The sequence below is a fragment of the Capra hircus genome, chromosome 20, assembly GCF_001704415.2.
Source record: "Capra hircus breed San Clemente chromosome 20, ASM170441v1, whole genome shotgun sequence".
Classification (NCBI taxonomy): domain Eukaryota; kingdom Metazoa; phylum Chordata; class Mammalia; order Artiodactyla; family Bovidae; genus Capra; species Capra hircus.
In genome coordinates, this window is record NC_030827.1 from 48,770,454 (window position 1) to 49,058,811 (window position 288,358).

Here is a 288,358-nt window from a genome sequence, read left to right on the forward strand (position 1 = left end):
TCAGGGATAAGTTGGAATTTGGGCTAAACTGACCTAGTGGGATTCTTATTGAAAGTAGAAAAGACTAATCAGACATCACCTGAGGGATGATGGAGCATGAGGAATGGAATAAAAAATTGAGGGCGATCAGGAAATGAGGGTGGAGATTTTGATTAAGCTGACTCAGCAGGATTCTTGCTAAAATGGAATAATGCAGAGATGAAAACAGAAGTCCAAAAGGCAGGGCTGGTTGTAAAAGAGTTCAGGGGAGCTGAGTAAAGTCTGATTAGTGACGGTCTTTGTCACAGGCCACATTGTTGATTCTATAGGAAGAATACCCAGTCATGTGCATAAATTTCCTAAAGACTAGGGTGACCACATTCTCATACAGGTGAGCTTCCAGCTGATATTTCTCATTGAATCAACAAATACTAATTTTGGAGGCAATTTTCCATATGTCTCTCTCACATTTTAGAATAAACTCCCTTTTCTTTATCTTTAAAAGACATTTGTACAGAAACACCCTTGAATCATGAGTTAATGTTCCCACCAGTGTAGAAGGATTTGCATGCTATATAGCAACATAAAAGCAGTATCTCCCTTTGGAGTTCAGGCAGTTTTGCTCACAGTGCTTTATATAAAAAGCAGGGTTACCTATACTTGGTGTCCCTCAGCTATAATGTCAACCCACTGCCTGTGCAACATCCACCTGCCCATCTTAGGCATTGCCCAAATGAGTTGTGGGATAAAGAAAATTGACACAGATAAGTTGGCTATGCTGTTCCCTGTGCCTTTTGTCTTTGACTTAGGAGTCTTGTTCTTCTGTCAATATCCATCAAGCTCACAAGCTAATTTGATAGCTTACATATAGGGTGAAATATCACAAAATTAACATTTATTGACAAATAATAAGGAAAGGAAGAGGAAGAATGAAATATTTTGAAAGAAGAAATAAAAAAGTAGTTGTGATTTTTCTAGGCTTTTATAACAGATATTTATTTTAAAATAATGCCTTTTCTTCAAAAGATTCTAAGAATTCTTAGAATGGCTTTTCAGAGTGAAAATATTAATTATTAAGATGTAGTTTGTAACCACTCAGACCTAATCTCTGTATTAACTATACAACATAAAATCTAAATATATGAGATATTTTTGTTCATTAAATACAATTACAAACATATAAGAATTGCTTATTGTTTTCCACTTTCTTATTTGAAAGATTTTTCCTTTATTTACTTTCTCAGGCATGAACTGAAATCACAACCAAACAATAGATAATCCAGTCCTGATACTTCCATTTTACCAATAATTCAAAATGTAAAATAAGCCACTATCCTTATTCAGGTAGAGATGGAAGCAGTCAGATTAAGTAAGAATTTACTTTTCAATCAACATGAAAATTATTCAATCTATTTTTTTTTCTGCCTTGCAAAGATGATAAGATTCAATTTATTTGTAAATCTCTTCATATGTAACTAAAATTTTTTTCACTAAAAATACTCGAAAGAAAATCAAGTAATGCAGTTCAGATTTGATCTAAGAAAGAAAATCAGCCCTGACCTTTATACCTAAAGCACAGAACACAGAGGCTTATAAACAGAAGAGGTTAGGAGGGTCAAAATAAATTTAAAAGTAGATGTTCTTTCCTCAACTCAATTGTTTTTCAAAATAATTACATTTTTGGAAACATAATTGGCTATGTACTACCTTATTTGTTCCACCCCCAAATTAAATGATTTAAGAAATGTTGACACATGGTTAAAGAGTAGTAACAGAGGTTGTCATTACCAATGGGTGTTAGTTAACAGTTCAGTTGCAAATAACAGAATCCATTCAAGCGAAATGCCTACTTCAGTCAAACTAACCAAATAAAATAGTAATAACAATTTTATTATTATTTCATTTTGAGTGATAGATGGTAGTTTACAACATGAATAGAGAGGACTAGGTGAATATGAAGAGCACTTCTAGCTCCCAAATCACACATCCATTGCTGTGGTTCAAATCGTTGACTACACTGCCTCAGGAAGGGTGACTGCAAAACCATGCTTCTTCAGTTATTATCTGCGGTGGCTGAATCAGTGCCTCTCACCTTGCTTTTCTCTTTATTCACTTCAATTTCTAACTCAAAGATAATTAAGGACATTTGAGTAAACAGAATATGAATCACCCTAGACCACTCATTGCAGGACACTGTGCTTTAAAATTTTCCAGCCTCTAAAGTCCAATAAGCCAGACTGGTAAGAGATAAGAAAAAATGCGTCAAACATACTATGCCAAATTATTTTTCTGCCAATGTATTTGTGGAGAGTGAAGCAGTGTAGACAATCTCTATTCTCATTTCATAGCTCTAGAGAGAGAACCAGGTTTGATTAACCTCCTGTTATAGTGGCTGCTGATGCCACTGCTAAGTCGCTTCAGTCGTGTCCGACTCTGTGCAATCCCAGAGACGGCAGCCCACCAGGCTCTCCATTCCCTGGGATTCTCCAAGCAAGAACACTGGAGTGGGTTGCCATTTCCTTCTCCAATCCATGAAAGTGAAAAGTGAAAGTGAAGTCGCTCAGTCGTGTGTTATAGTGGAAATTGATATAATCTCTAACCCGTTAAAATAAACCTGGAAAAGCTACTGAGAAGCTATTGTTGTAAAAACAAGTATGTAGCTGTTTAGCAAGTGGCACTTTAAGGATTGATGCTTATTGTTTAGTAACACTGAGACAATTTTTAGGCATATAATTCCACATGGAATGGAAGGTTGTTTTATTTAATTGGTTTTAACCAGATTGTGTCTTTTATATTTGCACTGAAAGGGATCAGCCTTCAGAGGGTCCCTTACTGTAACGGGAGTAGCATGCTCTTCACTTTCTTGAGATTTTACGAGTATGTAAGGAAGTAAGGAATTTTCTATGTAATCTAACATTTAGCTTTAAAAGTATGGAACAATATATTTTTCTAAGTTTTCATCAGCTCATTTGCTTATAATGGTCATGTGGCCTTTCCTCACATTGAGGGATACTTTTGTGAGGCATTGACTGATTTGTCCCATTTATACAGAGTTTAGTATTCCTTTTTCTGACTTTCTATGGGGTAACATTCCTAAGATTGGTTACCATAGGGAAGCTTTACCCAGTTCACAGGACTATGTTACATAACATTTCCAGAGAAAACAAAAGAAAGAAATTTGCAAAATCCCAATGAAACCACTTATAAAAAGACACAAAGGGAACTGAAAATGATATTGCTTAATAAAATAAAAACTATCAGAAGTTTTAATTTTTAGCCAGTTTTGTTTATGCTTTATTTTAATTTTTATTACTAAAGTTTTATTCAATAGGATAGCTTAAGAGTCTCTCCTGCACAAGGAAGGCATTAAAAAAAAAAAAGGATAAGTTTTAAAATACTCATTTTTCAAATTCTCTCTCTTTCTCTCTCATATCTGCTTCTGTACATCCTGAATTTTAGGATACATGGATGTTTTGTTTATTATTTATTTAATACAGTGAAATGTGAAAGTGAAGTTATTCAGTCATGTCTGACTCTTTGGGATCTTATGGACTGTAGGCTCCTCTGTCCATGGGATTCTCTAGGCAAGAATACTGGAGTGAGTTGCCATTTCCTTCTCCATTTAATACAGTAACTGACCATAAGGTGGAAAATGCAATAACTGGCAATATCATTGTTTCAAATGGCAACCCACTCCAGTATAACTGTCCACAGAGTTGCAAAGAGTCAGACATGATTGAAGTGACTTCACACACACACCATTGTTTCATACTTCAAAGTTCTTAAATGTTAGTAAAACGCATATTGCAGTGGATACCATTCTGTAACATCATGACAAAATTTTAATTTTAAACCAAATTTTGTTTTATTTCTCTAAATACTTTTAAAATATGCTACCATATGGTACATAGATATGGTGGCACTGCTGCTATTTTATCCAATTCTGTCATCTTCTCTAATAGTATGAGTGACTTTTAGCTGATCAAATAGCTTTCCAGAGTAAATACTGTATTTCCAAGCCTCCCTTGAAACAATTTGTGGACAACTCTCTCATTTCCAGCAAATGAAACCGTAGAAAATTCCAGTGAAGAGGGCATCTTTTCCTTCTTTATTTTAGTCCTCTTTCTAGAAAGCAGATGTGGGTGTGATTGCTATTGTATTAAATATATGAGTTCAAAAGACTAGTTGAGCATTAAGAGAAAAGTAACCCAAATTTCTGATGACTTTACAGAGCACAGAAATCATAATGACCCAGAAATTTATGTAAGAGAAGAATAAACTTCTATCTTGTTTAAACAAAACAAACCAAAAAAACCTCTTATTTGGGGAACACATCATTTCATTTGTATTTTCATTAATAAATGAAATGGTTATTTTTCTCAACTGGACCAATTAAAATGTAATGTAAGCAACTCCTCATACTATGCAGTCATTTATTATGAAACTAATAAAAAAATAGTTAATCTAGTAAGAGACCATCATGTATGCACCTGACCTGTTGCATTTAATTAAACACTATAAAAATTTATATATGGACTAAGAGATTCTATAGTTTCTCTTGACAACCAATTTTAATATGTCAAAGGCAGTATTAGATTGAACAGACACATACATCATATTAACACAAATATATTACAGAAAAAAATGGAATTTTTATCTGACTCTAAGTTTAGCTGGTGGTGGTGGTTCAGTCACTAAGCTATATCTAAATCTTTTGCGACTCCATGGACTGTAGCACCCCCCCGCCAACCCAGGCTCCTCTGTCCATGGGATTTCCCAGGAAAGAATACTTGACTGAGTTGCCATTTCCATCTCCAAAGGATCTTCCCAAATGAGGGATCAAACATGAGTCTCTCATCACAGGCAGATTCTTTACCACTGAACCACCAGGGTAACCTCAAAAAACTAGCTAGCAACATTAAGTGAAGTTGCTCAGTCGTGTCCAACTCTTTGTGACGCCGTGGACTGTAGCCTACCAGGCTCCTCTGTTCATGGGATTTTCCAGGCAATAGTACTGGAGTGGATTGCCATTTCCTTCTCCAGAGGATCTTCCCAACCCAGGGATCGAACCGAGGTCTCCCGCATTGTAGACAGACACTTTACTGTCTGAGCCACCAGGGAAGTCCTAGCTGGCAACATTGGTCCTATTATAACCTTGTAGTATACTAAACCTTCTTTGAAATCTTATTTATTAATAGTATCCCCACACCCTCTTTCTCCCCCAGATTGAGTTGCTTTCCTTTCCCATTATGCTAATTTTCTAAGGGGCCTGCGGCTTCCCAAATGACTCAATGGTAAAGAATCCTCCTACCAAAGTAGGAGATACAAGAAACACAGGTTCGATTCCTGGGTCAGGAAGATCCCCTGGATTAGAAAATGGCAATCTGCTTCAGAATTCTCGCCTGGAGAATTCCATGGACAGAGGAGCCTGGCGAACTGTACAGTCCAAGGAGTTGTAAAGAGTCCGATGTGGCTGAGCACCCACAGGTACCCAGGCAGTAGTATGACATTTCAGAAACAGAACTAAACTGAAATTCTAAATACACATAAGTATATATGTTATATGTTTAATATGTCTATATAAATATAAAATATGTACTGTCACCTTCTAGTTTTTATTCTGTCACGAGTTAGCTCTGTGTCCTTAAGTGTATCATTTACTATTTCTGAGCAGTAGTATGTATTCTAAAAAGTTATCTTCATAATCCTCCCTCAGCTTTACAGTTATTTTTATATTATATTATTATTTTATAGTATGTTAATGTAATTTACTTATTTAAAAAGGAACCTACATGAAGCCAGAAAAATATAAAAACGCTCATTATTTTGTGGAGCTATACTGACATCCTTTGGTAAGGTTTTGGTTGATTCCAATTTAACGTCGAGATAAATAAATAGAGCGATAAACAGTTAGATGGTTAAGTAAACAGAACCACCCAAATGTATATCTGCCTTCCTCCCCCCCGCGTTTGGGCATGACACTCAAGTTTCTGAGAAAAAAAAAAAAAAAAAAGTTTAAAAAAAAAAGAAGAAGAACAAGAAAGGAGACGATGTCCAGCCCCAAATCTAAATATTTTAATAGCGTTAATTGCATATTTACATCATGAATAAAATATTATATCTATAAAATCAAAAGGCAAAGCAGGTAAGATTAGGCAGACAAGACTAGCTCACGAACATCCCCAAACAACGAGCAAGGTATGTTCTCCTATGACCATAAGCGATAAAAAAATAAGATATTTGGAGAACCAAGGAAAAGAAAGTTCACTGTAAGCAAAAATAAATATTAATTCAAACCGCAACCAAAATCACTCCGGTAACGATTCAGATCTGGTTGCAATTTGACTTGGCACTCGCTTCATGGATTTCGGCGATCTGGAGTTAAGGATGGTGCAGGGATATCTATGTCAGATGAAGAAGAAGTATCTATTAAAAAAGAATTGCTAGAAGCAGTCCCGTTCTTGAGATTGCATTGCGGACACAGCCGGATTAGATCGGGCTGATTACCTTAGCCTTGAAACAGAGAGTCTTTCTGCCCTGCGGGGGAGGGGACGCCTTTCATCCGAAGCCCTCCTCTCGGATGCGCCCTCCCCTCGCATTCACTTGCAAATCGCTGTGTGCGAGCAAAAGCCAGCACTTCCCCAGTCTCTAACCTTCCCATGGCGAGTGCTGCAGCTCTATCAGCAGAACCTTTCTCTCCGAGTGAGGAAGGGTTTTTTCCCCCCCCCTTCCTTTTCTTTTCTTTTTTCCCCCCCCTTAATCAGAAGCACTGAATGAAAGCCAATCAGAGAGAACTCGCCCCCCGGTTTTTTCGGTTCCCTGCCGTCCAGAGTTAAAAGTGATGCTGAGAGAAAGCTTGAGTTAGATTGAAGTAGAATCAGTAATAGGAAATAGCCGAAAACAAACAAAAAGGGGATATAGTGACAATTTCTCCAGGGTTATTTTGGCTGGAACCAACTTCCGTTATCCAGAAGCTGATAAAAAAAAGGTAGGAAGACTTCATTTCTCTCTCTCTCTTTTTTTTCCTAACTCCCTTAAGGTCTCTTATTTTCTCTCCCTGGGGGAGAATGTTTGTTTTTAAGTTGTATTCGGCAGTTATTTTCAAATAATTATCTTTAATATGTTAAAAAATTACTAAGCATAAAACTATATATTGTATTCTAGAAACCACTGCTTTGAATAGCTGAAGAGGTAATGTGAAACTGGATAAATTACATATTTATGCTCAACAGTGGGTTATGTTGTTAGAGTTTGTGAATTCATTCACTCTGATCAAATGCTAATAATATATTATGGAGGGTAATTTGTTATGCTCATGCTTGTTCGTCTTAATGTTAAAAATCCCTTGAAGAGAAGATTGTTGCTTTGAACTCTATCATTGAACATTACTTTGCATTCCATATGAATGGATCCCCTCTGCACTTATTTACAGTCATAGTTCATTGTAGGTTCAATATAAGGAGAAATGACAGGCAGAAGACAGATTCCTTGAACCTGTCAATGGTCACTAAGCATCTACATAAATAAGAAAGATTGGCATTTATCAGAAATAGAATAGGCATAATTCCTAGATTCGCATTTTGTGTCTGAGTCAGAAGTATGAGAGAGGAAAGATGAAGAGGGGAGATGAAATGCATATAGTCAGCAGTTGCAGCATTTATTGTCTCTGCTGCAATAAAATCCATATTTTATGTGGTGTTAAATTAATGCAGCACATTGCAAGACTAAATGCATGTCCCCGACAAGTAACTATTGATAGCACTGTAAGTATGGGCAAAAGCAGTAGTCTGAAAGTGTTTTCCTGCCAATGCAATAAAAACCACCATCTCCTTATCATTAAAAAGAGGAGTCTACAGGTGCAAAGACAAACATCAATTTAAAATTGACCTCTCATCTTTTGCTTCCAAAAAAACAGATCTATTTCCTGTAATTGTGGTTCTTTATTCCAGTAAAAGCTTCTATTATCCGAAACTGCACATGTCTTATGCTCAGCTGTTCGGAGATGGATGTTTTCTTTTCTTTTTTTTTCTTCTTGTTGTTGTTTTCTTGAAGGATCTCTATTAAAAATAGTCTGTCCCTCTGATGCTGACAACTGGTAAACCTCAATGTATATGTTAGTAGACTTTCTCCCTCCGCAGCATCTTCCTCTGGGTCCTCCTTTAAAATGTAACTACAAGAGCTTCTCTGTGGTGAATAACACTTGGCAAGAGTGTGCTCATTTTTTAGGTCTGGTATGGTGAGGATTTTTAATTAGTAGAACTTTCATGAAAACATTATGTCACTGACAAGAGCTCTAGATTCATTTTTAGTTAAAGTGATGAAAATAGGAAGAGGGCTGTATCATAGAGAAAGAGGTAAATGACAAGTTATATAGCTAATCTTCTTGCCCCTCTCCCTACAGCATAGTAAAGGTGGCACGTTTGTATTCAATGTGTAATGCATAAGGAAATAGTGATTTATTGGGAGTGGGGTGGGCTGTGGAGCAAAGGCATTGGAGTGTGCTCTGATCTAAGCAGAGTGTGTTTGTGTCTTAGGAACATAACAAATACAGATCCATTCTGATCATGAAAACATAAAGAAATGCTTCTTTAACTTGCTTTCACTTAAAAAAAATTATGTGTTTTTAAAGTATGAGTGAATGTCTGCTTTCATTAAATCAGATACTTCTTTGGTTTCAAATACTTGCTGCTAACAAATTGACTTCCCTAGTGAATGCGTATGTCTTTTCTGACTCCAATCAAAGAATAGAATTCCATACACTTAGATGCCTGAAAAGGGGGAGAAAAGAGAGAGAGAGAGAAATCCCAGGGACTTAGGAAAGGCGCACATAATCTGTATGGCATCCACATAGGCATGTATATGTGTGAAGTCAGTGGTCAAATTGCTTGATTCCTGATTAATACTTCAGGTGATAGACCTAGATGTTTATAAAACCTAGCTGTTTATTGGTAAGAATGGTACTATACAGGTATCCAGTTTAGTATTATACTGTTATATTTCCACTTACACTAAGATTTTCTAAAGGAAAAAAAAGGATAGAAAACTGACTTTCTATCTAGAGAGATATACATTACTGGCACAATATTAAGAAAGTTAGTGTATTGGAAAGAGGCTTTTTTTTTTTTTTTTCTTGAAAAAAAGAGAGTGTTTGAGACTGAAAAGGTTAATTCCAGCTGTGTGAACTCTGTTCAGAGTCTAGAATACATCTTTTGATCTTCATTTAATAACACATGTAAACAAATGACTGAGGCAAAGTATGTATTAACTGGGGGATATTGGACATATGAACTATTTCATATGTTTCTTAACCTACTTTGCAGCAAGTGATAAGCCAGTGCTCCTGGAATATGTCATTTTTATACCAAATCATTCCGCTAGGCTGCAGCACAGGAACAGCCTTCGCCCTAATGATGCTGAATCAGCAGCATAGTGAACCATATTTTTAAGTGTTATTATCAGTAATAGTGTTGCATTGTAAGCAATTAATACAAAGCAGGGCTGTAAAACCAACTACCTCTAGTTTAGCCCTTGGGTTTTGAAAGCATTGTCCATAATTTAGTCTTTTTTCTGCCATGCAAATTACATTCTAATACTGTTGCCACATTAAGAAGTGTTCATAAAATACTGAAACAACAAAGTATTAAGTAGAGAAATATACAACTGATTTATGCCAATCATAAGTTATTGTACGCAGCTATTTGGTCTCCAGGTTCCAAGTCTATTTTTGAAAACTCTACTTTTGATTAACCCAAAATCGTATCTGGAATAGGGCTTCAGAAAAGTGACTTCACTCATCATATTATGTTTAAAAGTCGTGTCTGAAACAGGCTGAAGTTAAAACCCAAGTAGCAAGAAAGGTGCCCTTATTCTAGTTAGGCTTATACTGAGCAATGGTAGACTCAATTAGGCCTTGTATTAAGTGTGTGGTCCTTATTATGAATGTTTTGGAAAAAAATCTGAGTCCAAAGAATAGCTTATGAATTTATAATTGAGAAATGCAAGTTGGCATAAAAATGATTTTCCTTTTCTTCACAAAGTGAGTTCATGAAGAAAATTTTATTTTTTCATAATTACAATAACCTATAATAGGCACATAGAAAAGCCCTGAATTTAAGCATTTTAAAGTCTGCCTCCCCCCTCAATTAAAGCATTTGAATTATGTCTACAGAATAGTGGTATAGCAGCTCATGCTTTTACATCTGATAATATTCAACACTCAAAATTACAGATTTTTTATCACACATCTGAATGAAAAAAATTTCAATCAACAAGGAGTGTCTGTTTTCTAAGATAATGGTATCAGCTCGGGGTCACCTCTTTCCTCTTCTATTCTTATCCTACAGCAGCTTCACCTTACTTGATGTTTCAGTATGAGACCTCGAGCCTTTTTATAATCCGATTGTGCTGTCTTTCGTAAGGGTATCTAAAACCAATGAGGCCATTTTTGCCTTTGCCATACCTTCTTTGTCCAAGTAACTCAAGAGGCAGACATTGTAAGAAAATCGCATCTATCACATTAAAAGATATATATTTTTGGGAATGCATTATTTTAATGTCATATTAGCATTGATTTGTTAAAATTATGTTTCAGTGTAACTTTGGCTTAACTCTTTATTATCAGTGCAACTTCTCACAAAAAAAAAAAGTAACTTGATTTTTTTTTAAAGAATAAAGGTGCTTTGTTTTCACCAAAGTCTTTTTACTTTTATCCTGTGTCTCTCCTGCCATACATGTGATTTTCTCTATATCACTAAGAGACATTTGTTAAATATCACCATACTGGTGATGGATTTAAAGAAAGGGAAAGCTGAAAATTGAATAAGAATGAGTAACATAGCATTGCATTTTATGATATAAAGTGTAACATTCCTTGAGAATAACGACTGTGGGAGGCTGAAGTGCCTTCATATAGCAGTCCCTTATAATAGAGGGAATATATCCTTAGAGAGTTTGTCAGTAGCAGTATAAGCACTTCATCAAACCATGTGATCTCAGTGTTAAGCACCCCCTGCTTTTGTTGTTTTAGGAAGCAGCCTTGATACTACGTACTCTACATGATGCAGAAATATAGTTTAACAACACTTTCAGTTTCAGGACAGGATTAAGCAATAGGCTATCTGGGATAATATAACAACATTGCTTCACAACAGGAAATTCAGTATTAAAGGATGTGTCAAAGCATTTCAGAGCCCTACTGGTTTCTCTTCTCCATTCTTGCCCCCATCACCTCCTTCTCCCTCTCCCATTTCTTCTCCCTTCTTGCCTTCTCCTCTTCCCCAATTTATGGCAATTACAAACATCTTTGAATGAGTTTTCTCTTGAGCTTTTTTTTTTTTAATATTATCCTATTGGAAATACAATTTCTGTAAATCTTGTGATTTTTATGGTCAGTATTCTATCATCTGCCACATTATACATTGGATTTATTATATTATCCTTTGCATTATACCATAAAGTATATGATAGTTCAGTTAACTAGAGCATGTCCTTTCAAATGAAAGCAATTTTTATAAACATTATAACACCTAGACATTTAAGGAATTGAAATGGGCACCAATGTAGTTTACTGCAGTAGCAAGCAAAGTATGGGAATTCAACATTTATTAATGAAATGACTTCTCCAATGTATCAGAATGTGAAATGCATAAGCATGAGTTATTATACTCAGTGCATCACTTATTGATTGGGAATCTTTGCTGATTTACTGGAACAGAGGATAGTGAAACAGTTTGAAACAGACTTGATTTTAAATGTAAATTAAACATCAATTTGATTCATTAGATGTTGGCTCTTCTTTGTTGCAAAATAAAGATATTACCAAGGTGGAATGTAAAAAAGTGTAAGCTGATTTAAAAATGAGCAAATGTCTATTCTAGATATTGTAAAGAATTATCATTGTTCCTACTTCTTTCCAGTTGAAAGTTTCGGAAACAAAAACCATAACAATAATCAAGGTCTTCCCTGTTAGCTCAGCTGGTAAAGAATCAGCCTGAAATTCAGGAGACCCTGGTTTGGTTTCTGGGTCGGGAAGATCTGCTGGAGAAGGGATAAGCTACCCACTCCAGTATCCTTGGGCTTCCCTGGGCTCAGCTGGTAAAGAATCTGCCTGTAATGCGAGAGACCTGGATTTGATCCCTGGGTTGGGAAGATACCCTGGAGAAGAGAATGGCTACCCACTTCAGTATTCTAGCCTGGAGAATTCCATGGAACAGTCCATGGGATTGCACAGTTGGACACAACTGAGTGACTGATCAAATTAAGCAGACCATGTAGGGGATTTAAATAGTCAGTAAACTGAATAAAATTAGTGTTTTGACTTGGGTTATTCTAGTAATTCTCTGCTATGTTCACATGGTATTTATAAACACAAGAATTGAAGTTGAATTTTGACATAGTTATTTAAGTAGATCAAAGGCTATCAATGTATTTGCCTAGGCTATTGAGTGCATTTTTGCATAGTGTTAGTATCATGAGTTTAAAAAATGTGATTGATTCTCCTCTTTTTTGTGACTCATCTCCTAATAAAATCAGGTTAAGTTAACTCCATTTGATACCCATTGTAACTTCTGGGATTTTTAAAAGGAAATATAAAGAATGTTTCCATAACTCTTGGATAGACTTCAAATTTAGGTGAAGTACCATAGTGTTTCTTGATAATTTGACTTCTTAGCATCAGGTTGAAATTAATAGCCTCATATATAGATTGACTTGAAAGCATTCAAACTATCTAAGGGCCTTTAATGGTTTTGTGTATACCATGTAAACCTAAGTGTGCTGCTCCGTGGCCTTTGACTCTTTACGGCCCCATGGACTGTAGCCCGCCAGGCTCCTTTATCCATGGGATTTTCCAGGCAAGAATACTGGAGTGGGTTGCCATTTCCTTCTCCAAATCTGAGGGTATAGTATATTAATTAATCATTTTATTTAAAATATTTGCTTTAATTTTAAATATTTAAATATAAAATTATTTACATACAATTTAATATAAATATTTAAATATGAAAATATTTTTAAATAGACCAGAGGTTAAGATTCATGACCTCAAACTTAACTGGTTTCAATCTAATACTAATAAAATAAAGACTATGAATTGCATATTCTTTTCATACTAACAGTGATATTTATTTGCTTTAGCAGTGACGCAAAGAAAAGTTACCATTGGGATAAAATCAGGTGTATATCAACTTATTTCATCAAATTGAGTATACAATGATTATTAGCCTAGTCAAATATAATATTTTGTTTTACTTCTTTCTGAAGCATTCTAAATTGGAGGTTGTTCCTGTTCTATAGCCTTGGTGCCAGAGTGACTTTTTAATGTGTAGTCTCAGAGAGTGAAAACCAGAAAGGTACACAGTTATTCTGTCTGCATCTAGCTTCCTAAATTTTAATAAAATCCTTTCCCAGTGAATAAGTACCTATGGAAAGTCTTTATTGCTTTATCCACTCCCTTCAACAAGGCTTCAGTTAGTCTTTTGGAGATTTGTTGAAAATTGAATGCCAGCTCCAGGCAAATAATACTTAAAAGTACCCTTTTCTATTTCCTTTTTTCCCTTTTATTTATTTTTTCCTGATTGAGTGAAGAATGGAGATTTTCTATAGAATTTCTATATTTTAACCTACCTACCAAGTTTTTGGATAGATTCATTTTAAAGAGAACTATGTTTTTCTAAGATTCTCTTCTGCCTTTTAAAATATGCTCTAATTTTTCAGTTATTGGTAACTAGATCGTTCTACATAAAATACAAGTATTCACTTTTAATATTAAAAAAAAATTACTTACTGGGGAAATGACATGTCCCTAATATCTAAGTTAAGAAACATGATTTCTTGGCTAGACTTAAAGTTGGATTGTCCTTCATAATTGAGTATCTGAACAAAGTAGGTCAAAAACATGTTTTCTTTTTTAAGACAAAGCTATGCCAGAGAAGGCAATGGCACCCCACTCCAGTACTCTTGCCTAGAAAATCCCATGGATGGTGGAGCCTGGTAGGCTGCAGTTCATGGGGTTGCTAAGAGTTGGACACAACTGAGCTACTTCACTTTCACTTTTCACTTTTATGCATTGGAGAAGGAAATGGCAACCCACTCCAGTGTCCTTGCCTGGAGAATCCCAAAGACGGGAGAGCCTGATTGGCTGCCATCTATGGGGTCGCACAGAATCGGACATGACTGAAGTGACTTAGCAGCAGCAGCAGCATGTCAGTGTTAAGTATATGACCTCTCCTGGACATCCAGTCTAGTGGAGATGTGAAGTTAGAGAAGTGGCAACCACAACCTTGACCTCAGAGCAAAGACATTAATTCACCATTTTATAGGTAAAGCTTGGATCCAACCAATTTCTAGGTTTCAAGATGAAAAAAGTGTGAATTATAAAAGCCTTATCTCCTCTAGAAGCAAACTGAAGCACACATATAAACCACTGCCCCAAAAGAAATTCTTAAGAGAAATGTTAATTGTTAATAGTGTTAACAAACTAAATTATTATAATGAAAAATTCACGATCATTAATTTAACTGTTTTGATTTTAAGCTATCATATATACTTAAAATATGACTTTCTTGTACATGTATAACATTTTTATTTTGCCTTTTACTCAGTAAATCTAAATGATCTCCTGGGTATCTAAACAATCACTTGCTCAATCTTTTTCTTAGCTTCTAAGTAACTGTATTCATTTGGGGGGAAGTTCTATCAGCCATTCCCTTAGTGTCACACCCAGAGACTAAATCTAATATAAATTTTGTGCCTGAGGAAAAGAGGTTTTAATGTGAGATGTTCACAATAAATATCTTAGGATTTATAATAGAAATATCAGTATTTATGTTCTCAATGTGTCAGTTATTGTGGAAAAGTGGTAAATTAGCAGAATGTCATTGGGCAGTTACCTATTCCTCCACCTAACAGATTCTCTAGTTTTTATTTTCCTTAATGCAAACTACCTAATAAACTTCTCAGTATCTTATTTAAATATTTCATTTTTATGTTCACTGTTCTTTAAGTGCCTACCATGAGCCAGACTGTGCCAGCAGCCAGAGATACAAGATTAAAGAGAGAGAAAGACAAAACAAAACCTTTTTTGCAGTGAGGTGGGCTGCGCTGATGGTTCAGATGGTAAAGACTCCATCTGTAATGCTAGGAGACCTGAGTTTGATCCCTGTGTAGGGAAGATCCCCTGGAGGAGGGCATCTCAATCCACTGCAGTATTCTTACCTGGAGAAACCCAGGGACAGAGGAGCCTCACAGGGTATGGTCCATGGGGTCGCAAAGAGTCAGACATGATGGAGTGAGTGACACTTTCAGTTTCATTGAATAATTACATTATTTGGTATTATATTCTAGATTTGATTAATATAAGAATGATAAGTATCGATTACTTTCCAGATGATAATATGAGGCTCTAATCTCATTTACTTTTTTAAGCCATATTATTGTATTCAAGGCCACGTGACATCATTCAGGAAACTATCAAAATGAGCACGTAGATTAGTCCAAGATACATTTCTGTGGTTTGACAGAAAACAGAAAAATTCTGTAAAGCAATTATCCTTCAATAAAAAATAAATTAATTTAAAAAAAAGATGCATTTTTGTGTAGCCTCAGGTTCAGTCACTGGAGGCCTGAGGGTGGGTTCTGAGTTGGAGTTTCAGTTAGGGGAAGCCATGGTAGTTGGTGATCCATATTCGAGCTTTATGTGTATAATAGCCAATTGTTGTCTTGCAGCAAGGCCTCAAATTTGAGGCTAACATTCCAATCCCAAGCAAGAAGCCTAAATGAAAAGCCAGCATATCTGAAAACTGGGTAAATCCTCAAGTTATATTGCTAAAAATTCTTAGGAACAAAAGTTTCTACACCCCCGCAAGCAATTAAAATATTCACTACATAGAAGCCATTGAGTTTCAAAGTTGGTCACATTGTCGAAAAGTTTGTTCCATATAATATTGTTTAATAGAGAGATAACACAATCATAAGGCTATATGCCAGAAGCACTGAGATTACGTTTCTTAATAAATATAGTAACTCTTACCTAAATATACTCACAAAAACTTTTGATGGATAAAAACATGAAAGGTGGCACCCAACCGGGTTCAAATCCTGCGTCACTTACCCTGTATTTAATATCCCTGGTAGTTTTTCAGCTGTAAAGTGGGGTTAATAATTGAACTTCTGTGATAGTACAGTTGCCATGATGGTAAGAAACAATAACTCTAAAGTACTAACAATTCCTGTCACATAATAGGTGTTCTAGTGCTAGGTATTATTATTACCTATTGTTCTATTGGCATTGTTATAACTTATCTATAAATTTATGTGAAAAATTTGTTTTTTTTTCACATAAATTGAGTATGTTTTATTTTAACCATAGCATGTGACGCAACTTGTATTTAACGTGTATCATGTAATGATAATTTTGTGTTTATGTTGAGGTGAAAGCTACATAGCATTTTAAGTCTGATTTCATCACTAATTCTACCACCAATATCACAAATTTCTCATTCCAGTTTTTTGTTTGTTTATGAAATGGGAGTTTGAACCATATAATTTCCAAGGACACAGTTTATCTATTGTTCCAACTGGAAAGGGCTAATACAATCTATTGTTGAAACTGGAAAGGACTCAATATATTACTCTTAAAATGCTGACATTCCCTAATGATTGTGAAAGTGTCAAGAGAACATAACCTGAAAACTTAAGCTCCTACATTCTTAGAATCACATTCAGTTAACTGTGTGAACTAGGGAATTAATGGATACACATTTTGAAAATGATGTGAAAGACCTAAAAAGGGGACAGAGGAGGGAGAAGACATTAGAAAGATGGACACTAAGTGTTGTGAGTTCCATAAGCCACATAAACTCACTCAGGTGAAACATGAACCGTTTCTGAATATACTGCAGTAATGGTTCCTTTCACAGATTCTCCTTCTTGAGGTCAGAGTAATGAAAATTAGAACAAGAATGATGAACAAAGTCAGTGCATTGCAGAAATAATCCCATTAAAGTTTTGATACCTATAAATCTCAAGAATAGTTCTGCAGTCTGTATTACAAGCTGAAAGGTCAGTGGGTCAGAAAGACTATATTACAAGCTGAAAGACTAGGTTCAAGAAACCTTGTGATAGAGACAGCATCTGCTGCAAAATGTGAAAATTTTATAAATTTACTTATAAAATTCATTTTTTAAAATTCTTCACATTTAAGGATATATGCGAATCAATTAAAAATAACTTTTTTAGGCCTTTTTGTGATTCTATTTAATATGGCTATTAAAAAGTCTCTGGAATTACATAAAGAAATCAGGATATTAAGATAACAAATTATACACCTCTGTGAGTCCATAAGTTCATCTTTCTTTAAAAGTTCATTTTAAAAATAAAGAATTACATCACATTTTTTATTTTTCAGTTTTATTTATAATTCAAGATCAATTATGTTTAATTTAGAAATTAACATATTTAAAGAATAAACTTAGCACTTTAATCCATCCACATGTAGAGATTAGGTGAGTCATAATAGAGACTACTAAACCTAGCCAACAAATACAATTTTGTGAACAAAGTAAAGATAATTCTCATTTTTTATCTTAGCTATATATATAAATTTATTACATATTTCTTTACTATTTAATCAAAGTCACAGTTTTCATAGCATCTTCTTTAATGCTATGGTCACTTAATTGTTTTGTCATGGCTTCACTATGATATTTGACTAAACGATTTAACTTTATGGCTGATTAATTAGAATGGCTAATTTAAAATATTCTATTAATAAGATATATTTTATTTTACTTGATTTTCTAAAGGCATGCATATTAGACCCAAGGGCTAAACATTAGGCATTATTTTCCTGTAGTTGTAAAATTCTTTATGCAAGAGAAAAAGTTTATTAACTTGCATATGTATTTCTGTTTACTTAATTGGGAATCAGGTGAGAATAGAAGTGTGCAAGACTATAGCATAATTAATTTTAAAACCTAAGAAATGAAATGTCATGCATGTATATAGACTGAATCGTTTCCTTTCAAAATCCATCAAATTCTTCAAGGTTTTCAGCCATTTAATGTGTTTTGAAAGACTGCATTTGAAAATAATATAAATTCTACCTAAAAATTTAATCAAAATGTTGAAATGAGTTTATTTTTCTGAAGTATTGACCCATTTTTAGGGTAAATTGCTGCTTATTATTTCTGGTAAAATTCTGTTCGTCTTACAAGAGGTAAAACATACTTAGGTGTTTGGAGCCACCTTGTGGCTGTCTCATAGTATATTAGGGAAAGTTCCCTCTCCAGATTCTCTCCAACTGAAGGTTGCACTTGGGAGCATTGTAATCAACATTGTGAACTTATATTATGGTCTTTACAATAGCATTACGAATGGTTCTTGTTTAGGCTGATGCAACTTCATATTTATATGTCTACATGAATTACAAAATATTGTTTTTCAAAAGTCTAACGAAAATATTTTAACCAACCCTTTTGAGGCAATATATAATTTTTAAACTAAAATATATTTTTACTGTGCAGCTGCAAGTCGACTCTAATGACTCCTTACACATTTCGCATTCTCAAAGGAAAATTCCATCCAGCATCCCTTGGTGTCCAACACAAAGAAACCAGGGGCTATGTTATTGAGAATTTTGCATTTTGTATAACTTAAATGTAAATATTCAGCCTGCATGAGAAGCATGGGACTGCTGCCAGTAACCCCTGGGCATTGAATGTGTTTTTCAGGAGGCTCACTGGAAATTCAGAGGGGCAAATTGTTTGCTCTCATTTTGCATAAATATTAGGATAATTTATAATTTATATGGTGCCATGTACATATTCACCAAATGTATCTTTTTATAGGTTTTTTTGTAACCTAACACAGGAGAGCAGGACCCATGGTTACTGCTTCTTTTATAATTTTACAAGGAATTGCCTGAATTTAGAAATAAAACAATACTATTATTTGCTTGAAATTCAGAATAGTCACTTTTAGAGTTTTAAATCCAGAACTTTCATTGATTTCTTACATGGTCTTACTCTTCACTATGTAATTTATTATCTGAGGGTAAAAATTAAAAAAAAAAAAAGATCACCCATAGCAGTAGATGAGCAGAAGTTCTCTGATTTATTGCTAAGTCTATAGCTGTTTCTCCCTCTCTCTCCCTCCCTCTCTCTCTTTCCATCTATCTCTCTAGACATACTTGGTTACCATCGTAAACTATTACCATTCATCATCATCATCATCATTAAAACCTCGGTAAGACTTCAGCTCCAAGACTGGACAAGAAAGAGTCTAGTCACATTTACAGGCTCCAGTGCGAACAGCTCCTAAATTGCCTTTCTTTGGGGGCATGGAGATGATTAACTGATTAACTTTAAACGGATGGAGATTAATGGAAACAGAAGACAAGTTGATAAAATAGCAAAAATCTTCTGAATATTATCTGTATGTTCTGCATTAAAGCCATGAATTGTCCATCTTTATAAAGGAAATCATTTTCTCTATTTTGAACATGCTAGACTGCCTCTTAATGTAAAACAAGTGGTCAGAGCACATCATTTCTCATGCGCAGTCCAACAGTCTGACTGAAAGCAAAGATTACTTTGCTTCCCATTAACCACGTTCCCTCTGTCAACAAATGTGCTTCTACTCTAAGAAAAGAGATATTGCTGTTGATTTGCTTTATTCTGAAAAGACTGATAAGGTTTTCATTCTATGCAGTGGTTCACACTGTGTAATTTAAAAATATTAATATATAAAGTATACATTTCAGTTCAAAAGGGAGACAGAAATTGAAATAGGTATGTTTAAGAGATTAGAAATGTTTAAAGTTTAGAAGAATTCTTGTGATGATGTCATATTCATTCACATTTGATTTCTAGGTTGGGAGGATTCCCTGGAGGAAGAAATGGCAACTCACTCCAGTATTCTTGCCTGTAAAATCCCATGGATAGAGGAGCCTGGTTGGCTACAATCCATGGGGTCGCAAAGAGTCAGACGTGACTTAGCAACTGACCACAGTTATTGCTTATGGCAAAGTCTTTTTTGCAAGATGAATAGTAAATGGACAATCATAGATATCAAAAGAAACATATAGAACTCTCTCTGTTGAGTAAGAACCAAGAATTAATCCAAGACACTTTAGCCACATTTCTAAATTCCTTCTCATTTTTAGTCTAAAACATAGCATATCTATTTACCCAAGATAATTTTGCCTCAAGTGATAAGGGAGATTTCCATAATTAACCATTATCCTGAGATGATTTTTAAACCTCTTAAAATTTTCTTCACTGTCCTAGAGCTAAAAATTCATTGTCAATGATCTTGTCTCCTCCACCCTCAATATACTTACTTGATAAATCTATTTAATTCTAACCATATAACAAATACAAAATTGGTGTTTTTAAAATTTCAACTCAATACTACAAGAGAGGTTAAAATTACATCTTTCCTTCACAATTCAACCATATTTTAGGTTTCTTAATACATATTTCAGGGTTTGCTAGGAACTTTGAGAAACAGTTGTAAATCACATGATCCCTTCCTCAATGAGAATAAAATATAGTAGGAAAGAGCAACATTTAAAGGTTAATATGTTGTAAATTGCTTCCTTGGTGGCTCAACTAAAAATTCACCTGCATTGCAGGAGAGACAGATTCAATCCTTGGGTCCGGAAGATCTCCCGGAAGAGAAAATGTCAACCCACTCCAGGATTCTTGCCTGGAGAATTCCATGGACAGAGGAGCCTGGTGGACTGTAAATTAGTGTTTTGCTTGTAGGATGGATGAAATTTTAGGGAAATGTAGACAGGGAAACATGGAAATTTAATCCTAGGGAAGGCTTGAAAGGTGAAATTATTTCATTGCTTATTAAGAGATGAAATTAATGAAACAAGAAACATAACTTTCTGCATATCCAGAGACCTCTTAACCGTTCTTCTCTTTTTCCCCTCTGAAAGTCAAAGTATCAGTTGCTCAGTTGTGTCCAACTCTTTGCAAACCCATGGACGGTAGCCCACCAGGCTCCTCTGTCCATGGAATTTTCCAGGCAAGAATACTGGAGTGGGTAGCCATTCCCAGCTCCAGGGATCTTCCTAAAATATATTTTTATTAATTTATTTTTCATATAATTGTTAATTGAATAATACTTACCAGTTTTCCATTGTGGAGAAGGAAGCATGTTTACAACCAAAAAGTGATGGAAAATAAGTCATATTCAGACTTTTTGACTTCTTTCTTCTCTACAGGAGAGACAATCAAAACAGAAGCTACAGTATAGCCTGGTACTGGCAAGGAACAGTGTCAGCACAGGGCGCTATGACATTAAAGATGTGGGCATATGGCTTTGTTTGAGTACAAGAAAGGGCTCTTTCAGGGATGATTAAAACTAGGCCCTTAGAGCTGTGACATTCTATGTATGTGATCAATAGCTCAAAAATTCCGCACAAGTTCATTTTGAAAGATATTGTTACCTAGTGGTAAATTGTTCTCACTCCAGAGTTGGGCAGATGTACGTATTCTGTCCTTCTTGAGAATCTTGGCCAAGATATTTAATCTAGCTAAGCCTCAGTTTCCTTGTCTGAAGGATGGGATCAAGTGGCTACTTCTTAAACCTGCTAAAAGTATTAAATGTAACTATACTCATAAAGCACTTACTAGGATTAACAAAGAAAAGAAAAGACAACTTATGGAATGAGAGAAACTGTTTGCAAATGATGTGACTGTCAAGGGATTAATCTCTAAAATATATAAAAGTTCATACAACTCAGTATCAAAACAACAACAAGAAACCCCAAATTTAAAAAAAAAAAAAAGAGAAGATCTAAATAGAAGTTTCTTCAAAGAAGACATATAAATTGCCAAAAGGCACATGAAAAGATGCTCAACATACTACTTATTAGAGGAATAGCCATATATATTTTTAAATTTTTGCTGAATGATTTGAATGTACACACCAGAAAAGTAATTTCAACTAGAAATTGCTATATTGTTTTTTATGTCTGAATCCATACACTAATTCTAAAATCAATTTTTAAAAAGTTTTCATAAATATATTTTAAATATATTCTTGAAGGCAGGTACATTAAAGGGGACATTACTCATTTTGAAATATGCAGATTCTTATTTCATTCCTTTTGACTCATTTTATAGTCACTTATTGGAGAAGGAAATGGCAACCCATTCCAGTATTCTTGCCTAGAGAATCCTGTGGCCAGAGGAGCCTCGTGGGCTGCTGCCATAGGGTTGCATAGAGTCAGACACGACAGAAGCGACTTAGCATGCATGCATGCATTGGAGAAGGAAACGGCAACCCACTCCAGGATTCTAGCCTGGAGAATCCCAGGGACGGAAGAGCCTGGTGGGCTGCCATCTATGGGGTCCCACAGACTTGGACACGAGGGAAGCGACTTAGCAGCAGTAGCAGCATAGTCACATATTGGTTTAAGCACATATGTACAGAGTTTCATGTTGTACACTGAAATGAATATAATCAGTTCAGTTCAGTCGCTCAGTCGTGTCCGACTCTTTGCGACCCCATGAATTGCAGCATGCCAGGCCTCCCTGTCCATCATCAGCTCCCAGAGTTCACTCAGATTCATGTCCATCAAGTCAGTGATGCCATCCAGCCATCTCATCTTCTGTCGTTCCCTTCTCCTGCCTCCAATCCCTCGCGGTATCAGAGTCTTTTCCAGTGAGTCAACTCTTCACATGAGGTGGCCAAAGTACTGGAGTTTCAGCTTTAGCATCATTCCTTCCAAAGAAATCCCAGGCCGATCTCCTTCAGAATGGACTGGTTGGATCTCCTTGCAGTCCAAGGGACTCTCAAGAGTCTCCTCCAACACCACAGTTCAGAAGCATCAATTCTTCGGCGCTCAGCTTTCTTCACAGTCCAAATCTCACATCCATACATGACTACTGGAAAAACCATAGCCTTGACTAGACGGACCTTAGTCGACAAAGTAATGTCTCTGCTTTTGAATATACTATCTAGGTTGGTCAAAACTTTTCTTCCAAGGAGTAAGTGTCTTTTAATTTCATGGCTGCAGTCACCATTTGCAGTAATTTTGGAGCCCAAAAAATAAAGTCTGACACTGTTTCCACTGTTTCCCCACCTATTTCCCATGAAGTGATGGGACCAGATGCCATGATCTTCATTTTCTGAATGTTGAGCTTTAAGCCAACATTTTCACTCTCCTCTTTCACTTTCATCAAGAGGCTTTTTAGTTCCTCTTCACTTTCTGCCATAAGGGTGGTGTCATCTGCATATCTGAGGTGACTGATATTTCGCCCGGCAATCTTGATTCCAGCTTGTGCTTCTTCCAGTCCAGCATTTCTCATGATGTAGTCTGCATAGAAGTTAAATAAGCAGAGTGACAATATACAGCCTTGATGTACTCCTTTTCCTATTTGGAACCAGTCTGTTGTTCCATGTCCAGTTCTAACCGTTGCTTCCTGACCTGCATACAGATTTCTCAAGCGGCAGGTCAGGAGGTCTGGTATTCCCATCTCTTTCAGAATTTTCCACAGTTTATTGTGATCCACACAGTCAAAGGCTTTGGCATAGTCAATAAAGCAGAAATTGATGTTTTTCTGGAACTCTCTTGCTTTTTCCATGATCCAGTGGATGTTGGCAATTTGATCTCTGTTTCCTCTGCCTTTTCTAAAACCAGCTTGAACATCTGGAAGGTCACGGTTCATGTATTGCAGAAGCTGGCTTGGAGAATTTTGAGCATCCCTTTACTAGCATGTGAGATGAGTGCAATTGTGCGGTAGTTTGAGCATTCTTTGGCATTGCCTTTCTTTGGGATTGGAATGAAAACTGACCTTTTCCAGTCCTGTGGCCACAGCTGAGTTTTCCAGATTTGCTGGCATATTGAGTGCAACACTTCCACAGCATCATCTTTCAGGATTTGAAACACACTACTGGAATTCCATCACCTCCACTATCTTTGTTCATAGTGATGCTTTCTAAGGCCCACTTGACTTCACATTCCAGGATGTCTGGCTCTAGATGAGTGATCACACCATCGTGATTATCCGGGTCATGAAGATCTTTTTTGTACGGTTCTTCTGTGTATTCTTGCCACCTCTTATAGACTAAGTAAAAAGCATTGTTATTGATAAACAGCATAGCACAGGCTGTGAAATCTAAGTATTAAAATGACTCTAAACCAGTCAGTATTAGAATTCATTAGTATAAGTCAGAAAGCTGAAGTAATGGAGGAGAGGAAATTGTTATTTGACCTTGGCTTGGAAGATGTATAGAGTGTGTGTAAAGGGCAGGCATTATAGAACTTATACCTCTATGAGCAGTGGTAGGAACAGACATGGGGATATGGTTGGTCACTGAAGAACCAAAGTGGGTCTATGCTGAAGAACTATATTTGGGAAGAAACTTATATATTGGGTTAAGGAGTTTACATATAATTTAAAAGTTCATTAAAAGACCCTCTTAAAAGTTCATTTCAAAAGATATTCTTTTACCGTTAGCTCATTGGGATGAATAAGATTCAAAAAAAAAAAAAAACACACACAAAAACCTCGACCATTATTCTTAGCATTTTATACACCTCAAATGGTGGGGTTGATATACATCCAAATGTTCAAGAGTTAACCAAAAACTGTTGTCTCCCCAAGGAAAGCCAACCTGAGAGTGCCAGTATAATTGTGCTAATAATACCATATCTGATTCTGCCCATTCTCCATCCCTAACAGTAGTGCTCAGTTGCTCAATCATGTCTGACTCTTTGCAACACCATAGACTGTAGCCTGCCAGGCTCCTCTGTTCATGGAATTTTCTAGGCAAGAATACTGGAGTGGGTTACCATTTCCTCCTCCAGGGGGTCTTCCCAACCCAAGAATCATATTCACATCTCCTGCATCTTCTGAATTGGCAGGCAGATTCTTTACCACTGAGCTAATTTTCTCATGCTGCTGCTGCTGCTGCTAAGTCGCTTCAGTTGTGTCTGACTCTGTGCGACCCCATAGACGGCTGCCCACCAGGCTCCCCTGTCCCTGGCATTCTCCAGGCAAGAACACTGGAGTGGGTTGCCATTTCCTTCTCCAATGCATGAAAGTGAAAAGTGAAAGTGAAATTGCTCAGCAGGCTCCTCCGTCCATGGGGTCTTCCAGGCAAGAGTACTGGAGTGAGGTGCCATTGCCTTCTCCGAATTTTCTTAGATGTACTCTCAAATACATATATGCTGTGAGTTATCATTTGATGTCTGCTGTTGTCCTCCACTTTGTATATAGTTCCTCAAGGTTGATTGCTCTCTAACATTTTCTCCTACTGATAAAAATGTAATTTTCTCTGGTCTATGCTTATTCATAATATTCCAATGTCTAAAGCTGATGGTCACGCTAATGAATTAACATCTCTGATGTATCAGATAGTTTTGTTTAAATTCTCCTTAATATAAGCTTATTTGTGTGATGAGATTATTTATATCAAACTCCATTTTGTTTTGTTTTATTTCCTGAGAAAACTTGTTCTTAGTCTCATAACTAGTTATTGGCAAAATATGAAATAGAACTTTGTTATCATTACAAGGTTATGGGAATAATTAAATATTTCCTTACTTCAGAATGAAAGCTCAGACAATATTAATGTCATAACCTTACCTTTTTTTTATAATTAAGATAATACATGTGATACAGTGTAATATGTTATACAGTACATACTCAATATAATAATTAAAGCTGTCATTGTAGCTTCACTATAATGATTATTTGTAAGAGATGATATGTTATTACAAAGTTTTAAAGCAAATGATTAAATATTGATAATACCTATAATATAGATAACTGTCATTTACTGAGAACTTAATAAATGCTATACACTGTACAGAATTGTTTACATCTATTATTTCTTTAAATGACATGATAAAGGAAACAGGAAATCTTATAATCTCCATTTTATAAATGAAAGAACTGAGGCACAGAAAGTTTATATAACTTTCACAAATTACAAAGCTAGTGAGAGACCGAGTGCAGACTCTGAAAATATGGTCCCTGCTCTTCTATTCTTCACCTCTGCCCCATATTTATGTAAGTCATGTGTGCATTCCTTCCGGGAGATGTATCATCTTTATTTCTACTTCTATTTTACTTTTTTATAACATTTCTATTTATCAATAACTTAATTCTATTACTTCAAAAATATGTTCTTCAATAAGATAAGGTAGCACTCAGTTGTGTCCAATTATTTACCCCAGTTCAATTCCTGGGTCAGAAAGATCTGCTGGAGAAGGGATAGGCTACCCACTCCAGTATTCTCGGGCTTCCCTGGTGGCTCAGCAGGTAAAGAACCTGCCCACAATGCGGGAGAGCTGGGTTCGATCCCTGAGTTGGGAAGAGCCTCTGGAGAAGGGAAAGGCTACCCACTCCAGTATTTTGGCCTGGAGAATTCAACCAACTATATAGTCCATGGGGTTGCAAAGACTCGGACACAATTAAGAGACTTTCACTTCACTTCACTTCAAGGTGGCACTAGTGGTAAAGAAGCTGCCTGCCAATACAGGAGACATAAGAGATACAGGAGATGTGAGTATGATCCCTGAGCTGGGAAGATCCCCTGGAGAAGGGAATGGGATCCCACTCTACTACTCTTGCCTGGAGAATCCCATGGACAGTTAGAGCCTGGCAGGTAGCAAAGAGTGGGACACAATTGAAGTGATTTAGCATGCACACAGCCTAAAAATAAGTAGGGTTTAGGATCTAAAATATTGATACAACACATGTGCTGTATTTTAAGCACTGTTCTAATAACATGTGTAATTCAGTTGTCAAAATTTGTGGATAATAAAAACTTGCCTTGTAGGTCGGAAAAAGTTCACTGAAACAACTTAATTACTGAAAATAACCATAGTTTACAATGTAGCCATAAATTTCTTACTGGATTTTTACAACATTCTCTTAGCATTATTTAGTAGTTTTTTTTAAATGCTCCCACTTGGAGAAATAAGGCATATAGTGATGGTTTTTAATTACATAAGGTATTTTTTCAAGTATACATAGGAAATAGTCACAGCAATTGTTTTTGTAAAGAGAGGTGAGGGATTCATATGTTGCTAGAGAACCATTTTCATTGTATACACATAATTTCATTAGAAAATATTATCATAAAAGTGGAATAATTTTGGAAAAAAAATTTTAAAAAAGCTTGTCACTTATCATGAATTGTATTGAGTATATGAAAAATGAAAGATTCCAAACTCTACAAATGTTTTTATAGCATAAGTTAATCTATTCATTGTCTCTATATAAAACAAAACAATGAAAAACTAGCAAGTGTTTGTATATGCAGATACTCGTCACTGAGTTTTAGTAACTGAATAGAATAGTTATTATGATAAAAGCATTCAATAATATTTATTTACATGGCTTAATCATAAGATTTTATGTATTTATTTTAAATCACTCTGATAAAATCATGTTAAAGTTGTGACAAGAACCTGTTTTTCTCAAACCTGATTCAGGCTATACGAATTTGAAAGCTGTGAGATTTGTATGATAATTGAATATAGTTCATATAAGAATATATTTAAGGTGAATAGCTATCTTATAAGAAATACTCATGTTATTTCGGTATTCAGTTTTCTGTTGTGATCATTGTTACTTTCATATCATTTTTAAGTTTCTAAAAAAAGCAGGTAGAAATATTTTATATCTTATAGACTTTCGCCAAATGGACTTCAAACAATATTGCAGTGAATTATATGAAATTTATTTGAGAATTTTGCCACCTAAAGAAAACTGAACCAAGAGGTTACTTCACTGTATGTGTATTAATCTCTAAAGAATTTTTTTGTTTTAATTCTGGGGCCATATCCACTTATCAAGCACTTAGTTTTGGTGAACCAAAAGTATTTGTTACCTAAAAATAATATTAATTTGAATGCTATTAGTTTTGAGAGTTTTGAACAGTTATTTATTTTTATGTTGTATTATAGACACAAATATTTATCATTTTATGCAAAATGTGTATAAGCTCTTATGCTTAGTTTATACATATTCCAGTATCATTATTCTATAAATCATCACATCAGTGAAGCAGCAAGTATCGTGATACAAGAACAAGATTCAACATAAATGCCCTTGATAAATTTGAGGTGATCTTTCAAACTTGGAAAATGTTTCCATTAAAAATTACTGAGATAAAGTAATACATAATGATGGCATTTTATTCTGCACATGAAATTTAACATTTAAAAATGTGATGGAATGCATGGTATAAGAGAACGTGATAGATTCCTAATAGCAAGAGACTAAGATGCTTCAAAACAAACCTCTCTCTGTACCAAAATCTAGAATGTCTCTTTGGTTGAGATAGTCTTCAGTACATTTTCATGTCTGTGAAATTTGTGAATATATGTATATGTGTGTATATCTATATGTATATATATATATGTGTGTGTGTGTATACACATACACACATCACATGTTCATAATGCTCATTTGGAAATTTTACCTTGGCTGCAGAAAATTAATTTATTCAACAACCATTGAGTCCTTGTTATGTGAAGAACATGGTGTCCATCAACTCTTGCTAGTTAGCCCACGTTACTAAGACACTTGGTTCTTTAATTTCAGGGTGAAAATGTTCAAGCTCAGTCACTTAAAATATAACTGTGGAACAAGGATAACCCTGTACTGTGGCAAAGAGAAAAGCCATATTAATGGCATATTGGGCCACTTTCCTTGAATAGTCTAGAATTGATTTATTGTATGTTTTTTATCTAAAGCTTTTATGAGCCTATTATATTCTCAGCCTGCGTTGCTTCCATGAGCACTCCACCTAATAAATAAAGTAATATGGCACTTTCCATTATTTGTCCTAAATTTATCTCTTTTAAACTTCAAAGAGTGCCCTCAGACCTAGTATAACTGAAGTATGTAGAGAGCTTGGCGTTCGCACTATCCACCTTCTTCATGATTTAATAAATGTCAGAGTTTCCAGATTGAAGATTCTAATCATTGCAGTCTTCCTATACAGAGTGGTTCCATTTCTTTAATGATAGTTCAGTTGTCCTTCTATGAGCATTTTCTAGTTTCTTTGTATTTCTTTAAAGTAATGCAGTCAGCATTGTGTGAGAACATTCAAGCAAGTGGTTCATAGAAGCTCATAATAGAAGGAGTAAACCTTTCAGAGTAGGTGTCCTAATTCTGCCCTTGTCATCAGTCAAGGACTCTTTAACATTTATCTTAATAACTCTTGAGTTTATTTTGCTTTCAACAAAAATTGGGCATTTAGAAGAGATGACTTCAAAGTTCCTTTCCAAATCTGAAATCTCAGAAATGGAATTACAAAATTATTATTTATTAAAAAGAAGAAATAACTTTTGGATGTAGATAATACAATAAGGAATACAATGAACCGATTTAGACTTTGCCTTCCTGTAGTGGATAATATGGAAATACTAACACAATTTCGTGTATTGACATAAGAACTTCATGCCTCAAACTATCACCATGGTGGTGGTGTTATTTAGTCACCAAGTTGTGTCCGACTCTTAAGTGAAAGAGGAGAGAGAGCAAAAAGGTTGGCTTAAAGCTCAACATCCAGAAAACAAATATCATGGCATCCAGTCCCATCGCTTCATGGAAAATAGATAGGGAAACAATGGAGAGAGTGGCAGACTTTATTTTGGGGGGTTCCAAAATCACTGCAGATGGTGACTGCAGCCACCAAAATTAAAAGACATTTACTCCTTGGGGGAAAAGTTATGACCAACCTAAACAGCATATTAAAAAGCAGAGACAATACTTTGCCAACAAAGGTCTGGCTAGTCAAGGATATGATTTTTCCTGTGGTCATGTATGGATGTGAGAGTTGGACTATAAAGAAAGCTGAGCACTGAAGAATTGATGCTTTTTGAACTGTGGTGTTGGAGAAGACTCTTAAGAGTCCCTTGGACTGCAAGGAGAGCCAACCAGTCCATCCTAAAGGAGATCAGTCCTGGGTGTTCATTGGAAGGACTGATGTTGAAGCTGAAACTCCAATATTTTGGCCACTTGATGTGAAGAGCTGTCTCATTTTAAAAGACCCTGATGCTGGGAAAGATTGAAGGAGGGAGGAGAAGGGGGCAACAGAGGATGAGATGGTTGGATGGCATCACTGACTCAATGGACATGAGTTAGGGTGGACTCTGGGAGTTGGTGATGAACAGGAAGATCTGTTATGCTGCAGTCCATGGGATTGCAAAGAGTCAGACATGACTGAGTGACTGAACTGAATTGAACTGTGTCCAACTCATTTGTGACCTCATAGACTGTAGCCCGCCAGGCTCTTCTGTCTATGGGATTTTCTAGACAAGAATACTGGAGTGGGTTGCTATCTCCTTCTCCAGGGGATCTTCCTGACCCTGGGATCGAACCCGTATCTCCTGCATTGGCAGGCAGATTCTTTACCACTGAGCCACCAGGGAAGCCCAGTTACTATTGTAACTTGTCCTTAATGTGTCACCTCATCATAGCTGTCTTTAAATGCCTCCAACAGTTTATGTTTTCCTTCCCCGTTGCTTATGTTGTTTTCTCACTATTTGATTAAATAATCTTAACAATATTTGATATTTTCATTGATCCATTTAAATATTGATTGAAGCAATGGAAAAAAATCCATATATAAAATAAACTAAAATCTATAATTCTATGGACTTTACATTCCAAAATGGGGTTCAGACTGTCAAAACCTGAATAACAAAAATATTTAATATGGCTGATTATAATAAATGCTGTGGCAGAAACAATGCAGAGAAGCTGGTATTATTTGATCAGAACTGATTTATTTCATATGATAGGATGCTGCTTCTTTAGAACTGAGTTTTTGTTGCTTACTATACCTTGGAGCACCTAGTGAGTTCTTTAAAAAAATGGTTGCTGTATCGTTATCTCTCTACATCCTGTTTTTTCCTTCTAGTTGCTCCTGTACTTTGATAGTGAAGAAATCTTACAGAAATGTATTTCTGAGAAAAAAAAACGAAAGAGGACTTTCATTCTCACTAGATAAGGTACAATTCAGAAAATGCAAACAAAAAAAATAGTTTTGAGTGATACATTTTTCATTTTCATCACTGATATAGTTGACAGTTGGGTGAAGGGAAAAAAAAAAGACATGAGCCATGAGACAAATCTCTAAAAACACATATGTGGTTATTTAAAAGTACAGCTCACCCTGCAATTGCATTTGGAATTCAGCGTTGCCTTCTGCTTGCTTTGTTGTTGATAGCTTTCCTTTTCCACAAGGTAAGAGATACTCTGACCAGAGGGTTGTTTGCTCTCATAAATATTTTTGTTCACATGATGCTTAAACGTTGTTGAAAAGCTCCTGTCAGACCTGTAAATCTGTTTGGGATTTTCTGATTCTCTGTTGCTAACTTTGCATCATTTTCCATTCATGTAGCTCCGAGGAGGCTGAAAAGAGAGCGTTTCTCTGATTGTTTAAATTATTTCTGATTTGAAAGAAATATCTTACTAGAAGCATGCTCAACGATGGTTCTCTTTCAAAATTTGTTATGCAATTTACATGTTTTGAACTGTCACTGCACATTTGTTCTGTTGTATACTGTTATTACCTTTGCTCCTCATTGCATGGCATATTTTATATGCAATCATCAGACACTTTCATGCTCAAGTGGTCGTTAGCTGTGTGCTCTCCAGCTGTTCAAAACTGTTAAATAAAACTAGTCCTCCTGTCAGGAGTGTGCGTGACTGCCTTCGCTGCGTCTTTAGGAACCACTGGCTGGGAGCTGGCTGGGAGTGAACACATGCTGCCTGGAGCCAGTCGCCCTGTTTCTCAGTCCTGAGCCTGCTTCCTGTGTGACACAAAGGAAAGGTGAAATAATACTCACTTCTGGCAGAGGCATATCATTTTCTTTCTTTCTTCTTTTCCATACACTTGACATTATAAGCACTGCACACATTGAAGCAATCTCTCATATTTTTATGTCCTCAAACATGCCAGAGCTAAGGTCAAATAGTCAAGTCACTTAAATTTATTTGGCTCAGAATCCTCTCTTTGAACTCAAAGAATTGAACTGGATGATTTCTGTTTTGTTTTGTTTTGTTTTGTTTTCTGAGTTTTACAAAATGAAATGATTGGAAGCAAATATTTTATTTGAAAAATATAAAGGTAAAATACAAACCTGACATTAGAGGGATTTGTTTCCCCCCAACTACCTGTTTGTTTTGTCATTAAAATACAGGAAGCAGTGTTTGGTGTCTCGTGAATATTGAGAGATGCCATACTCTCACTTCCAATTAATGCCTCTTCTGTCCTAAAATTTAAAGACCTGGGAACCTGAAGAAGAGTTATACAGAGTCTGTGTCCAAAAGTTAATGTTGCCAAATTTAAAGTTCATCATGATTATCACTGTCAAACTGGCAAAGATTGGGAATGGTAATCCATTCTCTAATCAGAAACTAGAATTATTTGGCTAAAGCCATTTCTGATTCTGCACATTCTCATCCATCCTAATGTATTCAAAATTTTGCACCTGACTAGAACACATCCTTTGGTATCAACAGAGCTAATGAATCTGATGTAGCTTATCTAGGAGAATGCTCCTTCTTTCTTCATACTCCTATCCACTCCCTCCTGGCAAATTCTCACAGCCCTCTTATGATGAGGATCTTTTTAACCCACTATGTGTACTGTTGCCAACAACTTTCAGAAGTGGAATAAATTTGGTCATCAGTCATTCACCAAATCCCTGGAGGAGGGTATGGCAACCCTCAGGTTCAAGAATGTGTGTAAGGCTAATCTTTACCTTTGAAACAGAAATAGGAGTCTTTGTGACTAATTTATTGGATCCCTCTATGCTATAGTTGGGGCTTCCCTGGTGACTCAGACTGTAAAATATCTGCCTGCGATGCAGGAGATCGGGGTTCAATCCCTGAGTCAGAAACATCCCCTGGAGAAGGGAATGGCACTCCAGTATTCTTGCCTGGAAAAGAATGAACAGAGGAGTGGTGGGCTTCAGTCCATAGCATCATGAAGAGTTGAGCGTGACTGAAGCAACTGAGCATGCATACACGCATTCACCAAATCAAGTGAAATGTTTTGTCAAAGGTCAGCTGTTGGCTCCTGATTTTGAGTTTGTGCTGACATTTTCTGGAGTCTTTATCCTGACTGAGTCAGTCAATTCAGTTGCTCAGTTGTGTCCGACTCTTTGCGAACCCATGGACTGCAGCACGCCAGGCCTCCCTGTCCACCACCAACTCCCAGAGTTGATTCAAACTCACGTCCATTGAGTCGGTGATGCTGTCCAACCATCTCATCCTCTGTTGTCCCATTCTCCTCCCACCTTCAATCTTTCCAAGCATCAGGATCTTTTCAAATGAGTCAATTCTTCATGTCAGGTGGCCAAAGTATTGGAGTTTCAGCTTCAACATCAGCCCTTCCAATGAATATTAAGGAACTGATTTCCTTTAGGATGGACTGGTTGGATCCCCTTGCAGTCCAAGGGACTCTGAAGGGTCTTCTCTAACACCACAGTTAAAAGCATCAATTCCTCGGCACTCAGCTTTCTTTATAGTCCAACTCTCACATCCATACATGACTAGTGGAAAAACCATATCCTTGACCAGACAGAACTTTGTTGGAAAAGTAATGTCTCTGCTTTTTTATATGCTGTCTAGGTTGGTCATAGCTTTTTTCCAAGGAGTAAGCATCTTTTAATTTCATGGCTGCAGTCACCATCTGCAGTGAGTTGGAGCCCCAGAATATAAAGTCTGCCACTGTCTCCACTATTTCTCCATCGATTTGCTATGAAGTGATGGGACCAGATGCCATGATCTTACTTTTCTGAATGTTGAGCTTTAAGCCAACTTTTTCACTCTCCTCTTTCACTTTCACTCCTTATCACTCTCTGCCATAAGGGTGGTGTCATCTGCATATCTGAGGTTATTGATATTTCTCCCAGCAATCTTGATCCCAGCTTGTGCTTCATCCAGTCCAGTGTTTCTCATGATGTACTCTTCATATAAGTTAAATAAGCAGGGTGACAATATACAGCCTTGTATATTGGACAATATATATAAAGGACAATATACTCCTTTTCCTGTTTGGAACCAGTCTGTTGTTCCATGTCCAGTTCTAACTGTTGCTTCCTGAGCTGCATACAGATTTCTCAAGAGGCACGCAGGTGGTGTGGTATTCCCGTCTCTTTAAAAATTTTCCACAGTTTGTTGTGATCCACACAGTCGAAGGCTTTGACATAGTCAATAAAGCAGAAATTGATGTTTTTCTGGAACTCTCTTGCTTTTTCGATGATCCAGCGGATGTTGGCAATTTGATCTCTGGTTCCTCTGCCTTTTCTAAAACCAGCTTGAACATCTGGAAGTTCACGGTTCATGTACTGCTGAAGCCTGGCATGAATTTTAAGCATTACTTGACTAGCGTGTGAGATGAGTGTAATTGTACAGTAGTTTGAGAATTCTCTAGCATTGCCTTTCTTTAGGATTGGAATGAAAACTGACCTTTTCCAGTCCTGTGGCCACTGCTGAATTTTCCAAATTTGCTGGCATATTGAGTGCAGCACTTTTACAGCATCATCTTTCAGGATTTGAAATAGCTCAACTGGAATTCCATCACCTCCACCAGCTTTGTTCATAGTGTTGTGTCCTAAGGACCACTTGACTTCACATTCCAGGATGTCTGGCTCTAGCTGAGTGATCATACCATTGTAATTATCTGGGTCGTGAAGATCTTTTTTGTATAGTTTTTGCGTATTCTTGCCACCTCTTCTTAATATCTTCTGCTACTGTTAAGTCCATATCATTTCTGTCATTTATTGAGCCCATCTTTGCATAAAATGTTCCCTTGATATCTCTAATTTTCTTGATGAGAGCTCTAGTCTTTCCCATTCTACTGTTTCCCTCTATTTCTTTGCACTGAGGAAGGCTTTCTTATCTCTCCTTGCTATCATTGTTACTGAATGACCTCAAATAGATCTAACCAACCACCAAATAGTTTCTGTTTGGACTTCTAGATGGTGACCAATCTTGGAGATTTCAAGGAGATCAGATCACTTCTGTGGTTTTCTTTCTCTTCACTACTGCTCTAACGCTTTTCAGTTTTCTGGGTGAGGGGTGAGTGGCAAGGGCACTTATGGACCCCCTAAGGAGTAGCTCCCCTGACCTGGAACTTCTTACTTTCCTTGAGTAGACAGCTGAAATTGGAGGCTCATTCCTGAACTGCATTCATCAGAGCTACCAATATTTGCTGCATGCTGGCAGATATATCCTAGTTTCAACCTCAGACTATTAAGTCAAATGCTGATAGGTCCAAATGTCTTGTATATTATGCTGGCAGCTAGACCTTGATGATAGGATGAAACCAAAAAAGATTGGTCGCCATCTAGAAGTCCAAAGAGAAACTATTTGGTGGTTGGTTAGATCTAGCCTTCAAAAGTTAGAGCAAACTGTCCAGAGCTAGTCAGACAGTGGAATTGATTGCTGCTTTATAGGGTTTGTATATTTTTTCTGTGCCTCTTCTGTCAACATTCTTTATGTCTAATTGAATACAGACTGCTACAAGGACCATTTACAAAACCATGGCAATGTTAGAGAAAAAAAAAAAAACTTTTTCTTTGTTTCTTAACTCTGATAATATATAACTGGCATATTCATAGTTGATTGCTGAGAGTAATTCTAAATAATATATAAAAGTCAGAAAAGTCCAGCTTTGACAACTTTTTGTCCTGTCCTTTCTACTCAGCTTAAAAAATAGTTGGATTTATATAATTTTAAATAAAATGCAGTGTTAATGTGCTTCTGCATTTTAGAGACTTTCCCTCATTCAAAGGTCAGATTTTAAGAAGAATACATTTTATATCTTACGCAAGGTGTTTTCTTATCATGACTGGTTTATAAATAAAGCTTCTTCATTGTAGACAAAATGAAGAAGTTTGCCTTTTAATACTATTCTTTCTCTGTGTATTTGGAGGCTTGATTATTTAAAAAAAGATTATTCATACCTTATAGGAGTGTGGAATCTTCTTGTAATGTACATAAATTTGTTAAAATGTAATAGATGTAAATAACTAAATACCACATTTTGGACTGTCTGACAGAAAGACAATAGGAAAAAATCTAAATTCAGGAATATTAGAAAACCTATTGCTATGTATACAGTGGGGAAAATTTAGTGCTAGCATCTGTGAGAAATAAGGGCTTTATGTTTGTGACAGTAAGGTAAGATTAAAAAGAAAAGAAATTCCAGTGTATTTTTGGAGAAATGTCTGTGTCTATACGTGTCAGTACACTTTATCTGTTTTACTGCTACAAGTGTAGTGCTAATGAACAAACATCAATGTCTATTCCTCAACAAAGATTTAACCTCAACAAAGGTTGAGAAAATAATAATAGTAATCCCAGTATGGTATTATTTAAGTGGAATGAATACAATATTAAATTACATATTGTTTTTGGATATACACAGTTTGGTAAAAATAGAAAAAGATGAGTATAAACACATACAACTTAATGATGCTGGTTATTTTGTAGGAGAAGAAAAATAAGGCTTGGAATAAGGTTTATTTTGATTTATTAGAAAGAGATTTCTGAAGCACATATGCTGCTTTACTAGCATGTCTAGTAAAACATTGTTTTTGGTTATTTGAAGTTTTGTTGCAGCATTTGCTATATTTAAAATATAGTCATTAACATAACCATACTTGAATGAATGGACAATATCATATTACATTTTTAGAAGTTGTTCCAAAATTTTAACTATTAAGCATTCCAGATACGTATAATTTCCTCTCCATGCATATTATTGGAAGAAAGTTCAGATTTTCCTTTTTCCAAAGTATTTATGATCACATATACAAGTATATTATAAAGTTGTATTTCTACTTGAAACATAATTTGCTTTCTAGATACCAATGCACATGCCATATTTTAACATGAAATATTACCAGTTTTATGACCACTTATACTCTGATATAAGTTCTAATATTAAGATATATATTTTTTCTTTTTAAAGGCATAAAGGAGAAATATTTATAGTTTTAAAGTTATCTTCAATTTTCATCTGAGAAGAATTCCAGATGCTTAAAAATATTAAAACTTTTAGTGATTTGTGTGTGTGTGTGTGTATGTGTGTGTGTGTGTGAGTGTAGGGGTTAAAGTCATTGACAGTAAAAGATTATATCCTTTGTACCTTTATTTCACTTTATACTATTATTATTGTTCCAGATTTTTTATTCATAATTTTTACCACTTGTTTTAAAATCCTTTCAATTAACGTGATATTTAATCAATAATTTAAATATCACTATTAAAACTCTTATGACTATACTGTTTTTATGTGCATGTATTAAGTGATAAGCAAGAAATCATTATTGTTTTTTTAACTTTATATTTTCATTAAAATTCTAAAATTGTATTAAATTTATCTTTTAAACCCTGGCCTAATTTTGTTCTGACATAATAATTTCAAGGGGATACTGATCCACCTAACTGGTAATCATCTAACTTATTAAACTAGTGGTCAGTTAACTAGTCTGGCCACTACATAGAATCACAAAGGAGAGCAATTATATTGTTTAATTATCAAAATAATATTTGAGTATTTCAACAGTTAAATCAAATGTTTGTCCATGGTCTTGGAACTTAGTGTCTATAGGAACACACCCTTTTCTTCAGTTGGATTTCTTGTTCCTTTGTAGAGGTTATTTTATACTGAAATTAAATGATATAAGTATTTAGAGGCATTTTGTCATGCCAGCGATAAATTTCCTATCATCTTAATCATCCTCAATATGTATTTGATAAAATACTTACTTGATTATTTAATTTTGAGTTATTTGCAAACTTCAAAGGCTTCTGTCAAAAGTGTGTTGTTGTTGTTGTTGTTGTACAGTCACTAAGCTGTGTCTTACTCTTTAATTATAAAAATTAAAAAATTTAATTTTTGTAATTGTTATTCTTTGTTTTTGTATATTGTATAGGATTGTTCATGGGAAATAGATGGGGAAACAGTGGAAACAGTGTCAGAATTTATTTTTTGGGGCTCCAAAATCGCTGCAGATGGTGATTGCAGCCATGAAATTAAAAGATGCTTACTCCTTGGAAGAAAAGTTATGACCAAACTAGATAGCATATTCAAAAGCAGAGACATTACTTTGCCGACTAACGTCCGTCTAGTCAAGGCTATGGGTTTTCCTGTGGTCATGTATGGATGTGAGAGTTGGACTGTGAAGAAAGCTGAGTGCCGAAGAATTGATGCTGGAGAAGACTCTTGAGGGTCCCTTGGACTGCAAGGAGATCCAACCAGTCCATTCTGAAGGAGGTCAACCCTGGGATTTCTTTGGAAGGAATGATGCTAAAGCTGAAACTCCAGTACTTTGTCCACCTCATGCTAAGAGTTGACTCATTGGAAAAGACTCTGATGCTGGGAGGGATTGAGGGCAGGAGGAGAAGGGGACGACAGAGGATGAGATGGCTGGATGGCATCACGGACTTGATGGACGTGAGTCTGAGTGAACTCCGGGAGTTGGTGATGGACAGGGAGGCCTGGCGTGCTGTGATTCATGGGGTTGCAAAGAGTTGGACACGACTGAGCGACTGAACTGAACTGATAGGATTGTGCAAACTTAACTCAAAGCATGAGTTTATTTTTGAACTGATGAGATCAGTTATATAAAATAATAATGCTAATGTTCTAATCCTTAAATATTTATTTGTTAACTTACATCTTTAAATTAGAAGGGCAGGAACACAGAAAAATATCTAAGCACCAATTTGCACATTTTAGCAAGATGCACATTACACTCTCTTCTATGAAATTGAATACAAATTCTATGTGAGCATCTAAGTTTTAGGAAGAAAACATAAGTTATTTAACTTAAAATAGTTGTCATTGTGTATTAAAAATATGAATTTTATTAATGAACTTGTAGGATTTAAACTGCTGGCTGAATAAAATTTGTTGTTTAAACTTAATATTCAAATATCCAAAGTTTCAAGTCCTTACTTATGCTTTTTTAAAATTATTTTTTAAATCTTCAAATAACAGGTTAAAACTAGGACAAAAAGTCCACCAATAATTTTAAAAACTTTCACAAAATGTCCTGGGAATAAATCTTAATACTACTGGTTCTAATGAGGTAGATATTACCTGTATTGAAACACATCCTCAGGGATTCAAATGGCAAATTCTTAGAAAGTATTAATCCCACTGAAGTGAACATTAAATGTCATCGTGGCTGGAAATTTATTTAGAAAAATCTCACACTTGCCAAGTAATAAATGATATTAAGATTTTTTTTGAAGTATTATGTTAAGATGGCCAGCATTCTTTTTGCTTAATGAGAAAATTGCTTTCTTGTGAACAGAACTTTAGGAAATTTTTGAGAACAAAGGAAAACATTCAGAAATAAAAAGGAATACTTTATTTTATATGGAGCTAAACTAACGAAGATTGTTTTCTTTCCAGTTATACATCTAGAGCTTGTCACAGGAAGTTAAAATGATTTGTTTTCAAGTTTTAGTCAATCTCCAGGTATTGAATATAGTTAGATTCTTAAGAAACCCTATTGGATCTGTAAAGTAGAAGGCCAGAAATAGGTTAACTGTACAGTTGCTGAGAGTAGGGATTCTGTGCTAGTCAAGGAGAGGAGTTCTTCTGGCTCTGCTCTCTTCCACTCACAATTCTGAATTCCTCCAGTGATAAGACCCTGGGATGTATTAATGAGAGATATCACTAAGAACTGCTAAGATCCTTTCAGAATCCTATGCTTAAATCAGTCAGGATCTAAGGACATGAAATTATAGGAATTTATAGATTGCAATGTGGTGAAGTCTCTGCCTGTGAGACAGGAGCTGATGTGGTCTAACATATAAAAATCTAAATATGAGATTAAGAAAGTGGTAAAAGAATGAATCCTATCTAGCTTTTGGAAAATTTCTCCTAGTTTTTGAGCATGTTTATTCCAATTAACATTCCTAGAAACTGTCACCTTTGCTCTTGGATTGGGTTTGAGGCCTCACTAAGTTGACCATGAAGTGAAATTTAGATAAAAAGACCACTTTAACATATTGATCCGTGTTGGGAAGATCCCCTGGAAAAGGAAATGACAACCCATTCCAGTATTTTTGCCTGGGAAATCTCATGGGGTTAGGAGCCTTGTGGGCTACAGTCCATGGGGTTGCAAAGATTCAGACATGACTGAGCAACTAACACTTTCAGCTAATGCATCCAAAAATCTTTTAGGTACCAAGATATTATCACTAACTTGAAACTTTTATTGACATTCTCAAAATGTCCAGTTTTTTCTGTCTCCCTAGTTCATAGTTAGCCTGGAAATTGTCCACAGTATCATTTAGAAATCTAGGGGGCAGATATTTGTGCTGTTGCCATGTTTACCACTCAGGTGCACTTAAATAGTTAATCATTCCCCGGACTGTCAAAATTTGAAATGACTCAGGTCCACAATTTGGCTGAAGAGCTATGAATCTTTGTTTTAGTTGGAGCATCATTTTTTCTGCCTGACCAACCACAAGGTTTTCCTGTTATATAAATCATGTGAACTTTAGAATTCTGCACATATATTTCAGTTCAAGAGATTCTATGATCAACCAGCCATTGAAAAATGCACTCTTATGGCACCACTATTAATTACAGAGATTACATTTTGCATCTGATGGTTTATTGACATTATTTGGTCTCAACACCCAAGAATCTCATTCTGCCATGGAATAAGTGAACCTATTTACTGCAGAATCTCTTAGCAGCAGTTGTAGCTAGGAGAACAACCTCTACAATACTTTTAAAAGATATTGATGTGCCATCATTCATGTATTTCTAAATACACAGGATAGAAAGCATTTGCCATCTTCTCTTAAGGGATTTAAAGAATAGGTTGAGTGAATTACACACAAGAAAACCACTCTACCATTCTTACTTCTGTAATTAAATGACATTTTTAATATACAAAATGTCAGAGTTTGGGGTTATCTCAGAGTCTTCATTAAGTCTAAAATTTAATTAGCTAACTAAGCAACAAAGCAAACCTATTTATGTGCTGAGGTTAGCACACCTATTCTAAATTTCTGGGAAAGACAACCATATTAATAAATGTTGCATTCTAAAATGATGTACTTCAGTCTTTGCTTTAGTACATTCAAAATGTATTCCTGTATATATTTTCTAGATTTCTGTTGATACAAATCCAAAATTATTACAATTTTTTCATGCTTCATCATCTCTTCTAAAATTTGAGTTTGTAATTGGTTCCCTGCGGCATGTTGAGTTCTGATTCTAATTTAGATCAGGAGATAATTAGAAGTGGTGGAGGATGGGAATAATAAGAATAGTTTTCCTGTTTAGGTAACTCTTTCAGATTAGGTTGTTGTTGGATTTTAAGCAAAAGAGGCCTTTTTGGACTTGGAAAGAAAGGCTGTTTCTGCTAATAGGGGAGACTCAGAGACGTTTGGGATTTGGGGGGACACTGAGTCATCTAGATCCTACCACAGTTTTCTGCTCCAGTATTCAGAATCCCTCTTAGTCTATATGAGTCCATTAGCTTTCCTATACTGTGGTGGTAGGGGCACCCCAGGTGGTGCTAGTAGTACAGAGCCCACCTGCCAATGCAGGAAACTTGAGTTCCAGCCCTGGGTCAGGAAGATCCCTGGAGGAAGGCATGGCAGCCTACTCCAGTATTCTTGCCTGGGAAATCCCATGGATAGAGGAGCCCGGTGGGCTACAGTCCATAGGCTTGCAGAGTCGGACACAACTGAAGTGACTTAGCCCTTAGCATGCACGCATACTGCGGTAGTAATGAGACTGTGTATGCAGCAAACTTTTAAATTTTATAATTGGTAGGATTAAACTTTTGAGTTTGGAGTTCTGAGTTAAGTCTACATTTATAGGTGATACAAGATTATTTTATCAAGCATAACATTCCCATGGTTTCTCTCTGTGCTTTCAGCTAAGACTTAGGGCTTCATACTTGGGAATTGTTTCGTTCAAGCTGTCAGTATAGCTTGAAAAGACAAATTCACCTTCACAGTTTACACGTTCCTTCTGCCCTTCAATATTGTTCTCTGAGAACAGCCTCCTGATCCCTCAAAGTTTTGTGGCTCAATGGGCATTTTACTCTAGGTCATAATTTAATTAACTATTTTGCTGCTGCAAACCATAGGATGATTAAAATTTTATTTTTAATTTCAGCCAATTTTTTGTTTTGTTTTGAGCCATCAGCTGTGTCTTGTCTTGTAATAAAGTGGACATTTCTTCTATTGCCCTAAAGTTCTGTTGCTAGCAACCACCCCTACCAGTGTGTGTATCACTGAGAATTTTGATGCATCAAGTTTGTAGAGACGAATTCACACATGGGTTTCCGAACTGTAAAAGAAGCTGAGGAATCTGTTGTTTGGAATTCTTCCATGGGAGTCAGGAACTATAAAGCAGGATTTTCAGCCTACATTGGAAGACTATTTGAAATAAACTTGTCAGCAAAAATAATGACAAACATATAATACTCTGATTCTTATCTTTCCATTGGGCATTTTCTATTTATTTTTTACTTATTTTTTCATTGTGATCCTTATTGTTTTTTTCTTATTAATTTGTCAAAGTTCATTGAATGAATTACAAAGTCCCTTAGAGATATCAACTCCTTTATCATATATTTTGTGTGTATTTTTTCCCAGTATGCACATTGTTTTTAAAATGTATAGGCTTGTTATTATTAAAACTTTTACATTTACTATCTCCTCGGTTAATGTATTAAATTTTTCTGTAAGACCTTTTAAAAATCCCTTAACTGTATTTGTGGTATGCTATTTTCATAATTACCTTTTGATTTATTTTGATTTAGATTCCATTAGGATCCTAAGTTGTGTTATGTTCTTTTCTCCAAATGTCTCTTAAAAAGTACCAGTCATCTTTTTTCTACTGATATGAAATTTATGTATATTTGGAAATATAGCCAAAGCTTATATTTAAGTTATTTCTTTGTTGTTTTTGTATAAACAAGACAAAATCCTAGGAGTTTTCTTGCTCCTTGTTCTTAAAGGCAACTGACCCAAACAAGTTGCATGGCCAAGATGAAAGTGAGTGGCATGAGGATGTGGGTGTTATTAACCCAACAACTTCTCTTTGGAGGTAAATGGCAAAAGGTAGAGATATATAATCCTAATAGAAGAAGCAAATGAAGACTTAGAAATGCTTATTTCTTTATTCCTTTGTACCATCTTCCTTTAATTTATAGCTAGATGTTTCTCTATTCTTTTGTTCCATTTTCATTCTGCTATCTGAAAAATATCAAACAATATTTTCCTTTTACTCTTTTTTCTTCCAGTTTTATTAAAATGTAATTGACACAGCACTGTGTAAATTTTAGATGTATAGCATAATGATTCAGATGTACATCATGAAATGATTATTACAGTAAGTTAGAGAATGTCCGTTATCTCATATGTATACAAAATAAAAGAAACAAAATTATTTTGCAATACTCTCAAAATCTTTCATGTACGTTTACTCTTTAAGTCGTCTGGATGTTGTTGACATTCCTAAGTGATGAAGATCTAATTTTACTTCAAATAATCAACTAATTTTATCAGCCAACTTTGCGTGTATGCATTTTTCATGCTTTAAATTAGTATCAACTGTTTCTTTTTGAATTTGGGAAGGTATTTGTGAGTATTGAAAAATATCAAATAAACCAAGATCACTTAATCATCAAAAATACCACAAAAGTTATTTTAATGTCATTACTCCCCAACACCAAAATTCAATAATTTTTTACTTGTTGAGTAAATGCATTTCAGTAAAAACTAAGATGAAAATAAGGATAGAGACTGAGTCAGGATAAAACCTCTAATAAACGTATTCTGTATACTGTTGCTTACTGAAGGTCACTGAAAGAGACTTTTTGGACCCTCCTAACCTGAAGCATTCTTGACTCTGCCTTCTCCCACGTAAAACTTCCTGTCAATTTTTGCAGCTTGTGTCTCTGCCAGTTAGAATAGAGCCTTACTAAGCCTTAACAACCACACACTTTAGTGTAAAGAAACTTTTTAGTATTTTTCTGAGTTTTGGTTCATTGTATTCCTGGAGAGATCCTATGTGTAAGCTTGAGAGTATACAGAATGTTTCAAGGATTTTAGTGTGAGACTGGTATCTTGAGTTTTGGGTGATTGGATCAGCTATGCTAGTATGAGCCTTTGGGGAATGATGACTCATATTTTGCATTTGTACAATTACTGATATGGATTAGATTAACCCTGAGGTCATTTTGAATTACAAGCTTTTATGAAAATAGCTTAGAAATGGAAAAATAGAAAAATATGCTATAAAAAGGTTGGCTTCTCTTGTAAGATTGCATACAAATTAATTAGCAAACGTATGCTTAAGGCCTACTTCTTTTTAGGACTTTAGCCAGGTGCTGATTTCAGTCTTCTTTTTCCTTTAAATGTGCACATTTTGCTTAGAGTTTGCTTTCAGTGCTTAATTAAATTATCCATCTAAATATAAATATTCTAGGCAACTTTGCAATCTTGTGGTTCTTAATTGGCAGATTTCCTCCTCCTCCCCCAGAGAATGTTTGGCACTATGTAGAGAAGGCAATGGCAACCCACTCCAGTACTCTTGCCTGGAAAATCCCATGGACAGAGGAGCCTGGTAGGCTCGCACAGAATCGGACACGACTGAAGCGACTTAACAACAGTAGCAGCAGATATTTTTGTCTGTCACAGCTAAGCAGGGGGCATTGCTACTGTCCTTAGGGTTTGAAGGCCAAGGATGCATTCCATAGAGTGGCCTCCCACAACCAAGAATTACTCAGTTCAAAATATCACCAGTGCTGTTGTTGAAAAACTCTGTAAGTTCTCTAGGCATACACAACTTGGCATTTGCAAGGAGCTGGATTTGCAGTTCTTTTCAGGAATGGCCTTGCACAAAAGGGATATGGGTTTTAAAAGGATGAGATCCCTTGGAGAGATGGGATGGGGAGCAGAAGGAGGCTATCGAGAGAGCAGATGTACATATAATTATAGCTGATTTGCATTGTTGTTTGGGCTTCCCTGATGGCTCAGACAGTAAAGAAACTGCCTACAATGCAGGAGACCCCAGTTCAATCCCTGGGTTGGGAAGATCCCCTGGAGAAGGGAATGGCAACCCACTCCAGTATTCTTGTCTGGGGAATTCCATGGACAGAGGAGCCTAATAGGCTACAGTCCATGGAGGTGCAAAAAGTCATACACAACTGAGCAACTAAACATGGAAAGGTATGGCTAAAACCAACACAACATTGTAAACATTTGAAAACTATATATATATGTGTGTGTGTGTGTGTGTGTGTGTGTGTGTGTATACTGCATGGCATTTAAAAAGAGAAAGACATTGCAATTAAACTAGTTTTTTTTTTTTAATAAAGAAACTCAGAAAAAAAATAAAAGGAGATGTTAAATTAAATGGAATAATAATATGAGTGATTTGTGTTTTTCTAAAATCACTATCTTGCTTAGACATTCTTGAAAAAGAAAGCATTCTTATAAGAGAGATGCTAGAGGAAAGAAAGGTGCATGTACTCTGAGCATCAGTGTAATCTGTGGTCATAGCATAGAGTAAATTTAGCTGACATGCAAATGGGTAAACACAAGGTTTTGGCCTTAGTCCAGTGGTCTATTTGATATATAAATTTGATACTTCTGTTTATCTGGAATCAATTAAAGCATCTGAATGTCTACCAAAACATTCTGGAGAACAAATTTCATTTTGTTTCACACCAAATTCTCACAAAATGATAATTGATCATATAATACTTTTTTATTAACATGGAAAATATTAGTTATGTTTAGATTTTCCAAAGCAATTCCAACCTAGTAATAACTCTTACACTCTAGTGACTTCATTGATATTTATCAGCACTAGACTGGTTTTTATAGTGATTTATTGTGTACTTTCTTCTCCTTTGTTTTATCATCTTTCATCTTTAAGAAATTCTCAAGTGTAGAACACGTATTCAGTGTTCTTCCCTTAAAAGACAAAAAAAAAAAAAAAAAGTCTTGAAAACCATAATACTAACCACAATACAAATGTATTGCTGAAGAAACAAATTTCTGATGCTCATTATCCTCAGAAAACACATAAAATCATTCTCCTTTCAGTAACTTAGTCAAGTAGTCAAAGTTACTCAGTCGTGTCCGACTCTTGCGACCCCATGGACTGTAGCCCGCAAGGTTCCTCTGTCCATAGGATTCTCCAGGCAAGAGTACTGGAGTGGGTTGCCATTTTCAGTAACTTAGTGAACATTTAAATATTGCTTGCAGCAGAAAAATGAGATAACTAAAGTCTACCTTTTTATTCAACCTGGATAACTATTAAAAATTACTAAAACTAGATCCTCCCTCTTTTTAACTTGCCAAAGAAAGCTTAAGTCCATGCATTGTAATGGCATACATACTTAAAAAAAAAAAAGTATAACATAATTATAAGCAACATTTGTGTTAAAAAGTATAGTTGCCATGGATATAATCTGAAGTATTTAAAACAGAAAGTGCGCTTTTTCCTTGGCCATGTGAAAAGATAAATTAAAAACTCTATGCTGCTAAGTCACTTCAGTCATGTCCGACTCTGTGCAACCCCATAGATGGCAGCCCACCAGGCTCCCCAACCCCTGCGACTCTCCAGGCAAGAACACTGGAGTGGGTTGCCATTTCCTTCTCCAATGCGTGAAAGTGAAAACTGAAAGGAAAGTGGCTCAGTTGTGTCTGACTCTTAGCGACGCCATGGACTGCAGCCTACCAGGCTCCTCCGTCCATGGGATTTTCCAGGCAAGAGTACTGGAGTGGGTTGCCATTGCCTTCTCTGAAAACAAACAAACAAACAAACAAAAAAACCTCTATAGTCAAATCATAATCTGTATTTGCCAAACATTTGGGTAGTGAATATCTGCTATGCCCGATCACAGTAAGAACCACTTATTGCTTCAAGCCATTATTTCCAAAAGATATGGCATACTCAAACTTTACCACTAAGCTGAATTATATAATGAATCAATTTATCACATAAACAGTATAAAAATAATTAGTCTAATGGGTAGACTTGAAACTGAATCCACACTTAATCGGAAATCAAGTGAAGACTGAGGCCTCAGAAAGCACCATCCATGATAAATAGAGACAGTTTCAGGGAAGCTCCCAGGCCTTAGAAAATAATTAAATTTATTCTTCCTTTCTTTATTTTATTTGATTTGTTGCTAACAGACATTGTTCTACAAATGTGCCAAGACTGCTTTGTGCATTGTGCCTGAAACAAAACATAATAAATAGTAGTTTCTTGTATTTGTGTAGAATATATTTTAGGGACAGATAATACATAAACAGTAGACCAAATTAACAATAATATTATCCTGTGATGAAAAATATAAAAGTAATGAATGATATGAAGTGAAGGAAAATGTCTCTGAGGGCTAGTTTTAAGTAGAATCATCAGGCATTTTTGAGAAGGTGATATTTAAGTTGAGATGAGAAATGTGAAATGTGAGATATGTGAAATGTGAGTAGAAGAGCTCTCAGTGCAGAGGGAACAGCAAGCATAAAGATCCTGATACAAAAATGGACTTGAAGTATTGGGTGAAATGAATGGAGTCCAGTGTACTAGAAGATGATCAGTCAGTACAAACACATGAGAAGTGAATACAGAGAAATAGGCAGGAACTATATTATAATGCATTGTGAGTACTTGACTATTCTGAGAAGATGGGGCAGGGGAAGAAATGAAGAGCTGTTTAATGGATATAAAGTTACATTTATACAAGATGAGTAACTTCTAAAGATGTGCTATACAACATAGCGCCTACAGTTAACAATGCTGTGTTGTGCATTTAAAAACTTGCTAAGGAGGCAGAGGGCATGTTCTAACCACTTACACACAAGAAAAGCAAGGAGACTAGAAATCTTTTGGAGGTGAAGGATAGATTTATTATCTTGTTTACAGTGAGGATTTCGTAGATGTATGCATATGTCCAAACTCATCAAAATGCATGCATTAGATATATGAAATTTTCTGTCTAATGTGTCCTCAATAAAGTTAGTTTAAAAAGAAAGCAAGCAGAGTTAAGAATGAATGTTAATGAGTTGTGGAGGTGGTCACATGTACCAGTGACATCAGAAGGTGCAAATACCTGCAGCTTTGATCCTACAGTTGAAGGTGACCTGATGGTTGAAGCCAAAGACCACATCTTCTTCAGCTATATTTCTAGGCAGTAGGAAAATGAGGGAGAACACTACAGAAAATGAGCCCTATTCTCTTGGATTTTCACAGAACCAGCCAGTGGTAAAATGAAAAAATGAGAATGAAGGTAAACATAAGTTTTGTGCTACACCTCAATTTAAACAAGTTCCCAGGATCCAGCTGCATATACAACCTTTTAGTCTATTAGGCAGAGAGAATTAATGTAGATATCATTAGCCTTCTCAGGTGGCTCAATGGTAAAGAATCTGCCTGCCAATATAGGAGACATAGGAGATGTGGGTTCTATCCCTGAATGGGGAAGATCCCTGGAGAATGAAATGGCAATCTGCTCCAGTATTCTTGCCTGGAAATCCCATGGACAAAAGGAGCTTGGCTACAGTCCATAAGATTGCAAAGGGTCAGACATGACTCAGCTACTGAGCACACATGTGCCTGGTTCTCTATTTACGTTGTCTAAAAAACAAAACTGAATTCTTGCTTCATCAGATGGTGACCCCAACAATGAGAAGGTTGTGAAAGGCAACAGCAGAGAAAATATGGTGAGATTGATCCTGACCCATTTCACAGGCTTCTGTAACTGTCAAAAAAAAAAAAAAATGGTGAAAAAAAAGTTCATCTGTGCTGTGTATTGTATCTTCATAAAAGACTGATTCATGAATGCCATTAAATAATATGCCCCCAAATTATTTAAAGCTTGAGATAATCACCAGGATACCATAGGTAACAACATTGCCCAATTCCTAAATACCAAGAATGTCTTCACCACCTACCCTTGATATTTCCAAGGATATTCTTTCATTTTTGTGGTAGATTAAAGCTATCAATCCTTTTTTTCAGTGAAGAGGATGCTTGCAAACCAAACAATAGAGAGAAGAATACAATGAAAACAATGAACAAAATTTTGAAAACTGAAGAAAAGAAAGCACATAGAAAATAAAGGTGATTTAGTCTTTCTTTTTGCAAGAAAGGCTATAGAAGTGAATCATACTGCAATGAAAATAAATCTTATCTAACCACACATTTATTTATACTTGCTCATAGATGTATTAACAGCAGCAAGTACAAATATATTATTTCTCCTGTGTTATTCCAAGGTACTTTCACTAACTACATAGTCAAACAAAACAAGTAGTAAAGATTTGGTGATGATACCTAAGCAACTCTCCACACATTTTCTACTGCTGATTTGCACTTCAATTATCCATTTTAATTTTGAGAAACAGACACCTCCAGTAAGAGTAGAGTGAAAATCACTGTATTGCCCTCTTTAGCATTTTGTCTCTATGGAAAAGCTGTAGGATTATCCTAGATGAAGACAGTGAGTTCCACCATCAGTTACTTGCAGTTTGTCTCAGAGCAGTAGATGTGAGTTATATCTCTCAGGGGTGTGTCTTCAGGCTTTGCAAATAGGTACTGCACAGTCCTGATAAAGAAATCCAATCATCCTTTTAAAACGACTCAAACATATAAGTAGTATTCCATCAGAAGATGTTATTACCACATGTGTTTTTGATGGACTACAAACTATCTTATTATTCCCAAAGTTCAATTTATGTCACATCAGTTTCATTATATTGGTTAAATGGGACCACACCAATATACCTGAACAAAGGCAAAAAATTGCTATTTAAACTGCTATAAGAAATATGTGTATAAAGTTGAGGGCTATATAGTTTCAGGAATTGATTTCTTAATTTCTAAATACCATTGTTTTCATGAACCTTTTTTTTTTACACCAATATTATAGAACTACAAAGAATATTGAAAATGTATATTAACACATTTGTAAGTTATTATAATTCATCAGATGTGTGAGTACTGTTATTTTGTGTTAATTGAAAGATATTTTCTGTGTTCAAAGATGGTAAAATGTGAAAAAAAAATGCATCTTTGAATTGACTGGATGAATCCATAAGAAATGGAATTTATACCCAAGGAATTTTTGTTTTTTAAAAATGGCACACATTGCAATTGGAACCACAATAATTATAGCATTTACTGGGGTTTAGGAAACTATTGTTACTTCCAGTGGGCCACTAGAACACTTTGTCTCTTTCCTATTTTTGTATAATCATAAGCAAGTGAATAGATAGTTGTTGGCAAGATTCAGTTCCTTACTGGTTATTGGACTGAGGGTCCCAGATTTTTGATGGTTACCGGCCATTGGCTGGTGTCAACTCCTTGCAAATGATTCTTCCCTTCAAGGCAACTGAATGATGCAGACATGCAAGCAGAGGAGAGAGTAGAGAGCGCCTCTTAGTAAGACGTAAGAGGCAATTTTTGAAATTAATATCCCGTCATTTTTCCTGTATTGTATTGATGAGAAGCAAGTCACTAGGCCAACTCACATTCAAGAGGAAGGAGCAACACATGGGTGTGAAGACCAAGAGGAAGAGATCTTGGGAAATCATTTAGATGCGTACCTACCACTACTATTAACAAAAAATCTACTCTGAAAAATAGACAGGAATTTAACGATTTGTCTAATGATCCTGTTTATTCTCTCTTTTATGTCTTTGTTGCTGTATAAATAATAAACAGTCTACTGTTAGAAGATAGTATAATTAACAGGAGAGAATGACTTTTAAAATCTGAGTTTTGCTATTAACTAGCTGTATTGCATTAGATACGTTAGTTAATCGGTCAGACTTCTTTATCAAGTCAATGTGATTAATATTTAATATAACTTAGTTGTAAGTATTCTATTAGGGAAGTACAAAGTGTTTTGTACGAATTTGTTGAGTGACTATGTGTTCAAAGATCCATGCTAGATCTTAGGGATAAATATTAGAACAGTAAATAATCTAAGATGAAAAACAGCATTTAAACTATGTAGAAATGTGTTTAGCATATGATAGCACTCAGTCAGTGTTGGCTCTGAGAAGCTTTTTTGTACTTTTTCTGTTTTCTTTCACTAAACACTAATTGTTGATTCTTCAGTGACAGCAGAGAAACAGCTGGCATACCTTGAGATCAGTTAAAGGCCCAGCACCCGCCCTCAATCTCACCTTTTAATTGACATTTCTTTACCTCTTAATCATTTCCCATCTTTTTTCCCTACCCTCTAAGTGCAAGTAAGTACAAGGCACTCAAAATCTTGGGGTTTTGACTTGGGAAAAATAAAACCTTGAAAATGAGAATATTGCCAGGAAATATTATTGATGTTAGTGTGAAGATTTCACCAGAAATAAATTAAATCAATATAATTTTTATATTCAGGGATCCTAGTTCCATTTGGTGGATCTATTTAACTTTGCCATTCAGAGGAAATGTAATGTTTTATTCATAAGTGTTTGAAATAGAGGCCAAGCATTCATATTTATAATATGAAAAAACATTAATATTTAAATATCTATCTCTAAATTTAATCAAATGCAATTAGCATAATGGAAGCAAAAATACAGATGACCCTGGTTAATATTTTCAGATGAACTATAAAACTACTGTTTATTGAAATTAAGATTATATAATTCAATTTATATTTAAGAAGCTATTTAATATGATGCTATTTTCTGTAGCCCAACTCATGTATCTTGAAGATTCTTTGCCTTATTTCTCTGATTGTATAATTAGAAATTAATTTACAGTAGTTTAAGAATGAATTGAGACTTCCCTGGTGGCTCAGATGGTAAAAGCTTTCGGCCTATAATGAAGGAGACCTGGGTTCCATCCCCGGGTTGGGAAGATCCCCTGGAGAAGAAAATGGCAACCCAGTCCAGTACTCTTGCCTGGAAGATCCCATGGATGGAGCCTGGTAGGCTACAGTCCATGGGGTCACAAAGAGTCAGATACAATTGACAGCGATTTCACTTTCAGTTTCTAGCACTTATGAAAGTACCTTGCTCAATAGTTAGCATATGATAATTGCTCATATAAAAGTTGGTTTTCTAGAACTGTCTCAGACAAAACTAGTTCTGGAGTTTCTTCCTCACAATATGCTCAGTTATTTAGAGCTCTCTGAGGCTAGATACATTCTTCAGTCATTTATTTTTCTACCACCCAGTCTGTGCTTCTAACTTTTCCTCCATCAAGCCTCAAGGATGTTGACTTGGTCATGGAAAAGGAAGAAGGCGCCAGGGGCCAGGAGACTGACACTATTTGACCACTGGCCATTATACATTCTATTTCTTATCATGGGAGCCATTTTCCAGAATCTATAGTGATCTCTCCCTTTCCAGTGATGTGGGAATTATCCTACATTTTATTGTTAGTTCTCTCCACACTGAGGTAATTAAGAAAGCTTTGCAAATACAATAATTACTGACTTTCAAGGCACTTATTTTGCAAATACTGATGTTTTTGCTGAGGAAAATACGATCTAAAATTCCATGCTAAATATTCACAGTCTTATTCTTTCCACACTCTCAGAGCCTGATACCTGAAATCTCTAGCCCAAAGAATAATGTTAAATCATTTGTGGTGTGGTAACAAGGACATGTAATGGGAATTTTTAAAATGTTCAAAGTTTAATAACTTTAAAAATGCTGCTTATTCATTTTCCTCTATTTTCCCTAGTGAATTTTAAACATAGGCAAAAAAGAGTATCATTATACCTTTTAAATCCTTATTATTTATCACAGTATCTGGTTTTTACAAGATACACTATTAAAGAATTGTTCATTAAAATGTTTAAGTAACAGAATGATGAAACTGTTAATGGTTTCTTTTCACTGAAAGATCAGAATAGTAACATTTGCACTATTTTGAACTTGTTTGCTAAAAAAAAAATAAATAAAATAAAATAAGTAAGTTAAAACATTAGAGAGCAACATGTATTGACAATAAGAAAAGTCAAGAGAGATGGCTCAGTTTCCTAACAAATCAATTATCATTCCATACCTTTTCTCATTAGCACTCTTTTCTCATTAGCCCTGGTTTAGAATGGGATCATGCTGGGGATTTCCATGGCAGTCCAGTGGTTAAGACTCCACATTTCCAATGCAGGGGACACAGGTTCAATCTCTGATCAGGGAACAATATTTACCATGTGGTACAGCCAAAATTTTTAAAAAATGAAAGGAATGCCTTTTTAAAAACAGGATAATTCTGTCTACAATTTACTTTCTTTTGTAAGAATATGTCCACGTTAGTATTAAAAAAATACAAAACATTACCTCATACACACTGTTTAGTAGTTTCCTTTCTTCTAATAATAGCATTTCTTTTTTATTGATTTTATTTTTAAATTTATTTATTTATTATTATTTTTTTAACTTTACAATATTGTATTGGTTTTGCCACACATCAACATGAGTCCACCACTGGTGTACATGTGTTTCCAGTCCCGAACCCCCCTCCCACCTCCCTCCCCATACCATCTCTCTGGGTCATCCCAGTGCACCAGCCCCAAGCATCTTGCACCCTGCATCGAACCTAAACTGGTGATTTCTTTCTTATATGATATTATACATGTTTCAATGCCATTCTCCCAAGTCATCCCACCCTCTCCCTCTCCCACAGAATCCAAAAGACTTTTCTATACATCTGTGTCTCTTTTGCTGTCTCGCATACAGGGTTATCGTTACCATCTTTCTAAATTCCATATATATGTGTTAGTATACGGTATGGGGGTTTTTCTTTCTGGCTTACTTCACTCTTGTCAAAGTATTTCATAGCAAACTGAGGGTTCAAACATTATCAGGCAACTAAAGTTTCCATTTGATGTTATCGAATACAAAACAAATGAATAAAAATTGAGGGCTTGCTTAAAAAATATAAAATCATCTTTACAATAATACTGAGTAAATAATTTTTATCACCAGATAATCTTTAATATTTAGGTCAGGTTATGAGATAAAATATTTAAAGTATTACAACCCTTTAATGAAAATTATCACAGAGATTTGCTTTTGCTTCAGTATGAGCAAAGCTTTCATTTGTATGATCTTAGGTGAAAAGCCTCTCCTAACTCTGTGACTGATATATAATTCAACATCTTTTGAGATATCATTCATTTGACTCTTTTGATCATAATTATAAAAAGTAAAACTAACAGATGTCCTGAGATAACAAAGTGTAAAGTCCAACATATGGATTTCAACTCAGAGGTCTTGAATTTTTCTAGGATTTACAAGGAGTTGTTAAAAAGCTTAGCACATAAGCCATAAAAATATTATTCCTTCTTCATAATTTATGTTAGAAATTTATGTGGGAATAAAGTAGGAACAATAGAAGCCTGGTGGTGTCTTTTATAACTTTCGTTCTTGTAAATAATGCAACTGTGTCGAGTTCATTTCCCTAGTTGGCCGCCCCTACAGTGTGCCTGTTCCAATTTTGGTTCTGTCCCATCAAATACTTGTAAATTGAAAATACCTTTGAGAATAACTCTCTCGCCTTTGTGTCTATCTCCAAGGGAAATATAATCTTGCTTCAGTCATCTAATTAGCAGTAGGAGTCTCTGTGCTGCAGGCTGCGACATCAACACAAGTGTGATGAGTCAGTGTGCTGACATCAATGAACACTTTATTAAATTACACACTCCTCTAAGCAGGCATGGGCTTTCAGAGCCCTCATATTTTATGCACTATTGCACTGACTCCCTCATTTTGGAAACTGTGAGTGTCCAGGTCAAGCTGAGGAAATAAAGTCCTGAAGAGATTATGGAGGTTTCTTTCCAAAAGAGATTTGGCACAGTTAGGTGCTAGGTTTAACCTGTTGTTTTGACAACTGATAATTAGCTAGAATAAAATAGTAACAGGAAGAGAGATGGGACATAGAATTTAAGACCTTTTTTTTTCATAATGCCAACCTCTCAACGTGAAATAAAGGATCCATTGATAAGAATAAAATTTCAGAAATTATAAACCTTTTCTAGAAATTGGATATTTAGATGTATAAATATTATGCAGTACTTTTTTGTCTCCTGAATAATTTATACAAGTGTACACTCTTAAATGCTTAATTATTAAAATATTTAATAGTCCATAAAGGAAAGTGCGATAAAGGTGAATATCCCTTTTAAAAACTGGCATTTGTAATGGTATTTATCCTTTTACATAATAAGCCTCTTGACAGTTGTGAGGTGAGATTTCAATAGTGGTCTTGATTTGCATTTCCCTGATATTTAGTGATGTTGAGCACATTTTCATTTGTTGGTCATTTGTACAAAGATATAATTTGCAAACAGTAAAAATCATCCTTTGTAATATAAAGTTCTATAAATTTTGACAAGTATGTAGAGACTTACAACAAACATAACAGAATAGATAGAGAATGTTGCCATCATCATCATCAAAAGTTTCCTGATGTCAATTTGTGGTGACTATACCCTAGAAACCATTATTAATCTGTGGTGTTATGTATCTCTAGACTTTCACTTCTTCAAGAATGTTATGTAAATGATTTCATGTACTATATATGTATTTTGAGGCTGATTTATTCTACATCAGTCAGTTCAGTCAAACAGTCATGTTGGATTCTTCGTGATCCCATGGACTGAAGCACACCAGACTTCACTGTCCATCACCAACTTCAGGAGCTTGCTCAAAACCAGGTCCATCAAGTTGGTGATGACATCCAATCATCCCATCCTCTGTTGTCCCACCCTCCTCTTGCCTTCCATCTTTCCCATCGTCAAGGTCTTTTCTAATGAGTCAGCTTTTCACATCAGGTGGTCAAAAGTATTGGAGCTTCAGCTTTAGTATCAGTACTTCCAATTAATTTTCAGGATTGATTTCCTTTAGGACTGGCTTATTTAATCTCCTGGCAGTCCAAGGGACTCTCAAGAATCACCACAGCTCAAAAGCAGATTCTTCACTGCTCAGCTTTCTTTATGGTCCAACTCTCACATCCATACATGACTACTGAAAAAAAACATTGCTTTGACTAGACAGACTTTGTTGGCAAAGTAATGTCTCTGCTTTTTAATATGTTGTGTGGGTTTGTCATAGCTTTTCTTCCAAGGAGCAAGCATCTTTTAATTTCATCACTGTAGTCACCATCTGCAGTGATTTTGGAGCCCAAGAAAATAAAGTCTGTCACTATTTCCATTGTTTCCCCTACTATTTGCCATGAAGTGATGGGACTGGATGCCATGATCTTCATTTTTTGAATGTTGAGTTTTAAGCCAGCTTTTTCACTCTCCTCTTTCACTTTCATTAAGAGACTCTTTAATTCCTCTTTGCTTTCTACCATAATGGAGGTGTTATCTGCAGATCTGAGATTATTGATATTTCTCCTCACAATCTTAATTCCAGCTTGCGCTTCATCCAGCTTGGCATTGTGAATGATGTATATAAGTTAAATAGGCAAGGTGACATGTGCCCTTGATATACTCCTTTCCCATTTTGGAGCCAGTCCATTGCTCCATATCCAGTTCTACTTGTTATTTGAACTACATGCAGATTTCTAAGGAGGCAAGTAGGGGGGTCTGGTATTCCCGTCTCTTTAAAAATTGTTCCACAGTTTGCTGTTATCCACATGGCCAAAGGCTTTAGCGTAGTTAATGAAGCATTAGTAGATGTTTTTCGAAATTCCCTTGCTTTTTCTATGATCCAGCAGATGTTGGCAGTTTGATTTCTGGTCCCTCTTCCTTTTTTTAAATCCAGCTGGAGCATCTGGAAGTTTTCAGTTCATGTACTGTTGAAGCCTGGCTTGGAGAATTTTGAGCATTTGTTTGCTAGCATGTGAGATAAGTGCAATTGTGCGGTAGTTTGAGCATTCTTTGGCATTGCCTTTCTTCATGATTGGAATGAAACCTGACCTTTTCCAGTCCTGTGGCCACTGCTGAGTTTTCCAAATGTGCTGCCATATTGAGTGCAGCACTTAAATGGCATCATTGTTTAAGATTTGAAGTAGCTTAGCAGGAATCGCTCACCTCCACTACCTTTGTTATTAGTGATGCTTCCTAAGGCCCCCTTAACTTTCCACTTCGAGATGTCAGGCTCTAGGTATGTGATCACACCATCATGACTGTCTGGGTTATTAAGATCTTTTTGTATAGTTCTTCTGTGTATTCTTGCCACCTCTTCTTAATCTCTCTGCTTCTGTTAGATCCATACCATTTCTGTCCCTATTGTGCCAAATTTCCCCTTTGTATCTCTAATTTTCTTGAAGAGATCTCTGGTCTTTCCCATTCTATTGTTTTTCTCTATTTATATGCATAGACCACTTAGAAAAGCTTTGATCTCCACTGGCTATGCAATATTAGGAAGCCCTGTCCATAGTTCTTCAGATACTCTGTCTATCAGATCTAATTCCTTGAATCTCTTTTTCGCTTCAACTGTATAATAATAAGTGATTTGATTTAGGTCATACTTCAATGTGGAGAAGGCAATGGCACCCCACTCTAGTACTCTTGCTTGGAAAATCCCACAGATGGAGGAGCCCCGTAGGCTGTGGTCCATGGGGTTGCTAAGAGTCGGACATGACTGAACGACTTCACTTTCACTTTTCACTTTCATGCATTGGAGAAGGAAATGACAACCCACTCCAGTATTCTTGCCTGGAGAATCACAGTGACGGGGGAGCCTGGTGGGCCACCATCTATGGGGTCGCACAGAGTCGGACGTGACTGAAGCGACTTAGCAGAAGCAGCAGCAGCAGCAGCAGCATACCTTAATGGTCTAGGAGTTTTCACTACTTTCTTCAATTTAAATCTGAATTTTGCAATAAGGAGTTCATGATCTGAGTCACAGTCAGCTCCCAGTCTTGTTTTTGCTGACTGTATAGAGCTTCTCCATTTTTGGCTGCAAAGAATATAATCAACCTGATTTTGGTATTGACCATCTGGTGATGTCCATGTGCAGAGTTATTTCTTGTGTTGTTGGAAGAGGGTGTTTCTCTGAGCAGTGGGTTCTCTTTTCTAAACTCTTGTAGCCTTTGCCATGCTTCATTTTGTATTCCAAAGCCAAACTTGCCTGTTACTCCACGTATCTCTTGACTTCCTACTTTTGCATTACAGTCGCCTATGATGAAAAAAACATCTTTTTTTGGTGTTAGTTGAAGGAGGTCTTCATAGTACCATTCAGCTTCTGCTTCTTCAGCATTAGTGGTTGGGGCATAGACTTGGATTACTGTGATATTGAATGGTTTGAACAGAAATCATTGTGTCATTTTTGAGATTCCACTCAAGAACTGAATTTCAGATTAATTTGTTGACTATGAGGGCTACTCCATTTCTTCAATGAGTTCTTGCCCACAGTAGTGGATATAATGGTGATAGCTTATGGTGAATGTTGTCAGATTTGTGATTTCCAAAGGAAAGAATTTTGCTTGAAGACCAGGGACTCAGCTTCAGTCACTCAGAGCTTTGTGTGGCACAAGTTATATTACACTGTAAAAATGATGCAGAAAACTTCTGACAAAGACATCAGAAGCGGGGTGGAGACTGACTCACTTACTAGTTTGGGTGGGGCTTTATATACTTTTTCAACGGGTTACTAGCAATAGAAAGGTCTTACCAGACCCACTCTCACATATGCATCTTAAGATAACAGGATCATTCTGAACTATCTTGTTAAGAACAAGAAACATGTGCTCCAGTGAGATACATTGTTGTTATATAATCATTGTGAGTGAAAATTACTCAGTTGTGTCCAACTGTTTGTCAGACCCATGGACTGTAGCCCACCAGGCTCCTCTGTCCATGGAATTTTCCAAGGAAGAATACTAGAGTGAGTTGCCATTGCCTCCTCCAGGGAATCTTCCTGACCCAGGAATTGAACCTGTGTTTCTTGCATCTCCTGTATTGGCAGGCAGATTCTTTACCACTTTCACTAACTAGGAAGCCATGTGGTGGTAGAAGTCAGGAAAATAAATTGCTCCAAATGGAAATGCATGGTATATAGTATTGATATTTCTTTTGATTAACTTAGTCCATCAGGGACCATTTATGGCACACAGACACACACACACACACACATACAGACACACACATACACACATACAGACACACACACACACACATACAGACACACACACACACAGACACAACAGTAGGAAATGCATTTCCTCAAGATGCAGAATACCTATTTAGAGGAATGATTTAAATGTCAGGGTATGTGAAATAGAAAGCCAGTGGGAATTTGCTATATGACACAGGGAGCTCAAACCTGGTACTCTATGACAGTCTAGAGGGGTGGGATTGGGTGGGAAGGAGGTTCGGATGGGAGGAGACATATGTATACCTATGACTGATTCATGTTGATGTATGGCAGAGACTAACACAATATTGTAAAGCAATTATTATCTAATTAATATTTTTTTTAAATCAGGGTATAATGCCATATAATAAGTAACTTCATGCAAAAATTCAAATTTGTCATCTCCACATGGATGGAGTATACATTGAAGTTATATCAATTATCCCAGGGACCTAGGAAAGGTTGAGTAGCACTCTGCCTTAAAATAATATTTTGCAATTAACTGAATAGATGGCATTTTATAGATTGAGTCCTAATGGTCCAATTCTGATGTACTGCCTCTTTTCTGACACTAGTCTTAACCCACTGAGTTCCTGTTGAAATGATGAATCCTTTTGGTTCCCACAGTGATTGTGACTGAATGTATGTCAAGTATATAATTGTTTCAGGGGCTAGTGCATAACCTCTTTTAATGTCTAAAAGCTTATGGCTTTAGTACCTTCAATAAATATAGGGATTTCTGTTATACTAATTTTTTTCCGTTGGATTTGGATATCAAATGATTTGGAATTCCAAGAGACCTAGGAGGGGATTGGTGGTAAGGCCAGGACCTGGATATGAGTTAGTGAGAACAGGGGATATCAACCTCTGAGTATAATTGTGCTCTTAAAGGAAAATTTCAACATTCTGCCCTTTTTTGTTAAGTTTTATTGGGAAATAGTTGCTTTACAATGTTGTGTTAGTTTGTATTGTGCAGCAAAGTGAATCAGTTGTATGTAAAAAATTTCCTTTTTATTAACTGCTTGACAGTCTTAACCAATTCCAACTTGCTTTCCAGAGACATATTCCTTAGAAAAGAAAAATTATCTGTTGAATCTTTGTTCTCAAGGGGACTTAAATAATAAATTTATACATAAAATTCAACATCAGTGATGTATTTCAAGTTAAAAGCAATCTGTAGAATTTATAAGTCTTAACACAATATTTTAGTAACATTTTAACTAAATATTCTGTAGGCATGGCAACCCAATCCATTATTCTTTCCTGGCGAATCCCATGGACAGAGGAGCCTGGCAGGTGACAGTCCATAGGGTCACAAACAGTTGAACATAACTGAAGCCACTGAGCATGCATGCACTCACCCAGAATCTTACTGCATGTGTCCCGATACATCCACGGTCTGTAGTTCCCACACCTCCTGCCGTGACAGAAATCTCCCCTTCCCAGTGGATCTGTCTTACTTGTGCTCAGCACACTGGAAACTAGCCAGGGTGTCTTCTAGATAAGAGCATTAAAAGTGTAAGTTTTAATCATAATAACATCTATTCATTATTAAATAAGGCAGGACATTTCAGAACAGTGCAAGGGAAATCTGGTGACCTGAGTTATATCTCTGGTTATGACACTAACTCTTGGAGACTGAGCACATCGCATAACATTACTCTTGAAATTGTTTCCCTATCCATCAGCTTAAGGTCTAAGAGAAGAAAATTATCTCTGAAGTTCAGTTTAAAACTACTTGATCATATATTTGCCGCTAAGGTCAGGGTTGATTTCTCCACTAGGTAGAATAGGAGGGCTATAGTCCATAGGGTGGTAAGAAGCTGGACATGACTGAGCAACTAAGCACACTACGCTGATGCACTGGGATGACTCAGAGGGATGGGTGAGGAGGGAGGTGGGAGGGGGATTCAGGATTGGGAACACATGTACACCCATGGCAGATTCATGTTGATGTATGGCAAAACTAATACAATATTGTAAAGTAGAAAAAAAATAAGCACAAAGTAGGCACAGAGCTTAGGATCCTCATTATTTTGGGGGAAGGGGACCTTGAAAAATGTTTGTATTTTTTAAGTCAGAGGAAAAATTAAATTTTAAGTCAAAGATAATACTTCAATAAATAATATTAATATGTGTGTCTTTATTTGAATGCTGTTGAAAAATAAATTTTCTAATATTATTTTATCAACAAAGAAGCCCTTGAAGGCAAACTGTCCAGAGAAGTCATAACACAGCCCTAGCTATGGTGGACAAAATTGTGGCTGAAAGGTTAGAAGATTTGGAATTCACATTGTAATAGACCTGGGCTTCAATTTAGATTTGAATTTAGTCGTCTTAGAATTTTGTGTCAAAGAAAGTGAAATCGTTTCCTTTCATCAGTGCACAGTCTTCTTTTTCCCTCTGAGCTTTGCACATTTTCCCCTTATTCATGACCCATCATGTACTTATGACCCATTTTTCTAATTCCTGGAAAACAACTCCATCCCATTGTGTTCCCACAACTCAGTTTAATTCCTGCGCTTATCTGCAAATTTGTGCACATGTGTGCTCACACAACATGCACACCCATACACACACAATGACACCCTGCTTCCTTTTCCCGATGTCAGCTAAACCATGATTTCCTCCAAAAAGATGTCTCAGACCACCTGTGTTTAGATTAGATCTTCCTTTCACCCATCCACACTGTTCATTCTTGGATACTGAGAACCATCTAGCTTCTCACTGAAATGTAGCAACTTTCATATTGCAAAATACAAGGCACAGAGACAATACTCCATAAACACTGCCAAGAGAATAATTCTGAACCTCAGTAGCCTCATTTATAGAATGAAAATTCTAAACCTACTCCACTCAGATGGGTAAAATCACATACACACCAATTTCTGTGGCTAGTTCATTGAGGAGTTCATCATAATATCACATACTACTCCAAGGATTTAAAAAAACCAATAGTATGCTTTAGTCTAGAGACTATACTTAGGCACTGATAGCTTTTTAAAAAGTTCAATAAGTATGAGAAGTTAAATCTTATATTCCCTTTTTGGTTCAGCTGAAAACTATGATGAAATTACTACTTAGGATTGAGCCAAACATTATGAAAATTGGACATAAATGATGACTAGTCTCTTTATGTCCTCAGAAGTTGAAATATAACTGATACAATGCTTTGCCAGTTGTATATTTCAGTTACAGACACATAATTTTGGAGTTAATCCTTTTAATGTAATGGGCCTCTAGGTAGAGGTAATGTAGGCTATCTACAATGGCCTTTCTGCTGCTGCTGCTGCTGCTAAGTCGCTTCAGTCGTGTCCGACTCTGTGCGACCCCATAGACAGCAGTCCACCAGGCTCCGCCGTCCCTTGGATTCTCCAGATTAGAACACTGGAGTGGGGTGCCATTTCCTTCTCCAGTGCATGAAAGTGAAAAGTCAAAGTGAAGTCGCTCAGTCGTGTCCAACTCAGTGACCCCATGGACTGCAGCCCACCAGGCTCCTCCGTCCATGGGATTTTCCAGGCAAGAGTACTGGAGTGGGGTGCCGTTGCCTTCTCCAATGGCCTTTCTAGTAATGTGCAAATACTGAAGCATGTTTATGGTTAAGAAGTACTGTTGATAAAATTTACTGCTTCTTTTATTTAAGCCTGACCATCTATCTCATCAGTGCCACCAAGATCTAGCTTTTATCACTGTTCTTATGCTCATGTAATAACTATGCTTTTATGTTAAGTATATTTTATTCATTCATTGTATATCTCCACATGTGCACTAATTTTGACTAATTTTCGCAAATGAGTATCAGGAATAGTTTTTGCACTTTCAAGTATAACAATAAGAACTCATTTTGCATTGCTCAGTGAAGTACCTATGTCACACATTCGCATAGTAAAGTAAGCTGAAGTAAGCAGTGCTTGTTTATACAGTGTTGGTGCCTGCACAGAAGGTCTTTATAGAAACAAATTTGAATGGGAATGATGTTTAAGGGGTTCTATTTTCCAGCTATGGATATTTTTTCTTACATTCTATTAATAATGTGAAAATGAGAAATGACACCCATCGTGGGTAAGAATTCCTAATCAAACTCCCAAACTCTCTCTCCCTATCTCTTCACTCACTGATTTTTAGAAACAGTTCAAGCCCTGGATCAGAGAAAATTGGGTACCAGGTGGCTATTATCCTAACATCTTCAAGTTACCCTGAGAGCATTCTTGCTACCAATTGCCACGTAATGAAATAAATCCTACTACAGCAGAATAAGACTTCCAGGAAGCAGCAGGTGTAATGTCACAGCTGTATTAGCAGTGCTAACTTGTTCGTGGATCAGGTTACGTCTGGGACTGTCACGCTGGCTGTTGAAGTTAAAAAGACTGCTGAGAAGGTAGCAAAAACTCTTGGGTGCTATTCTTTACCTTATTAGCAAGAATCTTAGAGAAAAGTGGCCTCACTAATTTACGTGTTTCACTCGGTAGTGCTTCTCTTTACCCCAGTATGAGCTTTATCCAGCCATTGCCTAGGATTTATATGGGTTATATCTACTTTTGCAAATTATCTTATTAAGATGTTGCCATGTATAGCTGGAGAAGTGTATTGCTGGTTTATGTGCAAGCCATATGCCTGGAGAATAAAATTAATTTGGAAAGATCTTGCTTGAGTGGGGAATCTGAAGATTTTGATTCAGAGAAGTATAGCAAGGATCAAGCTTCTTGGAATTCTGTCTGTATTGACAATAATCCTCACAATGTTTGGTAATTTACCTGAGACTAGCAAATCTTAGAGTTTATTTTTCATTCAACAATAATATGTCGATTGTATTTGACTAATGTCTTGTGTGAGGGCTGTGGTGTTATATATAAAGAGAATATAAGCATAAAATGGTATAAATGGTCCTCGACATGTGGTTGTGATTTTTTTTTTTTTTAGAGGGAGGAACCACGTTTCCCTCTCATTGAAATATTCTAGAAAAACAATAATATTCAACCCAGTTCAAAAAAATTTACTGAACCCTTGTGCAATCTCTGGGCTTCTTTGGGTGGCTCAGTGGTAAAGAATCCGCCTGCAAATGCAAGAGACACAGGTTCCTTCCCTAGGTCAGGAAGATCCCCTGGAGAAGGATATGTCAACCCACACCAGTATTCTTGCCTGGGAAATCCCATGGACAGAGGAGCCTGGTGGGCTGCAGTCCATGGGGTCACAAGAGAGAGGGACACAACTAAATAGCAATTGTGCAATCCCCATATTAGCAACTATGGATGCAAGACATAGATTCTGCTTCAAACTTACAATCTAAACAGAGACACATATGCAAATACATACTTAAAATAGAGTGATAAATATTCAATGTAGAATTATGTATTTTCTATGACATTAGAGCACAGTAGGTAATGTGTAATGAACTCTTGGAAAATATGATCAAGCATATGGACTCATATTATTTGAGTCCTTAGTGTAATGCTTTGATTCAATTATCTCGCAAAATGCTTCATACTAGATGCATAAAATGGTATCAGCTGCATAAAAAGGAAGTATTTAGTATGCACTGGCTCATTTTAATTGTATAAACACACCTGAAAAATGTTCCTTTATTTCTCAGTGCTGAAATTTCATTAGATTGTATTGGTGCTATGAAACTAAAAGGATTAAAATTGTTCATCCATGGAGGCTTGGGTTCGGTCTCAATAATCTTTAGCACTTTCTATTACAATTATAAATGGTAAAATTAAGGGAATAAATACTAGAACATTAAGATTCTAATCAACATAATCAACTGACTTGAAGAATGACTAATTCCCTTTATTAAGGATGGATTGCAGTTTAATTGATCACCTGTTATGTGTGGAGACCTAATTAATAATTGAGATAAGTCAAAATGCCTATTTTATTTCGTGATCTGATGTTCTTGGCTTCCTATGTAATAAAATTAACATTCTATATAGAAAATAATGGCAATGATAAATATTTCAGAAGCATAATAAAGGCTGTGATAACAGAGATGAAATAATATTCAATGGGACAAATGCTTTAAAATGTACATATAGAGGAAAGCATAGTTTGTAGTATGAGAATAATTGCTGTAATGTGTGTAATGTGTGTGGTTTGAATCAGATTTTTCTAGTTAAACATATCCAAAAAATGATTGATTATTTAGAAAACGTGTTCTGATCTTCCTACAATTGGAAAATAACATCTTATGTGTTATTTTTATTTTTCCATCAGTGTAATAAGCAGCACACCAGGCCTATAAAGCATTAAATAGGAAAAAGTCAAATGTTTTGATGATGAACTTCCAAGCAGGTGGTTCAGCTGTATTGACATTACAAGGGGGTTGTTAGAAATGCAAAATCTATGCCTCACCCAAGACATGTGGAATGAGATCATGGATATTTAATAAAAGCCCCAGGAGATATGAATATGTATTAAAGTTTGGAATTGTGGGAAGGCAGAATGCTAAGGGATGCTAATGTATTGATCTTAAACTTCATGTGGTATTTGTATTAAATTATTTTTGAGAGTAAATAAATGTAGTTTTATAAGAAGTTCTTCAAAATAAAATATGTTAACTAAATATGAAGCTATAGAATTTCATTAATTTTTAGCATTTTTTAACACCAAGCAATATTTCAACTGCAGTCACAACCCGATTGATTCCTTCTGAGTATAACTGTTTAAAATTTCAAACAAGGACAACTTCTTTATATAATATTTTTATACTCTAAATTTAGCTTTAGGTTTTTACTGTGAGTAGCCCAACTTATTCAGAAAGGCTATTTTATAAACATATGAATTACTTAATTCAAGAAATGTTTAAACACACACACACACATACATATATATATGTGTATGTACAACAACATCCTATTCACCAGTGAGGGAAATTCAATAAAGTATAATTACCTCAGCAAAATTTAGAATTGTGTATTAGTGGAAGAGTAGTTTATATACATAAAACTTACATGTCTGACTTGAATTTAAACAATTGAAAATAATGTGAAATAAAATTTAAAACTCATCTGGTTCAAGATATTGCTACTAATTAATGAATTATCAAGTACAGGTACTATCTTCCCAGTAGCAGACTCATTTTAAAAATGTTGATTTGGGTCTTGATGAAGTGGGTTTTTGAAATTAATTTAGCTAATATCTTGTATGATATGTTTTAAATAAGAAAGATTAAGGTTAAGAAATCTGTTACTAGATGTTCATTCATTTGTATGAAATGATGATTTAAAGCAGTGCTGTTGTTCAGTCACTCAGTCCTGTCCGACTCTTTGAGACTCCATGCACTGCAACATATCACGCTTCCCTGTCCATAACCTACTCACAGAACTTGCTCAAACTCATGACCATGCAATTATGTCATTCTCTGTCATCCCCTTCTCCTCCTACCTTCAGTCTTTCCCAGAATCAGGGTCTTTTCCAACAAGTCAGTTCTTCACAACAGGTGGCCAAAGTATTATAGCTTCAGGTCCTTCCAATAAATATTCAGAATTGATTTCCTTTAGGGTTGACTGGTTTGATCTCCTTGTTGTCCAATGGACTCTTAAGAGTCTTCTCCAACACCACAGTTGAAAAGTATCAATTCTTTGGTGCTCAGCCTTCTTTATGGTCCACCTCTCACATCCATACATAACTATTGGAAAAACCATAGCTTTGACCATATGGAAATTTGTTGGCAAAGGACTTTGTTGAAAAGTACTTGCTCTGCTTTTTTATATGCTGTATAAGTTTGTCATAGCTTTTCTTCCAAGGAGCAAGCATCTTTTAATTTCATTTCTACAGACACCATCTGCAGTGATTTTGGAGCCCAAGAAATTAAAGTCCATCCCTGTTTCCATTGTTTCCCCATCTATTTGCCATGAAGTGATGGGACCGGATGCTATGATCTTCATTTTCTGAATGTTGAGTTTTAAGCCAACTTTCTCACTTTCTTCTTTTACCTTCATTACAAGGCTCTTTAGTTCCTCTTTGATATCTGCCATAAGGGAGGTGTCATCTGCATATCTGAGGTTACTGATATTTCTCCTGGCAATTTTGATTCCAGCTTGTGCTTCATCCAGTCCAGCATTTCACATGAGGTAATTTGCCTATAAGTTAGGTAAGCAAAGTGACAATATATGACCTAAACCTACTCCTTTCCCAATTTGAAACCAGTCTGTTGTTCCATGTCCAGTTCTCACTGTTGCTTCTTGATCTGCATACAGATTTCTCAGGAGGCAGATAATGTGGTCTGGTATTCTCATTTCTTTTAAGCATTTTCCACAGTTTGTTGTGATCCACACAGTCAAAGGCTTTTGCATAGTCAATGAAGGAGAAGTAGATTTTTTTTTTTTCTGAAATTCTCTTGCTTTTTCAATGATCCATAGATCTTGGCAATTTGACCTGTGGTTCCTCTGCCTTTTCTAAATCCAGCTTGAACATCTGGAAGTTCTCAGTTCACATACTGTTTAGCCTAGCTTAGATAATTTTGAGCATTACTTTGATAGTGTGTGAGATGAGTGTGACTGTGCGGTAGTATGAACATTCTTTGGCACTGCCTTTCTTTGGGATTGCAGTGAAAACTATCTTTTTCAAGTCTTGTGGCCACTGCTGAGTTTTCCAAATTTCCTGACATATTGAGTGCAGCACTTTCACAGCATCATCTTTTAGGATTTGAGATAGCTCATCTGGAATTCTATCATCTCCACTAGCTTTGTTTGTAGTGATGCTTCCTAAGGCCCACTTGACTTCACACTCCAAAATGTCTGGCTCTAAGTGAGCTTCACATCATTGTGGTTATCTGGGTCATGAATATCTCTTTTGTATAGTTCCTCTGTGTATTCTTGCCAACTCTTCTTAGTATCTTCTGCTTATTTTAGGTCCATATTATTTCTATCCTTATTGTGTCCATCTTTGCATGAAATGTTCCCTTGGTATCTCTAATTTTCTTGAAGAGATCTCTAATCTTTCCCATTCTATTGTTTTCCTCTATTTCTTTGCATTGATCACGTGGGAAGCCTTTCTTATATCTCCTTGCTATTCTACATTCATATGGATATATCCTTCCTTTTCTCCTTTACTTTTCACTTCTCTTCTTTTCTCAGCTATTTATAGGGTCTCATCAGAGAACCATTTTGCCTTTTTGCATTTCTTTTTCTTGGGGATGGTTTTGATCACTGCCTCTGGTACAATGTAATGACCTTCTGCCCATACTTCTTTAGGTACTCTATCAGATCTAATCTCTTGAATCTATTTGTCATTCCCACTTATAATTGTAAGGAATTTTATTTAGGTCATACTTGAATGGCCTAGTGGTTTTCCCTACTTTCTTCAATTTAAGACTGAATTTGGCAATAAGGAGTTTATAATCTGAACCACAGTCACTTCCTGGTCTTTTTTACTTTTTTGCTGACTGTATAGAGCTTCACCATCTTCGGCTACAAAGAATATAATCAATCTGATTTCAGTATTGACCATCTGGTGATGTCTATATGTAGAGTTTTCTCTTGTGTTATTGGAAAAGGGTTTTTACTATGATCAGTGCCTTCTCTTGGCTAAACTCTGTTAGACTTTGCCCTGCTTCATTTTATACTCCAAAGCCAAACTTACCTGTTATTCCAGGTATCTCTTGACTTTCTACTTTTGCATTCTAGTCCCCTATGATGAAAATGACATCTTTTCTTTGGTATGTGTTAGTTTTAAAGGTCATGTAGGTGTGGTGGCACATTAAGTGGGAGATTGGGGTGGGAAGAACTTAGAGCCATGGAGGGGAAAAAAAAAGCAAGGGACTATATTGACTGACCATGTAATAGGTGTACTTGGTGAAATGGAAGCATCAGTGTGTGTGTGTTATTCCATCAGTCATGTCTGACTCTTTGAGACCCCATGGAGTATAGACCTCCAAGCTCCTGTGTCCATTGGATTCTCCAGGCAAGTATACTAGAGTGGGTAGTCATTTCCTTCTCCAGAGGATCTTCCCAACCCAGGGATTGAACCTGCATCTCCTGCATTGGGAAATCAACTCTAAATATTCATTGCAAGGACTGTTCCTTTGGCCAACAGATGTGAAGAGCCCACTCATTAGGAAAGACTCGGATGATGGGAAAGATTGAAGGCAAAAGGAGAAGGGGACAGAAGAGGATGAGTTTGATAGATAAAATCACTGACTCAATGGACATGAATTTGAGCAAACTCCGAGAGATAGTGGAGGACAGAGGAGTCTGGCATGGGGTTGCAAAGAGTTGGATGTCACTTAGCAACTGAACAACAACAAACTGGAATAATTATTATTTGTAACATTTATAATGAAGGAATAAGGCTTTGAAAAAGCTAATAAGTAGGTTTCTAGCAACATAGAACATACCTGGGAAAAATTAACATTAAGCAAATTAACCTGGTTTGTTTTGCATAATTTACTATTTCTATTTCATTTTGTGTGTGTTTATGAACTGCTGATATTTTTTGGAGTAGTTTTGTGTTTCCAAGAAAATAGAGAAGATACAGAGTCTTCCCATATACCCACTGCCTCCACAACTGCATGTCCTTTCTCATTATCAATATCCCTCTCCAAAAAGCAACATTTTTTTTACTGAGGAGGGACCTACTCTAAACTATCCTCAAGGTCCTTAGAGTTCACTCTTGGGTGCTGTGCATTCTGTGGATCTGAACGAATGTTTAAGGACAAATGTATAAGCTTTTTGAAGATCTGTGGATACATCCTTTTGTTCAGAGATTCTTTCCTCAGCCAAACTGAGTCTACCAATAAGCCCATCAGATGTTCTCTTTACTTACAGTGATTTTTGTCTCTCATGTTTATTTTTAGATCTTTCTTAGGATTTCCATGACTCTGCTTATATTGATCATCTGTTCTTACATGCTTCTTATTTTGTTCTTTAGAGTCCTTAGAATATTAATCAAAGTTGCTTTAGATTTCTAGTTTGATAATCCCAACACTCCTGCTATGTCCCATTTGGATGCTTGCTCTTATCTCTCCAATTTTCACTTTTTTGCCTTTTGGCATGGTTTGTAATGTTTTGGATAACAGGATATGATGCACTCAGAGATGGAGCTGATGTAAATAATCCTTCAGTAATGCTAGTGGAGGTGATGGAATTCCAGATGAGCTATTTCAAATCCTAAAATATGATCCTATTAAAATGTTGCTCTCAATATGTCAGCAAATTTGAAAACCACATCAATGGCCACAGGATTGGAAAATGTCAGTTTTCATTCTAATCCCAAATAAAGGTGATGGTAAGGAAATTTCCAACCACTGTACATTTGCACTCATTTCACACACTAGCAAAATATTGCTCAAAGTCTTTCAAGCTGGGCTTCGACAGTACATGAACCAAGAAATTAAGATGTTCAAGTTGGTTGTAGAAAAGGCAGAGAAACTAGAGATCAAATTGCCAGCATCTGTTGGACCATTAAAAAGGCAAGGGGATTCCAGAAAAGCATCTACTTCTGCTTCATTGACTATGCTAAAGCCTTTGACTGTGGATCACAACAAACTGTGAAAAATTATTAAAAGAGATGGAAACACCAGACCACCTTAACACATCCCATGAAACCGGTATGCAGATCAAGAAGCAACAGTTAGAACTGGACATGAAACAAACGACTGGTTCAAAGTTGGGAAAGGAGTAGGTCAAAGCTGTGTATAGTCACCCTGCTTGTTTAACTTATATGCAGAGTATATCATGTAAAATTTGGGGCTGGAAGAATCACTAGCTGGAGTCAAGACTGTGCGGAGAAACATCAAAACCTCAGATATGCAGATGACACCACCCTTATGGCAGAAAGTGAAGAGGAACTAAAAAGACTCTTGATGAAGGTAAAAGAGGGGTGAAACAGCTGGCTTAAAACTCAACATTCAAAAAGAAAAAAATGATTATGGCATCTGGTCCCATCACTTCATTGCAAATAGATGGGGAAAGAATGGAAACAGTAACAGACTTTTGTTTCTTGGGCTCTAAAATCACTGCAGATAGTGACTACAGCCATGAGATTAAAAGATATGACAATCCTAGACAGCATAGTAAGAGGAAGAGATATCAGTCTGAAGACATTGGTTCATATAGTCTAAGCTGTGGTTTTTCTACTAGTCATGTATGGATATGAGAGTTGGACCATAAAGAAGGCAGAGAGCCAAAGAACTGATGCTTTTGAACTGTGGTGTCGGAGAAGACTCTTGAGACTCCTTGGACTGGAAGCAGATCAAACCAATCAATCTTTTAGGAAATCAACCCTGAATATTCTTGGGAAGGACTGATGTTGAAGCTGAAACTCCAATACTTTGGCCACCTGATGCAAAGAACCAATTCATTGGAAAAGACTCTGATGCTGGGAAAGATGGAGGGCAGGAGGAGCAGGGGGCAACAAATGAAAGGGTTGGATGGCATCACTGACTGAATGGGCATGAGTTTGAGCAAACTCTGGGGGATAGTAGAGAACAGGGAAGGAAGCCTGGTGTGCTGCAGTCCATGGGGTCATGAATAGTCAGAGACAACTGAGCGACAGTGTGATAGATCTTCCCTACCCAGGGATTGAACAGGATCTCCTGCTTTGCAGGCAGAATCTTTACCAGTTGAACTGTCAGGGAAGCCTAGGGGTGGGGCAGGAGAAGCATTCTATAGTCTGTGACTAGTTCTTAGTCTTTCAGTGATTCTGTGCCTCTGGACTGAGCTTCACAGATGTTTCTCAAGGTTTTCTCACTCCTTAGGTGGGCCAGAATGTATTTCCTCTTTCCCTATGTAAGGTGGTACTAGTGGTAGAGAACTTGCCTGCTAGTTCAGGAGACAGAAGAGACATGGGTTCGATCCCTAGGTTGTGAAGATCCCCTGGAAGAGGGCCTTCCAACCCACTCCAGCATTCTTGCCTGGAGAATCCCATGGACGGAGGAGCCTGGTGGGTTGCAGTCCCTAGGGTCGAAAAGTCACTACTGAAGCGACTTTGCACACGGGCAGTTCTCCAGCAGGTTAGGCTCTGGTTGGCTAGTTTCCCCTGAGGGCTGGCCTTATGAAGAGCAGAATGATCTGATGTATGTAAAAATGTTTCCTTTACCCTCTCCCTGGAGAAACACAAGGGGATTTTTCTCAGATATTTACTGTGGAAACTTGGAGGTGTTCTTGACGGTAAATCGCACCGTTTTGAGGACTTGCCTCTTGGAGTTTTTAAATCTCCGAGTTATACTCACTGAACCTCCAGCAGTTTATCAATTACAGTTCAGGTTTGCCACTCCATTACTGGTTCCGGCTGATTTCTGCTCATGAGTCTCTGGTCAGTTAAGCTGTGCTTCCTTCTGTTCATTTAGCTATCTTCAATCTTGGAGGCAGTAGTCCCTGAGTCCCCCTCCATTGTTATGAATCCAAGAAGAGTTGTTAATTTTTTAAGTCTGTTCAGGTTATCTTTGTTTTTAGGATGGAGTGGTATTTTTTAAGCTCCGTCCTTGCTTATGAACTTAAAATGTCATCCTTTTTTAATTGCTTAGTAACATTCCATTGTATGCATATAATACAATTTGTTCATCTATTCACCTGTGACATTGACTTTTCTCTAGCCTTTCCCTATGCACATTTTAGATGAATATCCTTTATTCCACTTGCATAAATGTCTAAATCTGCTTGTCTTATTGGTACTGTAACAACTCACAAACTGAATGACTTAAAATATTACAGATTTATCTATTAGATCTCTAGAGGTCAAAGGGCTTCCCAGTGGCTCAGTAGTAAAGAATCTGCCTGCCAATGCAGAAGACATGCACTTGATCCCTGGATAGGAGAGATCCCCTGGAGAAGGAAATGGCAACGCACTCCATTATTCTTGCCTGGAGAATTCCATGGATAGGGGGGATTGGCGGGCTACAGTTCACAGGGTCACCAAGGAGCTGGACAAAACTTAGCAGCTGAACAACAGCAAGAGGTCAAAAGTCTAAAATCAAGATTTATGCCTGGGTGAAGGGGAAGACAATGCTCCAGGGGAGTAGCCATTGTTTGGTTTCTTTACCTTCTAGGGTGGCCTGTAATCCTTATCTACTGCACTCTTACTTGGGACACTCTAACCTCCAGCATCTGCGATCATCTCTTTTACTGACTGATCCTCCTGCCTCCCTCTTATGAGGCCCCCTGTGATTACCTTGTATGTGTGTGTTCAGTTGCTTAGTCGTGTCCACAGTCGTGTTCAACTCTCACAACCGCATGAACTATAGCCCGTCAGGCTCCTCTGTCTATGGAATGTTTTCAGGCAAGAATAATGGAGCAGGTTGTCATTTCCTACTGCAGTGTATCTTCCTGACCTAGGGATTGAAATTGTGTCTCTTAAATCTCCTGAATTGGTAGGCAGATTCTTTAGCACTGCACCACCTGGGAAACACCTGTGATCATATTCAAAGAAAATAAAAGTGCTAGTCACTCAGTCATGTCACAAAGTGACTCTTTGTGACCCCGCGGACTGTAGCCCCCACAAGCTCCTCTGCCCATGGGATTTCCCAGGCAAGAATACTGGAGTGGGCTGCCATTCCCTTCTCCAGGGGATCTTCCCAGCCCAGGGACTGAACCCAAGTCTCCTGCATTGCAGGCAGTTTCTTTACTGTCTGAGCCACCACTGATTTTGTCTAAATGATCCAGGAAAATTTCCTAGATCCCCAAGATTTTCAATGAATCATATCTCTAAAATTTCCTTACCTTGTAAAGTAGCATGTATATAGATCCATAGTTTAGAATTCAGGATATAAACATCTTTGAGGGGCCATTTTTCAACTTACTACACTGTTTCAAAGAGTTTATCTTATTTGACAATCCCGTCAAAGGTGTAAAAGAGTTCACATTCCTCCACATCCTCACTGACATATGCTTGTCATCAGTCATTTTAGTTTACATTTCTCAAATGATGAATGATGTTGAATATCTTTTCATATATTTTTTGCCCTCTATCTTCTTAGATGAAGTGTCAATTCAAATCTTCTTCCAATTTTTATTGGGTTTTGTGTTTTTTGATGGTTGATTTTGAGAATTCTTTATATATCTGGATACAAGTCTATAATCAGATGATTTACAATCTGTTATCATATACTCATGCCAGACTAGGATGTGTCTGTATTTCCTCTTAACAATGTCCAAACTCATCAAGTTGTATACAATGAGTATTTCAGCTCTTTGTATTTCAATCTCACCTAAAAAAATGGGTTAAAAACAAAAATGTGATAAAGTGGTAGCATGAAAAAAATGAAAATACTCAGGTAATATTTGACAAATGTGGACAAGACTTATATACTGAAATCTACAAAACATGACTGAGAGATACATATAGTGTTCATAGTTCAGGAGAGTCAATGTCGTTATGATGCTCATTTTTCTCAAATTTATTTATAGATTCAATACAATCTCCATTAATATCCCCACAGATTTTTATATATAAAATGCAAGGTAACTATAAAATTTAATGGAAAATGCAAGAAGTTCTATAATATCCAAAAAAAAAAAAACGAAAATTAAAAAACTAAAGTTGGAGGACTAAGATTATTTGATTTCCAGACTTACTAATTATAGTGATTAAGACAGTGCTCTATGGGTATAAAGGTGAACAAACAAGCAAATATATATGAGTCCAAAAATATATAAATACACATAGATATACAACTGATTTTTGACAAAGTTACAAAAGCAATTCAGTGGAGAAAGGATGCACTTTTCAGCAAATGGTGCTAGAAAAATTGGATATTCATAAGCAAAACATCAAACTGCAATTCATATCTTGAGCCATATACAAAGTTTGATTCAAATTGGACCATACATTCTAAGAACTTAAACTGTAAAACTTCTAAAAGAAAATACAAGGGAAAATGTTTTTGACCTTAAAGTTATGCAAAAATTTTTAGATATGAGACCAAAAGCACAATCTATTAATGAAATAAATTCATATATCTAATTAGTCATGGTTAAATGTATTTTTATTTAAGCTTGTCATTGCTTGAGATGGTTTTATCAAATACATTTATGGAGAATATATTTAAATATCTTTTAATTATCTTCAGTTCAGTTCAGTCACTCAGTCATGTCCGACTCTTTGCGACCCCATGAATTGCAGCACGCCAGGCCTCCCTGTCCATCACCAACTCCTAGAGTTCACTCAGACTCACGTCCATCAAGTCCGTGATGCCATCCAGCCATTTCATCCTCGGTCGTCCCCTTCTCCTCCTGCCGTCAATCCCTCCCAGCATCAGAGTCTTTTCCAGTGAGTCAGCTCTTCGCATGAGGTGGCCAAAGTACTGGAGTTTTAGCTTTAGCATCATTCCTTCCAAAGAACACCCAGGCCTGGTCTCCTTTAGAATGGACTGGATGAATCTCCTTGCAGTCCAAGGGACTCTCAAGTCTTCTCCAACACCACAGTTCAAAAGCATGAACTCTTCGGTGCTCAGCTTTCTTCACAGTCCAACTCTCACACATCTTAAATCAGTATTAAAATGCATTTAACTATATATTCTTCAGAAAATATTTTATGAAATAATAGAAACTAAAATAATAAGTGAAGTCGCTCAGTTGTGCCCGACTGTTTGCGACCCCGTGGACTGCAGCCCACCAGGCTCCTCCGTCCATGGGATTCTCCAGGCAAGAGTACCAGAGTGGGTTGCCATTTCCTTCTCCAGGGGATCTTCCTGACCCAGGGATCAAACCCAGGTCTCCCACATTGCAGGCAGACGCTTTAACCTCTGAGCCACAAGGGAAGCCCCCAAAACAAAAATGGTGTGTATATATATATATATATATATATATATATATATATATATTTATAGCTCCAATTGTTTACTAACAACTTTTAAAAATGCAATGTCCTCATCCTCCTTCCTAAAAATATTGATAATTAAGCTTCTAAACCTAGAAGTAAAGTTATATTGTATTAAAAATAATCAATATAGCAAGTGCTAGCAAATAGTTTTAAATTTAAAAAAGAAGAGTTGAAATGAGAATATTGCTTCAATAAGTTTTAAAGCTTTCATAGAAGATAAAAGAAACCCTCAATTATACAAACTCTCCTCTAACTCTTAGGAACAGTATAAATTTCTGGAGAATACTGTCTAGAGTGTTCTGATGCATTTAAAAAGTCAAATATCATTTTGGTAAATGTTCCTATTACTTAGAATCCAATCAATCTGAGTTTCTGTAAAGTAGTACTTTGTGATGTAAAACCATTTTATGCATCAGATAATTTCTTTTCTCCCCAGTATAGCGTTACATGACAGATTTTAATACAGGTTATATCTGTCATGTTGAATGCTTCATGTGCGGTAGAGAGTTCCACAGTCATTTAATACACTCTGGGGAAATACTGCTTCATCTTTAATCTTACTTCTGAAGCATATTTTCCTTAACCTTTAAATCATCTGAATAATAAAACAAACACACAAATAAGTAAATATATTGCTTAAAAATCTTTGTGAATGAAACCATACATGTAAATTCTGGAGCACTTAAGAATACATTGTCGTATTAAAGAAATGAAACTCAATCCTCTTGGTCCTCCAACCACTTTTTATAATATTTTTGGTCTCCCAACCACTTTTTGTTGTATTTTATCATATCCTGAAATAAAATGCATACCTAACTGAAAATAAAAAGGAGATAGGAAATTTTAAATAAAAATAGCCATAAGAATAATATAAACAAAGAATAAAAGTAATGATGATTTGAAAATATTATTTTCATACATAAATATTTGGGCTTAACTTTATAGAGGAGTTAATGATGCTCAGATGTTTGAATCAATTTATAATTCATGCATTCATTCAATCAGATTGTTTAATGAACATCTACCATGTGCAAGATTCTGTTCTAGGTACTGTGAAAACAATAGCAAAGAAAAGAACAAAGTTCCTTTTTTACATGGGATGATGACAGGCAGAATATATGCACAATAAATAATAAATAAAACACATGTATATTGAGATCTAGAAAATATTAGGGGAGGTTTCAAGAAAGATGCAAAGGAAGCAGGGGCTCTACCTATGTGGATAACTACATGGAAAAACATTCCAGTTGGAGAGAAAAAGTAAAGAGGTCCAGGTTGAAGAGAGGGGTATATGAGGTATATTGCAGGCTGAAGCAAGAAGGACACTAGGCTGGAAAAGAGTCAATTTTGAGTAGTGACCTGAGGGATTGAAGTATAGCATGAGGTCAGAGAGGAGACCAGCAGTTATGAAAAGGAGTACTCAATTGTAGGTCTTTGTGAAATGCTGGGTTTTAATCAAAACGAGGTGCGAAGCCATCAGAGGGTTTTGTGCAAAGAAGTTACATGATCTGATTTACATTGTAGTGGGATTACTGAAAGACTTCCTGGGTAGCTCAAATGGTAAAACAAACAGTAAAGAATCTGCCTGAAATGCAGGAGACTTGGGTTCGATCCGTGGGTTGAGAAGATCCCTTGGTTAAAGGAATGGCAGTCCACTCTAGTATTCTTGCCTGAAGAATAACATGGACAGAAGAGCCTGGTGGGCTACAGTCCATTTGTTCACAAATAGTCAGACATGACTGAATAAGTAACACACACACACACACACACACACACACACACACACAACACACACACACACAGGATTCACCAGAGATACACTGCTAAGAAAAAAATAACTGCAGGTAGAGAGCAGTGAGAAGGCTGGAGCATCATGGAATTCCAGATTAGCATAGGGGCAAGTCTGTGGTGATACATTGTGCAAATGTGTCAAAGCTGGAACTTTCAGCATGATTAAATCCTTATACACAGTAGTGTAAATTATGTCCCATGTTGATTTACTGTAATTGTGATTTTTATTTTCTGCTCTAGGAAGCTCTATTTGTTTCACAGATCTACCTGAGAGAGGAGAGAAGAAAAGTCTTCAGCTGAAGACACTCAGATTTTTTTTTATTTTGGCTTTTTTTACCTTTGAGGTGGATGAAAATTGAAGAAACTGTGCTGCTGTTTAAAATAATTATTTGAATATCATTGCATTGCATGATAAGTGCCTATTTCCTGTAGTTATTAAAATCACTATTTTGTTTTCAGAATCACTATTTTGTTTAATTTATGTTAAATTACTCTGGGAAAGTTGACATGTAAAATTAACTACATCTCCACTCTATACAGGGGTTATAATTCCTAAAAACTAGTAAACTTCCAAAAGGAAAAAAAAAATAATAAGGCTTAATATGTCCTTTCTTTGAAATTTGTTTGAAATTATTTGCAATCATCTATTCTTACAGACATCTTACTAGACAAGTCATATCTCCAATGTCATATCTCTAGCAATTACTTTATGTAAGAGAGGGAAGGTAAATATTTTCATTGCTATCATTAATTAATCTTTGTCACATTAAATTTAAAGTGACAGGTAACATTTATAATGTTGTCAACTGACTTTTTTTAATTTGTTTGTTTGTTTGAAGCTTTTGGAAACATGTCCAAAACATTGATGAAATGTTGGAAACCAGTTGAAATACAGTAAAATTCAACCGAATAAAATAAGACTCCCTTTTCTTCATCCACGTTGGAAATTGTCAAGAAGTGAACTATGACAATATATCAATTTTTGCTACTATTTCTACTCTGGGTATGCCTGCCACATTTCTGTTCTCCAGAGATAATGTTCAGAAGGACTCCTGTGCCTCAGAAAAGAATTTTAGGTGCACGTGTACCAAGGAGTGATGGCAAAATACTTCATCGTCAAAAGCGTGGTTGGATGTGGAATCAATTTTTCTTACTGGAGGAATATACAGGATCTGATTACCAATATGTTGGCAAGGTAAGTCTGCATTGAAATTGCAAATATTTACATTCATATATATATATATATATATCTCATAAGGAATACTTGAAGTTTATAAAAATTACCATTCTTACAAATTTTATTCTTTAAATATTCCTAAAGCAATATTTGATTATGGAATACAAATTATAATTTTAAAACTATGTAATGAATATGGAATGATAAATATAGGAGTTCACTTACTAGAATTAATTGTGCCTACTACCTCGTGGATTAGAGGTAACAAAATTGCAATTTCAGAATTTGTATTTAAAAGTCAATGATTGGAAGAAAACTATATGTCAATCTAGTCACTAAAATTGACAATGCATGAATATTACACATGTAGTCTCATTGCTGTTGACTTTAGTGAGGAAGAAAAGATGTATTTAGAAGTTCTTTGATATTTTGCAGAATGAGAAAGCAAACGTCATTAGAAACATGACCTAAGGCCAAAAAAATGCTTACTTATAAGAAAATGTATTCCAAATATTAATGTTACTTATTTTTCTAAAGTCCTACCACGGGTACATTTATGTAAGGGAGAAACAAATGGAAAGACAAGCAGTTAAAGTAGTTTTCTAATCAGGATATGATCATATGAGGAGATTTCATGCTGTTCAGTTATAAAAGTTTGGGAAGAAAATGATCTGTGGTTAGGAATGGAAGGGTAAATGTGACAAAATTAACGATGAATGCTTTTATATACTGGGTTGTATTAATTTCAGCTTTCTTTCTTGGCACCATCTGAATCTAATCAAAATTAGGTAATTTCTTAAAGAAAATTATTTTAATGGTGTTATTATTTTTATGGACAGTTTATGAAGGAAAAAAAAGTTAAACACACAAAAGGCAAACAGATATAATCACATGTTCTTATAGCTCAAGTGAAGGCTATAAAATTATGATAGCTCCATGATTGTGTCAGCAGTTATTGCATCAACCTAATTAAAATCATGCTTGAAGTTTTTGTCTTCTAAGAAAAAGAATTTGAGAAAATATATGTTCATTGATTTTTAAACACTTTGGTATGTTTTTTCATGTTCCAGTTATTTCAATCCTTTTAAAATTTCTGGCAATATAAGAATGATGGCATTAAAGGTTAAATGTCATATTGACTGGAAGGAGAAAAAAAGAAATGGCAACCCAAGAAATTTTTACCAGAAAGCAAGCAGTAGTGGACTTATCACAAGTGTCATCTGATCAAATGCCTGAGATCAGAAGGTGAAGGCAAATTTTATGGTTGCTGCAATAGGCAACTTTCAGTTTATGTAACCAACCACATGAAAATATAATAACTGAAATTTGATCCATACAAATTATAAATGGTTTCATTTGGTTCTTCCTAGACATAGCAGTTATTTGCATAGATTTTCCTTCATCTAGTCCTTAATGAGTAATAAATGTTGCTAAATTGATTATTATTGCATTATGTGCTGTTGTGATAGTCAAGCTACTTTATGTGCTTTCATTTGTACTCTCTACAAAAAATATCAATAACTTGAAATCAAAAACTTCATATCTCCATTTCTAACCCTTAGACTTTAATATTTAGTTGATTGGATTAACCTGAGTTGTATTGGACTGAATTCTCAGAGTGGTGGTCTGGTACCACTTAACTCTTTCGCGGGGAACACTAATGTAGAATTTACATTACTATGGGGTATTAAAGCCGGTAAATACTTAAAAGACATATGCATTTTGATAAACAACTCAAGTGCTGCTTCCATAGTCTGCTCTATAAAAGCAAGTCAGAAAACTCTTTAATAAGTAGAGTCATAAGGAAGTTAAAGAATGTGCTCACCAGTTTCTTCTATGTGTTCTGAGCTACCAGATCAACAGAAATAAATATATTCAATGCTGTAACTCTGACTTTACTTCTGATATTCAGAGCATCTGTTATTTAGCTTATATTTCAAGTCCATTTTGTATTTCTATCATTTATTCATGTAGTGACCTATGAGTATGTATGCTTGGTCTCAGTCTTGTCTGATTCCTGCAACCCCATAGACTGTAGCCTGCCAGACTCTTCCATCCATGGGCTTTTCCAGGGAAGAATACTGGAGTGGGTGGCCATTTTCCTCTCCAGAGGATCTTCCCGACCCAGAAGTTGAACCCAGGTCTCCTGCATTTTAGGTGGATTCTCTAATGACTGAGCTATGAGGGAAGCCCAACCTGTGAGATAGCTATCTTTAAATTTCCCATGTCTACAATATATATGTGTATTATATATACTTGCTATATATATATATAATATATATATTATATTGCCTTACACAATATAATATATATAGTATATGTGTGTATTATCATTGAATGTTTATATTGCATTAATTACTTATATAAAGATCTTATTTTAGAGATAAACATATCAATGTGTGTATGCAAAAAAGATAATATGCAATATAGAATATTTTATAAATGTGCATTTTAATGAATATAATAGGGGCTAAGATATATTCTCTTCGTGAGATATAATTTTTTTTGAAATTTCCTAGATAGTCTTTCCAACATTACTTATAATAAATGTATTACATATTCATTCTTTCAGAAATTCTGGTTCTAGTTTTTACTTTGTTTAAAGTAAATATGTAATATTGATGCTAAGTGATTCAACGAATAGTTTAGTTTAGAGGTAGAAGTTATAATTGTCCCAAATACTAGACACATGGAAAGACAATGACAGACACTCCATTGTTGTGGGAAACATAGTGGGAGCTCTGAGTAGAGTCAGTGAAGAGACTTACAATGGGGAATTGAGGACAAAACTGAAAAGCACATGCATAAAGAGGGGAACCTTTAAATACCGAGCAGCCAATGTGAGAAAATGAGAAAGTGAAAGTCGCTCAGTAGTGTCTGACTCTTTGAGACCCCATGGACTATGCAGTCCCTGGAATTCTCCAGTCAAAATACTGGAGTGGGTAGCCTTTCCCTTCTCCGGGGATCAAATCCAGGTCTCCTGAATTGCAGGCAAATTCTTTACCAGCTGACTAACAAGGGAAGCTTGCAAAACAGCCAATAGATCCTGTAAAAAAATGGATGGCATATAATTTCTTAGATAAAAACCCATTACTGCTTCCAGAATTAAAGCAAGAGAAAGAACCCCTTGCCCTCATTGGGTTAAAGCAGAAGAAAGCTTAGGAAAAACATGTAACTGCCAGTCTAAACACTCATATATATCCTTGCTACTGCCACTATTTTTCTCTCTCAGTGCTTAAATCAGTTAACTTCTTCTGGCCTTCATTTTCTCATCTACTGTGTGATCATATCAGTGGTTTTGCCTTATATATAAATATATACTTATATTTATATATTTACCACTGAGCCACCAGGGTAGCCTATAATGTACATTATATATACATCAGTTCAGTTCAGTTCAGTTCAGTTGCTCAGTCGTGTCCGACTCTTTGCGACCCCATGAATCGCAGCACACCAGGCCTCCCTGTCCATCACCAACTCCCAGAGTTCACTCAAACTCACATCCATTGAGTCGGTGATGCCATCCAGCCATCTCATCCTCTCTTGTCCCCTTCTCCTCCTGCCCCCAATCCCTCCCAGCATCAGAGTCTATTCCAATGAGTCAACTCTTCACATGAGATGGCCAAAGTACTGGAGTTTCAGCTTTAGCATCATTCCTTCCAAAGAACATCCAGGACTGATCTCCTTCAGAATGGACTGGCTGGATCTCCTTGCAGTCCAAGGGACTCTCAAGAGTCTTCTTCAACACCACAGTTCAAAAGCATCAATTCTTCGGTGCTTAGCTTTCTTCACATCCAAATCTCACATCCATACATGACCACTGGGAAAACCATAGCCTTGAATAGGCAGACCTTAGTTGTCAAAGTAAGGTCTCTGTTTTTGAATATGCTATCTAGGTTGGTCATAACGTTTGTTCCAAGGAGTAAGCGTCTTTTAATTTCATGGCTGCAGTCACCATCTGCAGTGATCTTGGAGCCCCCAAAAATAAAGTCTGACACTGTTTCCACGGTTTCCCCATCTATTTCCCATGAAGTGATGGGACCAGATGCCATGATCTTCGTTTTCTGAATGTTGAGGTTTAAGCCAACTTTTTCACTCTCCTATGTATATATAATGTACATATTATATTAATGTACATTATAGGCTACCCTGGTGCCTCAGTGGTAAAGAATCTGCCTGCTAATGCAGGAGATGCAGGTTCCATCCCTGGGTCTGGAAGATCCCCTGCAGAAGGAAATGGCAACTCTAGTGTTCTTGCATGGGAAATACCATGTACTCTAGTGTTCTTGCCTGGGAAATACTATGTACAGATGACCCTGGTGGGCTACAGTCCGTGGAATCACAGAAGAGTTGGATAGCAACTAAACAACAACAAAGGTACATTATATTTTTTATTTTATATGATTAAATTATAAATATGAAATATATAAGCATTTAAAAACCCATTTATTAAGAAAAAGAATAAGAAGAAATAAAGGAAGACTGAGAAAAAGAAGAAGAAAGCCAGTGGCGGAATTGCCACTGCCATGGCTTTTATTAAGAATCTAGCTAAACCCATGATGAACTCAAAGCATTTCTTTGTTCACCTCTCAATAAGCAAAAAAATATTTTCCTCTAAATAATTTAATCAAATGTATTCTAAACCAAAATACGTTTCTCCTAAGTTTTTTTCCTTTTTCAGTGACCTAATCACAATATTGACCTTTAAGATGAGATAGTGTCTGCTAACCTTTCTTTACCTTCCAAAACAAGGGTTTTATAACTTGAACTTCAAGTATCTAGTTTGCTCTATGCTGCTTTCATATCTCAACTTCCTATGAACTTTTTTTTTAATTTTTTTATTTTTTAAATTTTAAAATCTTTAATTCTTACATGAGTTCCCAAACATGAACCCCCCTCCCACCTCCCTCCCCATAACATCTCTCTGGGTCATCCCCATGCACCAGCTCCAAGCATGCTGTATCCTGCATCAGATATAGACTGGCAATTCAATTCTTACATGATAGTACACATGTTAGAATGTCATTCTCCCAAATCATCCCACCCTCTCCCTCCCTCTGAGTTCAAAAGTCCATTATACACATCTGTGTCTCTTTCCCTGTCTTGCATAAATTCCCCAATTTAAGATTTGAGAAACATTGTGTTTATCAGCTATTTTTATTAATTTTTTTTTACACATAGCTTATCACAGATTTCCATTGCCTGTTTCAGTTGCTCTAAATAATTTCAAATTTCTAGGCTTCCAAAAATTCAAATAAATAATGACATTAAGCTAGATATGCTTGAATTTACTTTGAGCTGTAATAAACACACAGTTCTAAGTGAATTACTAATTCTATTTACTGTCCAAATTTTGCACAGTATATAATAATGATTCTGAAGTTGAGAAAAACATGCTAAAAATAGATTTTTAATCAAAAGCAGAGAATGAGAAAGATCCCCAAACACTAAAAACTTAATAACATAATTGAGCAACAGTAAATCTGATTCTGAGTCAGCATAGTATCAATAAAATAATTCATTCTAGGAAGTAAAACCATAATAATTTTAATAAATAATTAGGGCAACTGTCTTAACTTATTGACTTAATGTAAAAATACACCATCTGGACACATGAAAGAGATTCTTGGGGCCTCCAAGTGATTCAGATCTGATAGTCTCATTGATGTCATCATTCTCTAAATGTAAAATACATTTAACACGTAGATTCTTTTTTTCCCAGTGATAGATTATTATTATTATTATTATTGAAGTATAGTTGATTTACAATGTTGTGTTAGATTTGGGTGTATAGCAAAGTGAATATATATATACACACACATATATATTCTTTTTCAGATTTTTTTCCATTATAGGTTGTTATAAAATATTGGCGTGTCTCCTACATCTCCTACATTGTCAGGATAACAAAAAGTTATGAGACTCTTTCTGTCTTAGAAACCGCACAGACCCCAAAAGCCTGAAACGCAGCAATATTTGGCACTTACTATTTTGTCTGAGGCTTTTGGGACTTGTTCTCTGTCTGAGATGAAAAGAGTCTCATAACTTTTTGTTATCCTGACATAATTTGAGATTTGCATTACGCTAATGTATGCTACTCAATGACGAGCCTGGAGAGGCAAGTTATTTTTTTTTTTGTCTGTTTATTTCTTTGGAAGGGGCTTTTAATATGCAGCAGTTTATAATTAAGTTATTATTGGAAATTTCTAGAAGAAACATCTTCCAAAATCAGGGGAAAAAAAAAGTGTTATTCATAAGAGAATCACCAGACTTTAAACATTCACAAAGTCAGAAAGTACCGACTGCATTCACCAAATTAGATTGTATGTGTTTTGTCCTTAATAATATGGGTACAATCAAATCAAACCTAGCTGCAACCAGGGAAGGACTAGTTGGAACTAAGATAGAAGAAACTGTGCTGACCTCCCCACTGCAATCTTCCTATGGAGGAAGAAGTTCTCAGGTGAACTTGTGGAAGAACTTTATATCGGAGTTTAGAGAGAAGCACTCACTTTGACATTTTAAAAACTGTGATGTTGAGGCCAAAAGTTTCCAGGTGATTTTTTCTTTTTTTTTTTTCCTTTTTTAAATACAAGCATGATGAAGAGAACCTACATAAAACACACACACATTTAGCTGTTCCATACATATAGGCTTGCTTTAGTGCTGAGATGGGAGAAGGAACGGTCTTGTGATAGAGTTATTTTCTATCTGAACCCTAGTAATGAACACCATAAAAGGACTGAGCACAAAACAAATTAATACAGTGAGTGATTTTAGTTGGAAAATATCCTGGAAGAAAATAAATCAGAATGACTTGATAGACATCAACAGAAAATCCTTTAGATTAAATGACTAATGAAAACCTTCTTGATGAGATATTTGGATTTTTGAGGTGACTATAGACGTCCCTGGGTTGGGAAGATCCCCTGAAGAAGGAAATGGCAACCCACTCCAGTATCTTGCCTGGGAATCCCATGGAGGGAAGAGCCTGGTAGGCTACACTCCACAGGGTCTCAAAGAGTGGGACATGACTGAGCTACTTCACTTTCACTTTCACATAGACGTTATTTCCTTAATATAGGTAAAGGGAATTTGCTCAATCATGCCCGGCTCTTTGTGACCCTCATGGGCTGTAACCTACCAGGCTTCTCTGTCCAGCTAAGAGTACTGGAGTGGGTTGTCATTTCCTTCTCCAGGGGATTTTCCCAACCCAGGGATCAAACCCAGGTCTCCTGCATTGCAGGCAGACACTTTATCATCTGAGCCATCAGGGAGTTTAATATAGGTAAAGCCCACAATAAAAAAAAAAAAAAAAGATGAACCTGAATTAGAATTTATAAAGACTCTACTAATCCTCAAGTATTTTAAAATAAAGATATGTCCTGCAAAACCCTGATACTGTTTTCCAGGCAGACCACCTTTGGTTTTTCATTTTCAAAATGCATCCAATGTCATTATCTCTCAATATTTCAGCTAGAAGTTACATTGGAAAATTATGCTCACATCCTCAAAGCTCACTATAACATTTTAACAAAGTAGTTAAATTCAGGAAGATCTTAAGCTATGTTCCAGATATGCGTGGTAGAAGTTCAAAACCACCCATAAGTGGTTTAAAGATAAGAGAGGCTGTAAAATAAAATGTGCACCTAAAATTTTGTAAGCTTTTTTGAGAAGCCATACTTATTCATGTTAACTCATAAGTGATCAGGTAACACTGATTTAAGCATTTTATGTATTAATGTTATAGCATGTTATTCTTACATAGAGATTTTACTGTTTTATTTACATTTTTAAGAAATTGGTTTTGAATTTGGGTATAATGTGTAAGCATTCTATTTTTTCCCATTTAACTAAGGGGAAATAGACTTCTTGTTAGCACTTTCCAATAAAATATCCAATGCCAAATATTGAATTAAAAAAAAGATAAATGGAATTAAGTATGGGATACTCATATATAAAAAACAACTTCAAAGTTCTTACTGGTAGTAGTGACAGTATATAACTACTAAACTCTTCCATGAACTTACTTACATAACATGCTATATCTCTGTAACCCTCACAAAACAACAGTACATCCACATCACCTAAACAGTTTACCACGCTCACTGCCCTTCCGGTACTTTAGTGAATTGTGGGAACTCTCTTTCCACTCATCTTTATACCCTTGATTTAGTAACCCAGAGAAGCTATGTTTCCATCTTTTCTTTCCCACCAGCCTTATTTTTATATACCCTTCTCTTGGACTTACCATTTTATAATCCCCTCCACACAGAAGCTCTCTCGTCTCTTTTTTCTGCTTCTTCAGTTTGTCACCCAGCATCTTTTAAAATCTACATCTCTATGCTATGTCCCCTGAATTTATTTTTATTGGAGTATATCTTATATAATAGATCATTATAAATTTATTTTCTAAAAATATTATTTCTATGCTTTCAGTTAAGAAAAATTGAGATCTACAATTTAACCCATCATTTTTCAAATACAGAACTTTAAGAAATATAATAATCTTCTAATGAAGATTATGTGAAAATTGACTCAGACATTTGGCTAAAGTTTTTTTTTTTTTTTTTTGGCTAAAGTTTGAGAGAAATCTCTGTAAATGAAAAATGTATTGAAATCTCACTTAAATTTGTTCTGTAGAAAGTCTCTTAGTATAATTAATCAGTAGAAGTGAGTGTATAATGGCCATGAAGCATAGGAAATTATTATTATGGCATTATGAATTTCTACCAAAGCCCTCTCATTTTCTTTCTTAGAGACAATATACAATTACATAGTCAATTAAATTTTTGTCCCCTTTGTACTAAACAATAATGTTCTTTTCGGTAAAGAAAATGAAAAAAGGGGATGCATGTTATTATGCTTGCTCATCAATGTCTCATACTTGGAATATGTTCAAATATTCAAATTCTCAGTTGCTTCTTATGAAAACCTGAATAGAAAAGGACAGTACACTTCAATAAATTTTCTGAAATGAATTCTTAAATATTTACAGAATATAATTATGTCTGACTCTTTGCAACCCCATGGACTATACGTTCCATGGAATTCTTCAAGCCAGCATACTGGAATGGGTAGCCTTTCCCTTTCTAGGGGGTTTTCCCAACCCGGGATCAGACCCAAGTCTCCCGCATTGCAGGCGAATTCTTTACCCCCTGAGCCACAAGGGGAATCCAATATAGTGAAACTTCTACTTTCGTTTTATCAAAAAACATGATTTAATCTAAATTTTATTATCATTATTAATATTGTTGGTGGTTGTATTACTGTGTTGCTAATTGAGTAACTGCATTTTATGGGCTCCTGGTAATTATAAACAGAAGTTAAAGAAAAGCATATTAGTGTGCAGGTAGATGAACTAAGTTTAGAAAAGGGAACAATGATTTTGCTGGGATATAATATACAAACCTTTGGTTTTCTCCCTACAACTCTAATCTACAGGAAACAAAAACACTTTATGCAAATTTCAGATTCTCTCTGGTAAAATTCTTTCACTAACCTCACTTTTAAAGCTATACTTTATGCATTTATAGATTACATAAAGTTATTATATGTAGAATTTTAAATTAAGATATTAAATCTCAATCCAGGATTAAAATTATCTTATCAAATAGGAAATTAAGCTATAAGAATGTGTACTACTATAGCATTTATCTCAAGGAACATCTCCTATTTTGACTGCTGTTTAGCTTAAATTCCCTCAGTGAACTCCTCAGTTCAGTGTTGTGTCTCCCAAAAACAAAACTCCAAGAAAATGGAATTCTTCAATTTTCCCTGATACTAGTCCTGCCACTATGTAAAAAAAAAACATCATAAGCTTAGCACCAAATCTAGTTTGTAAATACTGAGTTATCCTGAGATCAGAGGAGCAGAGGAATAATGTTGTGAATCATGCACTGGTGTATGCATTCCTGAGAGCTGAGCATCCAGGAGTGCAGTGATGAATAGGTTACCTGACTTTCTTTTCTGAATAATATCTGCACAAAACTAAAATTGCATTGGTAACAGGAATATTTCTACTGATTCATAGAAAAGTCAATTTATTTCTGTAGTTGTTATATGTTTGTTATTTAATTTATATGTTGAATTGATAATGCATGCACTTTGCATAAAATTGAAAAGGCAAAATAGGGTATATATCACAGTTAAAACTACCACTACAACTCCCACCAGGATCCATAGTTTTCTTCCTCAGAAACTGCATTGATCAGTTCTGGGTTTTGTTTTGTTTTTTTTTTTTTTTTTTTTTTTTTTTACATATATACTCCAAAAGATATTATAGAACTACTTAACAAGTATTTACTGTTTTGTTTTTATATAAATGGTGGTGTACTTTATACAATGTTATAAAACATGATTTGTTTTTTACTTAAAAATGTAACAACATATTCCATTTCAGGGCAAAAAGATACATTTCATTTTTTAAAGCATTTAGTAGCTTTATAGCATTATTTCCAGTGAATATATTGTAATTTATGTTACCATTTCCTTCTGAAGGACTTTTATTCTTTTAAAAAATTAAGTAATATAATCATATGTTATTTCACACAGTGCTGGTATAGCTTTAGGAATATGACTAGACTTCAAATGTTGAAGTAAAGTTTGGAAACTTTAAACTTTCAGAGATATTGCTAAATTGCTCTCCATTAATGTTGTTTGAATTCATCATGCCAACAGCAAGGTATGTAAGCAACTCTTGTTGTTCAGTTGCTAAGTCATATCCGGATCTTTACGACCCCGTGGACTGCAACACACCAGGCTTCCCTGTCCTTCACTATCTCCTGAGTTTGCTCAAATTCATATCTATGTAACTCTTTAATTGTTTAAATCTCTGTACTATCAACATTTGTAATAGTTTTTCAATCTTGTAAGTTAAAACACTTCTCTTATTTTAAGTGAGAGTGAACATTTCTTCACGTGTTTAAAGCATTTTCTATTTAAATTAGTGTTTATATACTTCACCAAATTTTCTGTTGTTAAACTCGTGTTTTTTTTGACCTGTAAGTTCTTTTTATTAATTGACCCTTAATTCTTTTTTTATTTTTAATGTAATATATAATGAAAGTTGAATAAAACACACATAAAAACTTTAACAAATAAGTGTATGACCTCAACCCCAGTCAAGAAATGGAGAATTAGTGGTCCCTAAGAACCTCTGTGTGTCAGTCTATTAGCACCAACATCATTTCTCCTTTATAAAAGTGGCAATTACATTCATTTGGGGTTAATAATGCCTTGTGTTTCTTTATAGTTTGAGCCAGTCATAAAGAACATGCTGAGTTTTAAATGTTTCTGAAATTTAAGGTAATCATTGCTCATATATTCTTTTGTGTCTTTTGCCCAAATGGGGTTATGAAATTAAACCATATTTTGTGCAGAGTATCTCTGTGTTTGGACTTAGTTTTACATTATTATCAATAATGGAGATACAACGTTGTCTTTTCACCTTACTTTGGTTCTTGCTCACAGTACTTCTGTGAATGTTTCTATACATGCACTCTCTTGCTTATGTACATTGAAAGAGTATATAATTAGGAGTAAATTTGCTGATCTTTACTGTGTGCCTAGCTTCAATTTTTCCAAGTATTGCCATTTTAGTTTCCTCAATTTTAACCAGTGCACACTCCCACTGTCAGTATGCAATGGTTTCTTTTATTCTAAGTAGAGATTCAATTTTGTTATTTTTAGACTTTTCTTTTTTTTAATCTGATGTTTTAATTGGCATTTTCCTAAATAACAATGAACTTTGTGTGTGTGTCAACAAGTTTTTCAAGTGTTCTATCAACCATTTCTTCAGCTCATCTATTCCTTGCTTATTGGTTGTTTCATTCTGAAATCGATAATAGGTGTGGAGCACTTATTATTTTTAGATACACTCTAGGTTACCAGGTTACATCTCTGAATAAAAGACACATCCTGCGTCATGAAGCTCACTTTTTTTTTTTTGTGGGAAATGCAGGAAATTAAAAATAAATATAATAAATATAGTAGTCTTATGGTATGTTACATGATAAAAGTTGCTATCAGAAAAGAAGAGAGAGGTACTCCTCTGGTGGTCGAGTGACTAAGATTCCATGCTCCCAATGCAGAGGGCCTGGGTTCAATCCCTGGTCAGGGAACTAGATTCTATATTCCAAAGCTAAGAGTTCACATGCTGCAACTATGAGATCCCACATGCTGCAGCAAAGACCCAGTGCAGCCAAGTAAAGAAAATATTTTTTTATAAAGAAAAGAAGAGAGAAAGCAAGGTAATACATATTGAGGGGTGGAACAGAGCAGGTGATGGTGGTCAAAACTTCATCACTAAAAAGGTGATATTTAAGCAAAGGATTTGGAGGAAGTGAAAGGGGTAACTAATAGCTATTAATGGAATACATTTTTCTTTCTTTTTATTTTTTGCATCAAGATGAAATAGTTACTACAAATATTTTAAATCAAGAGATTCCTCATAAATATTCAAGGAAAGGCAAGGAGGTATGTGTGCCTGGGGCAAAAGAGGCAACAACAACAATAACAACCGAAGGGGAAGGCAGAAAGTTTAACAGTATGCACAGATCCTACAGAATGTGGTAGACAGAATAATTCCCTCAAAGACTATTGTTATTGTTCAGTCACCCATTTGTGTCCAACTCTTTATGACCCCATGGACTGTAGCATGCCATGCCTCCCTGTCCTTCACCATCTCCCAGAGTTTGCCCAAATTCATGCCAATTGCTTTGGTGATGCCATCCAGCCAACTCATCCTCTGACATCCAAAGATATCCACATCCTGATTCTCAGAATTTGTGTGTATGTTATTCTAAATTGCAAACAGAGACTTGTAGCTGTAGTAAATTTGAAGCTCTTGAGATAGGAGAGATTATATCCTGGATTTCCTATGTGATCCCCATGTAGTCCCATGGTTCCCTGTAGGAGTGAGGCAAGAGGGTTAAAATCAAAGGAAAGGGATGCCACAATGGAACCAGAGATTAGAGTAACAAGCTTTAAATGTGGAAGAAAGGAACAGGGGCCAAGGAATGCATAGACCCTCCAACAGCTGGAGATGGCAAAGAAACAGAGTCTCATTTGGAGCCTCCAGAATGAGCAGAGCACTGCCAACACCTTGCTTTAGCCTTCTGACCTCCAGAACTGTAAGAGGATAAATTTGTGGTAGTTTAAGTAACTAAAGTTTGTGATTTTACAGCAACTATAGGAAGCAAAGACATAAGATACTGTATTTTGTCTTTGACTCTGAATTGAAATGGGATGATATTGTAGAATTTTTAGCAGAAGATTGACATTGTATGAAATAAGTTGTTAAAATATCAGTCTGACTTCCGGCTTTAAAGTTGGCACAGTAAAAAAAAATAAATAAAAAAAAATAAAGTTGGCACAGTAGAAATTGGTGTAGTTTCATGATAGATGTTAGGGAGCATTGTTACAGATGACTCAAAACATTTTGGGCTGAGCAACTGAAAATTGACTTGCTTTTATTTTCAATGGTAGGGCATTAAGAGTAAAATCTCGAGTTCATCTTTGGATATGTTAAAATAAATGGAATTTTGTGATTATATGTGTTCAGGAAAGATTTCTAAACTGGTCTCTTAAAAGTCATCAGCATATAGATGGAAGATGGGACTGTAAGATATCAAGAAAGTGAATGTAGTCATAAGTGAAATAAAGCTGCTTTCAAGAACAAACCCACATTAGGATGTGTGTGTGAGTAGGAGGAGGATGTGGGACAAAAGAAGAGAAAATAACAAATACAACCAAGAAAGAGTATTCTTTGAACTGTAAGGAAAACTAAAGAGCTTGGAGTGTCTTAGAAGACTGGCAAAGAACATATTTGGAGAGGATAATGTGTTAACTGAGTCAACAGCTGCTAAGTCAAATACGTGGAGAGTTCTATTGACTTTAGTTTCATGGAGATTCTAGGTGAACTTACTTTTATGGTTTCAATGATGTGGGTCCAGAATTCTTACCATAGTGGATCTTAAAGGGAATGGAGAGAGAGAAATTGGAAAAGCCACACACAGGGAACATTAGAGTCTTGCTGTGAAGTGGAGGGAATTTTTGTAGCACTCTCTGATGGGGAGAGTGTGAGTTGGATCAAAGAAAAAAAAAAGGAACAACTCTTTTTTTGACTTATCTTTCTGCATTGAAAAAAACCCACTAGAATACTGAATAGATGATATGAGAGGGACTATATTTTGTTCTTAACTTTAAAAAGTGCTCAACAGTTCAGTTCAGTCACTCAGTCATCTCCAACTCTTTGTGTCCCCATGGACGATGGCACACCAGGCCTCCCTGTCCATCACCAACTCCCGGAGTTTACCCAAACTCATGTCCATTGAGTTGATGGTGCCATCCAACCATCTCATCCTCTGTCGTCCCCTTCTTCTCCTGTCTTCAATCTTTCCCAGCATCAGGGTCTTTTCAGATGAGTCAGCTCGTCACAGCAGATAGCTAAAGTATTGGAGTTTCAGCTTCAGCATCAGTCCTTCCAATGAATATTCAGGACTGATTTCCTTTAGGAAGGACTGGTTGGATCTCCTTGCAGTCCAAGGGACTCTCAAGAGTCTTCCCCAACACCACAGTCCAAAAGCACAGTGCTCAACATGTTATCATTAATTGTGAAGTTTCTTAAGGTTGTTTTAAAAGATATTTTTATAGGACTAAGGGATTTTCTTTTAATCCTAGTTTGCTATGCTTTTAAATCATAAATGAGTATGAAATATTGTCAAATATATGTATCCATCTGTTGAATTCTTTATTTTCCCTTCAGTATGTTACGAAGGGATTACCTTATTTTTCTTATTTGAACTAAACTTGAAGATTTGGAAATAGGCCACACTGGTAATGATATAAAGCTTTATATTGTCAAATTCCATTTGCTCTTTCTTTGTTTAAAATTTCTACTTTCATAAAATCATTCATTTTCTTTTTTTAATTTAAATTTATTTATTTTAATTGGAGGCTAATTAGTTTACAATATTGTGTTGGTTTTGCCATACATCAACATGAATCCGCCACTGTGTACACGTGTTCCCCATCCTGAACCCCCTTCCCACCTCCCTCCCCATACCATCCCTCTGGGTCATCCCAGTGCACCAGCCCCAAGCATCCTGTATAATGCATCAAACCTGGACTGATGATTCATTTCTTATATGATATTATACATGTTTCAATGCCATTCTCCCAAATCACCCCACCCTCGCCCTCTCCCACAGAGTCCAAAAGACTGTTCTATACATCTGTGTCTCTTTTGCTGCCTTGTATACAGGGTTATTGTTACCATCTTTCTAAACTCCATATATATGCATTAGTATAAGGAAATGGCAACCCACTCCAGTATTCTTGCCTGGAGAATCCCATGGACGGAGGAGCTTGGTGGGCTATAGTCCACGGGGTCGCAAAGAGTCAGACACAACTGAGCGACTTCACTTTTACTTTCATACTGTATTGGTGTTTTTCTTTCTGGCTTACTTCACTCTGTATAATAGGCTCCAGTTTCATCCACCTCATTAGAACTGATTCAAATGTATTCTTTTTAATGGCTGAGTAATACTCCATTGTGTATATGTACCACAGCTTTCTTATCCATTCATCTGCTGATGGGCATCTAGGTTGCTTCCATGTCCTGGCTATTATAAACAGTGCTGTGATGAGCATTGGGGTACACGTGTCTCTTTCAATTCTGGTTTCCTCGGTGTGTATGCCCAGCAGTGGGATTGCTGGGTCATACTAGAAATAAAATCATTCATTTTTATACAAGATATCACTCAGTAAAATTACTGTTCCTATTATATTTAGACATCAAAGTTACAACAGTCACATAAAATGAGGCAGAAAGTATTACCATTTTTTCTGTTACCTTATATATTAATGATTTGTGTATGCAATTGTATTAATGCTTTCTTGAATAATATCTAGAATTCATTTAGAAATTTCTTCTGTACAATTGTTTTATTATAGGAAAATGTGGGCTATTGACTTATTTTCTTTAATAGTTATAGGACTTCTCAGGTTCTCTTTCCTTCTTGACTTAGTATTTTCTAAATTTCATTTTTGGCATCTGTTAAATATTTTGACATATACGCTGATGGGCTAAATCTAGAAAGCTTCTTAGCTCATGGTCTAGAAAGAATTCATATATGTTTTTAAGGCTAGATATTTTTTTAAGAGGAAAAAGAGGAAGGCTATGGTGCAGATATTGTGTGTAGCCCTCAAAGTTCAAATATTTATTTTCTGCTTCTTCACACAAACACAAAAGTATGTGGAGACTGTGTTAGAGGCTCTTTTAGGAGGAATAGCACAGAAAGTCCTCTTTTTCTATGGTCATATGGGACTATAAAAAGGTTTGTGTAAGCGAAACCATGCAATATCATTTTAATAATCAATGAAGAAAATTAAAACTGTTCTGTTACCTTAGAGTTTTTTTTTCAAATCTTCAAAACCCATCTAATGTTTGCTATTAATTTACAGGAAATAAAAAATGCATAAAACATATTATTTAGTATGCTATAGTTTAAAAGAAATTATGCTATAATATAGAAACTGATAATTAAATAATTTTATTTTCTAAAGAAAGAGTAGCTTGAATAGTGCTTACATTCTTTTCCTCATATACATGAACTTTTTTTTAATGCCTTGACCAGATTCTCATATTCCTTCCTAAATGTTTTTCTTGTGAAACATCTTTAAGAGTCCCTTTAATATGTAATGTTATCTGGAGGCTGAATTGTAAAAACACCACAGAATATTTTATCACTGTTCACCTCCTATCCACTTGACTTATACTGTCATTGACTTTTATGTTCCTTATTTGTTTGGATTTATTCACACATTTTCCATTTTCTTCACTATTTCCCCTTATATATTAGACTTTCAGTGAGAGATCGTCTGCCTTTGGTATGAAATAAGTATATTCATTAGTGTATGTGCTAGTGATGGTATCTTCAACTTTATTTTATCTGAGGGTATTTTTGGCTGTGTGTTACAAAGTTAATTTTTGTGGTTACAGAATTTGAAAGTGATAGCTATATTAAGTAGTATTTCTCTGTTCCCTGGATTATGAATGGATTGCTGTTTCTGAGAAATCAGCTGACCCTCTGCTTCTTCTTCGAAGATAATTCACATGTTTCTATCTGACTTCTTTCAAGTTTTATCTTTAGGGTTCTCTGGTTTACTTAAAAAAAATAATATGGCTCAAAATATTATTGAGGCTCATCTTGTCATGGTCAGTTTTTTTTTTTTTTTTAACCTTTAATTACTTAAGCCTTTTCCCCTCTATTCCTCCAGGTTTGCTTACAGTAAGGTAATTTTCTTTCTAATTCTATAGCATGAGCAACTGGTTTTAACTGTTAAGTGTTTGAATGTTGAGTCTACATCTTTGGCCTTGAATTGTGTACCTGTTACACAAGAAGTGCAACAAACGTGAAAAGCAAGTTTTCTCTTATAAACGTATTCACATAGTAAAATTGCTTTTGAACTGTGGTGTTAGAGAAGACTCTTGAGAGTCCCTTGGACTGCAAGGAGATCCAACCAATCCATTCCTGGGATTTCTTTGGAAGGAATGATGCTAAAGCTGAAACTCCAGTACTTTGGTCACCTCATGTGAAGAGTTGACTCATTGGAAAAGACTCTGATGCTGGGAGGGATTGGGGGCAGGAGGAGAAGGGGACGACCGAAGATGAGATGGCTGGATGGCATCACTAACTCGATGGACGTGAATCTGAGTGAACTCCGGGAGTTGGTGATGGACAGGGAGGCCTGGTATGCTGCGATTCATAGGGTCGCAGAGTTGGACACGACTGAGCGACTGAACTGAACTGAACTATGCATCTTTAGTGGGAAATCACACAAGTGATTCTGTTCTCATTGCCTCTTATCAGGGGGTGCAAGGTTTCAAATTGTGCCATTCTTGGTGATCACTATGATTATTGGATTAAAATGGCATCTTCACTATAAAATTATTCTCATAAATTATTTCCTTTTTGTTTAAATTTGCTTTTTAAAGATTTTCTAAGAGCAGTTATAAGTTCACAAAAAGATGGAGAGGAAGGTGCAGATATTTTACATATATCCCTTGCCTTGACTTGTGCATACCCTCCCAGTTATCAAGATCCCCCACCAGAGTGGTGCATTTGTTATGACTGATGAACTTACAGTGACACATCATAATCACTCCAAGTCCATAGTTTACTTTGTAGTTGACTTTCCATGCTGTACATGCTATGAGTCTGGGCAACATATGATGATACATATCCTTGTGATGAAATCATAGGGACAATACTCTCCTTATTCATCCCTCCCAATCCCCTGAATATGACAACCAGTAACCTTTTACTCTCTCCAGTTTTGTCTTTTCCAGAATGTTATATAGTTGGAGTCACACAGTATTCAACCTTTTCAAATTAGCTTACTTCATTTAGTAATATGAATTTAAGGGTCTTCCTTGTGTTTTCATGGTCTCATAGCTCTTTTGTGTGTGTGTGTGCTGAATGATATTTCTTTGTCTGGATGTGTCATAGTTTTATCCATTCACCTACTGAGGGGTATCTTGGTTGCTTCTGAGATTTGACATTTATAGAGAGAACTGCCTCTAGGTATTTTGTGAACATAAGTTTTCCATGTCTAGTTGTTTTGTGAACATCCGTGTGTACATGTTTTGTGAAGTTTTCAACTCCTTCCTTGAAATACTGAGTTGGATCAAAATGGTTAAAGTTTGCTTAATTTTGTAGGAAATCAATAAAGTATCTTCCAAATTGGCTGTACTATTTTGCTTTCCCACTAGCAAAATATGAGGTTTCCTGTTGTTCCACATCCTCACCAAAATTGGGTATTGTCAGTGTTCTAGATTTTGGCCAGTCTAATAGATAGTGGTATCTCATTGTCATTTAGATTTGCATTTTCCAGATAACATATGATATAGGAAATCATTTCATATATTTATTTCCTATCCGTGTATCTTCTTCAATGAGGTGTCTCTTAAGATTTTTGACCTGTTTTATGTTTGAGTTCTTTACTTTTACTGTTCATGTTTAAGTGTTCTTCATGTGTTCTGGTCCTTTATCAAAAACAGCATTTTCTCAAATATTTCCATCTGGTCTGTGGCCTGGGTTCTCATTCAATTGCCATTCTCTTTCACAGAACAGACATTTTTAATTTTGATGGAGTCCAGCTTGTCATTTATTTATTTCAGGGATGTGCCTTTGGTATTATATCCAAAATATATCACCGAGGTCATTGAGGTTTTCTCGCATGTTATTTTCTAGATGTATGGTTTTGAAATTAGGTCTGTGGTCCAATTTGAGTTTGGTTTTGTGTTGGATATATGTCTGTGTCCAGATTAATTTTTGCATGTAGATGTCTGGTTGTTCTAACACCAATTTGTTGTAAAGACTATCTTTATTGTATTGCTTTTGCTCCATATCACTGACCAGTTAAATACATATGTTAAGTCTATTTGTGGGCTCTTTATTCTGCTCCACTGATCTATTTGTCTCTTCTTGTACAAATACTTCCCTCTCTTGATTAGTATAGTTTTATAATAAGTCTTAAAGTTGGATAGTGTCTGTCTTTCAATCTCATTCTTTCCCTTAAGTTTTGTTTTGGCCCCAAGGCTTTTGCCCCTCTATATAAACATTGTCATTATCCATAAAATAACTTGCTGAGATTTTAACTGAGATTGCATTGAATCTCTAGATCAAGTTGGGAAGAACTGATATCTTGATGATATTGACTCTATCCATGAACATACAATTTCTCTTCATTTCTTTAGTTCTTATTTGATTTCAGTCTTCAGAATGTTTTTAGTGTTTATTCTGTGGATTTTGTACATCCTTTTGAGATTTATATATAGGTTTTTAATTTTGGTAATGATACTGGGGCTTCCCTGGAGTCTCAGTCAGAGGTAAAGAATCTACTTGCCAATGCAGGAGATGTGAGCTTGATCCCTGCATCAAGAAGATCCCCTGAAGAAGGAAGTGGCAATCCACTCCAGTATTTTTGCCTGGGAAATCTCTTGGACAGAGGAACCTGGTAGGCTACAGTCCCTGGAGTCCCAAAAAGTCAGACACGACTTAACAACTCAGCAACAACAACAAATGTAATGATATCAGTGTCCTTACTTTCAGATTTTACTTACACATTGCTGGTGTATAGGAAAATTATTGACTTTTGTATGCTAACCTTGTATCCTGCAACCTTGCTATAATCACTTATAAGTTTCAACAACATTTTGTTAATTCTTTCAGATTTTCTATATAGTTGGTTTTATCAGCTATGAATAATGCTATTTTTTCCCCTCAATATGTACACCTTGTATTGCTTTCTGTTGTTTTATTGCACTAGCTAAAACTTCTAGTATCATGTCGAAAGGAGTGGTGAGAGGAGTCATTATCTCACTGTACCTGATCCTAGTAAGAAAGCTTCAAGTTTTCTACCTTCAAGTATGATGTAAACTGTAGGCTTTTGTAGATAATCTTTATTCGGTTGAAGTTCCCCTCTACTCTTTATGTACTTAAAGTTGTTAACATGAATGAGTGTTGTATTTTGTCAAAAGATTTTGTGCATATATTGATATGATCATATGATTTTTGTTTTTCAGCTTATTTTTGCTAAATCTTTTTTTTACTTTTTCTAACTCAGTTTGCTTTCTTTCCAGATATAGTCTTCTCTTTTATCTTCTATGTTTACAGCAAGTTCTACTGTCTATTTTGTTTCCTTTATTGTTGCCCCATTTTGCTCTCTTCATTCTTTTTGCATGAATTCTGTTTATATTTTAATCCCTTTCTCTGTTGTTAAATTATATAATATCAACTTTTATGTCAATATTTGGACTCTCGTTTCATGAAACTCATTTTCTGTTACTTTTTCAAAAATAATTAATTGCTGCTATCCAGAATGTTGTGCTCATCATTCTTATGCGGTTTGAAATAATTTATTATGTAAATCATTATCTGTATGGTATTTTGGAATTTCACATAAATTGCTTTATACTTTTAATTGTTTTCATAAAACAAAATACATGCTTGTTGCATCATAATATCCTGATAATCACTTTTTGTATTTGTCCATTGATCCTATTTTTTGCTCTTTTTTTCTTATTCTAGTACAATTATTCAGATTTAAAGCTGGTCTACTTTTTCTACTAATCAATTATTATAATGTTTGTCCTAGTCCAGTTATTTACAGGCAATATGTGAAGCAGAGACAAGAGTGCAAGTCAGTAATTCTGTGTACATGTGAGTATGATGTGAACAAAATGTGGGAGTGGTGTGAATAAGAGACAAGGCTTTCATTTGTTTAATTTTACTTCATTGCAGCCAGCTCAAATTAGTGGCTCTCAGACTTTTCAAAATATAATTTCTTTTCCTTCATCAGTCTCATGCTAGCATAGTTTCCTCCAAATTGTGACTTTCTTGTTTGATTCATTTTACCTGCCATTTATGTGTCAAAACTAATCCTCTTTACTCCTGTCATTAGTCCATATAGCCATTCCCTTTTTGCTAAATAAGAGGGTCTTGATTTTTTTTTTTTTTTTTTGGTCATGTAATGTCAAATATTTTGTCAACTTGAATTCTGCCAAAATTTTCTTAGATCCTCAGCTCCAAGTATTCTTTCTTAGTGTCTTTTCCTCCTGTCAGTTAAAAATTCACCACATATGGGTAACTTTAGGGCATTCTTTGGTTACTTTAAACATGAGGCTGGCATTTTTCCTTCTTGATCTCCTAAATTTCTTTACGTGTTTTATTTTATTATTATTATTTTTATTTTATAATACTGTATTGGAGGGAAATCCTCTCTACATATTGTTCTTTTTAAACTAGGAGTTGTAAGGCAAGTTTCAAAAGCTTCATTCTGGATGTCCAGGGGGTGGTGGACTTTATTCTTCTAACTCCATTTCTTGGGTTTCTCAGGTGATTTTAAGCCTTTAATTAATTTTAACTTCTAGCCCAGCCAGAGTACTAGGAATATATAATTTCTCCACCCCATTCTGGGCAATTTTTTGTTTTTTATTTTGCTTTTCCTAAAGACTGGTCTGGTAAAAATATCATGGAGTTTTGAATCAGAAAAGCTTTACATAAAGTCCACCCTTGTCTGCCTGGATTTATAATTTGTATTTATGTTTTTCACTTTTAAACTGGACATAGAAGTAGTAGTATGCCGGAGCTAATTCGTGCCTACTAGATCCCATGCCTGCTAATGTCTTGGTGGTAGTTTTAAACTGAGCATGGTATGGTATTTACAGCATGGAAATTGGCAAACTGTAACAATCAGGCCTCCTCCTCCAGAGAGTTAGTTGCTAAAGATTACCACTCAGTGGCAACGTTCTTTTCATGAACATAGTATTGAATATATTAATTTATGGAATATATTAAGTGTTTTCTGGCATGATGTAAATACTCAATAAACATTAGTCATTTCTTGCTTGCTTGCTTTCCTATTTCTGTACTCTAACCAGTGTCTTAACTTTAGTTCTTATAGATCTCATGGAATTTCCTCTTAAGTTTTTCATTGTTCTTATGCTGACTTTGACTCAAAGCTGAATAATAATGCATGCCTGGCCTCTGACTTAATTTATTCTCCTTTCATATCATTGTTCACTCTTTCCTTTCTCTGAAGTATTTTCTTAATGCTGACCCCTGTGGCTTTTAGCATTAATCAATTTTTTTTTAGTTTAATTAAAGCTGTTTCTGTTACTTCTCACATCTTTTTGTCCAACTTCTTAAAATCTTTCCCTTCATCAAGTTTTGTCAATGTTCATCATGAATCTCACTATAAAATGTAGTGAAGCATATAGCTTATTAATATATTTACCCTATATATGCAACCCACAACTGACCACTAAAATGCTAATTATGACAATAAAGTGAAAGAAGATTGAAAAGTGATTCTCCTCCCAGACTCTTAAACTGGGTCTTTTCTGACGAAAAATTTCTCTTCCAGTAATTTGAAACCTCTAAGAGATGGAATGAGCTAATGGACACTGCTTCTTTTCTTTTTTTCAGAACACATTTTGAAAAAGGCTAGATCAGGAACAGATCTTTATTAACATAGGTAATAAGCTAGTAGGATTTCAAAATCAGCAGCTATGAATAAATTCTTCATCTCACACTACCATGAGTCTGGCCAGATCATAACTTCCTTTGGCAAAATCAATATTATTTCAAACCTTTCAAAAGAGTAGTATTTTTCCTTATTGGAAAAACTTAAATGGTTCCAAAACAAATTAGATGAAAAACGTATCCCAATCAGACATTTTCTAGATATTCTATAGAGGTAGTCTTTAAATTTGGGGTATGATTAGATCAAAATGCAGAGAACAGTTTACTGTGTCAATTTTAGCAGTAATCAGATAACAATCAACAATAGTATATATTTTACATGTTGCATGAGATAACCTTTCAAAACATGTATGAGGAGTTTCTTAGGCATAAACACTTGTGGAAGAGAGATGTGAGAATGAGAAGAATGAAGAGAATTAGTAAGTGATGCAGGCCCTATCACCTTAATCCACATCTTGGGATCTCTGGAGTTTAAATATCCTATCAGCTGTAGGATTGAAACGGCTAGGCCTTTACACCTCTGTCTCCATCAGATTAGGGATGTGAACTTCCTTCACAAACATAAGTTTGGGTGAGATAGCTCTCTGAAGTTGAGACAGTTCTTAAAGGTGATTTCATACAGTTGGAGCAACATTCCCTTCTTCCAGGCAGAACTGGGGCTTGATGACTCTACACAAACCCCACATAAATATTTTTAGCCTTATTGTTTTCAGTGAAAACAAAATTGAATACAAAGACTTCTGTCACTGTTAAAAACATAGGCAAAAATTTCTGCAGATTAATAGCTCTAAGAAAATAATGGATTCACAGTGCAACAGAAATTTGGATCTTTTTCAGGCAAAAATATATTTCAAAGAAAGCAGACATCTGCCCACATAAACATACACAAATGACAATTGCCCCACAATAAAGAATAACAATTTGGGGGGGGAAAAAAAGGTAGGCATTTGAAATATGTTTAGTAAGTCTACTAAAATTTTGTAACAATAAGTAATTGAAATTAGGAAAAGGATGGAGTCATTTGAAATAATATAAATGTGCACAAATTATTTTAGAAATTACTCTACTGGTTCTGAGGCAAAGCTGTGTTTCTGACAATAAAAGTTAATTTCAAAATATCTCAATAAAGCTTTAGAAGCATACATTTATTACATTTCTTTTCACGTAAGTATAAGCAGTATTACATATCAGCTATATTAAAATTAGTATACTAATAAAAAGTTTCTAAAATAATTTATTTTATTATTGTGGGAAAATATACATAACAAAGAAATTACCATCTAAATATTTTTAAGTATACAAAACAGTGGCCCTAGAAACATTCATAGTTTTGAACAACCATCATCAGTACCCATCCAGAGAATTTCCATCAACCTGGACTAAAACTCTGTATCTATGAAACAATAATTTTCCTTTACCCTCTACCTGAGCCCCTAGTAACCACTATTCTATTTTCTCCCCGTAAATTTGCCTGTTCCAGGCAACTCATATGAGTCACACAATATTTTTCCTTTGGTGTTTGGCTTATTTCACTTAACATAATGTTTTAAGTTTCATCATATTGTAACATGTTTTGGGAAGCCATTCCTTTGTAAGGTTGAATAATATCCTGTTGTATGTACAAACCATATTTTATTTATCCATTCCTCTGTCAACGAACATTTGGGTTGTTACCACTTTTGACTATTGTGAGTAATTATTTTATAGAAATAAATATTTGAGACTCAGCTGTCAGTACTGCTGTATATATACCCAGATGTGGACTTTCTAGATCATGTGATGAATCTGTATTTAATTTTTTGAGGAAGCAACATATTGTTTCCCCAGGGACTTCATCATTTATACTCCCAGGAACAATGGAAAGTGGTCCAAATCTCTCCACATTGTGCCAACAGTTCTTGTGTTCTTTCCTGTTTTGTTGATAATAAGCATCCTAATGAGATCTCAGATGTTTTGATTTGAATTCCCCTAAGGACTCCCAGGTGTTTGTTGTTGCTTAGTTTGTAAGTCCTGTCTGACTCTGCAAACCCATGGACCTTAGCCCACTAGGCTCTTCTGTTCATAGGATTTCCCAGGTAAGAATACCGGAGTGGGTTACCATTTCCTTCTCCAGGAAATCTACCTGACCCAGAGATCAAACCCACATCTCCTACACTGCAGGCGAATTCTTTACCACTGAATTCCCAGGTGGTGCACTGGTAAAGAATCTACCTGCCAGGGCAGGAGACAGAGAGATATGACTTGATCCCTGGGTCAGGAAGATACCCTGAAGTAGGAAATGGCTACCCACTCCAGTATTCTTGCCTGGAAAATGTCATGGACAGAGGGCCCTGGCAGTCTACACAGTTTAGTTTGGGTTGCACAGAGTCAAACACGACTGAGCACAACACAACACAGCACAAGGATTTAGTGATGTTAAACATTATCTCATGAACTTATTGGCTCTTTGTATATATTCTTTGGAGAAATGTCTATTCACTTTATTTCCCCCATTTTTAACTGGAATGATTAAAATGGTTTCATTTTGAATTATTTTTATTTTCAATTAAGAATATATTCTCTATGCTCAAATATTAATATTTTACCTTTGATTTATATTCTATATTCTTTATTTTTATAATACACATACTTTTTAAAAAGGTTTTTGAAATTGCTTATGCTAAACACAAGGGACTTCCCTTGTAGCTCAGTTGGTAAAGAGTCTGCTGCACTTCAGAACACCTGGGATCGATGCCTGGGTCAGGAAGATCTCATGGGAAAGGAAATGGCAACCCACTCAGGTATTCTGGCCTGAAGAATCCCATGGACAGAGGAACCTGGCAGGCTACAGTCCATGGGATCACAAGAGTCAGACAAGATTTAGCGACTAAACCACCACCATGCTAAACACAAAATTAAAAAATACACAGTTAAGACAAACAACCTTGTAGGTATTTTTAGGGAGAATAGATCACAAGAACTATGTTGAAATCCATTTTCTACAACTAATTCCCTGTATGATTATGGGAAAATAATTTAATTCCCTGGGTTTCTGGTTTTATTATCCCTAAAAATGCATTATTTGGCTTAGAACAAATTTCAGATACCATTACATTCTATAATTCTATATTAGCATAACTGATAAAAAAGCAAAGGAAGAAACATATATACATAATTACATGATTAATTATAGGAATGGGGAGATAATATTTGTTGGCATATTAGACTTTATCAATAAATCTTAAGAAAAGCATTTTTTAATTTTAAAGTGTTGTTTACTTACCTATAGCAAAACACATTGACCTTAAGTATGATTTGATGAATTTTGACAAATGCATCTACCTCTGCAATCATATGAAGATGTAAAATATCCATCACCCTGGAAAATCCCTGTTACTTCTTAGTCAACCTCCTACCCACAACAGGCAACCACTGTTCTAACTTCTTTCACCAGAAAATTGATATTTCCTCATTTAGAATTTTATGTAAGTGAATTTGTAAAGCAAATATTCTTTTGGATGTGATTTTTCTCAGCATAATATTTTTTGAGTTTCTGCATGCTAATCAGTGGTCTGTTCTTTGTTACTGCTGAGTGGTGTTCATTGTCCTAGTATGGCACATCTTGTTTATCCAGTCACCTTCTAATCAGTGTTTGGGTCATTTTGTGTATACATGTTTGAGTGTGTGTGTGTGTGTGTCTGTTTATGTGTCTGGCAAATGCATAGAAGTGAAGTTTCTGGCCATGGATTAGGTATATGGTTAACTTAGTGAAAAAAATTCTAATTTTCTGAACTGATAGTATATACTATTTTAAACCCTTAGCACTAAGAGAGGAGAAAGCAGTGGCACACCACTCCAGTACTGTTGCCTGGAAAATCCCATGGATGGTTGAGCCTGGTGGGCTGCAGTCCATGGGGTCGCTAAGAGTCGGACACAACTGAGCAACTTCACTTTGACTTTTCACTTTCATGCATTGGAGAAGGAAATGGCAACACACTCCAGTGTTCTTGCCTGGAGAATCCCAGGGATGGGGGAGCCTGGTGGGCTGCCGTCTATGGGGTCGCACAGAGTTGAACACGACTGAAGTGACTTAGCAGCAGCAGCAGCAGCAGCACCAAGAGAGGTTCTATTGCTTAATATTCTGGATGACATTCGTGTTGGCAATGTCATTGCCAATTGAGCCATTGTGTAGAGTGTGCAGTGAAATTGCAATATGGGCCTTTATTTCCATTTCTCTCATTTCCCTCAGGACAAAGAATGTTGAGCATCTTTACTGGGGCTGCACAAAATGGTTAATGATTATATAACATACATATAATCCCTTTATGCAGTTTTCTACTTTTGCCCACTATTTTATTAGGTTGTTGAGATTTTATAATTGAGCCTTGAGTTGTTTATATTTGCATGTAACTTTTTTGTCAGATATATAGTTATTTAAAATAATTTTCTGCCAGTTTCTGGTTGGCTCATTCATTTTCTTTATGTTAAGTTTTTAATTTTAATGAAGTCCATTTTATCTTTTTGTTTTTCTCTTTTTATGGTTAGTGCTTTCTGAGTCTAACAAAATACTGATTACCTTAAGGTCATAAGATTATTCTTCCCCCATATTTTCTTCTGGTAAATGTATGGTTTTATATTTTCCATCTCAATCATTTATACATTTTTGTGTATATCATAACACATGAAATGTAGTTTTTTATTGTTTTTCTTTTCCATATGGAGATCTATGTAATGAACCAGTTGTTCTAGCATAATTTATCAAAACACTTTTCTGTTTGAAATGTCATCAGTTCAATCAGTTCAGTTCAGTCACTCAGTCATGTCCGACTCTTTGCTACCCCATAATCACAGCACACCAGGCCTCCCTGTCCATCACCAACTCCCAGAATTCACTTAAACTCACATCCATCGAGTCAGTGATGCCATCCAGCCATCTCATCCTCTGTTGTCCCCTTCTCCTCCTGCCCTCAATCCCTCCCAGCATCAGAGTCTTTTCCAATGAGTCAACTCTTCACATGAGGTGGCCAAAGTACTGGAGTTTCAGATTTAGCATCATTCCTTCCAAAGAACACTCAGGACTGATCTCCTTTAGAATGGACTGGTTGGATCTATATATCCTTGTCATATGCCTTAGTTAAAACTCAGCTGACCATATTTAGTAGCCTGTTTATGAATGGTTTACTCTGTTCCATTGATCTATTTGTATATTATTTATGTTATCTAGCTTATTGTGCCTTTAAGGTAAGTTTGAAGTCAAGTGCACCAACTTTGAGATGTGTAAGAGAATTCACTTGTTGATAAGTTAACAACTTAACACTCAAATAGCTAAGAGAAAAATAATTTTTTTATACTGTAGTTCCAACTTTCTGTATTTCTGTGTTTAAAATGTTTTAACAAGTGTATTCTTTTGCAGTTAGTACACCTGTGACTGTATTTTTATTTATGATTTGTGATGGTTAAGATCTTCAGTATGATATTAAATGGAGATGATGAGAATGGAAAATTTCCTGTTTTGATCTTACAGTTAAATCAGTATGCATTTTTATATCTTATGTGATATTAACCACGGGAATTTTGTAGAATAAGTAGAAAATAAGGTTTTGAAGCTACTTATAATGAAAGAATAAAGTAAAAACACACAGTTAAGGATAAGAGTTTTATAGCTATTTTTCTGGAGAGTGTATTATGAGACATGTTGTACCCATGCTCTTCCATAATTATTATGATTATGGGAAAATCATTTAATCCATTGAGTTTCTGGTTGCATCTTGACTAAAAGCAAAATAAGTAGGTGAGGTTAAATTTGAGACATGCTTGCATTTTGTAATTCTATATTAACATGCTAATAAAATAAGAAAACCTACATTCATAAGAAGAAAAAATAATTAGCTCCACTTATTTTGCCTTTCTCTATAAATCTTTCCCGGAGAAGGCAGTGGCACCCCACTCCAGTACTCTTGCCTGGAAAATCCCATGGACGGAGGAGCCTGGAAGGCTGCAGTCCATGGGGTCACTGAGGGTTGGACAGGACTGAGCGACTTCACTTCACTTTTCACTTCCATGCACTGGAGAAGGAAATGGCAACCCACTCCAATGTTCTTGCCTGGAGAATCCCAGGGACGGGAGCCTGGTGGGCTTCTGTCTATGGGGTTGCACAGAGTCGGACATGACTGAAGCGACTTAGCAGCAGCATAAATCTTTCCAATAAAATTATTTCCAAATTATTGAGGTGTAATTTTCATATTCCATGTTTCCTAATAAAAATAAATATGTATTTTTAAAATATGTGTTATTTTTAAATATACTATATTAAAATATGAATTAAAACATATGAATGATATTTTGCGAAACTAATTACATTTATTTTTTAATATATTTTTGTTTTTAATACACAATGTATTTTAACAATTTATAATATTATAAGTTTAATATATAATATATAATCATAGTTGAATTTAACTCAACAGTTGCACACTATTTCACTGTATGCATCTACCAAAATGTAAACAAAAATGACAAACAATCAGCTCTGCTCAGAAGGATTTATATTCAGTTGGTCAACATTGAGTCAGATGTGCTTTATGTTTGCACTTTTTTGGTTTTGTTTTTTAAATTCCTATGCAACATTCTGTACATGGAAATAGAAACGAGCCTGGCCTTCCTTAAAGTTCTGAATCTCTGTTTTTAATTAATTATTGTAGTCATTGTTTCATGCCTTTAAAATATTATGATTTGTTGCTTCAAGCTTAAGCTTCTTCAGGATTTGTTAGGGATGAATTGATCTTAATGTCATTTTATGCTGTGGTATTAATTTGCTTTAATTTCCCATCATACTTTGGCCACCTAATATAAACAGCTGACTCATTTCCTAATGCTAGGAAAGACTGAGGGCAAGAGAAGGGGGTGGCAGAGGATGAAATGATTAGATAACATTACTGACTCAGTGGACATGAGTTTGAGCAAACTCTGGGAGATGATGAAGGACATTGAAGCCTGGCTTACTTCAGTTTGTGGGGTCACAGAGTCAGGCATATCTTAGAGACTGAACAACAACCTAGCAAGGATATCTTGGTTGCTTCAACTACAGTTGAAGGTTCCATGAACTTCCACGTGCAGGTATTGTGTGGACATAATTTTTCAGCTCCTTTGGGTAAGTACCAAGGGGCATGATTACTGGATCGCATGGTAAAGTATGTGTAGTATTGTCAGAAACCTTCAACTGTCTTTCAAGTGGCCGCACTATTTTGTAATCCCACCAGCAAAGAGGAGGAGTTGCTCTACCAGCAAGTTTGTTGTTAGTGTTCCAGATTTGGGGCATTCAAATAGATGTGTAGTGGTATCTGAAAGTTATTTTAATTTGCATCCCCTGATAACATATGAAGTAGGGGATCTTTTCATGTGCTTATTTGTTGTTTGCTTCCTTACTGTTGATTTTAAGATATCTTTTATCAGATGTGTCTTTGCAAATTTTTCCTTCCAGTCTGCATTCTGGCATCTAATTCCCTTGACATTGTCTTTTGGAGAGCAGAAGTGTTCGATTTTAATGAAGTCCAGCTTATTAATGTATTCTGTCATGGATCGTTCTTTAGATATTGTACCTTAATGTTATTAACTAACATACCCAAGCTTCTTTACAATTTCTCCAATACTATATTCTAAATGTTTTGTGTTTATACTTAGATCTATGATCCATCAAATCAAATGCAGATTTATATTAAATACATATTTCTGGAGTGACTATAGTCATTTCAGAAATTTATCTTAATCCTCCTGATATTTTATTTTTTACTTTAAAATGACATGAATTTTCTGTTCTATTCATATTTTACTATTTGTATAAATACAATGTGTGCTGTGTGTGTGTGCTGAGTCCCTTCAGTCATATGTAACTCTTTGCAAACCTGTGGACTGTAGTCTGCCAGGCTCCTCTGTCCATGGCGTTCTCCAGGCAAGAATACTGGAGTAGGTTGCCATGCCTTCCTCCAGGGAATCTTCCCAATCCAGGGACTGAACCCAAGTCTCTTACGTCTCCTGCATTGGTAGGTGGGTTCTTTACCTCTTGCACCACCTGGGAAGCCCATAAACATAATATTAGCACTATAGTTACAAAAATGAAATATATGTAATATGTTTAAGCATTAAATAATAAAAATAGTACTAATTTCTGTTTATTATAGCTTCTTGACCTTTTAGCTAAGATTATGTATAATATCTGTTCTTATGAGTTTAATACCATTTATTGAGGACATAATGTATGCCAGTTATTGCTAGGCAACTTACATACTATAATTTATAAACAATTGCAATACAAAAGATTGCTGTTCCTACTTTATCAAGAGGAAACTGAAGCTTTGAGAGGTGAGTTATATGTAGTTACTAATAAATTTCCCAGCTAGGATTCAAATCTGGTACTAACTTATTCTTACCATCTGAGCCACCCAGGGAAGCCCATCTTATCAAGAAACTTGGATTAATTCACTCTAGTGCGATAACAAATCAGTAAATAGATGTAAAACATCAGAAAGAAAACACAACTTCATTGTATTTTATTTTTGTGGGTAGATTTCTTATTGAATACATAAATCTGTCAGCAATAAATTTCAACCTGAAATTGCTTTACTCTTAAAATAGTGATAACCATTCATAGAAGAAAGAACCGTGGAGTGTCTACTTCAGGGCACATTACTGGCCAAGATTCCTTGAAAATATGACCTAATCTCCCAGAGTCTCAGTTACTCTATTTTTAAAGGAAATAATAACGTCTATTTATGTGAGCTGTAATTTTGGAAATCAAAATTGGGAGATGAATATGCGAATTCTTTTAAATCTGTCAAGCTCCTTTCAAATGCATAGTATTATTGCAATTTAGGACACACATTAATGAAAAAGCGCATCAACTTCTAATGAAAGCATATTTAATTCAGTGCAGTTTTAATTACAAAATGAAAAGAGGAAGCGAAAGGAAACACCCAGAAATGGAAGCGGCAGCATAAGTAGTAATTACATGTTGACCATGTGCTGTGTTGCTTGTTGGGTATTCTTCCCAACATACTTTCCTACTGGCCTGTTTAATATGCTGGAAACATGGAAACCAGAAGACATGTGAAGACTATTGAAACACAGATACAGAATTGGAAATATTTCCAAATGAAGTATCATCTTGTTTTTAATTTAATCAACAGAAAGTAAAGAAAATCTTGTCTTTAGTTAAGCAGCTGGAATCTTAGATTACTAAAGTAAAATCATACACAAATGTTACATTAAAGGCAAGACAGAAATAGTTAGACGGTCATAAATTTGGAGATAAAGCAATGAAAACTGGTAAGCCCTTTAACAGCAACCAAATGAAATTAACAGAATAGTAAAAAGTCATACTTTACCACATGAGTTTAAACATATGTTAAAATACTTTAAAAGCATGAAATAAATGTGTGACTGTAAATTTAATTTGTTCTCTGGCCAAAAGCAGTATAGCAAGTGAAATCTGGCCTATAAAATGAACTGCGGTGGCTTTTTTTTTTTTTTCCATTTTTAAACAGTTCCAAATGGAAATTCTGATTCTCCATTTTTTGAACAGCAATTTAAAACAAGACTGCAATAGTTCTTTCTTAGGAAATTCAGACCTTGTTCTCAAAGCCTCACTTTGCAACCAGTTTTTGGTTTGTTTCTTAAATTTACTGTTTTGTTTTCAGATGCATCCACCTTTTGTAATATTGTACCCAGAATTTTAAGAACACACTCTCTTTCCTGCCCCTGATATGTTTTTAGTCAACCAGAAACCTTTAGAGTTTTCTTTTCCAATAAACACATTTTTTAAAGTAAAGTACTCAGGTATGAATCAACTCAGTACTGAAATGTTTGAAGGAAGTGTTGTTTGTTGATTAAATATTGATCTGAGGTCAATCTATACATGTTGTAGCTCTATGTTTTTTTTTTTAAGGGTAATTCATTAAGATACTTTAAGTGCCCAGATATATATTTGTGTACACAGATTAATAGCTAAGAAATGTCACAATCAAATAATTAATTTCAACAGCTGTCTATTACTAAAATTGGATGTGGTATACACCTTGGTTAAGTAGGTTTATAGGATGAATTGCCTGAAGAGTCAAATGACCTCAGCTTTCTTTCTTTGCCTGTTTATTTCTACTAAACAAAAGAAAAATAATTCCATTAATACTTAACAGCATATTTATTTGTGTGCACTAGTAAAACAAAATAAGGAATCAAATGTATGTTTTTATGAGAACCGTCTTGCTAATAAAGACCAGTTAAAGCAAATGTTTCGTACTAGGTAAACCCTCCCAACTACACACCTTAAGCAAAATGTTTGCTTTTAAAGGATAAGATTTAAAAAAACACCAATAAATAAATAAAAGAAAAGTGCTAGGATGCTGAATGAGGTAGAACTAAGCTCATGAGAAAATACACTGTATCTTATAACACATTAAATGCAAAATATTTTGATAACTAATATATGTTATCTTTCATATTGACAGATCCCCACAGGGTAAAAATGAACACCTGAATTCTAACATTGCACACATGAGTTTACTGAACCAAGCTGATATAAATTTTAATAATTGGGATATCACTTCTTATAGTATTTCTTTGATTTCTTTTCTTTTCTGCTCCTTTTTCTATTCTACTTTTTATGCTGACATCTTTATTTATTGACTATGATTTGTTTTCATTGTTCAATCTCAGAAGCATACCCAGTGAAGGGTCATGGATTTTAATATCTCTTAAAATATACACTATTCCTTTGGAGGATTAAATAGTGTTGTCCATATAATGTGTGGTCATCTAAAATAAAAATATATTTTTCTAAATTAGTCCTCTAGACTAACTATGATTTTTAAATTTTTCATCCCAATAGATTTTATTACTTTACTTAAATTCATATAATTATTTTGTAATAGTGAGCTTACTTGCTACATATAAATAATTTATAAGAATATTTGAAATTATGAACATTCTGGAAAATTCAGAATTCCAACCATAGCTTATAGCAGTGAAGTTTCAAACAAAATTAGTGATGTAAATTGTACATTATTTTTATATAAAAATATCCTGAAATGATAAAATATATTAACATTGTATTAAACAGTTTCAGTTACAAAATTTGTCCAAGAATATAAGTAATTCTTAACCTTATTTACTGAAAGTCTTACAGATTTTTAACATTTAACTAATCTGGTAGCTGAGTGCTTAAGCAGTGCTTCTGCCAAGCAGAAGACTCAAGTTCAGTCCCTGGGTCAGGAAGATCCCCTGGAGAAGGAAATGGCAGCCCACTCCAGCATTCTTGCTTGGGAAATTCCGTGGATAGAGGCACTTGGTGGTCTGTAACCAATATGGTCTCAAAGAGTCAATAGACTTTCCTTTTTTTTTTTTTTTTCTTTTCAATCTTTGGTTACACTGTACATTTTTTACTTTCAGTTTAAAAATTATAATTTGTCTTGTTTTTCCTTTTACTAGCTTATTTGGTTTGGTTTCCCTGTGGCTCAGCTGATAAAGAATCTGCCAGCAATGCGAGAGACCTGGGTTCGATTCCTGGGTTGGGAAGATCCCCTGGAGAAGGGAAAGGCTACCCACTCCAGTATTCTGGCCTGGAAAATTACATGGACTGTATAGTCCATGGGGTTGCAAAGTGTCTGGAAGGATTGAGTGACTTTCACTTTCCTTTCCCATGCTTAGTTTGCTGAATACCACATACAAGTCTAATAGGCACAAAAGTATTTTATTTGCATACTTTCCCTCTTGTTTTTAAAAGAAGAATCTTGAATTCTAGGGCTTGTTAAGTTTTAGCAAAATATAAAATTTATGTAATGATTTCTCATAGGAATTAAAAACAAGTTAAATTCCGGCTTGAGAAAATCGCTAATCATCATTAGTTGCATCTTCAATCCATTCCATTCATCTTATTTGGTTTAGTGACTGTAACAATTTTTAAGTAATTGTTCAGTTCATTTGGGAAGGTTTAGTTGGGACGTCATCCAGTTGCTGCAGAAGCTGAAATAGTTATTTTTTCTTACAGACAACCTCAGGTCTTTTTTTTTAACTGACTAGAAATAAGCTCTGTAAATTTATCTCATTACCTTTTCCCTTGACTAATGACTATAGGATGCAAATAAGTTAGCTGAATAATGAAATTAAACTATGGAATTTTAATGATGTGTTGCTTTTATTTTAAGGTGAAAAGGATCACAAATGAAATTAAACACAAAATTACATGGATATTTATGGAAACCTTTATTCAAGCAGCATTCAGTTCAATTTTACTAATAACAGAATGGCTATAAATTGAAAACAGTGCAGTGGAAATAGGAATGATAATTTAATATATAAAAATAAGAGAACAAATAGTGAGCCTTTTGTAAGTGGCAATAAAATCAAATTACAAGTAATGCCAAAAAGCAAAAAATTTCAACTTAACCTTTTTTTTAGAATATTAGTGGTAAATAGAAAGCATATCTAAATTGAAATATAGAAAATAAAATATTAAATGCAAAATAAAAAAGGAATGCTCCTGCTATATGCATGCTCAGTCGTGGCTGACTCTTTGCAACTCCGCGGGACTCTACCCCTCCAGGCTCCTTTTTCCATGAGGAATAGATTTTAATAACTCCATTTTCATCTGTGTTCAAAGCTGTACTATACAGTACTAACACCCAAAGGCCATCCACTCTGTCACCACATCACCACCACAACTATGCATTAACATTTTCACAAGATTCAGGCAAAGGAAATGATTTAGGCAAACTTGAAAAGAAGAATACCTTCAAATATAGCTTATAGTTATGATTTTAAAAATAAATACATGAAAATATATTGAGATTAAAAATTTATCACCTTGGTTTTAAATAATTTCAGATATGTGAGAGCATATATAAAAATGTTTATGATTAACTCTAGAAAACAAGTGAATGTGCAATAATTATGAATGTGTAGTAATAAAAATAATATCCAATTAATAATAGATTGTCACATGTACTTTCATATGTTAATCTCTTAGAGACCAATGAGCTTCTCTGTAATAAAGATGTATTAAATATTCTATTAAATTGTATTAATATTTTAAATCTATTCCTTATAATTTTTATTCATTAAATTTTTAGAAATCTTTCAAGTAATTATTATTTAATAAATAGTTCATCAAAAATTTTGCTGACCATCAGTGTTAAAGGGAACTTTAAGAGATTTTTCAGTAAAGATGGAACATAATAGTTTCAATTAAACCTTATGAGAAAGACCTCTTGAACTAATCATACAAAACAACTACATTTTGTATTTTAAATATCCTTCAAATTTGGAGATTCTACAGCAAAAAATAAAAAATTAACACAACCTTCACAGTTATACTTTACTCAATAATATAAAGTAAACCACAATTATTTGTGAAGCAATTGGAGCCTACAGTTTTCATTTGACTCAGTATAATGCACTATTTTCTTAAGGTAAGTTTCCTTCAACATGATATCCTCAACACTCTTGGTTATTTCCTTTCCCACATAAAGAAGAAGAAAGTGAAATGATATGTGTATGTAAGAAACTAAAGGAACAAACTGACGAGATTTCAGATGAACAAAAATTACTAAACGTGTAGTGTGTCACTGCGATAAGCGCACCTTATCACCAGAACAGAATGTCCAGAATGGACACCGCTAATGTCCACACATTAATGAGAGCACTAGGGAGAAAGCTGAGATGGAAGTATTATTTGAAAGTTTTATGCTTTCAACTTTAATTTGGACTCATTGGTTAGTTTACTTCTTTCTCAACAATCCGTTGCCTTGATGTCTTCTTCCTACCCCTCCACCTCCCACCTCTACTGAACAGAAGCAAGGCATCCAATAAGATATCTTCCTAGAAGTGATTATGGCTCTCAAATTGGGCATTACTAATGCCTAATATTTATGTACAGTAGTGGAGATGGGAGCTCCTCACCTACATGCTTCCCATTTGCACAGTTTTAAATTTCTCATTCCAGATAGATTGTATCCTTGTTGGAAGACCTTTTTTTTAAAATTTTTCTTCCATAAATCCCTCATGTTTCTTCACTTCCCCATATTAACAGTCAATTTGCTTAATTTGTACAAACACAATAGTACATTCTAGAACAGAATAGAAAATAGCTCACTCCCCAGTGATATTCCAGGAGAGTAGATAAAAACCTCTGCCTTTCATTACTGATGAGGATTTGCTGACATCCCAAGGAAATAAAGGTAGTGCTAGAAATCTTGGGGATTTCCTGTGACACAGACGCACTATATGCACAGTGGGTCTGTGATGTGCCATCAGCCCTTGGGACCTGGTAAGCCAGGGGAACTGTACAAGCCTGAAGTTTAAGCTGCCTGCTCTACTTACAATAATAAACTGTCTAAGTCGATTTGGGCTCATCATGTCCTTAGTGGCCAAATTTATGGAAGTGTGTGTGGCAAGGCAACCTAGCAGCTGCCACCATGCACAGCTTGCAAACAGTTTGGCTGGCTGACGGTCCCATTTGGACAGCGTGTAGTCCTCATGGTCAAGCTTGTAAGGAAGAAGAAAAGTCATTTAAGCCTTTAATGAATCTTTTACACAAATGTAAAAGAATAACAAAATGTCACCAACACTTTAGAAAATCCCACAACACAAAGAAAGAGAAGAACCTCATTTAACAAATAGAGCATCAATCTCTGGGGGAATAAGAAGTAAGTCAGAGAAAAGTAAAGAACTTTAGAATAATGAAATTATCTTCTAAGAAAGTGGGAAAATGTAAGATGTTTTTATAAAATGACTTATTTGAAACAAAAAATGTATTTCAAATTGTAAATAGTCAAACCAAATTTAAAATTTATTATTTGAATAAAACACTCAAGGATTAATCCAGAATGTCTGATAAGGTTCTAAGAGAAAACAAGAAGAGAGAAAAGGACAGAGAGAGAGAAGAGAGAGATCAGAAAATGTAGAGATAATGAAATATTAGGCAATGTAGATATAATGAAATATTAGGCAATGTAGTATTTTTTCACAAAACTGAGGATATCAATGATCAGACTGAAAAGACCCCATAAAACATTAAAGTGAAGGACCTTAATTTCTAGAATTAATATCAAGAGATTTTAAAACTATATGGACAAGATCTTTAGTGTAAATACCATATAACCAGATCATTTTTTTTCTATAACTAAATGAAAATCAGGTCCTGAGTAAATTTTTCATTAACAGTATTGAGTGTTGAAAGAAAATGTCATAATTTCTAAAATTTTCTGAGAGAAAGATTATTTGGAACATAACATTATATATTTAGTTAAATTATCCATCAAGACATTTGAAGAAAGCTGTTACTGTAAATCATAGAAAAATAAAAAGAGAGAAAAAGCAACTTGAAGTTAGAGAATATGTAAAGAAAAAGCTCATAAATAAGCACCAGTTTCCAGGTATGCAGACATTATATATTAATATATAATTCATATTAATTAACATGTTTCATTTATAAAATAGAATACCTTTCTGGCTAGCCATTGCTGCCTGATACTAGAAAATTTAATTACAATAGCGACAGCAATTTTATGATTGGGCATATGGTTTCTATAGTTCAGGATGTTAGAAAGGACTTGACTGGGTGTGTCCGGCTTTGAGCATCTTGTGAGGTTTCAGGCAAATGATAGGTGAAAAGTAGAGTACCTGGGGTGGTCTGGGTTGTCTGGCTCCCAGACTTTGTATTTTTCCATGTGGTCCCTCCATGCCCAGGTGGGGTTCCTCAGTGTCTGGTAGCTTCAGGACAACAGAACTGCATACACAGTGACTCACTGGCTCAAGTGTTACAGCTCACAAAGGAGAAGTCTCTTCACTTTTTCTGACTCAGCCTTAAAAGTCATGCATCATCACCCTGACTACATTCTGTCTATTACAAGATTCAAAAGGCGAGGAGCTTGATTCGACCTCTTGTTAGGGATTCACGAGCAGGGCTTTGGGCATTTCCTCTTGACAGGGGAGAAGTAAGTTCTTGGAAGAGAATATAGAATGGAAATATTGTTGCAGTCACCTGTGGGAAATACTGTCTGCTACATATACAGGATATTTTTTTTAAATAAATGAATTTACGGAGAAGAAAAATATATACTTGGAATTCAAACATATGACAACAAATATAAAAGTCTCATTAGATGATATGGAGAGTAACATTCAGAACACAAATTGAAAGTAAAGCAAGAAGACAAAAAGATGGAAGATCAGAGCTAAAGAACAATTAAAGGGGAAAACGATGAGGGCCAGAACGAAAAAAAAAAAAAAAAGGGAAGAGAGGGCATATCAATAAAAAATTCACTAGAATAAACAGAATGGTATAGGATTAAAGAATGAAAGAGCCTGGTGTGTATCCTGCAATTTTAATAGAAATGTACAAACATAAAAGAACAATACCACGAATTTTCAGAAATCTGGACAGACAAAAGATTCTACAAACCCCCAGAGAAACGCAGAATCATGAGTCTTATACAAAGATCAGGCATCAGAAATACTGCAGATTTCTTAACAGTGATACTAGTATGAAGATGATGGAGTGTTGTATTCTATATTGTCAAGAAAAAAAAAAAAAAAAGAACTCAGCCTTGATTTCCTTGTCCAACAAGAAAGTGCATGTGTATTCAGTATTGGATTTCACATCAAAGTCAGAGTCAAAAACAATGAAAAATAGAAAACATACTAAAGATTGTGATGAAAAAAAAATCAGAGGCTAACAGCTATTTAATATAAGTAAACTTTGAATCTCAAACAGTCCTTTTCAAAACATGTAAGAAGGGTCTGGGAAATTGTCTTCAGAAAGATGAAACCTATTTAGCCTTTGCAGCTTGAGAGGAAATAAAGGCAGTGGTAGAAGAGTTTATGGTTGAAATTAAGGGAAAAACAGTACAGAAAGTAAAGCATTTAGACAATTTATATTTGTGAGGAAAGGAGAAAGTAGAATGGTGTCAAAGACATTGTGTTGGAAAGGAAAATTAACCATTGTGGCACTGGAGGATTAGAACCAAAATCAACTCTGTGTTTTTAAGAATCTACCTTAATCATATTTACAAAGAAAGGTTGAAAATAAGATTCAAGGTAAGAAAATATTTTTCTCCTAGGTTATTTGGCCTAATTACTAAATTGATATTTAACAGGTTAACAAGAGAAAAACAAATTTAATTTTGGATGTACCGGGGAGTCCTAAAGATACGAGGTTCAAAGAAATGACTGAAGCAAGCTGTTTTTATACCTTTTAGACAAACAAACAATATTTTTTCAAGAACTGGCAAAAACAAAGGGGCTTGGGCTCTGGGTAGTATGTTAATGAAGAAGTAGCAAGATTTGTGTATAAAGGCTTCTTAGTCCTGCATATATAAAGCTGAGCTGATGACAGTGGAAAATAAAATTGGTTTAGTAGCTGAGTCGTAAGAGATCAGCAAAGGGAGAAAAAAACTTAGATTAGAATGAGAATGAAAAAAAAAAAAAAACACAAAAAGGATCAAATTGAAGCACATTTCCCCATACCCCATTAACCCAGCCTCCCAATCCTAGGAATAGATCAGTCCAATAAAACTGGCTCTGCTTCATTTATCTGATGGGAAGTGTTAATCTTCTCTTTGAATAGATATGTTAGACAGTATTTGTTTCATATGCTTTAATGGAAGCAGCATTTTTCCCAATGATTGTATACTTTCCTCCTTGCTGGGAAGTCAGTGTATCTATTAAGTATGTGCTCAGTTGCTCAGTCATGTCTGACTCTTTGTGACCCCATAGATAGTAACCTGCCAGGCTCTTCTGTCCATGGGATTTCCCAGGCAAGAATACTGGAGCAGGTTACCATTTCTTACTTCAGAGGATTCTCCCAGCTCAGGGGTCCAATCTGCGTCTCCTGAGTTTCCTGCTTTGGCAGACAGATTCTTTACCACTGTGCTGCCTGTGAAGCCTATATCTTAAGGGTATACCATAATATTTGAAGTTCAACAGAGGCTAACCTGTTTATTACTCACTGGAGTAGTGCTTAGGTACACATAGCACCGGTTCTGTTACCATAGAAAGGTTTAAGATTGCCTTTTTCAATTCATGAGTTTCAAAGTTTGGGACTTAAGTCCTCAACACTGAAAACAACTTGGGGTGTTGATATAGAAGCTGATTTTTTTTTTTTAATAATTTCTCACCCAATTCTACCACTTTTGTGATAGACCTTTATGGACAAAGGAGCTCAGGTTTGTAATTTGGTTAGTATTTAAGGTAGAGTTTCTGGTGGCAGAAGAAGCTAAGTATCTGAGTCCAGAACATCCTGATCACTTAGGTGGGAAACTTTTATATATCTTGTCGCTGTATAATAAAGACTTGTGTGTGTGCTCAGTCACTCAGTCGTGTCCAATCTGTGATGCAATGGACTGTAACCTGCCAGTCTTCTCTGTCCATGGGATTTCCCAGGCAAGAATACTGGAGCGGTTGACATTTCCTCCCACAGGGGATTTTCCCGACCCAGTGATCCAACCTGTGTCTCTTGTGTCTTCTGCATTGGCAGACAGATTGAAAGACAGTGTGATTCAAAAGCAAGGTCGGAAAAGAAACTAATTTCCTAGACCTGAGAATTCAATGTTACTAGTAACGTTTGTATCCAACTAATTATCTCTACTTTTTTATGTACTCCTTTCACTTGGTAAAAGCAGAACAGATTGTGGAATATCTGATACAGGTCTGAAGTTTGGCTTTGGCAACAATAAAGTTTAGTTTCATCATCTGATCAAGTTTGTGCATATTTTGAGGTCATCTGTGTAGAGTTTGGGGTATTGGACAGTCTAATCAAGGGAGCAGCTGAGAAACCCCACGTTGTACAAGGGTGACTTGGCATTTGGTGATTTGGCAAATATCTGTGCCATACAAAGTAGTACTGGAGTCACTTTTCAACTCCTTGGCAGGTTGGAAGATGCCATCTATATAACTGAGCCGCAGAGTTTGGCTGTTGTGCTGCCCTGATATGTCACCCAGGAAAGGTCCAGTGGCAGGTCTGTTTTCAACACCAAGCAAAAAGTTTTCACCTATTGTCTTTATCAGGGCAAGGAACAGCCTTGAGTATCTGTAGAGGTTTTTCTGAGTCCAGATAACTCACTAGAAAGAGGCAGACTGCTGTTTTTCTAGCCATGGAGAGCACAGCCTGTTGTTCCCCATCTTTCATACTTAGTCCACTACATATTCACATTGGCAGGAATTAAAACTAGTTCAGCTTCTTTTGTACTATAGATGTTGATATCAGATTGATTATTTAACATGACCAGTAAACTGACATAAAGGGGCATTTGGTTTGCCCCTGACCTGTTGAAAAAGAATTAATAAGAGCAAGATACAGGTTGAAAGAGAGCCCATAATAGAAGCATAGAGGGGGAATAGATGGAAACAAGCAACCTATAGCCAGCCTTCTAATAAATGATTCATTAATGTGTTGGGGGGTAGTGTTCATTAATAAGAAAAGGTACTTTTGCTTTGTTATGTTGTATTTATTTTTTGATTTGTTTATGGGGAGACTTTAAAGGCAGGGAATAGCTGCAAGTAAAGTTTTTTCATCCCTGGAGCTAGGGGAAAGTTGTTTGCTTCACATAACCATCTGCTTCTGGAGACTGGGAACTGGATCTGGAAAAGCTAACTTTAAGGTAGCTTGTAGAAATTTTCTCCTCGCTGTCCTGATGATGATGACCTGGCTGTATTTTGGTGTGGCTTGTGTAAATCCAGGGGGATTTTTCTTGTTTTAATGGCAGAGTAGGCGATTAGCAGTACCCCTTAAGGTCCTTCCCAGCTGGCTGACAGTGCGTGCTTTCCTCTAAAGACTTTGATGTATACCTGGTCTCCTAGCTGAAAATGATGGCAAAGCTTGTCTATAGATGGAAATTGTGCCCCTTTCACCTGTTGGCAACATGCTTCAAGTTACTAGTTAGTTCTTGTATTGAGCTAGTCCTAGCATCAGAATGTTCATGTAAATTCCCACAGTGTTCCCTTAACCTAATAATAGAAGGTTTAGTGATGCCAGTAAGCATAAAAAGGACTTTAGGAAAAATCTGATAAGAAACTGGACAAATGAACAGAAGCATTACCCCTGACCCTTATAAAGTTCCAAAATGTTCCAAATAGGTGACATGGATTAACCCCTTTGGAAATAATATTTGGACACCAGATGCTACAGGGTCTAAGTGAAATGAGAAATATGTTATAGGGTGTATCTGAGAGACAGAAGTTTGTCCTAAAATACCCGCTGCAATTCCATTATTTTCATGGCAGTAAAGATGAAAAGGTTTGTCAAAATTAGGTAAGCCGAGAGTGAGGGGTATGGATAATTTTAATTTTAAGGCTTCAAAGGGGATTAATACCTCTGATACTCAGGAAATTGGCTCCATGTGGGATGAGGGCATTGGAGGTTTAGCAAGGGCAGCAAAATGAAGAATCCGTTGGCTGTGGGGAACTCTGCTCAATATTATGTGGCAGCTTGGATAGGAGGGGAGTTTGGGGGAGAATAGACACATATATATATAAAACTGAGTCCCATTGCTGTCCACTAGAAACTGTCACAGTACTGTTAATCGGCTATACTGCAATATAAAATAAAAACTTTAAAAAAAATTGGCTGCAGTAACCAATTACTCCTAAAAATTTATGCAACTTATTTCATTCGGGATAGAGAGACAGACAAAATTGATCAAGGAGTCTTGGGGTGAGCATCTAAATGCCCCATATCTCAATCTCATGTCTGTCCTTCATGGATAACAGTATTACACCTATCGAGGTTTAGTTCAGAAGGCTTTATGAATTAGTTCAACTAGTGCCCTTAGATCACTAGAGAGCAAACAGAGTTTTACAAATTCAGATGGAAAAAGTGCGCTAGATATCACAACAAAATATAAAATTATACTGACGAACAGCTATATGTCCTTAGTAAATGCAGATATATATCTGTATATATATATATTTTTTTTCTTTAAGGGAGTAATGGAATTGTATGTTAGTTTTTGTTATTTTGATGGAACAGAAGGGAAGCAAGAATGTAATTTTGGATCTGTTAAATGTGAAATGTCAATGAGACATCCCATTGAAGACAGATGCATATTTAGAGCTGAAGTTGAGAGGAGAGGATTGAATTAAATATATACATTTGAAGGTCAGTGTCACATATATTTTATTTAAAGGAAATGAAAGTTGAGTTTTAGAAAGGAACTGAATAGGAACAAAATACACCACCCCAAAATATGCCTCCTTGGCATATTATTTTAAGCTGATTGTTTTTAATAAACAGCAGACATAATTTAAGCTCCAAAAGCTGAGTATAATTCACCCCTACTCAGCATATTTGAGAAGCTGGGAAAATTCTGAGGGGCTGCATGGGTGCACGCTCAGTCACTCAGTTGTGTCCGACTCTTTGCGACCCCATGGACTGTAGCTCACCAGGTTCCTCTGTCCGTGGAATTTTCCAGGCAAGAATACTGGAATGGGTTGCCATTTCCTATTCCAGGGGACCTTACCCACCCAGGGATCAAACCCATATCCTTTGCATCTCCTTCACTGCCGGGTAGATTCTATACCACTGAGGCTGAGGTGGATCCATTTTTCCTGGTTTGTTATGGTGGGGGTAAGGAGTTCTCTTACATACTAGATGAGGAATGATTTATTCAGATGTTTGATAGAATTTATGCTTCAGAGTTTCTGCATAGAATATGTCATTATAAAATACCTAAATGTTTCCAAAGTATGCAATATGTCAACATGAAACCACTGTGAATATGCACTTATAGTTTCCTTAAGGTGTTAAAACACTTAAAACATCAGCAATCAGAGATTAGGATGCTAATTATAGGCCCCCAGGCATCTAAAGAAGTTGAAGTACGCTGCATTACCTTCAGGACCCATAGGAAGGTCCCAGAAAATTTTATTTAATTGACTTAGGTTATGTTATAGGCATTTGGGCTTTTTTAAAATCTCACCAGGTATTTCTAAGATTAAGCTAAGGCTTTGGAGATGCATACAGTTTTTGAGACTAGGAAGAGTTCATGTTAATAAAGTAAAAATAAAATTTACAAAAAAATTGAAATAAATATTTAAAAAAGGTGAAAAAAAAGTGATACTTTCTTCAATTTAATCTGTAAATTCACTGAAATACCAATAAATTTTTTAGCAAGATTTTGGTTCTTTATTATTTGTTCTGCTTTTTAAAAGAAAGTAACCTGCTGATGTAAAACTACATATGGTTAAGGACCAAGAACCTCCAAGACAATTTTTTTAAAGACAGATAAGGAAGGGTTCTTATTTGAACTGATATCAGCAGTCATTTGGAAACCTTCAGAAATTGAGTGAATATTCAATTAATAGTAATAATATTATATTGGTGCCAGATGGAACAAAATAGAGGGATAAAAAACATACCCTTGGTTATATAGAAAGTTTTGTTTCTTGTCCTCCTAGAAATGTCCTGAGACACCGGCAAGCTGTGACCTCTAGACCCATCCTTGGGCCGCTGGCATGTCTATGGGTGGCTACAACCCTTCCTGGGGGCTCTCCAGTCCTGCCCCTGGGCCTCACTGCCTCACAGTCTAGGAGGAACAGCCAAGGTGTGGAGCGGGCCTGTGCTGCCTGACGTGGGCATCCATGTGTGTCTCATCCTGGGAGGTAGTCCAGTAGGGATCTGCCTGGTTCTGGCAGTTTGAAGAGAGTCGGAGGAAGTGGGCCTCAGGGGCAAGGCAGCTCCTCAGGCTGGATGTCTGCAGTCCAGAATTATTCAGGGGCACCATGTACATCACTGGCTTCTGGATGCCAAAGGCCATGAAGGAAAGTTGACTAGGATGATGCTGAAGATCAGACTGGTGGCCAGATTGCTGAGAAAGTCCAGCTTGGCATGCTTGAGGGGTTGTGTTGTTAAGGTTGTACTTGAGGAGGAAGATGAGCACCTAGCCCATGCAAGTCTGTAGCGTCAGGTAACTGGAGGAGGTGAGCTGGGACCCTGCTGTATGATGGTCTTCAGCTGAGAGGTAGTCACCATCAGCAGCAGCATGAGTGTGGCCTTGGCTGTTTACATAATGGTTAAAATTAAAAAACAAAAAAGATAAAGCATACCTGTGCTTATACAGAAGGGCTTCCCTGGTGGCTAAGATGGTAAAGAATATACCTGCAATGCAGGAGACCCAGGTTCAATCCCTGGGTTGGGAAGATCTTCTGGAGAAGGGAATGGCAACCTACTCCAGTATTCTTGCCTGGGGAATCCCATGAATAGAGAAGCCTGGAGGGCCATAGTCCATGGGGTCACAAAGTGTCAGACACAACTAAGTGACTAAGCACAGAGAAAAATTTTTGATGAATTGGAATTAAAATCAGTGGTTTAATAAATATGTATTGTAAATCCTTAGAAAAAAAATTAGATCTATTCCTAACTCCACACGAACACACACGCAACATAATATCCAGATGGTAAAAGTGAGGTACATGTCAAATTAAAAGCTTTAAAAATATTAAAAGCAGAGATTACATGAAAACATAAGTATGAGTTTTTGTTAGGAAATATTTCTTGAATAAGATGCAAAAAGGAATAACTATAAAATAAATTATTGATAAATTTAAGTATGTTGAAATTAAGTACTCTCTAAGACAAAAGGAACTACTGCTGGTGTTAAAAGAAACTTCCCAGACTAAAAGAAGAAACTTGCAATTATATAACCAAGAAGCTATTAATATTCTGGTATATAAACAATTTGTTACAAATTGAGAAGAAAATGACAGAGCAAGAGGAACAAAGGGATAAAAAAGGTATGAAAGCACAAAAGAGACACATGAAATCACCCATGAAAATTAAGTGAGAAAGTATGTCTCATTCAAAGGAATAGCAAGTGTTAAAACAGGAGATGGAATAAACTCAGCATGTTCAAGAAACAGGAAAGTCAATGTGATTTCAAGTAGTTAAAGAGAAAAATGGAAAGAGTTGAGGCCAGCATGACAGGACAAGACTACGTCACGATGAATGTTGTGAACGATGGTAAGGTGTTTAGACTGTGTTCTAAGCCTTCCCTGGTGGCTCAGATCAAGAATACTCAGAATAATGGCTCTACAATTGCTTCTATCCTGTTGAAAGGAAATTAATGCTGATAAAGGAACTGGTATGGAAGGGCTGAATCATCTTCTACATTATAAGTAGTGATTCAACTTGATGCAGAAAGAAAGTTACTTTTCCCCCTAACTAAAGGAAAATTAGCTACTATAGGAAGATTTGAAAAATCAAATATCCACATAGAGTTAATGTATGAGGCAGAGAGTGGAGACAAGGAGATTAATTATTGATTCTTATTTTATCTTTATTTTGTATGAAAATATTGTTCTTAAAGTATTATATGCTCCTCTCATATTGCAATATAAAGATGGATGTGTATAATAACCTGCTACCATATTGAAGTTTTCTGTCCATGGAATTCTCCAGGCAAGAACACTGGGGTTGGTAGCCATTCCTTTATCCAGGAGATTTTCTGTACCCAGGGATCGAACTCTGTTCTCCTGCGTTGCTGGCAGATTCTTAATCATCTGAGTCACCAGAGAGGCCCCATATAATTTTATACTTTAATAAATAAAATAAATGTTTTATTAAAAACAAAACAAAACAACAACAACAAAAAACATCTGCCTGCAATCCCAGAGACCTGGGTTCAATCCCTGGGTTGGGAAGATCCCTTGGAGAAGGAAATGGCAACCCACTCCAGTATTCTTGCCTGGAAAATACCATGGACAGACGAGCCTGGTGGGGTACAGTCCATGGGGTCGCAAAGAGTCGGACATGACTGAGCAACTTCATTTTCACTTTCAGTTTCAAGCGTGATGAGAAACCATGGGTGGATTTTGAGTAGAGTTAGGGCATGTACTAACTTGTATTTTTAAATGATGCCTCTCATTAGTGGATGGAGAGTAACCACAGAAAGATGGAGCTAGAGCTGTGGAGGCTAGGTGGACAATTTAGTGACAGGTTATAGTGACTTGTATTGGAATGGCAGTGTGGGGGGCTGTGAGAAGCAGTTGGAGATATATTTGCAGTCCAAAAAGATTTGCTTATGGAATAAATGGGTAGAATTGGGGGAAATAAATCAATGGTCTCTAGGATTTTAGTTTGAAAACCTGGCTAGATAATTATGCCATTTACTAAAATGAGAAGAGTTGATTAGTGGGAAAGGTGGAGATTAAACATTCAGTTTGGGACAAGTACTATTACTCACTTTGCAAAAATATAAAATATGGAAGGAAAGGATGCTCATAAACTTCAAGATAATTATATGTATGAAGGTGTGAGGAAAGGAATGAAAGAACAGAGAAGGCTTCAACTGATGAATTACAGTTTATTTTAATTTTATTTTCTTTCTTAAAGCAAAAAGAATCCAACATAAATTTGCAAAATATTGACATTTATGAAACCCTGGTGCTCACTTTTTGCTTTATTATTCTCTGTGTTTTTCTTTATATTCCATTATAATGGCATCCATTTCCTTTGGGAGTTATAGCCAGACTTAAAAGCCAAGTGTTTTGGGTGGGTGAAGGTGGTGGAGTCAGAAGGAAGGTAGGAAAATATCAAGATAAATTATGCTAACTTTGAACTGAGAAATAATAATCATATGAAAACATGCATATCAATACTGCACATTTCAATGTATTTTCACAAACCAGTTTAAACTTAGAATTCTTTGAATTTTTATTCCCTCTTCTTCATTTCTATTACGTTACCATCATATACTTTATTCCAGTATCCAAAGATAGTATTATTGTTTTGTATGCTCAGTAGTCATTTATATTTACCGCATAATTGCAGTTCTGATGTTGTCATTCCCTTCACAAGTTTTATTTGATGTTGTTTTCTTCTGTAGAAACTTCAGTTTAACATTTCTTTAACTGAAACCTATTGGGGTAAATACCCTTAGTTTTTGTCCAAAAACACATTTATTTTACCTTTCTTTAAGAAGCCTGTTTCTGCACAGTGTAGAATTTTAGGTAGCTCGTTATTTTTGGGAAGATGTTGTTCCATCATGTTTTGCCTTCCATCATATCTTTTCGGAAACAGGCAATTAGACTAATACTTGCTGCTTTGAAGTTAATGTATCTTTCTTGCTCCTGAAAACTTTTAGTTTTCTTTATGTTATCAAATTGCAAAAATGTGACTATAATGGAATTATTTGTTGTTTTACTTTTATTTGAGCTTCTGGTGGCTCAGTCAGTAAAGCATCTGCCTGCAATGCAGGAGACCCAGGTTCAGTCCCTGGGTTGGAAAGATCCCCTGGAGAAGGGAATGGCAACCCACTCTAGTATTCTTGCCTGGAGAATTCTACAGAAGAGGAGTCTGGCAGCTATAGACATGGGATCACAAAGATTCAGACATGACTTAGCAACTAACACTTTACTTTTATTTACTGTTCAGAGTTTCTCAGATCTTACTGAATCTGCTTCTTGGTATCTTTCACCAGTTTTTAGAAATTCTTACCCATTTTTTCTTTCAAATATAATTTCATTTCATTCTCCTTTCTTTTTTCCTAGATATCCAATTTCATGTGTGTTGCACATTTTGAGTTTATTTCACAAGCATCCAATGATCCTAATTTTTTCTCATGATTTTTTCTTTCTTCATCTCAGGTTTGCATTATCTATATACCTAACTCTAAGGTGACAATCTCTTTTTACCTTCCCAAACATGAATCATATGTTTTACTAACCCAATCTGCTGTAAAAACTCTATAGATTTATGAAGGTCAGATATTGTATTTTTGGTTTAGATAGCTTTTTTTTTTTATTCTTTTCTCAATCTCCATTTTTCATCTGTTCTTTCCATCTTTTCCTTACTTCAATACCTAGAATTTAAGGTTTTAATTTAGTGGTCTAGGGCCATATTCATAACCTCTGATTCTGCACATCACATGGCTTTTGTATTTTATGTACACACACACACACACACACACACACACACACAGACATGAACAAACGAATTTGTGAGGGAGGGGGATTACGATAGCATTCATAGCCCTTTTTCGGATTTCTATTTCAGTCATTTTAGTCAGTACTTTAAAAAATGCAATGACTATAAAGATCCAAACCCCTTTTCATTTTCCCCTCCTTACCCATAGCCCATAGAGACAGCAGGCAGTTGCCTGGTCCTTCTCCTTTGGGCATCCAATTATATGCTTATCACTCTATAATTTTCAAGATAAAAGCAGCTTTACAAGCCTTACAAATCCAACATCTTCAAATACTGCCTCTGTTGCAAAGTCTCCAAAACTTGTAAGTCCTAAAATGGCACACGGAGAGTTCTCATTAGTCTCTTTAATTTAGTTTAGTTCAATCCAATTCAAGAAATAATTATTTAAATAAACTCCTTCTGTGAATACGTATCTCTAGCCCTCTCCTTCCCTTCATATCATTGTATCTTTCTTGATTAAGAGGAGGAAGGAAAGATTGTCAGCTGCCTGTGTCACTCATTAAGAAGAGATGATCACTCTTCATTATTTCTTCTCTGATTTCTGTAGACCTTATTAATCAAAAATGGATCTCTTGGTTTTAAGTATTTTGCACATACTTAATCTTTTTAGACATGTATTTGTGCTCACTGTGTGTGCTCAGTCTGACTCTTCATGGCCCCATGGACTGTAACCCTCCAGGCTCCTCTGCCCATGAAATTTTCAACTTAAGAATTCTGGAGTGAGTTGCCATTTCCTACTCCAGTGGATCTTCTTGACCCAGGGATCCAACCCGCATCTCTTGTGTCTCCTGCACTGGTAGGATTCTTTACCACTAGCCCCACTTGGTTAGACATTATTTACATATATTCCTTTATTACAAATCTAAAATGCTTAAGAAGACTTCAAGTTGTGGAGAAAAATATGGTGAGAAATGTTCAATGTCATTTTCACACCACAAGGAAATACTTTGCATAATTTAGTGATTTTCAAAACTGTAAGACATTCGATGCCAGGCTTCTGAAAGAATATAAACTTTCTCTGAAATATTTCCCCAATAACTCTCTTTGGAGAGGAAAACTAATACATAATTAGGAAAGAACATGTCTACTGTGCGTTATGCATACTCTTTAAGATTGTGAAGCAGATAATGCCCTAGAAAAGTATGCTTATAGAAAACTTAAATAAATGCCTTCAATGAAATATTGGTATCTTCACAGTATTGGGAAAGAAATGTATGAGTTGAGACACCGTGTGACTGTGAATTGGCAGCATTCCTTGCAGGAGATGTCTTCTAGAATTTAATAGCACTCTCTGCTAAGAAATCCGACCTGCTGCAGGGTCTTGAGTAATTCCCAGCAACTTCTAAGAAAGACCCCCAAAATGCAAGATAATCCTAAACTGAGCTCACCAGTTAAGGTGGCCCAAAAGCACAAAGCCAACTTTCAGTAGGCTGAACTCTCAAAAGACAAAATGGAAGAGGAATCTCTGGTTTTTAAATGTGGGCACCTCCTGGAGTTTGTATACTTAAAGGAGCTCTCTAGAGACTCTGTCAAATTCGGGTGACAACCACTTAAGTTTTTTCTGGATCCTAAATTATTTAGACAACATTGTCTATCAATCACTTAATCCTCTATTCTTGCTTCTGGTCCCAGAGAGAAATTGTTCAGAAAATTGTTTATTTATCTGAGTCATCTGTATGGGGTATTTTTAAACTATCATATTTGGTTTTGCAATCCATTGCATTGATAAGCTTTATTTCTCATCCCTATTTCTATTTTTTTGGAGGAAAAATTGTTTCATTGGGATTCATAAATAGAAAAATAATGTTCAATTTTACTCTGTAAACTTTGCACACTCAAGATTTGCAACCCCTCTCACCCTTTTTTCCCCTACTTTCAACACTACTTATTTATTTCTGGCCAGATTCTATTTACAGTAGTATGCTTTCAGCTGCATTCTGATGTGAGACCATCTTCACTATCTTTTTTAATTGGATGCAAATTTAAAGTTACTTGATTCAGTGCCTTAACTTCCATTTGATATTATAATATCAAATGTTTTATTATGTTAGTCACTAGAGCAATTAGAGCAAAATGCTAATGATGATGGTACCAGAATAGCATAGCATATTTGCCACATGCTGAATTTTTTAAAAAACAAATATAGAATATATTGGCTGTTTGAAAGAACAGCAGGCATAAAATTATCACTGTATATTAGAAAATCTATTCAACAGTTTTTGATATTTTGAAGTTAATGAACACATACAAATGATAAATTGTTAAATTCAGATAGTGCTTCTTATAGTCCTTTTGATTCATTTATCAAAATGTGTCCTTCAGTAACTAGTCCATCTGTGTACGCTCAGTCATGTCAAACTATTTGCAACCCCATAATTGTAGCCTTCTAGGTTTCTCTGTCCATGGGATTTCCCATGCAAGAGTACTGGAGTGGGCTGTCATTTCCTTCCCCAGGGACCCAACCCAGGTATCTAACCTTCATCTCTTGCATCTCCTGGCAGGCAGATTCTTTACCACTGTGCCACCTGAGAAGCCACTTCGATAACTATTAATAGTCTAACCATTATAATTATAATCATAATATAATTCCACAAGTATAATTCTAAGTTTCTCAAACCAAATACCAGTGATAACCAATATCCAAAAATCTATCAATATTCTGAATGAGGAAGAATCCCACCTAACAATATAAATTCCTCAGACTTTTACTGGCAGATTGATAGATACAATTTTGTACATTTTAAAACTTGGTCATTTTTCTTCTAGCCAGGGAGGAAAATACAAGATAAATTTTTTTTTATTAGTTGTCCTTTTGGTGACAAATTAAATTCCTTGTACTTCATAGACCAATACTTTGACTGCTTTTATATTTCCAAATTTATGTGAAAAACTGAAAAATAAAAATGACTGATATTAAGAAGTAAAATTTCCACCAACAAAGAACTCATCCTGAAGTGTAATCTTAAATTAACTCCTATGTGACAAAAATTGAATGGATCTCAGTTTCTTCCTCTTAATGGTAAAGGTGGTCTTAATCTATGTAAGCCACAAGACCCTTTTTAGCATACAAAGTTTGTTTTAGAGAAGTATCTTGAAAAGAACATGAAGCTTTACATGAAATATTTTAAAATTATCAGAAATGTTCCACATTTAAAATTACTAGCCTTTAATTAAATAATTTGTTGCTAAAATATTTATTTAAATTCAATGGATTGTTTAGTTTTAATTATTAAACTAATCAATAAAAGCAAATGAGTTATAATAACCCCATCCAAATTTAGAAAGTTAAATAATAGGAAAATAACTTATAAATGTGCAGCAGAGTATTAGTTGTTCTATTTTCATTAATTGTCATGTATCTTGCCATGTCCTTTATCTACTTGTGAATTTACAAGTAACACAGCAGGTTGTGAATTTTTAATAGGCTTTCCTCAAGGAAAGAAAAGGTCAGTATTAACATAAAATTCTTCTTAAAGATTTGTGGCGCAAATGTTTCACACTGGAGAACAGGTGTTACTGAAGAACTAAAGCTTCAAAAATCTGACATTTTTTTCTATGTTTAAAGAAACCTTAATATCTCACATAATAAAATAGCTCAAGGTCAAATAAATATAAAATTTATTTCAGGGTAGATGCTATAAGTTCTTTGGCACTTTTTCCATAATCTTTCTTCTCAATAACACAAACAACTGATTTTGTTAAATTAAATGTTTAATAAATCCAAGTACTGATAACTAATATCTAAACCAAAAAATGTAAGAGTAATAAGAAAAACTACAATTATAAAAGATTAAATCTTCTCTGATCTTTGCTTATTATAATAAGTGAATTGAATGTAAAATAAAATTTCTATCACACACACAAGAAATGAGGGAGATAAACAATAGCAGGGTAAAAGGAGAAGAGAATGCAAAAAAGAAATAACTACAGTAATAAAGAGAAGCTTAAAAAATAGAGCTTAAAAAATAGAAGCCTAAAAAATAGTTTAAGCAGAGGACTATAATTAAAGAACTTTGTCCATTGGTCTTTTTCTGTAATTTTTAGAAAATCAACATCATCGTCATACCCTTTACTAGTTAACTCTCATCTCCCATCAGGTTTATCTAGAGTAAAAAGCAACTTGCCAAGTCTCAGGACATGTAGAAATGCATCTTTCTGCCTTATAGTATGTATCTGTTTTATCTCTTTACTTTTCCAATTCTCACATATGTCTATTTGAATAATATTTCAATAAACATAGACTAATGCAAAGCCCTCAAATATGGTCATTTTGTCCTTTTATTCTAGTATCACTTTTCTATTGTTTCCCTCTGTGAAAAAAACATTTTTTTCTTTACTTTTATGCAAGTTCTTAGAGTTCAAGAAAAATATATTATGTCTGGTTTCTTAAAACGAACACATAAATCCATAGATCTAATTTGTTTCTCTTACGTTTGAGAGGGAAGAAGTCTTTTCATTTCTGAATCACGAAACCAGCAGTCCAGCTTCCAACTGACATCTCTGATTCCCAGCTATCATGTTCAATTTTCTAATCCAATGGAAACTCCCCCAGTATGTGGTCCAATTACAAGATTTAATTTTCACTCTCTGTAGTATAAGTGAAGGTAAGAATCCTGCTGTGATTCATATTCCAAAACTGAACTTTCTAAAAATTAAAATCTCACCATACTAGCAACTTCTTTTTTGTATGCCTAACTGATTAGAAGAGCAGAACTGGTCTTAATGATTCCCATCTTGCCTTATTTCCGTCTCCACTCTGAATCTACATTCTATATTCATCCAGTGTTCTTTATAAGATATAAAATTTGTAAAATGCAGGTTTAAAAAATCCCCAGGATTAAACCTCTACTCCTTCTTTACCACAAGACTTGTGTGATATATATTTAAGGAACTCCGCTCTTTCCCATAAGGAAAAGTTTAGGGACTCTCCTGTGAATTTCTATTACTGTATTTGAATCCCCCATAGCATTAGGATGAAACTGCTAATTTCCTTTTAGAAAGACTTGACTCTTATGAGAGTAACTAAATATTTCTCAATTAAAACTGTTGAATGAATAGACAGTAAACACTGTAAATGTCTAAAAGACATCACAAAGTTATCTGATGAGATGATTGATAATATCAATAATCTTTTCTTGCACTATTTGTTTCCCACACAGAACAAGAAATATGCAATGCTTATATCTGTCATTTGGAAAATTGAAGCTGTATTGCACATTCATATAATTGGAAAGTTTTCCAGTGACTATGTGCATTTTCAATTACTAAAATGCCTCAATCTCATGACTTTTCTTCCCCTGGACAACACAGTCATATGTTACTTCTGAGAGCTGTTTTGTTAAACACAGATATTTCTTATTTTTCAAGATTACTTTGTTGTTTATGAATAGCTAAAAATGCAGTAAAAATGTATTTGTTACCTGACTTCTAGATCTTCTTCTCCAAAGTACCTATCCATTTGAGATTTTCTTTTTTTCTGTTATTATCTGTAATAATGAGGTTTTTTATCCAGAAATCAGGAAAATGAAGTTTGATCCAAATTTAATGGCTAAATGATGATTACTACAAATAATTAACTGAAAAATAAAATGCTTTTATAGACCAAGCAGTAACCAGTAATGCAATATATTGGGGGGGAGGAATTAAATATTTGTTTAATTTAAACAATTTTGATGTCCACTTAAAAATACTTTCACAGGCAAATTCATTGACATAAGCTCCTGTAAAGCAAAATGAACTTTCAAATAAGGGAAAATATTCTACTTTAAAGAGAATATAATCAGTGCAATATTTCTACAGGTAATTAGATAAAAATTTTTGCTGGTTTAAGTAAAGAGCAAAAAAATCAAACCTATTTAGGTAAATATCTAATTCTATAATATTTTGCATAATTGAAGGATATTGTCTCCAATTTTTATTTCTCTGGGCTACAGGTAAGTATGCCTATTCTTATTAATGACTACATTTTATATGAGTGTAAAAAAATATGTAACCAATAAACTTATTTACAAAGCAGAAACAGACTCACAGACATAGAAAAAAAAAAAAAAAAACTTATTGTAACCAAAGAGGAAGGAGGAAGAGGAATAAATAGGATATATGGGATTAATAGATACATACTACTATACATAAAGTAAAACCACAATGACTTACTGTCTAATACAGGAAACTATATTCAATATCATAATAACCTATAATAGAAAACAATAAACAAGAATGTATAACCAAATTAATTTGATGTATACCTGAAACTAAACTATATTGTAAATCAACTTTGAAAGTGAAAGGGAAAGTCACTCAGGGTGTCTGACTCTTTGCGACCCCATGGACTATACAGTCAATAGAATTCTCCAGGCCAGAATACTGGAGTGGGTAGCCTGTCTTTTCTCCAGGGGATTTTCTCAACTCAGGGATTCAACCTGGGTCTCCCACATTGCAGACGAATTTTTTACTAGCTGAGCCACAAGAGAAGCCCAAGAATACTGGAGTGGGTAGCCTATCCCTCTTCCAACAGATCTTCCCAACCCAGGAATTGAACTGGGGTTTCCTGCATTGCAGGTAGATTCTTTACCAACTAGGCTATCAGGGAAGTCCAAAACTATACTTCAATTTTTAAAAAGACAACATGGACATGATGATGTCTAAGTAATAATACATGTTTTACCAAAACTTCAAAAATCTACACATTGTTTTTCTATTTCTTACCAGATAAAAAGCAAAATAAAAAATTTAAATGATAATCTCTTACTATAAATAATCAAACCATGATCATAGCATTAAAAAAATGTTTATTGGTTGGGTGATACAGTTAGAGAAAAACTTACAATCCTTGTGTTTTACAGAGCCATGCTCTGTTTATCTTATGGCTAAGTCTCTACCTTCAGGGGAAGAATTCTGTGACAAGCAAGGGAGTTTTCATATCTGAAACTGGCACATCCACTTCCAGACCATGCTCGAAGTACTTCGGACTCATTATTCCCTGCCCAAACATCCTTAAATTGCTTCTAGATCCTGAAGAGTCCCTTCTCCAGGTCAGGCTACCAAAGGCCAGATTTACCCATTATTATCAAGCTTTAATCTTGAGGCCGGTCTAGTGTGAATTTGTTAAAAACAATATACAGTCACCCCTACACAACTGTGAGCTCAGTGTCTGTGAAAAGTGAAAGTGTCAATCGTTTCTGACTTTTTACGGCCTCGTGGACTGTATCCTAGCAGATTACTCTGTCCACAGAATTCTCCAGGCAAGACTACTGGAGTGGGTAGCCATTCCCTTCTCCTGGGGACCTTCCCAATCCAGGGGTGGAATCCAGGTCTCTGGCATTCAAGGCAGATTCTTTACCATCTGAATCAACATGGAGATTCAGCCAATCTCAGGTGGTAAAAATGGTGCACAATCCACGGGTGGTAGAACCCACGGATGCTCAACCTATAGATACTGAGGGCTGAGGGCTTCCCTGGTGGCTCAAATGGTAAAGGATCTGCTTTCAATGAAAGTGACCCAGGTTCAATCCCTGAGTCAGGAAGATCCCCTAGAGGAGGGCATGGCAACCCACTGCAGTATTCTTGCCTGGAGAACTCCATGGACAGAGAAGCATGATGAGCTACAGTCCATGGGGTCACAAAGAAATGGACATGACTGAGTGACTGATACACACACACACAGGACTTCACTGCACCATTTTATGTCAGGATTCAAGAAACTTCAGAGTTTAGCATCCACTGAGATCCTGGAATCAATCCTCCATGGATACTACAGGGCAATTGTTGGGCTGCTGTCGCTTCAGTTGTGTCCAACTCTGTGCGACCCCATAGATGGCAGCCTACCAGGCTCCGCCGTCTCTGGGATTCTTCAGGCGAAAACACTGGAGTGGGTTGCCATTTCCTTCTCCAAGGCATGAAAGTGAAAAGTGAAAGGGAAGTGGCTCAGTCGTGTCCGACTCTCCGCGACCCCATGGACTGCAGCCTACCAGGCTCCTCCGTCCATGGGATTTTCTAGGCAAGAGTACTGGAGTGGGGTGCCATGCCTTTTCCAGGACAATTGCCAAATGATACATGGGCTCCTGGACAGTATTAGGACTGGAATGGGATGTGTACAGGGCTGAAGCCACATAAATGCATGTGATGACTAGATTCTAGAAGATTAGTGTTGTTGCTCTGTATTGCATTGTTTCTGCATAAAACTTGTTTACACTTGTTAAGAAGATAGATTTGACAATGTAGGAAGCTAGATAGAGCATATATTATTTAAGTGTTTATTAGCTTGATTTATATCTTTCAAATATATAGAATGTATTATATAGATATCTATTCATACTCTTGCTCTGAACTCTACAAATATTTCTTGGGGCAGCTGCTGTTTTTTGTATGAATCAAAGAACGATGGGTAAGTTTTCTAATGTAGGAGCTGTGTCATGCAACTTTGTCTGTCCTTCAATCCTTAAGATACTGTGAATTCCCCTACAGAAATGCAGTAATTAATAATAAGTTTACAGGAGATAAATGTGTGTAATATGAGAGTAAAAGGATTTTCCATTCACAGCAAGAGATGAGAGCAGCAGTGTTTACATCAGCATATCAAGACTGATGACTTATGTCTTTGTCAGGAGTTATTTGCGTACAGAAATGGTTATTTACCAAGCTAAGCAAAGAAAGGAGCTGTGTTTGGTCTATTTTATTACTTTTTTCCATTTAGAATAAAAATCACACTGATATGGAAATGGCTAGTCCTATTGTTTAAAGTATATAGATGAGTGTGATCATACTTATTCAGCTCTCATTTCAAGAACTAAGATAACTGACCCCATTATTCAAAGACGGGGCTTGAGAGACCTTCTTTGAATTCTTTCTGCATTATGTACCTTTAGACATTATCATGGATATGCTCATTTTTATTTCCCCTAGCTTCATTCAGACCAAGATAAAGGAGATGGATCCCTCAAATATATTTTATCTGGAGATGGAGCTGGTACTCTTTTTATTATTGATGAAAAAACAGGTGACATTCATGCCACAAGAAGAATTGATAGGGAAGAAAAGGCCTTTTATACTCTACGTGCACAAGCTATTAACAGAAGAACTTTGAGGCCAGTAGAACCAGAGTCTGAGTTTGTGATCAAAATCCATGATATCAATGACAATGAGCCAACATTCCCAGAGGAAATTTATACAGCGAGTGTTCCTGAAATGTCAGTTGTAGGTGAGTTCATTTACAATGTTTATGGTGGCATTAAAAAAATATAAAAAATAGTTATCAAGAAATTCTTAGAATATTGTGGTCAATTAACTGAAGTCATCTTTGATTTCCTAAGAGTACATACTTAATTTTATGAATAAAAAATGAGTCAGAAAAAAGATTAATGCATTTTTCACCTCCTATGGGTTAGTAAATTTCTACAATATAATAAATAGACACTTCCCTCAAAAATCCAAGAAAATACCATTGAACTTCAGTAGAAAACTATGAAAACACAAATGTTTGTCACATGTATTTGGAGAATAGTTGTGTAAAATTCTGACTCCAAATATAAGTACACTTAGAACACTATAAATGTAATCTGGAGTCTTTATATGTGTACTCTCATTGTAATTTGTCTAAAGAGTTTGTATTACCTAGATGACATGAACAATGAAATTAATTAGATTTTTTTACTACTTCACATTAATTTTAAAAAAATATTTTACTATAGCCATTATATATAAAATTTTCCTGATATAAATCTCTTATTCAAATGAACCAGTTAAAAATCAAAAGCTAATGACAAATGGATACAGAATTACAAAATTAAGTTGCAAAAGCTGTGAAACAGAATGTGTGAAAAAACTGGAAGTATAACATTCAAGAAAATAGAATTTGCTTTTCAATAAATAAATAGAAGTTGTTGGTAGGCAAAGAAAATTAAGACTGATTTCATATTTTTGTTAAATAAGAACTACAGAAAAGTAAATATCAGGAAATGATAACATTTATAGAGATGTGTATTCAGATTTAGTAAAATATATTCATTTCTCAAATGTAAGAGAAGTAAACTGATGAAGTAATTCTGATATATTTTCCTTGTAACAAATATAATAGAAAATGTCATACTGCTTTTCTCAAAAGCATTGTTCAGGGATTATTATTTAATATTTACTTCACTAAATCCCAAAGACTTTTGGCAATCACCTTAATATAAAGCCCTTTTATATATTTTGAACTTTATTAAATAGCTTTTAATAGTTCATGGGACTTGGGATCATCTTGGACTGTTTCTAAATTTAGAATTTAATCTATTCATAAAACTGTATTCTGGAGCAGATGTTAATTATTTTTATAGTTAATTAGTGGAGAGAGGGAAAGAAAAGCATACTTACTCCTTTGTGATTAGATATGCCCTTTACACGAAACAAATCTATTATGTGAAAGTGAATTTAAATATCAAATCAGAGCATTTGTAGTGTCTGCCTTTACTATAATCTGATACACTATCAGCATTATCTATTACATGAATGAAATGCACTTGTTAGCTGAATAAAATACCTTGTTGAATTCAAAGTTTACCTGTAATAACTCTCTCTATATTTTTTCGCATAAATTATATACTAAAGTTTCTTTAAGAGGTCATTATTAAAGCCAAAAATCATTCAAGTCTTCCATGAAAACCAGTGCTTTTGCTCCTCCTTCTGGTACTGTGCAGAACTAAGCTGAATTTGGATACTTCAGGTACTTCTGTGGTGCAAGTCACAGCTACAGATGCCGATGACCCATCCTATGGAAACAGCGCCAGAGTCATTTACAGCATACTTCAAGGGCAGCCATATTTCTCTGTGGAGCCTGAAACAGGTCAGGAATCATGAATCAGTGTTTATTTATTTAATAAACTCTATGATCATTATACGTTTTAAAAAAAGGAACATCACCTTAACATTAATACTCACAGAAGAGTGATGATGCCACAATTAAAAATATAAGAACTCAAAGTTGAATGATTGTGCAAACTAATGGGAATATACCTGCTTTTATATTTTTCCATTTGGGTTTACGGCACTAGATAGCATAAATGACATTCTTTAGAAAATAGAAGAACCTCACAAATTGGAAAATTTTTCTAAGAATCATTTTTACAATCTAGACAATAAAAAGCAATGGAGAAAACATTTTTGTCTTTCAAAAATCACTACATTGGATTTGCAATTTGTGAGCTTAATCAAATAACAATTGAGATTTTAATGACCATAATAAAAGTTTTCTTTTTTTTTTCTTCAAGGTATCATAAGGACTGCTTTACCAAACATGAACAGAGAAAATAGGGAGCAATATCAGGTGGTAATCCAGGCCAAAGACATGGGCGGCCAGATGGGAGGCTTATCAGGGACCACCACGGTCAACATCACGCTAACAGACGTCAATGACAATCCCCCGCGCTTTCCCCAGAGTAAGCTTTCTTTAACGGCCTTTCTGAAGGGCAAAAACTTTAAAGTGAAAAAAGAAAAGAGAAAAAGCAACTGTCAATCATTTCTTTTAAAACAGATTGAAATGTGCTACAAGGATGAAGAAAATAGATGCATATGCTGGTGAATTCATTGTTTTTAAAAGATAAAAATTAAACATTTCAAACATAGTTATTTCAGAGACAGAGGGCTCTATGATCACAAGCTCTCTCCATATATATTTATATGTCCTTATATGTTCTACATCTATGATTATCATCTAAGAACTATTTCTATCAGTTAGCAAAGGAAATGTTCTATTAAAAAAGAAACTAAGTTATACTTTCACAATGAATGTGTTTATTTCTACTTAGAATTTAATAAGGAGGATTCTAATTTGAGGATAAAATTTTTCAGTAAAATAGCTAATTTTTCATGTTATAAAGACTTAGCCAAAAAAAAAAAAAAAAAAAGACCTAGGCAAAAAGAACTACATAGGGAGAAATTTATAACTAATCAGACTTCCATTTGCTAGCTCTATGCTAGGCTTACATGTGTTTGGAATAACAATCTTACTAAAACAGTTTGTATTTCTGATCTATTTATAGATTTATTTTGTGGTATAAAACGAATCCTTCAAATTCTTGAAACAGGTCAGGAATAGGTTAAGAACCATTAGCATCTGACCATATAATTACATTTGTTTATTCCTTTGTATACAATTTTTTTAGAAAGCATGCAGCTAGAGCAGATGATACTGGGTCTTAGAGGACATTGCCAAGACTCGGTCAATTTCCTGTTAATCCAAAAGACCCTTTATTTCAAGATGGATTCTCACATTGCTAGGAAATGTGGTATAAAACAGAGGCTTTGGGATGATTTATGTTTTTAATTTTTAACATTTGCTGCATATTAACTTCTAAATTGATCTCCTAATTTTAGGGTTTTTTTTTGCTTTATGTAACTTTGTGTTTAGGTATCAAAATGTAAAAAGCAATAGCATTACATGATATTTATATGTTTACACTAAAGATCATTACAGAGAAAGAATTATAGGCTAAGAATTACTGTGTTGTTTTGACTCTTTAGAAGCATTTCACCTTTCTTCTTGTACCAGTTTTATCTAACTTTGATTATTAATAGGGCATGATTTTAATCAAATTGTTTAAAATCATGTGTGTTGAAAGATTATAAAATTCATATAGAATAATCTTGAGTGGACTAATCATATCCGCATGTATTTTGATGATATTTTGTTAGATATTTAATTTACATGTCCTTCAGCCATTGCTATTGTGGTATTTGACCCAAAACACAGAGAGAAGGGTGTCTGCTTATCCTGTTTTCCAATTATCAGGCTTCAACTTCAGGGTAATTTTAGTACTGGCAGGGAAAAAAAATCAAGAATAAATCTTTATAGTTCTTTCAGAACAGCTGTAAAGACATGCCTGTATGCTAAAACTTAAATTTCACATTTTACATTTCTGACCACCTTTTAGCATGAGCCTCTTACCAAGGGAACTTCCCTGGTGGCTCAGACGGTAAAGCATCTGTCTACAATGCAGGAGACCCGGGTTCGACCCCTGGGTCAGGAAGATATGCTGGAGAAGGAAATGGCAATCCACTCCAGTACTATTGCCTGGAAAATCCCATGGACAGAGGAGCCTGGTAGGCTACAGTCCATGGGGCCGCAGAGTCGGACACGACTGAGCGACGTTCCTGTCATTCCTGTCTTACCAAGAGAATAGACTGCAAATCCAGAAAAACAAGCTGTAACTAGCTGCACAGTCCACAATGAGCAGAAGTATTTGTGAGAAAAGCATTTTGAGTAAAAATGACCCTTAAGAGGATTATTACATTTTATTTTTTTTACATTTTATTTTTATTGTTAATTAATTGATTTATTTGGCTGCATTGGGTCTTAGTGGCCACATGTAGGCTATTTCGTCGTTCTTGGGCCATGGCAGGGCTCCCTGTCTAGTTGCGGGCCCCATGGGCCTTAGTTGCCCTGTGTCATTCCAGGGCTCCTGTCTAGTTTGGCGGCCGGCGGCCCCATGGGCTTAGTTGCCCTGTGTCATGCAGGCTCCTCTCTAGTTGCGGCCCATGGGCTTAGTTGCCCTGTGTCATGCCGGATTTCAGTCCCCTGACGAAGGACTGAACCCATGCCACCTGCACTGGAGGGTGGATTCTTAACCACTGGACCAGCAGGGAAGTTCCAGGATTATTAGAGTTTCAGTTCTCAAGAACATATATGCACATGTGTCCAAAATACACAACCTATTTAAAATGTATGCATTTGATAAACAAATTAATAGATTCTAATTAAATGGAAAAAAGAGACATTTGAACAGATGAAAATATCCAGTAAAATTTGTTGTATCATTTTTCTTCTACCACAATACCTTTATTTATTCATTCACTGATTACATTGTTTTCTTTTGTTAAGTCAGATTTTGTGGTTGGTATCTGATAGGCATATTACACAAGCCAGGATATAATAGTAATAGTAATAATAATAAAATAATAATAATGAAAAGAAAGAGCATAGCATGTTTTCTGAATAGCATTTTCATTTCACCATGCATCAAGTTACTTATTGACCTACTTTATTTTGTCATAACCCATTGAAGTTAGTATCTGAACTCCATTCTACAAATGAGAAAATGAATGTTATAGACATTAAGGATGAACTGCAAGTAATGGCAGAATTGGTTTGAAATCCATGCCCAACTCCAGATGTATACCATAATATGTTAGAAGAAGTTTTAGAGCATCCTGTATCCTGTCTCATTATTTTTAAATTATAAATGGAAATATAATTTATGGATTTTTATTTTCTCAATTATCTTTTCTCCTATGAATATTTGCAATCATATCTTACTATTGGGAACACTCAGTCATGGCAATTAGAATGTTACTTGATAGTCTAAGTTAACTAATATGCAGAAAACTAGGTTTTAATTTCTCATCTCACTTCACTAAATAGCCAATATTTGGTGAGAATTCCACAGGTTATGAAGACCTTCATATGTATCACTGACACTCACAAGTTACTTGTATACACACATTGCTATTATTATCATACCCAATATGCAGAAGAAGTAAAGGAGGTTCAGAGTGGAAATAGTAAAGAGAACAAACTAGTACTGCCTAATAAAAATAGAATGCAAACCAAGAATGTGTGCCACAAATGTAATTTTAAATTTTCTATCAGCCATACTTGAAAAATTAAAATAAGCAGAGCATATTAATTTTAATCATATATTTTAACCCAATATTATCCTTTAAACATATCATTAATATAAAACCTATACAGATGTTTTACATTCTTTTGTCACATAAATCTTTGAAATATTCTCTTTCATCAAGTATATTCCACTTATATCAAACTCAAGTCAGACATTCGCAATCAATAACTGAATGAAGGTTAGTGACTTAACTGGTGTCTGCCATATGAGACAGTTTAGGACAGACTATGGAGTCATTCTCATGAGCCCAAATCTGTCTTCTTCATTTGCAAGCTTTCTCATGTTGGTCCATTTGAATGACCTCTTAATAGAAGGTGCCATTCCAGTGCCATTCAGTAAAACTGGATGGCAGTGCATACCCCGTGGAGTGGTAAGACCAAATAATTTTAAGTATATGAAGTACTTGACTCAGTAGTTGGCTACTAATGTATTTATGTGCTCAATTACGTTAATGTGTACAAGTACTGCTCTATTTTATTGTTGTTTAATACTATAAAACTAGCGTTAAAACTTAAACTTCCATGCAAGGTAATCCAAGTTCAACATTTTCTAATATGGTACGTCTGTAGAAGATAAATATCTCAGTCATTTGGAAGGAATAGAAACAGATGAAAGCCCACATGTCCTTCATTGCTTATCTTATTTATTGTGTAGATCTGTAAAAATTGATCTCAATCAGAGACAGTTTTGTCTCCCAAAATATATTTAACAATATCTTAAGACATGTTTGTTTGTCTCAACTGGTCACTACTACTGGTATCCATTGGATGTAAGCTAGAAATGCTGCTCACCATCCCTACAAGTCACTTGACAAAAAACTATCTGACCCAAGGTTGAGAAACTTTGATATTATTTGAGGATCTCTTCAAGTGAAATCAGAAATTCTTTCATTTAAAAATATTTATTGAGACGCTCTTTTTCCAAACACTATTGTATATATGCTTTTTGTCCCTATGATCGATCATTAAAATGGGAGAGGCAGATGATACAAAAGAAAAAAAAAAAAAAACAATGATACAGACATGATATTCCTTCAGTTCTGGGTAAAAAGAGAAACATGAGTGTCCCAAGGGGGACGATAAGGGAAGATCTTGCTCATGAGGTGATATTTCATCTAAACACTTCAAAATGTAATAGTTCACAATGGAAAAGGATTTGCCTGCCAATGCAGGAGAGGCACGAGACGGGTTCAATCTCTGGGTAAGGAGGATCCCCTGAAGTAAGAAATAGCAACCTGCTCCAGTATTCTGGCCTAGGAAATCCCATGGACAGAGAGGCCTGATGAGCTACAGCCTATGGGGTCACAAAGAGTCAGACATGACTGAGTGACTGAGCGCACACACACACAAAGGTGGGAAAGTCCTTCAAGCAAAGGAAACAGCAGATGGGCAACTCTGAATAGGAAGCTGAGTGATGTTGAATGGAAGTTGATGGTCGAGAAATGAAGACCAAGGTGGTTGGATCATACCAAACAAGAAGGTTGCTGGGGGAATAAATCAGCGAGCCCTGCACTCACAGAAACATTGGCAATAGTAAATTATTATTGAAAAAAAAAAAAACACAGCTAAATGTGTGATCTAAGTTCCCATTATGGTCTTGTGGTTTTACAGGTATAAGCATGTGAACATTGGTAAGACATGTGCACCTTAGCATGGTTCTAAAAGAGAAGCAATGGATTAGAAGGTTGAGGTGCACCTAAAAACTGAGTTCCAAAAGGATTTTAGGGTTTTTCTCCAGATAGTAAATTGGATTTTCACTACCAAAACAATGTATCTGTTGAAATTATTTCAGAATCCTAGGTTGTTTCAAGTGACTTTGATTTTAAAAACAATTAGTGGAAAAAAATATATATATATTGCTTTCCTTCCAATGATAGGCACAGTGCTTGCAATTAAGCATATGAGGGTTAATAAGTTTTTGTTACCAGAAAGAGGACTTTTTTCAGGGCCTGAGAGTGGGCTCTTGACTAACACTTGGAAATGAATTGTCTGAGGAGACAAACATACTGACAAAGCAAAAGTCTATTATGAAGGAGCCCCAGGGGAAAAGGAACCCAGGAGAACCAGAACCGCTCTGCCATATGGCACGGTCTCAGGTTTTATGATAATGGGGTTAGCTTTCCAGGTTGTCTCTGGCCAGTCATCCTGCTTGTCCTTAATGGTGCACACATCTCAGAAAAGATGAGTTTTAGCTTCAGGGTCTCTGGTGGGTTGACAGGACATATTAGGAGCTGGCATCTCTCCATCCTTTCGGCCCCTCCCAAATTCTCTCAGTTTTCCACAGCAGCACTCCAATTTCTTATTGGGATCTCCCATTGTGAGGCAGCTCAAGCAGTTATTATTGTACCTGGCCAAGGCAGGTGTTTTTGTATGTTAACTGTTCTCTAACATCTTGAATCCTGTTACAAATGGCTTACTGTCTAGCAGGGGAGAGAATATTTCAATATGAAATGATACATGTGATAAGGGAACTTGGGACAGAATTTAATGAGCGAACAGAGAAGCAACACTTTTCCAAACAGAGGGGAGGAGAACTGAGTGCATCCTTTACAATGGAAGATATTTTTGAAAGACTTTATATTTTGATACAAACCCTTTCTTCGAACTACTACAAGCCATAAGGGCAGGGAAACAAGGAGAATTCATGAAGTTGGAAATTAGCAAAATTAGCAATGTAGGATATTAGCAAAGGACATATTTTGTGCAAGTAGAAAAAGAAAATGGTAAAAGATTGCTTCAAAGTGGTGGTGAGAATTATCTTCGGTGATGCTTTTAATGTTTACTTTTCTGTATTATCTATTTTGAATCTATTTTTATAACTTGATACAAGAAAACCAGAATAACAAAGGATAGAAAAGAACAAGAGTGACAACTGCTTCAAAGTCAGATAAAATGAGTTTTGAGTAGCAGTATTGGAATTTACATAATGAGGGTAATTGTGGATGATCTTCCCCAACTGGTTTTAGTAGAAATCATTTAAAGAAGCTGTAGGGTTGTAAATTGAGGAATAAAAGATAGTCAGAAAGAGGATCAAAGAAATAATGCCTGTACTTTAAAAAGCTTAGGTGAACAAGAAAATAAAATAGAGAAGGACTATATTGTAATAGTTAAAAAGAAATCCTAGATTAAGGGTGGCTCAGTAGATAATTTTTGAGAGCATCCTTTATCCAGACTCAAAGCAAGAATTAGGGCTACGGTTAACCAAGGACATGAGCTACTGGTGGAAGGTGTAGAAAAGTAAGTGATGATCGCATCAAAATACAATATGATGTCTGGCCATGGGGTAAGTACATGAAGAACAGAAGGAAGAATAAAGGACTAGTTATTTTCAGCATGAATAGGAGAGGCCTTTCTCTAAGGAGACCTGAATAATTTTGAAAATAGAAAATGCATACAATTAGACAATTTTGCTTCTCTAATTGTCAGTTCCTGCATATATAGTACTTGAAATGAAGTGAAGTGAAGTGAAGTTGCTCAGTCGTGTTTGACTCTTTGCAACCCCATGGACTAAAGCCTACAAGGCTCCTCTGTCCATGGAATTTTCCAGGCAAGAGTACTGAAGTGCGTTGCCATTTCCTTCTCCAATATAGTACTTAGAGTGCTGCAATTAACAAATAAGGTCACTTATAGTAAGTGTTTTCAGTAGTAACTGTAACATATAGTTTCTCCCCATGTTAGTGCCTGCTAAGTTGCTTTAGTTGTGTCTCACTCTTTGCGACCCCATAGACTGTAGCCCTCTAGGTTCCTCTGTCCATGCGATTTTCCAGGTAAGAATACTGGAGTGGGTTGCATGCCCTCCTCCAGGGGATCTTCCCGACCCAGGGATCAATCCGCCTCAAGCTTCCTGCTTTTCCTTACATAATGATTTGCCTCCTTTCCTTATTCCTTCTCCACGAGAATGTACAATGTTTCTAATCTTGCTTTTCTTGCTCTGATGCTGTGCTGTTATTCACTGATGGCCAAAAAGTAAATAAAAGTGCCTTAAGTCTAAAGTACCTATAACTTCAGCAAAATGAATGAACTTACCTCATATGAATAAAATAACATCCATGGATGAGGACTTCAGAGCAAATGTTTCTGCTCTTCAGGCAGTCAAACATCCAATGGTCCTTTAATTTTACTATGTTTCATTGTGCTAGGATAGACAGACGTCACACTCCATCACCTGTATTCTATCCACCTGGTATTTTCAATTGAGTATTTTAGTTTCTTTTACCACATGTACTTCCTTCTTTCCCTAAAAATCAGAAAACAAAATAGGCTTTGTGGAAAAGGACTATGAAGAGATTAAAGTACTGGAATCTGATCATTGTAGCCTTAGCAAAAACACCTAGGACAGTGGGATTTGTGCCCAAATGGTCTTTTTAAAAAGCACCTCTGGAATAATGCTAGGATAGTGTTTCCTCTTGAATCAGAATCAGTGATTGAGGAATAGATGATCTGCAGAGGCAAGGCTAGTCTCATTGCCTTAATACAGAAGAAGATATTGTATGGTAAGACTCTCTCAAATACATTCCAAAAAGAGAAAAATAGAAACAAAATGACAAAAAAATAGACAACAGAAAGGAAGGTCCATGCCTAGAGAAAGTTTACAAAAGCAGTTATGTGGATAATCAAGGTTCTAGTCAACCAGCTGATGTCCAGAAGACTTGGCTGTAGTACTTGGATGGAACAATATTTCACTAGACTCAAGAAGGAGGGGCTTCCCAGCTCGTGCTAGTGGCCAAAAAACCCACCTGCAATTGCAGGAGATGAAAGAGATCTAAGTGTGATCCCTGGGTTGGAAAGATCCCCTGGAGGAGAGCATGGCAACCCACTCTAATATTCTTGCCTGGAGAATCCCATGGACAGAGGAGCGTGGCAGGCTGCAGACCACAGGGTCACACAGAGTCAGACACAAATGAAGTGACATAGCAAGCACACACTCAAGAATGAAAAAGAAACTAAACATCTGACTGAGATCCGGCAAAAAAAAAAAAAGAAAAGAAAACAACTTTAGAACATAGTTTGAGAAGACCACAGCTTGTTATTCATGTGTGGCTGATTTTCCACACATTGCAACACAGAGAAAAGAAAGGAGATTATTTTATTATCTACTTAGTAATGCATATGGCCTCCAGAGAAACCCAGTTGCCTTAGGACCACACCCCTGGTCTATTTAAGACACAGACCTCTTTGCAGACAGCTTAGATGGACAAGTGGAAGTCAGGAATCAGTATCAAATACATATATGTAGTAGTTGAGCTGGGAATTTATGACAAGAGAGAATTCATAAGCTCCAAAAATGTATGATTGAGTAATGGGCTTCTTTGTATTTATTTATTTTTGATCTCTTAATATATTTCAGAATATTATGTATCAGTTCAGTTCAGTTCAGTCACTCAGTCGTGTGTGACTCTTTGTGACCCATGAACTGCAGCATTCCAGGCCACCCTGTCCATCACCAACTCCTGGAGTCTACTCAAACTCATGTCCATTGAGTAGGTGATGCCATCCAGCCAGCTCATCCTCTGTCGTCCCCTTCTCCTCCTGCCCCCAATCCCTCCCAGCATCAAGGTCTTTTCCAATGAGTCAACTATTCATAGATAATTAATATCAAATTTGTGACAATGTGATATATTTATTATGCAAGCTTACAGATCTATCCCAAGTGCCCTCCAAAGAGTAAATTTATTGCTGCTTACTTTTTTTTTTTTTGGTTGTGACATTGAGAATGATAACAAAAATCAGTTTTTCATCATTTGGTTGTTGGTTCTGAAAACTAGCGGAGAACTTTTACTTATAGGAAATTTTTTTTTTAAGATGATGGGACATTGGATGTACATATAAACTTAATGAGACTAGTTTTCTGAGTATTTTGATGCTAACACTTTTCTATAAAATTATATTTAAAGATTATACAGAAATACAGATAATTCAGATACCATAGCATGCAATTCTAGAATCACTCAAAGCCTGGAAGAGGTTTCATAACTATGTTTGTTTGTTTTAACTGAATGACCTTTATTGGCTACATTTATTTAGCTCATTAAATAGCATAAATATGGATTGTCTGGTTTGCCTACACTTAAATAAAATACAGCAACAGTATGAAAATAATAGTAATAGGCACAATGTTATAACGTGGATTAAACACTGTACAATATAATGTAAAAGTAACTCGCTTAATCTTCATATCTGTATAATTATAATAATGTAACATTTATCTCCCCTTTTATTAGTTCAATAAAAACATGAAACTTAAGTCACTTGCTCATTGTTTTACAGCTGGAAAAGAAATAACAGTTTCGATGGCTCAAAAATCTGTGCTTCTAACCATTATACTCAGAAAGAAATTGCCACATCAAAGATTCTCTTTATCTTCCCTGATGAATCTTTCCTTTAGTTAATTCAGTGGTTCACTAGTTGCCTGTAAAAGGGAACAACTTCAGATGAGACATAATGAATTCATAAAATGTCCGTGTATTTTGATACAAACCCAGGTAAATCAAAACTTTGTCAGTTGTTGTTCATTTGCTAACTCATGTCTGAATCTTCACGACTCCGTGGACTGCAGCACAGCAGGCTTCCCTGTCCTTCCCTATCTCTCAGAGTTTGCTCAGACTCATGTCCATTGAGTTGATGATGCCATCCAGCCATCTTATCCTCTGTTGCCCCCTTCTCCTCCTGTCCTCAGTCTTTCCCAGTGTCAGGGTCTTTTCCAGTGAGTTGGCTCTTCCCATCAGGTGACCAAAGTGTTGGAGCTTCAGCTTCAACATTCCAGTGAATATTCAGGACTGATTTCCTTTAGGATTGATTGGTTTGATTTCCTTACTATACAAGGGACTCTCGAGAGTCTTCTCCAGCACCATAGGTTCGAAACTGTCAATTTTTTTGGCGCTCAACCTACTTTGTGATCCGACTCTCACATCTCTACATGACTACTGGAAAAATCATAGCTTTGATTATATGAATCTTTTTTTAGCAAAGTGATATCTCTGCTTTTTAATACACTGTGTAGGTTGATGATAGCTTTTTTACCAAGGAGCAAGCGTCTTTTAATTTCATGGCTGTAGTCACCACCTATAGTGATTTTGGAGCCCAAGAAAATGAAATCTCCTGCTATTTCCGTTTTTTCCCATCTATTTGTCATAAAGTGATGAGACTGGATGCCATGATCTTAGTATTTTGAATGTTGAGTTTTAAGTCAGCTTTTTTACTTTCATCTTCATCAAGAGGCTCTTTAGTTTCTCTTTGCTATTTGGTATCATCTGCATATCTGAGGTGCCTTTGCAATATCTAAGGACCAAACACAAGTGAATGCTTTATTGGATCCTTCTACTGTTTGGTGGGTAAATAAACAAGTTTTCATGAGACAAGGTCTTTCAAGGAAATGTCTATATGATACACACAGAGATTTTAATCATGTACTTTCAGTGAGTTGTGAGACTACTATAATCCCTGCCTGGTACCAGGGAGGTGTGATTTAATAAGTGCTGATTTTCACTTTGTAAATAGAGTCAGCCTCTCCTCTACTGAGGATTCTAAGTTAATGTAGACCCCAGGCTGATCTGCATATTTTAAAATTATCAAACAGATTTCAAGTAGAGCAATAGTCAGGTGTGTCCCAAGGAAGATACTTTAGCCTGAGAAAGGATGGAAAGAAATTAAAAATGTCTCTTTCCCCCCTTTTTTAATGTAGAAAAAAAGGATATTCTTATAGTCAAAAGCACTGTTCTACGATTTATATAGGTTAGATAATGGCTCTGATTTTTACTGTGATAACAAAAATATCCTCATATATTTGTAGGATTTTTCCCTATGGACCTAGTACCTATAATTTGGAAGAATTACAATGAAGTCATGCTATTAAAGCACTCTGATTTATTAAACACTTACTACTATGTGGAAGGAAGTATGATAAAAATAATAACTAATAATATTATAGTGATAAATAAACAAAACATTAATAAATCATTCGCATTTTGAAAGATTATAAATTCATAACACTTTTTCTTTTTCTCACACACATATACATGCAGTTTTATTTTACTACATTGTAGATTCTCTCACACACATTGTCTCCCTCACTCTTTTGTTTGCTTTTGTCTATAGATGTAAGTTATACATAAGTTACATAAATATAAGTATAATATACATGTACATTTAGGTACGTAAGCATGTAAGCTTATTTACAGAAATATAAGTGTAGAATGATACAAAAACATTTATGCTATACGTATATTTAATGCCCAAATAATAAAATGATCAACTCTTCAGATGTAAGGAGACCAGGAAAGAGAAAAATATTTAAGTATTTTCCAGGAAAGAAGACAGGCATTGAGAGGGAGAGCATATCTGTTAGGGAGGACAGAATGAACAAAGGTGACATTTGGAAAAATGCGCGTGATTTGGTATGGCCGGATCCCAGGATTTGTAGCAGAGGTTGTGCAAAATGAAAGTGGAAATATAGCAGAGTCAGCACCATGAAGAGGGTTGATACAAAAATAAAATGCTACCTGTATTATCTAAGGCAGAATTTTTTAAGAAAGCACCAGCTACATACAGTTCTTCATTTTGTCTAATTATTCTGGCAGCAATGGAGCACATTGCTTGGATCGGAAGAGCAAGGGTTGATGAGTGTCTGAACTGAATCAGAGGAGAGGAGGGATTTGAGATACAGTTAAGTGGGTGAGCCGTAGGATTTAGTAATTAGGTCGACAAAAGGTTTGAGGGAGAAAGAGAGCAAAAGATACAGTCTCATTTTCTACCAGAAGAGCTTGTGTGAAGAGAGAGGCAGGGATTCAGTTTGATTCGAACATTTTAAATTAAGATGCCTGCAAAAAGATGGTGGATTTTAAATACCTAATACATAGTGAACAACATATACAGTGGATTTTTAAGTATCTAGTAGATCGTGAACTATATACACGTGAAATATACGTGAGAATAGACACCTATAATCTCAGCTAAGCTCAACATTTAGTCTGACAGAACTGAGGAAATGGGCCTCCGAGGTGGCGCTAGTGGTAAAGAACTCACCTGCCAATCCGGAATATGCAAGAAATGCAGGTTAGATCCCTGGGTCCGGAAGATCCCCTGGAGGAGGGCATGCAACCCACTCCAGTGTTTTTGCCTGGAGAATCCTATGGACAGAGAAGCCTGGCTACAGTCCATAGACAAACAGGGTTGAACATGACTGAAGTGTCTTAGCATGCACACAGCAGGTACTCATACAACTGAGGAAATATACAATTTCCAAGTATGTTGAAATATATAATTTTCTAGAAAAACATAGTGTGTAGAAATTATACAAAAATCCACCTGGAACTCTCCAGTGAATCCTGTAGAAAGTTACCTTAGACTAAATGATTTAGCATTTTGTTAAATGGGATTCAAAGTCCCTTTGTGTTATTGTGTCCTCTAGAACACACTTGAAAAATACCCCTAGGTATAGATAAAGATCTATAGAAATAAAGCTAGCTGTACAAATTTGTTCAGGCTCAAATGCTGTTAACAGTTTTTAGTAAGACTATAATTTCAAGGGAGACACATTGCAGAGAGACTGAGTACCTAGTACAATGCAATACGTTTATGAATGACTCATTTAAGGTTATCTTAACCTTCCCGATTCTATATACTTTTTATGTTCCTACAAATTGCAGTTGTATGTATCTATTGATGCCAATTAACTTGGAGATAATTTCAAAGAAATGAATCAAGATGGATTCCCTAGTCTCTGGGGATCAATGACAGTGTCTCTGAAAGCTTTGTCCCATTGCTTTCTTCAATGGCATGAACAGGAAACTAAGACACTTTGCAGCATCTTGTTTTGCTCTAATTTAACTTAAATGCCTTAAGCTAAGTTGGTGATCATGTCTCCGGCGTTCACAGATTTAGGTTTCTGCCTTTCCTCTGGTGAGTGTCTTCAGTTCCAAAGCCTCAGTCCCTTGTCAGTCTCTGGTGTGACTTTGAGCTCTCCTCTGCTTTTCCTAAATGCCCATTTAGCATTGCATAATTTCCTTAACTACTCTGCAGTTTCCTCTCAGGAGCTTTATCTTGTTTTTAATTTCTTCCTGTTAAGCTCATTAGAAAACATCTTTTAAACATTATACAACAGAATGGTTTATAAACGTGCATAATTGTGTCATTTTTCTTAGAGCAAGTATTGTTTGAGATTATTATGCGGCATAGAGATGTTACAATAAGATTATATGCAAAACAAATAAAAAAATTAAACTAATGTTAAATTATTTTGTTGATTCACGTGTGTAGTGCTTTATTCTCACCACTCTGGAAAAGTAGAGAGGTTCTCAATGTAAATGTGAATAGAAATAAGGGCAGGAAACAAAGGAAAGAGTCAAATTATATCTCTTTGAAACTTATTGTTTTGTTTTTTGTTTTTGTTTTTGTTTGTTTGTTTGATCAACAAACGGCAGCTATTTGTTGCCACGATTCAAAACCTGTGTTTGCCCTCTTTGCTCTCCCATTCGTTTTCTGGCATCTAATTTGTTGTTCCTGAGGAAGTCACCCTGTCACAGCTCTAACTGTGCCCAGCTTCTGCCTTTCCTCCCAAGTCTCTTATATTGAGCTGTCAGTTATTTCTAATCCTAGTACACAAATCTGCAGTGTTTTTCATACTCAGTGCAGAGGTCCTACTGATTAAATTTTAGTAGAACAAGTGACCTGGAATATTTAGTCATGAATCAAAAAAGAAAAAAACAGAAGTACATCAAAATTGTTTAAAATCATTAATAAATGAAAATTTAGATGTTGTGTGAGGGTGTTAATAATAGCCTCAACATACACTTATTTAAGTAGCCTTATCTTTTGGCCAGTCCTTAAGAAGTATTCTTTGCAATATCACCATTTAGGTTTTTATTTCTAAATGCAAATTTGCACAGGCAATTTGGAAATGGCAATTGCCTTTCTCCTCTTTGCATTCGTGTCTTTGTGCTTAAGTCGATAACCAAACTAAGAACATACTCAACCAGGAAGAAATATTTATCTGCCCTAAACATTAAAAGAGAAGCAAATGATTCAATCTGACACCTGGGAATGAATTGGAAATAACTATAAATTGGAATTGATAGGAAAGCGTACCACATAATTAAAGCTTCATCAACTGTAAGGTAAAAAATAAGAAGCATGCAAATAGGATGCCTTTAAGGAAACATGAAATGTAAGATGGATGGCAGGTGCTACTTTGCCTTTGACAGTGAGTGCAGTACAGTCTGTCTCCTTTCTGGATCCTCTCCTGCTGCTCCCCTTACATGGCAGACACCTTTGCAAGCTCTTCATTAAAGCAATTTCAGTTTGCTTGACAAACTAGCATACCTGTGTTCAACAGACAAGTTTTGGAAATAAATTTAAGAGTATGAATGAATAGCTCTCTCATACCTTTAAAATATAGAAATGCACTTTTTAAACTTTGAAGTAGACCCAATAAATCTCATCCTTGAGTAAGTTTCTTAGCATAAACACAATTCTAGAGAAAGCGTTATCTAACTATGCATCGTGAGCACTGAATAAAGATTTATTGAATAAATGAATTACTCAAGTGGCCATATAATCAAAACAATTATGAATGTATATGTTCTATATGTGGATACAATATATATGTTTTTTATAGTATGACTATCTGAATTATTTAACAGAGGAACTAAATCTATGGTATTTTAATGAATGAGCTCAATCTTAGCCACTGCTTTTCTGGAAAGAATAGAACTCCTTGAAAACAATTTGACTAGTGTTTCAAAAAAATAAATATAATTTTGTGCATGTACAGAGGAGCCTGGCAGGCTACAGTCCATAGGGTTGCAAAGAGTCCCTGATGCTGGGAGAGACTGAGGAGAAGAAGGCAACAGAGGATGAGATGGTTGGATGACATCATTGACTCAATGGACATGAGTTTGAGCAAACTTCAGGGGATAGGAAATTACAGGGAAGCCTGATGTGCTGCAGTCTATGGGGTCACAAAGAGTAGGACTCTACTAAGTGACTGAACAACAACATAATATGAATCAATGGAGAATGATCACTTCCTACTAAACCTCAGAAAGTACTGAAAATTAACATGGATAATACTTACTCTCATGAAAATGAAATAATCTTCTGATGGAAACAGTCTCTGCACCTGCTGCTGCTGCTGCTACTAAGTCGCTTCAGTCATGTCCAACTCTGTGCAACCCCATAGACGGCAGTCCACTAGGCTCCTCTGTCCCTGGGATTCTCCAGGCAAGAATACTGGAGTGGGGTGCCATTTTCTTCTCCAATGCATGAAAGTGAAAAGTGAAAGTGAAGTCGTTCAGTCGTGCCTGACTCTTAGCGACCCCATGGAGTGGAGCCTACCAGGCTCCTCCGGTCCATGGGATTTTCTAGACAAGAGTACTGGAGTGGGTGCCATTGCCTTCTCTGCACCTACCAAAGAATAAAACAAAGAAATAAAAGGTTTTGGATCCTTGACCAGAACTATACCAATGACAATTTCAAAGCAGACAGATTTTCAGAATCTAAGCCTGTGCCTAAAACTACAACTATCTCAAAAAAAGTCCAAACTAAAAATAAAAAGTGGGAGAACAAATTTGCAGAAACAATACTCCCAGTGAAATCTATGATACAGTAAAATTAATGAAACAAACAAAAAAACACTTTTTTCTTTTTATCTATCTCCCTGCTAAAAGATCCATGATGCTGAAACTTTCTACCATAACCTGATAATCTCCAATTTCATCAGGATAATTTTCTATTTAATTAAAAAAAAAATTCACTTCAGGGAATTTTCTGGCAGTCCACTGGTTAGGATTACATTTTCACTGCCAAGGTCGTGGTTCAGTCCCTGGGCAGGGAACTAAAATCCGACAGGCCACAAGGCGTTGCAAATGATAATAATAATAATAATAATAATAATAATAATTTGCTCCAAAGTATTAAATTCATAGATAAAATTTTAAAATAGAAAGTAAGCCTCTCCCTCTCCCTCTGAGTCCAAAAGTCCATTATACACAGCTGTGTCTTGGGGATGACCCACAGAGATGTTATGGGGAGGGAGGTGGGAGGGGGGTTCATGTTTGGGAACACATGTAAGAATGAAAGATTTTAAAATAAAAAAAAAGACTGAAAATGAAAGTTCACAAAAAAATAAATAAAATAAATAAAATTGCATAAAAAAAGAATAATATTTACATTTTAAAAAAAACTATAAATATTCCCAAGGAAACGTGCTTAAAATTAAAATGTATTTGTGTTTAAAAAAAAAAAAAGGAAAAGAAAATAAGCCACCCATTCCGTTTTTCCTCCCCATAGCTCTAATCATCACAGAAAACAATGATAAATTGTTACTCTTTTTAGTTCACTTAGGTTAACTGTAATTAAGTAATATTTTCTTGTTATTTAAAAAAATTTTGAAGATTGCCTTTTGATTTCTTTTCATGATTCTTGAAAATGGAGCTCAGTGGCATCTCAATCTATTCTCCCCTTAATATAATTATAACACATTTCAAAATTTCTCTGTTGGTTATATCACCAAGTTTAACTGTTATGAAATTTCTTTTATATCCACCATTCTCAGCCTTCCTCTCTTTCTATCCCAATAGCATTTTCACTGAAGCAGTAAATATATCTAATACATTTTAACCATATCTTTAAAAAATTCTTTATAATTTTTAAAATGCACTTTTCAAAGTATTATGCATGTAAACATAACTATTAAATTTAATACAAAGTATTAAACATGTAAAACATGTTTTACATTCACATGTTAAAGTTGAATATTTAGTGCAAAACTGTAAACTAAAGCATACACCACCTCTTAAAAGTCTTAAGAGAAACTAAGCCAGATATTTTATTTTCCATGGAATGATTTCCACTATTGACAAAGATCCTCTTTAGTAAAGTTGTATTTTCAGAGATGTTACAGATTTGCGCTTTAGAGGTGCTATTCAAAATTTATTAGCAAAAAACCATGATAGCACTTAGCTTAATTCTAGCAACATTCAGAATTATAAACCTAGGTTCATCAGTATTCCCCCTTCAGCATGGACTGGCTAATCTCTGGAGTTCAGGAAAGTCTGCCATCCCAGACATTTCTTTTTCATTTTCTTAATGCGGATACATAGCTCTCTAGATCTTCTGTATTCCTGTTTCTTGATTTAACTTCTTATTTTCCTGGAATATATTCTTCATTAGGTTATCTTAAAAGGGCTAAAGTGAAAGAAATTTGCTGAGTCTAAAACTATCTTTATTGGGCTATCATACTTGATTAATACTGTGGCTACAGTGAATATTCAAGGTTCAAAATAATTTTATCATCAAATTTTGATGACATTGCTCAGTATCTTTCTAGGATCAGGGGTTACCTTGAAAGGTCCACTGACATTTTGATCCATGTTTTTTATTTTTCCTAACCTCAAATTATATGTTAATTTTTAATCATGTGGACTTCCTTCCACTGTCCTCTAGCTCACCAGATCTGTCCTTTGTGATTTTAATTTTCCCTTTTACCCATCCATTATTTTTTAGCTGCTTCAACCCTGACTACTACTAGATGTTGTATTTAGCTTCATATCAGTATAGGGAGCCACTTTCCATTCTCTAGTAAAAATTTTATAACTTTCATTCCTTAAAACATAATGAGTATATTTTAAAAATATGCTCCACCTGATGACTATACGTTACTTGTTTTGTTGATGTGATCCAGCTAAAGTGTTTTACTTGTCTTGATTTTGCTTTTGAATTTTATGTTATTGCTGCTTTTCAGTGTTGTTTTTTTTTACTTTTTCTGCTGACTCTACTTGTGATTATTTTTGTGTTATTATGTATGTGGGATCAAACCCACGTCTTCTGTACTGCAGGTGGATTCTAAACCACTGAGCCACCAGGGAAGCCCTGAATTTTAAATGGAAGATATTTATTTCCATCAAGTGCCAGTAAAGACTAATAACACTTTTAAACAAAGCTGTATTTGACAATTATTTATGGTGTATATGGGTTTGCTTGTTTGTTTTATGTTTTCATATAGCATGCAGCAGCTATAGGAGAACATAAGTAATCACTACTTTAAAGCATTACAAGGACTTTAAAAATAGTTTTCATTCACATGCAAGACTCTCAAATTGTGTGTGTATGTGTGTGTGTATGTGTGTGTGTGTGTTTGAGGGAGATTATTCACACACACACACACACACACACACACACACACACGTAGTATTTATGGTTTTCCAAACAGAATAGTGTTGAGGTCTTATTTACGTTTTGTAAAAATAATGTCCCACTGTGTATAATTTTCTGAAATTTGCCTTTTTCCACTTAATATAATGCAACTAAGATTCATCCATATTTTTGATGTAACTATAGCTCATATTTTTCATTTTTATATTATGTTAGGATGTGTGATAATATAACAGTTTATTTACCTATTTTCAGGCTGTTTGACATTTGGTTTCTCTTTCTATTTTTTTTTTAACTTTATAAGCAATAATTCCATATGGCATTTCTGCAGCTATTCTTCTCAGAACATGGGTGGATTTTATTTATGATAATATTTAATTTCACATCATAGTATCCTATTATCAGTTGAAATATGTTCCATAAAAATACAGCTTTAAGTCTTTACGTGAAAATAGGATCTTTATAGAGGTGATCAAGTTAAAAGGAGGTATTTAAGTTTGGGGCCCTTTTCTAATATGACTGGTATCCTTAAAAAGGGGACAATTAGAATACACAAAGGGACATGCACAGAGGGAAGACAATGTAAAATTACAGGGAAAAGATGGCCACGTGGTTGGAATGAGGCATCGACAAATCCAGGAAAGCCAATGACTGCTGGCAAGCGCTAGAAGCTGGAAAAGACAAAGAGGGATCTGCTCTAGAGCTGTGGAGAAAAAAATGGCCCTGCCAGATACTTAGGTTTCATAATTCTAGCTTTCAAAACTGTAAGACAATAAATTTTTATTGTTCGAAGCCACCTAGATTTCTTTAAGCTTTTTTATTTTATATTGAAATCAGCCGATTAACAATGTTGTGCTAGCTTCAGGTGAATATCAAAGGGACTCAGCCATACACATATGTGTATCCAAAGGAAGAGACAGAGGTTTCCAGGCAAAGAATTGTGTAGAAAATCTTTCATAAGGAAGAAAACTGCATTAAATTGAAGAGGAAGAATGTATTTGAGAAATGTAAAGAAGACCAGTGTATGGAGACTATTAATTAAGGGTGAAAATGACAGGAAATAAGAATCTGTGGAGGGCCAACCTATCTATGTTTTAAGTACAAATTGAGTTGTCAAATAATTTCAAAGCTCTAAATAATTATTGATTAAATTATTGTTTTCAAAAGGGTGATATGGCTGCAGTGTGCACTCAGAGTATAAAAGATTTAATTGGATTTGGCTAATTATAGGACCTGGCAGATGAGTTAGGTAGTTTCTCAGATATCCAATAAAAGAAAAAGTACATAGTGGCTATTACATTCAAAGAAATACAATGGGAATATGGCGGTGAAAAATTGCAGTCGTCCCTGTCTTGTGTACCATCCTCATGGTACATACAAATAAACAAGTAAATCATATAATACCTAGCAGTGGTAAGTGATAGGAAGAGTGATGCCTTCTCAAAAAGGTTATTTTCAGTAAAATATTAAGCTTCTGAGGGGTCATAGATGAGTGAGTAGTCACCTGAAGAAGAAAGAGGATGAACCATCTGATTATCCAGGAATAGGTGTTTCTAAGAGAAGAAAGAGCAAAGGCAAAGACAGCCAACAAGACAGTAACTAAGGAATGAACTGAGAGTTGCTGTCAACATTGTGTCTCTCCAGAAATTAATGGAGAGAAAAAAATGTAGAAAAAGAATTGAAAAGTACACATTAAGTGACCAACTAGGGTGTGGTAGAAACGGAGACCTAATGGTGTCTCCTAGGAAAGGACTTTTCAAACTGAGATGTTATTGGCCTCTGTATTAGTTTGTTAGGGCTGTCCTTCAAGGCACCACAGAATGTATGACATTTCTCTTCTCACGGTTCTTGAAGCTGGGAGTCCAAGATCAAGATGATTTCTCCTGAGGTTTCTCACTGACTTGTAGATGGCCATCTTCTTTCAGGCTTCACGTGGGCTTTCCTCTTGTGCTTGATTGTGTCTAAACACTTGTCATGTTAGATTAGGGCTCAACCTAACATCCTCATTTAACCTTAATTACCTCTGTAAAGATGTTATATTCTAGTGCAGTCATATTCTGAGATCCTGAATAGGGTTTAGGAGTTCAACTTATGAATTTTAAGGGGCCTACCCCCCCAAACACTCAACACATAAGAGAGCCATTTTCTCAGATTTGGTAAATTGTGTTATAACTATTTGAGTACAACGGGGGAAGAAGTTTATGTGAGGGAAATAGTATGTGAGAATATAGAGATGTAGGAAATTAATTTTTGACAAGAAAGACTTTGAAAAGTCCAGTTTGGTATAAATATTTCCTGGAAGTGACAGAAGGAAAGACACATTCAGTTCAGTTCATTTCAGTTCAGTCACTCAGTCGTGTCCAACTCTTTGTGACCCCATGAATCGCAGCACACCAGGCCTCCCTGTCTATCAACAACTCCCGGAGTTCACTCAGACTCACGTCCATCAAGTCAGTGATGCCATCCAGCCATCTCATCCTCTGTTGTCCCCTTCTCCTCCTGCCCCCAATCCCTCCCAGCATCAGAGTCTTTTCCAATGAGTCAAGTCTTTGCATGAGGTGGCCAAAGTACTGGAGTTCCAGCTTCAGCATCATTCCCTCCAAAGAACACCCAGGGCTGATCTTCAGAATGGACTGTTTGGATCTCCTTGCAGTCCAAGGGACTCTCAAGAGTCTTCTCCAACACCACAGTTCAAAAGCATCAATTCTTCGGTGCTTAGCTTTCTTTACAGTCCAACTCTCACATCCATACATGACCACTGGAAAAACCATAGCCTTGACTAGATGGTCCTTTGTTGGCAAAGTAAGTCTGCTTTCAAATATGCTATCTAGGTTGGTCATAACTTTTGTTCCAAGGAGTAAGCGTCTTTTAATTTCATGGCTGCAGTCACCATCTGCAGTGATTTTGGAGCTCAAAAAAATAAAGTCTGACACTGTTTGCACTGTTTCCCCATCTATTTTGCATTAGGAAACATATAGTCAGGCCAGAGTATGACTAGCTAAGAGGTCTGGACTTTATTATGTATATTAAGGAGAATTACTTAAGGTTTATGAGCGAGAATCTGCTCTAATCAGAAGTGTGCTTTGGCTCAATTTATCTGTCAGTAGCATGTAGTTTATAATCAGGTGCTAAAACATAAATCTCATTTAGCAGGAGAGCTGGTTTATGCTGGAAGCACAACTAAAGTCAGGGGCTTAGATAAATTCTTGTTTTGCTCTGAGTGGAAGAGAGTTTGTCAGAACTTAGTGTTTTCACACTGACACTGTGAAGGACATCTTTGTATTCCTCACAGACTATCCTTTGTGTCTCCTGTCACAAACAGAAGTGGGGTTCCTCCCCACTATGGCTGATTGCATGGAATTTTGTAATGTTCTGCTCTGCAGCTGCAATAAATTGAGTAGTAAATAACTGAAAACAAGAAAGGAAAAACGATTTAAAAATATGTTCATTCACTGCAGTATAGAAATATTTGTGGTATATTCTGTGATGTGCTGTGATTGTATAAACACATACCACATACAGGTACATATTTGTACTCAAAGCTAATCTCTAGTTACTTATGCAAATGCCAAAGAAGACAACATGCTCTTTTTAAAACCAGAATTCTTGGTATAGGTTGTTTCACTAGTAAGCACAGATCAAGCACCCTATATTTCTACTTTTTCTGTCCCCAAACTATATATTATACATATTGTGTGTATTCAGCTTATTAGTAAACATCTAATGTAAAGTTTAAGATTTATAATATTTTCTCATACAACATTTTCCTTTTAAATACTCTACTAAGGAAATCTCTCTTTCTCTCTCTCTTTTCTGTAATCTGTACAGACACCATCCATCTTCGAGTGCTTGAATCCTCCCCAGTTGGCACAGCCTATTGGAAGTGTAAAAGCAACTGATGCTGACACTGGGAAAAATGCTGAAGTAGAATACCGAATTATTGATGGTGATGGGACTGACATGTTTGACATTATAACTGAGAAGGACACACAGGAGGGCATCATTACTGTGAAAAAGGTGCAGAACAGCCGTGGAAATAATCATCTGTTTAGAAAGTAGATATTTTGCTATGTGTTATCCACTCAAGCGTTGTCCATTAAGAAATATCCCTATCATGTCCCACTGTAAATGCATAAGTATGAGGGACATAAAGCCAAAGATCACCTTGGATGTTCTGACCCAGTGCTTTTGTTAATTAAAACATGAAACCTGAGATTTTACAAAATTTAGAAGGCAAGGTAACATATGTGTGATTGTATTTCTGAGTCACATTAATTAAAGCCCCTTATTAACATTGTTTCCTTAAAAATAGTTAACAGCTAATAATAGCAATATATCATCACAGTTGGAGGCATAAAAAGTAACATGCCATCTATCCAGATGTATGAAGCAATAATTAGAGTTGCTAATGAAAAGAGACAGCATGGATTGGAAGATAATTTCATTGTTCACATTTTCCCTTCTGCTACATAAATTAAGCTTTTCTGCTCACATATGCTCAGTGATACAATTTAAAGGTAACTAGTTTTTTATTGTAGCATCAGTACCATCATTATAAGAAAAAGTAAGGCCCAGTAGAATTTAAGTCCTAATAAAACATCCTGCATACTATTTGCATAAAGTAACCACTAGTTAATCACAAAACTCTCCTCAGGTTCTATTACAAAGTTCAAAGTACGCAAAGACAATGACCAGCAAAGGAGGGGCCAACTCAATATTTAAGTTTCTTTTTGTTTCATAATGTAACCTAATTACCAATTACTATCAGAATTTTTCTCTTTACCTAAGGTTGTTCTTATTTTCAGTGTTTCACATAACTGCTGAAAGGTTTTGTATTAATCTTCAAACTTTCATCAAATTTATGTAGTACCATGGGCCTGTTAAACGGAGTGGAAATATCACAGCAAATATTTTAAAAGATTACTGAATTTTTTGCTTTGAAAAATTTAGCTGTAGCCAGCAACTCAGCCCACACATATATACACACAAACACACACGCAATCCACCAACCCATGTTTTATAATGGGTTGCCATCATATAAGATAGATATTAATACCCATTTCAATTTTTCTAAGATTTAGAGTCACATTTTCCTATGTTCTGATGTACTACATTTCAAGTACATGAAAATAAAACTGAATTCCACCTGATATGTAAAAGTAGTTTTATTTTATATTTTATATTTTTGTTACTTTAATTATTTACAGTTAATGAACAACTTGACAGAACTCAATTAGGCTTTAAAAGTCACTCTGTAACTTGGAAAGGACATATGATTCAATTTCCTTCTATCTAATTTGATGATTTATTTACTTATTTATTCTTAATGCAGCCACTTGACTATGAGAGCCGAAGGCTTTACACTCTGAAGGTTGAAGCAGAAAATACCCATGTGGATCCACGTTTTTATTACCTAGGACCTTTTAAAGATACAACAATTGTGAAAATCTCGATTGAAGATGTGGATGAACCCCCTGTTTTCAGCCGATCTTCCTATCTGTTTGAGGTTCATGAAGATATTGAAGTGGGTACAATCATTGGTACTGTAATGGCAAGAGACCCAGATTCTACTTCTAGCCCCGTTAGGTAAGTATGCTTATGCTTACAATGAAAAGAAAGGGAACTGAAGTAAATGGAGAGTTGATGAAATTTTATTTAAAGCACTAAATGCACTGAAAGAGCTGTGCATACATTTGCTGAGCACACGTATTTAAAATAAATTGTTTATGTTCTGGGGCAGGGTAGGCATAAGGTTTACAGTTTGCTTCAGTTTTAATCATGCCTGTTACTGAAAACTGGCTTGCATCTTCCTATCTCTTTAAAGTATTTATTGTTCTAACTGATGCCTGATACAGGTAAAGGAGATGTTTTTTCAGCTGTGCATTTGCAGTGTAACTGAATCAATTTATTTGTATTTTTGGGTTATTAAATAAAATGTGAGATTGAGAGAAGCTTTAGTAATTAAAATGAATATAATCATAACAATGTCATAAGGCACTATGATTTTAGAAACTCTTCTTTATTCCTACCAGCAAAGGGGAGAGTTTTTGGTTGTTCTTTTGGTTATATCAGACAACTTAGAACATTCTAGAAAGATCAGAATCATTTCAAATTTTTCTTTTGCTTTGTTTTCTTATGGCACCTAAAAACATATAAGATGTGATAAACACATACAAATGAGACAGACAAAGTTTTTGTTGACATTTGTTCTGTCATTTCTAAAAATGTACCAAGTACCTATATATACAATATTCAGCATCAAAATTACTACTCACTTTAAGCTGTTATTCCATCACTTGTTTTGGATTTCATTTGCTTCCTTAATCCTGAGCAGACTGGTTTTGCTTATCCTTTTTATAATGTGGGCCAGTCAAGAAGAAGTTCAAATGGTTGTACAGTTTCCAAGTACACACCTCTCTGACTCCTAACTATGCAGCAACAGAATTCTGGGAATATCTAATTTTATGTACATGTGACTCTAGCTCAAAGTTTAAATTCTCTAAGTCCTGTCATATCTTAAGTGCAGTCATTCATATATATATATATATATGTATATATATATATGTATATATATATATATAATTTATGTAATTTTACCTAAACATTTTCTTATCGTCACATACAGCATGACAGGTTACATATTGGCAGCCAAAACTTGCATATGGTACTCAAGTATAGCTCCCACCTGCCAGCATGACTTTCTCATAAATGTCTTTTCTCCCATCCATTTGTCTTCAATATTGCTGCATTCCTTGGATTTTTTTTTCAAGATTTTTTTTTGTTATTTGGTAAACATTTATTGAATATACACTTTTATTTTTTCCCTAGTAAATACCTAACAAGCATTCCCTTGACATAGCTCCTAACTGACTTTAACAGCCTGTGTTCTGTGTTTCTAGTTTTCAAAGAGCCTTTTTAAAATAAAAAATAGTATTTTTTAAAAGTTCAGTTTACATCTAATGACATTATAAAGTGATGATATAAAGATCTATTTCCACTTAATGAAATAGATTCTGACTGTATGGACTGTAGCCTGCCAGGTTCCTCTGTCCAAGTGATTCTCCAAGCAAGAATTCTGGAGTGGGTTGCTATTTCCTTCTGAATCCAGGGATCAAACCCACATCTGTTACATCTCCTGCATTGGGAGGCGAGTTTTTTTACCACTAGCACCATCTGGAAAGCCCCATCTTATAGACTAATGGTTATTATATGTTAAAATATGTCTGTGGATTCTTTTTTAATTAAATTTTTCATCAGGATGCAAATCTACGGACCAGGAGAAAAAAAAATCCATTTATATCTACTAAGCAACAATGAATTAATGACTTCATTGCTAGTTAATGACAGAATCTAGTTACATATTTGAATTTATACTAACAAGGCAGAAAATGAATATGAATATTTTTGGATGTTAATCTTGATATACCATGCAGATTTATATATACATATATATTTATATGTAATCAAAGAAATAAAGTAAATTTACTAAACCAATGCATTTAGAGATGGATAACCCACTCCAGTACTCTTGCCTGGAAAATCTGTGGGCAGAGGAGCCTGGTGGGCTGCAGTCCATGGGGTCGCTAAGAGTTGGACACAACCAAGCAACTTCACTTTCACTTTTCACTTTCATGCCTTGGAGAAGGAAATGGCAACCCACTCCGGTATTCTTGCCTGGAGAATCCCAGGGACTGCGGAGCCTAGTGGGCTGCTGTCTATGGGGTCGCACAGAGTCGGACACGACTGAAGTGACTTAGCAGCAACAGCAGCAGTAGCAGCAGCAGTAGCAGCAGCAGCAGCAGCAAGGGGCCTTCAAGGTGGCGCTAGTGGTAAAGAACCTGCCTGCCAATACAGGAGGCATAGGAGACCCAGGTTTGATCCCTGGGTTGGGAAGATCCCCTGGAGTAGGAACTGGAAACCCACTCTAGTATTGTTGCCTGGAAAATTTCATGGACAGATGAGCCAAAGGGCTACAGTTTATGGGGTCACAAAGAGTCAGACACTACGGAATATGCACACACACATACAATAGGATAATACTGGTCATATTATAAACTGTCCATGTCATATATCATGGATGCTAATGCAATAATCAAAAGGATTTACCTAAAATATATCTTCTGGAACTGATTTCTAAAATGAAAATGTTAGATAACACGTAGAATTTATCAATAGAGAATTGAAAAATATATAGTTAATCCTTGATCAACTTGGGGATTAAGGGTGTAGATCTCCCCTGCCCCTGTGCAGTCAAATATCTGAGTATAACTTCATAGCTGGCCCTTGCATCCATGGCTCTGCATCTGAAGAGTCAACCTCAGATTTATTTATTTTAATAAATGCATACTGTAATTTATATTTGTAGTAAAAATGGACCCATAGAATTCAAACCCGTGTTGTGCAAGAGTCAGCAATAATTACGTCAACTGTGAAAAAGAACTAGGATCTCTCTGCATCTTCCAGATAATTTCACATAATCATTTAAATTTATCATTGTTTTCTAAACTGAACTACAAAAAAAAGACAAAACACATATAAAATGGCTTTGACAAAGAAAATGATACTTTATATTGATTTATAACCTTCAATTTCCTGCCATAATTCTATAGAAATAAGGATATTTATTATTTGCCAAAATGCCAAACGAGTCATTATTTCTTTTATTCAACAAATATTAGTGGGTGACCATATCAGTTACTAATATGTTTCTCAAGAAATTTTCAGTTTGTTAAGAAAGTAGGTTCAGTGTGAGAAGTAATATTCATTGAGCATGTACTGGACACTAAGTATGATGCATGCTGTTTTCATGTTTGATTTCCTGTTTGAGATGTGAGATGAACTCCTAACACAATATGGTAAATGGCAAGGTGCTTTAGGATGAAAGGGGACAGATAGATTCTACTTCAGGTAATAATGGAATACTCCAAGGAGGAGGTAAAATTTATGTTGGATTTTTCAGTAGTGTAAAAATTTTGTCAACTTGAAATGTAATTTATGAATTATTTCAGATACAATATTTTGCTTTATTTGTGAATGACTAAAACATGTAGTTTGAATAGAAAACTAAATTCATGTTATGTTGTTAGAGAGGGCTGGGATTTATTAAGGAAATTTGTAAATTACTAGTCTATTCCCCTTAGAACAGACTTAAAATAAAAATCTAAAATAAGCCATCCTCAAACATAAAATCACATTAACTCTATTGGTCTGTTAAATTATTTTTCTAATACAATTTATTCAAAATCCAGCATAAAGATCATATATTTCAACTACGTTTTGGAAACATTATACAAGTTTGGAACAAGAAAAGAATAAAAAGTTTTATGGCACTTTCAAAATTATTTTGTATTATTACTTATAAAATACAATTTAAAATACTATTTCATATATTTTCCTTAAATAAATGACCATTGTGGCTTAGGAAAATATGTGCCATAACATATTACTCCAGTTTTGTCATGTTTATCTTGCTTTATTTTTAAAATGTTTTAATAGGGAACATTAAAGATAACTTCGGGGATTATGCTTGCTGCCTCCAGAATTTCAAGATATTCATAAACCACTAGGAGTGTGAAGTGGCAGGAACCACCAATGAGAGTTACTCTTTTAAACCTTGAGTGACAATCTCCAAAATAATGGGATTTATACCAACTACATCATCCTAATGGATAAACCTGTTGTTAGGCTTTGGAATAACACTCAACACTATGCCTTTAATCAATTTGCAGAATAGTTGCCTTTTAAATACATACACTAAGATTTTATTTGATAAAATATCTAGAAACTCCTATCCCAAACTTTTTTACTCAAAATATCTCTGGTTAAAATGTATGCATTTTATAGTGATACATATAGGTAAGAATCTGAAGCAAACCAGGTATCATATTGAAACTTTGAAACTTTGGAACACTGTCATAATTTGATATCCTACTACTCTGAGGAAACTGACATCTCCAATATTCTTACTCCAAAACTTTGCTTCTGGGAATGATCTTTTGTATTTGACCCATGTAATAATTCTTTAATAGGATTAACAATCACTAGGTAAATTCAGTTGGTAGGGTAAAACTTGTAATTCTAAGCTTTGTGGAAAAAATACATCAGGGCCAGTTAAATATGCAATACATAATGACTTAATAACATAAAACATTGAGAACACCAGCATTTAAAAGTCAATTCAGCCTTAGGAAGAGGTTTTGGGGAGATGGTCGAGGGTCAATGTGTGTAAGTGTGTGAATGTGTGTGTGTGTGTATGTGTATGATAAATCCATGACACAGTCTGCATTCTGGATCAGTACTTTGCACTTTCCTAAAATTATTAAATATCACTATTTGTGTGTCTCTGCATTTCACCATTTTCTCCTGCAAGCCATCAATAATACTGCCATGTATTTTTCTCTGCCTTCTATGTTCAGATTTTCCTTGGATCGCCATACTGACCTTGACAGGATCTTTAACATACATTCTGGAAATGGATCCCTTTATACATCAAAGCCACTTGACCGTGAACTATCTCAGTGGCACAATCTTACTGTTATAGCTGCTGAAATCAGTAAGATGAATTTTATGTATATCATATTTAGCATAATTTTAGGTTTTATTTTATATTAAGAATAATTCCATCTCATTGCACAAATGAATTGTAATTTTAATCTAAGGTTTGAAAAGGCTCCTTAACACCTATAATTTTTTTTAAATAGTTTCTATATATACTGAGAAATTGCTGTGGGCATCTACAGATCTACATTTAGTATTAACTAATAAAAATGATCTAGAATTAGAAACTAAAGATATTCTCTTTGGGGTAAAGGGAAGTGCATTAAATTCATCACATGGACACTATGAATCAAAATTTATGCTGAAATGCTGGAAGTCCACTTCTTAACAATAAACACAGAGATAGATATGATTACTTCTTTTTAACAGGTGAAGAAACAAAGATATCTTTAATAATAGCTAACATTAAGCACTCTAAACAGGTATTCTAAGAAATTTAAATCAATTTTTCTTCCTAATATTTGTATTTACCTTATTTAACAGAGAATGAAGTAAGACTCCAGGGATTTTAGTAACTTGTCCAAAGTCACAATGCCAGAAGTAATAAAATTGGGATTTGAAACTAGTCATTCTGTTTTTAGATCTAATAATTATTTTATACTTAATTTATAAAAGTTCACCCAACTAGTATCAGACAGAGCCAGCATTCAAAGTCATGTGTGCATGCTAAGTCACTTCAGCCATGTCCAGCTCTCTGTGAACTTACGGCCTGTTGCCCACCAGGCTCCTCTGTCCATGGGACGCTCCAGGCAAGAATACTGAAGTGGGTTACTATGCTCTCCTCCAGGGGATCTTCCCATCACAGGAACAGAGCCCGTGCGTCTCTTGTGTTCCTTGCACTGGCAGGAAGGTTCTTCACCCTAGCACCACCTGGGAGGCCCATTCAAAGTCTTATTTGTCTCCAATTGCAAATGTTCTTGCCCATATACAGAACTGGGATACATAATCTTTAGAGCTCATTGTAAGAAAATCTCAGGCCTCATGTTAAAATATGATGAAGAAATTTAAGATGGCAACAGCAGAGCATTAAATAAGGGTGGGGCCTTCTGAGTGTGAGGCCCTGTTCCATTGTACATGCCCCTGAAGCAAGCCCTGTCCACACATGCAAACCTGTTCATGGTTTCTGATTTCTGTATTATGACATGTGCATGGAATAGAGCAACTCTGTCTTAAATAGAAGCATTAATTAGGGACTAAATCATGGGGTTAAAAAAAAAGACTATAAATTTCAGATCTGAAAAATTAAGCTGAATCCACAAACACATATCAAGGTCAAGTTATTTGAAGTAATCATCCCAAGATTTGGAAGGCAGGGCACTGGGGCTGAAATATCAAGCCCCAGAAGGATGGAGCTGGGCCAGACTCATCATCAGCAATGAACTTAATGCCTCAAGAGAAAGTACTAGACTTAATTTTTTTTCTTACATCTGGCTCTGAAATATAGATGAACTCTACCATCCAAATGATCCAGGTTTTCCATAATGAAATATAAATGGCTGTACCTCTCAGAGTGAACTGAAGAGTTGTTGAGGTTTTCTTAAGGAAAGGTTTTATTTCTGTATCTGTATCCATATCACAATGTTAAATGTGCTTGACAGGATCCAGTCTGATTATTCCAAAATCACGATTGTTTGTGCTCTCTGCTCTAGTCAAGCTCCTTATTCAAGCCTAATGAGCTAGGAATTGCATTTTCCATTTCAGATACTTTGAGAAATTTAACTTCTAAAGCTAGTTGAAATAATTACAATTCTGTAAAAAGCTAAGTCAATTATGTTCTTCGTTTTAAGAACTAAACCTACTTTTTGCCCTTAAATAAAACCAGTCTATGGAGTAACTGCTGGAAATGCCTACCTGCCAAACCACACACAGTGAGGGGCCCATCACGCTGTTCTGATTATTAAATGGAATGAGGGGGAGAGGGAAACAGCATATAGGGCATTGTTTTTGCTAGATTTTGAACACTGGTAAGTGTGCCATTCATCCAGAACAGTGCAGAATGGCCTAAAAATGTACATCTTATCAATGTTTTTCCAGATACTGCCTCTAACAGTTTGATTCTACATTCCTTAGCAGTGTATCCTATCATATGGCAAGTTCTATTCTAGGCAGTCATTTAGTGCATTATACCATGGAGTAATTTATTCTTCTTGGGGAAAAAAATTAAATGCCATGTGGAGAATATAAAATCTAAAACTAAGGTCACCATCAGGGATTGTAAAACACATGGTTGTAGAAATCAATGAGTTCCTATAATCATATCTGAGAATTCAACTATAAGCGTTGCAATACATTCTGAGAACAGTAGAGCAAAGTTTCTGACTAAGGGCTCCATTTTCTATACCTGCTTCCTTATTAGTGGAAACTCTTGCCCTAAGGAGGTACAAAAGATACTTCTTTCTAAAACCTGGGATTTCTAGATGGCAATTTATATTTTCTTCTTCCTGGAGGTATAGAAAAGCCTGTGAATATGTGGCATGGTTTTACCTTAGGACATAGATTTTAAGATCCTAGATTGCTCACAAGTTCTCACTACACTAGAGTTTGCCGGACGGCCGAGAGGCTCAGGTGGTAAAAATAAGCCGGCTCCTATTCAGTATGATGCTTCCTGGGAAGGCTTTATATTTTTATTTATACATAAGCTGCCACATCTGCCAGTAAAAAGATTAGTGTAAGCACTGTTTTTTTTTGAATAGATGACTCCAGGCCTGATGCTTTACAAAGCATGTTTATCCCTGTGGATTTAGCTTTGATTTGAAGAGCCTTGAGTTACGTGTAAAGAGGCTGGAGAATCTCTGTATTGTGTTAGGGAAGGGACTGACTGTGCAATTTTTTTAGTTGTGAAAATTTTCTGTCTTTCTTGTCTTCTGTGGCACAGTTAGAAAGTGAATTGCTACCAACAAAAGAGTTATTTTTATGTCAAGACTTTGTATTGAAAGAAAACATTTTGCTTATGTCCACTAACTATAAAAGTAGGTTAAAGAGCACATTCTAGAAAATATGAATCATACCTCCCCACTCTTCCCCATAGCAACAAGTAACTCTGGGTAGTTGAGGATTCATTTATAGGTGAATCACTATGCCTTTGGGTATTAGCAAATGGTTTAGGAGTAAGATAGGTAGAAAAATAGTGGAATAGCATTTTTCTCTTTTTTTCTCTTCTCTCCACTTTTCCCCAAAAGTACTCCTCTTGACCCCCACATGAACTGTAAGAAAACTAGTTGACATATTTTTATAGTGTAGATGCTTTGTATGGAGAAAGATAGATTAAGCTTTTAAACAATGTAAGGAAATGAAGAAGACATGACAGTGAAAATAAAGACAATCTTAATAACAATAGTCAATGTGTATTGAAAGTGAAAGTCACTCAGTCGTGTCCGACTCTTTGCAAATCCATGGACTATAAAATCCATGGAATTCTCCAGGCCAGAATACTGGAATCTGTAGCTCTTCCCTTCTCTAGGGGATCTTCCCAACCCAGGAATCAACCCGGGGTCTCCTGCATAGCAGCCGGATTCTTTACCAACTGAGCTATCAAGGAAGCCCCTGATAATAACATGTATTAGTGTTGAGTGTTTACCAACTAACCGATACTTTGTTAAGAAATTTTATTGTATTCACTGACCTAGTTATTCAAATAACTTCATAAGATCAGAAGTTCTATTTTGATTCATGTTGAGTAAACTGAGGCAATAGAGAAAGAGTATAAACTGGACAAAGTTAAACACTGAATGAACGGTGAACCTGGGAATCAAGTCTGACTCCAGAGTCTAAACTCTAATAACCACCTGACATACTAAGAAGTGAAAAACATGTAGCAGTAGATGAGCAAATATGAAATTAGAGCCTGAGAGCTGAATAGTTTTGGGTTAAGAAGGTTGAAGGAGGCCTGAACAATAGTTTTAAAGAAGGGAAGTGTTTTAAATTTTCTCTTGAAAAGAGGAAAGAAACGTAAATCCATTTCAAATGGATTTAGAATTCTGTCTGCCTCCCTGCCAAACAATTAGTTCTTAGATGTCATCTTTTGAAACTGCTGATTTCATTATTTTAGTTACATTATAATTATATGAAAAAAAGGAAGCAGAAATAAATTATTTTGTGTCATGATGTACTCCCTGTTTGTACCTGAGAAGATTTTTTTAACCCTTGTATCTGAAAACTATTTAGATAAAATTAGAAATTCAAATAAATTTCACAAAGGGAAAATCATTATTCATAACCCATGTAGATAGAGGCCATTTAATAAGATGGTTACTATCCCCCAGCTCACCTAATTTTTTTTTCTTTGATTTATTTTTAGCTAATTACTCCTTTCTTCTTTTATATTGATCTTGAGTTTGATTCTGCCAGAGTTCACAAAGAACTTGAACTATATCCAGAGACTGAGATTTTGAGATCATGAAGGCTGATGACTATAACCTTAATTTAAGATGCTCAAATACTTTCAGGATATCCGTGCAAGTTCCTGGAAAAATCCTTAGAGGGCAAAATACAGTTATGATTAATATGAGTTTGTTACCCAAGGATAAGCTAAACAGACATGTTTTAAAATTACATTTTAAAATTTACAAAAAAATGCATGTTTTTATGTGAAAATTTTGATGATCTTGATTTTGGCAAAAAACTAATGATTATTATACTACATGTAACTATTGAACTAATATTGTTATACAAAATTGAGCTTGTATTGATGAAATGGTACAATTAACAATTTTATTAATGAAAAATTTAAAATCTTGTGTTTCGTTGTAAATTTCCATTCAGTTTGATAGTAGGTGTATAGTAAAATTTCCGAAAAGATAGTTGACAGTAGCTGTTGAAATATATTTTAGTGATAAAAGTAGTCAGAAGGGTAGGTTGTAATTAACAACTACCACATAGAAGGGGACCTCAGGCAAATTACTGATTTATCTAATACTACTCTTTATCCAAAGAAAAAAAATGGTATAAATTATGAAATTTAATGATGTATAACAAAGATTTAATAAATATTTGTTCTTATGTTGTATATTTGGAGAGTGAAGACACAAATATTACGTGAAATCAATTACACAGGATTGTGCTTTTAAAAAGATTTTTCAAAATATTAATAGTACTCTTGAGCCCAATAATAGCTGAATTCATGACTACTTAATTAGGCTCTGTAGTAATTTTCTTTATTGCATTTGTTCATTATGATAGCAGAATGAAGTTGATGCTATTCGAATATGAGCACTTAATATCTGTAAGATGCTTATATAAATTAAATCTGGTGTACAAATGTGTCTTCCTTTTTTATTTTATTTTATTTTTATTTATTTTTTTTGTCTTTTATTTTTACTTTATTTTACTTTACAATACTGTATGGTTTTGCAATACATTGACATGAATCCCCATGGGTGTACAAATGTGTCTTCCTAAACAAACTTTTCCTCTCCTTTTTCTAGACAATCCCAAAGAGATGACTCGAGTGGCTGTTTTCGTGAGAATTTTGGATGTTAATGACAATGCTCCACAATTCGCTGTGTTCTATGACACCTTTGTCTGTGAAAATGCCAGACCAGGACAAGTAAGCACCCATAGGATTTAAAAGCATAGGAAGATTTTTAACGGGCACCTCAAATATTTTTCTTTTCCTGATCTTGAGAGGAATGAGCAGAGATAAAATCATTCATTGAAAATCCCAGAAATATAATTAGAACAAACAAATAGCAAAGCCAAGTTAGTCAGTGTTAGTCACTCAGTTGTGTCCTGCTCTTTGAGACACCATGGACTGTAACCCTCCAGGCTTATCTATCCATTGAATTCTCCAGGCAAGAATACTGGAGTGAATAGCCATTCCCATCTCCAGGGGATCTTCCTGACCTTGGAATCAAACCTGAGTCTCCTGCATTGCAGGCAGATATGAAGTAGTAGCTGCAAAACTTAAGGTGTAAGAGGAAATAATTTTTTAACTTTCAAAAACAAAGACAAATGAATAAACAAAAGGGAAAAGAAATGCTGATGTGTCATTAGATAAATATTGGTAACTGCTTGCAAGACAGGAAATGAAAGTTGGGGAAAACACAAATACTTGAGATCATCAAAACATTCCATCACTATTCCAACATATGCAAATACAATTTTGGAACAGGGCACAAGAACTCGCTCCTAAGGCTTAGACTTGTGTTTCATCATTACAGCAACACATAAAGTGCTTAATGACTTGGTTTTCATCCTTTAAAGCATTCTTCCTATACCAGCTTTGTTTATAACTCTTCAAATCTTTTCCTCAGTGGGCTCATTCTGTTGTTTGAAAAGTGCCAGCCTGTATGGTTGAAAGAAATGCTCTTAATTGGTTTGAGTGCCGTTTTCACAGAAGGGAGCTGCATGTTATAAATAATAATTGGAAATCAAACGTGTTTTATTAAAGAAAGAGAAGCCATTACGAAACTGTATTGTGTTTAGACTTCGTTTGATGCTCTTTATAAACATCAATGTCATTGTTACATTTTTATGCAAATTATATTGTGAAATAAATTCTTCCTTAGGAAGAGTCTAACAGAAATTCAATAGCCTGTCTATTGTCTGAAATGGTAAAATTGCTGCAATTGGATTCTTTTTTTTTTTAGATGAAAGTGTTATGGAAATGTTTAATTTGGAATATTTAAAGGACTTAGCTACTTCCGACCTACTTCTTCATGAAACAGTGTGCCCTAAAAATACCATTCCAAATAGTTCTGTGCTTGGCAGGCTCAGCATGATATAAGTTGAAGCCTTTTCTGTAGGAGATGAATTACCCACTTTGAAACTGCTGCATACATTGCTCCCTCTATGGTTATTCTATTTGATTTTCAAGAGATATCTTTTCAGAGCATTTGAGTCATTATAAATATGCATTCCCAAATGTATTCAAAATACACAAAATAAGGGATTGTGTTTGTTTATTTTCCTTATGCCTTTTTTCTTTCTTTGAACCTATATCTGGCTCAGTAATTTTATATTCTTTGAACTTTTAAAACCAAGTTGGTATATTGAGGGAAAATAATCAAATCAAAGATGATGTTAATTTTAAAAAGTAATTAGTCTATTTTGACAAACTTGACAGGAAGAATATGAGTATTAATTTTTGTCTAATTGGCTGCATGTGCAAAACCTTCCCATATTAGTTACTTTTAATAAGACCAGCTTGTTAGATGTCAGTTTGGTCTCATAGGCAGAAACACGTTTGCTTGAATTAAACAATTAAATACTCACTGGTGGAATTCTAGGTTACATCATCCTAGCAGGCAAAATAAAAATAGTTATTTGATAAAGTCTTTCCTTACTGAATCTTTCTTGAAATTAATTTATTAAGTCTGTCTTCCCTCCTTCCAGGGAAGTAGGAGCTTTTGGGGGACTTCTGGATTTGCTTTAGTTACTTATACAGTAGTTCAGTCCACCCAGAACTTCTCTGAATTAAGTGCTCTTTAAGAGCAGCATTTAATCAATATGGAACATAATTCCATTCATTTGGGGTATGGACACATTGAGAGTATGTTTTGTGTGCTAAATGGCTCAGTCATGTCTGACTCTTTGCGGTCTCATGGACTGGAGCCACCAGGCTCCTCTGTTCATGGAATTTTCCAGGTAAGAATACTGGAGTGGGTTACCACTTTCTACTCCAGGGGATCTTCCCTACACAGGGATCAAACCCACATCTCTTGCATTGGCAAGTGGATTCCTTATCACTCGCATCACCTGGGATGCCCCAATGAGACAGAAATAAAGCTAAGTGTCACCCCTCCTCCTTTCTTGGGGCTTCCCAGATGGTGCTAGTGCTAAAGAACCACCTGCCAATGAAGGAAACATAAGAGACATGGGTTCAATCCTTGATCTCTGGGTAGGGGAGATTCCCTGGGAGAAAGAAATGGCAACCCACTTCATTATTCTTGCCTGAAGAATCCCATGGGCAGAGGAACCTGGCAGGTGACAGTCCAAAGGGCTTCACAGAGTCAGACACAACAGAAGCTATTTAGCACGCACCACACTCTTTTCTTGTCTATTCCCTATCTGAAGCGTAGAAGACTTCCCCCCTCGGAAAAAAAGGGTGTAATTTACGTGTATGAATAGTCCCTTCTTATGCTTGAACAATTGAAGGCAAAAGAACAGGGCAGCAGAGGATGAGATGGTTGGATAGCATTATAGATTCAATGGCCATGAACTTGGGCAAACTCCAGGAGATAGTGAGGGCAGAGAGGTCTGGTGTACTGCAGTCCATGAGGTCACAGAGTCGGACATGACTTAGCAACTAGACAACAACAATGCTTGAATGAGGCAACCAGACTCCCATTTTTTCCATTTGACAGTCAGAGGACCTTGGGAAGGGGCAGAAGAGAGGACTGGCTATTTCTCTTTCTTCCATTTTCTCTCAGGCATGCCTTGCTCCTTTAGTTAATAAAATATATTTTAATAATATTTAATATCATTGGCTCAATAACATTAGTTTGAGCAAACTCTGAAAGATTGTATTAACTGCTTTATATATGTACCATCTTTTGTTTTTTATTAAATGGAAAAGTCATTAGCCATAAATTCTTGCTTTATTTAATCTTAAATTACCACTAAAAATCATAAAATGATGTTATATTTTTAAATAAATATTTTGAATTATTTCAAGTTTTAAATTATTTTTCTGCTACTTATTTCTAATGATAAATATTTATCTTTGTTTGGCCCAGTTATATTTCTTGCATCACTTTGAAGTAAATAATTAAGGAATACTTCCATTTTTATTTTTATAGAACAGTATAAGAGAAAAAATAATTTAATATGGAATAGTTAAAATAATTTATTTTTCTAATTATTTTACAGTTTTAAACTTCATTTCAGTTCAGTCACTCAGTCATGTCCGACCTTTGCGACCCCATGGACTGCAGCACACCAGGCTTCCTTGTCCATCCACCAACTCCCAGAGCTTATGAGTCCCTTTTTAATCAACAAAACACCAGTAACAAACGTTTCCATCAAATATCCATGTAATATTAAATTAAGTTAATGCAGTAAAAAGTATATTCCTTTAAGAATAGATTTGACCATTTTTATAGGTATTGACATATTTAACAACTTTTGAAGCCTTCTTGAAAAACATGCAAAAAACACATAAAATGTTATTATACATATAAGTTAAGGAAAAATTGATATATATGCAACAATATATAGCTGTTATATATGTATAATATTAATTCTTATATAATATGTTCAAAGTAGTGATATGATCATTGGATAAGGTGTTATATTTTCTTTGTTACTAGATAGCCTCTTATGTTCTCTTATCCTAAAATAAATCAGAGCTAACCCTTATAAAATAACCATTCTCCATAGTATGTATATGTTGAATTAAAAAATATGTAATTCTATTGAGAGTGCAAATGAATAACTACTCTAAAAATAGATAATGTTTTTCTTTCCTCTATAAAGTTATGCATAATGATTCTATAAAATTTCCACATTCTTTGAATAGTTTTCACTTATTTTTGATGAAGAAGGAAGCTATAATTATAATAACTTTCTAAATTTTCCTACATTAAATAACTCCTCTAGATAAATGTTTAAACATACATGAAACACCTACTTATTTCAAATGCTACATCTAAATTCTTAAAACTATAAAAAATACTGTTATTGCTCATTATTTTAATTAAAAAATGGATAGTATTTAGGAGAAATTGATAGTGAGAAAAAAGAAACAAAATCGAGAGAGTGAGAGAATGTTGCTATTGTGTAATAAAAGGATAGAATAACTGAAATAAAGATGCATGCTTATAAGGAAGAAAATAATTGTCTTTCAAAATGTTGGACAAATTGGATACTAAAAATTAAATATTATAAAGAAGATTTTAGCCATGGAAGCTTGATAAATGTACTTTTTTTTTTCTCTTCTGCAGCTAATACAGACTATAAGTGCAGTAGACAAAGATGATCCTTTAGGTGGACAGAAATTTTTCTTCAGTTTAGCTGCTGTTAATCCAAACTTCACAGTACAAGACAATGAAGGTAAATTTTGGAATGTGTTAATTATGATTTAAGGTGACTTAACAAGAAATTTTCTCCAAATTAACAGCTACATACACATGATATATTAATTTATAGATCTGATTGCAAAGGTTTGTTTTCATTAGATTTTTAATAAGATATTTTGGTAATTTCTTAACAGAGTTTACATTGTTGAATTTTAAATAATAAAATACATGAAAGAAAACAGTATGTGGATATTAACGAAAACACTGGATCTTGCAAACTTCAGAAAGGCCAGAAATAATCAGTTCTTATAACAAAATAGTAAGCCACATAGGGAAATGAATGTCTTGGTGAGACTCTAGGGCAAACTTCAATGAGATTTAGCAACAACAGATTCACCATAGTCAAAAGGCCTAGAAGAGATGGAAAAAAAGAAAAGAAAAAAGCAGCCACATTAGCCTGTGAGGGAACTGAGAGCAAAAACATAGTTGGCAAAGATGAGATACACTATTTTCCTATATAACATATGAATTTTATATGTGATCAAAAATACTAAACATATTTATTGAATTCTTTTTTAAAAAAAAAAAGCAGAAACAAAACAGGTATGCTTGTTTTCGAGCAGCTATAGATATAATTATATACTCTTGCAAGAAATCTAATAACTACATTGGCATATGTACAATACTTTCCATGTATGTATACTGGGAGAGCAAGGTTGCTATAGTGCATCTGGTTGGCTTTCAGAATGTCTGAAAGCAGTTTAGGATAATGGATAGTTTTACACTGAGCAACTACTCATTTTTAATATTATAGGATTTTTGCACAAATCAGTTGAAGGGATTGCATCAGTTGGTAACATCTGTTTACTAAATCTGAGCTTTTGAAATGTATATGTTTTCTATCCCTCTGTGTGTGTTAGTCACTCAGTTGTGTCTGACTCTTTGAGACCCCATGGACTACTTTGTCTGCCAGGCTCCTCTGTCCATGGGAATCCCCAGGCAAGAATACTAAAGCCAGTTCCTATTCCCTTCTCCAGGGGATCTTCCTAACCCAGGAATGGAACCTGGGTCTCTTCCATTGCAGCCAGATTCTTTACTGCCTGAGCCATCAGGGAAGCCATTCTACTCCTTTGGACACCTAAAATAATTGTGATTGGAAAAATTAACATAGAATTGGTAGATAAAATGCAAAATGCCAAATGACATCTGAATATCAGAAAAACAATACCCATCATTTTAATTTGCTGAATCTGGTAACTTAATCATAGGATTTAGACATGGCATTCTTTGTACTGAGTTGACAATATTGAACCTCTTTCTAATTGTATTTTAACTTGTTTTATATTCTTGTTAAACTGAGCCCTGGATCTCAACAAGCCATCTCTCAATTTTAAAAAGATTAAGAGACTTGAAATAGAACTGTCTTATCATAGCATTTCACAATTACTGGGAAACAATTAAAAACTAATCTTAATTAATTTTTGATAAATAGTACCATTTTCCTATATTAGGTATAGTTCCTGATCCTATGGCTGAAGCCATATGAATACAAACCTGAACATAACTAACTAGAATACCAGTAAAGTCTGGCACTCCACTCCAGTACTCTTGCCTGGAAAATTCCATGGATGGAGGAGCCTGGTAGGCTGCAGTCCATGGGGTCGCGAAGAGTTGGACACGACTGAGCGACTTCACTTTCACTTTTCACTTTCACGCATTGGAGAAGGAAATGGCAGCCCACTCCAGTGTGCTTGCCTGGAGAATCCCTGAGGCAGGGGAGCCTGGTGGGCTGCCGTCTATGGAGCTGCACAGAGTCGGACATGACTGAAGTGACTTAGCAGCAGCTGATGGAATATTTGATCTAATCTTGCATAAATTCACTACTTTCTATTAATGGGTGAATTTTGAAAGAAATTCCAATGACAGACATGATCTTAAAGTTGATCTTCTTGAAAAAATACCCTTTCATTTATCTATAGCCTCATCTTAAAAATCTTTTAATTCTTTATCTTTTTAAAAATAATTTTCTGCCTCTGTGATACTACACTTGGTATCCCATGCATAAGAATCTCTTACTTTTCACTAATTTACAGATCAAAACTTTATTATATGATGATTTTTATGAATACTTAATAAAATGATTTGTATAGAATGGTTAAACTGAAAGCCACTCAGTCATGTTTGACTCTTTGTGACCCCATGGACTGTACAGTCCATGAAATTCTCCAGGCCAGAATACTGGAGTGGGTAGCCTTTCCGTTCTTCAGGGGATCTTTCTAATCCAGGGATCGAAGCCAGGTCTCTTGCATTGCAGGTGGATTGTAAAACTTCTGTTGATCCTTTAATGTATCAAAGCTATTGGAGGCAAAATTAAGATTTTGAAATTTTTGAAAAGTTAAAAAAGTCTAAGCAAGAGGATTATAAAAATGCTTACATGCATATAAATTATTTATTTTAGTGTAGGTTTGTGAAAGGAAGAGCTGTATCCTAACACTTATCGGAAGAGAAGTCAAAATTGCAAAATTATCAGGGTTATAGTTGATTTATTAAATTTGCTTGCGCACATCTCTTTTGCTAGTCTACTTTCCTAGCTTATGTAGTAATCTACTGATGTAGTAAAATTTAACTTCTTGCTAAAATTTGGGAAATGATTATGTTCAACCAATATATTACAAAAATATTGTCACCCCTCTTCTTTTACAATTTTGCTAACCTGCTTCTTTGATTTAGCAATTGCCTAACACTCCCTTACCTACACTGGCATCTTAAACAGCCCTGTGGGGTGGTTAAAAAAGACCCAGCACATTGGACAGAGTGTGAAATTATCATCCATGTATATTTATTTTTCAGTATTTGTTATATAAAGCTAGAAGAAATATTATTAACTCACAACCCAGATTTGAGGATACTGGATAAGTTATCAGATAAAGGAAATATCAGTAGCAATGTAATAGGTAGTAGGGGCTAGATTAAGTCTCTTCTTCTTTCAGTATGTCTGTCAGGCACTCTTACATTAGTGTCTTCCACCAGCTATTTAAGTTATGCACTAAATTAATTTTAATGGGTGGAAATCTAAGTTCAAAAATATTAAGTAATTAGCTCACTGTTCTTCATATATTGGGACGTTTGAAAGTTTTTGACTGTATTATTGATTCTAAAAGTGCTAGTACCTAATATTTTTCTTCATGAATATTAAGATTAATGTGTGTTTTGTGTGTGGACACATATATTTGTAAACAAAAAAACATGTATTAGGATTTTTTCTTTGGTATGCATAATATTTTATGTTTTTTGAAAACTCTGAAAATCATATGGTACCATCTCTATAGTCTTCATAAATGATCCGCTTATAAAAATCCACCATTTCGAACAGTGTGAGAATTAGTTAAAAATTTAATAAGTAATCATGCTATTAGATTCCTCAAACTATCTTATTTATTTTATGTATATTGCCTTGACTCCTTAAACTAGCTTATTTATCTTATCTATCCAAATGGCTATGCATACATTTGATAACAATTTTGTGTTTTAAAAAGACACCTTTTTATCATATTTATGTGTTAAACCATGGTGATCAGGATAAGACAAATCAATTGTCCCCAGCTATTTTTAATATGTTAAAATTTATTTTAGATAATACTGCCAGAATTTTAACCAGAAAAAATGGATTCAATAGACATGAAATAAGCACTTATCTCTTGCCCGTGGTGATTTCGGACAACGATTACCCGATTCAGAGCAGCACGGGCACACTCACCATCCGCGTGTGCGCTTGCGATAGCCAAGGCAACATGCAGTCCTGCAGTGCTGAGGCGCTGCTCCTGCCTGCTGGGCTCAGCACAGGCGCTTTGATCGCCATTCTCCTCTGCATCATCATTCTGCTGGGTAAGAAAGGTTGGGGAAAATGTGCTTATTTCCTAGATGGCTGACTTCACTGTGTCTGTAAGAAATGTTTTTGTTAAAATTGCTGTTTTTGTTTAGTTGCTAAGTCCCAAGTTCCCCTTGGTTGGGGGAAATAACCAAGATGGAACACCTCTAAAGCTTTTGTAGTGAAGAAAGTAAAAGTGGTAGCGTCTCAGTTGTGTCTGACTTTTTGTGACCCTATGGAATGTAACCCGCCAGGCTCTTCTGTCCATGGAATTTCCCAGGCAAGAATACTGGAGTGGGCTGCCATTTCCTTCTCCAGGGGATCTTCCCAACCCAGGGGTCGAACCCCAGTCTCTCGCACTGCAGGCGAATTCTTTGCTGCTGAGCCACCAGAGAAGCCCGTCTATTAAAATATTTCCCCCCAAACTAACCACCCCCCTGAATGTAAGTTAGATATCAATTAACCAGGATTGTGGTTTATATTAAAATACATCTGATCAGATAGAGGCATGACCTGTCTTTCTTAAATAATGAAACTGAAAGTTGAAGATATTTAACACATTTTGCAAGATTTCTGAGTGGCTAAGCCAAGGCCAGGCACCTCACTGTTGTCATTGCGTACATAGTTTTTCAGTAAAGTGTATTTCCACTTTTTTTCTTCTTATAGTTGGATGAAGGTCTCACTATGATACTTCTTTACTGTTTAATGTTAACAAAACCCTTTATCTGGTTCACTTGTCCCTAAAACGACAATATTTTATTCTATAACCCAGAGCGAATTGCTTTATAACTGCTTTTGAATCAAAAATCAAATTGCGTACTCTCTAGTTGCATTATCTTAAAGCTATTGTGAGTATTCCTGTGACCCTAATCAGAAAATACTGTACCTGACATTTTAAGAAGCAGTGAAATGAACTGGGATTTTGAAGCCAGTCTTAGTAAGTTTAATTACTCTCATTATTAGAAACTTTTTTATTGTGTAAGATCATTTAGTTGATAACAAGCTGTCTGAGGTTTTAAATCATTAGATCGCAAGTATATGTGTGGGCACAAATTATGAATTTAGCCAAAATAAAAGGTCATATTTCCTCAAAAACTTGTAGAATAAAGAGTTTCTTTCTCTTGGTGGTGGCCTATTTATTTTTTAATCACTTTGAAGGTCAAGAACAGTTGTCAATGGATTAAAACTTTCTTTTTTGTTGCATTTAAAAAAGCCCCTTGTTTGCTCTCTTAGACCAGCTTGAGGGCTAGAAGTCTTACAGTTCTAAGTAATAAAAGTGAAAAACATAACTTAATGCCACATTACATAATAATATAATTGCCTTCATTCAGGCTGCTACACCAGAATGCCTTAGACTGGTAGCTTGAACCACATAAATTTCTCAGAGTCTGGAGACAGGGAAGTTCAAGATCAAGTCCAAGATTTTATGTTTGGTGAGGGCATACTTCCTCTTTCATGGATGGCTGTCTCATCTTATATCCTCACATGGAAGATAGAATCATCTCTCTCATGCCTCATTTGTTCTATTAAGTTTTAAAATTTCATTTATTTATATTTAAAATTACTTCATTTATTTATTTTATTTTTGATTGGGCTGGGTATTCATTGCTGTACGGGGACTTTCTCTAGTTGCACAAAGTAGAGGCTGCTCTCTAGCTGTGGTGTTTGGGCTTTGTATTGTGGTGGCTTCTTGTTGCAGAGCACAAACTCTAGGGAGAGCAGGTTCATTAGCTGTGGTACACACGCCTAGTTGCTCCATGGTATGTGTTATCCTCCCAGACCAGGAACTGAATTCGTGTCCTTGCATTGGCAGGCAGATTCCCATTCACTAACCCACCGGGGAAGTCTCTGTGTCTCTTTTTATAAGAATACTAATCCCACTCACTCATGAGGGTTCTACCTCCATGACCTAACTATCTCCCAAAGACTGTACCTCTATGTACCATCACATTGGGAATATATTTAGGCTTTAAGATATGATTTGTAGGGGACACATTACATCCCTGATACCTCATTTGGTAGAGAATCCACCTGCAATGCAGGAGATCCTGCTTCAATCCCTAGGTTGGGAAGGTCCCCTGAAGAAAGGAAAATCTACCCTCACTAGTATTCTGGCCTAGAGAATCCTATCGACTGTATATTTGCAAAGAGTTGGACACAACTGAATATCTTTCACTTCACTTCACTTCATTAGGTCTCAGTTTAGTTCAGTTCAGTAGCTCAGTTGTGTGTGTCTGACTCTTTGTGACCCCATGAAGTGCAGCACGCCAGGCCTCCCTGTCCATCACCAACTCCCGGAGTTCACCCCAACTCATGTTCATTGAGTCAGTGATGCCATCCAACCATCTCATCCTCTGTTGTCCCCTTCTCCTACTGCCCCCAATCCCTCCCAGCATCAGAGTCTTTTCCAATGAACCAACTCTTCGCATGAGGTGGCCAAAGTATTAGAGTTTCAGCTTTAGCATCAGTCCTTCCAAAGAAATCCCAGGGTTGATCTCCTTCAGAATCGACTGGTTGGATCTCCTTGCAGTCCAAGGGACTCTCAAGAGTCTTCTCCAACACCACAGTTCAAAAGCATGAATTTTTTGGCGCTCAACTTTCTTCACAGTCCAACTCTTACATCCATACGTGACCAATGGAAAAACCATAGCCTTGACTAAATGGACCTTAGTTGGCAAAGTAATATACTTGCTTTTGAATATGCTATCTAGGTTGGTCATAACTTTCCTTCCAAGGAGTAAGCGTCTTTTAATTTCATGGCTGCAATCACCATCTGCAGCTATTTTGGAGCCCCAAAAAACAAAGTCTCACACTGTTTCCACTGTTTCCCCATCTACTTCCCATGAAGTGATGGGACCAGATGCCATGATCTTCGTTTTCTGAATGTTGAGCTTTAAGCCAACTTTTTCACTCTCCTCTTTCATTTTCATCAAGAGGCTTTTTAGTTCCTCTTCACTTTCTGCCATAAGAGTGGTGTCATCTGCATATCTGAGGTGGTTGATATTTTTCCCGGCAATCTTGATTCCAGCTTGTGCTTTTTCCAGTCCAGCATTTCTCATGATGTACTCTGCATAGAAGTTAAATAAGCAGGGTGACAATATACAGCCTTAACATACTCCTTTTCCTATTTGGAACCAGTCTGTTGTTCCATGTCCATTTCTGACTGTTGCTTCCTGACCTGCAAACAGGTTTCTCAAAAGGCAGGTCAAGTGGTCTGGTATTCCCATCTCTTTCAGAATTTTCCACAGTTTATTGTGATCCACACAGTCAAAGGCTTTGGCATAGTCAATAAAGCAGAAATATATGTTTTTCTGTAACTCTCTTGCTTTTTCCATGATCCAGCAGATGTTGGCAATTTGATCTCTGGTTCCTCTAATTTTTCTAAAACCAGTTTGAACATCTGGAAGTTCACGGTTCCTGTATTGCTGAAGCCTGGCTTGGAGAATTTTGAGCATCACTTTACTAGTGTGTGAGATGAGTTCAATAGTGCAGTAGTTTGAGCATTCTTTCTAGACCTGTAATAAATCCAATTTCCTTTAAATGTTTGTTCTAATTAGATTAAGAATATATATATATATGTATATAAATATATATATATATATATTCATATATGTACCTGGTAAGATCTTTTCCCTTACTTTCCTCATCTAATTGAATTCACATCTGTTTCTTCAAATCATAATTTTTAAAGGATTATGATCAAAATGTTTGGGAATAAGGAATGAGGTTGAGAAACTAACACAACCAGCAGGAAATTGATTTTAACTTTCTCCTTTATCTCTTACCATTATTGTGATTACTAAAGTAATAAATTCATTATTATTGATACCTTCCCACAGGAGTAGGGAAATAACCTGTGTGAGTGATACACATTTCTACTTGTGGATCTATACTTATTATTAAGATACATCTAGTTCAGATTCATTTTCTATTGATGGGTGGAGCTGTGTTCCCTCCCTGTTATTTACCTCCAGCCAAACGATGGTGGAGGTAATGAAGATAATGGCGACCTCCGTCAAAAGGTCCCAGGTAAGCACTGCTACACTCAGTGCCCCCAACCCTACATCAGGTCACTGCCAACCCACTCCTCTGCCAGAGACTCCTGGCCAGTCAAAGGCAAGTCTGGATAAGTCTCTTGTGGGATCACTGCTCCTTTCTCCTGTGACCTGGTGTGTACAAGGTTCTGTTTGTGCCCTCCAAGACTCTGTTTCCCCAGTCCTGTGTAAGTTCTGGTGGCTCTATGGTGGGGTTAATGGTGACCTCCTTTAAGAGGGCTTATGCCATACCCAGTTATGCTGCAACTAAAGCCCCTTGCCCTGCAGCAGTCCACTGCTGACCCATACCTCCTGGGGAGACACTCAAACATAAGTCTGTCTCAGTCTTTGTGAGGTCTCTGGGTCTCTGGGTCATGGTGTGCACAGTATTTGAGCCCTCCAAGCAAAAGGCAAGGGAGAAAAGGAAAGATATACCCATTTGAATGCAGAGGTCCAAAGAATAGCAAAGAGAAATTAGAAAGCCTTTCTCAGTGATCAATGCAAAGAAATAGAGGAAACAGTAGAATGGGGAAGACTAGCGATCTCTTCAAGAAAACTAGAGATACCAAGGGAACATGTCATGTGAAGATGGGCACAATAAAGGACAGCAGTGGTATGGACCTAACAGAAGCAGAAGATATTAAGAAGAGGTGGCAAGAATACACAGAACTATACAAAAAAGATCTTCACAATCCAGATAATCACAGTGGTGTGGTCACTCACCCTGAGCCAGACATACTGGAATGTGAAGTCAAGTGGGCCTTAGGAAACAGCACTATGAACAAAGCTTGTGGAGGTGATGGAATTCCAGTTGAGCTATTTCAAATTCTGAAAGATGATGCTGTGAAAGTGCTACACTCAATATGGCAGCAAATTTGGAAAACTCAGCAGTGACCACAGGAATGGAAAAGGTTGGTTTTCATTCTAATTCCAAAGAAAGGCAAGTCTGAAGAATGCTCAAACTACCACACAATTGCATTTATCTCATATTCTAGCAAAGTATTGCTCAAAATTCTCCAAGCCAGGTTTCAACAGAACATGAACCATGAACTTCCATATTTTGAAGCTGGATTTAGAAAAGGGAGAGGAACCAGAGATCAAATTGCCAACATACTTTCGATCATCAAAAAAGCAAGAGAGTTCCAAGAAAACATCTACTTCTACTTTATTGGCTATGCCAAAACCTTTGACTGTGTGGATCACAACAAACTGGAAAATTCTGAAAGAGATGGGAATACCAGACCACTTGACCTGCCTCCTGAGAAATCTGTATGCAAGTCAGGAAGCAACAGTTAGAATTGGACATGGAACAATAGACTGTTTCCAAATCGGGAAAGGAGTATGTCAAAGCTGTATATTGTCACCCTGATTATTTATCTTATATACAGAGTACATCATGAGAAACTCTGGGCTGGATGAAGTACAAGCTTGAGTCAAGATTGCCAGGAGAATTATCGATAACCTCAGATATGAAGATGATACCACCCTTATGGCAGAAAGTGAAGAAGAACTAAAGAGCCTCTTGATGAGAGTGAAAGAGGAGAGTGGAAAAAGTTGGATTAAAGCTCAACATTCAGAAAACTAAGATTATGGCATCTGGTCCCATCACTTCATGACAAATAGATGGGGAAGCAATGGAAACAGTGAGAGATTTTATTTTGGGGAGCTCCAAAATCACTGCAGATAGTGACTGCAGCCATGAAATTAAAAGACGCTTACTCCTTGGAAGAAATGTTATGACCAACCTAGACAGCATATTCAAAAGCAGAGACATTACTTTGCCAACTAAGGTCCATCTAGTCAAGGCTATGGTTTTTCCAGTAGTCTTGTATAGATGTGAGAGCTGGTCTATAAAGAAACCTGAGCACCAAAGAATTGATGCTTTTGAACTGTGGCGCTGGAGAAGATTCTTGAGTCCCTTGCACTGCAAGGAGATCCAACCAGTCCATCCTAAAGTAAATCAGTCCTGACTATTCATTGAAAGGACTGATTCTGGAGTTGAAACTCCAATACTTTGGCCACCTGATGCAGTTCAGTTCAGTTCGGTCGCTCAGTCGTGTCCGACTCTTTGCGACCCCATGAATCGCAGCACGCCAGGCCTCCCTGTCCATCACCATCTCCTGGAGTTCACTCAGACTCACGTCCACCGAGTCCGTGATGCCATCCAGCCATCTCATCCTTGGCCGTCCCCTTCTCCTCCTGCCCTCAATCCCTCCCAGCATCAGAGTCTTTTCCAATGAGTCAACTCTTCGCATGAGATGGCCAAAGTACTGGAGCTTCAGCTTTAGCATCATTCCTTCCAAAGAACACCCAGGGCTGATCTCCTTCAGAATGCACTGGTTGGATCTCCTTGCAGTCCAAGGGACTCTCAAGAGTCTTCTCCAACACCACAGTTCAAAAGCATCAATTCTTCAGTGCTCAGTCTTCTTCACAGTTCAGCTCTCACATCCATACATGACCATAGGAAAAACCATAACCTTGACTAGATGGACCTTAGTCGGCCAAGTAATGTCTCTGCTTTTGAATATGCTGTCTAGGTTGGTCATAAGTTTTCTTCCAAGGAGTAAGCATCTTTTAATTTCATGGCTGCAATCACCATCTGCAGTGATTTTGGAGCCCCCAGAAAATAAAGTCTGACACTGTTTCTACTGTTTCCCCATCTATTTCCCATGAAGTGATGGGACCAGATGCCATGATCTTCGTTTTCTGAATGTTGAGCTTTAAGCCAACTTTTTCACTCTCCTCTTTCACTTTCATCAAGAGGCTTTTTAGTTCCTCTTCACTTTCTGCCATAAGGGTGGTGTCATCTACAGCTGACTCATTTGAAAAGACCCTGATGCTGGGAACGACTGAAGACAGGAGGAGAAGGGGATGACAGAGGATGCGATGGTAGGATGGCATCACTGACTCAATGGACATGAATTTGAGTAAACTCTGAGAGTTGGTGATGGAAAGGGAGGGCTGGGGTGCTGCAGTCCTTGGGGCTGAAAAGCTCCGACAGGACTGAGAGACTGAGCTAGCAGTTGAGTTGAGATTCATATGTGATTTTTGTAGTTAATTCAGTGTAGTATTTTGAATTCACTCTTTGCCATCATGTGACCCAGCATTTCCTTTAATCTCATGAGTCGTATATATTTCCATGGAAAATCTGGTAAATTTCTAGGCCAATAATGTCTAAATAATGTGGTCTTTCCCCCACGAGTAATTAAGGTGCTCCAGGAACAGCACAAGAAAAAATAGTACGTAAATCCATCATCAAAGCTTTTTAACAGATATGAATACTTTATATCTTGTGAAGAAAGCTGACTTTTTAACATTGCATACAAATGTAAAACTATGGGCGTATGTTTGCCCTTCTTAGTTGTTTTATTTGAAACTGAATTTGATTTGGGTCTTTTTTATGCAACATCTTATGTCACTATTTAATGCAAAATAGAAATGATATCTACCATCAGGAACTATCTTTAAACAGTTTTTAGAAAAATAGGCAAGTCACAATATTTCAAAAACTCTTACACATTGCTTTAAAAATAATTCAGAATCACTGTTCTTAAACTTTAACCATTTTAGTAAATCCTTCAACATTCCCCTTTCCTCTCACCATCGCCCCCTTCAACTCTGCAAAAAAAAAAAAAAAAAAAAAAAAAAAAAAAAAAAAATTAAGAAAGTGCATAATTAATCCTAAATTCTAACCTGTTCCAGAAAAACCTAAATAACTTAAACTGGTTTATAATACCTCCTCTTGTTATTTATAGAGTGTTTCAGACGAATCTCTAATGCATCTTTCTTTTTTTTTTTTCTTCCTTTTTCTTTTCTGAAGTTATAGTAGTACTGTTCGCAGCTCTGAAAAGACAGCGGAAAAAAGAGCCTCTGATCTTGTCTAAAGAAGACATCAGAGACAACATCGTGAGCTATAATGATGAAGGTGGCGGAGAGGAGGACACTCAGGCCTTTGATATCGGCACCTTGAGGAATCCGGCCGCTATTGAGGAAAAAAAGCTGCGGCGAGATATTATTCCAGAAACCTTATTTATCCCCCGGAGGACTCCGACGGCCCCGGATAACGCGGACGTCCGGGATTTCATCAATGAGAGGCTCAAGGAGCACGACCTGGATCCCACGGCGCCTCCCTACGACTCGCTCGCTACCTACGCCTACGAAGGGAACGACTCCATCGCCGAGTCTCTGAGTTCCTTGGAATCAGGTACCACTGATGGAGACCAAAACTACGATTACCTCCGAGAGTGGGGCCCTCGGTTTAACAAGCTGGCGGAAATGTACGGCGGCGGGGAAAGCGACAAAGACGCTTAACCAAGGATATCTGTTCTGCTCCGGCAAAAGGAAGTTAACTTGACCCACACCGTCTCCACTTCACAATGTTTGGTATTCCAGGAGAATTTTCCTGCCACTCAGCACAATTTTCTTTCCCCATTTCCTTTTTAATTTGTTCAGTAATTACATTAATTCTTCCCTGTAGGATGTCTCATGGAATATATACGACATTTTATTTAATCACTTCCAAGAGCCAAAGCTATGGAAATTTAGTGTCGTTCATCTTAGGAAATAAAAGATAATTTCAGAATCATGAACAGGATAGTCCTCCCTTAAACAACCTCACAGACAAGCCGCTTCTGTTAGGTACATGCCCTGCCCTTGCAAATGAAACTTTTAAAAAGGTGAAGAAAAATTTCAAAGTATATCCTGTTCTGTACATTAAATTAAAAAAACAAAAACATGTACATGTGGTGTTAGTAGATGTGATATGCAACCTGGTATACAAACGTTTGTGCAATTTCATTTCATCAAATTCTATCTGCTAATGTTTTATATTTATATTTTTGTATTTATTTTTAAAAAATAAACCAGTTTTTACAACTACCTTGTCTGTAGCTTCTTTTTTTAACCCCCCCTAGGAAGAAAGCATTCTCCAGGGACTAAATATTTTGGTACAAAATTACACTGAATGCAGGTAAGAACACAAACTCGTTATAATTACTATTGAGTACCCAAATCCATATGATTTGCATAAGAATTATTTTTCCAATCAGTCTTGCTATTTTGTGATATGTGAAAACCCCTTCACATTAAAAATGATCGTCATTTACAGATCACCTAAAAATTTACCATGTAAGAAAATTTAAAACATAGCCATCTTGCTACTAAATATCCCCAAACACCAGCAATGCAGTCATTTCATTTTGTTTTTAACTCACTAAAATAATATCTGAAAGAATGAAACATTTTCTTATTTTTGTATGACATTTGTGCTATTCAGGTTTATGGGCAATAATAGTTCAGACAGATTTCATACTGAAATAATCTTTTAATGGAAAATATGCTTACCTCCCACAGTGACTGAAATTCTAGTAATGACAGTAATAATGCTGAGTATTCCATTAAGATACAGCAATGTAATTATGTAAAATTTCCAGAAATCCATTACATATTACATATTTGTAACAAAGTCTGTTTTTCTGTCAATGAATGATTGAATAGAAAGGGAAAAGAAGTACTGACTGTTAATTATCCAGAGTTCCTGAGATTCAGGGAAGCCAGCTACCATTAAATGATGCCTCTTTTCTCAAGATCCAAACATGATTTATTCATAAATGGAGCACTTTGTTGGGTCTACACTAGGAAGTCACATTCCCTGCCGAGTTTATCATAAACAATACCAAAGATCTCTGTGCTTTTCAATTAGTGAAAATGGTATGCTTTTGGAGTGAGTCAAAGGGCAATATTGACATATCCTTAATGCAGAATTAATTTTTACAGTCTTCTTGAATGATATTTTCCCCCCAGCTTCCAGACTAAAAGACTTACATCCCTCTGACCACAGAGGTTTTAGTTTTCATAGTAATATAATCATGAAAGAAAACCCATGTGTTTTAATTAAAATTACAGTCACATTAGAAAGCTAAATGAAAAAAAAAAAAAAAAAAGAAAGCTAAATGACATATCAGACCATAGTAAAGCCTAAGTTGGTCAGCTTCCTATATTCCAAGAACCCATTCTCACACTCAGAAAGTTGACTGTCAGAAAGACAAAATTTAAGGGAAAAAGAACGTTTGATCATATATGCTGAACTAAAGAGAATACTCTTTATTCAAATAAAATCAGCAAAAAATGGAAAAGATGAAAGTATATCTCATGAGCATTTTGTGTTAGTTTATGTTCAAACTATAGTGTTCATCTGATTGAAAATTAGTTTAAAGAGTTCCAGCATTAGTTATTTTTATTAGTATTAGATGTCAGTAATTAGAATTTGAATATTTATAATTATCCTCATTCAGATAATTTCAGACGTTAACTTGCTCTGCCATTTACTTTGTCATCCAATTTTTATATATTTTAAGAATCAGTGAGCTCTAGCATCATTCAAACCAGGCTTACAAAAATTCTTTTTTAAAGAGATTGATTAATAGGCTTCTTTGGCAATATAAAATCTACATTGCACAGAAATCATTTTGAAAAGTATTGAGACGGTCCTTGGTATCAGATACTCTTAATATTTTTTGATAATGAAGGTGATGTGTTATATAATTAATTTCTTAGAGATTTTGAAACTAAAGAGTATACCTATAATAATGGGCTCAGACTGTAAGTTTCTCTTACACTATGCTCTCCCAAAGGCATGCCCAATATATAGATTATTCTATGTCCACAATTTCTTTTATGTGGGCAGTGGGGAAAAATGTCTCTCAGTGACATGCTGATTTTATGAGACAACTATGCACCTATTTCTTCATTCATCTATTATTTTGATCACTTATTATAAAAATCAGAATATTCCAGATATTAGAGATGTAATATTAATAAACATATGTAATTTTTATATATGCATGTAATTCCTCTACTAATGCAAATGGGGGGGGTAAAATAGTTACCAAAACAGAATTTGTAACAAAATACCTATTACTAACTTTTTAAAGCATGATGAAAAGTAATTATTTTGTTGTCCTTTTTCATGTTTTAAATATTCAGATAACAGAAATAAAATGGTTTACAAACCTTTGGTGATTAGAAATGGTGATTAAGTTAATCAGTTCCCCTTTTTCTATTTTCAACAGAATATCAAAGAAAATTTATGTAATGATAAAGTCATACTCTTAGTATGAGTTTTTCTTTGCATAAGTAGATATTGTCACACAACTTCAAGAGTTCCAGACACTTTTTGGTAGACTCGAACATACGAACCATGAGAAATTAGATGTTTGGGCTTCCCTGGTGGCTCAGATGGTGAAGAATCTGCCTGCAATGTGGGAGACCTGGGTTCGATTCCTGGGTTGGGAAGATCCCCTGGAGGAGGGCATGGAAGCCCACTCCAGTATTCTTGCCTGGAGAATCCCAATGGACTGTAGTCCACCAGGCTCCTCTGTCCATGGGGTTGCAGAGACAGACATGACTGAGTGACTAAGCACAGCACAATTAGATGTTTAGGATGGTCTAAAATAAATAAGATTAAGAATTGAGAATTAGGGATGTCTACATATTCAGGTTCATTTATCAACACATCTACTATGAATCTATAAATAATAACTTCACCAGGCCTTCACCAGCTACAGCCCTCCCTGTGGGCACTGGCTTACCCTGTACTGTACCTCCCTACCCAGTGGTCTTGCTCCTGGGTGGGCACCACTGGGGCCTCTGAAGAACTAGGCAAGCTGCAGTTGCTGGTGGCAGTGAAGGGAACCTCCCTGACTCACATGTTGCCCTTCCAGATCTACTACAAGTACCCTCTGTTCCTGAGCTTGAGGTAAAATAGACCCTTGGCGTCCTTTTTCACCTTCCTATTGCTCTGTAAGAGTGCAGGACTGGCCTAGAGAGAGGGCGCTCCAGCTTGGACATCCTGTCCGTTCAGTTCAGTTCAGTTGCTCAGTCGTGTCCGACTCTTTGCGATCCCATGAATCGCAGACGTCCTGTAGGTTGAAATAATGTTAAGATAGTAGCATCTGGTTAATTTTGCTTAGCTGCTGGAGACAGCTGAGTCTTTCCTTCTTCACTCCAATGCTTCATTCAACACCAAGACTTTTTAGTTGTTGTGGACCATACTTTTTTGGGAAAATTCCCCATCCAAGAAGTTGGATACCTTTCATCTTCAAAGCATACACAGAATCCCACCATGTTTCACCATTTCCATTGCTAACCTGAACCATCTACATCTGCTTTCTTGATTATTAGCAGCACTTAACTTCTCTAACTGTTCTCTCTCCTGTCACCTTGTCCCACTCACACTCCACCATCAGCACTGAGATCAAAGAAATATTTTTAAAAATGAATTTCCCATTTGATTATTCCCTGGTTCTAAACTCTCTTCTTCCTCATTTTATTCAAGAATAGAAGGCAAGCTCCTTATAATGTCCTAAACCTTATAATGTCCAGAACCATTGACCTCATCTCCCATTTATTTACTCCAGCTCCCACTTATTTACTCTCACTCTTTGCTATTCCCCTCTGCCTTCATGTGTGTGACCATTCCTTCTATCTCCCACTGTGTCCTTACTTTCCTCAGGTTCTTTATGAAATGCTATCTTAATTCAGGTCTGCCCTGTCCACCTTACTTAATGGAAAGTCCCTCAGTCATGCTGGACTTTTTGCGATCCCATGGACTATACAGTCCATGGAATTCTTCAGGCCATAATACTGGAGTGGGTAGCCTTTCCCTTTAGGGGATCTTCCCAACTCAGGGATTAAACCCAGGTCTCCCACAGTGCAGGTGGATTCTTTACCAACTGAGCTATCAGGGAAGCCCTGAGCTATAAGGGGAGCCCAAAGTCACTCAGTCATGTCCAACTCTTTGTGACCCTTACTTAGAGTTATAGAATTTCCCTAGGCTGACCCATTGTTCTTACTGCAATGGTTTTCTCCCTAACATTACCAACATTTTAATGTGTTATATGACTGATTTGTTACTCTGATTATTTTCTGTCTCTCTCAAATAGAATGTGAAATTCACGACAGCATGGATTTTGTGTTTTGTTCTTCGTGCTGTCCGATAAACAGAATATATCTGTCTGTTTAGGTATTCAATAAACACTTGGAAGAATTCGTAAATATTGTGCTATTTATCACTCATTATTATATTAAAAATGTAAATGTATATGTATACATATTATGCTTACGATATTTCTGTCTCCTCCTTTTTAGATAGTGAACTACTCAAGGTTATAGGAGGTGTCTCTTTGTTTATTCACCAAGAACCATTTTACTTCAAGACTGATACAATACTTAGTACTTGAGTATTGTTTTAGGATAAATGTTGATTAGCCAATGATTATCTTGGCTAATTATTCTAGGAAACTAGAGGTGCATCTTTTTCAAAAAAATTTAATATGAAAATTTTATGCCATATATTTACTTTTGATATGATTTCAGATTCAACATTGTAGCTAACCTTTAAGAAATTACCACTTACTGGTTTTTTGTATAGTATTATAGCAAAGAAGAATTTCCACAATTATCTGAAAAGATGTTTAAGATACTTCTGTCTTTTCCAATTACTTATCTGGGTGAGGCCAGATATTCATTATATCAACCAAAACAACATATCACATCAAATTAAAGATAGAAGCAGAGAAGGACACACAAATCTGAGAAAGTCAAAACAATGTTTTAAATGAAGTTATATGGTTAATGTGTTTGGAATATTTACAAAGTGCTAAAAACTATAATAGTGGGAACTAACATAAAATAAATTAAGTGCTAGAGGAAGGAACTGACTAACTTTTCAGTTTCTGTTCTGATGTGGCTGGAGTCTGGGACATGACTTTCAGGAAATTAAGATTGCAAAAAACTCAAGTAAAGGGATAGTTGATCCGGGAAACTTTTGAGAAAGATTATAATGAAAGGGAACAGAAGACCAGAGCCCCGAGGAAGCCTATCCTGCTTCTTTGCCAAAAGGCACTGGCATTCAATGTTTGAATTGATCTGCTTCTTGTATTCTTTTCTTGTTTATTTCCTACGGGCTGTGATTACTAACATAGAGTTCCATTTGCATTTTCTTGATTACTTTTAAATGTCTCACTTGTTGAAACTGCCAACATATACTAAGCTACTGATATGCAAAGAGAACAGCCTGTAAATTGACCTAGGCATGGATGCTTCCTTCATGGCTCAGTGGTAAAGAATCCGCCTGCATGGCAGGCGATGCAGGAGATGCTGGTTCAGTCCCTGAGTCAGGAAGATCCCCTGGAGGGGGGCATGGTAACCCACTCCAGTATTCTTGCCTGGAGAATCCCATGGACCGAGGAGCCTGATGGTTTACAGTAGGGCCCCAAAGAGTGGGACATGACTGAAGATACTGAGCATGCAAGCATAAACTCAGGAGACAACCTTGAATAAAGAACTCACACAAAAAAAGAAAATGATCTGAGGGAATTAATGTGAATGAGCAAAGATACTTGGAGTCAAAGGTACACTGATGGTTAAAGACAAAAATACAAATATAAACAAATATGAACTCAAAACAAATAAATAAAACAAGCCAGAAAAACTCTATAATTTTTCATCCACTCAAACATTTTTTATACATGTTATACTCTTCATCCAATTTCCATAAAAATTTTTATTTCTTTAAGATTACAAATATTGTATTTACTTCCATGCTGAACTGGCTAAGTCATTTTCAGTTGTGGAAACCAGCTAAGCAAAAGAAGAGGAGAAAAGGCTCATTTTACAACTCAAATTAGTAAGAGCAAAAACAAACAAACAAAGGCAAATAAAATTACTTGGTTTAACCTTACTTTCTACTACTATTATAGATGGGATTCTTTAAGAATATGCATAAATTAGTAGTGCAGTAGACATTTTAAAAATTAAACTAAAGGATTTACATAGGAAGGAATTAATAAGAACATAAAAGAACACTGGTAGACAACCCGTCAAAGTTCTTTTCCAGCTGTGGAACTATCCTGAATTTGGAACATGACATTTACAACTCCACAGGAAGAATAGAACAGCAACTTCGTTCCCAAATTTATCTGAACAAACCTCCTACACAATGTGAAATATTTAGAAGCTTTCCTAAGACTCTTGCCATGATCTTTGCCTTTCTCCTTTTACAATCAAGAGGATTTTAAATGAGTTTTTAATCAATATGTAAAATCTATGCCACTATGTTACAGTTTACATTTATTTCCATTATCCCCACTATTAATATAGCTTATAATAAATCTTTCCTAAATGATTTTGTCAATGTCAATGAAACGTTGTGAAAAACAGTGAGACAGTGATGGATTGTACTTCTGGCATATTCTACTTTTCTTTTAGAAGAGCAGGGCTTTAGCACTACAAAGTTATTTATTTGAAATTATTATTTACCTTTTCTTATCTTTATTGAGATATAGTTGATATGTAACATTGTGTAAGCTTAAGTGTACAACATAATGATGATATATGTATACATCTTAGCTACATAACTTTCATATTTGTTTACTCAAAGAGGTAAACCTTTTTACAGGTAGAATTTATCTCTGCCTTTGTAATGACTCTAAGCAAAGAAAACAGTCTTTCAAAAGGGAGTAGGCACCTTAGTAGTGCCAACATATGGAACATTCTATTGCTAGACCTTTCTAATTTAGATTAAAGCAACTCCTTAATTTTTAGGTTGCATTTGGTTAAACACTTAAACCTGATAAAATGCTAGTTCCAACCAATGCATTGGACATTTAAGTAGGTATTACATTAATACTTGTTGAGTGATTGATTAATCTTGGCATTCTAATACTTTGTTTTCTAATTTTGGCACTGTGGAAAATGTCAGGTTCCATGCCTTCTCTACCCTCAACCAAAAAGGCAACATGTTTCATTCATATTTGAAAAAGCATATTCTAGAAATGTCACAGTAACCTTTTAAGATGACAGTCTCTGCCTAGGAATTCTTGACAGCAGCTAAGCACAATTATGCCAGCTATATATCGAAAATTTTTTACATCATCTTCCAAAAGTGATAGTCTGAGCAGACAGCATTTAGATGATGGAAGGAAATGCAAACTTGATGCACACTTTTATAAGCTTTGAGATAAGAATAGAATAAGTAAAGTTCCATTTCTGGTTTATTCTTGTTGAAATGAGTAATTTATTTAAAGATTAATCATAATAGGTTTTCATTCCTTTGTGAAGTTTATCTCAATGCCTTATTAATATAAAACATTGAACACAATTAATTTTTGTACCTTGATGCTTTCATTAATGTATTTTTTTCAATTTTATTGAAAAGTAAGAAAAATAAAGACAAATGCCAGAGTTGTTCTCCAAATCATTTAAAATATAGAGATGCATCTCTTGTTATAAACATAAGGACCTAAAATATTGATGATTAAGAATATCTTTAATATGTGTTTTTATACATAGAATATTAAGGTTATGTCTAATTGATGATAATAGTAATGAAACTGCCTTCCAATGCATCAGGAAGATCCCCTGGGGCAGGAAATGACAAGCCAATCCAGTTTTCTTACCTGGGAATTCCCATGGACAAAGGAGCCTGGTGGGCTAGAGTCCATGGGGTCGCAAAGAATCTGACATGACTGAATCAACTTAGCACAAATGCAGTGATTAATATGATAGAGATGATGATGATAAGGATAATTTTAAGTAACATTTATGTGCCTAATATTCCAGAGTTTGTTCAAAGTCTCACATATACCTTTAAGTGTCACAGTGACTCTGTAAGGTAAGTACTACTATCATCTCCATTTTATATATGAGGAAATACAACTGAGGATTAAATAAAATTGCCCCTTGGTTTTTCCCCTTGGGCTCTCTAACAGAGGAGGGATTCTATAATCCCTTCCTCAACTGGGCCACAAGTATGCGGAGGGACAATTGAAAAATTGAAATAGTAAAGAGAGTATTTCTCTGGTAAGTGGACATGAATGATATCCTTTTAAATGCTAAAGGGATGGGAGTTCCCTGTAAGCACAAGCAAGGGAGTCCTTGGAGAAGACTAGTAATAGGTGTGTGTTGAGGGGTGGAGACCCCAGGGCCAGAAATTAAGCAATACTGGAGGTGGGAAATCAGCCCTGAGTATTTGTTGGAAGGACTGATGCTGAAGTTGAAATTCCAGTATTTTGGTCATCTGAAGAAGGCTGAGAGCCGAAGAATTGATGCTTTTGAACTGTGGTGTTGGAGAAGACTCTTGAGAGTCCCTTGGACTGCAAGGAGATCCAACCAGTCCATTCTGAAGGAGATCAACCCTGGGATTTCTTTGGAAGGAATGATGCTAAAGCTGAAGCTCCAGTACTTTGGCCACCTCATGAGAAGAGCTGACTCATTGGAAAAGACTCTGATGCTGGGAGGGATTGGGGGCAGGAGGACAAGGGGACGACCGAGGATGAGATGGCTGGATGGCATCACTGACTCGATGGACATGAGTCAGAGTGAACTCCGGGAGATGGTGATGGACAGGGAGGCCTGGCGTGCTGCAATTCATGGGGTCGCAAAGAGTCGGACACGACTGAGTGACTGAACTGAACTGAACTGATGCAAACAGCTGACTCATTGGAAAAGTCCCTGATGCCGGAAATGATTGACAGCAGAGGGAGAAGAGGACATCTGAGGATAAGATGGTTAGATGCATCAATGATGCAATGAACTTCAACTGGGGCAAACTTTGGGAGATAATGAGGGACAGAGAGGCCTGGCCTGCTGTGGTCCAAGGGGTTGCAAAGAGTTAAACATGACTGGGCAACTGAACAACAACAGCAACAGAGCTTAGGATAAATATATCCACTGGGTGGGGGTGGGGGTGGGGCACTCACGGATTAAAAGCTTGAAGAGTATATATTTGAATAAACCACTGTTCTTCTCTATAAGTTTGGTAAGTTAGATGGCAATTCCACAAAAGACCATGGGCTAGAGCCCGGTGACTGCACTGTGGGAGAAGAAATGAGACTTTGATTTGAATCTAAGATTCCATTGGCCCCACGGGGATGAGCACATACCTGGCTGAGGAGATCGCGTGAAGAGATGGAGCATTTTGAGGGAAATTGATTAGCAACGTCTAGCGCAAGGATCTAGTGATGGTGGTCGCACACCTATTAGCTCCAGCAGAGGGCACCATGTCTATGCTCTCCGTGGCCTCCAGAATGCTAGGAAGTCCCCACAAAGGGGAAGAGTACAAATTCTATAAGAATTCTCTGGATTCAGAGTTCGCTGGGACATCCTCATCATTGGACATGAAATCTGATTCATCTGGGTCTCTCTCTCAAAAAGAGTGAAAGATCCTCTGGACCTTATCAACCTAAGGAGAGTTACACTTCATCCAATCTCTTCCTTGGACTTTGAGCCTTTGATATAATAACTGGAATAGAAGGGTGAGCTTCCTGCAAGTCATAAAAATCCTTGTAAGCAGGGGAAGGGATTTTTCTCTCTTATACGGCTTGTGCCTTTGGTTTGGACTCTCCCTTCTCATTTGAAGACTTGGTGATGGCATTGGGATTCTTGGTGGCAGCTGCCTTTGCTTTAATTCTCGTAGACCTGGTCCTGGGGTGGCCCCTTGTGAGAGGGTGGAGTGAGGATCATCAGTATCACTCAATAATTTGGCCCTCACACTCTGAGAGTCTTTTAGAAGGTTATGTATATTGGGGTCAGCTTTCCTGGTGGCTCAGCAGTAAAGAATCTGCTTGCAATGCAGACTCAGGAGACACTGGTTCAATCCCTGGGTCTGGAAGACCTCCTGAAGGAGGGCATGGCAATGCATTCCAGTATTCTTACCAGGAAAATCCCGTGGACAGAGAAGCCTAGTGGGTTACAGTCCATAAGGTCGCAAAGAAACGTGACTGAAGCGACTGAGCACAGCAAAGCACATTATGGGGTCCTTGGGAAAGCCAGACTATTGCCTCATTTCTGGGGAAGTGAGTAACAGTTCAGAGTTAGTATTAAACACTATCCTACCAACTGTCAATCAGCCCCCTAGCTTATTTTTTTTTTCTCTTCTCTCCTACTGTACCAGGTCTTTTAAAATATTTTGCATCTAAAGACAGATGGTCCCTGAAAAGATCTGCAGTGGACATCCCTTGGTGGAGGAGTAGGTAGTCACTTCCCTCTCCAGGATGTTTCAACAGATCTCACAGAGATGTGGTCAGCCTTCCCTAGAGTGATGGCATCAGGATCATTGAGACCTAGACTTGGAGAGTGAAGAATTAGGGTTTTGAGATGTGGGTATGCCTGGCTGCTGAGTAGTGCCCTGGCTGCTGAGCAGTGCCCTGGCTGCTTTTATGGGCATTTCCCATTTGGTTAGGAGTTTGATGGGCTTTCCTGGTAGCTCAGAGAGTAAAGAATCTGCATGCAATATAGGAGATCTGGGTTTGATTCTTGCATTGAGAAGATCCCCTGGAGAAGGGAATGGCTACCCATTTCAATATTCTTACCTGGAGAATTCCATAGACAGAGGAGCCTGGCAGGGTATAGAGCTCAGTGTTCTGGTACAGCCTGAAAACACAACAGCCAGGGAAAGATAACCTCCCCCTCCTCTTTCTAGGGTCACTTCCTGGCACACTTATACTGTACCCCACACTTGGGAGGGAGGAAATTGCCACTTTCCTCTCGGCCACTAACTAGCATCATTAGACCTTGTGAAAACTTAGCCAATTGTCCTAAGAATTGGTAGTTGGGTTCTTGTGTACCTTTGGGAAACACACCTAAGTCTAACACCTGCGGAGGAACATTACTCCTTTTCCTGTAGGTAGAAAACACATCTGTAGCACCTGAAACCAGCTCTAGTTATCAATGCTCTGAGGTTCAAGAGGATTCTGGTTGCTTTTTTTAGAATTTTCATTTTTGCATTTTGGAATGGGAATTTGAGATAAAACTCAGCAGAATCAGTACAATGCAGTGAAAAATAGCACATGTAGGCCAGTAAGAGTGGACCTTTTCTAGACAGAGTTACCCCCCTAGGAGAGCCTCTCCGTAAGACATGTGTAGCTAAAGAGCATTCCTCATGGTAATAGCAAGCTTGATTGGATCCACTCTACTCATAAAACCAATTGTTCTGGGTTTGCTAAGGTAACATTTGTAACATAAAGTCCTAAAGTGTTGGGTGGTGAGCCTTGGTTCAACATGGGAAGTGAAATAGAGAAATCCGTTACTCATAGGTCCTGGGAAAAAGTACCAAGTCTGCCCCGAAAGGAAACATGAAGCTCAATGCAGGGGATAAGTAGAGAGAGTAGGGCAGGACATGGGCCCATTATTTTATTAGGGTCACAGGTGGAGTGCTTGGTTCCTAGGCTAAGGAAGGGTTGGTCAATTCAAACTACAAGGAACAAGGTTTTAATATGCTACTGTTGCAAATTATCACAAATATAGTGCCATAAAAACAGCAAATGTTTATTAACTTGCAGTTCAGAACTTCAGTACTTCCGTGATCTGATGGTTGTTGTTCAGTGGCTAAGTCACGTCTGACTATTTGCGACTTCGTGGACTGCAACAAACCAGGCTTCACTGTCCTTTACTATCTCCCAGAGTTTGCTGAAACTCATGTCTATTGAGTTACTGATGCCATCCAAACATCTTATCCTCTGTTGCCTCTTCCTCCTCTTGCCCTCATTTCTTTCACAGTATCAGAGTCTTTTCCAATGAGTCAGCTCTTCCCATCAGGTGACCAAAGTATTGGAGCTTCAGTTTCAGCATCAATCCTTTCAGTGAATATTCAGGGTTGATTTTCTTCAGTATGGACTGGTTTGATCTCCTTGCAGTCCCAGGGACTCTCCAGAGTCTTCTCCAGCAACATAATTCTAAAATATCAATTCTTCCTCACTCAGCCTTCTTTATGGTCCAATTCTTACATCCATACTTAAAAAGTTAAAATCAAGGTGTCCATCAAGTTCAGTTCATTAATGGCCTCTGTAGGGGAGAATCTATTTCCTTGACTTTTAAACTTCTAAAGTCACTTGCAGTCCTTAGTTATGGTTCCTTTTCTCTATCTTAAAATCCCTCAGCGAAGGCTTGAGTCTTTGCATTACATGACTCTGAATTTCCCTTCTTCTATTATCCATGGCTAACATCTGCTGGATCATTGAGAAAGCAAGACGGTTCCAGAAAAAACATCTATTTCTGCTTTATTAACTATGCCAAAGCTGTGTGTATCGCAATAAACTGTGGAAAATTCTGAAAGAGATGGGAATACCAGACCACCTGACCTGTCTCTTGAGAAATCTGTATGCAGGTCAAGAAGCAACAGTTAGAAGTGGACATGGAACACCACACTGGTTCCAAATAGGAAAAGGAGTACGTCAAGGCTGTATGTTGTCACCCTGCTTATTTAACTTATATGCAGAGTACATCATGAGACACACTGGGCTGGAAGAAGCACAAACTGGAATGAAGATTGCCAGGAGAAATATCAATCACCTCAGATATGCAGTGGAGAAGGCAATGGCACCCCACTCCAGTACTCTGGCCTGGAAAATCCCATGGACAGAGGAGCCTGGTAGGCTGCAGTCCATGGGGTCGCTGAGAGTTGGACATGACTCAGTAACTTCACTTTCACTTTTCACTTTCATGCAATGGAGAAGGAAATGGCAACCCACTCCAGTGTTCTTCCCTGGAGAATCCCAGGGACGGGGGAGCCTGGTGGGCTGCCATCTATGGGGTCGCACAGAGTCGGACACGACTGAAGCGACTTAGCAGCAGCAGCAGCAGCAGCAGATATGCAGATGACACCACCCTTATGGCAGAAAATGTAGAAGAACTAAAGAGCCTTTTGATAAAAGTGAAAGAGGAGACTGAAAAAGTTGGCTTAAAGCTCAACATTCAGAAAACGAAGATCATGGCATCTGGTCCTATCACTTCATGGCAAGTGGATGGGGGAACAATGTCAGACTATATTTTTGGGGGCTCCAAAATCACTGCAGATGGTGATTGCAGCCATGAAATTAAAAAACGCTTACTCCTTGGAAGGAAAGTTATGACCAACCTAGACAGCACATTAAAAGCATAGATATTACTTTGCCAGCAAATGTCAGTCTGATCAAGGCTATGGTTTTTCCTGTGGTCATGTATGGATGTGAGAGTTGGACTATGAAGAAAGCTGAGCACCAAAGAATTGATGCTTTTGAACTGTGGTGTTGGAGAACACTAATGAGAGTCCCTTGGACTGCAAGGAGATCCAACCAGTCCATCCTAAATGAGATCAGTCCTGGGTATTCATTGGGAGGACTGATGTTGAATCTGAAACTCCAATATTTTGTCCAACTGATGCAAAGAGCTGACTCATTTGAAAAGATCTCGATTCTGGGAAAGATTGAGGGCAGGAGAAGGGGACGACAGAGGATGAGATGATTGGATGGCATCACCGCCTCAATGGACATGGGTTTGGGTGGACTCCGGGAGTTAGTGATGGACAGGGAGGCCTGGTCCTGTGGTTCATGGGGTCGCAAAAGGTCAGACATGACTGAGTGACTGAACTGAATTGAAGGACCTTATGATTACATTGAGCTCAACCAGAAAATCTGGAATAACCTCTTATTTTAAGGTCAACTGATTTGTAACCACATTTCCATTTGCATCCTGAACTTCTTGTCAGGTAAAGAAACATGCAAGATAAGGATGTTTTTACCTTAAGGGTGTTAGGGACCAAACGACGGTCTCTAGGACCTGAGTCATGTTTACCAGAAAGAGACAGGATATGCGCTCATCCTGCCTGGCCAATCATGTAATGCCAGCTACTCCTGTAACTGAGACGAAGAACTGCCTGTATATAAGCCGCCATACTCCTTTGTTCGGGGCTCTTGTCGGATTCCCTTGTGTGGGATGAGACTTGGGCCCTAGCGCACTAGGAATAAACAAACTCCCTTCTTGCGTTTGCAATACTGTGGTGGACTTGCTCTCTCAGTCAGTTCGGAGATACGGGCTCGGAGCATAACATCTGGGGGCTCCTCCAGGATCTCCGTCCCACCGGGGAGGACAACTCTCCTGGTAGAAGGGAGTAACCTCGTTAGGAGATAAGAGCTCTGAGCACCGGTGCTAAAGTTGCAGAAGCCCAGATTAAGTCCGGGGCCCAGTATTGTACTGGGGAGGCATCTGGCTGTAAAGTGCAGAGGCAAGTCCAGCATAAGGCCGGGGCCTGGTTTCGTGCTGGGGAGGCAGCTGGCTCTGGTTACTGGATTAAGTCCAGCGTAAGGCCGGGGCCTGGTTTTGTGCTGGGGAGGCAGCTGGCTCTGTGAACATCCTGCAGGTAAGATTGAGTGCATTGTCGGTGGCCACCTTGCATTTGTTATCTGTTTGTCTGTGTGTGGTGTCTGCGCTGCTCTTTGTGTGCTCTGTTGGTTCCCAGTGTACTTTTCTGTGATCATGGGACAAACAACTTCTACTCCTTTATCTCTTATGATTAACCACTTCTCTGATTTCAAGTCTAGAGCTCAGAATCTTTCATTACTGGTAAAGAAGAGCAAACTGGTGACTTTCTGTTCCACCGAGTGGCCCACCTTTGACATCGGATGGCTACAAGAGGGAACCTTCAATCCCCAAATTATCCAGGCAGTTAAAGAGAGGGTGCTTACTCCTAGTCCTGCTGGGCACCCAGATCAGACTCCCTACATTCTGGTCTGGCAGGATCTAGTGAGAAACCCGCCAGAATGGCTTAAACCCTTTGTTCTCGCTCCTCCTAAACCTCCCCGTCCCTCTTCCCTAACTCCAACCTCGCCAAGCCCACAGGTGCTAGTCATGAAGGCTTCCAAAGAAAAAGAAGGAAAAAAGGACAAGAATCGACCAAAGCCGGTCTTCCAGGAATCTTCTCTGTATACTAATCTGATAGATCTGGAGACTGAATTGTTCCCACCCCCATATGCAGATCCACATCCGCCCTTGCTTCCACAGGTTCCACAGGTTTCATCGGGAGAAGCCAGGAGGAGAACCGAGCCTTCAACTCAACCCAGAGAAGGGGGCCCCACCCAGGGAACTCGGGGAAGAACAAGAGAAATGGCCAGCATAGCGGAAAAAGGCCCAGAAGTCCCCTCCTCCACCGTTCATGCATTTCCGGTCCGGGCGGGACCAGCCAGAGAGGGTGGAGAGCGGACATATCAGTATTGGCCCTTCTCCACTAGTGATTTGTACAATTGAAAAACCCAGACTCCCTCCTTCTCTGAAAAACTGCAGGGTCTTATTGATCTTTTGGAGTCTATCCTTTTTACTCACAATCCCACTTGGGATGATTGTCAGCAACTGTTACAGGTGCTTTTCACTACAGAAGAGTGCGAGCGGATCTTGTTCAGAAGCTCAGAAGAATGTGCCAGGGGTGGATGGGAGGCCCACAATACAGCCTAACCTCATTGAGGAGGGATTCCCCTTGGTGCGACCCAACTGGGACTTCAAATGCACTGAAGGTAGGAAGCATCTCCGAGTCTACCGTCAGACTCTTATGGCCAGCCTTAGAGCGCCGCCAGGAAGCCAACTAATTTGGCCAAAATAAATTCAGTGAGGCAGGAACCAAATGAGAGCCCAGCAGCCTTCCTTGAAAGGATAATGGAAGCTTTTAGACAGTATACCCCTATGGACCCACAGGCAGATGAGTCATGAGCGGCAGTTATGTTAGCATTTGTAAATCAAGCAGCCCCCGATATTAGAAAAAAGTTACAAAAGATAGAGAGGTTAAATGAAAAATCCTTGCAAGATCTAGTGAGGGCAGCCGAGAGAGTTTTTAATCATAGAGAGACCCCAGAAGAGAGAGAGGACCGCATTAGAAGAGAAGAAAGAGAATTTAGAGCTGAAAAAAACCGTAAAAATCAAAAAGAGCTGGCCCAGATATTTTTTGCTGGGGTTAAAAACAAAAACAGGTTCCAAAAAGGGAAAAAACTGGACTCAAAAACTGAAGAAAAAACCACAAGGCGTAAGCTTGAGAAAAACCAATGTGCGTTTTGTAAAGAGTTTGGACATTGGAAAGATAAATGCCCCAATAAAAATCTAAAAGAGGGGCCCAAGAACCCCAAGAATGAGACTCCCTCTCCAGACAGTCATATCCTCTACACGGGTGAGGATAGCGACTAGGGGGGTCAGGGCTCGAAGCCCCTCCCCGAGTCCTGGGTAACTATAAATGTGGAGGGGAAACCGGTTGGCTTCATGGTGGACACGGGAGCCCAATACTCAGTCTTAAACCAAAAAGATGGACCCATGTCTAAGAAAAGTAGCTGGGTGCAGGGAGCAACCGGGACTAAACGATATGGATGGACTACAAAACGGCATGTGAATTTGGGGGCCCACCAGGTAATCCATTCTTTTCTGGTGATACCTGAGTGTCCAGCGCCCTTGTTGGGAAGGGATTTACTGTCTAAAGTAAATGCCCAAATTCATTTTGACCATGGACAAGTGTCGGTTTTAGATGGGACCGGGCATCCTCTTCAGGTCTTGTCTCTGGCATTAAAAGATGAATACAGACTCTACTTACCAGAGGCCCCAGCGACAATAAGCCCCGAAGTACAACCATGGGTTCAAAGATACCCTCAGGGCTGGGCTGAAACTGCAGGAATAGGACTAGCCAAACAGAGGCCCCCTATCATTGTGGAACTGAAAGCCAGTGCTTCCCCGGTGAGGGTACAACAGTATCCCATGAGTCAAGAGGCTCGACAAGGAATTACTCCTCATATACAACACCTCATAGACGCTGGGGTCCTAAAAAGGTGCCGGTCCCCATGGAACACTCCCCTGTTGCCTGTAGAAAAGCCTGGGGGAACTGATTTTAGACCAGTTCAAGATCTATGAGAAGTCAACAAACGGGGTGAATGATATTCATCCTATGGTTCCTAACCCTTATACATTGCTAAGCAACTTGCCTCCAAACTACATTTGGTACACTGTTTTAGATTTAAAAGATGCCTTTTTCAGTTTGCCTCTTGCCCCCGCAAGCCAAGAGATCTTTGCCTTCGAATGGCAGGAAGATGGTGGTCAGACCCCTGTGCAGCTGACATGGACTCGCTTACCACAGGGTTTCAAAAACTCGCCCATGTTATTTAATGAGGCCCTGGACGAAGACCTCCATGGGTATCGGGTTGAGCACCCTACCATTGTTTTATTACAATATGTTGATCACCTTATGCTGGCAGCGGCTACAGAGAAAGAGTGCCAAGAGGCAACAGGTGACCTTCTCCAAACTTTGGGGACTTTAGGTTACAGGGCTAGTGCCAAAAAGGCCCAGATTGCCAAGCAAGAGGTTACATACCTCGGTTATAAGATAAAACAGGGCCAGAGGTGGCTAAAACAGGGTATGAAAGAAACCATCCTCCAGATCCCTGAGCCGGCTAACCCTAGACAAGTGAGAGAATTTCTGGGAACTGTGGGATATTGCCGGTTATGGATCTTAGGGTTTGCAGAAAAGGCCAGGCCCCTATATGAAGGGACCAAAGAAAACAAGGACTGGAAATGGACTGAGCCAATAAAAGAGGCCTTCCAAGAGCTCAGGCAAGCCTTGCTAGAAGCTCCTGCCCTTGTCCTCCCTGATCCATATAAGCCTTTCCAATTATTTGTAGATGAAAAGCAGGGTATAGGAAAAGGGGTACTAACACAGAGATGGGGACCATGGAAGCAACTTGTAGCTTACCTTTCCAAGAGACTGGACACAGTGGCAGCCGGATGGCCACCTTGCCTCCGTATCATCGCAGCCACCACGCTCTTAGTCCACGATGCTGATAAACTGACTTATGGACAGAGACTCTTGGTCTACACTCCTCATGCCATAGAGAGAGTTTTAAAGCAACCCCCAGGTAAATGGATTTCTAATGCCCGCTTGATGCACTACCAGGCCTTGCTACTTGACACCCCACAGATTCATTTCCAAACGCCCTGCACTCTAAATCCGGCCACTCTTTTGCCCAATCCAGGGGAAAATAGCCCCCTCCATGATTGTGATGAGATACTGGCCGGGGTAACAGCAATGCAAAAGGACTTAACCGATACTCCACTGGATAACAGTGAGCTAAAATGGTTCACAGATGGCAGCAGTTATGTAAAAGATGGACAGAGAAGGGCGGGAGCTGCAGTAGTAGATGACTCTGGACAGACGATATGGGCAGAAGCCCTTCCCCCGGATACCTCAGCACAAAAGGCAGAGTTAATTGCCCTGATTCAAGCATTAGAGAGAGCCAAAAGAAAAAGAATAACTATTTTCACTGACAGTCGCTATGCTTTTGGCACGGTACACATGCAGGGCCCGATATATCGGGAACGGGGATTTTTGACAGCTGAAGGAAAAGAAATTAAAAACTTGCCTGAAATCTGTAGACTTTTAGAGGCTGTACAGATGCCTCGGGCTGTGTCAATAGTACACGTACCTGGACATCAGAAGGGTGACAGCCCCATGGCACGAGGGAATCATGCCACCGACCTGGCAGCTCGAAAAGTAGCTGATGAAGATTTCATCACCCCTGTGTTGGCGATCGGACTTCCACCTCCAGGTATAAGAATTCTGCCCCCAACCCCTGAGTATTCATCCACAGACCTTGCTTGGATCCAAAAACATACCAACCTTCAAAAAGATGAAGATAGATGGTACTGAGACTCAGACTGCTACTTGATAGTCCCTGCTCAGTTGGGACGGCAACTATGTGAGCATTTGCACTTGTCTACTCATCTGGGAGAAAAGAAGACTCTGATGCTCTTTCAAACTGTGTGCCTGTGATTTCCCCGGCACCAGACAACTGTAAAGAACATAGTGCATGCTTGTAAGGCTTGTCAACAGATGAGGCCAGGAAAAGGACAACATGCATGACTGCGGTATCGGGGAGAAGGACCAGGGCAACACTGGGAAATAGATTTCACCGAGGTAAGGCCAGGCAAGTATGGTTACCGGTACTTGTTAGTGTTGGTGGATACCTTCTCAGGGTGGGTGGAGGCTTTTCCTACAAAGGGAGAAACCGCGATGATAGTGGCAAAAAAGATTAAAAAAAAAATAGTTTCCAGGTTTGGCCTGCCAGTGACCATCAGCTCTGATAATGGACCTGCTTTTGTGAGTCAAATAGTTCAGAGCCTTGCCCTAGCCCTGGGGACTAAATGGAAGTTACACTGTGAATACAGTCCACAGAGCTCAGGGCAAGTAGAAAAAATGAATCGGACTCTAAAAGAAACTTTAACTAAATTGGCTATAGAGACTGGCAGGGACTGGGTGACCCTCCTTCCCTTCGCCCTCTTCCGTGCGTGTAATACTCCTTATCAACTTAATCTGACCTCATTTGAAATTCTGTATGGGAGACCTCCCCCTGCATGTACAATATTTGAAGGAAAGAAACTACCGCCTCCCACGTTGGGGCAATTCCAAGAGGCCTTGATGGCCTTAAGCAAGGTACATTCTCAAGTCTGGAAACTGCTCCGGGAAATACATGTGGGTCAAAATAAGGGAACTATTCCCTCACATGACATTGGCCCAGGACACTGGGTATGGGTCAAAAGGCACCAAACCAAGGCACTAAAACCCAAATAGAAGGGTCCTTATGTTGTTCTTCTTACCACCCCAACTGCCCTAAAGGTCGACGGTATCAGGCCTTGGGTGCATTGCAACCACATACGCCCAGATGCTTCAGCAGAGCAGGAAGACGCTAAAAAAGAATGGGAAGCATCTCTGCACCCGTCCAACCCCCTGAGGCTAAAGCTTCGAAGGCGCCAACAGGACCAGGACAACTCAGCTGGGCCGTCTTGTGGATGACCCATTTACTCTGCTCCGGAGTTGCCAGCGTGAACCCGCATCAACCTGTCAAAATCACCTGGAAGCTGCAAAATGGACTAACACAAGAGGTGCTAAACTCCACTACCGCAATACATCCACCAAACACATGGTGGCCAGACTTGTACTTTGACCTTAAGCCGATGGTAAATGTGCCTTGGGCTAGGGGTTATCTCCAAGAACAAGGGTTCTAGGCATGCCCAGGCGCACCCAGGCATGACTGGAAGACCTGTGGAGGGGCACAAGACTCTTATTGTAAAACTTGGGATTGTGTTACTTCTAATGATGGACCTCAGCGCTGGGAAGTAAGAAATCGAGATTTACTTAATTTTTCATTCGCCGAGCTCCTCCCTAGGGTCCTCGGAGATCCAACTTTTAGCTGTGAAAGTTGCAATTATGCACAAGTCAGAATAAGATTCAATCCAGAAAAAAGCAAAAAAGAGGGGACCTGGATCTCTGGCCTATCTTGGGGGCTATAGACGATGAAATCAGGAGGGTTGGGGTTGATGGGAAAGGGATTATAGTAGTGAGCCAGGTCTTAGAGCCAATTCTTGTACACAGTATCGGGCCCAACAAAGTAGAAAAGCTGGCTGTAACCCCCCGCCTAACGACTTCCATGCCAACATCTTTGGCAGTGAGCCCTGAAGCAGAAGCACTCGCTAAAATAGATCCCCTATGGAAGCTGATTAGGGCAGCTTATGCCACCCTGAATCAGACCCATCCTGAGGCAACTAAATCTTGTTGGTTATGTTACAACTTAATTCCCCCTTATTATGAAGCAGTAGGTCTCAACTCCTCTTATGACTTGGCCAACAGCACCGATCCTCCTCAGTATCATTGGGGGGACCGAAAGGTGGGTCTGACGATAAAAGAGGTATGGGAAAAGGGCTTATGCATGGGCACGGTGTTACCAGCAAAGTCTCCACTTTGTGTGCATTTCGTCGAGCCTGATGATTTGCCTGTAGCTAAATGGTTAATACCTCAAATGGGGGGATGGTGGGTCTGTTCATAATCGGGGCTAACTCCATGCCTGCATAGCTCAATCTTTGACCCCAAAGAAGAATTCTGTGTTTTGGTGGCTGTCGTGCCAAAGATTCTGTACTGACCAGAAAAAGCAATATATGATTATTGGGCCCAAAACTTAACTCTAAATCCTCCAAAAAGAACTTATAAAGTTAAGAGGGAACCTCTTACCGCCATAACCATAGCAACTATGTTCCGTCTTGGAATAGCTGGGGCTGGAACCGGAATAACAGCTCTGTCCCTGCAAAGCCAAAGATTTAACTCCCTGAGAGCGTCCATAGATGAAGACATTACCCCTATAGAGCAATCTATTAGTCATTTAGAATCGTCTCTAACTTCTCTATCTGAAGTAGTTCTGCAAAACAGGAGGGGATTAGATCTGCTCTTTCTGCAACAAGGGGGACTCTGTGCTGCCCTAGGAGAAGAGTGCTGTTTCTATGCGGATCATACAGAAATAGTTAGAGAATCTGTGGCCAAAGTGAGAGAAGGACTAGCCCAACGTAAACGAGAACGTGAGGCTCAACAGGGATGGTTTGAATCTTGGTTTCAACAATCCCCTTGGCTGACTACCTTAATCTCCACCTTGCTAGGACCCCTGCTAGTACTTTTACTAATGCTTACCTTCGGCCCATGTATTATCAATAGACTTGTAGCCTTTGTAAAGGAACGCATAAATACAGTACAGCTGTTTGTGCTTCGACAACAATATCAAACTGTGTCTCAGGACCGAGAGGAAGATTCCTCTATATGATCTAAGGATGGGGGGAATGTTAGGGACCAAACGACGGTCTCTAGGACCTGAGTCATGTTTACCAGAAAGAGACAGGATATGCGCTCATCCTGCCTGGCCAATCATGTAACGCCAGCTACTCCTGTAACTGAGACAAAGAACTGCCTGTATATAAGCCGCCGTACTCCTTTGTTTGGGGCTCTTGTCGGATTCCCTTGTGTGGGATGAGACTTGGGCCCTAGCGCGCTAGGAATAAACAAACTCCCTTCTTGCGTTTGCAATACTGTGGTGGACTTGCTCTCTCAGTCGGTTCGGAGATACGGGCTCGGAGCATAACAAAGGGAGCCATTATTCTGCCTACATATATATATATATATATATATATTTTTTTTTTCCTTTGGCTCTGCTGGGTCTTTGTTGCTTTGAGGTCTTTACTCAGGTGAGAGATGGCCGCTCTCCAGTCAAGGTGCATGATCTTCACCTTGCAGGGGTCTTTCTTGTTACTGAGCAGGGGCTCTAGGTCACACAGCCTTGAGGTGGGCTCCGTAGGTGCAGCACATGAGGTGGGTTCAGTAGTTGTGGCTCCCAGGCTGTGAACACAGGCTCAATAGCTGTGGCACATTGGTTTACACTGCTCTGCAACATGTGGGATCCGCCTGGATCAGGTATCAAACCAAAGTCTTCTGCATTGGCAGGTGGATTCTTTACCACTGAGCCACCAGGGAAGTCCCCTACACAGGTTTGAAGTTCAAAAACATCCACTTCTGTTACTTTGTATGTGTGTATGCATTCTCAGCTGTGCAACTGTGTCCAACTCTTTGCAACCCCAAGGACTGTAGCCCACCAGGCTTCTCTGTCCATGGAATTTTTCAGACAAGAATACTGGAGTGGGCTGCCAGTTCTTCTTCCAGGAGATCTTCCCGATCCAGGTTTTAAACCCATGTCTCCAGTGTCTCCTGCTTTGGCAAATGGATTCCTTACCACTGAGCCACCTGGGAAACCAGTTCAGTTTATATTAATCAAGTGATGACCTCTTTAGTGTTGGATGTAAGCAGGGGAAGGTGAACAGTTGGTGAGTTTTATTTGTACCTAATTTCTGTAGGATCCTTAATCCTCCACCCCTCATTCCTTTTATCCTCTTCTTGATCTATTATCTTCTCTAGAGAAGTATTTCCATATTTCTCTCACTTTTGGTCCTTTTCTCTTTCAAGCAACCTTCCTATAACTGGTGTTGTGAAAACTATCAAATCCCAGATATGTGTTCAGTATTTTGGCTTTTAGTAGTGGAATTTCTCTAATTGAAGGTAATTTATGTTGAAATTTTCTTCTTTCCCTTGTGCTTTCTCAGGAAATCTCTTAAATTTCCTCTCTTGCATAACTGCCTTTGCTTTCTTTACCTTCAGGTTGCAGCACTATGGAATGTTAGTGTTTATGTCTCTACTCACAAGTAATGAAAATGTTATCGTATGGTCTGTTTCTTAGTAAATCTGAAGGTGTGGCAGATGTGTGCATGTGTGTGTTTTACCACTCATTGGTCTTAAGATTTTGGTGGGGAGAATATATAGAGAAAATGTGATTCAAGCAAACATTATTATCTTTTAGAGTCCAAGTTTTCTTGTATATTTATTCTTTACAGCTAAAGAGCTGATATTCTTTCTGATGAAGATGCATCTCTTTGCTTAAAACTAAAATATACTGGTAAAGATAAAGCTTTTAACAGGGATTTTAATTTTTTTCTAAATGGCAAATCCTTCTATGCCATCTTTTTTTCTTTCTTTTTTTTTTTTTTTCTGTAACTTGTTGAGACATGACTGGCTAAAATTGAAATCATTTAGTAAAGCAAAAATATGGTTCTTTAGAACCAAATAAAATTGCTATTCCTAGAATATCTCAGAAACAGCAAAAAAGGCAAAGCAAAATATGTCATATGCAAATTCAAATGTTCATATATTAATCGAAAAATCATGCAGAGATATGAAACAATTAATTCCTATCTCAGTTTCTAGTCCCAAATTATCTTTGAATAAAAGGAATTTGAACTAGATGATTTCTGTTTCAGTAATTATAGCTTTATACCTAATAGCTCTGTTTGCTTTCTATTACTAAAATTGCTTTTTATTCCTATTTCATGTCTTCAGTATGTTCTTTTTTTCTTTTTCTTTCCCATATGAACACATATACCCACACATTAGCTCTGATTCTCTTTGATGGTGATTTATATTCCTCATGGTATTTAACTGTGGTTGTCTTTCTCATATGTCATGTTTTTGTTTTGAATGCTCATGGAGTTTTGCTTTATTCCAGCTAATTATAGCCAACCAAAGCCAATGGAAGGATTAGTTTCTAAGCTCTGTCTTGTTCTCTTTTAGTTAAAATTATAACATATTATTTCAAACTTTTGTTTTATTGCAAACAATCATGGAAATATATTTTTCACAGTGTATTTAATAAAGTGACATATACTTGTATTTATTAAAAAATATTTATTGAATGTCTAGTGACTATCAGGTATTCGATTAACACTGAATAATAATAATACATTGTATTGTGCACCAATACAATCTGACTTTAGGTGTCAGGACTGAATAAAACAGACTAATAATGGATATGTCTTCAGGGAGCTAACATTAGACAAGAAAATAAATATATGATAACTATATACACACAGAGAGACACATATAGATATACAGCTAGAAATAGATACAGATACACACACAAGGAGATCAAATCAGTCCCTAAAGAAAATCCACCCTGAACATTCATTGGAAGGACTGATACTGAAGTTGAAACTCCAATGTTTCCTGTTACTCAGAGCGGACTCACTGAGAAAGACCCTGATGCTGGGAAAGATTGAAGGCAAAAGGAGAAGGGAACAGCAGAGGATAAAATAGTTAGATAGCATCACTGACTCAATGGACATGAATCTGAGCCAACTCCAGGAGACTGTGGAGGACAAAGGAGCCTGACGTGCTGCAGTTCATGGGGTCACAGACATTCGAACACAACTTAGTGACTGAACAGTAGCAACACACACACACATTGAAAAGATTAACTTATATTTTAGGAAAATATACTTAGTGCCACTCATGTGATACACCTAAGTGTTTCCATTCACTTTCTTTTCATTTACACACTTTTTTTGTGGCCCAACAAAATGGTTTTTTGCAAACAAGTATTTCTCCAACCTGCTCTAACCTTAATGTGGGCCTTTTGTCCTGTCCTTCTTCAGGGCAGTGATTTCTCCAGTGCTGAGTTCCAGGTAGGTCACTATATATTCCCACAGAGTTTTCAGAGTCCAGCTGTAATTGCGAACAGATCCTTTAATCCTCCTTCTCATGGGTTCAGGATGGAGCCTGGGAGCAGATTATTGTTTTTCATTTGGTCAAAACTGTCAATGCTAACTTAAGTATTTCATGACTTTAACTTTAATAATTTGAGAAAATTGGATTTAAGTTATAGGGAAGGGACTTCCCTGGCAGTCCAGTGGTTAAGACTTCGCTTTCCAATGTAGGGGGTGTGGGTTTGATCCCTTGTCTGGCAGCTAAGATCCCACATCTCAAGGCCAAAAAAAAAAAAAAAAGGAACAGAAGAAATATTGTAACAAATTCAATAAAGACTTGAAAAAAGAAGATGGTATTCCAATATTTTAAAAATACAGAAAAATAGGAAGATTAAAGGAAATATTAGTCAGTCATTGATTCTTTTTGCAAAAGAAGAGAAACAAGAAGCAGTGGCATATTTACCTACCAAGTTTTTAGGTATGTTTCAGACATGACTGAAGCAACTTAGCAGCAACAGCAGCAAGACCATAATTACCAAGAATATTTTAGGATTGTCTTATAAGTGAGGAAAAGATTATCATTCTGTTATTATGATACAAAGCAAAAAATAAAAAAAAAAAAAACTACTTCTTAAAAATATTAAATTAAGAGTAAAACCCAAATCTATCTTATCTGTATAAACAAAATTACCAAGATATTAAAAATATGCTTTAAATTATATAATTACATAGGGCTGACCTAGCTGTGGAAGAATAATGAATACAATATTTAAATACGTAAACATCATGCTTTTTAAGATGTAGTTGAATATACTGATATTTAAATTAACATGTGATTGAAATACTGGAGAATATCCAGACTGTAAAATATATTAAAATATGTATTGAATTTTCTTATTTATTCTTGGATATATTTTTATAGTTTATTGGTTTATCTTAACAAATATATATGTTACACACACACCTTTATATCAGTTCAGTTCAGTAGCTCAGTCATGTCCGACTCTCTGCGACCCCATGAATCGCAGCATGCCAGGCCTCCCTGTCCATCAACATCTCCTGGAGTTCACTCAGACTCATGTCCATCGAGTCCGTGATGCCATCCAGCCATCTCATCCTCTGTCGTCCCCTTCTCCTCCTGCCCCCAATTCCTCCCAGCATCAGAGTCTTTTCCAATGAGTCAACTCCTCACATGAGGTGGCCAAAGGACTGGAGCTTCAGCTTTAGCATCATTCCTTCCAAAGAAATCCCAGGGCTGATCTCCTTCAGAATGGACTGGTTGGATCTTCTTGCAGTCCAAGGGACTCTCAAGAGTCTTCTCCAACACCATAATTCAAAAGCATCAATTCTTTGGCGCTCAACCTTCTTCACAGTCCAACTCTCACATCTATACATGACCACTGGAAAAACCATAACCTTGACTAGATGGACCTTAGTCGGCAAAGTAATGTCTCTGCTTTTGAATATACTATCTAGGTTGGTCATAAGTTTTCTTCCAAGGAGTAAGCGTCTTTTAATTTCATGGCTGCAGTCACCATCTACAGTGATTCTGGAGCCCCCCAAAATAAAGTCTGATACTGTTTCCACTGTTTCTCCATCTGTTTCCCATGACATGATGGGACCGGATGCCATGATCTTCGTTTTCTGAATGTTGAGCTTTAAGCCAACTTTTTCACTCTCCTCTTTCACTTTCATCAAGAGGCTTTTTAGCTCCTCTTCACTTTCTGTCATAAGGGTGGTGTCATCTGCATATCTGAGGTTATTGATATTTCTCCCAGAAATCTTGATTCCAGGTTGTGTTTCTTCCAGTCCAGCGTTTCTCATGATGTACTCTGCATATAAGTTAAATAACCAGGATGACAATATACAGCTTTGATGTACTCCTTTTCCTATTTGGAACCAGTCTGCTGTTCCATGTCCAGTTCTAACTGTTGCTTCTTGACCTGCATACAGATTTTTCAAGAGGCTGGTCAGGTGGTCTGGTATTCCCATCTCTTTCAGAATTTTCCACAGTTTATTGTGATCCACACAGTCAAAGGCTTTGGCATAGTCAATAAAGCAGAAACAGATGTTTTTTCTGGAACTCTCTTGCTTTTTCCATGATCCAGTGGATGTTGGCAATTTGATCTCTGGTTCCTCTGCCTTTTCTAAAACCAGCTTGAACATCAGGGAGTTCACGGTTCACATATTGCTGAAGCCTGGCTTGGAAAATTTTTGAGCGTTGCTTTACTAGCATGTGAGATGAGTGAAACTGTGCAGTAGTTTGAGCATTCTTTTGCATTTCCTTTCTTTGGAATTGGAATGAAAACTGACCTTATATGTACATGCATTTAGATACTGTTAAAGAGTTTTAAACACATATTTAATGCCATTGTATATATACTATAAAATTGTTATATACACTCATGTTATTTTATATATTTATACAATTACAGAGATAATTATGTATGTATTTTTACACATAATACTTCTTTGTAGTGGTTTTGTTGTAGATCAGTATTCATAGATTAAATCCATTATTTTGCTTTGAGGTATGCTATTTTTTAATGTATAATTTATGTATCAAGGTTTTAGGGGTTGCCATATATGTGTATAGTATAATCTTCACCTCAATTAACCTATAGAATATTTTCATTATTGCTCTAGGTTTCTCATCCTGTTTTAGTAAATCTATACTCCCAAGCCCTCCAGGGCAAAACAGTTTTCTGATTCCTATCACCATCAATTAGTTCTGCCAGTCTAAAACTTAATCTGGTGAGACTACTGGGAAAACCATAGCTATGACTAGATGGACCTTTGTTGGCAAAGTAATGTCTCTGCTTTTTAGTATGCTGTCTATGTTGGTCATAGCTTTTCTTCCAAGGAGTAAGCGTCTTTAATTTCATGGCTGCAGTCACCATCTGCAGTGATTTTGGAGCCCAAGAAAATAAGTCTCTCACTGTTTTGTTTTCCCTTCTATTTGCCATGAAGTGATTGGACTAGATGCCATGGTCTTAGTTTTCTGAATGTTGAGCTTTAAGTCAACTTTTTCACTCTCTTCTTTAACTTTTATCTAGAGGCACTTTAGTTCTCCTTCACTTTCTGCCATATGGGTGGTATCATCTGCATATCTGAGGTTATTGATATTTCTTGCAGCAATCTTGATTCCAGCTTGTGCTTCATCCAGCCCAGCCTTTCTCATGATGTACTCTACATGTGAGTTAAATAAGCAGGGTGATAATATATAGCCTTGATATACTCCTTTCCCTGTTTTGAACTAGTCTGTTGTTTCATGTCCAGTTCTAACTGTTCCTTCCTGACCTGCATACAGATTTCTCAAGAGGCTGGTTGGGTGATCTGGTATTCCCATCTCTTTCAGAATTTTCCACAGTTTGTTGTGATTCACATAGTCAAAGGCTTTGGCATAGTTGATAGGGCAGAAATAGATGTTTTTCTGGAACTCTCTTGCTTTTTCAATGATCCAACAGGTGTTGGCAGTTTGATCTCTGGTTCCTCTGTCTTTTCTAAATCCAGCTTGAACATCTGGAAGTTCACTGTTCAGGTACTGTTGAAGCCTGGCTTGAAGAATTTTGAGCATTACTAGCATGTGAGATGCATGCAATTGTGCTGCAGTTTGAACATTCTTTGTCTTTTAGACAGCTTTACATTTATTAAATCTTTTCTGCAAAATTGTGACTTGCCCTATCATTTTCTCAATATTTATTTTGAGGAGTTGAAATGTATAATTTGAGAAAGTCTAATATATCCATTTCTTTCTACATTTAAAGATTTTAGTGCTTTTTATAAGAAATCTTGACCTCGAGTTCACAAAGATAAAATCCTAAATCTTTTTCCAAGACATTCTAGTTTGAATATTTATCCTCAGTTTGATTATCCATTTCAATTTAATGTTTGTGAATCATTTGAGTTAATAATATTAATCCTCATTTTCCCTTGTACAAACACCAAGGTGTTTTAGAACATTTCTTGAAGGGAAAAGCCTTTCCCTGGTTAATTACCTTAATGTTTAATCAACATTTAATTGCTCATATATGGTTATGTTTACTCCTAGACTTTTTATTCTGTTCCATTGATCTTTCATGTATCCTACATTCTCCTAATTTAATAGATTTCTGGTAACCATGGGGCTTCCTTGGTAGTTCAGACAGCAAAGAATCTGCCTGCAATGCAGGATCCTGGGTTTGATCCCTGGGTTGGGAAGATCCCCTGGAGAAGGGAATGGCAAACCACTCTAGTATTCTTGCCTAGAGCATCCCACAGACAGAGGAGCCTGGTGGGCTACAGTCCATGGGGTTGCAAAGAGTCGGATACACCCGAGAAACTGACACTTCAGAGTAATTGTGGTATTAAAATCAAGTAGTTTACACATTCTATCTGTGTCCCTTCTGTATTTTTATGTTCATTTTAGAATAAACTTAACAGTTTCTATTAAGAAAACCTGTTGGATTACTCCACGGTTGACTTTGAATTTGCATATTATTTTTGGAAGGATTTACATAATATGTTTAAATTCCTTAAATTTATGACATGATCTATGCTTCCATTTATTCAAATCTTTCGTTTCTCTCTGTTCTATTTTACAGTTTTCATTGTAGTAGGCTTGCCATATTTATTCCAAGTATTTTTTATTTGAAGTTGCTGTGAATAGTATTATTTTTAAAATGACTTTAATTTTCAAGTTTGTTTCTAGTGTAGTAAAATACAATTAATTCTTTCATGTTGATTTGGGTCTTACAATGTTGCTAAATTTATGTGTTAGAGTATTTTTTCCTGATTAGTCTTTCATACAAAAAGCAATTTAATTTTCTGAGAACAAAATAATTTCTTCTTTCTATATTTACTAAACAAATTTATTTGTTTTCTGTTTGCATTGGCCAAGAACTCCAACAAAATGTTGAATAATACGGAGAGCAGGTGTCCTTGCCTTGTTCCCATCATAGGAAATGTGTGGTCCATACACTAAGTATTATGTTAGGTATTGGTTTTCATGGACATCTTTTATTATATTAAAGATGTTCCCTTTGATACCTAAGTCACTGAAACTGTTTCTCACAATTGGGTATTGAATTTTGTCAGATGATTTCTGTGCATTTCTTAAGATGGTTATATTGATCTTATTTTTTATTCTGTTAATGCTGTTAATTACACTGATTGATTTTGAATGTCAAACGCATCATTTTAAGTCATTTAAAGATGTCAACTCTTTAAATCGTTAGAGTATTTCAGTGAGAGAGCTCTTATTAATTTACCCAAGGTTGCTCAGATAAAATTTGTCAAAATAAGATTTGACACTGAAAGTTTAATACCTGAGTCTATGTTCTTGCTGCTGCTAAGTCTCTTCAGTCGTGTCCGACTCTGTGCGACCCCATAGACACAGCCCACCAGGCTCCCCCGTCCCTGGGATTCTCCAGGCAAGAACACTGGAGTGGGTTGCCATTTCCTTCTCCAATGCATGGAAGTGAAAAGTGAAAGGGAAGTCACTCAGTCGTGTCCAACTCTTCGCAACCCCGTGAACTGCTGCCTACCAGGTTCCTCCATCCATGGGGTTTTCCAGGCAAGAGTACTGGAGTGGGGTGCCATCGCCTTCTCCACAATGTTCTTAGGCAATCCTATATTTAATGATAGTCTTTTGTCATCAGCAACATGAATAAAATCACTTAATACTCATAGCAAATATAAATGATACAAATCTATATTATAAATAAACAATATTTGCATTTTGAACAGTCAGATGATACAAAAATGTACTAAAGGTAAAAAATCTTTGTAAAATCTCCTAGAAATTTTAGTATTTATGGAATTAAGGTGTCTAATCTCTATCACCTAATTCTTAAGGAAGAAAAAACAAATGTCTCTTCTTGGCAGAAGCCCTCATTCCTGTCAGCTTCACTTGGTTTAATGATGAGAAAAACAATAAATGTTTGGCAAGCATTTAAACAAGTGACTACAGTTTTAAAAGCTGGTGATAAACATTTTTCAACATGAAAAGTTAAAATTATAACAGCTCAGCCCTCTTGAGGGCTTTCATTGAATTCTTTAGTTTGTGAACAAAGTCCTTCCGCATAAAAACACCAGAATATTACAAAAAATACAAAATTAAAATTAGTACATTGTATTTTCATACTAAATAAAATAATTTTGAGGATTTTTCTCATATCAATCTTACCCAATAAAGAATATTAACAGAATTAGAATGCAGTTATTTAAAAATTTTCACAGGAGAGCTAAAAGATACTTATTTCTATGGTAAATAATATTTTGCCTTATATAACATGTTATTCCAAAGTACAATAATATGCATTATTTTATTTTGATCTTTAATAATTCCTATGGGACTTTCCTGGTAACTCAGTGATAAAGGATCCACCTGCCAATGCAGGAGATGGGAGTTTGATCCCTGGGATGGGAAGATCCTCTGGAGAAGGAAATGACAACCCACTCCAGTACTCTTGCCTGGGAAATCCCATGGGTAGAGGAGCCTGGTGGGCTACAGTCCACAGGGTTGAAAAATACTTAGTGGCTAAACAACTACAACAAGTGTTTCTATAACTGGTAGATCCTGCTTCATATTTACTAGTCATATTTCAATGACATTTGCTTTCTGCTGATTTTGAGGTGTTTATTCCCTTACCAATTACCTTTCCTAAGTAATTTTTGTCAATTCTTAACCCTTAAGAATTATGTATAAATAGGCTGATTTTTGGACGTCACTATGTTCTCCTCAAATTTCCTGAAGAATTTTGTTCATAGGTCATAATTTCAAAGGATAAAATTGAGATAAGGGGTCCCTTCCTCGCTCAAAATCTTGACCCCTGCTGATTATGTCAGCTCTGTGTCCAGTCTGACAGGAAACACAGTGTGTTAGAACATTCTGCTGTCCTAACCTGCCAAATCCTGCTTCAGTGTCAAAAGGAGGAAGTCTCTCTTCCCAGTGTGGTGCTCAGACAGGAGCTTCATTCCAAAGTACATCAAGGTTCCCACAGTAGAAGTCCTAAGCAATCTGTAATTAAGCTCATTTCATGTAACCATAGATGAATGTGTCAGAGTCTAAAAAGACACCAGCCGTATCCACATTTTTTCTGCTCTGAAACATGTCATTCTCAATTACTCAGCTCTGGCGTTTGATGTGAGTCACCATGACATACCATAATGTTTTGAAAGGTGACCCTTGGAAGGGCATCTTCCTTTTCTAGATTTGGCCCCATTTAGGGTCTACTTACCTGGAGAAGGGAATGGGAACCCACTCGAGTATTCTTGCTTGAAGACTCTCACGGACAGAGGAGCCTGATGGGCTACAGTCCCTGGGATGGCAAAATGTTGGACATGACTGAAGCAACTTAGCAAAGCACAGGGTCTACTTAGGACTTCCCTGGTAGCTCAGCTGGTAAAGAATCCACCTTGAAGGCAGGAGACCTAGGTTTGACTCCTGGCTTGGGATGTTCCCTGGGAGAATAGATAGGCTATTCACTTCATTATTCTTGGGCTTCACTGGTGGCTCAGATGGTAAAGAATCCACCATGCAGGAGACCTGCGTTTGATCCCTGGGTTAGGAAGATCCCTTGGAGGAGGGTATGGCAACCCTCTCCAGTATTCTTGCCTGGAGATTCCTCACAGACAGAGGAGCCTGGCAGGCTACGTCCATGTCCATGAGGTCATAAAGAGTTGGACATGACTGAATGACTAAGCACAGCACAGCAAAGTGTCTACTTAACCTATGCTTTAAAACATCTAGACTTATGGTGAAGTGGAGAACAAAATTTCTAATTTTAAAGGTGATGATGAGGGTTTCTTAAAGAAATGAGAACTGACTTATATCTGAATGGTAGACAAGAGTCCTCTCAGCAATCAGAAGTGGTAAAGCCTGGTGGGGATGCAAAATGGCACCATCACTTTGGAAGACAGTTTGGTATTTTCGTATAAAACTAAATATGGTACTACTACCATATGATTCTACAATCATGCCTTTGATATTTATCCAAGTTAGTTGAAAACTTAAGTGTATACAAAAACCTGCACATGCAACTTAAAACAGCTTTATTTATAATTGCCAAAGCTTTGTTACCAAAGCAACAAAGATGTCCTTCAGCAGGTAAACGAATAAAGAAATTGTGGTGCATCTGAACAATGGAATATTAAGAAGCATTAAAAATAAATGAGCTACCAAGTCATGATAAAGACATAAAGAAGCCTGAAATGCTTTTTATAATTGAAAGAAGCCAACCTGGAAAAGCTATATACTGTATGATTCTAAATATATGACAAAAGGCGAAAGCTATTGAGAGAGTAAAAAAAATAAACAATTGCCAGGGCTTAGGATAAGGGAGGGAGAGGTGGAGCACAGACCATCTTTAGGACAGTGAAATTATTCTGTATGTTACAATGTGAAGTGAAAATCAGTCATGTCTGACTCTTTGCAACTCCATGGATTATACAGTCAATGGAATACTCCAGGCCAGAATACTGGGTAGCCATTTCCTTCTCCAAGGGATCTTTCCAACCCAGGGATTGAACCCAGGTCTCCCACATTGCAGGCAGATTCTTTTCTGTCTGAAATCACCAGGAAGCCCAAGAATACCGGAAGGGGTAGCCTATCCCTTCAGTAGATCTTCCCAACTGAGGAATAGGACTAGAGTCTCCTATATTGCAGGTGGGTTCTTTACCAACATTAACTGGCTGATATTAGATTGAGCCATATAAAATAAAAAGTTTAAAATTTTTTCTTGGTCAAAAAAGTCAGATTTGGGAAACTTTATGTAATTTATATAATTATATATGTGATTTATTATATAATACTGTACATAGGTTAAATCACATAAAGTTGCCCATCTCTGACTTTTTTGACCAAGAAAAAATTTTAAACTTTTATTTTATATGGCTCAATCTAATACCATCAATTTAATGTTAATTTGTATTTATATAAGGGGGTGAAGCACCAAGGTGATTTTTCTAGGTTGGTGGTCAATATAAAGCTTCAAAGAAGGGTGAGCCTGGTGTACTACTTACATTTTGCTGAGGGAGTCTTTTGGTTTTGTTTTTTGTTTTTGCTTACTGAGAAGCATATGGAAAAGTGAGGCCAGAAGCTAAATGCTTGAAAATACAAAAACAGGGGGAGACTTTAGATAATGGCATCAAGAATCCATTGGTTCAGCATTTGGTTTCTGTATTCAAGATGTGTTCAAGAAATATTTAGACATATCTTTCAGAAGAGGTATCCTTTTACACACTAGGGTTACAAGATTTCTCAATTGAGACAGTCAGGGTACAAGAATGAGCATTGAAAACCAGAGGAGGGGAAAAAAAAAAAAAAAGACTCCAAATTTAATGGATTCCAAAAATCAGAGAGATGAGCAGAAAATTGTGAAGAATCTTCTGCTCCATCTGGGATGACAGGTCATTCTCCAGATCCATTGAGGATTTTTGGGAAAACACATCTGATTTATACTTTAGAAGTAATTTTATTTGCTGTGAAATAAGCTGATTAATTAGGCATGTTAAAAAGGCAATGACCATTGAGGTGAATGAAGCAGGCCAGTCAAGAAATGATGGATGTGGAACCAAAAGTGAAAGTGGGAATAAAGAGGGAAAATTTGAAAATATTTAACATAAAAATATCAGGAAAAAAGGGACTTCCCTTGTGGCTCAGCAGTAAAGAATCTATCTGCAAGTGCAGGAGACACAGGAGACATGGTTTTGATCCCTGGGTCAGGAAGATCTTCTGGAGGAGGAAATGGCTACCCACTCCAGTATTCTTGCCTGGAGAATCCCAAGGACAGAGCAGCCTGGTGGGCTACAGTCCATGGGGGCACAAAAAGTCAGATAGGACTGAAGTGACTGAGCATTCACACATGCACATCAGGAAGAAAAGACCAGTTACACAGATTATGAATCTCAGGTGGGGACTTCCCACAGTAGCTAAGACTCTGTGCTCCCAAGGCAGGGGACCTGGGTTTAACCTCTGGCCCTGGAACTAGATTTCTTGTGCTGCAACTAAAGATCCCACATATGATGGAAGATCCCACGTGCTGAAACTAAGACCCAGGGCACGAAATGAACAAATAAATACTTTTTTTTTTTTTTCCTTTAAAAAGGGAAAATCTCAGTGGTTAGTTAACATGGAAGGAATAGGTTTCAAAGAGAAAACAAGGACTTTGTAGTTTGGTGTAAGGAATGGGGGAATGTTGCTGTCATTTCCTGAGAAAAAGAAAGAAAGAATCAAGGAAAGCAGCACATTTTCAAATAAAAATCTCTGTATTAAAGGTAAAAATCATATTAAAAGTACAATATTTAAGGTATTGAAAAAATATAAACCTACAACACAGACAATAGCAAAGTAGAGATTGTTAAAATATTGGGGCAAAATAATGAAGTGAGAAAAGATACACTCTCTTTCATTTACCATCTCATGTATGAACCAAAAAGATTATTTCACAAAAAGACAATAAATCTATAGAAATTCAGCACAACAAGAAAATTGATATCTCTTGACAAAAGTACTGACGGGAACCATAGAATTTAGAAAATAGATAGACTCAGATCCAAGGCTGAAGAAACTTGTAAAATACTTCCACTTCCCAGAACTTGTACAACAGATAATTGCTTCAAAAGTAGTAGAAGAAGCATCTGTGTGCCAAGCTGAGTCAATGCATGCAAGATGCAGAAATGGACTTGGAAACATTTGTTGTCAAGGTGACTAATGGGAAAAATAGATTTGGAAGAACTAGACTGTTCAAGTCCCTCCTGTTTCTGGTCAGAATTAGCAGTAGTGGCACTTGATCTTGAGCTGGAGTAGTGAGTGTCAGCCCTGAGAATTAAGAGACAGAAACTTTCTTGGGAGCTCATTACACCCAGGAGATAGGGAAAAGCTCATATCCAAAAGAAATGACCCTGGAATGTCTTCTCAGTAGTAGCAGTACATAATGTCCATTTTATATGGCACCTGGGAACAACCGCAGTAAATCACAACAGAAGTAGGATTTCCAAATAGTCAATACTGATAATAATAATAAAATATATTAAATGAGTCAGCAAATATGGGGAACAACTTTCACAATGAGACTAAAGAAACAAGGTAAACTAATAGAATTAAACAGAATGGAGATAGGAAATTGGAGATTTTAGGATGAATATAATAACAAAAATCTTCAGAGAGATGTCTTTGGATATGAAGTTGGAGATTAAATTTTTCTTTTCAAAATAATGTAAATTCCCACATGTGTAGGATTTTGTATCAGTTTAAAATATTCACCTTCTTTTAATGGACAACATTTATAAATTGGGTTTTCCAGGTGGCTCAGCTGGTAAAGAATTCGCCTGCAATGCAGGAGAACTGGATTCAATCTTTGGGTTGGGAAGATCCCCTGGAGAAGGGAATGACTACTCACTCCAGTATTCTGGCCTGAAGAATTTAATGGACTGTATAGAATTTATAAATTATTTTATAAAGTAATTGCTTTTACCTTACAGTTTATTTTCAGTTAAGAGCATGCCAAAGTATTTTCAAAATAGTATTGCATAAGGGAAAGAAAAATAGAACTCTTTTATAACACATTGTCAAGACACACAACAGCATTTTTTTAATCTGAATTTTTATTTTTGTTTTAAGATGGCATCAGTTCAGTTCAGTTCAGTAGCTCAGTTGTGTCCGACTCTTTGTGACCCCATGAATCGCAGCATGCCAAGGCCTCCCTGTCCATCACCAACTCCCGGAGTTCACCCAAACTCATGTGCATCGAGTCGGTGATGCCATCCAACCTTCTCGTTCTTTGCCATCCCCTTCTCCTCCTGCCCCCAATCCCTCCCAGCATCAGAGACTTTTCCAATGAGTCAACTCTTCACATGAGGTGACCAAAGTATTGGAGTTTCAGCCTCAGTCCTTCCAATGAACACCCAGGACTGATCTCCTTTAGGATGGACTGGTTGGATTTCCTTAGGATTGTATATGCTTAGTTAAATAAACAAAATCTTATAGTCCATGCTATTTATCTTTTTGATGTGAAAATTGTCCAAAAGTGTAAAAATTGATTATCAAACTTTATACTGTCACCTGGAGAAGGCAATGGCACCCCACTCTGGTACTCTTGCCTGGAAAATCCCATGGATGGAGGAGTCTGGTGGGCTACAGTCCATGGGGTTGGTAGGAGTCGGACACGACTGAGTGACTTCACTTTCACTTTTCACTTTCATGCACTGGAGAAGGAAATGGCAGCCCACTCCAGTGTTCTTGCCTGGAGAATCCCAGGGATGACAGAGCCTTGTGGGCTGCTGTCTATGGGGTTGCACAGAGTTGGACATGACTGAAGTGACTTAGCAGCAGCAGCAGCATACTGTCACTTAAGTTCTGGCTTTGCTGATTGAGTATGTAGAGTTTACATTCTAATTTATATTTCTGAATGTGATTGTAATGTTAATTTACTTACCCTCAGTATAAATTCCTTGAGGATAGGAATAATATTTTTATTTGCCTTTTTTTTTTTTCACAGAAATTGTGCCCAGAAATCTCCCTTTATGTGTATATTCCAACAATGTTTTATGAATGAATAAAACAAGATTATTTACAAACTTCTTTATATTTTCTTCTGTGTGAACAATGTGACATTGTCTACAAATGAGTCTTTAAGAGAATCATTACCTTGTGCATTACTTTGTTACTCAAAACCACTTTTTAAAAAAATAGCGTTATAATTAAATCAATTGTGAAGTCAGCTCCAGTTGTGAAGTGTTTATGAAGTAGGCTACTTGAACATTTTCAAAGAAAAAAATAGCAGAAATCACCTCTTTCTCATACTATCTTCTTTCTTGTCTCATTCTTTTCAGAATGTGAAGAGAGTTTCTTCCAATGATTAGGAGATTGTCTGACACCTAGTGGACACTCACTAAATGCTTGTTAAATTATGCTGTGAAAATACAGGAGAGAAAGAAATGAGGCCAGTATCAGCAGAGTATGTAAAGCACCTTAAAATGCCTAAAGGTACAGCTGAGAAGAGAGAAGGGGCTGATTTCTTAGAAGCTTCCAGAAGGCACTCTTTAAGAGCATCCTCCTAGAGGTTAATACAAATGTCTTGACTCGTTAAAACTAAAAAGCGATTAAGAACAAGACCTCCTAATCCAAATATGCACATTCATTTAAGAAGTGGATATAATAATCTAACTATAATTTGTAATTTATCCACATAATTGAATGATTTAACATAACAGAGAAAATGTGAGGTTTTGATACGAAAAGAAAATATTTTGCATTCCTATTTCACAGATTGTTACTAACTTAGCAATTCAGTTTATTTAGAGGCTTAAAATCAGCCACACATGTTACGCAAGGAATCACTGAAAGAATAAAAGGATACAGACACAAACATTTCACCTACATCAGTTTAGGTCAAATGTGACTAATTCAATAACCTTAGAATACTCTGCCTACTATTTTTAATAAAAAGCATTCTTCTATCTAAAAAGGTTTTTTATATATACTTTTAAAAATTCAGTTGTCATAAATGAACATATCTGTGCATTTTTATTTAAAATGATTCTTTAATGAAAGTTAGCAAATATTTTATTTCTCTTTCTTGGATTTTATATGCTGACATTAGTCAAATTTAAGATAATATAAAACATAATCCTATCTATACACCCAATGTGTCTTCATTAGTCAAAGTCTCTGCTTATCTATTTATTTTTGGCTGCAAACCATATACAGATGCAAACAAGAATAAGAAGTTGGCTTTAGCTGAGAAAAGAGACCTGTGTTCAGTCATTGATGTGTGTACCAGGTGTGCAACCTGCCAGGCACAATTTTGCTAAACACCTATGTGCCTTGAAAGAGTCTGACCTACTTGTGATGGGGCCCAATGGTGCACAGGCAGATGGAATTTCAGAGCCTCAGAAGTGAATGCAAAAATCAGCGTTCACATGGACTTGCTCTTCCTTCAAAACAGATTCAGGTTCATTATAGTTTGAGCAGAGTATAGACTTCTAAAGTGAAAAGAAAGTGTTAGCGGCTCAGTGATGTCTGACTCTTTGTGATCCCATGAACTATAGCCCACCAGGCTCCTCTGTTAATGGAATTCTCCAGACAAGAATACTGGAGTGGATTACCATTCCCTTCTCCTGGGTTTCTTCCCAACCCAGGAATCGAACCTGGGTCTCCTGAATTTCAAGAAGCTTCCTGTCTGTTTTAGTCATCAGGGAAGCAGGATATACTTCTAAAGTCGCCATCATTAACTAAATTGCAATGATTAGAATTGGCATCAATTATATGATTATGAAATTTTGTAACCCCTCAATGAAATAACTTGATCCCCTCCACCCCACTCAAAAATAAGAAACAAAATACAATGAAGGAACACATGGGTTACAAGCCAGAAAAACGAAAATATTGTACATAAGGCTAATTTGCTTGCCTGTTTCAATATGAGAGAAATTGAAACCTTTTTAAATGCTGACATAGTAAGGTGCTACACACTGTTTCTTTTAGCCCTTTAATTGTTTTTAGGTTTAGTTCAAGTTACACCATAATCAACACTGACACGTATCAATGGTATTTTTTTCTAGCACATCTAATCACATAAATATATAGGCATAAGAATGATACATAATTTGGAGTCAATGCTGAGACTAGCCAAACAGTCAGTCAGTTCAGTCACTCAGTCATGTCTAACTCTATGATTGAGTCCAGGAACAACATTTTACAAAGTCAGTTGTACTTTACAGGACAGTCCACCTGTTAGTTCATATTTAAAGCTGGATATTTAAGAGTTTCTATAAAGCTGTCATAGTATCTTGCACTCCAGACAAACCATAGGCATATTGATATAAATAAAATGAGAAGATTAATCTATATTCATTCAGCAGTGATTCATTGCCTGGTGATGGAGTTCTAGTATTTTGTTAATTTCTGGGTATTCAAAGCTGGATCAGTCAAGGGTCCTCACCTCAAGGTCACTGTAGAGGGTGTCAGCATTAACAGAGATCTGTCCTATAAAAGCACAGGGTACCATGACTATGTGTGCCCAGAAATTCACAGAAGGCTTCACAAAGAAGACTAGTCCATCTAGAATTTGGAGGAGTTGTGTGTTGTGCGTGGATAAATGTGGAAAGATACTTCATGCAGCATGGATGACATTTGAAAAGGAAGGAGGCAAGGAACAATGATGATTTTTTTTTCATGGAAAATATTTACTTAGAGAAGTATCATGTTGATCTTAAGGTCTTGTAAGACTAAAACTTACCTGATTTAAAATAGACCATTTCTTCATCCTCCGCAATCATTTCTTAACAGATTCTCTCTACCAACCACTTAATGATTTAAAATACACTATAGAAAACAATTGTTTCCTATTGTTTCCTCTTCTTCCTCATTTTCCACATATAGACATGGCTCACACATGTTTTCTCTCCTTCATATCTTCTTCTATTAGGAGATGGTACCACATATGGGTAACTCATGCTGAGTATGGAATCAGATATACTGGGGCTTGAATGTCAACTTCAACTTTCCAAAAACTCTTGGCTATTTCACATATTATCATTCAGTACATTTAAGTCGTTCAGTAGTGTTTGGCTCTTTGTGATCCCATGGCCTTCTGCATGGCAGACTTCCCTGTCCATCACCAACTCCTGGAGCTTGCTCAAACTCATGTCCATCTAGCCGTTAATGCCATCGAACCATCTCATCCTCTGCCATCTCCCTTCTCCTCCTGCCTTTCAATCTTTCCCAGCATCAGGTCTTGCCAGGACTGGGCATCATAAATTATAAATTAAACATAATTGTATTGGTTTCATCAGCCCTATCGTGATGGTTAATTTTACATGTCAACTTGAGTAGATTGTGCTGTCCAGTTGTTTGGACAAACACCAGTCTGGATGTTGCTATGAAGTCATGTCTTTAGATGTGATCAACATTTCTAATCAGTGGATATTGCATAAAGCAGAATCTTGCATAATGTGAAGGCCAGTCATTTAAAGGCCTTGGGAGCCAAAACAGGCTTTCTGAAGGAGAAGGAATTCTGCCAGAAACTGTAACAGAAATTCTTCCTGCATTTCTAGCCTGCTTGCTACCCTACAGATTGCAGACTTTCTAGCCCCCACAATCAAGACAGCCAGTTCCTTAAAATAAATCTATCTTTCCCTCCCTCTCTGTTTGTCTCTGTCCTCTGTTTGTCCTTTTCTGTCTGTCTTTCTCTGCTTTTATGTTTCTCTGGCTCTATCTCTCCGTATATGTATGTGTGCGTGTGTGCGTGTGTGTGTGTGTGTGTGTGTGTGTGTGTGTGCATGCTCAGCCACTCAGTCAATATTATCTGAATTTATTTAGGTCCTGCTAATTATAAATATTGTTGTTTTGCTAACTTTGTTCTATACAGTGGATGATTGTACTATATGAAGAGATTCTATGAAGAGATTCCACAGCTTGCAGCATCTTCCTGTCCCAGCAAGTCCTCTACACAGCTGCTGGAAAGATGGAAAAAGCCTAATATTATTAAAGCAAAACAAGTAACAATAGCATTGAAAACTGAGTACAATTAGGCACTGTGTTCATCACATAAATTTTATTATTTTACTTAAACCTGAAAAAGCCATAAAGGTATATGAATATATTAGTTTAAGCCCATATTTCAACATGGAAACCAAGTCTTTGAGCTGTCAAGTAATTTGTCCAAGGTGAAACAGTTATAGGCTAGAAGCAGGATTCAAGCCAAGTTCTGCCCTACTCCATTGCCCACAGTTCCTCCATATCTCAATGTCCCTTTCAAATTTAACATTTAAAAGTTCTTCTCCAGCTAAGCCACCTGGCCCATAACCTTTTCTTTCCTTTTCTTTAAATAATGTTTTACTCACTTTGCATGAAAAATCCTTGCACTTTAAAATATCTGATTTTTTGTGCTGTTTCTCTGTTTCCTATCTGGTCCATCTGGCGGACTGTTTCAAACACTATAGAATTCTGATTGAAAGCAACCTTCTCTGGGAAAACTCCCCTGACAACCAATCCATCTGAAGATGGAGTGTGTCCTCTTCATCCTCTGTGTTATGGAAGTACCACATACACCCCTCTATTATGGCATTTATTATATTCTACTGGGCTATTTTTCCTGCTCATTTAGAATCTGTAATATAGAGAGGCAAAAAAAGGATATGCCCTATTTATCTTCCTATTCAATTACATAGTGGAATAGAAAGAATATTTGATAAATAAATGCAAGAATGAAGTGAGGTTGGGGACAAAAGTTGTAAAATTGTTTAAAATAGGCCTTGCTTTTTAAAATGCCAGCAATGTAGCAATTAAAATAAAATTTTAATTAATTTTTTTACTATAGGCTAAGAATGTTGATATAAGAACTAGGTTAGGCAGAGTGAAATAAAAGATGATTTTCTGATTGAATTATGTTGAAAGAGCTTTATATTTTCCTGAATTTACAGATTTTGAAGGAAGAGAAAAAAACTATTTCATGACTTAAATTGAGTAGACATTCTTAGAACTTTTGAAACACACAGAATAATTATATAAATTTCTTCTTAATTTTGTATCTCTGACCCAAGAGTCAAAAAAGAAGAAAAATGAAATGTCTAACTTTAGGCAAAAATAAGCATCCTGCTAATTACAGTGAGGCAATTATACTACATAAGCATAAAAATCAGATACTAATGAACTACTTTATATAAGCCTCAGTTCAGTTCAGTTCAGTTCAGTCGCTCAGTCGTGTCTGGCTCTTTGCGACCCCATGAATCGCAGCACACCAGGCCTCCCTGTCCATCACCATCTCCCGAGTTCACTCAGACTCACGTCCATCGAGTCCGTGATGCCATCCAGCCATCTCATCCTCTGTCGTCCCCTTCTCCTCCTGCCCCCAATCCCTCGCAGCATCAGAGTCTTTTCCAATGAGTCAACTCTTTGCATGAGGTGGCCAAAGTACTGGAGTTTCAGCTTTAGCATCATTGATCCCTCCAAAGAAATCCCAGGGCTGATCTCCTTCAGAATGGACTGGTTGGATCTCCTTGCAGTCCAAGAGACTCTCAAGAGTCTTCTCCAACACCACAGTTCAAAAGCATCAATTCTTCAGCCCTCAGCTTTCTTCACAGTCCAACTCTCACATCCATACATGACTGCTGGAAAAACCATAGCCTTGACTAGATGGACCTTTGTTGGCAAAGTGATATCTCTGCTTTTGAATATGCTATCTAGGTTGGTCGGAACTTTCAAGAAGTAAGCGTCTTTTAATTTCATGGCTGCAATCACCATCTGCAGTGATTTTGGAGCCCCAAAAAATAAAGTCTAACACTGTTTCCCCATATATTTTCCATGAAGTGATGGGACCAGATGCCTATAGAAGCCTAGTTATTCCAAAAAGTGGAAATGGCTTGTGAAAATACAAGGACTCCATGGTTATTATAAAAGAAATGCAGACATTTTGGGAATTTGAGTGTACATAGTGATTTCAGATTCTCCAGGAAAATATATTTCTAATTTTCTTTTAATTTCAATATATTAGTGAAAATATAAATGCATGAAACTGCTGATAATGAAGGAAAGCCCTATGGAGTACTGTCAAGAGTATGATTTTTTAAAGCATTTATTTAAATATCTCTAATTCAATTTCTGAGCTTTTCTTTTAATATTTATGGGCTTAAAGACACACTATGTCCTTAATATGCTTCTATTTTTTAATTCATAATATGAAGATAAAAACAATTATTTTCAAATCTCACAGAGCTGATATCAATGTCAAAAAATATTATTGCCTATGAAAGTGCTTGATAATAGTAAACTACTACATTTATACTGCTAATGTTCTTAATCATGTTACTTTTATAATTTTTGTTTAAAAAGGAAGATATTATCCCAGTGATATAACCACCAAAAAGTGAACTATAATAGGTAAAAAAATAATTAAAAAAAATTTTTTTGTATAGCATAGGGAACTCTACCCAATTATCTGTAATGGTCTATAAGATAAAAGGATCTTAAAAAAGAGTGGATAAAGGTAGATGTGTAACTGACTTACTTTGCTGTACATGTGAAACACTGCATTGTAAATCAACTGTACTCCAACATAGATTTTTTTTAAAAAAGAACAAATATTGAGTTTCCCTGGGAACTGTGTATGTGTGTTTTAACTGGGGCTTAGAAGTATATGTTATGCTAGATTTTAAGAACGGTACTGTGACAAATGTGTTTGGAGGAAAGACTTCTTTGAGGGAGGAGAACAAGTCATAAATTCTTCAGATTAGCTGACTTAATCCAAATATTAAAAGTCTCTGTAGAAGGCTGAAGCGTTGCATTTTTAAATAAACTGTTATTGAAATGTAGTTGATTTACAATGTTGTGTTAGTTTCAGGTATAACAGGAAAGTGATTCAGTTTGAATATATATATATATATATTCCTTTTTATATTCTTTTCAATTATAAGTTATTATAAGATGTTGAGTATAGTTCCTTGTACTCTACAATAGGTCTTTGTTGCTTATCTATGTATATATGCTGTGCTGTACTAAGTTGCCCTAATCATGTCTGACTCTTTGTGACCCTATAGACTATCCCCTCTCCATGCAATTCTCCAAGCAAGAATGTTGGAGTGGATTGTCATGCCTTCATCCAGGGGATTTTTTTTAACCCAGGGATTGAACCCTCATCTCTTATGCCTCCTGCATTGGCAGATGGGTTTTTTACCATTAGTGCTACCTGGGAAGCCTGTATTTATATATAGTAGTGAATATATTTTACCCCCAAACTGATAATTTATACCTTTCTTCCCCTTTGATGGCTCAATCCATAAAGAACCTGCCTGCATTACACGAGACCTGAGTTCGATCCCTGGGTTGGGAAGATCCTCTGGAGAAGGGAATGGCTACCCATTCCATTATTTTTACCTGGAGAATTCCATGGACAGTGGAGTCTGGGTCTATGGGGTTACAAAGAGTCAGACATGACTGAGTGACTAACACTTTCCCCTTTGGTAGCCATAAATTTGTTTTCTATGTCTGTGAGTCTATTTTCATTTTGTAAATACATTCATTTGTATTATTAAAAACATACATTTTAAAGTACTTCTGATAAGGTAATAAGATGCAGATAGAGTGCAAGTCACTTGTGCTATAGAAAGGTGATGTTTCAACTCAAGCCTTCTTGCCAACTTCAGAGACAAAATACAGGATTGAGTTTGGCATTTCCAATGATTGCTGAATAAATCTGAAGAATAAAGGCAAAGGAACACTTTTCCTGGTATGATTATTCAGATTCTTAAACTAGAAAATGAGAAAATGAAGAAAGGAGCAGTACCTCCAAGTAATCCTCTGCCCATTTCTCCACACTTTTTCTTTAAACATTTTGATTCTTAACAGTCAAATCTTCCAACTTGGTATGCAGGTAGCTGGTCACTGCCTTTGTGCTACCCACTAGAGGCATCCAGGTGGATGGGAACTTGATTTTCAGCTGGATGATTTGAAGTAGCCGGATGCTATGGCCTAAATTGTGCCTTTCCTTCCCCAAATTCCTACGTTGAAGCCCTGATTCCCAAAGTGATATCTTTTGGAGATGGGAATTTGGGCATGTAATTAGGTTTAGAGCAATCATGAGGGTGGCATAGACATGATGGGATTTGTTTCTTAATAAGGAGAGACCAGAAAGCTGTTTTCAATCTCTCTCTCTTTTTCTGCCATGTGAGAACACAGGGAGAATGTGGGCATCTTCAAGCCAGGAAGAGAGCCTTCACCAGAACCCAACCATGCTGGTACCCTGCTCTTGGACTTCCAGACTCCATAACTGTGAGAAATAAATTTCAGTTGTTCAATCCATCCAATGTTTGATATTTTGTAATGGCAGCCCAAACTAAGATAAAGAATATCCAGTGATGTAGTCCTAGACTGGATCTAGGTTTCAGAGTATTTAGACTAATATTTCTGACCAGATATCTCAGAACCAGAGATTATCTCATTAGATGTCTCTTTTCCTTCAGCTTATTGTATAAGAAGGGCTTCCTTGGTAGCTCAGCTGGTAAAGAATCCACCTTTGATGCAGGAGACCCTGGTTCGGTTCCTGGGTCAGGAAGACCCCCTGAAGAAGGGATAGGCTACCCTGGTGGCTAAGATTGTAAAGAATCCAACTGCAATGTGGGAGACCTGGGTTTGATCCCTGGCTTGGGAAGATCCCCTGGAGAAGGGCACAGCAAGCCACTCCAGTATTCTTGTCTGGAGAATCCCCATGGACAGAGGAGTCTCACGGGCTACAGCTCATGGGGTCACAAAGGGTTGGAGATGACTGAGTGACTAAGCTCATTGTGTAAGAAGTGGTGGTGTCACTGTTAATTGATTAATTCAACTAGAATTTTAACTCATCAGAAATAAAAAATTATTCATATTAGTTTAAATACTTGATTAGAAAAAGTGAAAGTTAGCAAAATAGGATTAAGAATAAAATGTTTAAAACTGAGACCTTTGGATATATCATATAGTTTAAGTTTTCTCCTTTATCTCATTAACCAATCTGAAGAATGTATCATAACAAAACTAAAGAGTCATGTTAAAACATTTAATGCAGTAACATTTATAAAGAGAATTTTTAAAAATAAAATCTTTGCAGTGTATGAAATTATTTGCTAATTTTATAGAAAAATTCCTTGAGTGAATTACTATACAACTATTAAGTTTATTATGGAAAAGTTGCATAAGTGTCATATGTAAGTTATCTATGTGTATATATACACATATATATTCATGCATGCTAAGTTGCTTTACTTGTGTCTGACTCTCTGTGACCCTAGCACTGTATACCAGGGTCTTTTGTCCATTGATTTCTCCATGGAGTGGGTTGTTATGCTCTCTTCCAGAGGATCTTCCCAACCTGGGGATCAAACCCATGTCTCTTATGTCTCCTGCATTGACAGGTGGGTTCTTTACCAGTAGTGCCACCTGGGAAAGCATAAAAAAATTAAAAATAATATATATATGCATATATATATATACAAATACTTACATATATAAGCATATATATATATCCATTATAACTAACTACAACTGTAAAATATCAAACTATCTATAGTTTTTTTCTGGCAAGGATACTTTTTTGTAATGTATTTCATACTCAAGCTTCAACACTTTTATGATACACATCTAGTGCTTGCTTAATAGCAAAGTTATTCTTATAAATAAGGTTATATGGAGAGAGGTATTACATGACTATGAAGTATGTTATCAAATAGAAAGTCAGTTTCCCTTGATATTTATGGCAAAGAATTCATTTATTACCCAAATGTTGAAATGTTATAAATTGCTTATATGTATTTGTATCCAATTAGTATATATTAATTAAATATTTGCAGTATCCACCCTGAAAAATGCTCTAAAAGAAAAATTTAAGTAATTTCTACTATTATTTTAAAACTAATCACAGATTAAGATTCGTATACTTTGAGTTTTTCTGAAAGTCTTAGGAGTTCAGTGATTATGAAATAACGCACAAATAAATATATTTAAATCAAATAACAATGGTAGTTGTTTCCCAAAGAAAAACAAATGCAAGAAGGCAAAGTGGTTGTCTAAGCAGGCTTTACAAATAACTGAAGAAAGAAGAGAAACAAAAAGCAAGGGAGAAAGGAAAAGGTACACACAACTAAATGCAGAATTCCAGAGAACAAGGAGAGACAAGAAGGCCTTCTTCAATGAAAAAAAGCAAACAAATAGAGGAAAACAACAGAAAGGGTAAGACTAAAGATATCATCAAGAAAAGTGGAAATATCAAAGGAATATTTCATCCAAAGATGGGCAAAATAAAAGACAAAAATGGTAAAGTCTGTATAGAAGCAGAAGAGATCAAGAAGAGATGGAAAGAATATACAGGAGAATTGTCCAAAAAAAATATCTTAGTGACCCAGATAACCACCATGGTGTGATCACTCACCTAGAGCCAGACATCCTAGAATGTGAAGTGTAATGGGCCTTAGGAAGCACTGCTGCCAATAAAGCTAGAGAAGGTAATAGCATTCCAGCAGAGCTATTTAAAATCCTGAAAGATGATGCTATTAAAGTGCTGCACTCAATATGTCAGCAAATTTGGAAAACCCAGCAGTGGCCACAGGACTGGAAAAGGTCAACCCTCCTTCCAATTCTTAAGAAAGGCACTAATAAAGATTGTTCAAACCACCATACAATTGCACTCATCTTCCATACTAGTAAGGTTATGCTCAAAACCCTTTAAGTTAGGCTTCAACATTCCATGAATGGAGAACTTGCAGATGTTCAAGAACCAGAGATCAAATTGTCGAGAGAATTCCAGAAAAAGAGAATTCCAGAAAAAAAAGGCACCATAGTTTCATTGATTATGTTAAAGCATTTGACCATGTGGATCATAACAAACTGGAAAACTCTTAAAGAAATGGGAATACCAGACCATCTTACCTGCCTACTGAAAAATGTGTATGCAGGTCAAGAAGCAATAGTTACAACCCTGTATGGAACAACTGACTTGTTCAGGATTGAGAAATGAGTATGGCAGGGCTGTTTATTTTCACCCTGTTTATTTAACTTATATGCAAAGCACATCATGCAAAATGCTGGGCTGGATGAGTTACAAACTGGAATCAAGATTTCTGGGAGAAATATCAAGAACTTCAGATAGGCAGATGATATCACTCTAATGGCAGAAAACGAAGAGAAATGTGAGAGCCTCTTGATGAGGGTGAAGGAGGAAAGTGAAAAAGCCAGTTTAAAACTCAATATTAAAGAAAACTAAGATCATGGCATCCAGTCCCATCACTTCATGGCAAATAGAATAGGAAAAGTTGGAAGCAGTGACAGATTTCCTCTTCTTTGGCTCAAAAATTGCTGCAGATGGTCAGCACACCCATGAAATTAGTAGAGGATTGCTTCTTGGCAGGAAAGTTATGACAAACCTACACAGTGTGTTCAAAAGCAAAGACATCACTTTGCTGACAAAAGTTCATATAGTCATGTATGGATGTGAGAGCTGAACAATAAACAAGGCAGACCTCTGAAGAATTGATGCTTTCAAATTCTGGTGCTGGAGAAGACTCTTGAGAGTCCCTCAGAGGGTAAGATCAAATCAGTTAATCTTAAAGGAAATAAACACTGAAAACTCTTTGGAAGGACTGATGCTGAAGCTGAGGCTCCAACACTTTGGCCACCTGATGCAACCAGCTGATGCATTGCAAAATATCCTGATGCTGAGAAAGATTGAAGGCAGAAGGAGAAAAGGGCAACAGAGGATGAGATGGTTGGATGGCATCACCAATTAATTGCACATGAACTTGGGCAAACTCTGAGGGATGGTGAGGGACAGGGAGTCTATTGTGGTGCAGTCCATGGGGTTGTGAGCATTCAAATATGGCTTGGTAACTGAACAGCATCAATAATAAAATAATGATCACTGTTGTTCAGTCACTAAGTCATATCCAACTCTTTGCAACCCCAAGGACTGTAACACACCAGCCTTCCCTGTCCTTCACTGTCTCCTGGAGTTTGCCCAAATTTACATCCATTGAGTCAGTGATGCTATCTAACCATCTCATATTCTGTTGCCCTCTTCCCCCTTCAACCTCAATCTTTCTCAGCATTAGGGTTTTTTCCGATGAGTCAGATCTTCACGTCAGGTGACCAAAGTATCAGAGCTTCAGCATCAGTCTTTACAATGAATATTTAGGGTTGATTTCCTTTAGGATTGATGGTTTGATCTCCTGCAGTCCAAGGGATTCTCAAGAGTCTTCTCCAGCATTACAATTCAAAAGCATCGCTCAGATTTCTTTATGGTCCAACTCTCAGACCTGTACATGACTACTGGAAAAGCCATAGCTTTGACTATATGGATCTTTGTAGGCAAAGTACGAAGTTTCTGCTTTTGAATATGCTGTCTAGATTTGCCATAGGTTATAGTGGCTCAGACGGTAAAGCATCTGCCCGCAATGCGGGAAACCTGGGTTCGATTCCTGGGTCCAGAAGATCCCTTGGAGAAGGAAATGGCAATCCACTCCAGCACTCTTGCCTAGAAAATCCCATGGATGGAGGAGCCTGATAGGCTACAGTCCACTGGGGTCGCAAAGAGTTGGACACAACTGAGCGACTTCACTCACTCACTCACCTTCCAAGAAAGCCTTCCAAGCCTTTTTTTTTTTTTTTTAATTTCATGGCTGTAGCCACTGTCCACAGTGATTTTGGAGCCTAAGAAAATAAAATCTGTCACACATAATTGCGTTGCAGAGACTCAAATATAGCCTTATGTCAATCGTAATAGTATTAAAAAGGATTATGTGATGATAAAGGAGAAAGAGAGGTGAGCGGGACACTGAATTTTTCAGTCTTCAGGTCTTTGTCTAGATTTCTGTTTCCTGACCTTATGAAAAGTAGTGTACACTGCTATAGAACCTCTAGAACATGCTTTCCTGCATTGTATTTATTTTGTCATTTTTCCCCCACCACTGTAGTGTAAGCTAGAAGAAGGAAAGGATCATGTCTTTATTGCCCAGATCATATGCTCCCTATGTATCACATTGTCTAATGTATTGGAAGTAATCAATCAACATTTTGAAATCAATTATTGAGGAAGAATGCACAAATCAAACAAAATGAAATAGGCAGAAAACAGGGAATAAGACAAAAAAAGAAAACATCTATATTGTTGACATTGTTTTCAAATAGAATTACCAACTAATAAGATGGGTTCCTTTATTTTTCTATTTTATCTTTAATCTAAAACAGTGTAGATGTAGACATTTGATATATCTGTAAGAGGTTTTCAAGGGTTATTAGTTAAGTCCCTTAAAATCAGATTGCGACAACAGAAAGCAAGATACTACCTTGTGAATTAATACTATGTAGATAATATAGCTATTTTAGCAATGTAGAAATCAATCCACCAAAAATTATATCAATATTTATTTTCAGAAATTGAAACACAAAATACTTAGGTATTCAACATTCCTGATGAGTCAAGAGACCAAAGAGCAAGAAAACATAAACATCAATTAACTATAAAGGGGAAACAAACAAACACACTTAGAGAAACAAGAGTGGTGCGTGGAATTTACCGAATGTGATAGCTTGCTCTTTAAGGGCAAATTACACTTGCGCCAAATGTTAATACAAATGAAATATTATAAAATCTCCATCAGAACCTCTGAAGACATAGAAAGCAAATATTCTTCTTTTGTTTATTGTAAAGTCAGTTACAAATAAAACTGAGAATATTGTTACAAATCGCTGGCCATGGTGGGAGAAACACAAAGCCACAGGAACTTTCAATTAGTCATGAGCTGCCTAAGAGGTCATGCCCCATTGGGACAATGGATTTGTTTCACTTTAGGTCTGTACTGTTAGGTAAAAGGAATTACTGCTTGAGATATTGTACACTGTGCCAGTTTCAATACACCAAGAACAGAGTGGCTGTAAATTTTAGAAAATCTATTCTGGGGCACCATGGGGAAAAGTTGCAATAAGGCTGATGAAGGTTAAATAGACCATATATTTTAGCTGGGGCTACAAATCTATAGCAAACTCAAGCCAAGAGAAACAGGTAATGTCTCCAGTTGAAACAAAAAACCTTATTTTGGATTATTGTAAAAGAAAAATTCTCTGAAAAAAAAGCAATAATGTATGACTTAATGAGAACTTATTTTCTATGGCTTCCATTTTATCTTAATTCATTTTTTTCTGTGTATAGTCTATAATATTTATGTCTATCTTCCTGTAACTGTATTTTTTTTTTAAGGAAAATAAATGTTAGTCACTCAGTCATGTCTGATTCTTTTGCAACTGCTTGGACTGTAGACCACCAGACTCCTTTGTCCATGGAATTCTCCAGGCAAGAATACTGAAGTGAGTTGACATTTGGGTCCTTTGAAAAATGATTTTGACTTGAATTATTTTGGTTTACAACATCTACACCATTTAGTGTGCAAGTATTAGTCACAAAATACTTCAATGGTGATAAACGGCATCTGTTGATATTTTTAGTATGATTAATGAGTTAAATAAAAGATCAACAGAGCAGAAGACTCCCTCAGATATTCTGGCAATGTAGAAGAAGTAACAGAACTTTAAAAAGCCATAGGAAGAAAGCTGCTACTGAGAAGCTAGATAATGCTACCACTCAGTGTTGATTGGCACAAGCAGTGTTGAAGAGGGATTAGCTTTCTTCTTCTACCTGATTTCACATTTTTATCTGGGAAGTCCTCTTTACTGCTTTATTTCTTAGTTAATTTTCAAATATTTTGATTTTTGCTTATTTCAAAGGCAATTCTCCATGGTGTGTTTACATATTCTGTGATAGCTTTGATTGTCAGCTCTACTTTCAAGGATGTTTGTACAGCAAAGAGCCTTGAAAGATAGAAATAGATAGAAATATCCTTTGTGGATAGAATGCAGATGTGTTTCCTGATGAGTCTGATAAAGATAATGGCTCTGTCTGTGGCAAAGTTTGGGCAGCTTCGCTAGGAACCTTCTCATAAAATGGGGATTTTCTTAACGTTGGAGTTCCTCAGCTTGGGTACAAATCCACTTATCCACTCTAAGTGCAGTGTGCAACTAGGCCTACTTCCAGGTTGCTGTAATGGGATTTGGGAGGCAAGTAGAAACAAATGTACATATAAAATCAGGCTGCTTATTGTTCAGGGAATAATAAACTCCCTTATTTGTGGCCCAGGAATTACCTGTTTTCTGCTAGAATCTGTGAGACTGTGGCAGATTCGCTTCACAGTTCTTTACATCTGTAATGACAAATTCTTTTTGTGATTATTCATTTTGAGGAATGACAAAAGTAGAACACATATAGGATGAATTTATGATCTGCAAACCTGATGACAGGAAGCAGAAGTAATAGCCTTTTGAGTGTGACTAGAAGAATGTTACATTAAATATTTCAAAAATGTCTTCTTTGAGTAAGAAAAGTCCTTGTTTCTAAATAAGAGGCATTTTGGGTCAACAAGAAAAAAAAATTTTTTTTTTAAAGTATCTGCTTTCGATGGGAAAATATTTTTCAATGGCCAGAGATGACAGACCTATATTTTTCTAAATAGGTGAGGGGTGTTCTTTACTATAGGAAACCTTAGCTAAAATCAAACTGATCATTTTCAGGAATTGCTGCAGACTCCACTGTTTCAGTTAACATCTTAAATAAAAAATCCTCCCTAATTTCCCATTTCAAACAAACAACTGAGGAAGAGTCCACAGTCAAAACTACTGCTGAATGTTGGTCATTATCATCTCCTCTGTCTCTTAGCCACATTTATTGTGAAGGTCAATGTCCAGACATGAAAGCCTTCTGTCCTATGAAAGAAGTTAGTTGGATATTACCTGTAAGTCCTTACTTAGGTGTTGTGCATAATTAAAAAAAAAAAAAAAACTCCACCCCAACTATTTTTTTATTGTCTAAAATTATTTTTAGAAACTAATATGGAGTAATAATTTCTAATGCACACTTTTGGGTTTGGGAAAATTCCTCAAGATTCTCAACAGCCAACTAAAATATTCCATCAGTATGTCTGATTATTTCTTGTTTCATTGGTCTGCTTTTTTCTGACATACCTATTAAAGGATAGCGGTGATATTTTATATTAAGGGAGAACATTCGTAATTTAAAAATACATTTTTTTTGCAAAGTCTAAATTTGCAGTGGTTTATGATAAGCAAATCTTATATTTTGGTATAGATTATGTTCAGTAGGATTCAGTAGGTGTTTTTTTTTAAATTATCACAGTGTTCTATCTACTCTATGTGTTGTGTGATTTATATTGTCTAGACCTAGAACACTATGCATACTTCTTTATGATCATGGACCCCATTCTTGATTGTCTCTCATAATTAAACAATCAAACAACTGCCCTTTATCTTCACGTGTTAATCTTCCATCAGTCCATAATCAAAGAAGTCTTCTATTTAACTAACTACAACTGTATGAGGCAGTCATCAACTATTTTTCTATAGTGAATCTACGTGAAGATTCTCTCAGAGAATTTTTAACTCTGTTCAGCTCATCTTGAGTATTTAAATTTGTTTCTCAGCCCTAAATATATTCCTTTCCTCTCCAACCAAAATGAGGTAAATGTCAGGCTTTGGATTTGATTTAAATTTACACCCAGCTCTTTCATCTCAAATGCACACATCTCATCTGTGACTGCTTATCACTGAGATGACTGAAAGCAATTGCTTTAAGTGCCTAACTCTATATATCTGAATCCATCTGTAGAACTTTGGTGCCACACTCATATATCACCATGCCCCAAGCTTCTGTGAGTCTCTCCATGGAGAATATAAGTTTCATAAGACACACACTTGGCATTTGCCTTGAATCACTGTATTAACCTAACTCCTTTGGCATTCTCTTACAAAACTGGATGAAGAAATTATAGTCAAGTGTCAAAAATTGAAGACTTGGGAAACAAATAATGAAACACTGAATATTTGTTATACATCTGAATGAAAGTTAATACATACTACTGAAGAAAAGATGTTGCTTGAGCAGAATTTATTCCTTTAAGTATTAAAATATTTTTCCTTGTCCACTAATTACTTTTGCTATTTGTTAACCAGAGCTGACCCATTATAAATTATGCATTTAATGTTTATCTATATTTAAAAAAAATATAAGACAGGGAGATTGAACAAAACAAAAAATCCCAAATTCTCTTAGACTAATAAATAAATTTCAACATGTGAAACCTAAATATGAATGTCAAAGATCATATTCACCTCAACAATATTGTGGATTATTATCGTCACAGCAATCTGAAAGCATTTTGTGAATGGTAACCGTATGGAATTTAAACTTGTCAAATTCCTTCCCATACACACAAAAAAATCCATCATATAACACTCTCAGTGGTCTGTGAGATAATTATAGATTCTAATTCAAACTAGAAGTAAGCAAAGTGGATTATTTTTAAAAATTGCTAGTCTGTTTTTCTCAATAAATTCCAGTACTCTGGCATTTTAAAGAAATGCTCAGTAGTCTAAAAAGACTATAGAATATGCTTGTGCTTAGAGAATATAATTATCATTTATTATTTTATTAAAATTGGATTAGCTTAATATTCATTACAGCAAACCAAATACTAATTACTTTCAAATTTGGAGAGTTCTCTCATAAAGTTTCAACGTTTAAAAAATTGTTCTATATGATTGAATTAAGTGTGAACATATGTCACTAAATCTTCCTGTAAATCAATTCCAAGTAAGGTGGCATTTACTGTTATGTTACATGTTGATCTATTTCCAAACATGATCTATTATCAAGTAATCTTTAAACCAGCTCCTGGCTCTGATGTCTTAGTTGAAGGTAGCAATATTTCTTAACCCTGAAGGTAACAAGATAAGGATACACTGGTGGTGGGAGGAGGGGAGGCTCAGAGTCCAGGAACCCCACGCACGTTCAAGTCTAGGAGCAGTTCTGCCTTGTGTCCTGGGAAGGATAGACAGAGAACCCGTCCTCTCTGAGAGAAGCCCCTCTGGTCTCCAGTCCAGGGCCTGGCTTCTTGAGCTCTGGAGAGGCCAGTTTAAAAGTCTCTTTTCCCAATTTAGGAGTTAGGGTGGAAGCATAGCACCTGCCAGGGTTGGGTGAGGCAGCTTCAGTTCATCTGCAGAGAACTCCCTTCATTGCTCCTTTTATTCCAGCCAGACAATGTTTTCATCAGTAAAATGCAGAGAAGTTACTCTCAGATCACCTGTCCTGTTAATACTGTTTTTAACATTTAGTCAGTGTACCTACAACAGCCTGAAAGGGAATGCAGATTCATTTTCTGTTACTTTGTAAAAATTAAGTCATTTACAAATAATTAAATCATTTATTTTTGAGTGTTTTTATGAATGGTAGATTCCTGGATGCAGTGTTATTCATAATATATGGGAGAAAATATTCTTGCATGAGTGAGCAATGGACACAAAAAAACATAGTACATGGCAGTGTGTGATGAGAATTATCAGTTATGGAAGGGAGAAGTTGGTGTCCTTCAGGCCTTTGACAGAGGCTGGATTTTGAGCAGGGATGGGATTCAGCTAGCATTCTAGGGAGAGGAAACAGTAAAAGCAAATGTTTCCAGCAGAAACATACACAGCACATTTAGGGTGAAAGAGCAGTCTGGATGTTCCCTTGTGGTTCAGGTGGTAGAGAATCTGTCAGCAATGCAGGAGACCCAGGTTAGATCCCTGGGTCAGGAATATCCCCTGGAGGAGGGCATGGCAACCCATACTAGTGTTCTTGGTTGAAGAATTCTATGGACAGGGGAGCCTTGTGGGCTATAGTCCATGGCATCACAAAGATTTTGAAGAGGCAAGTAAATTAGTGCTTAACTAGAAGCTTATTGTTATAAATGCATATATTAAAAGAGGGGGAAATGAAAAATCAGTGAGCTAACATTCTGTTTTCATAAAAGTAGTAGAAGAAAAATAAATCTAACTCAAGCACAGTGAAAAGAAATAAAGATTTAAAAAACTCATCAAATAAATAAAAACATATAGTGGAGAAAAATCACTTCTTTTGAAAAGTTTAAAAAATACTTGGTAAATCTTTATAGTTATAAATCTCATAAATCTCCATTGGCAGTATCTCATAAAGCTGAATATATTGATTCAATAATTCTAATTACTGCACATGGTGACTGCAGCCATGAAATTAAAAGATGCTTACTCCTTGGAAGAAAAGTTATGACCAACCTAGATAGCATATATGAAAAGCAGAGCCATTATTTTGTCCACAAAGATCCATCTAGTCAAGGCTATGGTTTTTCCAGTGGTCATGTATGGATGTGAGAGTTGGACTATACAGAAAGCTGAGCGCTGAAGAATTGATGCTTTTGAACTGTGGTTTTGGAGAAGACTCTTGAGAGTCCCTTGGACTGCAAGGAGATCCAACCATTCCATCCTAAAGGAGATCAGTCCTGGGTGTTCATTGGTAGGACTGATTTTGAAGCTGCAACTCCAATACTTTGGCCACCTGATGCAAAGATCTGACTCATTTGAAAAGACCCTGATGCTGGGAGGGATTGGGGGCAGGAGGAGAAGGGGACTAGAGGGGATGAGATGGTTGGATGGCATCATCGACTCAATGGACATGGGTTTTGGTGGACTCCGGGAGTTGGTGATGGACAGGGAGGCCTGGCGTGCTGCAGTTCATGGGGTGGCAAAGAGTCAGACACGGCTGAGTGACTGAACTGAGCTGAACTGAATTCTCGGTTTATATCCCCAAATTTAAATATGTGTTCACTAAAAACTTGAACCTAAGTGTCACAAGAACTAATTTTTAATTGCTCCAACAGGAAGTAAATAGATGTCCATAACTTTTGAATGGATAAGTAAATTGTAGTTATTTACATAACTAAATACCTACTAGAGATGCAAATAAATAACATATGACTATACACAATGACTTGGATAAATCTCACAGGCATAATGTTGAGTAAATAATCTGCACAAAGGACTACATCATGCACTATTTCATTTATATGAAGTTGAAAAGCCATGCAAGACTAAACAATATAGTTAAAGACAGAATTTGTTGAGCTAGGGGGTGACCAGGATGAGGAAGTAAGGGTCCCTGGAAGACTGGAAATGTTTTAATGTCTGAGTTCTGCTTACAATGTTGAGCTCACTTTGTGAAACCTGAAAAAAGAAGAAATGTTGATGCTTTTTTTTTTTCTTCTGTAGACTCTGTATAATTTAATAAATGTACTGAAAAATAAATAAGTCACAGAATTATAAAAAACATCTATATATGTACTCTAAAATATATGGTAGCATTTATATTCAATTGAAACCCATAATATTCAATTTTCTAAATATGCCTTTTTATCTTTTTGAGTTTGGAAACGTTGCCTTTAGAATGAAAGTAAATGCAATATTTAAAAGTGATTTAATATGAAGATCCCAGCATGATTTTATATTATAGATCACAGTTCTTTACTAAATAAGCACTGCTGCTGCTGCTGCTGCTGCTAAGTCGCTTCACTCGTGTCTGACTCTGTGCGACCACATAGATGGCAACCCACCAGGATTCCCCATCCCTGGGATTCTCCAGGCAAGAACACTGGAATGGGTTGCCATTTCCTTCCCCAAATAAGCACTAACAAAGACTATTTTGCGCAAAAAAAAAAAAAAAAAAGTTTATGGCTAATTTGGTTTAGATAAAATATTGAAAGAAAAAAAACAGAAAAGACTAACAGTTTAAAAGTGGTTTATTTCCAAAAGACTGCACTTTTATTTTTGAAGTCTCTTTATCTCGAAGTGCTGATATGGATACACACCTCCAATAACATTTTACTAAGTTATTTTTTTAGCACTGCTGAATTTATTAGGCTAAAACTAATTAAGGAAAATATTTATTTGAGGGTATATGTACATACCATCACTGTGAAATAAACAAAAACTCCAAAAATGAAAGCAGTACCTCTTTAAAACAAGAGAGACCAACCAGCCACTTTCTGCAAGTTGACTGCTTTGGGCTCCGTCTGACCTTGACAAGACAAAGGTTTATCCTTACAAACTTACATTTTGCGTATCTTGCTTGCAGAGCCTGCAATAGTTGACTACTTAGGGGCTTAGCAATTGCCTGATCCATGTTCATATAATTTGACACACTGGAGCATCTGAGATGAGGGACTACTTGACAGCAAAGAAGTGATGGAAATTGCCTCCACTGGTCAATACATACATAGAACTGTTCATAAGAGAGGGAGAGGGCAGGATGATTTGGGAGAATGGCATTGAAACATGTATACTATCATATAAGAAACGAATCGCCAGTCTATGTTTGATGCAGGATACAGGATGCTTGGGGCTGGTGCATGGGGAAGATCCAGAGAGATGATATGGGGTGGGATGTGGGAGGGGGGTTCATGTTTGGGAACTCATGTATACCCGTGGTGGATTCATGTCAATGTATGGCAAAACCAATACAGTATTGTAAAGTAAAATAAAGTAAAAATAAAAATTAAAAAAAAAAGAAGCCTGCCTCATAGAGTACTAGAGCAACTTTCTAAAGCTAAAGCTTCATACTATAGAAAGATGTTGTCTTCCTAGGTGGCACTGTGGTAAGAACCTACCTGCCCATGCAGATGTAAGGTCATCAACCCAGGTGATCCTTGGGTTGGGAAGATCCCCTGGAGAAGGGAATGACAACCCACTCCAGCATTCTTGCTTGGAGAATCCCATGGACAGAGGAACCTGGTGGGCTACACTCCATGGGGTTGCAAAGAGTCAGACACAACTGAAGCAATTTAGTATGCATGCATGGAAAGGTGTACTGCTATCCTTTAGGATGTAGTGAATGCATTGGATTTGAGAACTTAATGTGTTATGGAAACAGTGTCAGACTTTATTTTTTGGGGCTCCAAAATCACTGCAGGTGGTGACTGCAGCCATGAAATTAAAAGAGCTTACTCCTTGGAAGAAAAGTTATGACCAACCTAGATAGCATATCCAAAAGCAGAGACATTACTTTGCCGACTAAGGTCCATCTAGTCAAGGCTATGGTTTTTCCTGTGGTCATGTACGGATGTGAGAGTTGGACTGTGAAGAAGGCTGAGCACAGAAAAATTGATGCTTTTGAACTGTGGTGCTGGAGAAGACTCTTGAGAGTCCCTTGAACTGCAAAGAGAGTCAATCAATCCATTCCTGGGATTTCTTTGGAAGGAATGATGCTAAAGCTGAAACTCCAGTACTTTGGCCACCTCATGCGAATAGTTGGCTCATTGGAAAAGACTCTGATGCTGGGAGGGATTGAGGGCAGGAGGAGAAGGGGACGACAGAGGATAAGATGGCTGGATGGCATCACGGACTTGATGGACGTGAGTCTGAGTGAACTCGGAGAGTTGGTGATGGACAGGGGGGCCTGGCATGCTGCGTTTCATGGGGTCGCAAAAAGTTGGACATGACTGAGCAACTGAACTGAATTGAACTGAAATGTGTTATCAGCAGGAAGAATGCTTGGATCTTAGAAACAAAGGGGAGAAACAATAGTGGTTCCATTCACCAAAACTCTGGAGTGTTTTCTGCTCTGTGTACCTGGAATTGTCTTCTCCATGAGCTGGAGTCTCTGGTCCCCCAAAAAAGGCATGATGTTAGGAAAGGAGCAAGGGTCTCATTAGACTATAAACTTTGGCTGCTGCTTGAACATCCTGGACTCCTTGTGTCCAGGGACAGCAAGTAAAAATAGGAATCACTGTCATTTGTTGTTCAGCCTCCCAGTCATGTCTGACCCTTTGCGACTCCTGGGACTGCAGCATGCCAGGCCTCTGTGTCCCTCACATCTCCAGGAGTTTGTCCAAGTTCTCGGCCAGTGACTCAGTGATGCTGTCCAACCATCTCATTTTTCTGTTGCCCTTTTCTCCTTCTGCCTTCAATTTATCCCCACATCAGGGGCTTTTCCAATGAGTCAACTATTGGCATCAGGTGACCAAAGTGTTGGAGCTTCAGTTTCAGTCCTTCCAATGGAGGGGTGACAAATTCTGACTAGCAGGAAGGGGAGGCTACATATAACAGGGTCTGACAGCAATATGCAGGAATGAGCTTTGTGAACATTTCGGTTCCCACTGGTCCTCTCACCCTGGAGCCCTTAGAACAATAAGTCAGTAGCTTTAGTTATTACTGTTATCTCCATTACCATCATTCCATGCTTCTTATTTGTCAGTTGCAATGGTCTTCTTGTATTCAAACTTTATTCTTCTTATCTTTCTACAGGAAACACATATGCACACACACACAGGCTTAAGAATCCTCTTTTAAAAGAGTTATGGCATGCATCCTCTTAAAGTTCCTGTGAAAACAAAGGTGATTCTAAAGATAAATACCACATTTACCATAAAAACAGGTGTTACAAGAAAGGGGATATATACTTTATTGATTGTATATTACCATGTGAGTAATATGGGCATGAACAATGATAACTTCTTTCAGTATTTGTATCAGTTTGCAGACTTTATTTTCAGGAACTTCATTTAATCCATGAGGATATTAATGAGACTTATAAGAACTGCTAAAACCCTTAGTTAATTATTGGTATGCTTTCAATTATTTGAATATATTGGACATGAATAATTAATTTTTTAGTTCTCATTTTAATATTTTTTATTATCGAGCTTAAAGAAATTTTCTGCTCCCTCCATGAGACACACACACATACACACACACATGAACAGAATCAGAGGCTTTACTATCATACTTTCTATTCCCTCTCACTATATTCTGTAATGTTAAGGGAAATTTGAAAGGAACTCATTTTATTTGGTGCCTAAAATATGTTGTAACCATCATCTCATTTAGTCCTACCAACACACTGAGTGGTTGGCATCACCATCCACAGTGGTAAAGAGATTAATCAATAAATCTAAGGAAAAAAAAAAGTTCTCAATTACAGAACTGTAGAGTCAGGAATTAAGTTCGGGCCTGACTCCAAAGGTCACGCCTTTCTCTCTATAACTTATCTCGTTTTCCATTATACTATTAGAATCATCAACCAATGAATGTGTATGAACTTAGCAGTGTATATTACAGTGACATGTTTATACATTTTATTAGCATTAAAAAGCTAATGGTTATTGCTATATTACTGAAATATATGTTGCATAGTCTTAATGGTTATTGCAATATTAATAAGGTATAAAAGAATATTCTTAGTGGTGATTGCCATTTTAAGAAGATATATGAAGAAGTTTATAGGCTACAAAATATACTAAAGGAAAACACTGTCATAATGCATATTCCAAGAGTAACACAGCTTGAATGGTTATAGATTACAAAAGTCATTTCACTGGAAAATAATTTTAATGCCTAATAAACTTAAAATGATAGAGAAGAAAGATATACTTTAAAGGACTCCCTGTCATCAGGCGAGCCCTGCTTCAATCCATCTACTAGAATTCTCTTCTTCCTAAAATATAGTTCGGAAAGTATTAAATCAGTCTTCCAAGTCGCTGAAGTTCCATTTCATTCAGTAGTGAAAAAAAAAAAATAAATAAGGTCCATTTCCGGTAACTTGATGTAACAAGCCAATCATTACCTGACTCATCTAAATTTCTAATTTCTAAACTGATTTTCTTTTTTGGAATAAATTTTATTGACTCACGGTGCATGTAAATTTTAGTTACATATTATCTCTTCTCCTAGATTACCACTGTCTGCATGTACATAAAATAGTTCTTCTATCTGTGAAGATTGTTAACACCCTGTTCCTATCTTATTTTGTCAACAAGCTTGCATTAGTTCTGTTTAGTCACTCAGTCATGCCCAGCTCTCTGCAACCCCATGCCAGGACTCTCTGTCCATCACCAACTCCTGGAGCTTGTTCAAACTCACGTCCTCAGAGATGCCAACCAACCATCTCATCCTCTGTCATCCCCTTCTCCTCCTGCCTTCAATCTTTCCCATCATCAGGGTCGTTTCAAATGAGCCAGTTCTTCGCATCAGATGGTCAAACTATTGGAGCTTCAGCTTCAGCATCAGTCCTTCCAATGAATATTTAGGATTGATTTCCTATTATGATTGACTGCTTTGATCTCCTTGCAGTCCAAGGAACTCTCAAGAGTCATCTCCAATATCACAGTTCAAAAGCATCAATTCTTTAGTGTTCAGCTTTCTTTATGGTCCAACTCTCACATCCATACATGGCTACTGGCAAAATCATAGCTTTGACTAGATGGATCTTTGTCGGCAAAGTAATATCTCTGCTTTTTAATATGCTTTTTAGATTGGTCATAACTTTTCTTCCAAGGAGCAAGCATCTTTTAATTTCATGGCTGCAGTCACCATCTGCAGTGATTTTGGAGCCCAAGAAAATAAAATCCCTCAGTGTTTCCATTGTTTCCCCATCTATTTGCCATGAAGTGATGGGACTGGATGCCATGATCTTAGTTTTTTGAATATTGAGTTTTAAGCTTTATCACTCTCCTCTTTTACTTTCATCAAGAGGTTCTTCAGTTCCTCTTTGCTTTCTGCCATAAGGGTGGTGTCATCTGCATATCTGAGGTTATTGATATTTTTCCCAGCTATCTTGATTCCAGCTTGTGTTGCATCCAGCTCGGCATTTCACATGATGTACTCTGCATATACGTTAAATAAGCAAGGTGGCAATACTCAGCCTTGACATACTCCTTTTCCAATTTGGTGCCAGTCCATTGTTCCTTGTATTGGTCTAACTGTTGCCTCTTGAACTGCATACATATTTCTCAGTTCACATTAGAAACATTTCTAAATATTGTTTGAAATTGAATTTTTCAGTACACATTTTAATTGTGTATTACTGATATGTAGGAATACAATTAAGAAAAGATGCCATTACACTGAAGTGGTTTCAATCCACTGGTAGTTTATGTAAACAAAATCTAAGGTACAGTCAATACACTCAAATCCCAGGGGAAAAACTTAAGAGCAACTAGTACAGACGGCCAACTAGGCTTTCCTAAATAAGGCAACTGCTTAAGCAATAGTGACTCAAATAATTTTAATATTTGCTTTGCCTTCTAGTCTTCTTTTTAAAAGACTTTCATCTCATTTCTGTCTGTGGAGTTCTCCTAACCAATTTTGGTTTGCTTTGCCTGGTTGGAATTATATTTGCTCAAATAAAATATTAGGAATTCTAATATGGTTCAGTTTATCTTTTAATAGATTTTTTATTTAAAATTGCTTTTTCTAATGATATTATAACAATGAAAAATGTCCTTTACTTAGAATTTTCCTTGTATAATATTTTAAAAATACCTCTACCTCCTATGGGGCAATTTAGACCATTTTACTGATTATACTTTTCAGTGTATTAAAGACTAATTTCTACTATTATAATTTGTGTCTTTCTATACTCCATCATTTATGTTTTTTTCTCCCTGATATCTTTGGAATTTGGATGTTTCTTTAGTTTCCCACCCATTCACATACTGGTTTAAAATTTAAACACTCTTGTTCTTTTTTAAAAAAAGTCTAATTTTGAAATTGCTTCCCCAATGGCTCAGCAGGTAAAATATCCACCTGATGTGGATTTGATCCCTGAATTGAGATGATCCCTTGGAGTAGGAAATGGCAACCCACTACAGTATTCTTGTCTGAAAAATTTCATGGAGAGAGGAACCATAGATTGTAGAACAATGGGCTACAATCCATGGGACTGCAGAAAGTTGAACAAACATAGACTGAACAGAACGCAGCAGAGTCCTAGAGCTAACAGATTTTAAAAAATGATGTGTACAATCCTAAAATAATCTACTCCAGGGCAGCACAGATTTGGATACAGTACAATAGGTAACCAATTTCTTTCCTCACCAATCCCTATGATTGGTTAATGTTTCAACAACTAGCCTACATATTGATATACCAGGATCTGACAGCTTTTAAAAACTTCTCATTGTATTTAGTTACCTGCAGTTTCACTAAGATAGGCCCACATGAAGATTTATCTTATTGAATTCTTGTGCCTTTTGAATCTGAGAAGTCATTTCTTTCAACAAATTATTCCTTTGCCTTCTCTCCAGTCTTTCTATTTCCTCCTGCTTTCAACAACACTGGCTAGGCTATCCCCTAGATCATTATAGTCTCTTTTCTATTTTTCCTTGTATTGAAATATGCATCAGTCTCGGGTCTTTCTATTTTTTTCACCTGAATTGAATCCACTGATTTAAATGTAATAAGCTTATAAGTTTTACTCTATAACATGCTTAGATATATCACAAATGAATTTAAAATGATCTTTTCTCTTTTGGTTTCTATGTTTGATTTTCTTGTATGTTTAATTTCTTTGTTTTAAATAGATTAAACATTGTTACTTATTTACTAATAAATGACTCATGATATATTTTCCTTTTCTTACCTTTGGCCTAGATAATAATCCTTTCTCAGTACTATATATGTTGCAAATTATTTCTTCCTATATAGATTTTTAAACCTTTGAATATGTAAGTCCTTTGTTCTATATTGTTGCTTTCTGTATTGACATCGTTAAATCTGGGTGTGTTCAACAACACTTTTTTCCAGTACTTTTTGAGTTTTTCTATTTATGATTATTAGCTTTGTAATTTCAATTAACTTTTGTGTATTCAAAATAAAAATCTAAATTTCATTTCCTATATGCAGAAGCTATTACACAACATGAATTTCGGAATAACTAATATTTATTCCACAGATTAAAGCTCAACATTCAGAAAACTAAAATCATGGCATCTGGTCCCATCACTTCATGGGTAATGGATGGGGAAACAGTGTCAGACTTTATTTTTGGGGCTCCAAAATCACTGCAGATGGAGATTGCAGCCATGAAATTAAAAGACGCTTTCTCCTTGGAAGGAAAGTTATGACGAACCTAGATAGCATATTCAAAAGCAGAGACACTACTTTGCTAACCAAGGTCCGTCTAGTCAAGGCTATGGTTTTTCCAGTGGTCATGTATGGATGTGAGAGTTGGACTGTGAAGAAAGCTGAGCACCGAAGAATTGATGCTTTTGAACTGTGGTGTTGGAGAAGACTCTTGAGAGTCCCTTGGACTGCGAGGAGATCCAACCAGTCCATCCTAAAGGAGAGCAGTCCTGGGTGTTCATTGGAAGGACTGATGTTAAAGTTGAAACTCCAGTACTTTGGCCACCTCATGCGAAGTGTTGACTCATTGGAAAAGACTCTGATGCTGGGAGGGATTGGGGGCAGGAGGAGTAGGGGACGACCGAGGATGAGATGCTGCATGGCATCACTGACTCAATGGATGTGAATTTGAGTGATTCCAGCAGTTGGTGATGGACAGGGAGGCCTTGAGTGCTGCGATTCATGGGGTTGCAAAGAGTCAGACACGACTGAGTGACTGAAATGAATTGAACTGATCCCACAGACATGAAATGTCAAATTTATGATATAATAAATTTCCACGTGGGTGGGAAAAAAATAACTAGTATGAGTTGCTGGCTTTCCACCAAAATGGGAATACTTCAGGCTTGAGATGACAGACAAATATGTGGATCTGGAAAACTGACACAAAAACCTGTGTGAAAGCTCTTTAGAAATAGGAGGCATTTAAGAAAAAAATGTCATCCCAGGATACAGTGTGCATGTTTGAGGGGCTGACAAAAGAAGACAACAGATAATGGAAAATCTTTCCATGCACTTTAAAAATTTTGGACTGTTCTATTACCACTTGCAATACGTTATATATTTTGTTACATATATGAAATATTGAAGTGATAATTCAATACATTAAGAAAATATCTCGATAAATTTTGTTTCATATTTGTGACTTTAAAAATATATTTGATCAGAAGGAATGTAAAGGAACATTCTATTAATACCTTAAGATGCCTATATTACACATACTGAAAACAATCATCAAAATTCATGGAGTTACTAAAATTCATTTCTCTAAAACTTGAAAAAATTTATAAAAGCATGTCTGTCACTACTGCTATTGCTTTTAGTTAAGCCCTATGAATATTTTAAACCAAGAAAAAAATGCTGTAAGAGAATGCTGTAATATCTGCTAGAAAAAGAAGAGAATTAACTTTTTAATTATTTTTAGACTTTATCAGCCACATTATAAATCCATCAGGTGCAGCAAGTCATTTTATGGATATTGATAAAGTGATTCTAAAGTTTACATGGAGAAGCAAAAGACCCTGAATAGCCAATACTATATCAAAGGAGAAGAATGGACTTGTAGGACAGATGCAACCATACTTCAAGTCCTACTATAAAACTATAGTAATTAACATGATGTAGTACTGATGAGGGCTCAACTGGTGGCTCAGACAGTAAAGAATCCACCTCCAATGTGGGAAACGTGGGTTCAATCCCTGGATTGGGAAGATCCCCTGGAGGAGGGCATGGCAACTCAGTCCAGTATTTTTACCTGGAGAATCCCCATGGACAGAGGAGCCTGGTCCCAAGAGTCAGACATGCCTGAGTGATTAAATACAGTACTGATGAAAGAACAGGCAAATATGTCACAAGTGTCACAAACTAGAGACCCCAGAAGTAGATCTACATAAATATAGTGAACGGATTTTTGTTAAATAGCAAAGGCAATGCAATGGAGCAAACAAAGATAGTCTCTTCATCTTTGCAAAAAATGGTGCTGGAATGACTGGTCATTCACATGAGACAAAAATGAATGTAGAAATACCTTATAACCTTCTCAAATTAACTCAAAAGGGAGCACAGATGTAAATGTAAAATACAAAACTGTAAAACTCCTAGAAGTAATAAGAGAAAGCCTACATGATTTTAGGTATGGGGATGCCTTTTAATTTATTTTTTAATATTAATTTATTTGGCTGTGCCAGGTCTTAGTTGCAGCATGTGGGATCTTTTGTTGCCTTTCATTGCACCATGCTGGCTTCTCTCTAGTTGTGGCAGGGGTTTAGTTACCCCACAGGATGTGGGATCTTACTTCCCCAGCCAGGGATCTAACCTGTCCTCCGTGCATTGGAAAGTGTATTTTTTTTTTTTTTCAAATCCACTTTTATTTTCCTTTTTCTCCTCACATATAGAACTTTTACACATACTGAATTTCTTGTATCTGTAAAATCATTTGATGTTGGTCATGTACCATTTAACCCCTAAAACTTTGCTGGCATAAAATATGACAGTTAACCAGTGTTAAATCTATAAAATATTTACATAGCACAGTACATTAAGTTTTAGACACTTGGCAATTAAACCACATAAAAATTGGACAAGACCCCCAACCTACATGTTCAGAATCAGGTGTTCACAGTTCCTATCTGGTGACTGTACATGTTTCAAAAGGCAGCAGAGGCAACAGGCAGTTACCTCAAAGGACATGGACCACTGTTATCTGGAAGCACACTATGTCATCCCAGTGTCATGTACCACTCCACCTTTCTCTAAGGCGGTCTCATAATTCTGGAATGGCAGGTCTGGCTGATACAAAATGAAGACAGACAACAAAACATTTACTTTGTGGAGACGTCCTAACTCCTACTATGCATGCATGGTGATCTTGAATGCAACTCGTCCTAAAAACTTATTATGGTCATTCTGGGTTTTTAGGTCGGGTGATCCATCAATCTTGCACTCAACTATTACTTTTTTTACATCACCATCACTACCAAAGCTGAGCTGGACAGCAACTAGTGACTGCACGTAGCTCCCATGCAGTTTTGTTTTGTTTTCCATAGCATGGAAATATTTTAAATCTATCTTTCCATTGGGAGGATAAGTTGATAGAACTGCTGTGCTTTCACTTTTTGCAATACGGTCTATCCTTGATTCTCCTTGAGGCTTTAATACAATTATTCTGCTAATTTTCACAAGAATACAAGGGTTTCCTGATTGGTAGCCAAATGTGGGATCATCCATACCACAGTATGCTTCAAGTAAGGAAAGAGGAAACTGACATGCTGTGTATTCTGGACCCTTCTGCTCAAAAGTTTCTATTGGCACAATCTGTGAGATTCTTCTGTTCTTCTAAGCCAAATGGCTTTAAAAATTTCTTAAGGTCATCAGTGTACCCTTGATAAGATACTGAATCAGACAGGCTGAATGAAAAATCCAACACTGGCGCTGGTTTTGGAAAAACCACAAGTCCAGGACTAGGAATCTGGTCACGATATTTTGGAACCGTCTTCCTTCAGAGTCTGAAGCATGGCCCACATCCTGCGAATGGAAAGAGTGAACCAGGAACCATAAAAGACTGGAGAGAAGAGCAAGATCAAACCCCAGCTCTTGGCAGTGCGCCCCAGGAACTCTCCGGTGGTCTGGTCGTGATTTCACTGGGCCAGACTCCAGTTGAAGGACTTCTTGTTTCTCTTCTTCATGGTGTGTGTGCCTACTGCCAGGGGAGTGGTGCGGCGGAAGCTGCGAGGAGGATGGAGGTGCATCCCTGTTATAGAGCAGAGCAGCCCTGAAACGTTGGCAGAATGCGCATCGGCGGAGGAAACCTCCTCAATGCAGTGAGCGTTCAAGCAGGAGTGTATTCTTTACTATTATTATTATTTTTATTATTGAGGGATAATTGCTTTACAAAACTTCATTGTTTTCTTTCAAACCTCAACATGAATTAGCCATCTCCCCTCCCTTTTGAGCCTCCCTCCCATCTCCCTTCCCATCCCACCCCTCTAGGAAAGTTATTCTTAACTGCTGGTGTTTGTTGTTCAGTCACTAAGGTGTGTCCGAGTTTTTGCAACCCTGTGGACTGCAGCATGCTAGAATTCCCTGTCCTTCACTCTGACCCAGGGTTTGCTCAAACTCATGTCCATTGAGTCAGTGATGTCATCCAAGCATTACATCCTCTGTCGTCCCCTTCTCCCCCTACCCTCAGTTTTTCCCAATATCAGAGTCTTTTCCAATGAATTGGCTCTAGGAATCAGGTGACCAAAGTATTGGAATTTTAACTTCAGCATCTGTCCTCCCAATGAATATTCAGGGTTGATTTCCTTTAAGATTATCTGGTTTGATCTCCTTGCTGTCCAAAGGGCTCTCACCAGGGAAGTTCTGACGATTCCTTTTTAGATATAGAATCAAAAACCATCCATGAAAGAAATAATAAGATTTACTTCATTGAAATTAAAAACTTCTAACCTGTAAAAGACAATCTCAAAAGACAAGTCAAGACTTGAGAAAATATTTACAGAAGACACATCTGAACAAACTAAGCATACTCTTGTCATACTATTGAGCAGTCAAGCTCCTTCATATGTACACAAAGGAGTTACAAATTATGTCTATACAAAAACATGCACTTGGATATTTATAGCAGCCTTATTTTTAACTCCCCAAACTTGGAAGCAACCAAGATGTCCATCAGTAGTTGAGTGTATAAACTGTGGTATATCCAGACAATGGAATATTATTCAGCACTAAAAATAAATGAGCTATGAAGTTTTGGAACAACATGGAGAAATCTTAAGTGTATATTACCTAGTGAAAGAAGCACACCTAAAAAAGCTACATATGGTTTGATACCAAATGTACAACACTGGAAAGGGCAAAGCTTGGAGATATTAAACAGACCAATGGTTAGTATGGTTGGAGGAGTGGGGAAATTAATTGGTAGAGCATGAAAGATATTTAATACAGTGAAAATACTCTGTCTCATATTATCATGATGGATATATGTTCTTATACATTTATCTAAGCAGTGAGAGCTGTTGTATGATAGATTTTACAACACCAAGAGTGAACCCTAATGTTTTTTGGATGATAATGATATATCAATGTATGTTCATCCTTAGTAAAAATTAGCACTGAAGTGAGTGATGTTGATGATTGAGAAGAATATGTATGTAGGTGCAGAAATTATATGGGGAATTTCATTATCTTCCTCTCAATTTTGCTTAAAACTTATCTTTTATAAAAGTCTTAAAAATACATCAGAGTTTGAAACTAAAAACTGATGAAACCTCATCACAATTGCTAAATGTAATATCCACTTATAAAATTCAATGATTTTTATTTAGAATATTACTTAGTATAAAACTGAAAGCAAGATTAATATATTTAAAAATCAAGAAAATATTTTTTTAAGAATTAATGCATAAACAAGTCACAAGAAACTATGAAGAATTGTCAATAAGTAACATGAAGAAAATCTAAATAAAGATAGAGATAAATCAGCTCATCAATAGCAAATTTTAGCATTGTAAAGTTTGTAATCACTTTTTCAAGTAATAGGTAACCATGTTTATGTTCAAGAGAAAAATTTAACTGTGTATATTTGAAACTCTATACATTTGCAATTTTAAAAGAGTAAAAGTTCATTGTTAATTAATTTCTTATGGGAACAGAAACAGAAATCAGCTTAGCAGGTACACAGATATACTACAGAAACACATATTTTAAAACATTTTCTTTTCTTTTTTTTCCCCAAAAATCAGGAAAATAAGACTGATGGAATACACTAGAAAGCTCAGAAACAGATGTACCCAGGAAGATACAGCAATAATGGTACCTGAAATAATAAGGAGGGGTGGAATATCTAGGATTTGGTTTAGAACAATCTGGCACACCACATGCAAGAAAAAAATGGCCCATATTTTGTTATTAAAAAAAATGTAAAAAGAATTAAGATTGTGGAGTTAACTATAGAAAATTCCAGACGATAAATTGACAAATAACTGCATTCTTGAGTCAGGAAAACAGATCTTTAGAAAGCTAAAAAGGATAATTCATAAGAAGAAAATATAATGATTAGAGTATATAAAAACCAGTGACTGTATTCAATGTAAAATTCTATACTATGTTAATTAAAGCCAGATAGTCACACAATTTAAATGATATGTAAAGCATCTGTACAATGTCTAAAATAATTGGAATGCAGTATAAAATGGTACAGATTATAGGTCATTGCCTGTTTTCAAATATTGGCACATATCTGATTTTTGTTGTCTCTGTTTTTGTAATTGGCATATTTCTTATGTCTTTGTGGATCAGATTTCTTTTTATGTTCCAGTGTTATTTTGATCACTGTACTTTTATGGAAATTAATCAAGTTCAGACATGGAATAAGATCAGAACAGTGCATGGGATATAAACATTTAAATAAATACAGTTATTAATATGCATTAAAATATAAGCTATTATTTTGTCTTATTACTTATCATCTTTTACCAACAAAGGCATATAATTTAGGTCACCAAAGGGATATTTAAATTTAATAAGATAAATACAAGACCACAAATAGAAATATGGCCACAGATATAATTAGGCAATTCATAGATGGGGAAACAGATGATTAATAAGTAAAGCATATCAAACTTAAAGGATATGCAATTATTGTTTTCACTTTTTATCATCCCTGCAATTTGTATGTAGCTTACATTTATTGTTTAATGTGATTTAATTGGCAGATTTTTAAACTGTACATAATTAATGGAGAAGTGGATCTAAATTATTTGCTGTCTCATCATTTATGAACAGAGTATAAAAACTCCTTAGTCTCAGAAGTAATCAGAGAAATGCAAATTTGAGAAAAGAGAAAACTTTACGCTCATGACATTGACCCAAATACTAAAAAAGTTAAGTTACACAAAAGTCTGGTGAAGATTTGGAACACAGAAAGCATCCTGTGGGGTTCCCTTGTGCCTCAGTGATGAAGATACTGCCTGCCTGCCAATGCAGGAGATTTTGATTTGACCCCTGGTCCAGGAGGATCCCTCATGTCATGGAATAACTAAGCCCATGAACTACAGCTACTGGGCCTGTGCCCTAGAGCCCAAGAGCCACACATACTGAGGCCTGCACACCCTAGAGTCCATGCTTCACAACAGGAGAAGCCACCACAGTGAGAAGCCTGCACACCCCAACTAAAGAGCAGCCCTGCTCACTGCAACTAGAGAAAAGCCCTCAAAGTCAAAAATAAATAAATAAATACAATTATTTTTAAAAAAGAAAGCATCTTGTATCTCTAATGGGAGTATACAACCCTGAAAAGTCATCTGGGAGTATGCAATGAAAGTGGTTATTTGTATACCACAAGACTCACTGGTGCATGGGGATGACCCAGAGAGATGTTGTGGGGAGGGAGGTGGGAGGGGGGTTCATGTTTGGGAATGCATGTAAGAATTAAAGATTTTAAAATTTAAAAAATAAAAAAAAAAAAGACTCACCTAGATTTCTTTTTTTTTTAAATATAAATTTATTTATTTTAATTGGAGGTTAATTACTTTACAATATTGTATTGGTTTTGCCATACATCAATATGAATCTGCCACAGGTATAAATGTGTTCCCTATCCTGAACCCCCCTCCCTCCTCCCTCCCCATACCATCCCTCTGGCTCATCTCAGTGCACCAGCCCCAAGCATATCTGTCTAATCTCCGTTGTATACATCCCAGAGAAGTTATTACAAAAGTACTTTAAAACACTTCACATTGGTAACTATAATGTATTTGGGGGTTTCAAGATCATTTAGCAATAACCTAGGATTTCATCCTATTCAAATATCAGACATACAGTATGGAATATAGTCAACAACAAACTACATATATACACAGCAGCATAGGTTGATACATACATAATGATGAATGAGAAAAATCAAGAAGTGAAAAATATATTCATGTAAATTAAACATTACATACAGGCTAAAACACACAATTAAATATATGTGTTCAAATGCCTATACAGATAGACATACAACATTTTTTACTAGAACTTCTAAATGGGAAGATCCCTTGGAGAGGGACATGGTGGGACACTTCAATATTCTTGCCTGGAAAATCCCCATGGATGAAGGAGACTTGCAGGCTATAGTCCATAGGGTTGCAAAGACTGAAGAGACTTAGTGCTCCTGGAGTTAGGGAAATAACAGTGGGGATTCAGGAATAGAGTGGAAAAAAAAAAAAGAAAGGAATTGTCCATTTTTGGCCCACTGATGATAACATATTAAGAGCACAAGTTTGACATTTTAAGTTAGACAATTAATGAATGAATATTATACTGGTTTGGGGCTCTAGATTCTGTTTCCTTTGTGTTTGGCGTATTCCTCACCAATTGCACATATTAAGTGCTGCTAGGGGTAAAGAACCCGCCTGACGATGTAGGAGACACGAGACATGGATTTGATCCCTGGATCAGGAAGATCCCCTTGGAGAAGGGGATTGTGACCCACTCCACTACTCTTGTCTGGAGAATCCAATGGACAGAGGAGGTTAGCGGGCTACAGTCAATAGCGTTGCAAAGAGTTGGCCACAACCTAATTGACCTAGCATGTAGCAAGCACATGTTCACTTTAAATCTGATCTTCTGAAGTTCTTACTCCCTCAGTGTGTTCATCATTTCCAAAACTTCTTGTTGGAGAAGGTCATGGAGAGGACTTGACTGCTGGTTGACCTGCAAGCTGGACCCAGACAATCAGAGATTCTTCCCCTATCCCCCACCCCAGAATGTATGTTCCCACCCATCATTCCAATGCTAAGAACTATTTAAAAGACACAGCTTTGAGAGAGTAAAGTGTTGTTGAGACCATCTGGACTGAATATGTGACCAAACCCAATTAAGGTCTCTGTATAAATTTTTAAGATCCTGACAGGCAGATGCTGAGAACTACTTGTCTTGTGGCTGCCAAGACAAGTCTCATGTGTAAAGTTCCCTTACTTATGAAACCTGGCACTTGTTAACTGAGAATGGTCTGCCTCTTCTACGTTTTTGTTTGGTCTCTTCTTGCCCTTTTTGTATAGGGACCAGTTTCAAATTTCACTCAGGTGCCAAACCAGCAATAGTGGAGTAAGCCAGGAGACTAAAGAAATGGGTCTTGGGAAAAAGGCATCCACAAGGGAAATCCCAACGGTGGTGCCCAGTCACTCAGGCATGTCCAACTCTTTGCAGCCCTATGCACTGTAGCCCTCCAGGCTTCTCTGACCATGGAATTGTCCAGGCAAGAATACTGGACTGGGTTGCCATTTTCTATTCCAGGGAATCTTCCCAACCCAAGAATCAAACCCAGATCTCTCATGTCTCAAGCATTCTCAGGCAGATTCTTTACCACTAAAGCCCCCTGGGAAGCCCAAATAGGCCATGAACCTCTACATGGGGAGTTGTGGCCCCTAGGATAGATGTCTGTAGACTATGTGGATGCTCTAAAAATGTTGGCTGATTTGATGCCCGTGTGTGAGGAACTGTGCACTGTGGAAAAGAGAGGAAATAAAGGCCTGTGCAAAGGGCTGGCCTCTGCTACGGGCTATTCAGCTGGCCACAGATCCTAAAATAGAGATTGCAGCCTGAGTTAGAAAGTTGGAAGAAGAGCTAAGATTAGAGGGGAATGTATGATGGTTCATTACTCTGCAAGCTTTGGGATTGGCAAACAAGATGGGAGAGTAAGATATTATGTCTGAGACCCCAGCTTGCCATTTTGCAAGGCTTGGCTGTGCTTAGGCGCTCAGTCATGTCCTACTCTTTGTGATCCCGTAGACTGTAGCCTACCAGGCTTCTCTGTCCATGGGGATTCTCCAGGCAAGAATCCTGGAGTGGATTGCCATGCTTTCCTCCAGTGGATCTTCCCAAGCCAAGGACTGAGTCCAGGTCTCCAGAATTGCAGGCAGATTCTTTACCATCTGAGTCACCGGAGAAGCTCAAGAATACTGGAGTGGGAAGTATATGGAGAGTACAATCTGCATTGGATCAAGGTTTGGGCACTGTGGCAAAGCCTGTGGGATCTGGAGAGGAGGGATTCTTTGGAAAGTGAGAAAAGCAAGAAGAAATATATGGTGACGATTGACAATGAAATGGACAAAATATTCCATACTGTCTGATCCCCAGTACAAAAGAAAACTGAGACACAGCAGCAACAATCCCAGTCAATGGGGCAACTCCCAATTCAGGAAATGGTGATGATGAGAGAATGTACTTCCAATGAACTTGGTATAGCTGCCGTCTTCCAGCAAAAGGCCAGGAAAAGCATGTAGGCGTCGTTAGCAAGGCTATGGGACATCTGATGGGGGTGGGGATTGTGTGGTGACAGCCTTTCTCTGACTTGGGGCAGAAAGCACAGAAAATGAGCAGTATTACTGTGCACTCTGCTCTCAGGCAGCACCTGCATAATGCTCAGGGGTTCAAGGTCTTCCCTTCCTTATAAATTGCATTCTTCTAGCCTGCAGGAGATTTGGCCCAATGAAGGGGATCTCCCTGGGCACATGGGGCCCTGTAAGTCCATAAAGGAGGTACAAAAAACTCATAGGGAGTTGGGAATGAGATAGTCTGTCTAAGTCCCTGTGTTTGAAGGCCCTTAAAGAACCGACTGTCAATGCATGGGACATAAGAGATGGAGGTTCAATCCCTGGGTAGGGAAGCTCCCCTGAAGGAGGGCATCTCAGTCCACTCCAGTATTCTTGACTGGAGAATCCTATAGACAGAGGAGCCTGGTTGGTTACAGTCCATGGGATTGCAGAGTTGGATGCAACTGAAGTGACTTAGCATACACAATCAGACCACATTCATTTCAAGAATAAAAGCCAAGATAAGCCAGTTCACCCCCAACACCTGGTATAAATGCCAATATCCACAGTGAATCCAGATGTGGGACGAAACATATGATGTTGAGCGATCCATTGCTGATCTGAGGGGAAAATGACAGATCTTGGGAATGGGTATAGGCTGTGGGGAAGCCATAAGATAGAGAGGAGGCTAAAAGCTAAAACACCACCTTGATTAGATTTTCACTATGGGATAATCTACTATTTTTGTAATTATTGTATAGGTTTCTGTTATTCATATATTTTTTTATTTCTGCAAGAAATTTGTCACAGTTTTGGGGAGATTCTTATATCTTGTCATCTTATTGATAAGAAATTATAATTTTTCTAGCTATATTCCTTTATGTATGTTTTTAAAATGTATGCCTAAACATTTTTCTACATTTTAATTGCCCTAAGTTTTGTGCATGTTAAATTAAAAATTGCACTATTTTTCCAATTATATAATTCATACTTTAATTCTCGGTAATTTATTTTTTTCATTTTTAAAATAGCTTCCTGAGGAGAAAACTAAATTGCTGTATTTTAAGTTTTGTACATCTTTTGGCAAAATGGATTTTCTGTTATTTGGATGTGATTCTTTCACTTTCATTCCATCATTATAATAAGATATGTTTATAATTTAGCATTAGTTTTCGTAGATGTCTGCTTTTATTGCATTGTCTTTAAGGAGAATGATTTGTAAGAAGGTAGATTTTGAAATTTGTTGACCTTAATTTTGTGACCTAATATATCATCAGACTTTCTTTATGGTTTCTGTGAATTGGAAAGAAAATCAGTTATAGCTTTGTTGATTATAAAGTTATTTATATAAGTATTGTATTAGTTATTCCAATCCTCAATATTTTGCTTATATTTTGACTTGGTTTCTTGGTGTCAAAAATCAGCCTATAAGAGAATTCTATGTTAAAGTTTTGCAGATGCAACTTAGCTGCATAATTTTTCAGGTCTTTAAAAAATAAATAAAACATAGATGAATTTTGACATTTTAAAATTTCATGTTTAATCTTTTACTTGAAAGATGATTTTATCAATTCACAAAAATGATAAATATGGTGCTTAGATTTGTCCTGTAATCTTAGTTTTTTTTTTTTTTATCCTTGCCTTCCTTTTCACATACTCATGCGGTTCCACATTTCAAAATTTAAAACTTTGATAGAGAATTTGTTTTGATAAATGCTTATGCAAATATTTAGATTATTTTTCTTTAAATAGTTGGCCATCTGTATCAACCTATGATTAGCATTTTATTTTTTTGCATTGCTTTTCAATTGGTCTTTATATAATATTTATCCATTATATTTGTGTCTATTATTATTCACTCCCTGCATGTGCTCAGTCACTAAGACTAATTTGACCCTCTACAACTCCATGGACTATAGCCCACCAAGCTCCTCTGTTCATGGTATTTTCCAGGCAAGAATACTGGAGTGGGTTGCCATCTCCTCCTTCAGGAGATCTTCCTGATGTGCGGATTGAACCCACATCTCCTGCACTGGCAGGCAGATTCTTTACCACTGAGCCACTGGGGAAGCCCTTTACTATTCACTAAATTTTATTAATCTGCATAATTTTAAGCCAATGTCAAGCATATCTAGTTATTACAACTTTAATCATCTTGTTATTAATTTTTAAATAATTTTTTCATCTATCCAGTTATAATTTACTATTTATATAATATTTAAATTTTTATTTAATGATTGTTATATAGACACTTTGAGCTCAATTTAATAGATAAAAGAACATTTTCTGTTTATAATATTTACAACATTGAGTATTTATCTTCAAAAAAAATTATGTTTCCATTTTCATAGTTTTCTTTTTTTTATTTCTAGTTCAATTATCTAACCTAATCTTGCATACCCTAAAGTGTCACCTTCTTAACTATCGTTACTATAAATGTTTCTTTTCTATGTTACATTCTTTTAAAAAGTGATTGCTGGTACTGAGTGATAGAGTGTTTATTTTTCTTTTAAAATTAATATGTTCATTCAATATAGTTGTGCAATTATTTCAGAAATTTCTCAAAGTTTGTAGGCCCAGATTACAACATAGATTCAATTTAGATGATTTGTCAAATGAGTATGTTTAAAAAAAAAAAAGAAGGAAAAAGAGATTGAAAATATTAATGTGACAAGTTTTCATTACAAAAAACAGAATTACAGAGATAGAGAAAGTTAGAACATGAAAGTGGATTTGAGTCTCAAAAAGATAGAAAGAATTTCTGTGAATGTAATTGACCTAGAAGAAAAAAAGGATTGATTAGAGATTTCTGAGGAGAATTTAGTGTCACATCAGGAGACACTAAGGAAGTAGGCAGAATGTAAATAAGCAGAAAAGGGAAGTGCTTTTCCAGGAATTTGGTTGACTCATCTCTAGAAACAATGAAGTTACCAAGCATGATAGAACAGTTTGGAGGATACAAGAAGGCTGTCTCCTCAAGTTTCTGATTGTTACCTTGAATTATTCCCATGGGTTTTACAGATGCCAAATTAAATCTTGTAACAAAATCATATTACTGCATATTTCTTTCCAATTACCTTACATCTTTTGTATTTCTCTACTTTATTTTTTGGGGCTCCAAAATCACTGCAGATGGTGATTGCAGCCATGAAATTAAAAGACGCTTACTCCTTGGAAGAAAACTTATGACCAACCTAGATAGCATATTTAAAAGCAGAGACATTGCCAACAAAGGTCCGTCTAGTCAAGGCTATGGTTTTCCCTGTGGTCATGTATGGATGTGAGAGTTGGACTGTGAAGAAGGCTGAGGGCTGAAGAATTGATGCTTTTGAACTGTGGTGTTGGAGAAGACTCTTGAGAGTCCCTTGGACTGCAAGGAGATCCAACCAGTCCATTCTGAAGAAGATCAACCCTGGGATTTCTTTGGAAGGAATGATGCTAAAGCGGAAACTGCAGTACTTTGGCCACCTCATGTGAAGAGTTGACTCACTGGAAAATACTCTGATGCTGGGAGGGATTGGGGGCAGGAGGAGAAGGGGATGAGATCGCTGGATGGCATCACTGACTTGATGGACGTGAGTCTGAGTAAACTCCGGGAGTTGATGATGGACAGGGAGGCCTGGCGTGCTGCGATTCATGGGATCTCAAAGAGTCGGAAACGACTGAGCAACTGAACTGAACTGAACTGAGACAAATTGTACTGAAAAACTATCATCATCATCATTATATGCCCAGTGTTTTTAATAGAATACATCTACTCTAACATTTCATGAATATTCCAAACACATTTCATTGTTTATTATTATTTTTAGTAAGGAGAAAATATATTCAGACATTTATTTTATAATGTGTAATTGTGTCTGGGAACTGAATAGTCAGAGAAGACTTATGATGGGCTAGATTGAGGACTATTTTAAAAAATGAAAATAGTCTTTACATTTTCTCACCATATAAATTCTACATGTATAGGGGAACAGTATGGATTTTTCTTAGCAATAGAGCTACCATATAATCCTACATTGCCACTCTTGGGTATATATCCAGAAAATGATCTGAAAGGATACACACACCCCAGTGTTCATTGCAGCACTGTTCTCAATAACCAAAACATTAAAACAATCTAAATGTCCATTGACAGAAGAATTGATAAAGAGATGTGGTACGTATATACAATGGAATATAACTCAGTCAGTATAGAGAATGAAATAATACCATTTTCAGCAATATGGATGGACCTACAGAGTCCATACTGAATGCATGAGATCAGACAGAGAAAGAGAGTTCATACTGAATGAAGTAAGTCTGACAGAAAAAGATAAACATCATGTGACAGTCCTAATATGGGAAGTCTAAAAAGAAATGATACAATTGAATTTGCTTACAAAAGAGAACCAAACTCACAGACTTAGAGAGGGAACTTAAAGTTCCCAAGGAAGAAGGAGTAGGGGGAAGAGACAGTTTGGGATTGATATGTACACACTGCTATATTTAAAATGGATAACTAATAAGGATCTACTTGTAGCACAGGTTACTCTACTCAATATTATGTAACAAATGGGAAAAGGATTTGAAAAAGAATAGATATATGTATATGTATAAGTGAATCAGTTGGCTGTACAACTGAAGCTATCACATCATTGTTAATAATACTTCAATATAAAGTAACAAGTGAAAAATAAATTATATATAATTTTATGCAGAAATACACATGTAAATTATATAAATACATATGTGTGTGTGTGAACTATGCAGTATAACCTCCTCTGCTTCATTGTTGTCCACTCTTAATGCATGGAGAAAGTACACAGACATACATGTTTGCATGTATACAGTTAAATCTATATACATGTATATATACAATCAACACAAAACTTGTGTTTCTTATTTGTTTTGGCAACTGATGTTAAACTTCAAGACAAATAAAATGGTAGGTCAATTATGAAATAGTCTAACATAATGACATAATTCACCAAATTGATTGCTGTTCAATTAAAGAATCCATCACTTTGTGCAATTTATTTTATTAAATTGTCACTAAACTGTCCAATTTGCTTATTTCAGTTTATTTATTTGAACACTGTTAGATGAATGTTTTCTAAAATTCATAAACATTGGAAACCAAGGTCAAATCACCATTATAACAAAATAGAAGACATCAGGTTTATAGCTGGCAAAATATCTCCTGTGCTATCCTAAAATGTACCTCCCTGTCACAGATTGTGAATTATGTCATTTAGAAATTATTGAAAAATAACACAAATATCAATAGGGAAAATGTTAAAATGCCAAGTTACATTAACAAGAAAATATTACACTGCATATATAAAGTTGAAATGTTTTCAAGTGGTGTAAATATATTTAATTTCAAATATTACTGGCTCAAATATAAAATAATAAAGTAAAAATGTATATAGTATTTAAGTATAGAGCATATCTTTGATAATTTATAAGCAACATTTTTCCATAATTTTCTTTTGAAATAACTTGAACTAAAAAGGATAAAGCATCATTCAGATCTGAATGAGGATAAACAACATATCCCTTCTCCCTTCAACTGCATCTGTTTATCCTGCAATGCTCTCAAATAAGAGTCTCAGGAATCCAAGAACTATCCCCTGATTTTGGCTCAGAAACATAGATTGTCTGGATGAAAGAGGATTCAGGTTTTAGCAAAATCGGCAGTGTACTTGAAGATTAGCCATTAGCTTCAAATACATGCCAACAGCAGCAGCTGGCCTTTAAAAGACTCATATGTTCATTTCATTTCTGCTCATTGATTTATCTAAAATGAGTGAAGAAGAATAAACAATAAGAAAAGGAGGACATGAGTATATTACAGTGTTTTCCACTGTTCTGGAGTTAAATTTTTTTGTCATTTAAGGGTCAGTAAGTTTTCATGTAATAGTTAATATTTGGGACCATATCTTAGAAACTTTCTCAAACAATAGTCTTCACATATTATGTACTATGTGTATGTATGTACATATGTGTGTATGTAAGCATGTTGGTATATGCCATACAAGTATGTGAAAGGGGAGAAGGAAAAGGCAACCCACTCCAATAGTCTTGCCTGGAAGATCCCATGGACAGAGGAGCCTGGTAGGCTACAGTCCATGGAGATCGCAAAGAGGCAGACACGACTGAGCAACTTTCACATACATATATACATACACGTGCACATAGATATATGCATACACATACGTATATATATACACATGCATATACACACAAACATCATTGAAAGTTTACAATTAATATGAAAAGTAGAAGCAATGTATTAAAAAATACATAATTTGCTGTCTCTCTTGATTATATATCAAGATTACATAGCTACCTATATGTAGAGGTGCTGATAAGTAACTATGATAGCTGGCTATTAGCACTATTTTAATACCATATGTAAGAATCCAAGGTGGCACCATCAGTAAAGAATTTGCCTACCAATGCAGGAAACACAAGAGGTGTTGGTTCAATCCCTGGGTCAGGAAGACCCCCTAGAGGAAGAAATGGCAACCCACTCCAATATTCTTGACTGGAAAATCCCATGTAGCCTGGCTGGCTACAGTCAATGGGATTAAAAAAAAAAAAAGCCAGACACAAGTTAATGACTAAACAACAACAAAGATCACTCTAGCAATGATAGCTATCCAACAGTGGATGGAAGGTTTTGGGACATAAGCCTAGAGACCTAGAGACGCAGAAGGATGTGACTGGGGACTGTCCTGGGGCTTCAAAGGGACACCTCTGTAGCTAAGCATATTTAGAGAAAATCTGTAAAAAATACGTGGCATTTCATTTCTGAAGATGGGAAGGGTTTATAGGAGTGAGAGTTCAGTCAATTGTTTGTAATAACCTAAACACCTTTTTTCAATCTCCCTTGACATTATACTTCCAAATGATAACATTCAATTTGCATCAAAGTTCTTCCAAATGGCAATGTGTTGTCTTAAGAAACAGAAAATATGGAAATTCAAGAAGATATCTACAGCATGTTTTGCAAATCTGTGAGTTGAATAAATTTTAAAATCATTAAAAATAAAGTGAGAAAATTTCCTCTTCTCACAGGATCTATCATTATGGGAACATCTGGCATTTGGAAAACAGATATTAAAATAAAATTCATGAAATTTTCCAATATTGTGCACATTATATAATTGATCTTTTTAAGCAGATTTTTCAAGTTAGCTGTTCTTGTTTTCCTCTCAAAACATATTTTATATGACCAAAACTTTCTATGTTATATTAAAAATATTTTAATGAGAAAATCATAGTATGGTTTTTAAAGAAAATTAAAAGTATAATAACTTCATGGTTTGAGAAATTATTTAAGACAAATCAAAAATATACATCCAGGAAGGAAGTAAACTAAAATATCTCCACCAGATAACATCTTTTATCTTCTTGGAGAAGCAGCTGTGTGTTGTCATGTATCTGTACTGTTTGAAAAATAAAATGCATAATTAGCAGTTATTAAGACAGTAAGGTTATTCCGTGCACATGCCAGTCTTCTTGATGTTCCCATGCAAGGGAATTCTTGCCTCATAGTAAAAACAGAAGCAACGTTTTATTTTAATGTCCATGAAAGACCATGTCCAATCATAATTTATAGTGAGTTTTCTTCAAAGTCCTTAATTACAGGTCACTTCAGTGGTGCAGCAGATGGTAGAATGTAAAGTGGATAACAAGACACAAAGACAGGTAGCAGCGAGTTTGAGGGAATTTCTTCTAAGATGTCAGTCTTAGCATTTGGTGACATTGGGACTCCCAGGGCAAGATCATGGGTGGAGTCAGTGCTAATCTTAAATCACTTAAGAACTGATAATTGCCTTAATTCTAACAATCAAGGGGTGTTAGTTATCACCTTGAGTAAAAAGTACAGAGTTGTCTTTTGTAAACAAAGTACTATTTCTCATTTTTTATAAATTTTTATTAGCAATCAATAACTTAAAATATATGTCTGGTAAACCAAAAATAAAGAAATGAAACAGAAAATATTTGGAGAACTTAATTTGTATTAGCCAGGACATTATTAAACACATCAGTGTAAACCAGTATATATATTTTTATAATTCATACAGGAAAATATCTCATGATCTCTTTAAAATCCATTTCTGTTGGTTTAACTATCCTTGGAGATGAAAGGAAGATAGAGGCTAGGTTGTCACTACTTTGAATGGAAGGACCCAAGTGCCCCTGGGATCTAGTAATAGCTTATTTTAAAATTCTAGAACTCGTCTACACCAAGATCACCAAACCAGTTTAAATACAATAAAAAAGAGTCTACAAGGAAAAAAAAAAAAAACTATTAAAATAAAGTTAGATACTAGAACTGGGGGAAAAAGATTCCTTAAGCAAAAGCAAAGCCAGTAACAACCAGAACAGAAATACAGCAGAACACTTTTAAATTTTTCTTATTTGCTACAGTGGATTAAATGGAGCTCCATTAACTAACCATGTCTAAAACTTTGAGAGTGAACTACTGTCTGGCATGATTGAGGAATTTTGTAATGCTCCAAATTTCACTAGAGTAGCACTCAACACTTCAGCACAATAGTATGTATAAATACAAAATTACAAAATAGGTAGTTCTTTTGTGTTTTAGAAATAAGAACCTAGACTCTGTAGCACATCCTTTTTATTTGGAATTGACTTTTTCCCCCCCAAAGTCAATGAGTAACATTATGTTCAAACAATAGTGACAATACTAACAAACAAAATATGTTTATAAGCTCAGGAAAAAAGCTGCTAATAATTATTTAAATATTTTATCACTTCTGCTACTGCTACTGCTAAGTCGCTTCAGTTGTGTCCGACTCTGTGCAACCCCATAGATGGCAGCCCACCAGGCTCCCCCTGTCCCTGGGATTCTCCAGGCAAGAACACTGAAGTGGGTTGCCATTTCCTTCTCCAATGCACGAAAGTGAAAAGTGAAAGTGAAGTCGCTCAGTCAGGTCCGACTGTTAGCGACCCTGTGGACTGCAGCCTGCCAGGCTCCTCCATCCATGGGGTTTTCCAGGCAAGAGTACTGGAGTGGGGTGCCACTAAAGGTGGCATAATTGGGCTTAGAGAGGTAAGCAAATTAGATAGACCAAATAGATACCTTTAGGAAAAATACCTTAAACAAAAAGCAAACAAAAAAGACTCCATTTTCCTACTTTAGTCATACATTAAATTGATTTTAAAACAATGACATAATTGTGTTTTATCTTTGATTAATATTCCTTTAAGAAAAGCACAGGACAAAGGACAAGGAAAACTTTTTTTTTTTTCCCTTTAATTAGGAAGAAAAGTAAAGTTGGTCAGTTGTGTCCGACTCTTTGCGACCCCATGGACTGTAGCCTACCAGACTTCTCAGTCCATGGGATTTTCCAGGCAAGAGTACTGGAGTGGGTTGCCGTTCCCTTCTCCAAGGAATCTTCCCAACCCAGGAATTGAACCCGCATCTCCTATATTAAAGGAAGATGCTTTACCCTCTAAGCCACCAGGGAAGCCCAATTAGGAAGAAAGTATTGCCTAAGTCTCAGTTTATTGCTAAGTGTGAGGATATTTAGTAGACTTAGTAAGGACCAATCAAAGGAAAAAAAAAAAAACCTACCTTGGCAAACTACAGTGCAACTGATTTAATACACACACACACAGACATATATATAATATACATATATAATAATTCTTTTTATATTCCAATTACAGATAATGCAAATTTCATTGAATGTATTAGAATTCAGTTAACTTAAAACATTGTCCTGGTCTTATTATTTCAGAAAACTCAGGAATGCAATAGAGATAGAAAGAAATGATGACTTTTTCCTTCTTCTCTTATAGATTCTTTGGCTAGTCTGATAAATGATGTAAGACAGATTAATGAAAGAAAAACACATTTAATTTAATTCTGTACATATAAGAAGCTCAAGGACAGTCAGGTTTATTTGGCATCCTCCGCTAAGGAGAAGGGGGCGGGCCCTGGGGCTTCAAAGGCAAGTCCATTGGCAGCAAAATAAAAATGTTTTTCCTGCTCTCTTCAGGTTATCCCAATGTCACCTACCATGAGCAACAAAGTCTCCAGAGACACCATCTAGGAGGTGGTGCAGAAAGTCGTGCAGGGGAACCAGTGTGGGAAGTGGAAGCTTTTGGAGACAGTGGAGCTTCAGATCAGTCTGAAGAACTATGACCTTCAGAAGGACGAATGCTTTTGGGTCATGTAAGGAAAGTTATGACCAACCTAGATAGCATATTGAAAAGCAGAGACAGTACTTTGCCAGCAATGGTCTGTTTAGTCAAGGCTATGGTTTTTCCAGTGGTCATGTATGGATGTGAGAGTTGGACTGTGAAGAAAGCTGAGTGACAAAGAATTGATTCTTTTGAACTGTGGTGTTGGAGAAGACTCTTGAGAGTCCCTTGGACTGCAAGGAGATCCAACCAGTCCATCTTAAAGGAGATCAGTTCTGGGTGTTCATTGGAAGGACTGATGCTGAAGCTGAAACTCCAGTACTTTGGCCACCTCATGCAAAGAGTTAACTCATTGGAAAAGACCCTGATGCTTGGAGGGGTTGGGGGCAGAAGGAGAAGGGGACAACAGAGGATGAGATGGCTGGATGGCATCACTGACTCGATGGATGTGAGTTTGGTGAACTCTGGGAGTTGGTGATAGACAGAGAGGCCTGGCGAGCTGCAATTCATGAGATCACAAAGATTCGGACACTATTGAGCGACTCAACTAGACTGAGCTGAAGATTAAGTCTTCTACATGTCTCAGGTCCTCTGCATGTGTTCTGGGGACCAGAACCACTATGACGAGGCCAAGGCTATGGATATTCCCCACATGGACATGGTTAGACACTGAAGAAACCCAACAAGAATAAGAAACTGGTCAAGAAGATGGCCAAGAAGTATGATAACTTTTTTGTTTCAGAGTCTGATCAAATAGATCCCACATATCCTCGGTAGAAACCTGAATAAGTCTGGCAAGTTTCCTTCCTTGCTGACCCACAATGAGAACGTGGTGGCCAAAGCTGATTAAATGAAGTCCACCATCAAGTTCTAGATAAAGAAGGTGCTGTGTCTGGCCGTAGCTTTTGGCCACACAAAGATGACAGATGATGTAGAAAATACACTTAGCTTTCAAATTCTTGATGCCACTGCTCAAGAAAACTTGGCAGAAGGTCTGGGTTTTTTTTTTTTTTTTTTTTTTTTTTTTTTTTTTTTTTTTTTTTTTTATTTTATTTTTTTTTTTAATTTTAAAATCTTTAATTCTTCCCAGCCCATGCAGCCACAGCGTCCCCTTTGTCTACGGCCATACCACCCTGAACGCGCCCGATCTCGTCAGGTCTGGGTTTTGAACATTAAGAGCACCATGGGGAAAGCCCAGTGCCTGTACTAAGGTACAAGCTTAATAAACCATACTCCCACCATTTATAAAACAACAACAACAATAACATGATTTTCCTGCCATGTAGACATAATGGGACACAGAGAAAGCTTTGAAAAAAGATATGTTCCTAAATTCTACCCAGACTATCAAAACCAGCTTATAATCTCTGTAGTTATCTCTGGTGATTACTCTCTTCTTGGTATAAACCCTCCCTCTAAATTCTTATAGACAGTTAAGTAAACTTCCAGACTCTTTAGTCTCTTAAAACTAATGAGCCTAAAATAATGCTTATAACAAAGAGACATATTTGGGGTGGCAGATTTTGCTCCCCTACAAGATTCATGTGGTCCTAAATTTGCATGTGCCTTACAGTTCCTATTTTATTAAGATATTATAAAATTTCTGTCAAATTAAAAGCATCAAATAATGCAAACACTTTGAAAAAGAATCACTAATCATGTCTCAAAACTAAAATTAAAATTTTACTAGATAGATTTTCATGTTGACACTAATCTGGCAAAGAAATCTCTGTTACAGAAAAATATTACATAAAGCCACAGAGATAACAATAAATAAATACAGTTTCTATCTGTATGCAGGCCAGGAAGCAACAGTTAGAACAGGACATGGAACAACAGACTGGTTCCAAATAGGAAAAGGAGTATATCAAGGCTGTATATTGCCACCCTGCTTATTTAACTTCTATACAGAGTACATCATGAGAAATGCTGGAGTGGAAGAAACACAAGTTGGAATCAAGACTGCCGGGAGAAATATCAATCACCTCAGATATGCAGATGACAGCACCGTTATGGCAGAAAGTGAAGAGGAACTAAAAAGCCTCTTGAGGAAAGTAAAAGAGGAGAGTGAAAAAGTGGGCTTAAAGCTCAACATTCAGAAAACGAAGATCATGGCATCCGGTCCCATCACTCCATGGGAAATAGATGGAGAAACAGTGGAAACAGTATCAGACTTTATTTTGGGGGGCTCCAAAATCACTGCAGATGCTGATTGCAACCATGAAATTAAAAGACGCTTACTCCTTGGAAGAAAAGTTATGACCAACCTAGATAGCATATTGAGAAGCAGAGATATTACTTTGCCGACTAAGGTCCGTCTAGTCAAGGCTATGGTTTTTCCTGTGGTCATGTATGGATGTGAGAGTTGGACTGTGAAGAAGGCTGAGCGCCGAAGAATTGATGCTTTTGAACTGTTGTGTTAGAGAAGACTCTCGAGAGTCCCTTGGACTGCAAGGAGATCCAACCAGTCCATTCTGAAGGAGATCAACCCTGGCATTTCTTTGGAAGGAATGATGCTAAAGCTGAAACTCCAGTACTTTGGTCACCTGATGCGAAGAGTTGACTCACTGGAAAAAACTTTGATGCTGGGAGGGATTTGGGGCAGGAGGAGAAGGGGACGACAGAGGATGAGATGGATGGATGGCATCACGGACTTGATGGACGTGAGTCTGAGTGAACTCCGGGAGTTGGTGATGGACAGGGAGGCCTGGCATGCTGCGATTCATGGGGTCGCAAAGAGTCGGACACGACTGAGCGACTGAACTGAACTGCTGCCTAGGAGAGACATTCAGCACCTCTGCATTGGTAAAGCTCTCCCACATACTATGAGGACTTCCCTGGTGGTCCAGTGGTTAAGAATCAATGCAATGCGGGGGATAAGGGTGTGTTTCCCTGGTAAGCGAACCAAGATCCCACATGCCATAGACCTAAGCCTGCATGTCACAACTAGAATCTATGTGAGCCACAATGAAAGAAAGTGCATGAAGCAAAGAAGATCCCTCATGCAGTCAAAAATAAATAAATAAATAGCCATTAAAAAGAAGACACACTGTTTATTTAAGAGCAGTATTTATTCTGATTGGCCTGTGCTTTTTCTGAAATAGTTGTTAGCTATTTTGAATATCTTTGCTGATTTTGGCAAACTGTTACCATGGGTTGAATTTCAATGTGTAGGCTGCCATATCCTGCTAGTTCAAGAAGTTAGGCACTGAGTCTGTTAGTGGCTTTATACTGTGGTCAACTAGGGGGATAATCCTCTTGACCACATAAGGAGAGTTTATACTTGAATTAAGACGGCAATGTTCATGAAGCCATTCCATGTTCCATGTGGTAGAAAGCCATTGAGCTATCTCATGCCCAAAAGAAGGCATAAGTTAAATCATTGTGTTTTGAAGGTTAGAAAGGAAAAGCAGAGTTCTTTCTCCTCCACATAAAGTTCCAGCATCCGCAGAGCTCATCCAAGTTTTCTTCAAGTAGCTTATACATCTCCCTAAATTTAGCTATGAAATTACCTATCCCTATATCAGTCGTGTCTGACTCTTTGTGACCTCATGGACTGTAGCCTTCCAGGCTCCTCTGTCCATGGGATTTTCCAGGCAATAGTACTGGAGTGGATTGCCATTTCCTTCTCCATATGAAAACTGACAACTACCACACCCTGGTGTCCCCTGCCTTCCCAGATGGCCCAACTCTTGTCTGTGGAGTGTGTGTCTCCTTGAATTAACCTTCTTTTGCTTTACTGCGGCCTGCTCTTGAATCCTTTCCTGTGTGAAGCCGAGAATCTATACTCAGCGGCTGTTCCAGGGACTTACCTAAGACCTGGAATGTGACCATTCTCTCAGAGAGCACTTTTTTCCCTGTAACACAAGCCCCAAGACTTCTCATCTTATTTTGAAATAAGGACACTGAACATGTAGTTGGTTTAGGAATAAGGTGGTATGATATGATGATATAAGTGATCTGATACTTAATCTGGTATGATAAGTATTTAAGAGGATGAGGATATGAAGACTGAGAAACCCTGGGAGAATGTTTAAAGGCAGAGATTGGAGTTATGCACCTGCAGTAAGGAACACCAATGATTCTGGCAAAACAACAGAAGCCACAAAAGTCTCTACAGATTTCAGAGAGAGCATGGCCCTGCTGATACCAGAATTTCAGGCTTCTAGGCTTCAAAATTGACAGAACACTTTTACATTGCTTGAGCTTCTTAGTTTGTGGAATTTCATCATGGCAGCACTAATAAACTATTATTTCTATCTAAGGAAATGTTCACCTAATTAAAACAAATGTTAAATTATTATATTTTATGCCAGTTACATTCCTAGGAACATTGCTTTTTGTATTGATTCTTTTTCCACAATAATAGAAGCACAAGATTAGAATATAGAATCCATGTCTTCCTTTTTCTATGATGTTTGTATTTAGTTCAGCCTTTAAAATGCCCAAATTCATGTTCTTACACAAAAAGATTTTAGACAAAACCTCTACAGTACTTGAAAATATTTCAGGTCATGACATGCTTTATCAACAAGCCAGGTCTCCTACACTACTTCTTAAACAAAAACAGAGTCATATCTGAAATGGTCTACTTATAAATTATTTGTGTTAACAAAGACAAATGCAGTTTTTTCCTTTATTTTTCTATAAAATGGCCTGTTACCTAGTAGGTCTTTATTAAATATTTCTTGACTATGTGATTATATTAATATATGAATGGATGTAAAACAAAAAATAACTGTGGTAAGTAGCAATGAAATTGTACTTAAGATTTGCTTTATAAAGTTTATTTGCTTTATAAACTACATAAGGAAAAATTCAGACAGAGTTATTATCTATTTTTAAGGTAACAGCATATTGCTTGGGATATAGAAAGGAGCTATTATTATTATTTTTCTTTTTGTCTCTTATTTTGCCATTGTAGTTATGTAAACAAATATACTTGGAGAAGGAAACAGAGATCATCTTCAAATGTTCTAGTACTTTTCTATCAAGAATGAGTGCAGATTCGGAAATGCCAAGCATTAAAGCACTAATAGAATCATCCATAGTTAGGAAATAGGAAATTTCCCTCTAGATTTGACTCACGATTATGGTCATAAAATAGTTTGACCCAGAAGCACTTAAGAAGTACCACACAGTGAAAGGATTATGTTAATTTGGATTATATATGGATGCAACTCTGGGAAAGCTATGTATAGTGAAGTTTCTGTTGCTGAATTATAAGTTGTTGGGTGCCTAGGCTCCACAGACATTGAAAGATTTTCTATTTAAAGGTAGGCAGCTAAAATGATTTCATGCAAGTTTTGAGGAAACTATGAATGTTAGAACATATTTTTCTCTATTATATTAGAACATGTATCCCAAATTTCAAGAAATCAGCTTCTGTTGTTTTATGAACAGTACCAGAGATCATCTCTCTGGCATTCAAATAAATTGATGAGATTTATCCTTTTTAATTCAGTCAAAATATATTTAGATGTGGTAGAGGGGGAAACAACATAAAGGGTTTTAAAGAATATATATCCTTACATGCCTCTCAAACTATAATTCTGTTCCTCTTTATTTTTAAACTTTGAGTCATTTCTCACAGTTTCTGATAAACCAAATTTCTTCCTTCTTGCTTTTGAGTGTAGGTATATATTTTATATACCATCAAGACATGGGGATTCTTTGTAATTCTTAAATAGATGGGAATACCCTACCACCTGACCTGCTTCCTGAGAAATCTATATGCAGGTCAAGAATCAACACTTAGAACTGGACATGGAACAACAGACTGGTTCCAAACAGGGAAAGGAATACATCAAGGCTGTATATTGTCACCCTGCTTATTTAACTTATATGCAGAGTACATCATGCAAAATGCAAGGCTGGATGAAGCACAAGCTGGAATCAAGAATCCGGGGAGAAATATCAATAACCTCAGACATGCAGATGACACCACCCTTATGGCAGAAAGTGAAGAGGAACTAAAAAGCCTCTTTGTGAAAGTGAAAGAAGAAAGTGAAAAAGTTGGCTTAAAGCTCAACATTCAGAAAACTAAGATCATGGCATCTGGTCCCATCACTTCATGGCAAATAGATGGGGAAATAATGGAAACAGTGAGAGATTATTTTCTTGGGCTCCAAAATCACTGCAGATGGTGACCGCAGCCATGAAATTAAAAAAATGTTTGCTCCTTGGAAGAAAAGCTATGACCAATCTAGACATCATATTAAAAAACAGAGATGAGAGTTTGTGGACAAAGGTCCGTCTAGTCAAAGCTATGGTAGTAGCTCTGACTACTACTACTACCACTATTTTTCCAATAGCCATGTATGGATGTGAGAGTTGGACCATAAAGATTGCTGAGCACTGAAAAGCTGATGTTTTTGAATTGTGGTATTGGAGAAGACTCTTGAGAGTCCCTTGGACTGCAAGGAGATAAAATCAGTCAATCCTAAAGGAAATCATTCCTGAATATTCATTGAAAGGACTGATGTTGAGGCTGAAACCCCAAAACTTTGGCCACCTGATGCAAAGAACTGATTCATTGGAAAAGACCCTGATGCTGGGAAAGATTGAAGGTGAGAGGAGAAGGGGATGACAGAGGATGAGATGGTTGGATGGCATCACCGACTCGATGGACATGAATTTGAGTAAGCTCTGGGAGATGGTGATGAACAGAGAAACCTGGCGTGCTGTAGTCCAAGGGGTCACAAAGAGTCGGATACGGCTGAGCGACTGAACTGAATTGAACTGAACTGAACTATTTTGCATGTGTATTATTTCTTAATATCATTTCCTAGATGTATTGAATTTGATGCACAAAGGAGAGAGAATTGATACTCAGTTGTCATTTTGAAAATAATAATGCCTAAAAGGTTTACTTCTAGGATTTGGTAAATACCATAAACAATGACTGCTTGGACTTGGGTCAGTATGTGTTAAAACCAGTTTTAATCCAATTTTATTCTGATCCTATCATTTCAGAGGCATCTTCTCACCAGTTCCATCTCTTGGTATTTTAATACACACTCAAGTTGACTCACCAGAGGTATGTCTTAAAGCACAAAGTGTTGTTTGAATTTCATACAGCACTAACAACAATGGAGAAGTCACAATTAAAAAGAATTTATTCTTTACACAGCTAGCTGATTTCATTATTGACATCTATGCTTTTCAAGGGGTCTTGACTTTTTATGTTCAATTTAAATCTAATATATTTTGTATTTTCAAGCCAATAAGACAAAAGAATTTCTGTAGCTAATGAAATAAGATCTATTGATCTCACAGACATGTGATAGAGAGGATGTATACCTGACCACATTTTAAGAAGGTGATTTGATTTTCATATCGGGATACATTTGGGGACCAACTTTGAACAATAACTTGTCCCTTGAGATTCCTGGAATCTTGTATTTTTACTAGTGAAAGGTCCTGACAAACTGAAATGCAGAGAAACTTCTCCCATTTAAACACTTTACACATTTACAATTTTCTCTCTATGTCTCAGACTAGTCAAGTTGTCAGACACAAATGAAAACAGACTTCCCTTTATGTAATGCTTTCTATGGTCCTATAAATAGTAAGTCTCCCTGCTTGCCAGTACATGGGAAGCCAACTATTGTTTTCTTTTAGAATCACTGTATGAAAGTTAATATTAACTGGACTATGTTGTAGTTCCTTTTAAAGATGTCTAACAAGGAGCTACCAAAATCTTTGTAGGGAAATTGACCCAGACAATTTAGATTCATTATTCATAAATCAGAAACAAAACTGCTTCAAAAGATTCCCAAATATGAATTGATAAAGCCTTGTTCCAGCATCATGATGTAGTTGGGTGGTTAGTAAGTGTTATGATCATACAGTTTATTACCCAAACCTGCGTGTTTTGGAGTGAATGAGGGGAGTTATTAATTGTTCAAGAAAACAACCATAATGGAAAAGTCTTGGGCAAGCTTTAGCATATGCTTACCAGTTTGCAACTTCATGAAATCTGTCAATATCAAGTAGTATCTGATGGGATTTGTGCTTCAACAGACAATCCATAAGGTATATGTTAATTAGTGTATGTTTAATTAGCAGATACATATACAGTAATAAAAAGATATTTTCTTATTCTAAAACTACTTGATTAATAAGAAAACCCCAGACTTGACACTTCTTAACTCTATGGCCCAATTCATTTAAATAATTGATCTATATGGAAACACATATTAATATTGCTTAATAAATACTTTGTTGCGTGCTTAGTTGCTCAGTCGTGCCCGACTCTTTGGGCCCCATGGACTGTAGCCAGCCAGGCTCCTTTGTCCGTGAAAATTCTCCAGGCAAGAATACTGGAGTGAGTTGCCATGCCTCCAGGCGGTCTTCCCAATCCAGGGATCAAACCTAGGCTTTTTTTTTTTTTTTTTTTTTTCACCATCTGAGCCACCATGGAAGCCTGCCATAATATTTGGAATGCTTTGTCAGAAAACTAATATGGGTAATAATAATATAAAAGTATTGGTTTACTAAATTTGATATTATCACTTATATTTAAGCAAATGAAAAATAAGTATTATTTCCAGATGTTACAACTCACTCCAGTGTTCTTGCCTGGAGAATCCCAGGGACAGGGGGAGCCTGGTGGGCTGCCTTCTATCGGGTCTCACAGAGTCGGACACATTATGCACAAATTCTCATGCTTATGAATCGAAATTGTAGATGAATCTTTTACTTCTACCACCACTGACCAAAAGATTTTTCTTGTTTTTTAAGACATCCCCATCCAAGAAGTTAAACTTCTCTGGCACTATATGTAGGTTGCTGCTGCTGCTGCTGAGTCGCTTCAGTCGTGTCCAACTCTGTGCGACCTCATAGATGGCAGCCCACCAGGCTCCGCTGCCCCTGGGATTCTCCAGGCAAGAACACTGGAGTGGGTTGCCATTTCCTTCTCCAATGCATGAAAGTGAAACGTGAAAGTGAAGTCGCTCAGTCGTGTCCGACTCTTCGCAACCCCATGGACGGCAGCCCACCAGTCTCCTCCGTCCGTGGGATTTGCCAGGCAAGAGTATTGGAGTGGGGTGCCATTGCCTTCTCCATTATGTAGGTTAGTTATCCCAAATTATGGATCCAGGAACCTCAATCTTAAGTACAATTGAGATTTAAAATTGCTTTTTTTCTAAAATAATTTTAATTTAATAGGCTGGCTGCCTGAAAAAGAACCCATGTGAATATATCTTTACTTCCTTTTCTACTGCAAAAATTATTGTTCTGTTCCGAGCACATTTTAGTAAGATGATAGGTCAATCTAATAGTTTCTGGTCTTATTTGTGAATTTTATATGACAAATATATTTATGATATTTCATAACTCAGTGTATTTTCCCAGTTGTCCCAGTTAACCTGTAATCGTGTAACAAAAATGCTTGATTTGAAATCAATTACTATCAATGCGATTAATCAGCATCCCAAAGTAAAATTTATTTACAAATTAAATGGGCATTTTGATGTACAAATTTGTATTATAGTTACTTAATCCAGTGTTAATTTTTTAAAATCTTCATTATTTTAACAAGAAGCTTAGCTTATATGTAATACTTTTATAAGCTTAGGTATTTTGAAATTTAATTATGTATTTTCCCTCTTTACAACCTATATATGATCTAATCTAGTTTGTTTAGAAAAATCTATAATCATTTTATAAATGCCAATGGTTTTAGTTTATCCTTTGCATAGGTATGTTAATTAAAGATATGCTTGTTTTTTTCTTTTTGTTTTCTTTTCATCAATGTGAAAAATGCACTCTGATACAAGGTACAAAATTAGAATAAGACAGATTACAGGCTGAAATGGATTGTAAATCAACTTCTGTACTGTGAATATTTTATAGCAGGCATTTGCAAAGTAAAAAATCTGACATTTATACAGCAATGCATGCATAATTTCCCTCTTACATGTTATTTCCCTGAGATGAAAGTAATTTTAAAATGCAAGGTCAAAGAAATGATTACCCCTAACAAATAGTAATAGAAGTTGAGGACAAGTATCAGGAAGCATTTTGGCATTTTTCTGTTCTGTAGAGCATTTAATATCTAAAGTACACCTTCAGATAAGACTAAGAAAGTTGAAGTAGGAGATCTTTGCTGGAGATAACTTCAAAGTAGATAAATCATTCCCTTAATTTAATAGCTGTTTTGTTTCTGACCCAAACACAGTTGGAACTGTACTTGTGGGACTCCATTATCTCCTATATCTGATAAATGGTATGACCAGGACAACCTCAGTCTCCGCAGGAGAGACACTGAACAAATTGTCAGCATGATTTACATACAAGTTGTCAACAGCATCTGGGTTTCTCCGTGAAAGAATGATGGGTAACAGATGTTCTGGGAAATGCTACCATCTGCCCTTTCTCAAAATACATCCCCTGTGAAACAATACATTTGAATGGATGCCACAGCGATACCTTTCTTTTGAAAAACTTGAACATCCTCAATATTTCAATGTTACTTGTGGCCATCACAAAAGCAAACGGGCTTAAGAGTGTAAATGCAATCAGGCTAAGTAAGCTGACAGGTCCTTAAAAGGTCTTTAAATTTAGTCACATAGTTTGGAAAGAGAATGCTTGATGACTCTCTAGGGGGTATACTGGAAAAATTATATCAGGAGGTCAGGAACTCCACTTGTGCTTATCTACTGAATGATGTTACACTAGTGTATTATTTCATAAGTGATTTGTTGAAACTCTGCAGTGCTTTCATAATATTTTAAAACTATTTGCTGCATGCACTTGTGGTATAGATATAAACTTAGCAATGTATCAATGTGTGGAAGGTTAAGTGTGCAACAGTTGATCAGTACTAACAATAGCAGTGGGTCAAGGCTCTCAACAGGGAAAATTACCCACTTTCTTAATCCATTTCTCCTCAATATGAATTATTTTTTTAAATAAAATGTTTCTTCTCTAGAAAGGGTGACAAGATAGGTATTTGCTGGACTTGGAACACAATGTGCAATGAAAAATTCCATTGAATTTAACTGTATTTTAAGAACCTACCAGTTTTATATACCAAATTATTAAGAACATTATTTGTAAACATACAATTAGTGCAAGAAAACATTCACAGTTTTTTTTTTCTCTGTGGATTTATCTTATTTCAAATCCTAATGTATGGACTCCTTATGCCTGTGATGACAATACATGTTTTAAAAATAGGATAATAAAGGTTCATCCTAACCTTAAT

At 36.4% G+C, this 288,358-nt stretch overlaps 1 protein-coding gene and 2 pseudogenes across 1 annotated transcript; 2 read left to right on the top strand and 1 right to left on the bottom strand.

Moving 5' to 3' along the window:
- LOC102187435 (cadherin-10) lies at window positions 6,528-191,847 on the top strand. Its single transcript, XM_005694845.3, is given in 13 exon segments — window positions 6,528-6,967; window positions 78,425-78,780; window positions 137,662-137,956; window positions 139,460-139,579; window positions 140,004-140,171; window positions 162,389-162,432; window positions 162,434-162,577; window positions 163,893-164,146; window positions 168,976-169,112; window positions 174,541-174,662; window positions 178,999-179,107; window positions 182,707-182,958; window positions 190,796-191,847. Coding segments are annotated over 12 exon segments (2,367 nt in total). The 5' UTR covers window positions 6,528-6,967; window positions 78,425-78,549; the 3' UTR covers window positions 191,287-191,847.
- On the bottom strand, window positions 259,532-260,367 carry LOC102187715 (annotated as a pseudogene).
- On the top strand, window positions 277,023-278,356 carry LOC108638395 (annotated as a pseudogene).